At 39.7% G+C, this 232,999-nt stretch overlaps 3 protein-coding genes and 1 long non-coding RNA gene across 14 annotated transcripts in view; 2 read left to right on the plus strand and 2 right to left on the minus strand.

Annotated features, from left to right (window-relative positions):
* Positions 1 to 28,594, plus strand: part of C6 (complement C6) — a 71,211-nt gene extending 42,617 nt beyond the window's left edge. For both annotated transcript variants that reach the window (XM_045439351.1, XM_045439343.1), the window contains exons 9-18: positions 857 to 979; positions 7,313 to 7,479; positions 8,893 to 9,118; positions 10,016 to 10,187; positions 10,384 to 10,495; positions 13,268 to 13,400; positions 14,331 to 14,519; positions 20,194 to 20,284; positions 23,124 to 23,365; positions 28,383 to 28,594. In XM_045439351.1, the coding sequence (XP_045295307.1) occupies positions 857 to 979; positions 7,313 to 7,479; positions 8,893 to 9,118; positions 10,016 to 10,187; positions 10,384 to 10,495; positions 13,268 to 13,400; positions 14,331 to 14,519; positions 20,194 to 20,284; positions 23,124 to 23,365; positions 28,383 to 28,564 (1,637 nt within the window). In that variant the 3' untranslated portion in view covers positions 28,565 to 28,594. The remainder of the gene's footprint in view (positions 1 to 856; positions 980 to 7,312; positions 7,480 to 8,892; positions 9,119 to 10,015; positions 10,188 to 10,383; positions 10,496 to 13,267; positions 13,401 to 14,330; positions 14,520 to 20,193; positions 20,285 to 23,123; positions 23,366 to 28,382) is intronic.
* Positions 28,595 to 72,715: 44,121 nt separating this feature from the next.
* MROH2B (maestro heat like repeat family member 2B) lies at positions 72,716 to 145,760 on the plus strand. Of its 6 annotated transcripts, XM_045439370.1 has the most exons (43): positions 72,717 to 73,108; positions 73,197 to 73,241; positions 74,869 to 74,930; positions 76,357 to 76,467; positions 77,996 to 78,155; positions 78,871 to 78,969; positions 81,656 to 81,810; positions 84,555 to 84,695; positions 85,051 to 85,143; positions 85,235 to 85,304; positions 87,169 to 87,282; positions 88,164 to 88,237; positions 90,914 to 91,036; positions 91,758 to 91,871; positions 93,933 to 94,089; positions 94,236 to 94,276; positions 95,168 to 95,309; positions 95,866 to 95,909; positions 98,398 to 98,505; positions 101,983 to 102,099; positions 113,947 to 114,054; positions 114,585 to 114,737; positions 117,712 to 117,738; positions 118,747 to 118,866; positions 119,083 to 119,162; positions 125,177 to 125,312; positions 125,407 to 125,502; positions 125,764 to 125,853; positions 126,222 to 126,342; positions 128,715 to 128,812; positions 131,409 to 131,561; positions 133,744 to 133,901; positions 134,413 to 134,539; positions 135,126 to 135,313; positions 136,628 to 136,768; positions 137,078 to 137,192; positions 137,822 to 137,968; positions 138,460 to 138,642; positions 142,331 to 142,486; positions 142,831 to 142,965; positions 143,605 to 143,707; positions 144,715 to 144,780; positions 145,234 to 145,760. In XM_045439370.1, exons 2-43 carry the CDS (start codon positions 73,214 to 73,216, stop codon positions 145,338 to 145,340), a joined length of 4,761 nt encoding a protein of 1,586 aa, XP_045295326.1. In that variant the 5' UTR covers positions 72,717 to 73,108; positions 73,197 to 73,213; the 3' UTR covers positions 145,341 to 145,760. The 6 variants fall into 6 exon arrangements, 3 of the variants coding, with proteins under 3 accessions (XP_045295326.1, XP_045295316.1, XP_045295335.1); XM_045439360.1 differs by having other exon boundaries at positions 72,717 to 73,241; XM_045439379.1 differs by lacking the exon at positions 142,831 to 142,965 and having other exon boundaries at positions 72,717 to 73,241.
* On the minus strand, positions 135,320 to 148,462 carry LOC123577297. Of its 2 annotated transcripts, XR_006701802.1 has the most exons (7): positions 148,271 to 148,462; positions 144,157 to 144,220; positions 142,306 to 142,384; positions 140,237 to 140,346; positions 138,630 to 140,130; positions 137,144 to 137,354; positions 135,320 to 135,602 (listed from the first exon to the last, which is right to left on the minus strand). It is a non-coding gene; the product is annotated as an uncharacterized LOC123577297 (long non-coding RNA). The 2 variants fall into 2 exon arrangements; XR_006701801.1 differs by lacking the exon at positions 135,320 to 135,602 and having other exon boundaries at positions 136,065 to 137,354.
* Positions 148,463 to 157,892: 9,430 nt separating this feature from the next.
* On the minus strand, positions 157,893 to 215,205 carry C7 (complement C7). 4 transcript variants are annotated; one of them, XM_045439403.1, is made up of 18 exons: positions 214,979 to 215,205; positions 211,595 to 211,681; positions 211,069 to 211,124; positions 203,633 to 203,774; positions 201,181 to 201,328; positions 199,738 to 199,876; positions 191,299 to 191,469; positions 188,146 to 188,389; positions 185,897 to 186,007; positions 182,141 to 182,307; positions 179,193 to 179,421; positions 176,893 to 177,064; positions 175,089 to 175,176; positions 172,544 to 172,676; positions 169,130 to 169,321; positions 164,639 to 164,729; positions 161,303 to 161,487; positions 157,893 to 159,087 (listed from the first exon to the last, which is right to left on the minus strand). In XM_045439403.1, the coding sequence occupies exons 1-18, from the start codon at positions 215,121 to 215,123 to the stop codon at positions 158,906 to 158,908; spliced, it is 2,682 nt and encodes an 893-aa protein (XP_045295359.1). In that variant the 5' UTR covers positions 215,124 to 215,205; the 3' UTR covers positions 157,893 to 158,905. The 4 variants fall into 4 exon arrangements, with proteins under 4 accessions (XP_045295359.1, XP_045295373.1, XP_045295367.1 ...); XM_045439417.1 differs by lacking the exon at positions 211,595 to 211,681 and adding an exon at positions 209,043 to 209,118 and having other exon boundaries at positions 214,979 to 215,096; XM_045439411.1 differs by lacking the exon at positions 211,595 to 211,681 and having other exon boundaries at positions 214,979 to 215,201.
* Between the last annotated feature and the right edge of the window lie 17,794 nt (positions 215,206 to 232,999).

Genomic DNA, 232,999 nt, shown 5'->3' on the forward strand with positions numbered 1-232,999 from the left:
TCAGATGCCAAAATCTTCAGCAAATGATGCTTGCAAGTTTGGTAAAAGACAAGAACAAAGAGGACTGAAGGTATGAGAACTGAACAGCCTGAGCTTCCAGGCATCAGGGTTTTGACAAGACTTTTAAACCTGGAGACTCATCCTATGGAGGCGCTGGGAAGCTAGGAAGATATCAACCCCCACTTCCCAAGGCTGGGGATGAGGCAGCATTCACCTCCCTTGGAGACATCAGGAGAAACGTTGAGTACAGGCTGGAATGGTGATGAGGAGAGAGAGAGAATAGTCAGTGAGGACACTGAGAAGAATTCATAGGTCAGGAAGTCAGAATTTCTGAATTTTGGAGGTACAGGTGGAGTGAGCAGCTGACCCAGGGAGACAGGCATGAGAACGAGTGTTCAGCGAAGGAGAGATGACAAAAAAGATTTCCATTTTAGGTGACAATGGGGCAAAAAAGTGAGGTGGACTCAGGCCTCACAGAAACAGTTGTGGCCCAGAAAGAAGGCCTGACCGGGGCACCGCACAGAACGTGTATTCATCTCTTGATCTTCAGGACTATACAGTGGCCGTGGCCAGTGGGACAGGTGATCTTTGAGGCTCACTGTGTGTAGGCAACAGGGAGAAGCCAACATGATCCCCATGGGATGGGCCACAGTCACCTTATATGTGCTTCTTAGGGCCAGGGTTGAAGGGAGAGACAGCAGGGACTCATAAACACTTCCTCTGTTCAGGATCATCCCAGGGCCTAAAAAGGACTGAATCTGTAGGTGAAGGTGTGAATTATTCGAGCTTATAGGAACTGGGGAAGGATTCGCAGTGGTGCATCCTCGTGATGTTTTGTTTGCACTCCATTTCCTAGGTTTAACAGAGGAAGAAATCCGAAACTGTGTCCGGATTGAAACAAAGAAACGCAGGTTGGGTTTTAAGAAAAAAAAAGTGGAACATCGGTGCACCACGAACAAGATGTCAGAGAAATATGAAGGTAAGAGCTCTCTCTCTTAGCAGTTTACCCCATGTGTCCTGCAGCTGTCCTGATGGGAGTACCATGCTATACTTTGAGGGTGCTATATTTTTAAGTCTATTTATTGAAAGGGAGAGAGAAAGAGAGAGAGAGAATGAAAAAGGGAGAGGCAGAGAGACAGAGAGAGAGAATCCCAAGTAGGCTCCACACTGTCAGCACAGAGCCCAATGTAGGGCTCGATCCCCAAAACTGTGAGATCATGGCCTGAGCTGAGATCAAGAGTCCCACACTTAACCGACTGAACCACCCAGGTGCCCCTTGCTTGTGCAAATGTTTTTAACTTTCATTTATTTCATATATCTACCTCAAAGCCCTCTGTGTGGTAGGGGGAGGGTGTAAATAAAATATCATTAGCACTACTTAAAAGGGAAATAAAGTTTTCTTGATCTTTTTTAAAAAATTTTTTAATGTTTATTTTTGACAGAGTGAGAGACAGAGCATGAGTGGGGGAGGGGCAGAGATAGAGGGAGACACAGAATCTGAAGCAGGCTCCAGGCTCCGAGCTGTAAGCACAGAGCCTGACGCAGGGCTTGAACTCACGGACCGTGAGATCGTGACCCGAGCCGAAGTCATGACCTGAGCCGAAGTCAACGCTCAACCGACTGAGCCACCCAGGCACCCCAAGTGTTCTTGATCTTATACTTAGGTTGTTTACTTTAACATTTATTGGTTCTTCCCATGGGCTGAACTCAGTATTAGGCATTGTGACGTAGAAATAATTCAGCCATTCCTATAAAGGAGCTTACAAAGTAACTATACATATAAACAACCATTAAAAATACAGAATGATAAGTGTCTAAGAGAGGTATGTAAATAAGGCTCCAGAAACCAAGCCAGAAACCTGAGTGTTGCTTTAATTTCTCCCTCTTTCTGGCCTTCACATCCAATAAGTAATCACTCTACATCCTTAATATTTTTCCCATTCACACCCATCCGTTCATTATTTCCAACCTGGATTTCCACAGAAGCCTCCTGACTGGTCCCCCTGCCTCTACTGTGGCCTTTCGCCAATGTATTCTACACATTTCTTGTGACAAGAAATTCTTCCAAGGCAAATCTTATCATGAAACTCTCATGCCTTAATCATGGTTTCATATAGCCTTAAAGATAAATTCCAGTCTCTCTCTCTCTGCCTAGCTGAACTATATAGTCTCCTAAATAAGTCATACTCTCTCTTGTGCCTTGCCGTTATTTAGAGCTCCTTCCTCTGCGTAAAGTTCTCTTGTTCCCTGACTTGGCCTAACTGATTGCTATTCATTCTGCTAAGAACAAAGGGAAGCAAAATCACAGAAACTCCCAAAATATGAAGCTTATGTTCTCTTGGGGAGACAAAGAACAAATAAAAATAAAATATTTACTGTAATAATAAATAGGCAACTTTGAATATCAGGTTACATAGATGGTCTACATGTACATGCCCATGTTAAGCATAAGCAAAATGAGAAGGATTTGTCTGACAACTAGGCATTCATATTATAGCAAAAAAAAAAAAAAGGGGGGGGGGGAAGAGAGCATACAAAACAGACAAATAACCTAGCAATATAAACCAAAGAATGGATATAGAGTCTATACCAGTTTTTCATGCAATAAAATAATTTAATGAGATTGTGAATTCAGTAAATCAAGTGCTCAGAGACAAAAAGATTATAAGAATTAATTGAAAAGGCAGATCTCAAAGCTAAGGTACAAGGACAAACAAACATTGAGAAACATTACCATGATAGTTATAAATAAATTAGATACTGCAAGGACAAAATATAATTGTCTGAAAATAAAATCAGGAAAGTTAATCACATGTAGGAAAGATTTAAAATAATTCATAATAAATACAGAGGAAAAATAGACATTAATAGTTATTAAGAAAAATCTAATGGAAATGGAAGGACAAATATAATTTAATCAGTGGGAATTCATGTTCCTGAAATAGAGATCCCAAGAAATTAAACAGGAAAGCTGTTAAAAAAAAAAAAAAAAAAAAAAAAAAACAACTATAAACAAACATATCCCTGAAATAAAGGAAGAAATTTGTTTTGATTATATGAATCAGAAATACTGTTTAAATACACAACTTCAAGACAAATTCTAGTTAATTTGCTAATTACCAAGATTTTAAAAATGAATTTTTCAAGTACCTTGGCTGAAAGAGCAAATCTCCCACAGATCAACAAAACAACACAATCTGTCTGGCCTCAGACTTCGCCATAACTAAATTCAATGCTGTAAGACAATAATGTCCACAAATTTCTGAGAGAGGAAAAAATAATAATTTCATATATAAGGGTAACAGGAAGACATCTCAAAACGTGAGAGAATTCTGAGAATATGCATTCTTGAGTACTTGCTAAAACAAACAAACAAAAACATAAACAAAAAGGGAAAAAAAATGCTTAATTTAAAAATCCATCCAACAAAGAGATGAGAAAATGTCAAAGATGGACCCACGGTTTTCAGCTTGTAGGAACAAGGTGAGGACACTGCCAAATCAGAGACTATTCCAATGGGCTCAAACTGGCTTATCAATTATCCATCACTGTCCACATGACACATTGCTAATACTCCTGAATTGTGCCAACTCCCCAACTCAAAATTAAAAGCTTTACATCCAGATCCTCTGTTTTGCTGCTCTTCCCCTACCTGAACCTTCAACTTGAACTCAAGTGGATGTCCATATGAACTGTCTCCAGAACATGGCACATCCACCCCTCATTCCAGGTCTTTGCCCATGCTGGGAGCACATTGCCCCTACTGTGTCTTAGCTTTGCCTCAAAGTCCTTTCACTGTACCCCCCTCCCTAATTGCTTAAGATCACAGAATTCTTTCACTTCCCTGAAAACAGGAATCATTCATTGTTGGGCCACTCAGTGACACTTAGCAAAACTGTTTTATTGGTCTTTTTGTTTACCTTTCTTTCCCTTTCCTCCCCTCCCTTCTTAACTTCTTTCCTTCCTTCTTTCCTTCCTTCCATTTCTCCTTTTCTTCCTTCCTTTTTTAATTTCTCTATAGTTCTGCTAGTATTTTTATGTACCTATTTTGTCTCCTCATAGAGAGTCTAAGTCCTTCAAACACAAAAGGCATACTGTGCATTTCTCTCAGTCTTTAGTGCCTGGCATATATCAGATTCTCCACAAATACGTGTTGATCGTGATGACAATTTGCCAAAAATCAAAGCACATTTGAGAGTTAAGTACACATAGCGCCTGAGTGGCTCAGATGTTAAACATCTGACTTCAGCTCAGGTCATGATCGATCTCATGGTTTGCAACCTCAAGCCCTGCTTCCGGTAGACACAAGCCCTGCTTTGGGTGAGTCCCACTTCTCTCTCTCTCTCTCTCTCTCTCTTTCTTTCTCTTTGACCCTCACTCACTTGTGCTCTCTCTCTCTCAAAAAAAAAAAAAAAGAGTAAAGCACACACAAAAACATAATTTGTCTATTCCAAAACCTGAGCTCATCTGATTAAATCACTGGACTCCAAACTTTTTAAATCTGTAATCATCTCATTAATTTTTTTTACTATATATCCCTAATATACTTACTAAAAGTATACTAACAAATTTTATATATTTATCTAAAAATATATTATGCACACAAAATATATACAAATGTAGAAAAGAGAAAATGTTAAAAGATAGCCTACATGAAATAAACAGAATGTATTTCATTGTCTCGCTCACATTGAGTGATGAATGAATGTAATGATGAATCAATATTTCATTAAAAACTCCTTGAAATTTTTTATATGTTTTGGGCAGCTTTGGTGTCACTCTTATATTGTAGCTTATGAGAAGCTTGTATAAGAAATATCTGTTCTTCCATGGAGTGCCTGGGTGGCTCAGTCTGTTAAGCGTCTGACTTCAGCTCATGTCATGATTTCACAGTTTGTGAGTTTGAGCCCCGCATTGGGCTCTGTGCTGACAGCTCAGAGCCTGGAGCCTTCTTCAGATTCTGTGTCTGCCCCTCTCTCTGCCCCTCCTCCACTCATGCTCTGTCTCCATCTCTCAAAAATGAATAAATGTTAAAAAAAAAAGTTTTTTTAAAGAAATATCTGTTCTTCCTTCTACTAGTTGTTTTGTTTATGTTTGGAAGATTGGTATCTTCAATCTGCATTTTCCTCCTGGAATCTTTTTAAAAATTGTTTAATGTTCATTTATTTTTGGAGAGGAAGACAGAGTGTGAGCAGGGGAGGGACAGGGAGAGGGGGGAGGCACAGAATCCAAAGCAGGCTCCAGGCTCTGAGCTGTCAGCACAGAGCACAACACGGGGCTCAAACTCACAAACCACGAGATCATGACCTGAGCCCAAGTCAGAGACTTAACCGACTGAGTCACCCAGGTGCCCCTCTTCCTGGAATCTGTTTAAATCACTCGTTCGCCTATAAGAGTTAGTTCTATTCAGACTAGTAGTAAACGGACTTAATGCTCACTCCTTCTTCAGGATGCTATGTTTATCATATTTAACACTTAACTAATGTCAATCCATTCATGAAATACATAGTATCAATCCAAATGTGAACTAGCTTGTCAGAGCTACTGTCAATCAGTATATAATATATTGGCAGATGCTAATTTCTCTCTATATTTATATGAAAAATAAATACAAAATCTCTAAAATGTTCTTCTCATGTCCCTGTGTTATCTTATGCAACCTTTGAAAAGGATCATATTATTTTCTTTTTTTTTTTTTTCTTTTTTTTTTTTTTTAATTTTTTTTTTTCAACGTTTATTTATTTTGGGGACAGAGAGAGACAGAGCATGAAGGGGGGAGGGGCAGAGAGAGAGGGAAACACAGAATCGGAAACAGGCTCCAGGCTCTGAGCCATCAGCCCAGAGCCTGACGCGGGGCTCGAACTCACGGACCGCGAGATCGTGACCTGGCTGAAGTCGGACGCTTAACCGACTGCGCCACCCAGGCGCCCCGGATCATATTATTTTCTTCACAGAAAGAGTATTTCACCCATTGTTCTGATCATTCTAGACTCTTTTTTTTTTAAGTTTATTTATTTATTTTGAGAAAGACAGAGACAGTGCAAGTGGGGGAGGGACAGAGAGAGAGGAGAGAGAGAATCCCAAGCAGGCTCCTGACATGGGGCTTGAAACTAAGAAGCCGAAAGATCATGACCTGAGCCGAAACCAAGAGTCAGACGCTTAGCTGACTGCCCCACCCAGGCACCCCTAGAATTTCTCAACAGCGGAAGCATAGCTAATCCTTACTGGTACTTCACAATAAACACCAAATTAATGCCATTAACTGTCACCCATATCACCGGCCTCCTTTTCATTTGCTTTTATTTCTCCCTACACCTTCCTATTCCTCAGATCCTACCCTTATTAGTTAAAGACCCCATTGGTTCACAGGACTTGTTTTTGAAAATTTGTGTAAAAGATCTGTGTTGTGTACATTAAATATCATTGCTTCTAAAGAAACACTGTGCCAGCTCTTAATTTGAGGTTTAACTTTTTCTTTCTCGTTGGTTAGTTGTGCTTTTGCACCTGTCTCTAAGCTTAAAAGCATTCTATCATCTTTTAATGTAATTGGAAGTCTCCTGATTGGATATCAGAAACCATGTGACTTATGTTATTCTGAAGGCCCAAGACATATGCTAATATAAGTCAAACGTGGGAGGTTTGGCATCGAAGGGCAGGGAGCAGAGTAGTCTGCACCTGGGCAGGTTAGTATGTCAGCTTCCCACCCCTACCCCACTCCCAGTAACTCTACGTGTGCTCCAGGCTAAATTACTTCTAGCTTCAATGTCTGTGTTTATAACAATACCTACGTCTCAACATTGTTGTGAGAATTACTTAAGACAATACGTGCACAGTGCCTGCAATATACAAGTTGCTTCATAAATGGTAACGGCTAACATTGTTATCCTTTCTATTATTAAACTCCCTGTAGGGCTGAGGAGTGTTCTCTTGCTTTTCACTAGCTTTTTTTTTTTTCAAGTTTATTTATTTACTTGTGGGGGTGGGGGAACGAGAGAGAGAGAGAGAGAGACAGAGAGACAGAGAGAGAACGAGCAGGGGAGGGGCAGAGTTCAGAAAGGGAGAGAGAGAATCCCAAGCAGACTCTGCCTGGAGCCCAACGCAGGGCTCAAACTCACGAACGTGAGACCATGACCTGAGCCCAAACCAAGAGTCAGATGCTTAACTGGCTGAACCACCCAGGTGCCCCTTCACCAGCTTATTTAGTGGAGCCGCATGACTACCATCTACTTCTGCTCCTGTGCAAATAGACTTTTCTTTAAAGTTTGAATCTGCAGTAAAATTAAATGAGTAATTTTCTCGAAACACCTTGCAGGCTCGGTTTTGCAGGGAGCAGAGAAATGCATCTCCCTGATTCGAGGTGGGAGAAGTGAGTACGCAGCCAAGTTGGTGTGGGAGAGAGGGAACTCCAGTCCTGACGAGAAGGTATTTGCTGAGTGGTTAGAATCTGTGAAGGAAAATCCTGCTGTGATTGACTTTGAGGTAAGAGTGAAAAATATTATGGGTAAGAAAGCTAAAGTAGTCCTCTAGCAAATCGTGCAGCACACAATTCCTTTTGGATTTTCCTCGCAGATGATAAAGGAAATGTCTTTCTTTAGTATACGTGCACAATGTACTTTTTAAAAAAACGTTAGATTACACGTCGATTGCTTTTGCTTTTGAAACGAGCATTCTGCAGTACAGTATTTAGAATTCCTAGCACATATAAAATACCAGGAAGGGGAATTTGGTGAATACAATTGTTCAAACTTGCCTTAAGTAGTGCCTTCAGCTTCCCGAGTATACAATCAATCTGCTTTGTGTGCTTTTCCTGCAGCTTTTTATTCAACGAGCACTCCTAAGTCTTCACTTATAGCTCTGTGGGATAAATGGGATCTTAGATCCACTTGGCTTTCTGTTTCTATCACCATGGATTACAATGACCTGTCCTATATTTGCTGTGATTACATGAAAAGGTGACTTTTATTATGTAGGGAATACTTTGCCCACATATCAGTCATATGCCATTTAGAACCAGTTTTGACTAAAACACAAGCACAGTTTTTAAAGCCCTCAAAGAAGCTGTTCTGCTCATTTCATTTAAATGGGGATAAAGGAGTTCAATCGTTATGAAAGTAAAATAATTAACCCGCAACGTGAAGATACGTTGAGCTCTATAGGCTATGGTGGGAAAGTGAGATCTGGCTGCCAGGCTGGGCTGCTGTGAGTTATCCACTGCACAAGATATTCATTCCTTTGAGGTTTTAAAATGTTAATAAAATGAGCTCTGATTTTGTGTTAGCTCCATTATTTGTTACTGTAATTCTTCCATTCATCCCATGGCCGAGTTCATTTCTCCTGCTCCATATTTTGTCATGGGGTTCTGCCAAGCGCCAATCCTGTCCCTGGCAAACAAGAACACAGAAAGCCTCTCCTCACCCTCTCTGGATTTTTCTGCTTGAATCAAACCTAATGAGGCTTCAACAGAGCATTCATGAGCTGCCCAACTCGCGGTCACCTCTCTCAGAGCCTTGATGCAAGCAATTGGTGCTTCCTAAATAATGTGACGTAATGTGACAACACTGCCTGTGAGGCTTCCTTCATAATAGGATTCCAGGGAAAGTGAGCTCCAGAGACATCACATCAGGGACAAGAGAAGCCAGAGAGCTTCTGGCTTCTAACCCTGCAGAGAGCTGCTCTACCCACTAGAGAAGGGAAAGAAAAGGATCCCCTACCCTCACAGAGAGGGTTTTTCTCCACTGGTTCAACAGGCAGATGTGCTATATTCTACAATAATCCCTTGAAGTGTAGGATTTTCCAGACCTTTCCTCTCAGTCTGTGAGAACTGAGCAGGGATGGCAACATGTGCCACAGGGATGTGATGAACTGGACCTCCTCTCTACCTTCTGCCCTTAGCTTGCTCCCATCACCGACTTGGTGAGAAACATCCCCTGTGCGGTGACGAGACGGAACAACCTCAGGAAAGCTTTTCGAGAATACGCAGCCAAGTTTGACCCTTGCCGGTGTGCTCCATGCCCTAATAATGGCCGCCCCACACTCTCAGGGACCGAATGTCTGTGTGTGTGCCAGAGCGGCACGTACGGAGAGAACTGTGAGAGACGCTCCCCGGATTATAAATCCAGTAAGTATCGCATAACATACTGGGGGGTAGGCCCCTTTTCTCCTTCAAAAGGTATTCTAGGTTGGTCAAATAAAACCAAATGTCTATTAACAGCTTCCACCTTATCCAAACTCGCAAGGAAGGTATGTTTGTAAAAAGTTAGAGTTTGACTTTAGTTAAACAGCCCTGGTATGACCAAGTCTTGGCTGTAACCTACCAGCTGTGTAACTTTGGGAAAGCCCCCTAGCCCTTCAATGCCCTAATCCATTCATCCATAAAATGGGGGCAATGCCAGCATGTACCTGAAGATTTTATACATGTACATATACATATATTGATATTTATATATTTATATTTATATTGCAGCACAATGCCTATAATATAAAATAAAATAATAAACTATACTATAAAATAAGATATGTGATACTGCTGTTATAACAGTAGAATGTTATAACGTAGAGTGACAACGGCTTTGTAACAAGAGGTAAATTAAGCCAACAACCAAAGTTTTCATTCAGGACTAAGTTTGGCTATCTCTAATGCTCCTTAGCAAGGGGATGTGTCATGGGGGTGAGAATATATTCTATGACCTTTAAAAAAGTAATCTGATACATATTCTGTTCAGAAGTTCATATGTATACATATCTGTATGCATATACATATGTGTGTGATATGGTGCTGATAGTTGAAAATGATTCATAATTGTTGCCATTTCATTCAGGCTGTGGGAACAGGAAAGGGAAATCAGGCAAGGTGTCAGGCCCTCTCATAGGTAGTTTCCTTTCATCCTCATGATAACCCTGTGATATTCCTCAAAGAATCACACAGCTAAAAAGTGAGGAGACCGAGTTGGCCTGACCTCACAGCCCCGGTTCTCTCAGCCTCGCCTGGATGGGTGGGTGGGTTCTTGTGTTCCAGATGCGGTGGATGGGAATTGGAGCTGCTGGTCTCCCTGGAGCACGTGCGATGCTACTTATAAGAGATCCAGAACCCGGCAGTGCAACAACCCTGCCCCCCAGCAAGGAGGGAAACCCTGTGAAGGGGAAAGACGGCAAGAGGAACACTGCACATTTTCCATCATGGAGAACACGTAAGGCTGGGTGCCGGGGAAGGTGTATTTTCCCACTGCTACGTAAGGAAATAAGCAGTGTTTTACCTATTCCAACACAGTGTATTAGCAAGGTATTCGTGGATCTGGCGTACCCGTTTCTCTCCAATGCTTTCTTTACAAATATGCGTGCACCTTCACATATACATATGCACACGCATTTATTTTTCCCTTTTAGTGGACAGCCATGTATCAGCGATGACGAAGAAGTGAAAGAAGTCGACCTCCCTGAGACAGAATCAGATTCTGGGTGTCCTCAGCCAGTGCCTCCGGAAAATGGATTTATCCGGGTAAGCATCCTGACCTCCACTTCAAGTTTGGAGTTCAAAAAATAGAACTTATGGGGCTCCTGGGTGGTTCAGTTGGTTAAGCATCCGACCGTTGATTTCATCACGGGTCACGATCTCATGGTTTGTGAGTTTGAGCCTCGCATTGGGCTCTCCACTCTCAGTGCAGAGCCCTTTTTGGATCCTCTGTCTCCCTCTCTCTCTGCCCGCCCCGCCCCCCCAACCCCGGCTTGCACTCTCTCTCACTCTCTCAAAAATGAATCATTTTTTGGCTTCCAATGATCCCCACGTTCTGGTATTTGTGCCCTTGTGTAATCCTCTCCCCTTGAGTGTGAGCTGGACCTAATGATTTATTGCTAATGAAAAGTTTATGGGGAAAGTGATGGAATGTCACTTCTAAGAGTCTGCTACAAAAGCCTGTGACTTCCTTCTTGTTTGTAGCCTTTCTTTGCATTTTTCTTTCATTCTTCCTCTGATGAAGCGGGCTGCTCTGTTGTGAGCTACCCTATTGAGAAGCCCATGTGGCCTGAGGTTGGCCTCTGGCTAATAACCAGCAAGGAAATAAGACTTTCTCAACAACCCTCGAGAAACTGAATCCTGCCAACAACCATATGAGTGAGCTTGAAAGTGAACCCTTACCCAGATGGTCCTTCAGATGAGACCATAGCCACATTGACAGCTTGATTACATACTTATGAGAGACTCTGAAGCAGAAGGCCTAGCTAAATCATGCTCAGATTCCTGACCCACAAAAGTTACAATGTATATTGTTTTAAGTCACTAAGATTGGAGGTAATTTTTACATAACAGTAAATAATTAATACAGTAAAAAAAATGAATCATTTTTAAAAATTGCAAAAAATAGAACTTAAAAAGTATGTGTTTTCTTTTATGTAGGGTTATTGTTCTCAGTTTAATCATCTTCTGTTGACTTAAAAATGAATGCTTAGAAACGCTCTACCACTCCTCTGTCTTGAATTCCCTGGAGAGGTCTTCATACTTGGTTGTTAGACCAAAGGACAGCAGTTTCCCTGGCACCACTAATTCCTAAACTCATGGTCCACTTATGTGAATGGAAAGTGGAACGTGACCACAATATATAGGTTCGGATGACCTGTAAGAAATGTACAAATAAGATCTGACTGTTTATTCCTGAATCTGAGGAGAGTAATTCTCTACCTAACACACGTTTTCAGAGAGACAAACTAGTCACAGGAGATGTGGAGTCTATAATGCCTTAGGTTAGAAACCTGTAGAATTCTTAAGCAGTCAATACAGTTTTAATGCCTTTTAATTTTATCTTTATTACTGAGCTACAATGTTTGTATGATTAAAAATAACTAAATATATTTTTCAGAAAGGTCTGTGGCTTTAGATATAAATTAGAAACATGTAATATTTAAAATTGATCACAGAAGGCATGTTCCCTAATTAATTTTGACTTAAAAAAAATGTTTTAGCTTTCTTCAACTCAGTAAAGCCTTTAAATTAATCTTTTTCCAACTGTATCATATTTATGATCAAAGATCAATAATCCTCAATTCTCTAATGCCAGCAAACAAATATCCATGGAGTATAGTCTGGGCTAATATACCTTCCGCGTTCGTTTGTCTTCTGTTGATTTTAAGTGGAGGAAATATTTGGGAGTGAGGCAATGTCAATTAGTCTTTAGAAAAGAGTGCACGGGAGGGCTTGTTAAAACACAGGTTGCTGGGTGTCGCGCCTAGAGTTTCTGATTCAATAGGTCTGGGGCAGGGCCCAAAACTGCCATATCTAACGAGTTCCCAGGAAATGCTGATGCTGCTAGTTCCAGAACCACACTTTGGGAATGAATCTTTTAAAACAGGAGTCAGAAAACTAAGGCCCACAGACGCATATTTGGCCTGCCATCTGTTTCCTGTTCTGTTTTTTTTTTTTTTCTCTTTTCTTTTTTTTAACAAAGTTTCATTGGAATACAACCACACTTGTTTATTTACATAGGTCTATAGTGGCAACAATGTCAGAGGTGAGTAGTTGCAACAAACAAAATAGGCTGCAATTGACTTTGGAGGCCCTTTATAGACAAAATTTGCTATTCCCTGGCCTAGAACATAATCCTCAAAATTCCATTTTGTCAGATCCAGATACCCACATACTTTTTGACTTATTTTTTCTAGCTGCTTACAAAAACTGTTAAAATGATCAACATTCTAATTTTAAATTTTTTTTTTTTTTTCAACGTTTATTTATTTTTGGGACAGAGAGAGACAGAGCATGAACGGGGGAGGGGCAGAGAGAGAGGGAGACACAGAATCGGAAACAGGCTCCAGGCTCTGAGCCATCAGCCCAGAGCCCCACGCGGGGCTCGAACTCACGGACCGCGAGATCGTGACCTGGCTGAAGTCGGTCGCTTAACCGACTGCGCCACCCAGGCGCCCCTCAACATTCTAATTTTAAAAATCACACAAAGGCTTTAAACAGTGATTCATTGTTCTAATGACTCTTTTCATAAAATTAGATTGTATGTTTCCATTCCCAGGAATAAATTCACCTTTTTTTTCTGTTTTGCTCTTTATTACAGACCTCATCTCCACTGTCAGTAGTTTTTACTCAAAAGTAATACAATGCAAAGGAAAGGAGAAAACTTTGAGGGATGTCTAGAAGCAGAAATTGAGAGGACTCTGTCTCTGAGCAGATACAGGAGTTAAGGAATGGAAAGAATCCAGGATGACCCTGAGGTGTTGAAAGGTATCATCGCTGGCATTGATAATGGGCTGGTTTCTATTTTAATCCTAGAATGAAAGGAAACTGTACGCAGTTGGGGAAGAAGTTGAAATTTCATGCTTTTCTGGATTCATGGCTGTTGGATACCAGTACTTCAGATGCTTACCAGACAGGACCTGGAGGCAGGGAGATGTGGAATGCCACCGTGAGTACTGGCCAAGCTTTTTGTGCGACTGCTCCGAAGAATAAACGTGCCCCATATAGCTAGAGCAAAATCACACACTGAGATCAGTATATCATACTATTTTTTTTAGTAGCTCTGGTGAAAAGGTTTAGTGAGCAGAAAATAGGATTCATCTGCTAACATTCTGTTCCAAAATATCTTCATATTTCACTTCTCATGCCCCTGTGTATTGGCCTCGTAGACCCAGGACGACAAAGCATGCACTTGCAAAGAAATCCAGGAAGTCCTCTAACTACATCTAACCACAGGCATCTGCCTTGCCTGATGTACAAATTAATGCAAATCAATGAGTCCCAGGAAGATGTATGATACTCCTCCTATTCTTTGTGCATCAGAAATGCGATTTTATGTGAAATGCAGTTTTCTCTTTGGAGCCCATCCACATCCTTTACTGAGGAAGAGGGGAGGAGTTTGTAACCTCCACACGTACCCATTTGTAAGCTACAGTAAAGTCAAAACAAAATTCACATAAGGCTCAAAAAGGGACCCCCAAAGGGTTATTAGGGAGAGTTGAAACCAATGTCAATCAGAACGTCTGCCTCTGTGCCATCCACAATGTGGTGACTTCCTCTTGGGAGGACCTGCTAGGGAGAAGAGGGGGGGAAATACTTTTTGAAAGGAAAAAGTCCCAATAATGCAATGAAAGTTGGAAGTTTCTGGAGCCACTTCCTTAGCAAGGGCACCTCAGATAATTGAACGAACGGGAGCATCTCGGTGGAGGACTCTCTCGGGAAGCCTGGATGCTCCACCCACCCCAACCCCCAGTTTTCTGATCAAAACATGGCATTAAAGCAGCACCAATGCAGTAAATCCCACTAAAATCACCTCTTGCTTACAGTTATTGAGGGTTCTGCTCCACTAAGCACATCTGACATGTTTCTCTGCCTGCAGGGACACAGTGCCTCAAGCCAGTTGTGCAGGAAGTTCTGACCATCTCGCCATTTCAGAGATTATATGCAATCGGTGAATCCATTGAGCTAACCTGTCCCAAAGGCTTTGCCGTTGCTGGGCCATCACAGTACACATGCAGTGGGGATTCCTGGACACCACCCATTTCAAACTCGCTCACCTGTGAAAAAGGTGAGTGTCACTCAGGATGCTAGGGTCTGCTGAGATGGTGCCCCCCCAAAACTGGTAGTAGCATAGCACCCCCAAAACTGGTGGTACCACAGCATACTACCACAGGTAGTAGCATAGCATTCTTGAGGATGTTTTGGGAGAAGAAAGCAGAAGTTTCCACTCACAGGTTAGGTTTTCTATTTCAACCTGTGTCGTGAGGAGATCAGGCAGCAGATAACAAGTTATTGGTCAAGCAGATATCTTCAAATTTTAGAAAGCAAGGTCGATTTTCTTTTCCAATACAATGTTTCAATATTTTGAGGGAATGCAAGCGTGGCCATCCAACAAAGTCAGAATTAATGGTAAACTGAAAATCTGGCTAAAGTGGAGGGCCATAAAAAAGTAGTGCACACTACTTTTTAATTACCTAAGCATTTTATTTTAACTTAAAACACAGAAATGCATGATTATCCACCCATTTTCTGACATAGGACCAAGCTCTTATTTTCTTTTTATTTCTTTTTTATTTTTTTAATGTTTATTCTTGAGAGAGCGAGAACAGGGCACAAGCACGGGAGGGGCAGGAGAGAGAGGGAGACACAGAATCTGAAGCAGGCTCCAGGCTCTGAGCTGTCAGCACAGAGCCCGACGCGGGGCTTGAACTCACCAACTGCAAGATCATGACCTAAGCCGAAGATGGACGCTTAACCAACTGAGCCACCCAGGCGCCCCCAAGCTCTTATTTTCTAGTCTTCTGATTTCAGCTCCAAGACTTCTTCCTCAAATAAAGCAAATACATGACTCACCACCTATGTTATCCCCTATCAGTTCCTCTAAAACCATGTTTAATTGCAGGTGGGGTGCTTCTTTAAAAAACACCTCCGGTTAGTTTCCTTCCCCCAATTCTGATGTCACTGAGCTGGGGAGGGCCTAGTATTTGGCGTTTGTTTAAGATTTCTTCTAGCAAACCCAAATGCATGCAGAGTTGAGAACTGTTGTTTTGAAGAGAAGTAAAGTGTTAAAGTCACTTTTGAAACAAATGGACTAGAGAATGATTTTAAATTTCTTTATATACATAAATTTCATATATGAAATATATGTATTTCGTAATCTTTTACAGTAGTCACATCCCCAGTGAACTCAAAGGAAAATTTTTGCAAATCATTTTTAATTGTTCAAAATTCCCAACTTTTTATTTAAAAAAGTTTATCACTTGGTACAGTTCATTAACTTACACAATCACAATAACAACTGGCCTAAGTGGATTTGGAAACAAACAACACTGATAAGCCTGTAGCTGCAGAAGTGTCACGCTATGGAAGACAGTGTTGCCAAAAGAGATTGCAAGAGGCCCTAGGTCTCTTGGTCTCTGGGCCAGAAGGAATCGGAGGACAGAACAGTCACCCAGGATAGGTGGTGCAAGCAGGAAAGTTTATTAACGCAAAAGGATACTCTTAGAGGAAGACCAGGTAGGCTCCAGGGAGCAAATGCCCCAAATTTCTTCGGTTTACAAGCTTTTATTATATTTTGAGTAATTAGGGGAGGAATATTCACTGAGGTAAGCAGCCTGCTTTTTTCAGGAATCCAGGTTCCACCCTTTTCCTTTCCTTTTTTGGATTGATCGCAGCTGTCATGGTGATTTTAGGGGCAGAGACCTTTCAGAACTGCAATGCAAATGATATTATAATGAGGGAAATGTCCGGGTGGCTGGGTGGCTCAGTTCAGTTAAGTGTAGACTTTCGGCTCAGGTCATGATCTCAAGATCAAGATCAGGTCATGATCTTCCAGGAGTTCTGAGCTGTCAGCACTGAGCCTGGAGCCTGCTTTGGATTCTTTGTCCACCCCCCTCCCCCCACCTCTTTGCCCCTCGTGCTCTTTCTTGCTCTGTCTCTCAAAAATAAATAAATGTTAAAAAAAATTATTTTTTATTTTTTTTTCAACGTTTATTTATTTATTTTTTTGGGACAGAGAGAGACAGAGCATGAACGGGGGAGGGGCAGAGAGAGAGGGAGACACAGAATCGGAAACAGGCTCCAGCCTCTGAGCCATCAGCCCAGAGCCCGACGCGGGGCTCGAACTCACGGACCGCGAGATTGTGACCTGGCTGAAGTCGGACGCTTAACCGACTGCGCCACCCAGGCGCCCCCAAAAAAATTTTTTTAATATAATGAGGGAAATGTCTTTTGAGGATATAAAAAGCCTCACCTAGCTGTTGGTGGGGGATTTTCCTACTGCAACGAGTGGCCTCCCACTCCCCCCGCTTTAATGCCTAAGGGGTGCCTTTCTGCTTTGTCCCTCCTCATTACTATCTAACTGCCTCCTCTAACAAGAGGAACCCATAAACTTGGAAGTCAGGCAATTACCATGGAGGGTAACCTAGCCTGGCAAATCAGTTATTTGGAAGACAGTTGAGGGCATCTACTAATTCATATGTTCCAAATTTTTCAATTGTTCAAATAATGTCTCATTTTTATTCAGAGGGTCCTTGAAGACATATGTGAAATCAGCTATGATTAGGCCCATTTTGCTTACATAAAAGCAGAAGGTAGTGAGAGACTAAATTAAACCCGAGTTCAGGCAGTTTGAGTCAACAGGAATTGAGCTACAGTTGAACTCATTCCCCAAGCTCTTTGCCATGTGGCCTTCTTTATCCTCTTCTAGGCTATTATAATGCATGAAGAAAAGGGGGAAAGCTCACTTATTAAATAAACTTAAAATTACTGATAAAGAGGTATCATGGGCGGCACCTAAGTGGCTCAGTCGGTGGAACCTCTGACTCTTGATTTCGGCTCAGGTCATGATCTCACAGTTGTGAGATCAAGCCCCACTTTGGCCTCTGGGCTCACAGCACAGATCCTACTTGGGCTTCTCTCTCTCTCTCTGCTCCTCCCCTGTTTGGTCTCTCTCCCTCTCTCTCAAAATAAATAAACTTAAAAAAAAGAGAGAGATCATGGAAATTTGTGAGAACTTGAGGTTGATATTGTGGCTTGATTTCACTCAACTCCTGATCATACATATCAGAGGGAACTACAGGCTTCAGAAGGTTAAGATCCTCGGGTATCTTCAGTAGCATCTTCTCTATACAGCACTGTCCACACACACACACATACATGCCCATGACTCTGTGTTTGGAAAAGAAATTGAGATTATAATCTAATCTGAGAAAGAATGAAATGTTCTACATCTAGATAAAGTAAATAAATATCCTATCTTGTGTATTTTCTCTCCAACAACATTGGCAAAAAGATCAATGAGGGAAGTCAGAAAGAGAAAATCATCAACAAAACTGGGCACTCTTTCCTCTCAATGTGTGGAGAGCTGTGAGATAAAGAGGCTTTCAGGCCATCCCTGGTTGGGAAAAGGGTTTTAATTCTTTCAGTGTGAAAAAGGATTTTTGCTTCCTGAGGAATTGACATGGTAGGTGCCTCTACAGTTCCTTTTTCCTCCTCTGAGAAATTGACACCTCCACAAGTTCCCCTTGACCCCAGCACTCCAAAGATCACACACAGCGTCTCGTTTCCATGTCATTCACAAACTGTTCCAGGCGGTGTGGGCAGCTGAGAGCCAGTTCTGACTTCAACCTGACACGCTGAGGGAGCAAAGACTCCTTGCCTGAGATCAGTGGCAACTTCAAATCAGTAATGACAAATACTAGGAAGCTGATTCTCTTTGGAAACAATGTATAGCTTGGGGTCCTTCCCTGACCTAAGTGTGGATTTATTTACAAAGGGCAAAGAGGTATAGCTCTACAACAAAGCAAAGAAAAACAATCCCATGTCAATGGAATGCTTACTATCTGAGGCCTTACCAGCCACTATACATCTCCATGTTCATGAAGGTTAAGGGCCAAATTTCATCAGAGGTTCCTGTGAGAGAATGATCATAGGAAACAGAAATAGCAAAAAAGGAAAACCTACCAATGTTTATAATCTTTGTTTTTGCCTCTAACATAAACCTCCTTCCCTTACCAAACCTTCCGCCTTGTAGGCTAAAAGGAGTAACCATGAGGGGACACCTGGGTGGCTTAGTCGGTTAAGCATCCTACTCTTGATACTGGCTCAGGTTGCGATCTCCACAATGGACCTGGACCCTGCTTGGGATTCTCTCTCTCTCTTTCTCTCTCTCTCTGTCTCTCTGCATCTCCCTGCTCACACACACTCTCTCTCTCTCTCTCTCTCTCTCTCTCTCTCTCTCAAAATAAATAAACATTAAAAAAAAGGAAAGCACCCTTGAGCTTGGTCTCCTGTTCTGCCATCTAATGTGGCAGGATATCTAGATATAGCTGCCTACTGCCATCCTTTGACAATTACTTGCTTCCAGAAGCCATTGTGGTTCTGTGGATGCCCGATCAGGTTCAGTCCTGGGAAGTCTGTTTCACACAACAGCTCACCTGTGGCTTCAATGATTCCACGTAGAATAATAACAAATTTAAATCATTAGCACAGACTTCTCCACTGAGTTAAACCCAAATAGTCACATTTGTATGTATCTATTTTGATCTAGTTTGTTTGAGTGACTTAAAGTCAAGTGCATAAATTTAACATATGCAGAGAGAAACTCTTGAGTCATTACCCCCCTCCCTAAAACGAAACGTCTTATAATATTTTCTATTACAGTTAAGGCACCAATGTCTATTATCTAATGCAAACTAAAAACCTAGAAACCATACTTTGCAGCTCTCATAACTTACCCACATTAGGCAATTTTATCCGTCTATCCTGATAAATATGTCACAAGTTTACCTACTCGTCTCCATTTCCAACTCAACATTTTGATCCAAATTACCATCCTCTTTCACCTGCTCTACTATAATAACCTCATAGACTGTCTACCCATAGCCTTCTTGGCCACCATATCTCTTCAAATCCATTCTCTGCATGCAGAGGCCACAATTCATTTATTTTTCAGAATCCAGGCCTGAGTTTGTCATACGACCCCTGACTTATACCACCAAAGACTTTTCATTGTTTATAAAATAAAGGCAAACGTCTTTCAAAAGCTCTATAAGACCCTGCACAGCCTGGTACACACTCACCTCTCTGGCCTCATCTTGTTCCATGCTCTTGTTTTTCTGCATTTCAACCGCATTGGCCTTCTTTCAGTTCCAGGAAAATCACATGCTGTCTCTCTTTGTAGAACTTCCATGCCTGATGTTTCCTTTGCTGTGAACACATTCCCTTTCTTCTTTCCATTTTGCCATTCTGAACCTTCCTCACTACGTCAGTTTTCCTGATTATATGCTTTCTCTTTAATAATGCTAATAATATGAGCAATTCTATTTGTATTGGTGTGTTTGATTAATGTCACTCTGCCCTCACAGAACTATAAGCTCTGTGAGCATAGAATCTGGGTGAAATTTTAGTCAGTCCACTATTTCCAGAACATAACACAGTGCTGAGAATATTGTAGTTGCCCAGTCAATATTTGAAGAACAAATGAACAGAAATTTCACAAATTCCATTCTCTTCAGTTCTCTGTACTTAACAGCGATTTTAGGTTGGAAAATGACAGCTCATGAGAGCTAGAAAAGACCTTTAGATGGAATATTTCATGACAACATATTTGGAAAAGGCAAAATGAATGCTCTAACTACAGATAAATGAGAACTTTTCGCCACTGCCTTTCTACTAAATCCAAATGTATCGCTTGGAAGTCATGCTGTGCACTGTCCTTTACCCCTTTTCTTTTGTTTCAGATGTTTTGACAAAATTAAAGGGTCACTGTCAACCAGGACAAAAACAGTTGGGATCTGAATGCATTTGCATGTCTCCAGAAGAAGACTGTAGGTGAGAGATACTCAATGGACTGTATTTGGAAATTGGGAACCCAGTCTCGTGTAACCAGTTTGATAGAGGAGCTGAGCTTCTTGAAGCACAAACACGAAACATATTAATTTTTCACATAACTGATACCCCCTGTGCTCTGTTGATTTCTTCCCCACTGGGTAGCAAGCTTTCTTAATTATCTCTCAGCCCCGTTCCCTAAGTTTGCATGGAATTTGTTTATCAAGACAGTTTTAGTTTTGTTTATGAAGACTTATTCCTGTCCGTAATTGGTTTCAGACTCAATTATCTCAAAGCCTTCCTCTTCCCCCTAACCACAGGGCAAGGTTGTGACTCCAAAAACTTAGAATAGAGAAAGCGGTATGAACATGGACTTCATGCATATATACTCCCCTTTGTCAGTTTATTTTTCATGCTGGGGTAGAGAGCACGAAGAAAAAAAAATGAAAAATCCTGTGACTGCCATGACTAGATAGCTATCTCCTCTTTGTTGTTATAACTGCCTTTTCTTTTCTTTTCTTTTCTTTTCTTCTTTTTCTTTCTTTTTTTTTTTAAAGTAATCTCTACTTCAATGTGGAGCTCTAACTCACAATCCCAAGATCAAGAGTTGCATTCTCCACTGACTTAGCCAGCCAGGTGCCCCTAACTGCCTTTCCTTTAAATGAATAAACTGAGGAGAGTTGAGGGTGCTTTTTTTTTTTTTTAATGTTTATTTATTCTGAGAGAGTGTCTGTGAAAGGGGGAAGGGCAGAGAGAGAGAGAGAGAGAGAAATTGAGGATCCAAAGCAGGCTCTGTGCTGACAGCAGAGAGCTGGATATGGGGCTTGAACCCACAAATTGTCAGATCATAAACTGAGCCAAAGTCAGATGCTTAGCCGACCGAGCCACACAAGTGCCCCAAGCATCCTTCTTAATTTAAGGGCTTTCAGTCAGATTTAATTCAAAACAGTTGTTTGCTGAAGATAAAATTTTGTTTCTCTATCTCACAAAATAAATGCAGAGGTTGCCAACCTAGGGCTCGTATGGTAACTCTCGCTGCAGATAGGACCGAGGCTCCTTCCTGCTCTTGTCCCACCATCCTTAAATTGTGTCATGGTCCAAGATTGCTGTGCAGGAGTAGGAAGGGAGAAGACCAAAAATGGACATTTTCTCTGTTTTTAAGGAGAATTCTCAGAAGACCCATCACTCACTTTCATCTCATTAACCTTTTCTTATTCGTATGGCCACACACGCCTTTGACCGGATGCATAGACATTTTGAATAAAATTAGAGTTATATTACTGAGGAGAAGAAAGACTGAATGTTGGGAAGGGAAGCCAACAGACTGTGCCCAGTTGTTATCCTTCACCTTTAACACCAATTAGCTCTCATGTTCCTCTGTGCTGCAGGTGAACAAACACTTATAGGGACTGATTGATTGATTGATTAATACTATAGGGTCTTTCCCTGTATAATTCCACAAACATAATTCAACCGAGGGGTGGTCCTATCTACCCCCTCCCCTCCTCAATCCTCACCAGGGTGATCCATCATGTAGCTTCTTGCTGCTGGAGTCCCCTCATCCAACAGACAGCCTTCTGGGGAGTACCTGCAGCATTCATATTGCCCATTTAATGCAGAAGAAACTTCCTTCTTTGTCTTTCCAGTACCAAGTCATGAGAATGCAGACTGTCCTCTGGAACTGTCTGAATTTCAGCTCTCCCCTACCTCTCTAGACTTTTTCTGTAGTCCTCTGTTCTCTTCTATACAACACTGAAGGTGTTTGTGGGACTGGCTAGCCCCACAGTTTAAGTTCTCTGAACACAGGGAGTGGCCTTTTTCTTCTCAGCTCTAGCACCTGGAGATAATTTTGCACACTGATGCCCTAATTGTTAACTCGAAGATTGACATCAGAGAAGAAACTCAAATTTAGAGTAAACCAGCCCTTGTCCTCTCAACAAAAGGACTGTAGCTGCTGATTACCTCCTAGCAGCAAGACCTAGCATCCACTTAGGGAGATTAAGCAAGTTACCCAAGGAATGATATCAAAACTGATGTACTTAATCAAAGTATACAAACACACTTGCAAAGCTATGTAATGATAGAAGACTCTGGTGCTGCAAATTAATGAATGTTAGAGAATTCTGAGGAGGTCCAGACTACATGGGCTAGGTTGATCAGGGCTACCTTCAAAGCGTGGTCAGGAATTAAACTGGACACAGACAGGCATAGAAGAGAGACAATACAATGCTGACTGAGCAGGGCATAGGATGCCAGCAAAGGAAAGGTAATCTTATAATTTTAGAAAATGATCAATATAACTGCCAGGTAATACGGATTAAGAAGGAAAGGAAAATAATTCTAGAAAGGAAAGTTAGTTGGAGTCAAATTATGGAGGACCTTGATTACCAGAATTTAAGAATTCAGACTTTGATTTGAAGACAATTGGGAGTAACACCAAGGTTAAGATGAAATTCTAGTGGCTTAGTTGGCTAAGCATCCGACTTTGGCTCAGGTCATGATCTCATGGTTCGTGAGTTTGAGCTCTGTGTCGGGCTCTGTGCTGACAGCTCAGAGCCTGGAGCCTGCTTCAAATTCTGTGTCTCCCTCACTCTCTGCCCTTCTCTTGTTCATGCTCTGTCTCTCTCAAAAATAAATAAACATTAAAAGAAAAAAAGATGAAATTCTAGAAAGATGAATCCCAGAGCACACAAGATGAAAGAAGAGAAGCTGGGGGCATGGGGCAGATGGGGAGGCGGGTCGTCAGAAAACTGGCTGGAAAGATTACATATTATATCGGCTACATGCCATCTCCTTTTTTCTAGTCTTCATATATAAATGCGCTCTTTCCTCTCTTGGGCAGCCATTATTCTGAAGATCTCTGTGTGTTTGATACAGACACCAACCATTACTTTACTTCACCTGCTTGTACGTTTTTGGCTCAGAAATGTTTAAATAATCAGCAACTCCATTTTCTACATATTGGTTCCTGCCAAGATGGTCCACAGTTAGAATGGGGTCTTGAAAGAGCAAAACTCTCATCCAACAGCACAAAGAAAGAATCCTGTGGCTATGACACCTGCTACGACTGGGAAAAGTGTTCGGGTAAGCCCTGGTGGTGACCACGCACTGGAAATGCTCTCTCTTAGCCTTCATCTCAACTAGTTAATCTTATTTGCATTTATATACTCTCTCTCCCTCTCTCTCTCTCTCTCTCTCACACACACACACACACACAAAACCTTTCCTTAATCAAAAATAATTCCTTTACACTGTTTTATAAAAACATTTTATAAAAATTTTTTTATTTAAATACAAAAATATAACCCACTCACTATTAGAAATAACTACCTTAGTAGTTTTAGTGTGAATCTTCCCAATTATTGTTCTATGCATATACAACCATATATGCATATACTACCCTTTAAAAAAAAGTTTATGTATTTTGAGAGAAATGGAGAGCAAGCAGGGGAAGGACAGAGAGAGAAGGAGACAGAATCCCAAGCAGGCTCCGCACTGTCAGCAGAGTCTGCTTGGGATTCTGTCTCCCTCTCTCTCAAAATTGTCTAAATTTTCCTCTGGCATTTGAGACTGGCTAGGGCAACATAGCTAGAGCCTAGAGCCTAGACTGAGTTCCTCATGGGTACTAATTGCCAGAAACATCTTCTTCAAATTTTTTTAAGCCCTTCTGCAGTGTCAGCCTCCAAGGCTGGCAGTGTTAATCAGGCAGGACTCTCTGAGCCCAGTCAGGGTTTCTCATGGGTTCGGGCACTGTTTCTCCCAGGTGGAACCTTCTCCAACCTTCTACTGCTTCCCTCTCACCATGCATGGGGTCAACCAGATGTTCCAAGGTGCTCTGGGACTCATGCCTGCAGTCATCCATGGCTCCGAGCTACACTCTCATTCCCAGAAAGCAGGGTATTTGCCAGGACTGCTGAGATTGGCCTGCTAAGTATGGTGCTAACACTCTAATTCAGAGTTACTGTAATTGTTTATATAGAGAAACATCCCATAAAAAAAAAAAAAAATTCCCCAGGGCCTTATACACAGGGGTGGTCCTGATTATATTACTTTTTTTTTTAGGTATCATACTTCACATCTTATTTTCTATATTGCTGTTTTTCAATTAATATATCATGAAACTATTTTCATGTCATCATATATTATTTTGCTACATAATTTTCAATCTCTGCAAAAGTCCATGTGGACATTCTATAACTTATTTAATCTTCTGTTAAGCGTTTAGATTTTTCCCAATATTTTGCTATTATAAGCAGTGCTATAATAGACAAATTGATCACAGATAAATCTATAATCTTAGATTCTTCCTCAGGATATACCTTAGAAAATGAAATGTATTGGTAAATATTATTTTCACATATAAAGTCTTTGTTGGCACAGTGTATCAACTTGCTTTCCAGAAATGTTTCTACCATATTATATTCCTGTCTACAATGTATAAGAAAGACTGCCACCCATACCTTCGCCGAAACTTTGAGTTATTACTTCTTTATCTTTCTGCCAACCTGATACTTAAGAAGGGGCATTACATTTCTATTTTCTGTAAGCGAATTGGCTATGGGCATTTTTGTTTGTGAATTGGAAGTGGAAACTTCACAGCAGTGAGTACATTTTCTCTAAGATGAAGTTTGACCCTGAAACAGTTCAGCTAAGCTTTATATAATACATAGACGTGGGCCGAAGATTAGGATTTAGCAGAACTCAAGTATGCAGCTAGATTTCCTTTGTGACACATCCTCAAAGAACTATCTTAGATTGAGACATAAAGTATATCATGGAAACTTGTTGAATTGTTACATTAAATTTTTGCTAAAACCACTTTACCTTTGCAAAAATAAACACAAAAACTTCAATGTTCCCCTTGGCTCTTCAATTCAGTCCTGGAAAAGGAGAGAGGTCTTATTACCCAAATCCACTTCCTTCCTGATCCACTTAACTCTGATTATCAAGATCCAGCTCCCCTGGGAGGTGGCAGTATTGAGTTCATGACAGAGGGTAGACACAAGTGGCATAGTCCATAGGCCACCTGACGGTGGCCACACGGGAGGTCAATGTCTGAGACTTCTGACCTTCGTGCCATATCTGAACGAGGCAAGTCCACATAAGAGACAGCATGCCAGGGTCTGATATGTATATTGCCCAATTCTGATCAGTATTAAATCACCTTGTGGCTAAATGCTACCATTCATTTTTAACTGCCAGACCAACACCATTACCCAGCTGACATCTCAGAAATAATGAGGTATTAGCGGATATGATTAGTGTAAGCTTCCGTCCTTCCATTTTTATCATGGAGAAAAGATCTTCATGGAACTCCATATTGCAATGATTTTTTTTTGCTCTTTTTCCACAAATTATTCTTTTTAAATGTGTCTGAGTAACAAATAATCTCTGGCTTGCAATTTCATCAAAATCTGTCTTTACTATTGGCTCTCTGCTGTACAGATATCTAAATCCACAGCCGCCAGGAGTCTACATTTGTCTAAAACAAGAACACTAAAAAGTTTGAATACTTAACCAATATTGCTCAAGTGACCAGAATGTCTTGGGGCAGTCAGACTAATACATGAACACTTTATAATAAGATATTTCAGTCAATATTCTTTGATCCTACACACAATCAGAATACTGAAAGCATTCCCCACCCCCTAAAGATAAGGTGTGCCTGTGCCAGTCTTCTCTAGTTGGTGAGCAAAAGTCAACGTCATAGAGAATTTTGTTCAGTTGCACTATAGAACAGAATCAATGTACAAACCTCAGCATTTATGAATAAAGAGAAAGCTAAAAATGTATTTTATACCCAACCCACATATGGCAAGTTGGGATATTATTAATTTTGAGTTGCATTGAATGTCACCTCGGTTAAACTGTTACTGACGACATTGTGTGCTTTGCTACTCTTTTCCTTCTCTGTCTAAAATGAGATAGAAAAAGTTTAAAAATGGAACTTCAAAATAACATCAAGTTCCCATTTGAAAAGTTAGAACACAAATGGCTTCATAAGGAGTCTATTTCTATGCACATTGAATGTTTCGCCTAAATTTCAAAAATATCCACCATCAACTAATAGAAGGGGGAAATTTATTCAGCACACATCCATTTAGTATCCAAGATGCACAAGTCACTGTATATAATATGAGGAGGACTCTAAAGACAAACGAGCTTTGTACCTTCCAATTGTTCACAGTACTTGGAGCAGTAAATTTTCATGATAATTTGATGAATAACTTTGATGCGAGCCAGCATGATATAAGAACACATAAGAGAGAGAGAGAAATCTTCTGGCCTGGAAGGGTTTCATAAATATGGTAGCATGAGAATTGAGTGTTGCAGGATGCATTAGTGTAGGTGGTGGGAAGGGCTTTATGGTGCTGGCAGTCTAAAAATGATCTTGCTGAGAGCATTTAAGCCACACCATACTAAAATAATAATGACCATGGCTTTTCCACAAGCCTGGGGAACTGACATCCTCTCCAAAGGTGGAGCAGTCTCCTGTCCTTCACTAAACCCTACTGTTTACAACAATCGGCAAGGCCCTCCGCAATGAGACTCTTTTCTAACTGGTTGACACAGGGCTTACAAGGGAATGCATGCTTTTTCATGAAATGTTTTCTACCAAAGATAGGCTATCTATGTGCCTCTGCGTATCTCCTCACTCCCTTTCCCTATTTTCTCCCATTGGTTGAGACACATGGCAAAGAACTGATACCCACCTAAAAGAAGCTACTTCTGAATGACATCATTGCTGATTCTCAGCCTAACTCAGATATTTTGGCAGCATGAGTTACCCCAGATCTATCAAAATACTTCTTTTTGATTGCTTATACCTACACCCCCAATTCAGAATTGAAATCAATTGATGAAGCAGAATGAATTGAGCACCTCGTTAAGAGCTAAGTGAGACATCTAGATGAACGAGCACTCAAACAAAGCAGTTATAACTGTCTTGGGAGAAAGACATATATGAAAAGCTAACTAATAAGAAAGTGTAAAAATACCAGATATAGTACTAACAAATTTACACTATTGAAGTCTAGTTAAAACTTTAGTTAAAGTTCAGTTGTTGTGGGGGTAAGTGGGTATGAAATACTTCATGGAGGAGGTGAGCCTGTAGAAACTGGGCATGTGGGAGAAAGTAAAAAAGACCACATCACTGTAGCAAAAGAAGGGGATAGCATGGGCAAGAGGGCAAAAACTGGAACACTGTTAAAGTCTCATTTGGGAAGCAGAAAGAGAGTTACTCTAAGTGGAATTGAAAAAGCAGAAGAGACAATGTTGCAAAAGGATTTTGAGGGCAAACTGTAGAGGCTCTTGAACTTTAATTAAAACATGCATGTATAGAAATGAGCCTATATCCCCCTCTCTACTCAAAATTTATTTAATATTCTTGACTTTGGTAAGTTTATCCCAAGTGATCATTTTAAAACAATTTCATGAATGAAAGATCTACATGAATTATGAAGTGACTGGGTGGTTTTGAAACCAGGCCTCCTAAAAGAATCACCAACCTGGAAATATTCTAGAAAGAAGTCAGTGGCTGTGGTATAGAGTTATGTTAAAGAATTAAGGCCTATTCGTGATTGAAAACCTGCCTCTACCACTTACTAATTGTGGAACCATGGCTGATCAGTTAAGCTCTCTGGGATTACTAACAAGCTCATTTGTAGAATTAGTTTGATAACATATAGTTCGTATGTTTGAGAATTAAATGAAATAAAGCATGCAAAGCACTTGGCTTCTTATGTGGTTTCGTGTACATTCTCAATAGAAGGTGGTACCAATGAGAAAATAACAGAGAGGACAGGCCGTAGATGTTGTAGAAATAGATTGACAGGATATAGTGACTGATTAGATGTGGTCAGTGAGTGAGAGCAAGGTGTCAGAGGTAGCCCAGCTCCTGAATCTTACTGGCTGACTCGTGGATTCTGTTCTCTCACATCCAGATCACTCCATTTGACCACAGTTGGGTCTTTTGGGCCATTGCCTTTGTTCTAGCTTTCCGATACATTGCCACCAAAGTGCCTGCTCCTCTGGGGACAAATTAGGTAAAATCAAACCCTGAAGTCCTGTGGTGAGTCACACTGTCTCTCTCTCATTTCAGCCGCCACTTCCGAATGTGTCTGCCTGTTGCCTCCCCAGTGCTTCAAGGGTGGAAACCAACTCTACTGCATCAAAATGGGATCATCGATGAGTGAGAAAACAGTGAACATCTGTGACATAGGAGCTATAAGATGTGCTAACAGGAAAGTGGAAATACTGTATCCTGGGAGGTGTTCAGCCTAAAACAATCACTGAATAACAGATTTACTGTCCCAAAATAATCCCTACAAGAGGGCATTCTCCTACAGATAGCAGACTGGTGTGCCCAGAAGTTACTGACATAAATTCTTTTGTGTTACTTTCATATAATTCTTCTCCATGACTCTCCTGCCTTAGTCTTTCCTATCCAATCCCAGCCTATGATGTTTTCTGTAGCATACACCTCAGTAGTAACTTTCACATCGATCCAGTGAATTCTGTTCTCACTGCACTAAAACGATGGGACTTCTGAGGACCTTATGAAGCCTGTAGTATTAAGCATCCTCACAAGTACAATTAAGAACAAAAACCATAATTGTCTTCAATTATTCAATAAACGTAAACCTACAACAACTTGGAAAACACATTCTTAAAACCCAACTTTCCTTCATGCATTCATTCCACAAATAATTCTGAATGTCTACAATGTGCCACAGACTGTTTAGGATGCTGGGGAATCGGCAGTGAATAAAAGAGACAAAACCCCTTGCCTTCATGAAGCTTACATTCATGTGGAGACAGGCAAACAAAAAACAAAATAAACATATAAAATATATAGTATGTTTGATGGTGATGGTGGTAATTGCTATGGAAAAAATAATGTAAGGAAAGGTGAGTCCCATCATCTCATGCAAGGAGACCCTCCATAGTAATAAGCATCACAGTAGGGATGAGTGGGAACAAGTGGAAATTGCCTTGTTTGAAGTAGTTGAAAAACTCCTGGAGTTCCATACTCTTAGGAAAAAAGATTCTTCTTGCCTCAGCTAAAGTGCATTCCAAAGCTTTTAAATTGAAGTATGTGATGGATGGAAAATCATCAGAGAATTTTGAAGGAATAATTTTTAAGTTAAATTATATCCAAGTAGACATCCATTTCTCAGAGAAGTTAGGGTGTCATTTTATTGGGGAAGAGGAGTGTCTTTGGAACAGCAATTCTCAAATATTGGTCTCAGAATCACCTGGAGTACTTGCTAATACACACGCTTGCAACCCACCCCCAGTTTCTGGTTCAGTAGGTCTGGGGTGGGGCCAGAGAATTTCTAACAACTTTCCAGGTAGTGCCACTAATGATCATTGGGAAGGTCACGTTTTGAAAACACTTAGTTTAGAAATGGAGTCATCCAACAGTTCATTCTGTTTGAGTTACTAACTGATCTCCAAACCTTAGCCAGCCAATCTCCAAGCCCCTGAGTGGAAGGATATTTCCTTCCTCTAAAACTCAATGGGATTCCCACCTAGTGGAAGGGGGCCGTGAGCCACAGCCACCTGCAGCACCCTCATTATACCTTATACATTAAATGTCACTCCTCTTCCATCTCATTCATCATAAGATGTTGGCAACATCTAAAACATCTTGCAATATCAAACAGAAGTATGAGGAAGGAACGACCCAGCAATTGCACTACTAGGTATTTATCCAAGGGATACAGGTATGCTGTTTCAAAGGGGCACCCAGATGTTTATAGCAGCACTATCGACAATAGCCAAAGCATGGAAAGAGCCTGAACGTCCATCGATGGATGAATGGATAAAGAAGATGTGGTATATATACACAATGGAGTATTACTCGGCAATCAAAAAGAATGAAATCTTGCCATTTGCAACTACGAGGATGGAACCAGAGGGTATTGCTAAGTGAAATTAGTCAGAGAATGACAAATATCATACGACTTCACTCATATGAGTACTTTAAGACACAGAACAGATGAATATAAGGGAAGGGAAGCAAAAATAATATAAAAACAGGGAGGGGGCAAAAAAGAGACTCTTAAATATGGAGAACAAACAGAGGGTTGCTGGAGGGGTTGTGGGAGGGGGGATGGGCTAAATGGGTAAGGGGCATTAAGGAATCTACTCCTGAAATCATTGTTGCACTATATGCTAACTAGCTTAGATGTAAATTTAAAAAGTTAACTTAAATTTAATTTAATTAAAAAAAAAGAAGTATGAGGAAGGGAAAAAAAAAAAAAAAACTAGGACAGAAAAAATTTTCCTAGTGTAACAGCAATTGAGTGGGAATTTTTCTCTTCCCACGAATCAGTAACCTATCTTCCCCAGTCACTCCACCCCCTCCCATCTCACAAAATTGGTGCAGGCCATCTCATCAGCATCATGCCTTCAGAGCTCCCAAGAGTCCAAACTGAGGGCAAAGAGGTATTAAATACTCCCATGTTCCACGGAGAGCCACTACTGAATCAAGAGCATTTCCTCAGGACTGAGTTGGAGCTGCTCTCCCCAGCTCTCACACCTGTCCCACACCGTTCTGAGGGGAGAGGAGGACCTGGGACCAGGGGACCAGGGGAGGAGGGAGGGAGGCCATGGGAATCGGCAGCCTAGTGAATACAGTTTTCATAGAGAGAGTCCTACTCCTCCCCTGAGACCTTTTAGAACTTTTCCCCTCCTGAATGAGGAGGTGGAGGATGCATAAAGTATCCACTGAAGCCAGGCATCCGAAGCCCTGCGAGAATCATTTGTAGGGTGTGGGGCACCAGCAGCAAGGACAGAGAGCTGCCCCGCTGGTGGGATACTGTGAGTCTTAGAGCTGAAGCCTGTGAGCATGTTGCAGGAGGACTCCCTGGGAGGTGTGGATCCTGATGAGGGCAGGTGTGGAGGGGATTCTCCCTTCCTGTGCATGAAACCACCTCCTGCCTAGAGAGTGCTGAAGGCAGGATGCTGATGAGAGTGGCCCTCACCATTTTGGGTGAGGGGGTGTTCTTTAGTGTTGTTTAGTGTTCCTTGGCTTGTGCGTTTCCACCTCTATCAGGACATGGCTGTCTTCATTGTCTTTCTTCCTTCAGTGCATGTCTGTCTGCCCAAATGTGTATTGTCTTATGAGCACAGCAGTCATGTTAGTTTAGGCCCACTCTAATGATCTCATCTTCATTGGATTACAGCCGCAAAGACCTCATTTCTAAATATGGTCATATTTGCAGGGACCAGAGGTTCGGATTTCAACGTATCTTTTTTTGCGGATACAATTCAACCCATAGCACTGTGACTGGGGAAAACAAAGTTTCCTGTTTACACCCTATGATATAATCAAGTGTTTATACCAGATATTATATTCATATTGCTTGATTAAAATCAGTCATGTTTGCTTTGAAGTATGTTACTCTTTTACTTGTAACAATCTTCCCTTTTAATGGTGATTAGTTGTTCTTTTTACCACTTTAGTTACCTTTGTTTCAAAGGATTTTTTGAGTGCAATAAATTTTGCATTAGGCTAATTTGCATACCATTTACCAGTAGAATTTTTCACACACATATTAATATTAATATAGCAATTTAGTAGAAAAAGTGTTAAGAGCTAGAGATTAAATTGTCATCATGAAGCAGAGAACAAAACTGAAACATATTAAATACCTGGAATTTGGATCTAGAATGTTCAACACTGTCCTAGAAGATTAAATAAATTCATGATCAAAGGTAAAGGCTTATCCTCTTAGGCTATTAGAGATGAATACTAAGCATTCATGCTTGTAGTTTCAGTAACTGGAAACAGTTCAGGTCCTTTTCTATATATATGGATTTTAATTTTTGTTGATTCTGCAAGAAATTGACAAAATAAATTGGACCCCAGTTTAATGAACTTTGTAAATTAACATGCTATCTCTCTCAGATGTCCTGAAAGCAAAATTCTAAGACTGTTATTTTTAAAACTCCATTCCTCTGGTGAGGTGACATTCAAGCTTAACTAAAGATTTCCTCTTTTTGACAGTCCTCAGTAAAGTTCACTAAATTTAAGAATATGTTACTGTTTTTTTTCTCTTTCTTTAAAAGCCTCCCACAATGAAAATTCCTTAGTTTTAAAGATTGAGCTCTTCTGTTCTTTCCAGAAGAACGCACCCACCAGCTAGACCTCATCCACATACCCTTGCTAAATTCTAATTCGGGATAAGAAGAATTTGACAGATAATGAAGCCTCTGGTTGATGTTGGGCACCAAATATCCTGAAGTTTGGTTTAACTGGATTCTAAATGGCTAGCTGTCTCTAAGGTCACCTTCATTCTTTTGGAATATGTTGTGTGCGGAATCAATGAGACGTCGAGCTTCTAACCCCACAAATGGCCTGCAAAATTATAGTTGTATCCATGTCATTTTATGAAAGTGAGACGGGCCACTGCTACCCTATTAGTCTTCCTGACAACTTGTGGCCATACAGCTTCAGTGGCACTTGTCAAATGTCAGTTGGTACAGGTATGTGTCACTGATCAAAGGACTCCCATGGACAGATGCACTGAAAGTCATGCTTACAAAGCTTTATAGAGAAAGATCTTCATAACAACATTACTGGTAATAGCAAAAAATGACAGAGCCTAAATGTCAAATCATAAATTATGCCTTCCCCCCATATGATGGAACAGTAAGAGACCACAGACAAGTATGTTTTCTAAAAGACTTTAAAGGACATAATAAAAAGTGAGAAACCAGGCTACAGTGCTACACATGATTCCAGCTATGTAAATTGTGTATGTATAAATGTCTTTAAAAACAATCATTAGGAGAACAAACCTCTGGAATTTGCAGTTATTTTTATTGTCTTGTTTATATTTTTCTGAATTTTCTAGATTTTTTTATAATCAGCATCCATTTCTCTTATAATTGGGCATGAACGTCATTCTAAAAATTTTCTCTTCTACTTAGGTGAAAAGATAGTTAATTCCATTTGGATGGACATATTGGTGGCAAATCGGCTTTGTAGTTTAAGCCGGTCCCACTGGTCTGGACTTGCCCACGTGAGACGGGTGAGTTTCAGCCAGACGTGTGAGCCTCATGTGCATGCATTCATTCATTCACAAGCATTTTCTCAGTACCTGCTAAGTCACAGGAGTTAGGTCTATAATCATGAAGAGATTTTGGAGGTACTCACAGTAGACTGGGAAAATTTTAAAGGTATATTTAAACCAGTATTATACAAAAGAGAAAGCAATGAGTTAGTTCTAAAAAACTACAGGTGTAGAAAACATCTTTAGGGAATAAAAAAAAACTGGACAGTTAATAAAATGAAGTCAAGCTTCACTTCTCACAGTTGGAGTCACTGAGTACCTACTTGAACTTGGGCAAACCTCTGAGACTTGGTTTCCATGGGAAAATGGGGACAATACCAGTCAACTCACTCTAGTTTATACACATATATACACGCACACACACACGTAAAGCAACTACCAAAGAGCCTAGAATGAAATGTGTATTCAACTACTTGGGTGATATAATAGTTATTATTATTAGTTAAAAATTATTATTATTAATAAAAAAATATTATTATTAAACACCAATGGAAAAGAGTGGCTGGACTTCACCTTTTATTTCCTTTCACATGAGGCATTTCTTCTATTGCCAGTCTCGCCATGAAGCCTGATTTATTAAAGAGCCATGGACTTACTTAGAGCGCTCAGAAAGGAGAAACAGCTGTCTGACTAGGCTGATGACAAGTGCATGTTCACAGTGCTCATGAGGGCATGACTCCCATAATCAGCACCAGAAATAAAGGTTTTAAGCTCTCTTCAGAATGAATCATGCTTCATGCCAAATCAATGGAGATGGCCTGCTGTTTGCAGCTGAAAACCTAATAATCCATGATATCAAAGCAATGTGAACAGAAGACCCAGGAATAGAAAGTGAAGAGGAAATTAGACTAGGTAGCTGGAAGTACACTCCAAGGATTACTTAGCTTGATCCAGCCCCCTAGTATGCAGTGACATGGTAGATTTGGAAAAAGGTGATATTTTACCTAAAATGTGACCCTTACCATGATGGTAAAGCCACATCACAGTTCAAGGCCCTAAGACCAGAATTTGTTGTCTTTCATGAAGCTGTATTTGTAATACCACCAGAATATAGAGTACCACCCTAACTGAAGCATTTCCGTTTTGTTTATAACAACTGAAAACTGTTGCTTTGGTGCATGTCTCCCCTTCTATTGAAAGGAGCTCTACACACTGGTACATCTCTGCAGTTGTCAAAATTACCGCTCACCAGTGTTGCTGGCTCTCCATTTCTCGAGGACCTGGTAGGATCGTGGCATTGGGGTACCATGTAATTGATTCTGACCAGTGAAATGTGACCAGAAGTACTTGTATAGCTTTTGGACAAAACATGTAATTGCTGGCATCCCCCCCAGAACTCCCCTTTCCCTGTGACACATTTGAAATGGTGGCTGCTCCATCAGCCTGAGTCCCTGAGTCATTAACATGAGCAAAGTCTTCTATACTTCATCAAACTTCTATGGGTATGTAGCATGAGCAAAATATAAACCTATGTGAGGTTGAGGGAGGGGGGTATTTGTTACATCATTACCTAACCTACGTGTCTGACATTAACTGTAACAAACGACATGATGACATTAGAAGCTGATCTCTTTTTGTTTTCACTCCTATGTGGATCCTGAGAAACTTAACAGAAGACCGTGGGGGAGGGGAAGGAAAGAAAAAAATGGTTAGAGAGGGAGGGAGCCAAAACATAAGAGACTCCTAAAAACTGAAAACAAACTGAGGATTTATGGGGGGTGGGAGGGAGGGGAGGGTGGGTGATGGGTACCGAGGAGGGCACCTGTTGGGATGAGCACTGGGTGTTGTATGGAAACCAATTTGACAATAAATTTCATAATAAAAAAAAAAGAAGCTGATCTCTTTCACTGCCCCCCTGCCCCCAAACTGCATTCCAGAACACTCAGTTTTCTCTGGGGCCATAGATGGTAAATAGGAATTGCTATGGTTTCGACATGGCCTATGATTACTATTGTGCTTGGGGAAAAATACAGAAACAAACTAAAATTTGGAAAGGGGAGTGACTATATTTAGTTCTTAAATACATTCTTCATTGCATCCATCATTTTATAGAGAAATGTGTTAGTAGAAAAAGTTGCAAAGAAAATCTATTCTTACGTAGAGAGTTTACCTGCTAGGACTAAGAAGAAATGTAAGGAAATATAAAAATGGTGAACACTCTTATAGAAAATTTCTTAATATATTTGGGAAAATTTTTAGAATCTTAAAAATGTTAATTAGTTTTTTGAAACATTTACTATTTTAAAGTGCTTTTCAAAGTTAATTAAATCCACTTTATATTTCTTGATTACCAAATCATTCCTATTTTATTTCACATCAATTGCTTATCAAAACTGCATTCTAAATAATTTCAAGCATTTACTAAAGATGCAGATAAACAAAAAAAGGATCCTTCATTCCAATTTCCAAAGCTTGGATGTAACTTAAAATCTAACTAGTAGAGTGTAGCAGGTATTTATTGTCCCTCCCCTCCCCCCCCCCCAAAAAATCTATTCAGTCCCCTGCCAATGGCCAGTATTTCAGAAAAAGCTGGTTTCAGTCTCAACACCAGAACAAAAAGTATACAACAATTTGTTTAAGTCAGTCAATGGGGTTCCATTTCCCAACCTGTGTGGGTTAGACATATGCAGGTATTGCAAGGCTGTTGAATGAGAGGTGAGGAGCATCTTATGCAGGGTTTCGCAGAAGGAATTTCTCATCTTCAGGAGTTCACAGGAAGAGATGGTCTCTTCTGAATGTTGCCAGGTCTGAACATGATGTCCGGAACTACTGTAGCCATCTTGCCACCATGAGTGGATTTCCATTTGTGGTCTAGGCCAACATGTGGAAAAGTTTCTAGTAGAGACCTAGAAAGAACCATTTGTGGACCCTTTGCGACATCACTGAGCCACTGAATTACCTAACTCAGGAGTGTCCATGCTTTTGGTCTTCTTGTTATAAAATAATAAATTTTCTTTACTGTTTAAGCTATTTTGTGATTTGGGTTCTCTGCTCCTTATAGCCAAACGTATCCTGATCCAGAAATTAATCATGTTCTTGAGGTTTGTACTTTTGTGATATCAATAGATTGGTAGCATAGGTTTTTATTTCAAAATGATTAATACCTGTTTGTTTGTTTGTTTGTTTGTTTGTTTGTTTGTTTTTAAACGGAGAGTTTCCTCTCTTGGTTGAATATACTTATTGTGCATCTAACAAAGGAAAGATGAACCTTCAGAAATGGAACCTAGTAAGGCAACAATTTAAGTTCATAATGAATCTATTCATTATTTCTTGGAAAGCCAAAGTCATCTCTGAAGTTTCCCAAGTAACCAACAATTAATTGTAGACTCAGTGTCATGTTTAATTGTCTGAAGGGAAAGGGAGACCTAAAGCTTTCTAAGCCACTAGTAGGTGCCAGACTCATCACATAACTATTTTTACTTAGTCCTCACAGAAACTCTTAAGAGACATAGGTGTTGTTGGCCTCATTTAGAGATGAAGAAATTAAGGGGCGTCTGGGTGGCTCAGTCGGTTGAATGTCCGACATCGGCTCAGGTCATGGTCTCACGGTTTGTGAGTTCGAGCCCCGTGTCGGGCTCTGTGCTGACAGCTCAGTGCCTGGAGCCTGCTTCAGATTCTGTGTCTCCTTCTCTTTCTGCTCCTCCCTTGCTCACACTCTGTCGCTCTCTCAAAAATAAATAAAGATTAAAAAAAATTAGAGATGAAGAAATTAAGGATCAGAAACCAGAGTTACTTGCCAAATTTCATAAAAGGCAGGTAGAAGTCAAACCTGGCCAGACTAACTTAAGAACTCAGGAGCAGACTGAACTATATCAAGGCCAGATTTATTGATTTTTTAATTATACAGTGGTTACTGTTGTGATTATAAAGAAGGCTGCCCGGGTGCCTGGGTGGTTCAGTCGGTTAAACAGCCCACTTTGGCTCAGGCCGTGATCTCACCGTTCATGAGTTCGAGCCCCACGTAGGGCTCTGTGCTGACAGCTCAGAGCCTGGAGCCAGCTTTGGATTCTGTGTCTCTTGCTCTCTCTGCCGCTCCCCCACTCATGTTCTACCTCTCAATACTGAATAAAAGTTTAAAAATTTAAAAATAAATAAATAAATAAATAAATAAAGATGGCTGCAAATCATCTGACATTCTTCCATTGAGATGTCAGTTCTAATTTCATACCCTTGAATTCTGGCAGGCTTCCGACCGCTGCAACTAACGAAGTAGAGCAAAAGCATGATGTGACTTCTGAGACTGTCCAAAAACAGGTCTTTATTCACAGAAACACTTGCTCTTAGTGCCCTGACCTGCTATGGTAGAAGTCAATAATGCTGAGGCCACTCCACTGTGAGGAAACCCAAGACACATGAAGAGTCCATGTGTAGGGACCCTGGGCAACAGAACAACTTAGCCCAGATGTTGAGACATCCCAGTCCAGACACCAGACATGTGAATGACAAATGTTGAACCTTCCCACTTGAGGCTTCAGACAGCATGAAACAGACGGAAACCATCTCCCACTACAAATTCCTGATCCACAGAAGCCATAAGTAATACACCATGTTACACTATGAAGTTGAGACTAGTTTGTTATACAGCAATAGACAACTGAAATAGTTTTGCAAGAGAATGTCTTTATTCTCAGGAAATATACACTGAAGCATGTAGGAATAAAGTAACGACACTTCCTTCAGATAGTGGAGATGTCGTTGAAATAATAAAGGATCCCCTGGTAGTGATTCCCAAATCTGGGAGTCATCAAAATCATTTGGAAAGATTTTTTAAAATATTGACTCTCAGATATTGTAGTAACATTGTATGGTGATGTAGGTATACTTGTGGTGAGCACGACATAATGTATCAGGTGTTAAATTACTACATTGTGAACCTAAAACTAATATAACATTGCATGTCAACCGTTCTCAAATGTTTAAAAATTTTAATAAAATAAAATATTGATTCCCAAGTCCCACCCAGACCTACTAAACTAGAATCTTCAGAACTTAGATAATAGCACACACTCAATAAAAACCCAATCAGGAAAATTGTTTCAGACCTGAGCTGAGGCAAGCAATTGAAATCAGGAATCATATACTGCCCACTCTGAGTCCTTGAACACAGGCCCTAGTCCTGACCCCATCCCTCACCCCTTTCCTTCTACCCACTTGAAGACCTCTGTTCCCAGGCTTGTGCCCGTATGATCAAACCACATGGCTACCCATACCTTTTTTGAAAGGTTTGCTCCTTGAGACACCATGCCCAAGTCCTCCAGCTTGGTTGACTGTGCTTTAGCCATAAACTCAGGAATTGCAGAAATCCACACCCACTCGTTCAGTGAAGTGTTTCATTCCTACCCATTATCTCTAGACTGTTCCCTGTCTAAAATAGTGAGAAATGGAGGATAAACAAGGACAGAAAATGGCAGAAAGAAAAACGAGGGTACTGTGACAGACTGGGGTGAAAGAGCAAAGAATATGCCATGTTAAAGGGTAGGCGATTGATCCTACAATCCCAGAGATGGTGCCACGGTCACCTGTCACCAAAGTCACCTCAGGTAGTATCACTCAGAGTGTCTGTGAATTATTCACTGTGGTTTCCAAGGAGATAAGGAACTCGCACCAGAGTGTAAATCAACAAATTGCCTCCTTCATCCATAAAGTCTCGCCACAACAACAAAAAAAGTAGGCTGAACTAAGCAGGGTAATTAGCGATAAAGTTCATACACATTCTGTCATAGGCTCCTTGTCCATCCGGAAATCAGTTCCCAGAAGGCATTTTAAGTATTCCTGACGTAGGGTGCTTGTCTAAATAACAACCACAGAAGCAGCAGTAATAATATACTTAACATTCACTAAGCATTTACTGTATGCTTAAGCATTGTGTCTAAAGGCTATGATAAGCTTTACTAATTATATCTACTAAAATTGATCACAATATACATGAAGAAAGGAGCTATGTTCAAAATTTTCTTGGTATACCTCAAAGTAACTGGCACAGAGCTATTTACACAAGTGATCAAAATATATTTAATTGTTTAAAGTAAAAGCATTAGAGAAATAAAGAAAATACTGGATTAGAAACATAAATATGGGAGTCATCTACCAAGGACACAAAATCTATGTAAGTAAATAATTTCCCTAAGAGAATAAAGCCGATTTTCTTTTTTGAATTATTCATTCACTAATTCATTTCAGTATTTATTTATTCATCCAATTGAGAGCTTACTAAAAGCACTATTAGGGACAAACATGATTCTGATTCTCATGGAGCATAAATTATTATGGAAGAGACAAAAAATAAATTATTAATTACTAATAAATAAGTTATTACAGACTGCAATGAGAACTAACTAAAGAGCTGGAAGAAGCTGGAGGACATGTGAAGTCTTAGGGAGAAAGTAGCAGGGGAGGCGCCTGGGTGGCTCAGTCGGTTGAATATTCGACTCTTGATTTTGGCCCAGGTCATGATCCCAGGGTTGTGGGGTCAAGCCCCGTGTCAGGCTCTACACTGAGCTTGGAGCCTAGTTGGGATTCTCACTCTCTCTGCCCCTCCCCCACTCGTGCGTGTGCGCACGTGTGTGTGTGTTCTCTCGAAAGAAAGAAAGAAAGAAAGAGAGAGAGAGAGAGAAAGAAAGAAAGAAAGAAAGAAAGAAAGAAAGAAAAAGAAAGAAAAGCATTTAAAAAAGAAAGTAGCAGACAGTGCGAATAGGCCATGTAAAGACCCTGAGGTGAGAAAGAGTCTGGAGCTTCTCTGAAAAATAAAGCTAGTTTGCCTTTAGGCAGGTGGGAGGCCAATGTGCTGCTGAAAACAAAAGGAAAACCAAACAGGTTTAAAAAATCATATATTGAGGCATAATAGGGCTGTAGCAGCAACAAGGACTAAGGGGGATAACATTTCAAAGAAGGAAACTTACAGAGGTGAGCTGAGGTTCTGCCTCTGCCCCTGATGGCACCTGATCCTGCCCATCAGCTGGATAGAAGCCAAGAATCAGGGCTAGGCCCAGGCAGGGGCCACTGCTGGCGGAAGGAGAAACCAGTGGGCTCTTTAGGTTGTGCAGGACGCTGCTGATAAAACTAGAGAAGTGATTGGACTCAAGCACATAGCCACTTCCTCTCTCAAAGCATTGACTGGGCTGGTTGTAGAAAACAGAGACAGAAGTAGCGAGATTCAAGATATATTTTGGAGGTAGAATCATCAGGACTTGCTGATATTTTGAATGGAATTGAGCAGAGAAAGATACAAAAGATGACCCTCAGGTTCTGATGAGCAAAACTGGGTAGAATGATCGGAGAATAGGTTAGGGAGTCAGGGGAAGTGTCACTCAAGTTAGGTTTTCCTGAGATTACCAACTCATTAGGAGCAAAATGAGGACTAGAATGCAAGTCTCCTGATTCTTATCCCACTATTCTCTACCACACCAAGTTAACTTTTCCTTTAGGAATTTTTGTCAATAGTATTACTTCTGTCTGTATTACACACACTTTGCACAGACATATTTTGTGTTTAGAAGCTCAGTTTTCAGGAGTAGTCAAGTATTAATTTTGAGGCTTTAAACACGGGTGACAAAATGCAGATGCCTTCAAAGCCAGCAAACAAAAGAGGGGTGAAGAGCAAGTTTTATGATCATACAGAATGGGAGGGAAGGCTCTTTTGATGTACCCACAGGGCTCATAACCCCTAAAGGAATTCAAATTTGTTTTTAAAAATATTTTAATCACCTGCCAATTAGAACACATTTATATGCAGTGTTCCAACTCCTGCTAATTAGATGCAAATATGTTTGCTAATACCCATTAAAAAGAAACACCCCACCCAAAATGGAGTCACTTCTCTTATGCTAATAACTTCCTTGTCCTCTACAAAGCCTCCCATTTTGTACAACGCTTTTATCTGTTAGATGGGATGCTGCCTGATTCATGAATCTTTGAACAAAGCCAATTAGATCTTTAAATTTACTTGTTGAATTTTTGTTTTTTAACACACCTTATTTTGCCTTTGAGTATAATCAAAAGATAAATAAATCCTGTTCAAGGACTCTACTCTTGTTCAGCCACTTAGTGGAAATGGCAACATGTTTCTCATGGTACAAATATTTGTATGTAAAATAGAAGTCAAAATTTTATTCCATAAACAAGGAAAAAAAAGGCTAACAGAAGGCTATTCCTAAACCAATGGTGACAATATATTGTGATCCAGCGATTATGGTTAATCTAACATTTTACAACTAAAATCCAAATAAATTAATTGGATTATCTTGGCTGATACGTTTATTGTTCCCTTGAGATAGGTGCCTCAACCTCATCACCTAAGGAACAGATAACAGAAAGAGGAAGAAAAGGATGATCACAAAATAGAAGCTGCCAGTGATGTACAAACATATGGGTATTCAACAAAAAACCAATGGGAAAAAAATGTGACATAAAAAGAACTATTCTGTACCTGTTTCCTAAAATTGCTTAATGCTTAAAGAAAATATTTATTTTGCTTATGTTTCAGTTGGGAAGCCATTCAACTTAAATGTTTCTTGCCAGTTTTGAAATTTATAAATGCATTAATATAGAAGCAAATTTGGCAGGATATCAGTATAGTGTGCTTTTGATAAAATGCCTGAATGTGTTTTATATGCTTAATTTTTGAAAATGTACTTAATGAAAGGTTAAAAACCCAATCCATTATGTAACCCACAAAACAAAAAATTAAGTAACAATGAAATCTCTTGAAAGCATATGACCCACAAGACAATCAAGGTTAACATCTCAGAATTTTTACTATCATTTTTGCATTTGTGGTTTTCATAATATTTTATTTGTTTGTTTGTTTATTTACGGCTCTCAAGATATCTGTTGTGACTTAGTTAATTTATTTACTTTCCTACTTCCTAATAAAAGTGGACACTTTGGGTGATCTATTTTTTCTCCCATTTTGTTATAAACAATAGCTTTAATGAGACTGTGAATATGGCTGTTTCCTTCCATCCACTTACAAAAATATATGAATGAAAATCAAAAATATTCTTGTGCATGTAGAAAATCAATTACTGACTTTGCAACAGTTCATATGAAAATATCTGAGGGTTTTAGATGATGACAAGCTTAATGTGAGCAGACACTGTAATAATTACTCCATTTCTACTGTTACTATTGCTACCCTTGATAATAATAGTTCATTGTAATCAAGGTAGTATTATAAGATTACCCATTAAATTAAAAACTTGTTATAGTTCATAGTAATGATAAATTATTTGTATATATTTTTAAAGTTATGTTTGTGCTTAAAATGATCTTATCTGGCTATTCATGAACCAGAAAGAGAACCAAGTCTGGGTTAGGACCACAGACCTATATCGAGCTTCAGGATGGAACCAGAACAAACATCTAGATCAATTTTTAGGTGGCTGATTAGAAACATCTGCCACATGCATTTTAGAAAAATAGGGTCTAAATGAATTCAGAGATGAGCAGGGATTTCTTGCCATGAACAAAATCTTTCTTTAAAAAGCTCATCCCATGTAGAGAGACCAGCTGCATTTGAGATCCCAAACTTAGGTTGAGCTAACCTGGTTTAGGAAGTAAACCTTTGATATTCTCCCAGCATAATAGGCCCATGTTACCAAAATAATGTCTCATTCCACAGTGAGGATTCCAATATACTGGGTAAAGCCAACTGTTAAATACTAACACAGAGATATGTACACGGCAAAAGAGAAAGAGAAAACACATACAAATGCAAGCACCCATACACATAAAACCTACACAAGAGAAATTTTCAAATAAAAATTTCAAAGCACATGAGAAAAATAAATATCATAAAGTCAAGAAATAGGAGGCATTACTCTAAAATAATGCCAAATATGAAAACATTCTTCTAAAGACTTTAAAATATCCATAAAGATGAGGAGGAAGAGGAAGCAGAGAAGGAGGAAAAGGAGGTGGAAGAGGAAGAGGAGGGTAGTAATATTAGTAACAACGTCAACAACAAAATAATAGCTGCTAAGATTGAGTACTTCTGTCACTATTTTAAAGTGGACAGATTCATTTACAACATATCAATGAGGAAAATAAAGGGGAAAATTCCTATTTTTACCTGGACCCCATTAATCCACTAAAAGTTCTGCTCAACTTCTCAAACTCTTGATTTTAGAATCATCAAATATCTCAGGAGGAAAAAAACAAAAACAAAAACAAAAACAAAAACCAATGGTGCCAAATGCTGAACATTCTTCTGTGAACTTCCACTCTCTTCCCTGAGGCTTGCTTTCATGTCTATAAGGCAAAATCAATAAATAATTAGGTAGCAAAGACAGGAAGATGTGAATCAAGAGTAAATAGGGCCACAGGAAAACTTATAAAATGAAAAATACAACACTGAAACAAAAAAAGATAGAATGAGCATCTAACTGAGGACAGAATCGGCAAATTGGAGGACAGTAGTTAAGAATTTACCTAGAACAACATGTAGAACATAACAAAAGATAAGAACTTAGAAAATATTATGTAAGGAGAACAGATGAGAAGCTCCAACATATACCTAATAATTGTTCCAAAATTAAAGAATAGGGAACACGGCTAATAATTTTCCTGAAATAAAGGAAGACAGGAATTATCAGAAAGGAAACTCATGGTACACAGCAGAACAAATCAAGAAAATAAGCCCACACCTATGAGTTTTACTGTGATAAGAGTGGTATTTCCAGAGCGGCACACTGCTCTGAATGTCTCATGTGGGAACTCTGCTCTTGGCAATGACAATGGGGTTTTATCAGACTAAACCTCCAACTGAGAACAGCTAGTACATCTGGATAATTTGTTAAGAAAATGTGCATAAAAGCATCAGAGAACTACCAAATGGAATGAGGATCTATGGTGCCCAGATCCAGGCAGAGGAGACAGGCACCGAGAAGTGAGCTCCTCCTTTTGAGGTAATGGCCAACTCTGAAAATGGCACCTGAAAGGTTGAGAAACTGTGCAAAACTTTACACCAATTAGTGAAGTTACCACAAGTTGAGTTTCAGGACCACACAAAAAGAGAAGCCCTGAAAAGTACCCCAGGCTTGTGATTGAGCCTTTAAAGAGCTACACCCTAAGAATAATGCTGAATTAGACTGCATTATTTAGTCACTGCATGGTCAACTGACTAAAGAGCAAAGGCAGAAAAAAATCTTGAATGTTGTTAAGAAAAAAAAAAAAAGCCTTCAAAGGAGCAACAAGTAATCTTAGAGTTGACTCCTAAACAGAAATAATGGGAGCCAGTGATCTGACAATCATATTTTGAAAGGACAGAAAGAAAACATCTGCTTATATAGATTTCTACAGCAAAAATACCTTTTGAAAATGAAGGTGATATAAAAATATTTTCCAAGAAACACAAACTGAGAGGATTCAGCATTAGCAGACCTGAATTAAAAGAAAAAACAAAAGTTGTTCTTTAGCTACAAAGAACATGATTGAGGTGGGAAGGCTAATGTGTGGGCAAATGAATATGGACTCCGTAATCATTTGTGTGAGGATTTAAATAAAATATGAAGAAAACTTGGAAGAAAAAGACATGAAAACACCATTACATAATTTGAGAGGAGGATAAATGAAGTTAAAATGTTCTAAAGCCCTTGCATGGTCTAAAGAGAGGTAAAAGCATTAATATATATTATACTATAATAACTTAAGGATACAGATTGTAATCTCTAAATCGATACTGACTAAATAATAGTAAAAAAATATATATAACTAACAAAGTAATGGGGGTGCAATGATTAAAATGATAATGTGAGAAGTTAAAAGGAACAAAAAATCAAGTTGTCTTTATTGACAACTAAACTAAAGACAACAACAAGATCAATTTTAAAGCCTATCATTAATTACATTAGATAAAAAATAACTATGTTGTGTCAGTTTGGGTCCTCCAGGAAGCAGGCACCAAGAAGAAATGAGAGGTACTGAAGATTTAGTGGCAAAAATAAAAGGGGAGAGGAAATTAGAGGATGCAGAGAGAATCTGCTCACAGTACTGATCTGACACCTGTGAAAAAATAAGAGGAAGGAAGGAGAATGCAGAGGAAGATCCACTGAGGAAGTCTCAGCCAAGCTGATAGGGGCCCAGAGCAGACTGCCCATTCCATGAGTCACATATCGGACAGAACAGGCATGGCTCTTGTACCCCTGTCACACTTACCCGTGGCTGGGAGCAGCCCAGGTAAAGGATGATCTTAGGCTAAATGCTGTGACCGAACCCAAAGTAGTTGGGGGCTATCTGCTAACTACATTCCTTCCAGCAGTTTCTAAAGACAGATTTGAGCAACGTACCCCTGAGATGCCACAGTCCACCTTTCGTGGACTATATAGATCCACATTTCCATACATGGTCAAAGAGCAGCTTCTATGGGCCTCTTTTCCTGAGGTAAACATGGAAGGGGGACCAAGTGCAGCCTCTGTCATTACTGTGAATCTGGGACCACACCCGGTGCTAACTGCCTCCCTCCTTCACCATCCATTTCAATTCCCCTCCCCCTCAGCCATCATCTGAAGGCTTTAGTGCTTACCTCCTAATATCACCCATTCCTGAGAGGCCTGAGGCCCTGGCGATCAGACACTCCTCAACAGGTAAATGTATTAATGTATATTGTACTTCAATGACTTACAGATGGAGTTACTGTGTTTGTCCACTCACAAATATAATGGGGTAAGGGAGTAAAAAATGGACCCACTTGGATCACTTGCATCCTACACATATTTCTCCTGCCCCCATCATATGAGACCAGTCCCACCTAATCTATCTTGGATGCATCATTTTGAGATCTACAGTCTCAGTTCCGGATGTGCCATTTCCATCTTATGACTGACTTCCACTGGGCCCTCTGGCTTTAGACACTGCAGATCTAACAGAACCCAGACCATAGTAGGAAATGAGGGATGTTCAGTCCTTTGGTACCCATGGTCAAGTCTTCTATCAGGACTCAGTAACTCTACAGGAGCTGTTTCTCAAAAAGTGTATAATTCTCACCAAAGGCCTGAATTATAATTCTTCCACTGGGGCTTGCAAATTCCATAATGAACACTTTTTTCACCCCAGACATTTCAAGGACATAGTGTTGGCTGGATCATATGGCCTGAGGGGCAAGAATGTCCGTGTCAAAATTGGTAGGTTTCCATGTTACTGTATATGGGCTGAAGCACAATTCCTAGGTATCGAATACGCTGCCTCCAGGAGGCAGGAAGACCGTCAGGCATTGCACAGCAATTTGTCTTTTACGTTGGATACTCTAACATATCCCTGACTACATCATCTACAAATCTTACTGAGGTGTCAGAACCCTGAATCCATATATTTCTCTCTCACCCTCTGGAGTACCAAGGTCTCTCGCATGCCAGGTACCTCTCGCTAATCTTGGCCAAACGGCATTGCATCATCAGTGTAATGGATTAGTGTGGTGTTCTACCAAAATCCAGATGGTCCAGGTGGTCAAGATCTCTGAAGTCTGTTATGGCCGAAGATGGGAGAGTCAACATAGCTCTGAGGAAAACTTGGAATGAATTGTTGTCTACATGGATGCAAATTTTTTTATTTTATTGAGAATGGAAGAGAACACATACCAAATGAAGGGCCACACAGTATATACCAGAAACATTATTACTCTTCTCTCCCAGGGATACCATGTCTGGTTGGCAGCTGCCATTAGGACAGCTACTTGAATGAGAGTGAAGAAGTCTACATTCACAAGCATCCATCAGGTTTCTACAAGGGCCAGGCTGGCTAATTAGAGGGATATAATAGGAACCACTACCCATGGATTTTTTTAGATCTTTAAGTTTGACACTAATATCCACACCCCATTCCCCAGGATTGTTTTATATTTAATATCTTATGTGGGATTTAACATAGTTTCAGAGTCTCACATTTGTCCTTCCCCACCATTGTAGCTCTTAACCCACAGGCCAAAATCTCAATGTGAAGATTACTCCAGCTGCCAAGTGAGTCAACTCCAATTATACACTCAGTGACAAGGAAAAGACCTATTGTAGGGAGGGCTTTGGCTAGGACTCCAGTTATTACCCAGCACTTGTGTGTCTCCACTGTAACAGAGGATTCCAGTGAGGCTCCATGTTAACTCAGACCCTGTGTCCTATAATACTCAAAATATTTTGATATTCTTATTTCCCCAGAATACAGTAATTCAAGTAAATTGCTGTCAGTACCATTGGGGAAGGACTAGAGGTTTTTTTTTTTTTTTTTTTTTTTTAAAGTTTATTTATTTTTGAGAGAGAGAAAGAGCACACAAGCAGGGACGGGGCAGAGAGAGAGGAAAACAGAGAATCCAGAGCAAGCTCCAGGCTCTGAGCTCTCAGCACAGAGTCCAACACGGGGCTCAAACCCACGAACCATGAACTGCAAGATCGTGACCTGAGCCAAAGTCAGACGTTTAACCAACTGAGCCACCCAAGTGCCCCTAGAGGTATTTTTACAGTATATATTTGCTTTGACATTATAAGGTCCTTCCGTTCACCACCATCCTGTGAATTTGGATCTGAAAATTGGCACAGCAATGAAAAATCGGCTGAGCAAGGGATAATGATGACATTTTATTGGCCAACTATCCCCAACCTCTTGTTCCTATATTCTTGTCCTCCTCTGAAGTTGGATGTAAAAAGCACTCTCATTGGCTGCCCTTCTCTGCCATAATTGGTGGTGTTAATGAATGGAGTGTCCCAGGTAATACAGTGGGTCTGCTGACCTCATATAATATATCCACTCCGAGACACTCACGTCCCTCAGCCTTTTTGTTTTCTTTACAAACCGCCTCAGCAACTCAAGCATCTCCATTTCATTCAGCGTGGGCTACTACTTTCTCCAGGCTTCTAACGACCACCCCAGCAGTTAAATTGCCCCATTCCCTGGGATCCTTGCCAGGGTGTTAAATTCTACGTTTGAGAAAGTGCCCCTAAATCACTCAGTTCTTACTTCTGCCATCTTAACATTCCAACCACTAGATCAAATACCCTAAGGAATAACCCTTTAAAACTAAAAAAAAAAAAAAAAAAAACAAAAACAAAAAAAAACAGATACAAACTAAAATATTTACAACTAAAATGGTAAGCTGTGATTTTCCTTAAATACTCAAACAAAAAAATGAGATAAAATGTGTGTGTGGAGAGTGCTAGATACAATTAGAATGCCAGAATGTTGATAAGAACTGAAGCTGGGGTTGCCTGGCTGGCTCAGTCAGTGGAATATGTGACTCTCGATCTCAGGGTTGCAAGTTCGAGCCCCACACTGAGTGTAGAGACTACTTAAAAATAAAATCTTTAAAAAAATAAATAAAAGGAAGAACTGAAGCTGGTTGATAGACTCACAAGGGTATGTGTGTGGTCCCTATTAAATTTCTCTTCTTTGTGTGTACATTTGAAAATTTCAATTAAAAGGTAAACAACAAAAAGAAATCAGGGAGCTTCAGATCTTTTATTTTCTTCTGGACTTTCAAGGTGACAATGGTTTTGGATTTTTTATGGAAGGTAGAGAGGAATGTTTAAATGTAATGGGGTTGGACAATGTGAGAGAAAGAGAAAGCAAAAGAAGAGAAGAGGAGGAGGCAGAGAAAGAGGGGGCAAGAAGGAAAGAGGAAGTCTTACGTCTGATACGGCTGGTGGAGATCCAGACCTTAACTGTCACCGAAACACCATCCATCCAACATTTCCTTTTGGACAGAGCTGCAGTGTCTGGAAATCATGGGGCTTGGCCAGGCGCTGTGTGAGAGATCTCTTCTAAATCCCTTCGGTGGCTACATGGCCTTCGATAGATGAGAGACTGGTGTTCTGAAATGCCCAACAGCCTCAAGCCTATTGCCTTCGAGGTACTGTGCCCCTGTTGAAGGTGTGGAATAACTCCCTCGCATAAGGGATTCCAGTACATAGTCAGGGGTGAGAACCACTGATAAAGGTATATGTAGGCCCTGCCCTTCACAGGGAGGCTACATTGAATCATGATTAGGAGCAGGTTTCTTTCTCTCTTTTTTTTTTTTTTAAGTCAGACAGGCTTGTGTTTGGATGTAGTCCTGCTGTTCTGGTCATGTAACTGCTCTGGGTCTCACTCTTCTTAGTTGTGAAATGGAAACAGCTATACCTACCTCATAAAGGTGTGAGGAGTGAATATAATACAATTCACTATTGTTTGGGAAGCATCTAGTGTGCTGCTTCCCAGACAAGTGTCCTTGGAGGTAGATACTACTTTATAAAAGGTTTTTGAAGCCAAGAAAGCCTTCACATCCCAGAGAAATAAATCTCTAATTGTGAAACAGCATCACAGATGAGTAGGGGAGATCTTTTGGGATTTTCCTAGGAAGTCTCAGCTCATACAGGAGGAGACTCTCATTCACATGGTTGTGAGTCTGACATCCCCCTCTTACCACATCTGCCTGTATAAGATTACAGAAAGGGGCATTCATATATGTATGAGAAAATGCAAATCAAGATCACAATGAAAAACAAACAGACATCTGGGGCGCCTGGGTGGCGCAGTCGGTTAAGCGTCCGACTTCAGCCAGGTCACGATCTCGCGGTCCGTGAGTTCGAGCCCCGCGTCAGGCTCTGGGCTGATGGCTCAGAGCCTGGAGCCTGTTTCCGATTCTGTGTCTCCCTCTCTCTCTGCCCCTCCCCCGTTCATGCTTTGTCTCTCTCTGTCCCAAAAATAAATAAACGTTGAAAAAAAAAAATTAAAAAAAAAAAAAAAAAAGAAAAACAAACAGACCTCATATTGTTAGGAAAAATTAAATCTGGCAATACCGATTATAAGGGAATAGCTGTCATTGGATCATCTATATGTTGCTGATGGGGTATAATTATGACACCAAGGGAAACACTGTGGAATCATATTGTATAGTTGGGCAGCCAGATACCCTTCTGTCTAACAATCCCACTTCTAAGTGTGTAACCAGGAGAAACTCTTGCACATTTTACCTGAGGACACGGGAAAGCTCATGTCATCTCTAGATTGCAATAGCAAAAAAAATTAGAAACATCCAGAATGCCAAAAAAAAAAAAAAAAACCCATCTTATTGCATTGTAGAAAATTTGGATAATATGAGCAAAACTAAAGAAGAAAATATAATTACATCATCTACAGTATTTTTCATATATATATATATATATAAATACAACTTAATAGAATAATACTATACATATACTTTTATATTCTATCCATTTGAGTTCACATATGGGCTGATACTAAGCTGGGATGTTTACTCTAATGATTTCAGTTACTAAATTATGGAAAGATTTCCATAGTAGTTAGAAATGGTTGCTGCCCCAAGCCTTCTATATACGCCTCCTGAATTTGCCTTGGCTTCCACATCTGGGGCCATTAGACTCCCTCACATTTCAGAAACTGGAGGAATATGTCTGACACTGCCAGAGGCTTCCAGAACTCCATACCAGCTTAGTGGTCTGCATCCAATTGTACATATTAGCACCTGTGTCATACCAGTTAAATTATTCTATTGTGCCACGACATTCATTTTTAAAATTATTATAATGTCTATGTTGTAAATATGCCATAATTTATTCAAATATCTCCTTCTTATTGAAAAATTGTGGTTTTAATTTTTTTTTTATTTTGTAAGTACCACTGTGATGAGAACTTTGTTTTATTGCTTATTTATGAAATTATAACTAGGTCACACAAGGATGAATACCACTAAAGCCCTTGGTATATGCTGCCTAATCTTGGTAACTTTTTAAATATGGCATTGGGTTGACTTGAAATAAATACACAAGAACCTCAAAGACCAAAAGGTCCTGTAGATGCAAAAGCACTCTAGAATAAGGGTTTTCATGACAGCTTAAAGACAGAGGTACGGCGCTGAAATTAAAAGAAATTTCTCATGTATTGTTTCATTTGATACTCAAAACAACTCTGCAGAAGAGGTAGGACAGATTAGTAACTTGTCCAAAACCAGTCATTAATTTATATACATATCTATATGCCTGTGAACCCACATGCACTCCCCTTATACATAGCTTTAAATTTTATATAATATTGTATATGCACATTAATTAATAAAAATCCTTTTTAAGTGGATGTTGCTGAAATTTTACTCTCATCTTTGTGCTTAACTTTGATATTACAAAAAAAGCCGCTAAGAGCTCATTCTGACTTTCACCAGATAATGGCTATATACTCCTTAAAATCTATTCCATATTCATAAACATACTCTAATGGCTGGTGAGTTTAAACAAAATGTCATGGATAATTTTCATCTCTAATATAATAATAAAAGTGATTGTATCTCTCCTACTCAGCTTATAGGAATTAAAAATTTCAGTGCCTTAAGAAAGGAAAATATGATAAATACACTTAATGATCTTAGTAGAGTGGATATACATCCTCAGTTATTTTTTTTCACTTTGAGTAGAACTTTCATTTGAGATCATCCTTCCATTCTGCCTCAAAAACACAAACTGGCATCCTTTCCTAGACAAAGCCTATATTAACACTAAAAGTATTCCTTCTAGAAAATGGTATTTATTTGTTGTTTGAGGGGAATTTGATGCAGCCCTTGACAATTCTGCCATAACAACAAATTTGTTTCCATCCAGTTCTGTAGTGTCAATTTGCTTTCAAACATATCACCTCATGCACTCTCAGCATGTAGCGTCTCTCTGTTATTTTAGACTTCAATCTGCTTCAGGCACAGAGAACACCGTGGTGTGTCTGTAATTCATGTTTATTTTTAGAGTTATGCGACTTTCATTAGAAATCACAAATCTATCTTAACCCAGTTTGTCTTGTTCTGACAAAAAAAAAAAAAAATGATCATGCCAGGACAGTTTCAATGAGCAGACTTTGAAAAATAATTGAAGGAACTTTCCTGGGGAGGTATGATGATGGTGGGCTATATCTCTCTCTGTATCTCTGTATCTGTATCTGTATCTCTCATGCAAGATTAAAAGAACCCTTCAAGGTATTTGATTTATGCCACCAAACAATATCAAGTAAGCGTTTCTTTAAAGATAGAGATTATAAAATGCTTCTGATAAATAAACCACAGCTCCATAAAGCAAAATGAAAAGATATTTGAAAGAAAGCCTGTTTGAAAAGAAAGGGATTAACATTCATTAAGTGCCCACCAGACTCCAAGTACTTTCTGCAACATTAAGTAGGTATTGTTACTATCCCTCATTTTAGAGTTGACAAAATTGACCAAATAAAGAGCAGAGCCAAGATGTGAATCCAAGTCTGTTTAAATTTCAAAACCATTGATTTTTGTAGTGCATGTTTTGAATGAGCATATGATCAAGCTTTTAGTGGTAGGTTGCATTAGTGTTCCCAGTTCTTCACTACTTCCTGCATATCCTTTGCCATGTAACTTTCTAAGGCCCTCTCACTGAAGGCAGAGTATCCCCCACATCCCAAGTCTGGTCTCAACCATGTGACTGGCTTTAGCCAATGGGATATTAATAGACATAATACAAGCAGGGGGTTGAAAGCATTTGCTTGATTGGGCTTGGCCTCTTTCACTCCACCAGCACCATGAGAAGGACTCACTGACCCAGGTAGGGGATGAGAAACCCCCAAAACAAATCTACCCAGCCTGGATCAGCTGAACCCAGCAAGCTGCAGGCACATGAGGAGTATAGCGAAAAATAGCAGAACTGCCCATTCACGCCCTGCCTAATTCAGCTACCCTTAGCCAATCCACAGATCTGTGCAAGTAAGTCCTGTTGCTTTAAACCACTGAGCTGTGGGATGATTTGTTACACAACAGTTTTGTGGCAATAGCTGACCAATCTACCCCCCATAACCTGCCCCAGAATGGAGCAGAGACGGTTGTGTTTTTCTTTTTAATCCTGCAGGTTGCAAAATGTACAAAGGATTGAATATTGCTTCCATACACAATGAAGGAAAAGCTTTTGGTCAATTAATCCTAGAAATATTCTGTAAGAGCTCTTGAAATATTAAAACGTCAGCCACAGTACACATTTAAGCAACATTTAAGTCCCAAGATCACCAGCTGGTTGACTTCACAGAATGTAATCACATTCCAGGAACAAAGGGGACATGCTTTTAAGAGACACGGGCAAGCCATCATTCTGCAAGAAGAGGACATATAAAAATTTCAATCTATAAAAATAACACTTTAAAATAACTGATAGAGGGGCACCTGAGTGGCTCAGTCGGTTGGCTGAGCTTCTGACTTTGGCTCAGATCGTGATCTCACAGTTCATGGGTTCAAGCCCCACAGCAGGCTCTGTCCTGACAGCTCAGAGCCTGGAGCCTGCTTCGGATTCTGTCTCCCTCTCCTCTGCCCATCCCCCACTCATTCTCTGTCCCTCTCTCTCTCAAAAATAAATAAACATTAAAAAATTTTTTTAAATAAAATAACTGATAGATGTGAAAAAAACTGATAAAGTTTGATTAGTTTTTATCTTTTATTCCTACAATTTCATAGTCTCTCTCTTCCCCCAAAGCACTTACTTAATTGTCATTTACAGAAGAGAAAAAAAATGACAACATGAAAATAAACAGATCAGTTATAAGTGCATCTTCCCATTTTGCTTGTTATTGACCTTGTTCTAACACTCAGGACATGATTCTCTTTCACATATTCTTTACTATCTGCAGTCCACTCATTAGAATAAGACTTTTTTTTACTATATAACAAACTTATACCCTTGCTTTGAGACTCAGCTCCAATTCTGGTTCTTCAAAAAAAGTTCCATAAACTATTCTCTCTTTCTATCCTAATGACTTGCCACTAGACAAATTATCTCTGTCCCACGGTTCTCTCCTGGCAATTTACTTGCACTTTAAAAAAATAGCCCCTTGGGGTGCCTGGGTGGCTCAGTCAGTTGAACATCCGATTCTTGGTTTCAGTTCAGGTCATGGGCTCAGGTCATAATCTCATGGCTTCCTGGGTTCAAGCCCCACATCAAGCTCTGCATTGGTGGCACAGAGCCTGCTTGGGATTCTCTCTCTCTCCTCTCTCTCTGCCCCTCCCACTCACGCTGTCTCTGTCTCTCTCAAAATAGATAAATAAACTTATTTATAAGTTAAATAAATAAGTAATAAGTAACCCCTTAACACCTTCCAGTTGAATTTTGAGGTATTTTTGTGCATCTTGATCCATCTGCTAAGCAACAGGTCATCAACTGAACTGTATCCTAAGGTCAGAGGGGTAAGGATCAGTAAAGAGGTTGACAAATGGCAACTCTGGGGAGTGGAGATTCTAGCCAGCTGAAGAGCATCTGAAGAAAGAAAGCTGTACTCGGGTCCACCGACATTTTTCCAATAGGGGAACATACGCTCAGAGGTGATAGATACTCCAGTTTTTAAGATTCTTATATAAAATTTCCCAACCTTGTATGAAATCCTCCTTTTTAAATCCTGCTATGACAGAGATTTCATTATTGTTCGCAATTACATATCTGCTGCACAGAAGCAGAATATAATCCCCCGCCCCACTGAGGAAGGGCTTGGCTACGTGACTTGCGTCAATCAGCCACGGTTGCGCTCCGTGTCTGACCAGAGCTTTCAATGCGTCACCGTAGCCTCTGACCCCAAAATGACAGATACATGGAGCAGACCCCAACCCTGACCTGCATCCTGAGGCGGAGCCACCCCAGCCGACCTGCAGATCCATAAGCAGGAAACATAGATGTTTGTTGTTGCATGCCCCTGAGATTTCTGGGCTTGAATTTCATACAGCATTATTGTATCTGAAATTTGGATACAGCATTTGCCCACACATCTAAGGAAAAAATTAAAGCACAAAGCACTCTGATAACTAAGTTGGGCTCAGAGGCCTGTAGGTTTCAACCTTCATTACTGGGCGTTTTTTGAGGAGCATTTGCAGGGAGTGTATTTCCATTTAAATTTCCTGTCCCCTATCAGGACAACATCTAGTATTGTCCATCATAGAATAAAAACAAACAAACAAACAAAAAACTAATTTCTTACTTGATAATAATCTCTTTTACATCAAAGCTCTTCTTTTTATTTATTTTTTAATGTTTATTTTTGAGAGACAAAGACAGAGCACAAGCAGGGGAGGGGCAGACACAGAATCCAAAGTAGGCTCCAGGCTCTGAGCTGTCAGCACAGAGCCCAACGCAGGGCTGGAGCTCATGAACCGTGAGAACATGACCTGAGCCCAAGTCGGGTGCATAACCAACTGAGTCACCCAGGTGCCCCAAATCTCTTCTTTTTAAAAATAGAAACCTCTTGTCCAGATTATGGGGAGGTCAAGCTATAAAGCATGCTGAGTCATCACTAAAATACACTAACTCACATTTCCACATCCTGTTCCATATATAAACCTTACAAAAGTAGACAGGACCCCTAAGAGGAAATTTGAAAACACTACTCCCGGCACTGACAACTCTTGAGTATTCTGCAACAGATGAGAGCAGTCTCACATAGCAACAAGTGGATAGTTCAAAATTAGGTGCATCCTTAAATATGGATAATTAAAGATGTTATGCACAGAGTTTATTTCTCTCAATGTAGGTTTTGTTTGGCCGTCCTGGTTGGTGCAACGGTTCACTGATATCTGTGACAAGCTCTTCTTACAATGCTCTTTTGTCATCCCTAGGTGATACCGTTGGCCTCAAGACAAACATAAGTCACCACCATACCCACGTTCCAGCTCCCTGGGAGGAGAAAGAAAACAAAAGTCAGCCTCCTTTCCTTCTAAGGCATGACCAAGAAATGGTACGTAGCACTGCTGATGCAAAATGAAAACCTTTCAGAATTTCCAAAAAAAAGAAAAAAAAAAGGAAGAGTTTTATTCAAGCCCATGTGAGAGCAGCTGTCCAGGATATACAATCTGGAGGAAGGAAAGAATACTACAGGGGCACCTTGGTGGCTCAGCTGGTTAAGCATCCAACTTCAGCTCAGGTCATTATCTTACAGTTCATGAGTTCAAGCCCTGCATCGGGCTCCGGCTCTGTGCTGACAGCTCAGAGTCTGGAGCCTGCTTCGTATTCTGTGCGTGTGTGTGTGTGTGTGTGTGTGTGTGTGTGTGTGTCTGCTCCTCCCCCACTCATGCTCTGTCTCTGTCTCTCAAAAATAAATAAATGTTAAAAAAAAAAATACTTCAGAGAAGTAAAGTTTAATACATGGTTGTGTATGTTTTTTTGTTACATCAAGAGTTACAGGAGTTAAAGGACATTTCATAAAATTACAAACTTTATCTTATGCTTTTAGTGTGGTCAAGGTTGTAGGCTTCAGAGTTGTGAGAACAGAATTTAGGGAGACTTTTACTCTTATCTTTAGTTTGAAATGTTCCTTTTAGGTTATTTGCTAATGAAGCAGAAAGTTTCGAATACTATAGAAGAGAATAGGTACTTAAGAGACAACTAAGAATGTCTGTAACAGGAAGATAAAGAGGAAACATTTTGACAAGTTTGTAAACCCTGATCCACTTTGGTCATTGCATGTGAGTTTACAAGTAAATCAGTGTCTATGCACTCTTCTTTAATAAAAACTACTTTGGGGTCACCTGGGTGGCTCAGCTGGTTGAGCGTCTGATTCTTGACGTGGGCTCAGGTTATGATCTCATGGTTCATGGGTTTGAGCCCTGCGTCGGGCTCTGCACTGATAGTGGGCAAGCTACTTGGGATTCTCTGTCTCTCCCTCTCTCTCTTTCTGTCTCTCTCTCTCTCAAATAAATAAATACACATCTCAGAAAAATACCACTTTGCCCCCTTAATTCCATCAAGTAAATATTGAAGAAAGATATTTAAAGAAATAAATGTAAAACAAGACCATAATTTTAGACTGCCTGAAATGACCAAAGGATTTGATCTAGCCTTTTCCTTGCTTAGCACATGATTAATATTGGGTTAACTTCATTTTGAAATGAAAGGGTGTGAACTTCACAAATGATACTCAAGCAGATGATCTGTGTTTATTCACTAAGTGGCTAGTGGTTACCTATTTATTGAGGTGCCATGGCGAGGCACTTCGCTAAGCAAGGAAGACACGCGTGGATAGCAAAGCACACACGCTCCTCGTATTCATGGAGAGAAGACGGACATCAATCACACCATCACACAAATAGAAGCATGGTTACAAATGGATGAGAGTGCGATTAAAATTGATACAGAGTACCGGGCAGTACATTGGCCATGGGATATGGAAATAAACAAGTCCTTGGAGAACACAAAAAGCTTCTCCTTTCACACTCAAGCAACAGTTCTATTTCTCTTTGTGTATCTTTTGCTTTGAGGAGAGACCAAAGGGATTCCCCAAGAATATGCTACCCAGAAAGGTAGCGTATTAGCTTCCGGGCACCACAGTTACACCTCTTAGGAGTACTGTGTTGATACAGCAATTGATTTTTACTGTAGTCTAGTTTTCTACCAAAAAATCTGTGTAGCCTGTGTGAATAATAGAAAACAGCTCAGGGATGTGTTTGTCTCAAACCATACTCTCTACTTCTCCCACAGAAGTCTTATTGAGTTGCCAACATGATAATTGATCTCATTAGAAGCATCCCAACAGTCAGTGCTCAGCAGAAATTGAGGAGGATGCTGGGAAATTGCCATTGCTGCACCAAAGCTGGGTCTAAATTAAAAGGAGCAGGTTTTCCCCGACAGGAGACTAAGGTACAAGATAAAATTAACACCTCTGGATTATCTATTATTCAGGAGTTTTTAGAGAACTGTGGTCTCTATTTTCATTATACACACAATTTCTTAAATTTTTGTTATTAATATGTTATGACTATGGCTTTTCCAAAGCCCCTGCCTCCCGGGCTAATTGCCCCCTTTGTGCACTGCTGCGTCCTCCACGACATCCAGATGCTCCAGAAAAGCATTCGCTCAACTCTCATCTCTGCCTTTAAGCCCCCAGAAGCACCCTGAGCCTGTTCTACTCCTCAGTGTTCAGCAAAATAACACAATTTTTGAACACCCAATAAGTCCACTCTCTAATACACAAGCATCTGCTAGTTTTAATAAGGGAAATAGCAAAGGGGATTATTCCTGAAGTCAGGCGATGTAAGTTGCTAAGTCTGTGGGAGACAAGGTCTCTTCAACAGTAAAGTGTAGTTAAGAATAGCTGGCCTCCTTTACCTTGCGGAGCTTTGATGAGATGAAGGATATGAAAACATTCTGAAGATGACAACAAACATGCTGTAAGCCAAAGGCGACAGAATCGGAATGTCCCCTGAACACACGGGATGTAGGATGTTTTGAAGACCCTGAAAATCTTGCTGTCTTCCTAACTTTACTCCTCCTTCACATCTCAATATAACTGTGTTTATCATGATACTAGAAATTTGCACTTCCACTGTTGTCCTTTTACATTGAGTCTTGGGTCTCCGGAAGTCCCTCTGACAATGCATAGATCTACCTGGTGTTGGTAACAAATGAACCTCAAGGGCAAAGAGAGAAGGGTATCAGATTATTCCATTTTGGTCTTGCCAAATGGATGGGATATCCTAGAGGATGAAATGCAACATGAGTACATTTGGACTGACTAGAGAAAATTCAAGTTTGAACTGAAACAGAACTATTTATGGACTTGGGTAGAACACAGGAGGATAGAAATTAAAACTAGTTCCAAAAAAGAAATGTGAAGACAAGTACTATAGATGAATTTCATCTGCTGAACTGCATGACTTAAATCTAGACAATAAAAACCAAGTGTAGCTCTAAAAACTAATTATCTTTCTTTCTGCATCCCTTTCATCGCATCTTCTATGAGCCTCAGTTTCCTTATTTGTGAAATGAGAGTAGTAATGCTCACCTTACAGCTTTGTTGAAGGATTGGATACTAAAATAATGAAAAGCAATATGATGCAGTGTCTGGAATATAATAGGTGCTCAGTAAATATTTTCCTCCCCTGTACTACCTGTGAAAATTTACGATATAACATTTTTATTAGGGGTGCAGAAGGACTAATTAGCATAAAGGAGAGAAAACATCATTTAAATTCTCCTTTTGGTGGGATTTTTCCTCCCTTCTTTGGGAATGAAAGGGCCTAGAAACTAGTTCATGTACATAGTTCATGTAACAAAGGAAAAAAAAAAGAAAGAAGAGAAGACACAAGAGACACTAAAAGCTGCATAGAAATATTCAAAGTTAGAAGGTGATGAGGCATGCATCCATGAAAGAACACAGAACTTTCAGGGCTATGCTGGAAGGAAGGAAGTGGATACAGGAAATCCATCCAACTGCCAGTGGAAGATTCCAGGTTATCAGACAAAAGGGATAAAGTGGTGTGTCCCATTTCAGTGTACTAGGAGAAACTGCAGCTCTTGTCCTGAACCCACCCTCAATATTTAGGAATTTTGAAAGGGCGAGAGAAATGCAAAACAAAACAAATACTGCAGAGAGAAAAAGTCCTAATTTTTCAAATAGGGGAGGAAAGTGGAACCTGAGAACTATAATTTAATACCCCCCAAAAATGTTTCAGACAGATTAGTAAATATATACTTAATAAGCTGTTGGAAAAGAAAGATATTGCCAGGAATCTGAACACCCTTCTGAAGCTCTCTGAGTAGCCTTGATTGATATGATTCTCAGACTCATTAAGAGTACCATAAAGGGTATGTTTTCATTTTAACTGAGGACTTAGCAAAAACCTTCTCAATAGTGTAGTCAAAAGAGAGCAATGTGTGATAGATACACATGGAAAAATCTCTAGAATTAAAAAAGAAAAAGAAAAAAAGAAAAATCTCTAGACTTACAGAGGATCAGTGTTCAAATAGCTGGTTTCTCAGTGTCAATAAGGACAGGATAATCTAGGGTCAGCTACAGATTTCAATCCCTGCTTGATCTTTCCTGCCCTGATATTTACCATCTCTAGAAACTGAGTCCCCAAATTCTCTCAATATTTAGGCTTGAACCAATTCCCTTTCCCAGGCCAATCTTGACAAAGCAAAATATACATCAAAAACCTCCCTAATCCAGAATAGGAGAGCTTGGAATTAAGTAAGAATTCTAGTGCTACTCCCCAGAGCTCAGTTCCTTGGTCACAATCTCTGGGGGAAAAAAATTATTTTACTCATTGTCTTAGTTCACACTGTTATAAAAAAGTACAAAAGACTGGGTGGCTTATAGACAGAAGAAATTTATTTCTCACAATTCTGGAAGCTGAGAAGTCCAACATCAAGGTGCCAGCATAGTCAGTTTCTGGTAAGGACCTTCCTCCAGGTTGCAGACTGCCAACTTCTTGTTGTGTCCTCCTGCGACAGAAATAGGGAGATAGAGCTCTCTCGGAGTCTCTTTGATAAGGGCACTAATCCCACCCATAAGGGCTCCACCCTTGTGACCTAATTATCTTCCAAAGACAACACTTCCTAATACCATCACATTGGGGATTAGGATTTCAACAAATATATTTCGGGAAGACACAAATATTCAGTTCATAACACTGGCATTCCCATCCCTCAAGGTCTTCTTCAAAGCCATTTAGACCCAGATCTGATGAACCAGGAGCAAATCTTGGGCGCCTGGGAAGTAATTCTCAAATTTTAGTTCTAGGCCCATCCCCTCCATACAGATTACACTACAGATTTGTTTGATCCTAAGTGTGCATTAACTGTTATTTGACTTCGTTCCTTCTAGTAGCTGGGTTTTGCACATTTAATTGAAGTTGTAAAGTTCCTGAGTTCCTGATGTGCTCCTTTTGGGGAAGGACACACTCATTTGTCCTACCTAATGACAAGGATCTCTCTCCCCATATTATCATAGTGATGACTTGATCTATAATTGTCTACCATGTGAAATCCCTAGATCTAGAACCCTGCTCACCTTCCTGAGCAAGTGAAGCTTATTTTATTCGTTTCTTTAAAAAGATTTATCCTTCATCTCAGTAAATATGCCAATAAACATGCCTCTGGTCCTCTGATATTCTCTCTCTATTGGCTGGCCCTGTGTTACCAATTCTAAATATTTCTATGGCTGAGACCATCTAATTTACAGCCTCTGAACTAGTCAAAAACATATATCTTTAAAATTTATTTATTTAACAAATATTTATTGGGCACCTAGTATATTCCTAGCACTATTCTAGAAACTAGAAGCAGAGAAATACAAACAAGTAAAAATCCCCTGCCCTCACTGAAAATAAGTATGTTTTATTTGAACTTTTTCTAAAATCTAGGAGGTAAAATCAATAAGTTAGAATACAAAGCAACCCAAATAAACTAGAATGATAAGCCAAAGCAAGTAAGACTAACTTTAGCAGAGTGATACAATTTTCAATTGGCTTTAAAGACTCCTTTGCTCAAATATAAGTTGGGGAAGATCTGGTGTGCCGGCAATTCAAGTGAAAAGATATGTGCATTAATCTGTGAGTTAATTAGAGCATAGAAACCCAATATGGTAGAGCTATCTTTAAAAAAATCTGAATCTTAGGCTGAAGTAAGCACAGTGCAATGCACGCATTAGTATGGAATACTGTGATCAGTTATTGACAATATAGATGGCTTTTATTTTATTTTTTAATGTTTATTTCTTTGTTTTGAGAGAGAGAAAGAGAGAGAGAGAATCCCAACAGGCTCTCCACTGTCTTCACAGAGCCCGATACAGGGCTTGATCCCACGAACCGTGAGATCATGATCTGAGCCGAAATCAAGAGTCAGATGCTCAACTGACTGAGCCACCCAGGCGCCCCAATATAGAGGGCTTTTAAACACTAGAAAGTATTCATAAGAATGTGAGAAAGATGGCAAGAGACCTGGAAGTCGAATTATTGGAAGAACTATTAAGAGATCATTTAAAGACTTTTTTCTAGAAAAGAGAAAAGCTGTGAGGTATAGAATGGGTCTGGAAATCTTTCCAAAGATTTGAAGTACTATCATATGGATGTGAGAATAGAATTTTCCTACTACAAAAGACAGAACTGCACTCAAACATAGACTTTCCAAAACCAAAGAAATTGGCACATAAGGCTGGCCTTTTTAACAATTTGAGCTGTGTCGAAATAGAACAGTCTGTGTAAAAGTGGTAGAGTCCCTGTCACTGAAAGTTTTCCAGCAAAGGCCAAGTCAGCACCTGCTAAGAACTGGAAGTGGGGTGACGAGGAGGGCAGGGGCGTCTATAGTAGAGAACATATTACCCTGTAGCACTATCTAACATCTCCTCCAATTCTAAGGTTCTGTCCTCCATCCATTTTACTCCCCCATGTACCAAAGGAAAGAGAGATATTCTAAGGCATTAAAAAATAGACAAGCCTGATACCCCTCCTGCAGTGGAGAAAGCTGTACCTAAAACAGTGCAGTCAGTACAAATTGAGACAAAATGGTCCTTGTGAAAATTGTTAATTCAATCGCTAAAATAAAACTGTCTAAGTGTGCATATGGTACTCATTTAATAAATCTTAAAAGTGACACTTCCTGACAGGCAAGGGAAATATTTAAATGCCAACTTCAGAACCACAAATCTGTCTAAGTACTATAACTTGTAAATGAGATATTTTGCCAATATATAATGTAAATTAGACATACACACATGCACTTTTTAAAATATTCTTTCATGGGGCGCCTGGGTGGCTCAGTCAGTTAAGTGTCTGACTCTTGATCTTGGCTCAAGTCGTGATCTCCTGGCTTGTGAGATCAACCCCACACAGTAGGCTCTGCACTGGCGGTACGGACCCTGCACGGGATTCTCTCTCCCTCTCTCTCTGCCCCTCCCCAACTTGCACTCTCTCCCCCTCTCTCATAAATATATAAATAAATAAATAAATAAATAAATAAATAAATAAATAAATAATATTTTTTCTTACGGTGTGTAAATTTGCCTTTATAAGGCAACTGCTCATAGCTGATATTGTACGGTATTGTTGTTTTTAAGCTTATTTCCTTTTCCTTAATACCATTGTTTTCCCCCACATCCATATTTTGTAAATAGGGGTAAATTTAATTAGTCTAATACAGCCCACATGTTGTTAAGTTATGGTAGGTAATAGCAGCTTTTGCTTCATGCTAACCTTAAAACCATATGCAATATAGTGATTGCTCGACCATTCAGATGACCAAAATATATTTGTCCTATACATCTGGTCTTCATCCAGGGTTCTTGGTTCATAGTTCCCAAAGTTCTCGGAATTTCCTAGGTGTTAAGAGTCATAAAGGTGACTTTTGCTATGTTAATGAGGTGACTTTTGAGAAGGCAGTTTGCCTGTAGAGCCAACCATGTGATTAGAGGGTTGGAACTCTCAGTTCCACCTCCAAAACCTCCAGGGAGGGAAGAGGGGCTAGAGATTGAGTTCAATCACCAGTGAGCAACCATGACTGTGTAATGAAACATTTGCAGGGTTTGGAGAGCTTCTGGGTTGATGAACATATGGAGAGGCTGGGAGGATGGTGCGCCTGAAGAAGGCAAGGAAGCTCTATGCTATTTTCCCATGCCTTGCCCTATGCATCTCTTCATCTGGCTGCCCCCCAAGCCAAGTCCTTTTATAGAAACCAGTGATCTAGTAAGTAAATTGCTTCTCTGACTTCTGTGAGCCACTCTAGGAAACTGATGAAACCTGAGGAGTTTGTGGAAACTTCTGGTCTATAGCCGATCTGTAGCCAATTGGTTGGAAGCACAGGTGATAACCTGGGCTTGCCACTGACATCTGAAGTTGGGGGTTGGGGGGAAGGTAGTGAGGTTTTGTGGGACTGAGCTCCTTACTTGTGAAATCTGATGCTATGTTTGGGTAGACAGTGTTAGAACTGAGTTGAATTCTTTGACTCTGCTAGTGTCTGAGAACTGCCTACTGGTGTGGGGAAGCTCCCCACCCTCCCACACAAACCCCCACATCAGAACAAGAGACCATATTTAGTATTTATTTCATTCCACCAAAAGCAAATATCTTCTAAATAGTACAAGTAAACTATGCAGATTTTATTGACTCTTCAGTTAGGATATGGAAAAGATTTACATCATTCTTCATACAGATCAAATTTTTGAAATCCCAATTAAAATGTAGAGATTAAAAGAAACTTAAGAAGCATATCAACTAATTGCAATGGATATATCATAATTGGTTCATACTAAAACAGATGAATTCAAAAAAACTCAAAACTCCTCAAAAAAAAGAGGAAATTGAACTCTGAATATTTGACAATATCAGGAAATTATTGTTAATTTTTAATAGTGGTATTGTGCTAACTTTTTCTTCAAAGACTCTTGAACCCTTAGTTTTCAGAAAAATATTCTAAAATATTTGTGAATGAAATCATACACTGGGATTTGCTTCTAAACAATCTACAAATGGGGAAACAGAAGAGGATATAGAAGAAAGAGGTAATTCTGACTTGATAATTATTTAATCAGGTGACGAAAACACATATGAGTATTAATTATACAATCATCTCTATTTTTACAAATATCTGATATTTTCCATATTTTTTAAATAAAAACAAATCTTATTTAGACTTTTATTTTCTCTCTGCAAAGTCCTTCTTCAACCACCACCAGCCAATTTTTCCTGTTTTCCTACATTTTCTAACTCCTGTATTTTCTCAAGCAATTCAACTCTCAAACAGAAAAACAAAAGCCTTGAAACTAACCACGCCCAGCCCTTTAAAGAACACATTAAAGATTGTTAATTATGCTCAGAGTCTATCCCTTGAGATCTTGGGTTCATGCCAAAACATCTGTTTGATTATCTAGTCTAATTGCAGTTCTTCTTGTATATCATTACACTGGAATTTTTTAAAGAAAGAAAATGTATTACCATAAGTTTCATCATCTTAACAGCATTAAAATTCATGAGTGTGTGCGTGCACATGTGCACGCATGTACGCACAGGTTTATCTCTGCCTTTGTGTGTGCTCAAGAGGCACAAAAGCATAAATAACTGAAGGTTGAAATTAATGATTTTGAGAACTTCTAAAATAAATTAAATAATGAACAAATAATAATGGAGTAAACCTAACAGATTAGGACAATGATATGAGGTATCATCTCCATTTTAACTTATCTTTTATACCCTAATTTTACATTTTGACTCTATTTTTATACGCTATTCATGATTTACATAAAACCAACCGACAAACACAGATGGAAAATGTTATCTAACGAAGGAAATAAATGGCTATATCTGGCTCCCTCACAGACCTCTAGTCATATTTAGGTTTACCATGTACCCTTAAATGTTTGGAACATAATAGGATTTTTGTTCTGGCAGACACTCTGGACTGTCTATCTAAAAGATCCTCATAACTCCTTTCTTCCCTGTGTTCCTCTATTGAGAGGCATAGAAGCTAAAATACATGATTTCCCAGGCTCTGTTGCAGTGAAAAATGGCCATGTGACCAAACTGTTACCAAGAAAATGTGAATGGAATTCACTGTGAATGTCTTCTCTTCCCAAATTTAAAATATAAAGTCTTAAATGGAGAAAGGTTTGTACTTTTCTACCTTCTTCATTTCTGGAATGCCAACATGAGGTGCAGAAGTATAGCAAGGCCATCTTGCAACTAAGAGGTCAAAAACACATGCTAAAGATAGTAAAGCAGTAAAAGAAAGAGTCTTGATCCAGAACAACACTGCTAAACCGCTGTTTTATCTCTGGCTTCCTTTCTTCAGATGGATTTTTATATAAGAACAACAAAACATTGTATATTTAAGCCACTGTCAAGAGTGTTTTCCAGGTTTCTGTTTTGTTTGTTTGTTGGTTGGTTGGTTGGTTGGTTGGTTGGTTGGTTTTGCAAGGAAACATATTCCTAATTTACACACTAGTGTTCCTAGGAGCAAAACAGGTGGCAGCTGTTCACAATACAGAAACGACACAAATATATGTAAGAATGTGGGTAGACTTCTGCTTCTGGCAAAGATGATGAAGTGACAGGGACTGGATTTACCTTTCCACCTAAAACAAGTAAAAGAACAGACATAAGAAACAGTTTTCAGACCTGAGCACCTGTTAGTGCAGGACATTGATCTCTGAGAGAGGAGGAAAATCTGGGGTTAGTCCCAGGCATTGTCCAACGTTACTTCTGGAAAAAGTTTCTAAGTTCCAAAACAAGGTAGAGGAAACCAGGGAGAGCCTGGAGGTCTGTCTGATGGAAGATATGGAGCTAAGAGTCCAGGCAGGGCAAAGTGGATAGAGTGAGTATGGCACTGGGAAGGAAGGAGCTGCAATGGAGAAAGCCCCGGAGAGCTGCAGAGCATTCACCTCTGGTCTGTAGCCGAGTAGTGAATAAGGGTTACACATGGGGAGAACTAAGACTGGGGAACAAACCATGCCAAAAGAACGGAAGTAATGACCCCAAAGCTCACACAGGCCCAGGAATAGCTTATATTTTCAGCCAGCCAGAGTGCAAAGCTTCATAACTCACAAGACAACAGAAGAATATCACCTGAGTGGTAGGGCCAAATTTGCCCTTCATTAAGATTGTCTGGTCCTTATACCTTACAAGACATAAAAGAAACCGTGGAAAGGGTCAAACTGTTCCCCTGTAACTTAGCTGTGTCACAGAACAAAGCTTAAAAATATTCAACACCCGGGGGCGCCTGGGTGGCGCAGTTGGTTAAGCGTCCGACTTCAGCCAGGTCACGATCTCGCGGTCGGTGAGTTTGAGCCCCGCGTCAGGCTCTGGGCTGATGGCTCAGAGCCTGGAGCCTGTTTCCGGTTCTGTGTCTCCCTCTCTCTCTGCCCCTCCCCCGTTCGTGCTCTGTCTCTCTCTGTCCCAAAAATAAATAAACGTTGAAAAAAAAATTAAAAAAAAAAAAAAAAAAAGATAAAAACATAGAGGGAGGCAAACCAAAAGAGACAAATACAGAGAACAAACTTAGGGCTGCTGGAGGGGAGGTTGGTGAGGGGATCGGCTAAATGGGTGCTGGGCATTAAGGAGAGCACTTGTTGGGATGAGCACTGGGTATTATATGTAATTGATGAATCGCTAAATTCTACTCCTGAAACCAATACTATATTATATGTTAACTAACTTGAATTTAAATAAAATCTTGGAGGAGAAAAAAAGAAAAGAAAAGAAACCCAATTCCAATGCAGCTGTGAGGGTCAGGGTCAGGAGGAACAGTTTTGATAGCACTACTTTATTTTTTTTAATTTTGAATATTAATTTTTAATAATGTATGATAGTTAACCAGTTTATAAAAGTTGATTTGTGATGATTCATTGATTTTCAATATGAAAATAGGTTGGATAAAAATTGCATATAGAAAAGGCTAGGACCACTGGCCTATGTACTTTTTTTTTAATATGAAGTTTATTGTCAAATTTGTTTCCATACAACACCCAGTGCTCATCCCAACAGGTGCCCTCCTAAACGCCCATCACCCACTTTCCCCTCTCCTCCACCCCCCATCAACCCTCAGTTTGTTCTCAGTATTTAAGAGTCTCTTATGGTTTGCCTCCCTCCCTCTCTATAACTTCCCCCCCCCCATTCCTTCCCCCATGGTCTTCTGTTAAGTTTCTCAGGATCCACATATGAGTAAAAACATATGGTATCTGTCCTTCTCTGACTGACTTATTTCACTTAACATAATACCTTCCAGTTCCATCCATGTTGCTACAAATGGCCAGATTTCATTCTTTCTCATTGCCAATTAGTATTCCATTGTATATATAAACCACATCTTCTCTATCCATTCATCAGTTGATGGATATTTAGGCTCTTTCCATAACTTGGCTGTTGTTGAAAGTGCTGCTATAAACATTGGGGTACAAGTGCCCCTATGCATCAGTACTCCTGTATCCCTTCTGTAAATTCCTAGCAGTGCTATTGCTGGGTCATAGGGTAGATCTATTTTTAATTTTCTGAGGAACCTCCACACTGTTTTCCAGAGTGGCTGCACCAGTTTGCATTCCCACCAACAGTGCAAGAGGGTTACCATTTCTCCACATCCTCGCCAGCATCTATAGTCTCTTGATTTGTTCATTTTAGCCACTCTGACTGGTGTGAGGTGGTATCTGAGTGTGGTTGTGATTTGTATTTCTCTGATGAGGAGTGATGTTGAGCATCTTTTCATGTTGATAGCACTACTTTAAAGAAAAAACAAAACTTTTATTGTTAAATAAAAGAATTAGTAAACAAACAAAAAACCTCATTGAACATGGGGGATTCTGAAAATCTCTAAGTGTAACACGAAAATATTCACATTTTTAAGGCACATCTAGAATCTGTTGAAATCACCGAAATCATGAGTTAGAAATACATTGTTAATCTTATAAAAGTAATCAAAACAGAGATGTGTTTCTTTCTTTAAAAAAAAAAAGTAAAAGATTTTTCTTTCTAAATGTGAGACATTCAGCTGGAGGTAATAAAATTGTCTTTTAATCCTTAAAAATATAATACCAATGGCTGTTTCTTCTAAAAGTTGTTACTTAGGCAGTTATGTGGCCCAAGTAACTTATTATGAAAAGCTGAGAGAATGAAAGTATCCTACTTTCAATTATCTAGCAGCCATTAAAACTGAATTCTTCATTCAAAAAGATGTTCTCATAACATGACCTGAGCATACAAGAGGTAACTGACCGTTACAACCTAGACCTTCTAAAAGCTCTGGGAAAGGCTGAATGAACTCTAGGTCACAGAAAGCAAATTCCCTCAGATGCCAGGCTGCTAAGCAAGGTCTTCCAGAGGTAAAGGGCCCCCATTGATTCTCTCACTACTCAATTTATGAAGTCAGTCTATGTTCCTCTCCTGGCACCTGTTGGTAACAAAGCTAGAAATGCCTAATATGAGAGGTATTTGGGAAACAATTTGCTAGAAAATTACTCGCCTTCAAGACCTTCAGTTATGTATCACTTGAGAATGAAACCATTTTATAAATCCATTTGACAGTTTCCTTCCCTATCTTCAATTCTTAACTCCTTCTGAAGTCCTGAAAGGATGACTATAAAACCATATTTTCAGTTTAAAAATGCATCATGCTTAGTAAAACGCAGAAAAGCAGCTGCTGTTTAAACATGCTTCAGATTAGCAATTCATGGCTAATATCTCTTAAGGATTATTAATCAAGAAGCATTAAATTAAGCTCAGTCATTATATTAGGCTGTGAGGTATAGTCACATGTCTTACCATGCTGTCCCCAGTGATGGCTGGCTTGCATTCAGTCCCTGGAAACTTCTCTGACCTCCTCCCTACATCACTAGCTGCTGCTATAAATTCAAGGTAGAAAGAAGTCTCCATGCTGGGTTTATGTGGTGCAGAATGTAAGAAATTCCCAATCCACAGAAGGCCCCAATTAAAAAAAAAAGTCACTTGTAAATTTGTTTAGTAATTAAAACATTGTACATTGTTTTGGTATTACCAAGAAAGTGAAAACAAAGTTGCTTCATGCACAAAATGATCCTTAGGTCAACTAATCTGATCCTTTCATTTTTTTGCAGTTGGGAACTCAAACTCAGTCTAGAGAGGCTGATTTTTTTCATAGTAATACAACCATAGTAATACAAACCAATACATAGTAATTTGATTCATAGTAGTTTGAATCAAAACTTAGACACACATGAAGTTTGTGAACTCCAAGTCTAGTCCAAGTCTAATGCTGTTTCTTCTTTTCCCTTTTATTTCATACATGAACCCTTCTCTGGAAAAAAAAAAGGGAGAAGGAAGGAAGGAAGGAAGGAAGGAAGGAAGGAAGGAAGGAAGGAAAGAAAGAAAGAAAGAAAGAAAGAAAGAAAGAAAGAAAGAAAGAAAGAAAGAAAGAAAGAAAGAAAGAAAGAAAGAAAGAAAGAAAGAAAGAAAGAAAAAGGGAAGAAAGAAAGAATGAACTTTGAATATATATTTTGTCATAAAGACATATGCAAACATTGTATATTTGCTCTGAAAACAATAACAGCCTAAATCTCGGTTTAAAAAAATAGAAAAAGCAAGAAAATGCTATTATGTTCACTATTCATGCTGAAGAAGTTACAGGATCTGCTGTCTTCTACTTAGAGAAGGATAAAGAGAAAAAGATTTCTCTGCATTTATTTAGAGGACTCATCTCTACTTTCAAAGACCACCTCAAATGTTACCCCTGTCCTCTGTGCAAAGAATTCACAACTCATTCTTGTTTTTTGTTTACTCCTCAGTCATAACAATCGCTACTCTGCCTCATTGTTTCAGTTAGTTGTATCAGCAGACTGGCTTCTCCCCATGGACCATGAATTCCTTGAGGTTAACATGGCCTCTTTCATCATGGTCTGTCCGAGCAGCTCTATCATAGGGTTTCTTGCCTAAGAAGTAGTCAGTAAATGTGTTTCAAATGGAACTCAAATGAATTATGCTGAAAATTATCCTTTTATTATTACTGTTTACAACAAGTAGAAAAAGCAGAGTAAGAGAGACCAGAAAAGGGGGGTGGAGAGAAAATGACATGAAAGAATGGAAAGGAAGGAGGAAGAAGAGGAAGGAAAAGAAAGAAGCAAATGAGAGACTGCTAAAAAAGTAGGGCAACATTTAGCCCTGTATAAAATTACCATCTAATATTTCTTACCTTTCTATACACCAGAGTGTAAGCAATTAGGCTTATGTTTTAAAACTGACTGAAAAAAAAAAAAAAAAAAAAAAGCAGAGCCTAATTCCATTTTAAATATATTTTATAAAATCTAATTCTTCATTTAAAGAATAAAAGGATTCATGTCAACATTCAAATGAATTGTATTCCAAAATAAAACCATTAAAACCACAAAAATGTAAATTTCTATAAATTTTGATATTGGATAGATTGATTGATAGATATCCTCCCATAGTTTTATATTTCACCTTTACTGCCTTATTAATATTCCTGCTGATAATACCTCATTTGGGCATAGTAGTTCTGGGATTGGGTAGTCTCACTTGTCAAGTTAAACTGAAAGGGAATGGTTATCATATACCCAGGGAGACTCCTCAGTTCTTTCTTCTTAAACTTCTTCTTAAATTCAGTTCTTTAGCAAGCTGAATTTAAACTTCCTTGCAAACATATATTCAGAAACAATACTTCATTTGTTAGCACATGCCATCCTATTAGCTTTGAGAGTTAGTGTTTAGCATGCTTCCAGGGCTTCAGAGAAATCAAACACATACTGTGTTAACCTGGTGTAAAAAGAAAAACAGGAAATAATGGGGAAATGAAACAAGATGGCCCAGAAAAATGGAACAAAAATGACAATAAATTTGTTGTTTTGAAGTTTGACTTTTTAAAAATCTATCTGCAATGTTACTATATGAAAAGAGAGATCAATGGGTAAATTTGCTATATCTGAAAGAATAGTTAGCAAAAAGATGTGTTTTGATTGCCCTGATGAATAAATTACAAAGTCAATATAAATCAATCATCTCCTAACCTCCCTAATCTCTATGAAATCAAGGAAATCTTGATATACAGACATTCAGAAAAATTATTTGCCACCATTCACAAAATGAGTAAGAAATTGATTATAACAATTACCTAAATAGCTCACTTTCTTATTATTGATTCTATTGTACGTTGTTCTTTAAGATTCTAAGAGCACATAATTTGCAACGTCTTTATTTCCCTACAAGATGTTAAGAGTTTCAGGCTACTTCAGTACCTCTCTGACCTACCAATTCTCAGCCTATTCTTCAAGGTTGAGCAAATCACGGCACTGGGGATGAGCAGTAGTCTTCTCGCCCATTCACAACAAACACCCTTCAAATAACTGCTAAATTTTCAATTATCCCCTAGTGGGTGATTGGGCAATGATCTTAGGCAGTGCTTCTCAGACTATAGTGAGCTCAAGAATCACTAGGGGTGTTCATTAAAAATACAGATTTCTGCCCCTCATTATAATTGTCCTGGGAATGGACATTTTAAGTAAGGACACCAGAGGATTCCTGTTACTAGGCACTTATGGACACAATCTGGGAAATAGTGATGCTGACTTGGGAAGCTCTAGATGTTCTTAACTAGCAGCTTGCTGAGGCTCTTTATAATAAATACAATGCAAAATAATCTGTCTGTAAAAAGAATAATGCATTCAAAGATTTAGTTGGAAGCATTTGACTTAGGAGTCTGAAATAAACTTCACCAATAAAGGAAAAATAACTGAAAAGTAGCAGCAGATGAGAATGGTCATGTGCTCCTTTCCAAGGCTTCTTTCACATCCAGACCTATAGACAGCTAGTACCCCCTTACCTAACACTGGCCACATTAACATACAGTAGCCTGGACATACACTGAAAATCGTGGTCATATAGATTCAGGGTCAGGGGCATTGGGACCAGATTTAGGTCCATACTGGTAAAGCTGAAAGCATTATAGTCAAGGGATGTGGATAAAAAATGATTTGAAAACAAGAAGAGAAAATGGAATCAAAGAAAAAAAGCCTGAGTCTGGAGTGAGGCCAAGACCTAGACCATGTGAATGGTGGAGGGAGAAATGGGGAACAGGAAGGGAGGCAAAGAAGGCTTTGCTTTGCTGCTGTCAGTTGGACATTCCATTCAACTGCCCCTGGTGGGCATTCCGGCCCACTGAGCATGCCCAGTTTGTGTGACTGACTTTCACCAAGTAGAACAATCAACAAGATCACCATAAAGGCTTTACCAACACCAGGCCAGTAAAGTGACCACTGAAAACCATTCCCAAATTTGTGATCAATGGACCCAAGTTTAGGGAGAGGAACTCCTTTGGTCTACAAAAATGGTTTGAGTCCCAGTCTCTAATTTCTTCCTTCTCAGATACTCTGGTCTCCACCCAAGGGACAGTATTCGGTGAGATGCAGTCATTTTGTTGGTCAGCAGGAGCTCAGAAGCAAGAAAATGTCATAGTGGTAGAATACAGCATCATCCTCCTCAATAGCAGCCCATCGCTGGAAGCTTCCAGATCACTGTGCCAATCAAGTAGAGGAGGGAATGTCCTTTAGAGAACCTTATGTGAGCCTTATGTGAGAAACTTGCCAACTTTCTTGTTCAATTTTTTAGCCATACTATTTCTGATACTTAGGTGCTGTCTCTTAGAGAGCCTAAAACAGCCAAGACATGACTCAGGACATGGAAGAATCTGCAGGTGAGCATCACGGGATCCTGAGGAGCTAAGTGTTTTGTGTCTGTACAATCATATCTATATGTGGGGAGGGGGATAGTGTGGGTCATTAAGGAAGATCTGTACACCTTAAAGATGTTATGAAAGGGTACACCAAAGTAAGGTTATTTCTCTTTTACTCTCCTTTTATTCAAAAATAATAAAGCCACATTGATTGTAAAGGGCCATTGATAGACTAGGAGCCTGAGAGATAATCGTGCCCTACCTTTAAAAATATGTAGTCCACCTGAGAAGAAAGTGGCTACAGCACAAAGAAAGTCTTTTGTTTAACCTTAAATACTGGAAGAGTCCTTTGAAATATTTTCCCCTAATTTTCAAGGATGGTTGCCTATCTGCTTTGCCAAAACAGACTGTGCTAAAGGGCTCTGTGGCTTGATTTGGAGGCTCACCTCTAAGAGTTTCTGTCTTGCCAACTTACCATGTGGCCTGAAATTGCTTAATTCCTTGGACTCAATTTTTTTTCACTTTTCCAATGAGATTTATTCAAATATAAATATGCCTTGAAAGTGCAAGTCAAAATAATTTAGGTCATTATCAGAAAAGAGAAGTTTCAGGCACCTGAGTGGCTCAGGTGGTTAAGCGTCCAACTTCAGCACAGATCATGACCTCATGGTTCGTGAATTCGAGCGCCATGTTGGGCTTTGTGCTGACAGCTCAGAGCCTGGAGCCTGCTTTGGATTCTGTGTCTCCCAGTCTCTCTCTCTGCCCCCCCCCCCCACTCACACACTTGGCCTCTCTCTCTCTCTCTCTCTCTCAAAAATAAATAAACATTAAAAATCTTTTAAAAATAAAAATAAATAAATAAAAGTGAAGTTTCCATGAGCTTGGGACCAGAAAAGGAACCTAGCAGATTAGACAAAGGGAAAGAGAGGTAGGCGAGAGGTGGCCAAAGTATGGAAAACAACATGGGGGAGGTGCTGAGGGGGAAGTGAAAGTAAACCGTTATACCACACAATTGCCCTCTCACATTCAAGGGTGTAAGGGTTTAATCTCATGGCATCTGAGAGCTGAGCCTTAATAGAGAGAATGTATAGGGTGATACCTACATGACAGGTGAGATAATTAGCAATATAGCATCTTTTATCTTCCCCTTCCCCTTTAATTTAGATTTTGAAAAAAATACTAAGTATCCGCTATTAGCAAGAATGTCAAGTATATGAAATATGAATAAGACACAGCTCCTGCCATCAGAGTTGGCAGAGTTGGCAGTCAAGAAGAAGCACCCAGGGGCACCTGGGTGGCTCAGCTGGTTAAGTGGCAACTTCGGCTCAGGTCATGATTTTGTGGTTTGTGAGTTCCAGCCCCACTTTGGGCTCTGTGTGGATAACTCAGAGACTGAAGCCTGCTTCAGATTCTGTGTCTCCCTCTCTCTCTACCCTTCCCCCGCTCTCTCTCTCTCTCTCTCTCTCTCTTTCTCTCCCTGAAAAATGAATAAACATTAAAAAAAGAAGGGTGATAGGGGGCAAAGGAGAGAGAGAGGGAATGAGAGAGAAAAAGAAGGCAACAGAAAAAAATATTTCTATAACTATTGCATTGGAATTAATAGGAGAGCATTTCAGCAGAGACTTAATTCTTTTTCTGTTCATTTTAGATACTTTTGGAGATATTAACCTCACTCTAGGCATGCTGAACATGGAAGATAATATGAGTAAGGTAAGGAAAATAGAGAAAAGTCTCTTTTGCATTTATTTTCTCTAATCTAATTGCAACATTTCATATACCTCTTTCTTTCCCTTGACTTCCTCTTTTCTCTCTGGCTTCTTATGTGGCATTCAATCATTCAGAAAATACAGTTATAATGGAAATCATTATAATGTTTAAACAATGACATTAGTATTTGAGAAATCAGAGTATTCAATTATAGAAGCTAGCAAAAGAATGCCCCTTTCTATAACTTTATACAGGAAGATGTGGTAAGAGGGGGATGTCAGACTCACAATCATGTGCATGAGTCTCCTCCTGTATAAGCTGAAACTTCCTAGGAAAATCCCAAAAGATCTTCCCTACTCATCTGTGATGCTGTTTCACAATTAGAGATTTATTTCTCTGGGATGTGAAGGCTTTCTTGGCTTCAAAAACCTTTTATAAAGTAGTATCTACCTCCAAGGACACTTGTCTGGGAAGCAGCACACTAGATGCTTCCCAAACAATAGTGAATTGTATTATATTCACTCCTCACACCTTTATGAGGTAGGTATAGCTGTTTCCATTTCACAACTAAGAAGAGTGAGACCCAGAGCAGTTACATGACCAGAACAGCAGGACTACATCCAAACACAAGCCTGTCTGACTTAAAAAAAAAAAAAAAAAAAAAAAAAAAAAAAATTGCTCCTAATCATGATTCAATGTAGCCTTCCTGTGAAGGGCAGGGCCTACATATACCTTTATCCGTGGTTCTCAACCCTGAAGTGTATTGGAATCCCTTATTCGAGGGAGTTATTCCACACCTTCAACAGGGGCACAGTACCTCGAAGGCAATAGGCTTGAGGCTGTTGGGCATTTCAGAACACCAGTCTCATCTATCAAAGGCCGTGTAGCCACCTAAGGGACCTTTCACATAGTGCCTGGCCAAGCCCCATGATTTCCAAAGGTTAAGATCTGTCCAAAAGAATTCACGACTTTCTCTCTACAAGGCAGAACTAAAGCTAAGGGCATAGAAATCTCTCGTAGGATCTAGCTTCATAGCTTATCAGCCTCCTTGGGAATCACAGTGTGCTCCTTATTACCATAGTCACTCCCTAGTGGTAAGAGCAGTAGTTAGGGTAATGGGCATTTCCAGTCCCCTGAGGGCCCTACAACAGTGGTTTTCAAGACTTTGATATATTAGCTAGGGTGCCTCCACCTTCAGTTAGATGTCCTTGAAGTAATGTTGTCAGGTTAAGATAGTTTTCAGAAAGAACTTTGCTTTACATATAAGCCTTCACTCCTAAAGTTGCATATTATGTTCAGGAAGCCCCAATTAAGATATGTAAAATCCATTGTAAAGTAGGAATACATTGCTCAGTTTGATGGTGTTATTCACTTGGACTTAATCTGATTCCTTTAGTTTTGTAACTCAAATTTCTGTGTATGTCCACAGGAAGACATTTACAGTCATCTCACTGCCGTCATTCAGAATACCGACATCTTGGATGATGCAATTGTCCAACGGTTGATTTATTATGCTTCTAAGGACATGAGAGACACCAATGTAAGTTTTATTCTTGATGATGAATCAATGTCAGGGCCAGCAACAGGTCTTTAACTGACCCAGCTGCATCCACGTGGACATTTATAAGCTTCTTGTACGTTGCTGTCTGGACCTCAAATCACTTTCATTTGTTCATATATTATTACAATACCTATTATTTATCCCTTCACCGATAAGAAAACTGAGGCAAAGCTAAAAAAGACTTCAGAGATCATATTTACATGGTGATGTCCATGTTGATGCTTAGAGACATTTTTTTTTTCAAAGTAACACAGCTATTGACAGAACAAGTAACTAGAACTCAGTTTCCTTTTTCTTCCCATATGAATTATGATTTCTTCATGTGTCTACTTATCTACATACGCTAGGCATTATATCTGAAAAATTACTTCTAGAAATAATTTGAGTCTTAAGATGTTATTTTCTTCCAGAAAGGATTTTTACTTGTTATCTGTGAAGGGTACTAACAATCCATGATTAATTTCAGGACGTGAGATTTTGGAGCTGGGGGTTGGGGAGGCAGGGCACATCTGTGACTCCAAATTGGGCTACAGCTCATGGAGGGCCAATTGAACCTTTCATTTAAATGCAGGCTTTTGGGGTCTTAGACCAAAAGATGAGAAGTGGGATGACCAAGGTCTTCCCGTTTGTTAGTACTAAATTCTGCTTATTCTTCCCAAAATACTGCAAAGCAATCCCAACTATAGAATTTATCTCTCCGGATTGCCAATCTTTTCCAGATCTTAATTTAGTAATTCATTCTACCCTTTGTTGTGATGTTTTTATGAGTATATTTTTTAATATCTTGTCCGGCTCTTTTTATTTTCCTCAGCAGGAGTGTTCATCAAATTTACCTAGTTGAGCATTACCAAAAGCAGAAGTCCCTCCAAATATCTCCAGTATCAATGATAACTGGATCAGGACAATACTAAAACCTCAAACTCTAGACTCCTGGCCCCATTTCCCTTCCACCATTCCCTTCAGTCTTTCAACCGTAGTGATTCATCACTTAAACACAAAACATAAATCCTAGGTTCATAGTGCCTGGCTAATTAGCAAGAAAACATATATTGACCTCATATTTACAAGAACCTTATTAAAACATGGTTTTAAACATTCATTAAAATTACATCTGGAGGTGCCTGGGTGGCTCAGTTGGTTGAGCTTCTGACTCTTGACTTGGGCTCAGGTCATGATCCCAGGGACATATGGGATCAAGCCCTTCACTGGTCTCCACGCTGAGCATGGAGCCTGCTTAAGATACTCTCTCTCTTTCCTTCTGCCCCTTTTCCGTGCTCGTGCTCCTCTCTTAAAAAAAAAAAAATAAATAACCTCCATTTTGGCAGCTACTGACCCTTACTCTAGGGGCTTCCCCCCCCCCCCCCACTGCCCCCGCTGGGAGAGTAACAGCCTGTTCTCTCTATCCCAAAGCCAGGGGAACTCATAATATTAGCTAGAGTGTTACCTCTCTGCAAACTCACTCTGCTCTTTCTCTAGTTGTTATCGTTATTTTCCTTTTCTTGCTCAGATCCTCAGAGAAACCAGAATGCTGGCAGGTGAGGTTTTGGTGTCTCTTGCTGCACATGATTTCAACTCTGTGATGTATGAAGTCCAAAGTAACTTCAGGATACTGGAGCTACCAAATGAATTCATTGTGCTTGCTTTGGCTGAACTGGCAACAAGCTACGGTATGGAGGGAATAACCACCACATTTTCCTGGGAAACAACTACCCTGACTAATTGTCTAAAACCAAATGGGTGCAAACAACAGAAAGGAGAACATACCTCCCTTCTGCTGTGCTAAAGAATATCAATAGCAGGATTTAGGCAGCTGTTTCTGAGCGTAGATGAGTCTGCTGACTCACCATGAGTCCATGCTGCCCTGGATTTGGCTGGACTCCCTCCCACCCTCACCATCCCTTTCATCTGGCTTTGTTTTTGCAAAAGCCCTTTTTCTGCGAGGCGCGTTCCACAAGCCACCGGACATTTACATGAACTAAGGGTTTGTTATGATTTTTTTTCTACACCATTTTACTTGACAGATATTTATTTGTTTGCTTGTTTACTTATTTATTGAGAGCCTATTACCTGTGCTAGGCCCTGGGGATGCAGGAAATTTCTGGTGGGAGAGATGGACATTAATAAAATAATTATCCACATAAGCAACTGCTACCAAAAAACAGGTACAGGTGACTTTATAGCTAGCACCTTATTTTAAACCGACCACTCCTTGATCCTCTAACTACAGACAGGCATTATGGCAAGAGAGGGATAGAGGCAGATATCTTCCCGCTGCACCTCGTCTGTGCCCCCCATGCAGCCTTGAAATGCTGGCATGAAGAGTCACAGAACATCCCAGTGTGAGGAGTTAATGCTTTTCTCCTCTTGTGCCCCTCTTGGCAGTGTCCCAGAGTATTCCCTTCATGATGATGACCCTGCTCACCATGCAAACCATGCTCAGGCTGGCCGAAGAGGAAAGGATGAAGGGAGTTTTCTGTATTGGTGGGTATCCCTATGGTTCCCTCTTTGTGAAGACCACACTATAAATCGAGCACATGCTTTATTTTTCCTTTCACTCTTGTTCTGTTCTTTCTAACAATAATAGCTACCATTTATTGAGTGCCTACCCCATGGAGATTTCTCTCTCAATCCTCACTGCAATTATAATTCTATCTCTCTCCATCCTCAAAGCAAGGTAAGTACTATTACCCCATTTTACAGATGAGGAACTGAGGGTCATAGAAATTAAGGAATCTCCTTAAAGTGGTGACCATCAATGAGATGGAGAGGTAGCATTCATGTCTATGTGACCGCCCAGTCTATACTCTTTCCACTGCCCTAAAAGGCCTCCATTTCTAGCCTCCTTCTTTAGTTCCATCACTTTCCCCACAATGGTTCTAGGAGCTCACCAGCTCTTAGCAGCAGGCTAAATTTTGGCCTTTCCTTATAACACAATATTGTAGTAATGATAAGTAAGCAAACTAATCAAAAATACAAACAACCATAAAATTAAGGAAAATAGGTAAACAAACTGTGGGTCATAAGCTCCCGCTCCCCCCAAAACTAAAATACATCTACAGTAATCAAGAGTCTACAAAGAAGAACATGCCCTGGAATTCCTAGGAAAAACATTTCCAGCACAGTGAGGGGCTTCTTGGAGGAGTCTGGAGACCTGGACTCTTCTCTCTGATCATCCACTGAACCATCAGGTGACTCTGCCCTCTTTCAATCTCATTTTCACCCAAAACATGTCAAGTAAAGTGATTACTAAGATTCCTCTCACCTCTGACACCCCCAACACTACTATTTTGTAATATTTAAAAGCCCATGCTGTCAGGAATGTCATCTTTACCTATCAACCAAGTCTTTTCAGTTGTTTTGTCAATTTCTTCTTGTTTTGTCCTCAATGAAGGCAACATTTGTATCTGATACATACTGAGAATTTATTATGTGCCTGAGTACTGCCTTGGGTATTTTAAGATTATTGTTTCCTTTAACCTTACAACAACCTATTAGGTAAGTAACATTTTTCCTCCATTTCACAGATGAGAAAATTGAAACGTAGAAAGGTTAACTGTTTGCCTGCGGTCACAGCTAGTATGCGGCAGAGCCAGGATTTGAATTGTGACAGTCTGGCTCAATGACTTGAGCAATTACACTAGATTAGCCCACTTTTCAATTCCTTTAATTTCCTTACTTACTATCACAGCTAACATTGTGTTCTTGCAAATAAACTTTGGTGTCTGTAATAGCATTTCTACCTACAACATCAACAACCAACAGGGAAAAGGAAATAAAATTAGAAATCATCATGGCATTGAATAAGGGATTCTCTGTCTTTGTGTTATAAAGTTATCTAGAACCCTTTGGTCCTAAAGCAAATTTTACCTGACTGCCACTACAGAACAGGTATAAAGTTTTGTAGTAATCCATCCACTCATCTAGCTCTTCATTCAACCAATCAGCCAGTAAGCAGACATCGTGCTTGTTGTTTCAGATACCATCAATAGATAAGACATCCTTTCTCTCATGTTGTTTATAGGCCAGTGAAACACAAACATACATACACACACATACACACACACACACAAGATTATGACAAAGCATAGCAGGAGATTATCAGTTTGAAGAGAAAGTGAATTAGCCAGTTAATGGCCAGCTCTTAAGATACTCAGGATGTTTCCAGAGTATTCTTTGCATGTGAGGTATCGTTAAGGAGTAAACTATGAATTTTCTTTTTCATCTAATGAAACATGAGGGCTGAAGGAACAAAAACTATTATTTAATGCAGTTGATGTAAGTATGTATAGGTTGGTGGTGCAAATATTTTTGCAGGCCCGACATTTTTTTAATTTTATTGAAGGGAAACAGACACATGGAAAAATACAGAAATCAGAAGTGTACAGGTTGATGAGTTGTCACAAAATGAACTTACTCATTTGACCACCACTCAGGTTAAGAAGCAGGACATTACTAGTACCCCAGAAACTGCCTCATCTTTTCTCCCAATCATCACCATCTTCATTCTCTCCAAGGGTAACCACAACCCTGACAACCATAGATTAGTTTTGTCTATTTTTGAGATCCTACACGTTGTTGTGTGAAACTATAGTCCGTGTTCATTTCTCTATACTATTACGTGTCTGTACTACAATTTTTCCATCCTACCTGTTGGCAGATATTTAAACTGTTTCCTGTTTGAGGCTATTACTAAAAAAAAAAAAAAAAGTGAATATGAACATTCTTGTAGAAGTTTTTTAGTTCCTATATACTTGTGTAGCTAATGACTATATAATTAGGAGTGGAATTTCTGGGTCATGAAGAACACATATTCAACTTTGGTAGATCACGTAAAACAGCTTTCTAAAATGTTTGTATCAATTCATGCTCCCCACCCCCCCACCCCAGGCAGTATGTGAAAATACCAACTGCACCTTAGTCTTACCAACATTTGAAATTGTCTGAAATTTTAGCAATTCTGGATGGTCTGTTGCAATATCTCATTATGGTTTTAATTTGCATTTCACTAATGTGGCTGAACACTTTTTGTATGTTTATTTGGTACAGTCATAACATTTTACAGAAATTATTACACATTTGCTAATCATCAGTGCACTATTCTCAAATTATTTTATGGTCCCTCCCATCTTTAAATTTTTCTCAGTCTGTGGTTATTTTTAAAATGCAGCCCTTGAGAAGTTCAGCAAGGCCATTTACAAGTATGTCAACCACTGGAGAGACTTCCCCTATCCCAGATTGGACGCCAACCGACTATCTGACAAGATCTTCATGCTGTTCCGGTATATAATGGAGAAGTGGGCCCCCGTTACCTCACCCGTGCAAGTGAGTGGTGGCCTCAACGTGTCTCAGGCTAGCTCTCCGTCCATGCTGGTTGAGCTTGCTCCATTCTTTCTGACGTGATAATGAGTCTCAGTTATTTTGGAATGCTATGAGTTGTGATTTACCAGGTTTATCAAATATTTTGTTTTTCCTGTTTCAAATCACTGTTTATTCATTCCTGAACTAATATTTATTGAGTCCCCATGATATGCCAGACACTGTTCCAAATTCTGGGGATACAGCAGGGATTAAACAGACCAAAATCACCACTCTCATGGAACCGACATTCCAATGTATGGAAAGAACAATAAATAACTGAAAATGAGTAAAATATACAGAAAGTTAGTTATTTCATGCCTTATATAACCCATAACCCATATTTGGGATGAGCCATTGACTGAGAAAAACAACAGGCCACGGAAATTTCCTATGTCTATGAAGATGACCATGAAATAAAATAACATCTAAAGAATGTTCATGACTGCTTCAAAATATTGTAATGTCTTGCACAGAATAAGTAACAAAGTGCATTCACATATAATCACTTGCTTATCTTGCTTAATTGGTATAATTTTTAAATGTAGTATAAATTAAATCCTTTTTAGGTCCTTTATTGCTATATTATAAAAGATGCAACACATAGCCTTCTCCAGTTCAGTTTCTTTTCTACACTTTAAGCTACCAAAGCATTTATTTTTTTAACATGCTGGGGTAGTTAAATCATTAGCAAACATGGAACTTTTAAAATATCCTGTAGAAGTCTTCTCTTTAGGGCACCTGAAAATCAAAATTCAATACAAATTTGCCAAGCACTTTCCTAGCTTCCCACAGAAAGAGTTAGACAAGTGACTAGAAGGTACACAAAAATAATAAGGGAACACAGAGAGAGAAGCACTTAACTCCTGTGGTGAGTACTGGAAAGGCCATGACATTGAAACTGAGCTTGCAGCCTATAAAGACATTCACTGCAGGCAAGATGCATTCCCTAAAGAGGCAATAAAACCCACTGAAGCATAGGCTGAGATGAGATAACATGCACACTTGAGTGAGCCCAGTGGGAGAAAGAGAAGGGGAGAAGAGAAAGGGGAATATAAAGGGGCAGAAATAAATGAAACCAGATAGGTGGTCTTGGCCATACAATGAAGGGCCTTGAATGCTACACAGGAGCTTGGACTTTTTTTTAATAGGAAATGAGAGACCTTTGAAAGGGTTCTAAGCAAGGAATAATTTTCAAGAAGCAAAGGGAGATCTATGGAGTATTGTTCTAGTGCTCAAGCAAGAATAATCTTGAAAAGTGTCCATTGCTTGGAAATGTCCAATTCCTTAAAAGAATCGTCCAGCTGACACACAGTTGGGTGAAATAAATGGTTGTTATTATGAGCCACTAAGTTTTGAGATGCTTTGCTGTATGACAAAACTTAGCAGGCAGAAAAAAATTCATCATATAATATTAGGTAGAAAAAGCAGAATGTAGAACTATAAAGAATAACACTAATTTTTAAAAAAATTAAAATGTATGGAGAAAGTATAGAAAAGAAAATTTCAAATAAATAAAAATCATATTAAAATACACCAAACAGTGTATGGTCATGGGTACTATAGATACTATTAGCAATGTGAATACTGTGTTTTCTTCTTCATCAGAACTTTTGTGATTTCTAAACTTTTATAATCAACCTATTTACACTTATATTTTATACATGTTCATTTTTTGTGTCAATAGAAGCCAGATTATAATGGATTGAGGAATAAATGAGAAGTGAGAAGTGGAGATAGCAAATGTAGACCTCTCTTTCAGAGAGCTTTGCTTTTTTTGCTTGTTTGTTTCAAGTTTTTATTTAAATTCTAGTTAATTAACATATAGTGTAATATTGGTTTCAGGAGTAGAATTTACTGATTCAGCATTTCCACTTTTTTAAGGAAAGAAACAGAATCGGGGTCTAAGTAATACGGAGTCAAAGAATTTTTTTTAAACATGAGGGAAATTCGGGGCTCCTGGGTGGCTCAGTCGGTTGGGCGCCCGACTTCAGCTCAGGTCATGATCTCACAGTTCATGAGTTCAAGCCTCGTGTAGGGCTCTGTGCTGACAGCTCGGAGCCTGGAGCCTACTTCAGATTCTGTGTCTCCTTCTCTCTCTGCCCCTCCCCTGTTCATGCTCTGTCTCTGTCTGTCTCAAAAATAAATAAAAACATTTAAAAATTTTGAAAAAAATAAATGAGGGAAATTTTAAATCTGTTAGCATATTGAAAGAAAGTGACCATTTGAGAAAGGTTTAAGAAATCTTTTCTTTTTTTTTAATGGTTATATTTATTTTTGAGACAGAGAGAGACAGAGCATGAACAGGGGAGGGGCAGAGAGAAAGGGAGACATAGAATCCAAAGCAGGCTCCAGGCTCTGAGCTATCAGCACAGAGCCCCACGCGGGGCTCGAACTCGTCAACCGGGAGATCATGACCTGAGCCACCCAGGCACCCCAAGAACTCTTTTCTTAAGAAAGAAATAGGGAGACAGGGAAAATACTAAAATGAGTAATAGTATAGATATAGGTGTAGATATAGCTATAAATACAAATATAAATATAATTGCCTCGTGCAATGATCTTAACCTAACCATTTTTTGAAGGAATCTTTCTTGGTTGAAAACAGTGAGGAAAGTTTTTGGGGGTTGTCTAAAGCCCCTGATATTCTGAGAAATGTACAAAAAATATAGTGAAATATTAGAAATGGTATTTGTTTGCTGCCTCTGCAGACTTTGGCCATTGTTAAGGCACATGGCCCCACGGTGAGCCTGCTGCTTCATCGGGAAGACCTCTGTGAATATGCCCTGGACCAGGTACCCTGGCTCCTGAACCAGTATAAAGACAAAGAGATTGATTTCCACGTCACTCAGGTAAGAGCCACGCCCTAAAGGAACCGATTCAGAGTCTACTGGCAACCATCCTGAAAGACAGTAAATCTCAAGAGGTCCAAGGGAATTGAAATACTGGTTTGGGCAGCTGAACTTAACTATTTTTTGAGGAATAGGAGGTAGAGAAGAGGTTGGCATAGCTGGATGATGGAATCTCCAAAAAGAGATTAAGAATTTTCTTTTCAAGCTGCTGAGGCACGAATCACTAAAGAACACTGGTAACTGCAGGAAGGTGATGGATTTGTTTGCCTCACAAAACATAATTATTTGTCTTCCACATCCTGTGCTGCTGCTTCACAGGCAGCCTCCAACTAACGTTTGAGAGCTTTCATTCTAGAGTCTAAAACAAATATTGACTGCGGTGGTCCTTTATGATGCTGCCCTTCCAAAGGGCTTGAGAAAAACCATCTTTATCAATTTACTCCACCAGGTAAGAAAACCCTGCCGTCAGATCTGATTGTTTCACTTTCACTGGTTTTCTGTTGTTAACATCTCCCTCCTGGTTCTTCTTTCTCATTCAGGTGTGCAGAGTTTCAGAGCCTCCAGTAAAGGAAAATGAAATTGAAGCTTCAAGCTGTTTCCTCATTCTAGGTAGGACCCAGCATCCAGAGGGTTTTCAATAAAAATGTTTCCCAGTGATGATGACAACGATGATGAAGGGTGTGCAAACTATCACATTAGTTATTTCACACACACACACACACACACACACACAAAACATTCCTTCAAACTCACAGTATTCTGTGCCTCTCTCTATCCTACCCATTCCCAAGAGAAGTGCAACAGGTAGGGGAATCAATTACTCTGGTTTCTCCGGAAGTCCTTTACTTCTAGTTCTAAAACCAGAAAATTTCCAGACATACTTTGGGGATTAACCCCTTTCCAGATATATGGTTGGCAAATACTTTTCCCATCCCATATATTGCTTTTTCATTTTGTTAATTTATTTTTTTCTGCTGAGCAGAAGATTTTTGGCTTGGTATAGTTCTGCTTATTTATTTTTGCCTTTGTTGCTTTTGGTGTCAAATCCAAAAAGATCATTCTAAGATCATTGTCAAGGAGCTTACCACCTATGTTTTCTTCCAGGAGCTTTATGGTTTCAGGTCTTACATTCATGTCACTTTTTTTTTTTAATTTTTTTTGACATTTATTTATTTTTGAGACAGAGAGAGAGAGAGCATGAACAGGGGAGGGTCAGAGACAGAGGGAGACACAGAATCTGAAACAGGCTCCAGGCTCTGAGCTGTCAGCACAGAGCCCAACGCGGGGCTCGAACTCACGGACCGCGAGATCATGACCTGAGCCGAAGTCGGACGCTTAACCGACTGAGCCACCCAGGCGCCCCTCATGTCACTTTTTTTAATTTGATCTTTGTATATGGTATAAGGTAAGGATCCAGTTTCATTCTTTGACATGTGGCTGTCCAGTCTTTCCAACACAATTTATTGAAGAGTCTATCCTTTCCCTGATATACTTTTTGGCTCCTTTGTCAAAAATTAATTGACCACATATGCATGAATTTATTTCCAGGCAAACAAGGGTGAATTGGTAATCCTAGGGATACAAAATGCTTTTTTTTTTTTCTTGGTATTTGAGTTTATTTGAAACTGCATCAAACCCAAAGTCATGCTTTTTTCTCCCTGGTTATCTCTTAGTACCTATTCCTTCTCTCTCTCTCTCTCTCTCCCTTTCCTTCTTGCTTTCACATCACAATACTACTCGTTGCCTGGTTAGAATAACAGGAACGAGTGGTAGAGGGAGCACAAAGCTCTCAGAGTCAGTATACAAACTCTGTTCTAACATAGACCCTAAGAAGTAAGGACAAGAGCGATCCCATACCTCCCAGACATCCTCCCTCCCCCAAAAATGTCATTTCTATTACTTCACTACATACCTTTCTATTATATCCTAGGTCTTTCCTAATTGATCCCTCTGCTTTTATTCTTTCCTCTGTTCTATGCTCGATGTAATTAACTGTTTCACCTTATCTCTGATAATTGTGAACCTAAACTGCTCTACTCACATCAGGCCTTCTCTCTCTTCCCTGCTTCCTGCCTTACTCATGTAGCTCTCTAGTTCCACAACCGGTGAAGCATCACTCCAACCTTTGCCTCCATGTTCATAAGGCATTCTCCCCCTGTCTCCTCTCCTTTCCTCCTCTCATATTGAATTAGAGCCAACCCTAGTAACCTTATCTTAATTTGATTCCATTGTAAAAAACCTCATTTCCAAATAAAGTCATATTCACAGGCATGAACCGATGTGCACCTAAGTATATAAATCTCTCTTAGTGACCAAACTGCCTAATTCTGTGTTGCTAAAGATGCACCAATATCATAAAATCTAATTACCAACCAAAGAGTGACAATCTTCATGGAATCCCCCTTTTCCCATTTACAAGTATTTTACCTAAGGTGAAAATGAGTTCTGTGACCAGCATTTCTTCAACCTTCAGCCCATTCCAACCCTGCAGACCTGATGGAATTTTTTGATGAACAATTGAGAAATAATAATGAAACCTTTCGAACAGGAATCTTGACTTTGTTAAGATCGGCTATCAATGCTGAGGGTAAGCAAAGGGATGAAGTCACAGTGGTTTATTTTGTGCCAAGAAGAAAACTGAAGCCTATGCATTCTCTAACTCTATTCTATGTCTTTGGGGTGTTTATAGAGGATCACATTCAAGTGAAACTCTGTCTTCTCTGTCATCTACAATCTACTAATTTTAAACAGGCATTTTCAATCACCTCTCTTCTTTCATGATATTTAGAGATATACCTAGGGGAGAAGGACAAGTAGAATTAGAATTTAAAAGATCTAGTAAGCTGGTTAAGTGGCCCAATAAATAGAGAGTAGGTGGGAGGAATGCACAATATTCTAGAGATTAGTACATTTAGAAAAGAGCAGAATTAAATGAAATATCATATTTCATTAATGCCAAGAAGCACATACTTTCATGATATTGGAGTGCATCTCATAATTGATACCATCTTTAATTATAATCGGCCACTATAGGGGTTTTTTGGTACAATATAAAATAATGATGTCTCATAAAGTTGATGATATCTTGGATTCAATACAATATGAATTATATTACATTATAATATTTTTAAAAATTAAGTTAACCCTGGGATTTACTGAAGAATCAGCAGACAAGAAACATAGTCTCACAAAATTTAAAGCTAATCCATTGGGCATGATATATTGAGTCCACTTTGGAACCTAACATTTTAAACAAGATGAAACCAAATACAATAGGGAGCAAAGAGAGCAATTAACATCTTTTAAAAATTGGAAAAGAAGAGAGTAAGAGAAAACTGAATAACATGAAATGTTATGGACAAAAGACTTTGCAGTTATGTGCCATAAGTCTAATAGGTTTTCATCAGTCCTAGAACATACTGTACTCCTACTGAACCCAGTCTCTTAATTTCTCTCCCTGTCTTTCAGAGCCCAAATTGAGGGATTATATCACTTCAATTGAAAGAACAGTCAAAGTTGTCATGGGCGACCTCAGTATAAAAGTAAGAGAATTAATGGGGACTTTGATTTTTGATGATGTTTTAATGAATTAATGAAATGGTTTTGATTCTTTAAAAATCTACTTATGAGATTGCTTTATAAAGAGCTCAGTGATGAATTCTATTTTTAGTAGAATTCCATCTTTCCCTGAAAGATAAACTATACCAAGGTAAATTCCAAAGTACACTCAGTTCAAGGGCTTATTAGTATAAAAAAAGATTTTTGCCTAGAGCATCACAGAGCTATGCTCTTCAAATAGTTTTAAAATTGGTAATTATAAAAATAACATATCTTCCTCCAAAAAAATAATAACCCCTAAACCTGTTTTGTTTTTTTTTTTTATTTTAGCTTAGATACCCTATTTTCCAACTAGGAAGCACCTACACCAAGTCTTGAACATAGTAGATTGTGCAATATTTCCTGATTATTTGATTAAAGCATTCCATATCAGAAAAGATATATAACTTGTACTGAAACAAATATAAGAACTAGAAATTATTGTATTTTTTAAATTAAAACCATATTTTGTTTGGATCAAAGTCCTATACAGAAACCAATGAAAATAAGAAAATTCCCCTAAGAGGCTTTGGTCTACAATGATTATAACAAAAGCTATGCAGTAAATAACAAAAATTATGTTAAGCGAAATAAGTCAGTCAGAGAAAGACAAATGCCATATTATTTCACTCATATATAGAATTTTAGAAACAAAACAGATGAACATAAGGGAAAGAAGGAAACAGGCTGTTAACTATAGAGAACAAATTGAGGGCTGAAGTGGGGGTGGGTGGGGAAATGGGCTAAATGTGTGATGGGGATTAAGGAGGTCACTTGTTGAGATGAGCACTGGGTGTTACATGTAAGTGATGAATCACTAAATTTTATTCCTGAAACCAATATTACACTACATGTTAACTAACTAGAATTTAAATTAAAAATTGAGGAGCACCTGGGTGGCTCAGTCAATTAAGCATCTGACTTCCGCTCAGGTCATGATCTTGCAGTTCATGGGCTCAAGCCTTGTGCTGGGCTCTCTGCTGACAGCTCAGAGCCTGAAGCCTGCTTCATATTATGTGTCTCCCTCTCTCTCTGCCCCTCCCCTGCTTGCACTCTGTCTCTCTCTCTCAAAAATGAATAAACACTAAAAATAATTTTTAATTGAAACAACAAAAAAATAAATAATAAAAGATAGTTAATAAACAGTGGAGTGATTACATATAAAAAACCTTGTCCAGTAAGTGGCCAAGCCAATTGAAAAAGTACTAAAAGAGTTTAGGGTAGAATAAAAGAGGACAGAAACTTTAAGGAAGTCCAGCTCCAGGCAAAAATAGAAAATTTGTAACTTTTTTTTCTCACTTAGGTAGACTACTAGTACCTTTATGTTAATTGCTAATTGCTACCATGTGGCCTAACTCCTTATTCAAAATTATTCTTTTTTTCCAACTCTCCATTAAAACACCCATTCAGTAAAGAATTAGATCTGAGCTTTCATTCCTCAGGGCAGCAATCCAATAAGCAAAACTAATTATTTAAACATTGTAATACAGGTTCATAATCCCTTGTTCTAATCCCTGAGGCCAGATATATTTCAGAATTCACAACCTTCCTGATTTCAGAAAAACATTTCTGTGACAGGAGTCACAAACTCATTAATATCTCTGCAAGAAAACATATGCATATTCACACTACATTGAATAAGTAAAGACTATAGTTTTAAAACAGTTCAGTTGGGTTTTGCCACCAAATGAGTTAGTGCCAAACTCAAGAGACAGAATTCCAGTTTCCAGCGTTATTTGGGTTTTGAAATTGTAGGTAGAAGATTGTAGATCTGTAGTTCAACTTGCTATCTTTCATTGAGGATTTAAAAAAATTTTTTTTTCAATGTTTATTTATTTTTGGGACAGAGAGAGACAGAGCATGAACGGGGGAGGGGCAGAGAGAGAGGGAGACACAGAATCGGAAACATGCTCCAGGCTCTGAGCCATCAGCCCAGAGCCCGACGTGGGGCTCGAACTCACGGACCGCGAGATCGTGACCTGGCTGAAGTCGGACGCTTAACCGACTGTGCCACCCAGGCGCCCCTCATTGAGGATTTTAAAAGCAAGGCAGTGCTTTTTTAGCCCACAGTACCAAAATTTCATCATCTATAGTAATAGAGGATATGTTTTGGGAACTAGGGAGAAAGATTTTGGCTGTAGACAGCTTTCCCCAAATACTAAAAAAAAAGCAGAAAACAAAAAAGGGGTGCCTGGGTGGCTCAGCCAGCTAAGCATCCATCCCACTCTTGATCTCAGCTCAGGTCATGATCTCATGTTTCATGACATCAAGCCCCAAGTCAGGCTATGTGCTGACAGCACAGAGCCTGCTTGGGATTCTCTCTCTCCCTCTCTCTTTGCCTCTCCCCCACTCACACACTCATGCTCTCTTTCTTTCTCCCTGTCTCTCAAAATAAATAAATAAACACTTAAAAAAAGAAAGAGATGCTTTCCTGTAACCCCTTAAATCATAAACTATAGCTTACTTCCTCCTCCATCTATTTATAGTACCATCATTCAATTTATACTCCTTTTTGGAAAGGTTCCCACTAAATAATCCATGAAAGTTAAAGGACAGGAGAAACTAAATTTATATTCTGCCCAATGTAGAAGAATGCTGCAAATACATTTTTCTGATTCTAGGTAAGGAATTCCACTCTCCTCCTTATCCAAACCATGTGTGAAAAATGCTACATCGAAGCCAGGGAAGGATGGCCACTGATTGATTACATCTTCTCCCAGTTTGCCATGTCCAACAAGAATCTGGTATGATGAAGAGGGTGCGGCTTTGAAACCAGGACAGTTGACTCAACTGGTTTGTTTTTTTTTTAATGGCTGAGTTCAATTCAATGACTGATTTAGAAGTTATATTTCAATCATCACTTTCATTGAAAGATTTTTCAGCCTTTAGTGTTCTCCTCAGTTTTCTTTCACTGATACCACTTTCAACTTATGATAAACCCCAGGTAGGTGAAACTATGGTTTTCCCCAAGGAGGAGACAACCTTTCCTCAAAGGCTTGGGACAGGGGTAGAGAAAATGAATTACTTCCGAGAAAACAAGACACATCCACTCTTGCTGCACTGGGGTTGACTTCCTGAAGACCACGTGGGTAAGAGCTCTGTGATCTTAGTAGGACCACGACAGCTGAAATTACAGTCCACTCCACTAGGAAGAAGTGTCTTTGAAAATTTTGCCCCAGAGAAAATGGCAAAGGCCTGAGGGAGAGAGAGAACATCTGCAGTTCAAGGATGCTCACAATTTTTGCTTTTCTGCTTTATCCAGCAGTGTGTGTTCTAACCCATTCCTCCAAGGAACACTTTAAAACAGAAATTAGACACTGAAGACCAAGCTTGCTGGGTTCCTTGAGCCCCTTAATTTGAGTGACTACATCCTCCACCCCAGAGTCTGAGAACCCATCCAAGTAAGGTCAGAGGGGATCAGCAGGAGGGACTATTAACAAGTCACCTGTTTCATCTTTCTTGAAGGAAAAACCAATGAAACCTAATTCCCATGAGGATGAAAAGGGAGAGAAATCTGTTCGGGAACTAAGCCTTGAGGTCTTAAAAACCCTAGACCCACTGGTCATTGGCATGCCCCAGGTAAGGGGTCTTTTGTCACCACTGACAGTTACTTTGATCATCTTTCTGAAGCTCTGCCCATTTAGGAGTAAAAACAAGAATTTGTCCTTCATGTGTCATCAGCTTTTTGATGCTCTCATTAGAGGAAGTGCATTACCATGCTCAGTGCCCAAAACATGGTAGTTTCTCAAAAACAGGTGTTGAATTAATTCGTGATCTCTTATATCTGGATAGCCAATGAGAGTTTACAAGCACCTTAATATATTGTTTCTCTTCTTCCCCTAACATGTCTAGACATAACAGTAAGTGATGTGTGGAGATACTGATTCAGTGAATACTAACCTTTTCCCATTCATCTGAGAAGGTGTTGAAAGGACATATTCTCAGACTTCACCTGAGGGTTAAAAATAATCTGCACCTTAAGGGGAATAAGCCTCAGAAGCTGTATTTTCCCTAAGCAAAAATAACCTGAGAAAAGATTAACTGACTAGAAATGCATAGCACAGACAGGAGAAAATCAACAGACCAATTTAAATGGATCAGAGTTTCATCTAGGATGGCATTTTAAGATGAGGTTCTTGGATTATCTAAAATATTTCTTTAAAATGCAGATCTCCATACCCCAGACCTACTGAATCAACGTTCTGAGCAAGGGGCCCATGAATCTGCATGCAAATAAGTACCAATATTTCTGATGCATACTAAAGTTTGAAACATTTCAATCTAAAGATAAATGATGAAAAGAAGTCTCGGACCATACTCTTGTGGGCCTGAAATGCCAAATCCCTACCTTGTGTTGGATAGCCATTCAAAATTTGAAACAAAAGCTAAACATTTAAAATGATAACTTTAGGGGCACCTGGGTGGCTCAGTTGTTTGAGCATCTGACTTCAGCTCAGGTCATAATCTTGTAGTTCACACTGGGCTCTGTGCTGACAGCTCAGAGCCTGGAGCCTTTTTCAGATTCTGTGTCTTCCTGTCCCTCCACTACTCATGCTCTGTCTCCCTGTCTCTCTCTCTCAAAAGTAAATAAGCATTAACAATTTAAAAAAAATTGTTAAAAAAATTTTTTTTTTCTTAATGTATATTTATTTATTTTTGAGACAGAGACAGAGCATGAGTAGGGGAGGGTCAGAGAGAGAGGGAGACACAGAATCTGAAACAGGTTCCAGGCTCTGAGCTGTCCGCACAGAGCCCAATGCGGGGCTCGAACTCACAGACCACGAGATCATGACCTGAGCCGAAGTCAGACGCTTAACCGACTGAGCCACCCAGGCACCCCTACATTAAAAATTTTTTAAATGATAACTTTAAGAGATTAGTGTATTTACATAAGAATAGGTTAAGAGCAAAAAGAGGGAGCTTGAGATCAGCTCCAACTTAACAGGAATAGGAGCAGGGTCATGAGAGAAGGAAAGAGATATGGAGGGGCATGGAAGATCTTATAATGATAAAAGGACAGGGCTTGGTGATTAAGTCTGGGTGTCAAGACAAAAGGAAGAGTCCATGTTGACACCTAGGTTTCCATCAGGGCAAGGGAGTTTTCCAGAGAACATGAAACAGACTGACTATAGAAACAGGTGTTCCAGAATTTCAGAGCAAGAAGGTCAACACCTGGAGCACAAACAGTAGCAGCAGCCCATTCACTGTCTGTGCCCAATTATCCTCTCTCAGAGCAGTCCATTCCAGTCTTTGAGTTTGGGGACGTATACAACTTTTTTTGGGTTGTCACATTGATAAGAGGCTTTGTGGCACTTGGTGAGTGGAGCCCAGGGATGCTAGACTTCCTGCATTTTGTAGAACTCATCTTCACGATGAAGGATTGTCCTGCCCCAAATTCCAGCAGCAAACCCATGCAGAAATGCTGAGTAACACTCACTACAACTAGCACCTGAAAATGAATGTGCTGTGCAGAGATTTTATATAATGACTTCATTTTGATTTGGCCTGAAGAGCAAAAAAAAAAAAAAAAAAAAGCAAGTGAGAGAACCTACTCTAAATCAGAGGGCAACACAGAGTGAGGACCAAGGAGAAATCATGGAAAAGAACAAGCAATCCTTGTCTTGTGCCTTGTTTCCACAGGTGCTATGGCCAAGAATCCTGACTTTTGTAGTACCTGCAGAATACACAGGAACTTTGGACTACCTGTTTAATATCATCAGAAGCTTGATTATGGCAGAGGAAAGGAAGAAGAATAATGCCCAGGAGTCAACAGCACTTGTCATCTCTACAGGAGCTGGTGCGTACATTCAAAAACAAAGCAAAACACTTCTCTTATGAGATGTTCATTTCCAGAAAGGCTGCAGTACCTTGACCATACACCCAACTCCAATCTGAATTTTTCTAGCTGCCACAGCAATAATGAAAATCGCTTTCTCTTTCTAGTGAAACTTCCTTCACCACAACAGCTACTGGCCAGGCTTCTGGTGAGTGAGTTACAAATAACTAATGCTGGTTAAATTCAAGCCAATATACATCACTGAGTTCTTTTTATTTTAACATTTATTTATTTTTAAGAGACAGAGAGAGACAGAGTGTGGGGGTGGGGAGGGCAGAGAGAGAGGGAGACACAGAATCCAAAGCAGGCTCCAGGCTCTGAGCTGTCAGCACAGAGCCCGATGTGGGGCTTGAACCCACAAACCGTGAGATCATGACCTGAGCTGAAGTCAGACGCTTAATGGACTGAGTCACCCAGACACCGCATAGATCATTCAGTTCTAAATAAATGTTAATAAAAATTACGCAGCAACTCCAAACCAAAAGAAACACTAGAAAGGCATAATAAATGTTCTGCTAATGACACTCATTAAGATTGCTGGCAAGGTTATCTTCTCACTCTGAAATGCTTGTTAAACTTAATTTATTATTTTAAAATAAGCATAGACTGAATTTGATCCCTAAGTACCATTCAAACAAATTTCACATCTATTATTTAGATTTCCTTCTTTCCCCCATAGATTGGGGAACTTAAATCTAAATCTATTATTTAGATTTCCTTTTTTCCCCCATATGTATCATTTGCTCAAATACCATTTCTACAGGCCCTTAATTAATAAATATATCTAAGTGTTGGTACCCTCCATTTATTTTTGGTTGATGGTTTCTATATATTTTTTCACCTTTATCCTCAGATAAAAATTGGAGAGTATTGTCTAAGTATTAGCTTTGCTCTAAAATAAGTAAGAACAGACTGATGATTTGTTAAGATTGTCTACCATAGGAATCAAGGGAATCCATGATAGTGATAAATAGAAAAGGCAAGTAGGACTTTTAAATATACCTCAATTTGATTTGCCTTTTATCTTCCATTTTTTCAGGTAATATCTATGCTTGCCAGTTTAGGGAAATTATGTGGCGCTGGTGCAATAGGACTTCTGAAGATATTGCCTGAGATAATTCACCCAAAATTGGTAGACCTATGGAAAACACGCTTACCTGAGCTCCTGCAGCCTCTGGAAGGTACAAGCATTGGGATCAGGTCTTTATCCAAGAGGCAAGAACGCAAAGAAAAAGTCACCACTTCTCTGTCTAAAACCATTAGTGCTCATTCTAGGCAGTTAAAACAATGAACTTGATATGAAAGGTAGACAGCTACATTTTTTCCTTGACTCCTTATGTTCTATTTCTGTACCAAATACTTGTACTACAGGAGGATCTGGGGGTAACATTCTTAACAGGAACTCTTACTTTCGCTCTGGTCTTTTCCTTATATTTAGAGAAACTCCTTTTTGGTATTGTTCTAAAAAGTTATTACTATTTATGTTAGAATATTAAAATATGGTCACTTCAGTAGTGACTGTTGAAAGTAGCAAAAAGCCTAAATTCTTATCATGGATTGAAGACTTTCTGCCCACCTGACTAGCACTTAAAGTTGGCAACATAGTAAATTACATCTGAAATAACCATCCTGTGTAAAGCTTGAAATGGGGCTCCAGCATCCACTGGGGACCTGGCAAGGGAGAAACAGAGTCCTGACCTTTGTTTTGCAGTTTATTGCATCAATTTCTATTTCTAGGAATGAACACTAGCATCGTGCTATGGGAAACCATGCTGCTTCAGGTAAGGGTAGCTTCTAGACTAATAGTTCATGATGGGGTGATGAAATCCTCTAGAGTTACCCATCTTCACTACAAAGATCTGGATACCAAAGGACAGCAAACAGCATTTCCTTTCCTTAACAAGAGGACTAGAATGTTAGAAGTGATCACTTCAGAAGTACAGTCTTTGTATCACCATAATATGAACAATAATCTTAAATCTTTAAGAGTTTCAGATAGTTTTTGAAGATGTCACTTACAAATATTTGTGTCTTTCTTAAATCTACTCTAATTTTCAGTTTTTCCTCTCCTTATAATTGCATTCTTTTACTGTTTATATAAAGAAACACAAATCGACATAATTTCCACTTCTATGCTTCTAAATGTAACTGTTTCTTCCTCTTTCTGTTTCTCACCATATTTTTCCTGATTTCTAAAAATCAGAGGGCCACATTACACCATTTTTCCAGAAAAAATCTCTTAGCTATAAATTTGTTGGACCTTTGGAACTGAACAGTGCCACAGACAGTGCCAAATCCCCCAAATGGTAAATTGCAGGCAGAAGTTGGATATTGGCTCTACAGAGAGGATTCTGATTTCAAGAGCCTACAGGAGGTCAAGGGGTTTGTGGGTAGGAAGCTTTTAATCAAGCAGGGTCTCCGTTCATAACCCACCTACATAGAAATTAACTATGGCTTCTTAAAAATGTCAAGTTTTAGTGACCTTTCCACGTCACCTCCATGTGCCATCACTGCCCCTTCCAGAATCAGAATCTCTAAGACTGGTTCTTGAGAACTCCATGTTTTAAAGACTCCCACAAGGGATTCATATCCAGTATGAGATTTGAAAGCAACTACTCTATTCTCCTGGTCCTTAATGCTAGGATCTACCTCTCCTAAATTCATGCTTCTTTTATCTTCCCCCTTCTCTCTCTCAAAATTCCTGCCTTATTTCCCCCCCACTGGACCATTTTAAAGTAACTTTTCTTACTAGGAAAGAAGGTTCTTTTTCCAGAGGGAAGCCTCGAGAACATTCTTTTCCCTCTTCCAATCTTGGGTGTGCTTCCATTTAGTCTTCTTCTTCCCAAACTGCTTGCATGTGCCTTCTTCTCTTAGACTTCCAAGGCTGTTTAATTTCTTCTCATCAAAGGACCCACTCACTGAATGAGTTCCTATTAAGAAAATACATAGAAATCTTCATTGGTTTTGAAATTAAATGTTCTTTTCTAAGCTTAAAGTAGGGAAAACACAGGAGAAATAATTGACTTTAGAAATTTCAATGGACTTTGTTCTCCAAAAAGACAAAAACACAATTTTATGTATTATTCAATGAAGAAGGGCATGGGTTCAGATGACTGATTGAGGCCCTGGCTCAGAACAATTGGTGAAACCAGGAATATTTAGTTATTAGAGTTGAAGTTAGCAAAATGTACTTGTACGTTTAATTGGTCCTTCAAGACATTTTAATTCTTTATTCAAAAAATGTCCCTTTCTCTTAGTATGTAATAAAACAAACTAACATTGACAAATGGAGTTTTCCAAATCTGATTAAAACTTTAAAATGTTAACTTTAAGTTTCAGAATGGATTAGTTTCTATTTTAATCCTTTCAGCAATTTTTTTTTTAATTTTTTTTTTCAACGTTTATTTATTTTTGGGACAGAGAGAGACAGAGCATGAACGGGGGAGGGGCAGAGAGAGAGGGAGACACAGAATCGGAAACAGGCTCCAGGCTCTGAGCCATCAGCCCAGAGCCCGACGCGGGGCTCGAACTCACGGACCGCGAGATCGTGACCTGGCTGAAGTCGGACGCTTAACCGACTGCGCCACCCAGGCGCCCCTCAGCAATTTTTATTAAGAGGAAAAAGGAAGGCATTTACATGGAGTTGCTTCCACATTCTGTGTAACTTGTTCTTAAAGGGAATTCAGAACATAACAGAATATGGCTATTAAAATAAACTAAGAGGGGTGCCTGGGTGGCGCAGTCAGTTAAGCGTCTGACTTCAGCTCAGGTCATGATCTCCCAATCTGTGAGTTAGAGCCCAGCGTCAGGCTCTGTGCTGACAACTCAAAGCCTGGAGCCTGCTTCAGATTCTGTGTCTCCCTCTCTCTCTGCCCCTCCCCCACTTGTGCTCTGTCTCGCTCTGTCTCTCTCTGTCTCTCAGAATTGAATAAATGTGAAAAAAAAAATTTTAATAAATAAATAAATAAGATAAAATAAGAGGGGGGACCTTGCTGGCTCAGTCTGAGGAATGTGCAACTCTTGATCGCGGGGTTCTGAGTTTGAGCCCCACATTGGGTGCAGACATTCCAAAAAAATAATAATAATAAATAAATAAATAATCTTTAATAAAATAAGAGGAAAACTTCCAAAATGACCAACTTTTTGAATGGGAAAATGAATAATCTCATTCAATATGTATCTATTCTTTGAAAAACTAAGGTAACAAGAAGTACCAAGAAAGTACGTTAACCAGTTGTGTTCATATCTAACTTCCACTTCCTGCAACAGTTGCTCAAAGAATCTTTATGGAAGATCAGTGACATAGCCTGGACCATTCAACTGAGTCGAGATTTCAACCAGCAAATGAACAGTTACAGCAACACCTCCCTTGAGAAGGTTGGTTTTTCAACTAAGGGACTTTACTTCCTACTTTATAACGTAAAATGGCTGTTTAACTTCCAATTTGTCTGTACTACCACCAAAAAGAGGGATAAATTACTGGAAAAATGTTATCTTCTCTTCACCACGAATTGGACCAAAAATTATTCATAGGACTGCACCTACTGCAAGGAAAACTGAGTAGTACAATGCCTTTGAGATAAATATGTACCTAGCTGAAATTCAGGTGTTCTGTTTTAAAGAAGGAAGAAAAATAGGTAATGAAGGAAAATAGTAGTCCCTGTCCCAGTACTGATTTAATGTCAGCTAATGTATTGGTGTCCTTTGGGCCAGTTTTGTGAGGCAGGCCACAAGAAACCATCTACTACAATTTAACAAAAACTTAGAACTAAAAGAATGCTCAAAGACTAGATCTTTCCTTCCTCTATTCCCAGATGGCTTCTACCTAACCCTTTGAGTTGTAGTCATCCATTTCAAAAGGGATTCATTCCAGCATCTGCTACTTACTACGGTGTAACTTTAGGTAAATTACTTAACCTCTCTGGAGCCTCAGGATATTCATCTAAAATGAAAGTTATACCCTGTTCTGAGGGTTGTAGTGTTATAAGGGTTCAGTGAGATAAAGTATATAAAGTCCCTAGTGAAGTGCCAGGCCCAAGACTTGTGCTCCATAAAAAAGTAGATCAAGGTTATCATTATGGTTATATCATTTCTAATGATATTCCTAAGTCATCAGTTCTAGTATTAAGTATCTATTCCAACAAATTGTTTATTATCAACTTCCAACTCTCCTATGCAATATTCAAAGTCCCTCTGATTGATTCTCTAGTTTGGGAGAGTACTGATTCTCCAAATTGGTCTATCAAGCCTGCAGACAAACTCATCAGGAATATTTGGTGAGCAATGCCTCATCTTCTCATATACGAACTACACTTGTGCATCTCATGTAATACCATTCGTCCGATAGCTTCCAGACTTACAAGATGAGTCCAAGGTAGTGGTGGTATGGGTAGACAGAGCAATTCAAGCAATGCACTGCTTAAATGGCTCTCAGCCATTATACTTAACAACAAGAAAGTAAGAGTATACCAATTAGCTTTAGCTGCATAGCAAACTACCCCTAGTGGCTTAAAATAACAGGTTCCTACTTAGCTTACAATTTTGCATATTGACAGCCTGGGCTGAGCTCACGGGAGGGGGCAGGGGGCAATCATCTGATATCAACTAGTCTCACTGGCATATACTGGGCATTGGCTGGTCTGTCATGATCTCAACTAGGACAAGTTTCTGATCCTTGTGGTTTCCCATCCTCCAGCAGGCCAGCCCAGGCTTGCTCTCATCATTGTGGTAATGAAGTATACAAAGTCTCTTGGACAGGCACATTATTACTTCTGCCACATTCTATTGGTCAAAGCAAGTCACAAGATAGAGGTGGGATGGAAAGGTTCTGGCTGTTTTTGCAATTGAACACATTTTTCCCCAGTTCTGAGATCCTGATTTCTGGGGTTCTTTGCCAAGTCTCAAAGGAAGAATGCACAATACACTGAATCTGACCAACATCAGCAGAGAAGCAATAAGTCAATATTATTGGGAGGCATCAAGGCCAACCCTTTACACATAAGTCCCCTTCATAATATCATTTTTTTTTCTGCAGCATAGGACTTTTGCAGACTCCTTCCTGTCCTTCCTCCAAGATAGAGTTAAATGCACTCTAGCAGCTTTGGCTCTAATTAATATTTGTTCCCCTGTGTATACAGTTTTTCTCATTATAGTTCTATTATCATGGGGGACTTTTGCCTGGAAATCCAAGAGTGCAAGGGGTGCTGCATCATTGGATTCTTACTCAGGCAGTTGTTCCACCAGTTCTATCACCTCATGTAGCCCTCTCATCCCTAGTTGGGCTGATCTGTACAATTTCTCTTGAATGTCCTAATTTAACTCTATTGGTTACTATCAGTTTTTCCTTCCCTCTAGTGCCATAAGTTCCTTTTGATCCATAATGATGCCTCAATCACTACAATCCTTCAAACCCTACGGAGTCCTTAGAATGAACCTGCAACTCGCCAGTCTTCTCTACTGTATGTGACAAGATGGAAATTTTAAATAAGGAGATGGCAATCTGATATTATTGTTTATTTTTTTGAAAGAGAGAGACAGAGAAAGAGAGAGAGAGAGCGTTAGCGGGGGAGGGGCAGAGAGAGAGGGAGACACAGAATCCGAAGCAGGCTCCAGGCTGTCAGCACAGAGCCCGACGCGAGGCTCCAACTCACGGACCATGAGATCATGACCTGAGTCAATGTTGGAACCTTAACCAACTGAGCCACCCAGGCAATCCTATGATATTATATAGCTGTAGATAATTTTAGTCTTAGAAAACAAATTAAGACTTCATGACTTCATTTTTCTAGCCATATGGCAAGTATCTCCTCTTGTGAATTTTTCCTTGTATCTTACCTCCACAATAATATAGATCTATCAATATGTGTACACACACACACACACACACACACACACGTATACATACATACACATACACATATTTACATTCAGGCATGTGTTGTGGTGTTCAAACAGAAGGCACTCTTGGGCTACCGTCTTCCCTCTGCCATAGTTCTAAATCTTATATGGCTAAATGAACGAGAACAGAAAGTCATGTCTGTCTTGCTTGTCTTTTCTACATCTAGACATTACAGAAGTATCCATGTTAGGGCTAGCATAATGAATCCAACATTCTCATCAACTCAAGGGACGTGGAAGCCACAGAATTATGTCCCACATGCTCTCTTGCTCTCCCAAACTTGCACTGGGAGTTTTCCCTCTCTAATTCACTCAGAATCCCTTACTAAAAGATATACCATGTACGTAAAAGTTCTGTATGTATTTTCTCCTTCACCCTGGACACGTTCTACGGCACCTCTAGACAACTCACCCTACTCCTGAGAGAGAGATAATAGTAGAGCTTACAAAGTATTATTTTCAAAACTATATAGATTAAATCTCCTAAACTATAAAGTAAGTTAATATACTTTGAAAGTTGAGAATATCTGATGACATCATCTTTAAATAACTCAGTTTTCACTGAACATGTGCATTTTAAAAGCATTTATTGAGCATTTATTAGCTACCAGGGACTGCACTGAAAGCAATCAATAAGGCCCTCTGTTACCAAGAACTGAAATTCTGAGCACAAAGAGAATCAAGAAAATTGAACATTACAGTAGGGAGTAAAAAGGTATTATAATGGCACATCACAAGGCATAGAGGAGTACAGAAGAGCACAGGTAAGGACAGAGCCTGGTGGGGAAGAAAACACTTTCAGGAAGAAATAATACTTAAAGTGCATGTTTAGTAAGTAGTCATTAAGTAACCCAAATTTCTGTCCTTTGGATAACTGTGTAAACTCTTTCCACTTTTCACTGGAGTTTTGCTTTCCAACCGTTAACATTCTGTTCCTTGTTGTCTTTTGTTTTCCAGAAATTTCTTTGGAAAGCTTTGGGAACCACCTTAGCATCCTGCCAAGATACAGATTTTGTAAGCTCACAGATTAAGGAATTTCTCATTGCTCCCAGCCAACTAGGAGATCAGCGGCAGGTAGGACTCCTCTCTCTCAATTTGCTCGTATAATGACGATAACTAATTCCATTCAGACAACCACTGACAGGTCTTATGACAATGTCTTACTTGCCCAGAATCCATGGACACATTCAAAATAATCCAACAGAATTTTTTCAGAAAATTTTTTCAGAAAATTCTGCTTTTCTGTTTAAATATCAATGTGCCATTATTTTTTAAATTTTAATTCCAGTATACTTAATATACAATGTTATATTAATTTCAAGTGTACAATGTAGTGCTTATCATGATAAGTGTATTCCTAAACCCCTTCGCTTATGGAACTAAAAAGACCCCAAATAGCCAAAGCAATCTTGAAAAAGGAAAACAAAATTGGAAGCATCAAAATTCTAGACTTCAAGTTATATACAAATCTGTAGTGATCAAGACAGTATGGTAACCGGCACAAAAAAGACACCTAGAGCAACAGAACAGACTGGAAAACCCAGAAATGAACCAATAATTATATGATCAATTAATCTTCCACAGAGCAGGAAATAATATCCAATAGGAAAAAAAAAGATACTTTTTCAACAAATGGTTTTGGGAAAACTGGACAGCAACATGCAAAAGAATGAAACTGGACCACTTTCTTATACCATACACAAAAATAAATTCAAAATGGATTAAAGGGGGAGGAGCCATGATGGCGGAACAGCATGGAAGTTTTTTGTGGGTCTTGTGTCCATGAAATATAGCCAGACCAACACTAAACCATCCTGCACAACTGGAAAACTGATCTGAGCATTGACACAACAATCGGCACAACCTGAACCACAGAATTCAGTAGGTACATTGTGTGGAGAGGTGAACTTGGGGATAGAGAAGCCGCAGAGGGCAGGAAGCTGCTTTTATGTGTGGAGGGAGGACAGAGACGGGAGGGGGGGGGGGGGGGTTGCGGTGCAGAATACTGGAAAAGCATCCCTCCCCAAAAGCAGCTGGAGAGAAAGTGGAAAATTCGAAACAGCGCAGGGACTCAACTAAAAAGGGAGAAAGGAGAAAGGAGAGGGTTTAAATTCCATTAAGACTGTAAACAGGGAAAGCGCAGAGTCTGAAACTCCGCAGCTCCATACCTGGTGGTGCTCTGGTGGGAAAGGTGAATCCCCAGGAGCAGAGTGGGGTCCAGGAGGTTCTCAGGCCACACAGGGAGAAGAGGTTACACTGCTGGAAAGGCATTTGGTAGAGGCTGAGAGGCCACCTGGTCCCAGCAGACCCTGGAAGGCAGCCACATTCGCTGGTGCTGAGGCAAGGTTGTTGAGGGTGAAGTCTGGTACCAGATGTGTGTTGCGATTTTCCATGATCCCTGAAATGCTGAGGCTACACTGTCTCGCGATTTTTTGGGGGAGCAGGCTGGCACCTGGCCGCAGTCTTGGGGCACCAGCAACAGCAGCATCCAGCAGGCATTCCTGGGTGCAGCCGACATTCGGCCACTGCTCATTCGGCCATTGCTCAGTGAGACCCTCCCACAGAGGGGCAGAGCGGGTCAAAGCCACAGTCCTTCGGAAGTAAGGGGCTGGGGAAAACAGCTGCATCTGAGACAAAGCTTGGGAAAGAGTTACTACCTGGGGCCTGGTCACAGAGAGTAGAAAAGCGGAGAGTGGAAGAGAGCTGAAGACGGAGGACCAGTGCGCGATTACTGATCCGGGAAAACAGACTGGGTGGCGGGATGGCGCCATTTTTCACCGCTCCCGCGCTTGCGCATGCACACTGACGAGCACCGCAACAATCCACCCCAGTAGGCTAGCAGCGCCATCTAGAGGAGAGCAAAGCTGTTACACCGAGCCCCGCCCAACTGGGTCAACTTCGCTCTTCAAGAACACAAACCTCACCGCCGGCTTAATCTATGGACTATAAACAGCTACATGGACTGACCTCTAGGGGAAAACGAAGCAATTTCAGTCCGACTTCAATCTGTTAGCAGGTTCATCTATTCCATTTTTTTCTCTCTCTCTTTTTCCTTTTTCTCTTTTACAATTCTTTTTTTTTTCTTGAATACAGAAAGAGAAAAAACTCATTTTTATTTTCAGTTTTTATTAAAAATATCTGTCTTTAATTTTTATTACCATATTTTTTACTTCTGTGTAAATTTTTTCAAATTCTACTTTACTTCCATCATTTTATTCTAGTCTACTTCAGTGTACTCACCTTTTCAAATTTTCAAACAATTTCCTTTTTTCTTTCTTGTTCTTTTTTTCTCTTTTTCATTTCTTTTCTTTTTCTTGAATGCAGAAAGAGAAAAACTTCATTTTTACTTTCAATTTCTTTTAAAAATATTTTTATTTAATTTTTATTACTATATTTTTTGCTTTTATGTAAATTTTTTCAAATTCTATCTTACTCCCATCATTTTATTTCAGTCTACTACACTGTATTCACTTTTTCAAATTTTCAAATGATTTCTTTGTCTTTTCTTTTTTCTTTTTTTATCTTTTTTCTCTTTTTTATTTCTTTTCTTTTTTCTTAGATACAGAAAATGAAAAAATTCATATTTCTTTATAATTTTTATTAAAAATATTTTTCTATAATTTTTTTCTACCATATTCTCTACTTTTGTGTATTTTAGTCTACTTTAGTGTATTCATTTTTTCAAATTCTCAAACGATTTCCTTATTTTTTTCTCTCCTCCCCTTTTTTTTTTGTTTGTTTCTCTAGTCTGTCAAACCACTTTCTACACCCAGACCAAAACACACCTAGGATCTAGCATCATCTATTCGATTTTTGTGTGGGTGTGTTTTTAAATTTAATTTTAACTTTAATATTTTTTTAATTTTAATTTTTAATTTCAATTTTCTACTTCATTAATTCATTTTCTCCCTTCAAAATGACAAAATGAAAGAATTCACCCCAAAAGACAGAGCAGGAAGTAACGACAGCCAGGGATTTAACCAACACACAGACACAAGCAAGATGTTTGAACCAGAATTTAGAATCACGATAATAAGAATACTAGCTGGAGTCAAAAAAAGATTAGAATCTCTTTCTGCAGAGATAAAAGAAGTAAAAAATAGCGAGAATGAAATTAAAAATGCCACAACTGAGCTGCAATCACAGATGGATGCAGTGGTGGCAAGGACGGAAGAGGTGGAACAGAGAATCAGTGATATAGAGGACAAACTTATAGAGAATAATAAAGCAGAAAAAAAGAGGGAGATTAAGGCAAAAGAGCACGATTTAAGAATTAGAGAAATCAGTGACTCATTAAAAAGGAACAACATCAGAATCATAGGGGTCCCAGAGGAGGAAGAGAGAGAAATAGGGCTAGAAGGGTTATGTGAGCAAATCACAGGGGAAATCTTTCCTAACCTGGGTAAAGAGACAGACATCAAAATCCAGGAAGCACAGAGGACTCCCATTAGATTCAACAAAAACCGACCATCAACAAGGCATATCATAGTCAAATTCACAAAATACTCAGGCAAGGAGAGAATCATGAAAGCAGCAAGGGAAAAAAAGTCCCTAACCTACAAGGGAAGACAGATCAGGTTTGCAGCAGACCTATCCACAGAAACTTGGCAGGCCAGAAAGGAGTGGCAGGATGTATTCAGTGTGCTGAATCAGAAAAATATTCAGCCAAGAATTCTTTATCCAGCAAGGCTGCCATTCAAAATAGAAGGAGAGATAAAAAGTTTCCCAGACAAACAAAAATTAAAGGAGTTTGTGACCACTAAACTAGCCCTGCAAGAAATTTTAAGGGGGACTCTCTGAGGGGAGAAAAGAGGAAAAAACAAAATATTAGAAAGGACCAGAGAACACCAACAGAAACTCCACCTCTACAAGCATCATAATGGTAATAAATTCATATCTTTCAGTACTCACTCTAAACGTCAATGGACTCAATGCTCCAATCAAAAGACATAGGGTAACAGAATGGATAAGAAAACAAGACCCATCTATATGCTGTTTACAAGAGACCCACTTTAGACCTAAAGACACCTACAGATTGAAAATAAGGGCATGAAGAACCATTTATCATGCAAATGGTCAACAAAAGAAAGCCAGAGTAGCCATACTTATATCAGACAATCTAGACTTTAAAATGAAGAATATATCAAGAGATGCAGAAGGGTATTATATCACAATCAAGGGGTCTATAGACCTAACAATTGTAAACATTTATGCACCAAATGTGGGAAAACCCAAATATAAAAATCAATTAATCACAAACATACAGAAACTCATCGATAGTAATATGATAATAGTAGGAGACCTCAACACCCTACTCACAACAATGGACAGACCATTTAATCAAAAAATCAACAAGGAAACAATGGCTTTGAATGACACATTGGACCAGATGGCCTTAACAGATATATTCAGAAGATTTCATCCTAAGCAATGGAATATGTATTCTTCTCCAGTGCACATGGAATGTTCTCCAGAATCGATCACATACTGGGACACAAATCAGCCCTCAACAAGTACAAAAAGATAGAGATCATACCGTACATATTTTCAGACCACAGCACTATGAAACTCGAAATCAACCACAAGAAAAAATTTGGAAAGATAACAAATACTTGGAGGCTAAAGAACATCCTACTAAAGAAAGAATGGGCTAACCAAGCAGTTAAAGAAGAAATTAAAAGTATATGGAAGTCAAAGAAAATGATAGCACCACAACCCAAAACCTCTGAGATGCAGCAAAGGCAGTCATAAGAGGAAAGTATATAGCAATCCAGGCCTTCCTGAAGAAGGAAGAAAGATCTCAGATACACAACCTAACCTTACGCCTTAAGGAGCTGGAAAAAGAATAGCAAATACAACCCCAAACCAGCAGAAGATAGGAAATAATAAAGATTAGAGCAGAAATTAATGCTATTGAAACCAAAAAAAAAAAAAAAACAGTAGAACTGATCAATGAAACCAGAAGCTGGTTCTTTGAAAGAATTAACAAAATTGATAAACCTCTAGCCAGTTTGATCAAAAAGAAAGAGGAAAGGACCCAAAGTAAAATCAAGAATGAAAGAGGAGAAATCACAACCAACAAAACAGAAATAAGAACAATAACAAGAGAATATTATGAGCAATTATATGCCAATAAAATGGGCAATCTGGAAGAAATGGACAAATTCCTAGATACGTATACACTACCAAAACTGAAACAGGAAGAAAGAGAAAATTTGAACAGACCCATAACCAGTAAGGAAATCAAATTAGTAATCAAAAATCTGCCAAAAAATTAGAGTCCAGGGCTAGATGGCTTACCAGGGAAATTCTACCAAACATTTAAAGAAGAATTAACATCTATTCTCTTGAACCTGGCCCAAAAAATAGAAATGGAAGGAAAACTTCCAAACTCTTTCCATGAGGCCAGCATTACCTTGATTCCAAAACCAGACAGAGACTCCACTAAAAAGGAGAACTATAAACCAATTTCCCTGATGAATATGGATGCAAAAATCCTCAACAAGATATTAGCCAAATGGATCCATCCATACATTAAAAAAATTATTCACCACGACCAAGTGGGATTTATACCTGGGATGCAGGGCTGGTTCAATATCTACAAAACAATTAACGTGATTCATCACATCAATAAAAGAAAGGACAAGAACCATATGATCCTCTCAATAGATGCAGAGAAAGCATTTGACAAAATACAGCATCCTTTCTTGATAAAACCCTCAAGAAAGTAGGGATAGAAGTATCATACCTCAAGATCATAAAATCCATATATGAACGACCCAACACTAATATCATCCACAATGGGGAAAAACTGAGAGCTTTCCCCCTAAGGTCAGGAAAAAGATAGGGATGTCCACTCTCACCACTGTTATTCAACTTAGTATTGGAAGTCTTAGCCTCTGCAATCAGACAACACAAAGAAATAAAAGGCAACCGAATCGGCCAGGAGGAGGTCAAACTTTCACTCTTTGCAGGTGACATGATACACTGTATGGAAAACCCAAAAGATTCCACCGAAAAACTGCTAGAATTGATTCATGAATTCAGCAAAGTTGCAGGATATAAAATCAATGCACAGAAATCGGCTGTTTTCCTATTCACCAACAATGAAGCAACAGAAAGAGAAATCAAGGAATCGATCCCATTTACAATTGCACTAAAAACCATAAAATACCTAGGAATAAATCTAACCAAAGAGGTGAAAAATTTATACACTGAAAACTATAGAAAGCTTATGAAAGAAATGGAAGAAGACACAAAAAAATTGAAAAACATTCCATGCTCCTGGATAGGAAGAACAAATATTGTTAAAATGTCAGTACTACCCAAAGCAATCTACATATTCAATGCAATCCCTATCAAAATAACACCAGCATTCTTCACAGAGCTAGAACAAATAACCCTAAAATTTGTATGGAAGCAGAAAAGACCCTGAATAGTCAAAGCAATCTTGAAAAAGAAAACCAAAGCAGGAGGCATCACAATCCCAGACTTCAAGCTATACTACAAAGCTGTAATCATCAAGACAGTATGATACTGACACAAGAACAGACACTCAGATCAGTGGAACAGAATAGAGAACCCAGAAATGGACCCACAAACATATGGCCAACTCATCTTTGACAAAGCAGGAATGAGTATCCAGTGGAATAAAGATAGTCTCTTCAACAAGTGGTGCTGGAAAAGCTGGACAGCGACATGCAGAAGAATGAACCTGGACCACTTTCTTACACCATACACAAAAATAAACTCAAAATGGATGAAAGACCTCAATGTAAGACAGGAAGCCATCAAAATCCTCAAGGAGAATGAAGGCAAAAGCCTCTTTGATCTTGGCTGCAGCAACTTCTCACTCAACATGTCTCCAGAGGCAAGGGAAACAAAAGCAAAAATGAACTACTGGGACCTCATCAAAATAAAAAGCTTCTGCACAACAAAGGAAACCATCAGCAAAACTAAAAGGCAACTGACAGAATGGGAGAAGATATTTGCAAATGACGTATCAGATAAAGGGTTAGTATCCAAAATCTATAAAGAACTTATCAAACTCAACACCAAAAAACAAATAATCCAGTGAAAAAATGGGCAAAAGACATGAATAGACACTTCTCCAAGGAAGATATCCAGATGGCCAACAGACACATGCAAAGATGCTCAACATCATTCATCATCAGGGAAATACAAATCAAAACCACAATGACATACCACCTTATACCAGTCAGAATGGCTAACATTAACAACTCAGGCAACAACAGATGTTGGTGAGGATGCGGAGAAAGAAGATCTTTTGCTTTATTGGTGGGAAGGCAAGCTGGTACAGCCACTCTGGAAAACAGTCTGAAGGTTCCTCAAAAAATTAAAAATAGAACTACCCTACAACCCAGCAATTGCACTACTAGGTATTTATCCAAGAGATACAGGTGTACTGTTTAGAAGGGACATATGCACCCCTATGTTTATAGCAGCACTGTCAACAATAGCCAAAGTATGGAAAGAGCCCAAATGTCCATTGATGGATGAATGGATAAAGAAGATGTGGTATATATCTACAATGGAGTATTACTCAGCAATCAAAAAGAATGAAATCTTGACATTTGCAAGGAAAATGGAAATGGAAATGGAGGATGGAAATGGAGGGTATTATGCTAAGTGAAATTAGTCAATCAGAGAAAGACAAAAATCATATGACTTCACTCATCTGAGGACTTTAAGAGACAAAACAGATGAACATAAGGGAAAGGAAACAAAAATAATATAAAAACAGGACAAAACATAAGAGACTCTTAAATATGGAGAACAAACTGAGGGTTACTGGAGGGGTTGTGGGAGGGGGGATGGGCTAAATGGGTAAGGGGCATTAAGGAATCTACTACTGAAGTCATTGTTGTACTATATGCTAATCTGGATATAAATTTAAAAAAATAAAATTAAAAAAATGGATTAAAGACCTAAATATGAGACAGGAAACCATTAAAATCCTAGAAGAGAACACAGGCAGTAACCTCTTTGACATCAGCTGTAACAACTTCTTACTACACAGGTCTCCTGAGGCAAGGGAAATAAAAGCAAAATGAAACTATTGGGACTACATCAAAATAAAAAGCTTCTGCTTAGCAGAGGAAACAATCAACAAAAGTAAAATACAACCTACAGAATGGGAGAAGATATTCACTAATGACATATCTGATAAAGGGTTCGTATCCAAAATATATAAAGAACTTATAAACTTATAAAACTCAATACCCCCAAAAAACAAATAATTCAGTTCAAAAATGGGCAGAAGACATGAAGAGACATTTCTCCAAAGGAGACATCCAGATGGCCAACAAATACATGAAAAGATGCTCAACATCACTCACCAATCATCAAGGAAATGCAAATCAAAACTACAATGAGATATCACCTCATGCCTGTAATAAAGTCTAAAATTAACAACACAGGAAACCACAGGTGTTGGCGAGGATGTGGAGAAAGGGGAACCCTTCTGCACTATTGGTGGGAATGCAAACTGGTGCAGCCACTGTGGAAAACAGTGTGGAGCTTCCTCAAAACATTAAAAACAGAACTACTCTATGATCCAGTAATTGCATTGGGTGTTTACCCAAAAAATACAAAAATAATAATTAGAAGTGATCCATGCACCCTGATGCTTATAGCAGCATTATTAACAATAAGCCAAATTATGGAAATAACCCAAATGTCTATCTGATGAATGGATAAAGAAGATTTGGTATATATACATAATGGAACACTACTCAGTCTTAAAAAAAAAAGTGAAATCTTGCCATTTGCAGGAAAGTGGATGGAGCTAGAGAGTATAATCTTAAGCAAAATAAGTCAGAGAAGACAAATACTATTGGGTTTCACTCATATGTGGAATTTAAGAAACAACAACAACAACAAAAAACATGGGGGGTGGGGGGAAGAGAAGCAAACCAAGAAATAGACTTAACTATAAAGAACAAACTGATGGTTACCAGAGAGGAGGTGGGGGGTGGGGATGGGTTAAATAGGTGATGGGGATTAAGAGGGCACTTATAGTAATGAGCACCAGGTGTTGTATGTAAGTGTTGTAGCACCAAATTATACACCTGAAACTAATATTACACTGTACGTTAACCAACTGGAATTTAAATAAAAATTTGGGGGGAAAAGCCATATATATATATAAAAGCCCAATATATATATATATATATATATATATATATATATATATATATATAATTATTTCAATGTAGTCCTAATAGCTTATTTGTGCTTTTGTTTCCCTTGCCTCAGGAAATAAACCAAGAAAAATATTGCTATGACCAAAATCAGAGAAGTTACTGTCTATGCTCTACTCTGAGGTTTTTATGGTTCCAGGTCTCACATTTAAGTGCTTAATCCATTTTGACTTATTTTTGTATATGGTGTAAGAAGGTGGTCCAGTTTCATTCTTTTGTAGGTAGCTGTCCAGTTTTCACAGCATCATTCTTGCCTCCTTTATCAAAGATTAATTGACCATATAATCATGGGTTCATTTCTGGGCTCTCCGTTCTGTTGATCTATGTGTCTATATTTTGATACTACAGCTTTGTAGTATATCTTGAAATTGTGATACCTCCAGTATTATAACTTCTTTTTATTTTGTTTTAATGTTGTGTATTCATTTGACAGAGAGCATGAGCAAGTGAGGGGAGGGGCAGAGAGAGAAGAGAGAGAATCCCAAGCAGTCCCAACGTGGGGCTCAATCCCACAAACCATGAGATCATGACCTAAACTGAAACCAAGAGTCAGATGCTCAACTGACTGAGCCACCCAAGGGCCCCAGTTTTATACTTCTTTTTCAGGATTGTTTTCGCTATTCAGGGTCTTTTGTAGCTCCATACAATTTTTTTTTGAAGTTTAGTATCTTTTATAGACACGGGACAACTGTGAATTAAGCATAGGTTCTTTTAATTTGTTAATGTTTATTTATTTATTTTGACAGAGAGGCAGAGAACATGATGAGGGGGGGAGGGTCAGAGAGAAAGAATCCCAAACAGGCTCCGTGCTGTCAGCACAGAGCCTGATGTGGGGCTCGATCTCACAAACCATGAGATCAAGACAAGAGTTGAAATCAAGAGTTGGAGGCTTAACCGACTGAGCCACCCAGGCACTCCTGTAGTTCCAATAAAAATGTTAAGGTTATTTGTTCTAGTTCTGTGAAACATGCTGTTGGTATTTTGATAAGGATTTCATTAAGTCTGTAGATTACTTTGGGTAATGTGGACATTTTAACAATATTTGTTCTTCCAATCTATGAGGATGGAATAGCTTCCCATTTGTGCTGTCTTCAATTTCTTTCATCAGTGTTATAGTTTTCGGAGTGCATGTCTTACATGTCCTTAGTTAAGTTTATTCCTAGGTGTTTTATTATTTTTGGTGCAATTGTAAATGAAATTATTTTCTTAATTTCTCTTTCTGCTACTTCATTATTAGTGTGTAGAAATACAACAGATTTCTCTATACTGTTTTTGTGTCCTGTGACCTTACTGAATGCATTTACCATTTCTAGTAGTTTTTTGGTAGTCTTTAGGATTTTCTATGCATACCATCATGTCATCTGCAAATAGTGAAAATTTTATTTCTTCCTTATCAATTCGGATGCCTTTTATTTCTTTCACTTGCCTGATTGCTGTGGCTAGGACTCTCAGTACTATGTTGAATAAAAGTGGTGAGGGTAGACATCCTTGTCTTGTTTCTGGTCTTAAGGGAAAAGCTCTTAAGTTTTTTACCATTGAGTATGATGTTAGCTCTGGGTTTTTCATGTTTAGGTATGTTTAGGTATGTTCCCTCTAAACCTACTTTATTGAGGTTTTTTATCATGAATGGATGTACTTTGTCAAATGCTTTTTCTGCATCTATTGAAAAGGTTTCACCCTTTCATTGATGTGGTATATCACATTCATTGATTTGTGAATATTGAGCCACACTTGCATCCCAGGATCAATGCTTCATTATTTAACCAGGTTTGTGAAAGTATTGAAAAATGAATTTCAATTATTCTTACTTAATAAAAAGTATTTTTAGTATATTTTGGCCTTGATTTTTTTACTTAAATCATAAATATCAAAATCATTGAATTTACAAGCTGAAAATAACCTTAGATGCTATTGATTTTCAACCTAGAGAAAACATAAGCATAACCTAGAGAGCTTTTCCAAAGCACTTTTACCTATTCCTTACCCTGGCCTAAGCTGCAGAGTATATGTGAATGTGGAGGAAGGAGAGTGTGTTAAAAAAAATTAAAAATAAATTTTAAAAATTCCCAGGCTAATAAAGACCACCTAGTATAAAAAAAATTTTGTAGTGTATTTTGTTATACATTGTCCTCAGAAATTTTAAGATGTTTAGGATTCTCTCTTCCATATTAAATGGTCAGAAACCACTAGACTTACTGAACTTTTGAGGCTGCTTTTTTATTATTTATCTTCTCCTTGTCAGATGTGATCATTTATTGCTCTTGGAATTATTTCTAACACCATTTCCCCCATCCTGTTTGGAACTCTCCTTCCCACCCAGTCCAATGGCTTGCTCCCTCATTCATTTCAGAACACTACTCAATGTTACCCTGTTAACGAAGACTTCCACCTATTTAAATTGAAAATGCCCCAACCTACAGTGCTATTCTCTTTTCTTGTTTTCCTTCTGTCCATAGCACTTCTCACCATTGAAATACTATATATTTACATATTTAGCAAATTTATGTGCTTATTTAATGTTATTCCCCTGTCATCTCCCCTGGTTTTGTGCACTACAAGGAAAGGGAGTTCAGTGTGTTTTGTTCACTGTTGTCTCCCCAGCACCTAGAAGAGTGCCTGACACATAATAGGCGTTCCATAAATATTTGTTGAATAAGTGAATGGTTAAACTCAAAACTCCTATCTTTTCTGACTTTAGGGAATAACATCTATTTTAGGATACTGTGCTGAGAATCACTTGGATACTGTTTTAAAAGTTCTTAAGACATTCCAAGATCGGGAAAAGTTTTTCATGAATCGATGTAAGGTAAAAAGAACAACTTTCTGTCCCAAAGCTTTTGGTCACTGCAAGGGCAAACGACACTGATCCCATCAGTGAACAGCCTCTTCCTGTCCCCAGGTCTGTAGTCCAGGTGAGAATTGCCTGAGCCCAGGCCCTGTAGCACGACCAGCTATCTAACAGAACTACTCCATTTTCTATCACTATTGCTGACTCGAAAGGTCCTAAGGAATTCTGTGTGTGCCTAGGTTTGTCCCTCTACCAACTGTTCAGGCCTCCTGGTCAGTTTCCATTGTGTACACTATGCTTCCCCTGAAGGAAAGAGATGTAATAAGTAAAAATTAACACACGCTTTCCCACAGGGACCTCTTTTAAAGCCTGATAGATCCACAACACAGTTTTGGGTGTTTAAATTTGACCAAGCAAGCGTATCAGTTTTAGACTAATTTTCATCATCGCAGTCTCATTTCTTAATCCCTGTAGTGGTCCATAGAATTAGGAAACAACATGGAAGGAAGGCGACACCTTCAATCATAGTTTTTATGTCTCTCTTTCAGGGTATTTTTTCTGGGAAAAAGAGCCTCACCAAGACTGATGTCATGGTAATCTACGGAGCTGTGGCCCTCCATGCTCCTAAGGGTCAACTCCTCACCAGGCTTGATCAAGACATCGTATCCCAAGTCCTATTTCTTTACAGCCAGTGCTCTCAGGTAATGGCTAGCACAGGGCTGCCTGGATTTCTAGGCTGGGGTTCCCAAACCTTGGAGGGGCTCACCTCTTGGGAATATTCATGCTCAAAAGATACAGGCCAAAAGGCAAGACAGGACCTGGTATATTTGGAAGATGAGAACGTAAGACAAAAAAAATTTTTTTTCATAACAAAACAGGGTCAGGTAATTTGTTTCTTTCCAAAACCTTGGGCAGTTCATGTCCCATGATACCTTCCTAGATAAGTACCCATAGCAGTCTCCCTCGAATCAAACTTAAAATAATTACTCCAGTACCTCATTAGGGCATTACAGATTCATTACTCCCCTGCAATAGTCTCTGAAGTGTTACTAATGGTAGTTGTTCAACCTTTTACGTGGTATAGATAAACCACCTAAAACAGTGCCTCACAAATAGTAAGCGAAATACATGTATTTTTTTAAATTTTTTTTAATGTTTATTTATTCTTGAGAGAGGGGGACAGAACATGAGCAGGGAAGAGGCAGAGAGAGAGGGAGACAGAGGACCTGAGGCAGGCTCTGTGCTGTCAGCGCACAGCCCGATGTGGGGCTCAAACTCATAGAACTGAACCGTGAGATCATGACCTGAGCCAAAGTCAGACACTCAACCGACTCAGCCACCCAGGCGCCCCACAATACATGTATCTTTAAGCGAATAAAAATATATCATTAACCAATCTACGCAGTCTGCATCATTAGGTACTATTTCACACGCACCCCAACACACACATTCATACCAATCCCCCCGGCTGTCGCTGATGCTCTTCAAACATGCCAGGAATATTCCTGCCTCAGAGCCACACATCTGAGTTGGAATTCATCTGATCACTTCTGTCCCCCATAGTACTTTTTATATCTTTAATAAAGTACTTTATATATATTGTCAATTTAGCCATTTTGCTAACTAGTACCAGGTCAGCCACCTAAAAATCACCTTGGGATCAAGTTTGAAATACGGCTTCCCAGAACCATTTTTCAGGGAGATGGATTCTGTAGATCTGGGGTGGAGTCTGACAGCTGTAATTTTAAAAGGTTTATAAATGATTCTTATCCATAGCCAAGTTTCAGAAGCTTCTGCCGATTACGTGCACATCTGCTCCCACATCAGACTGTCAGCACCTTGATGTTAGGGATGGTACCTTATGCTGTCTTACCTCCTCTTCTGTGCCCTCCACACACCACCTGCTTGATAAATCTGTACTCTTGATATTTATTCATGTGTGTATGTGATAAAAATGGAATCACAGGGAACTCATGATATCACAGATATAAGTATACGCCAGTGAAAGGGATTAGGGCAGTGATCCTCACCCTTCAGTTGCATGACAATTACCTGGAGAGCTTGTTAAAAAGAGAGATCTCTAATGAATCACAGCCTTTAGGGATGGATCTATGAATCTGTATTTTTGCCGTGCTCCTGAAAAGGTGATTCTGATGCACTCAAAATTTGAAAAGCAATGATGAAAACCAAAAATATGATTTAAAAAAAGATGTTTTCTGGGGCACCTGGGTGGCTCAGTTGGTTGGGCATCCGACTTCGGCTCAGGTCATGATCTCACGGTTCATGAGTTCAAGCCCCGCATAGGCTTCTGTGCTGACAGCTCAGAGCCTGAAGCCTGCTTCAGGTTCTGTGTCTCTCTCTCTTCTCTCTCCCCACTCATACTCTGTCTCTCTCTCAAAAATAAATAAACATTAAACATTAAGATGTTTTCTGTTACATTAATTTTTAGTCGGTCATTGAGGAAAATTAGGATAAAAATAAAAGAGGAAAAGAGATAAAGATGTTTTAGATAATGATGACTGTACATTTTCAAGGTACAGTCAGTTCTGCTGTAACACAGCATATGCACAACACAGTACAAAAAAACCACAGGATTGTGGGGGAAATGGGGTAAGGGGCACAACATTCAAAAACCCCATCAATGACACAGAAAAAAATAGGAACCTAATTTTTAAAACCATTTAAGAAAAAAACCATTTAAGAAATATCTAAGTACTATAAAAAATTATGTCACTTTTCCTTGAAAAACACATGAATTGTGAAAGTTGTGAGTTATTATGAAATGGTGGTATAAAGAAGGGTCGTTTGAAATCAGACAGACAGCTAGAATGCCAGATTTGTATGGGAAACAGCTCTTACCATGGTAAACTGAGGCAGCTGGCGTGTTTGAGGTGTTGTGTGAGTATTCCTATGCAGTTCAATTCAGCTAGTTCACCTTTTGCTGTCATGGACCAAACTGTGTATAAGCAAACACAAAATTCAGAATATACCAGAAGTATTTACTCACATATCAATTTCACTGGAACAAAATTGCATTTTCAATGCAAGCATCATAGCAGAACTGACTATATCTCCTTCCAAAGTCAGCTCCCCTATTACTTTCATTCTATAGCTTTTCGCTGATCTTTCTGCCAACAGCCTCTATCCTTTTTCTTACCAAAATCTGGTAGAGTCTCTTTAAATTGTGAGGCTTGAAACCCAAACGCCTGATATCTTTATGCTGCGTTCTGTAGATTAGACTCACCTGGGGAAAATGTCTACCAATGTACAGGACCTCACTTTGGAAATAGGGAAGGGAGGGGCGCCTGGGAGGCGCAGTCGGTTAAGCATCCGACTTCAGCCAGGTCACGATCTCGCGGTCCGGGAGTTCGAGCCCCGCGTCAGGCTCTGGGCTGATGGCTCAGAGCCTGGAGCCTGTTTCCGATTCCGTGTCTCCCTCTCTCTCTGCCCCTCCCCCGTTCATGCTCTGTCTCTCTCTGTCCCAAAAATAAAATAAAACGTTGAAAAAAAAGAAAAAAAAAAGGAAATAGGGGAGGGAGTGAACAGCACCCACTCCTTGGCAAGACTCCGTGTCCTGCTTCACTCTTGTTTTCAGGTTGGTGGGTGGGTCTTTTTGCTGGTGTAAGGGAACTCTCTAACTGCGGCTCTGTATCTGCTTTTGCCTTTGGTTTTCAGGTTCTGGGCATGTCTGTGATGAATAAGGTATGCAATATATTTGATATATATATTTGATATATGTATATGATGTATTTGATACAAATACATTTGAATACCAAGTATGTTCCCTGGAAATGCAGGAAGCATATATGTCCTCTTGGTTTGATTCCAGAGGAAAGGATCCCAATATATAACTAATTAATCCAATTCTGAAGCCAGGATCCCTGAGCTTAATCTAGGACAGAACATAGAGCTATATTTGGTTACAGGTGGTTTGAAAGTTAGACTGCAAACTAGAACAGTATTTTTAGAACTATGGGCTGTGACCCACCAGTAGACTATGATTTCAATGTAATAGATTTAATGGACCGCACCAGCAAATTTTTTTTTTTAATTTTTTTTTCAACGTTTATTTATTTTTGGGACAGAGAGAGACAGAGCATGAACGGGGGAGGGGCAGAGAGAGAGGGAGACACAGAATCGGAAACAGGCTCCAGGCTCTGAGCCATCAGCCCAGAGCCCGATGCGGGGCTCGAACTCACGGACCGCGAGATAGTGACCTGGCTGAAGTCGGACGCTTAACCGACTGCGCCACCCAGGCGCCCCACCAGCAAATTTTTTAATGAAATAAAAGAAATAGAAGAGAACATTGTACATAGCAATAATAAGTATCATAAAACTTTTATTTCAGTTATTATATATATTATATTTAGATAGATAGATAGATAGATAGATAGATAGAATGTAAGTACAGAATGGAATTGTAAACTGTTTCCTACTGTGTGGTTTATGGTCCAAAAAGTTTAAAAGCCACTGCCTTATAGAACCTCAATCTATGGGGGGTGGGGGGTAGGGTATGGAAGGAGTAGAAATTGACCTTTGTTTTTTTAATTTCCCTGCAACTTTGATCCTAAACTGAGGTAGAGAAGGAAAAAGAAACAGATTCGCACTTCTGTCTGGGCACATAGTTCAACCCTAGGTCAAGAACTGGGTTTATAGAACCAGGTGTGGTACCCAAGACTTTGGCTTGCACTGTGAATCTTTTCGCTTTAGGACATGGATCTGCAAATGAGTTTCACAAGAAGCATCACTGAGATTGGCATTGCTGTCCAAGATGCTGAGGATCAGGGGTTCAAGTTCTCCTACAAGGAGGTGCTACTGGGTTACATGCTGGTGAGTGGGCAGAGAGGACATGGGCAAGGCCATGAAAAGTCTGTTACCAAGAGCACAGAGCTGTCTTTTTTTAAGTGGGTAAAACTTGCCAGTCCCAGGGAACAAACAGATCTCTGCCATATTTTGGACCAAGGGCACCCAGTGGTCCAATGGGATTGCAGCTGCATGTGGAAACTCCCCTTTCTAAAATATTTCACCTCCTTGTTTGTGTTACAGGACTTCATCAGGAATGAGCCCCTGGATTCCTTAGCTAGCCCTGTTCGGTGGAAAGCTTTAATCGCCATTAGATACCTCAGGTAGAGAATTTTAGAGAATTTTTCTTGCTCTCATTGAGAAAAATATTTCCTTCCCAATATCCTCCTTCAGATCAACTGACTTCTCAGTCAGTGGATACACCAGTGCACCCTTCCCAAAGTGAACACAGCTCATCGATGGGCTATTTCAAATTGGGGCTTCTCCCTCTTTTCAGACTTACAGAACTAAGAGCCCGATCATTTGATAACCAAGAGGGAGAAAGAGCCACTTAGAGGAGTGAGACTTATTGATACATAAGGATTGAAGTTTTGGTGCAAAAGGAAATTTCTTTTCCTAGACTTTGGTCTGTAGGCAAATTTTAATATTCCAATTAAAAACTTATGAAGCCCTGGGGCACCTGGGTGTCTCAGCCGGTTAAGTGTCTGACTTCAGCTCAGGTCACGATCTCAAGGTTCATGAGTTTGAGTCCCACGTGGGGCTCAGTGCTGACAGCTCAGAGCCTGGAGCCTGCTATGGATTCTGTGTCTCCCTCTCTCTCTGCCCCTCCCCTACTCATGCTCTGTCTCTCTCTCTCACACAAAAGTAAACATTAAAAAAAAACTTATGAAAGCCCTAATCATATTTTAGTTGGTTAGTAGAAATAAACCTAAAGAAGAAAATAATTTTAATCAAAATTTTGTTTTATTTTATTTTTAAATTCTTTTTTTAACATTTATTTATTTTTGAGACAGGGAGAGACAGAGCATGAACAGGGAGGGTCAGAGAGAGGGAGACACAGAATCTGAAACAGGCTCCAGGCTCTGAGCTGTCAGCACAGAGTCCAACGCGGGGCTCAAACTCACGGACCGTGAGATCATGACCTGAGGGGAAGTCGGCCGCTTAACCGACTGAGCCACCCAGGCGCCCCTTAATCAAAATTTTAAAATAATATTTCCCCCCTGCAGTAAAGAAATATAAATTCATTGTTAAAACTTAGAAACTATAGAAAGTTTTTAAAAATAATAAAAACTTTGGGCTCCCAGGTGGCTCAGTCAGTTGAACAGCTGACTTTGGCTCAGGTCATGATCTCACAAGTTTGTGAGTTTGAGCCCCGCATCAAGCTCTCTGCTGTCAGCACAGGGCCCACTTCAGATCCTGGATCCTCTGTCCCCCTCTCTCTCTGCCCCTCCTCAGCTTGTGCTCTCTCTCTCTAAAATAAATAAACCTTTAAAAATAATAATAATAATAATTGCCCCCTATTTTCAACATTTTGGTATGTGTCCTTCAATTCATACCCTATTCTTCATTTCAAGTAGAGTTGAGATCGTGCTCTACATACGATCGTGCATCCTGTCTTTCCTTATTTCACCTTACATATTCCCATGTTATTACCATTCTTTACAAACATTGTTCTTTTTTCATTGTTTTTAAAAAATATTTTAATTGTGAGGGGTGCCTGGGTGGCTCAGTCGGTTGAGCAACCGATTTCGGCTCGGGTCATGATCTCACAGTTTGTGAGTTCGAGCCCTGCATTGGACTCTGGGCTGTCAGTACAGAGACCGCTTCAGATCTTCTGTCTCCCTCTCTCTCTGCTCCTCACCACATTGTGTGTGTGTGTGTGTCTCTCTCTCAAAAATAAATAAGCATAAAAAATTTGTTTAAAAAATATTTTAATTGTTGTAAAATACCCAAAAAATGTATCATCTTAACTATTTTTTAAGTGCATAGTGCAGCAGTGTTAAGTATAATCATATTGTTGTGCGATCAACCTCAAGAATTCTTTTCATCTTGCAAAACTGAAGCTCTATACACACTAAACAACTCCCTGTTCCCTCCTCCCACCAGAGCTGGCAAACACCATTCTACCTTCTGTCTCTATGAATATGTATTTTAGGTACCTCATATAATGGGATCATGCAGTATTTGTCTTTTTGTGCCTTTCTTATTTCACTAGAATAATGTCCATCCATATGATAACCTGTGTCAAAATTTCATTCCTTTTTAAGGCTGAATAATATTCCATTTAATATATACACCATATTTTGTTAATCCATTCACCCAATGGATGCTTGGGTTGTGTTCATGGTTTGATTCTTGTGAATAATTCCACTAACAAACATGGGTGCCTAAATATCTCTTCCAGTCCTTGCTTTTAATTCTTTTGCGTATACACATAAAAGTAGGATTGCTGGATCATACGAGAATTCTATTTTTAATTGTTTAAGGAAGCACCATACTGTTTTCTGTAGCAATGGCACCATTTCACGCTCCCATCAACAGTGCATAAGGGTTCTAATTTTTCCATATTTTTGCCAATACTTGTCATTTTCTGGTTTATTTTTAATAGCAGCCATCCTTAGAATCTCATTGTGGTTTTGAGTTGCATTTCTCTAATGATTTAGCAACTTTCAGCATCTTTTCATATGCTCATTACCTATCTTTACATCTTCTTTGGAAAAATGTCTACTTCTTTTGTCCATTTTTGTAATTGAGTCTTTGTTTTTTGTTGTTGAGTTGTCAGAGTTCTTTGTATATTGTGGCTATAAGCTCCTTACCAGATATGTGATTTGTAAATATTTTCTCCCATTCCATAGATTGTCTTTTTACTGTATTAATTGTGTCCTTTGATGCACAGAAGCTTTAATTTTTATTTGTCTACTGTCTATTTTCCATTTGTCTATTTTCCCTTTTGTTATCTGTGCTTTTAGTGTCATATCCAAGAAATCATTGCCAAATCCAATATCATTAAGCTTTCTCTCAAAGTTTTCTTCCAGAAGTTGAAGAGTTTTAGCTCATACATTTAGGTGTTTGGTCCATTTTGCCTTGATTTTTGTATATGGAATAAGGTAAGGGTCCCAACTTCATTTGTTGTATGTGGATATCCAGTTTTCCCAACACTATTGAAAAGACTTTCCTTTCCCTCACTGAATGGTCTTGGACCCTTGTGACCATGTATCCCAGAGTTTATTCCAGGGCTCTCTATTCCATTAGTCTATTATGTCTGTCTCTTTATGCCAGAACCACACTGTTTTGATTACTGTGGTTTTTGTAATAATCTTTGAAACCAGGAAGTGTGAGAACTCCAACTTTGTCCTTTTTCAAGATTATTTTGGCTATTTGGGGTCCCTTGAGATTTCATATGAATTTTAGGATGGATTTTCCATTTCTACAAAAAGTGGGATTTTGATGGAGATTACATTAAATCTATAATCTGCTTTGGGTAGTATGGATATCTTAACAAAAGTAAGCGCCCAAATCAATGAACATGGGATGTTTTTCCATTTATTTGTGTCTTTTTAAATTTCCTTTAGCAACCTTTTGTGGTTTTCAGTGTACAAGTCTTTTGCTCCCTTGGTTAAATAAAGTATTTTATTCTTTTTGATGCTATTGTAAATGGAATTGTTAATTTCCTTTTTGATTATTCATTGTTAATATAGTAAAACAACTGATTGGTATGTATTGATTTTGTATTCTACACCATTGTTGAATTTGTTTTATTCTAATAATTTTTTTGTGAATGTTGGGGTTTTCTAATTTCTTTTTACTGTTTATTTATTTTTGAGAGACAGAGAGAGATAGAGCACAAGCAGGAGAAGGTCAGAGAGAGAGAGGGAGACAGAGAAGCCAAAGCAGGCTCCAGGCTCTGAGCTGTCAGCACAGAGCCTAATGCAGGACTCGAACTCACAAACTGCGAGATCATGACCTGAGCCGAAGTTGGACGCTTAACCAACTAGGGTGCCACCCCGGCACCCTAGGGTTTTCTATATATAAGATCATATCTTCTGCAAACAGAGATAATTTTGCTTCTTCTTTCCAATCTACATGGCTTTTATTTCTTTTTATTGCCTAATAGCTCTGGCTGGCACTTTCAGTATTATGTTAAATAAAAGTGGCAAAAGCAAGCATCCTTATCTTGTCCCTGATCTTAGATTTTCCTCTAAATATCAGAGGAAAAGTTTACAGTCTTTCACCATTAACATGATATTAGCTGTAGCCTTTTCATATATAGCCTTTATTATGTTGAGGTAACAAACAGCATTTTTAATGGCTGTTTAATGACTTACTGTATAGATATATCTCATATTATTTAATCAACCTCCTCTTGCTATAGTTAATTGTCAGTTTTTAAAACTATAAATAGGGGTGCCTGGGTGGCTCAGCTGGTTGAGCATCAGACTTCAGGTCATGATCTCACGGATTGTGAGTTCGACCCCCACGTTGGGCTCTGTGCTGACAGCTCAGAGCCTGGAGCCTGCTTTGGATTCTATGTCCCTCTCTCGCTCTGCCCCTCCTCTGCTCATGCTCTGTCTCTCTGTCTCTCTGTCTCTCTCTCTCAAGAATAAATAAAACATTAAAAAATAAAAACTATAAATAATATTTTGGTGAACACTTTATGCTAAAAGTGCTCTCTGAACTTTTAATTATAAAAGTTGACAATTTAGTTCAATAAATAGTATTCAATGTCATCCATGTACCAGGCGTTGAGCTAGATTCCAAAAAGATAACCATTAACAAAATATGGCCTTGTATACTGGGGAAAATAGATGCAAAAACATACCCACATAATCTCCTAAACTGTAGCAAGAAGCAACTAAGAGAAGGCACAGGTTGCCATGTTTACAGAGATACGTGAAGTTTGAAGAAAGCTCAGATAAATAAATGTGGAAGATAAACTAAAAGTTAGCTAGGCACTAAAATAATGTTGTCAAGTAGAAATATAATGCAAGTCACATATGTCACTTAAAATTTTCTGGTAGCCACTTTTAAAAGAGTGAAAAGAAACATTAATTTTAATAATAATTTTACTTAATCCGATATATTCAGTATGTTATCACTTCAACGTGTATTTGATATTTAACAATGTAATGAGATAATTTACATGATTTTTCATACAAAATCTTCAAAATCCAGTGCGTTTTAGAATTACAGCATGTCTTGATTCAGTCTAGCCACAACTCAGGTATTGGATAGCTGCCTGTCGCTAGAGACTACCCTCATTTCGACAGCACACTTATAGAACTGGCAAACCAATCTCTAATGACTGAAAACCAATCGGTTTTCAGTGGCTAGAGTGAAGGAAGAGATGAACTGTAAAGGGGCATAAGGAAAAATGTGGGTGTTCTATATTGATTATAGTGGTGGTTTCATGGGCGCAAAACCCATTTGATTGCACACTTTTAACTGGATGCAGCTTGTTGTGCATAAATTTTGCCTCAATAAGTTGATTTTTTTTTTAAGTCAGCCAGACAATAAAGATGAAAAGACTGTTTAACATATTTAACACTTTCAATTGACCTGCCCCAGCTGGTACTGACTTTTATTCCCCTGTGAGAGAACCAATTTCACCCTGCCCCAACCATGTCATCATTTTCAATTTCTTTGCTAATTTGGTAGCTGACAAGTGGCATTTTATTGTCTTGATTTACATTTATTAAATAATAAATGGGGATTTTCATGTTTATCGAACATTTACATTTTTCCACGTTATGTCTAGGCTCATACCTTCGTGATGTTTATAGTAAATACCTGAAAGAAAGAAAGAAGGGAATGAAGGAAGGAAAGGAAGGAGAATAGAAAGGAGGGAGGAAGGGAGGGGGAAGGAAGGATGATTACAATGTCATTACTATAGGCACATTCGTGAGTACCTATAGTATGTGTGACACCAGTTATAACCTGAGAAAACATATGAAATGGATAAAAATCACTGCTCCAAATTTAGAATTCCCCCCACCCAACACACACACACACACACACACACACACACACACACACAACCCATGAGCACTAGAAAAAACAAGTGGGTTAATGTTACCACAGATCATATAATAAAGGATTAAATACCACAAAGCTAGGGATGATTTGTTCATCACTCTAATAAATTAGAAATGACGCTAGTACAGTCTGATTCCATGTGCCCAACCTCTCCCTGCTTCTGTCACCACCTCCCTCAACATTCCAACACGTCGGCAAACATATCTGACCCCTTCAGGTATGGTTGGCAGTTCTTGGGTACTCTTCCGGGCTATGTTTTGTTTGTCATCCTAACGTCCATCCCTCTACATGGTTCTCGTTTCAGCAAACTGAAGCCTCAGCTCTCACTAAATGACCATCTCAATATTCTTGAAGAGACTATTCGGAGGCTGCTTCCCCTTCCGCCTCTGGAAAAACTCAAAGATGAAGGCGAAACAGATAAGGACAAGGAGCACATCAATGTACGTGGGGGTGAGGCCTGAGTAAAATCAAGAACTACAGTGGGACTCTACTCTCCCGCCGGAGCCTGACACTCATGCTCACTTTGGATTTCAGTTTCTCTACGAACGATCCATGGATGCTCTGGGAAGGCTGCTGAGGACCATGATGTGGGATAATGTGAAAGCGGAGGACTGTCAAGAAATGTTCAATGTGAGTAGGGCCACTGCTCAAACTGATTCCCACATCCCCTCATCTGTGCTGCAAGGTGACACTCCAGACTGTACCTCATCCTCTTCCCAGGGAGATGTCCAGCCTGACCCATTTAACCCACCACATAGGGCCAGTCCTCTTAAAATTGTTTGTGGGAGGTGAACACCATTGCAGAAGAGGCAGAGACAGCAGGAGCCAGAGAATGAGAATGAGTGAATATGAGGAGTGCTAAGGAAAGGACATTTATTCTTTGACCAACAGCTTCTCCGAATGTGGCTTGTTTCACAAAAAGACTGGGAAAGAGAAAGAGCCTTCCAGATCACCGCACAAGTGCTGACAAATGATGTGGAGGTAAGTAATCCCCGGCAGTGAATAGATTTCATCCTTTGCCGACAGTAGGGATCAGCTGAGGCCTCTGGAATCCCAAACTTGTGCATGATGGATCTCCAGTCCCAGAATGGAGTGCTTTCCAGAGAAGCACCTGAGAGGTGTTGCCTGACCCCAGAGTGAGGCAAGGACACTAGGATTAAACTATCTGGCTGCCTTTACATGCTTGCCGGCTCACTTTTCCACTGCCCTTAAAGGGAAAGTCCAAGATTCAATTTCATTCTAAGGACCTTTAGGGGGAAAATAAGGGACTTCATCTCCAGTGTTGTTGGGAATATCCTGGGATGTCAAGCCTCCCCATCACCTTGCGCCCCATCTCCTTTATCCTCCAGGCTCCAGAACACTTTAAGATCGGCTCACTCCTCGGCCTCCTGGCTCCTCACTCCTGTGACACCCTGCCCACCATCCGTCAAGCAGCTGCCAGCTCCACGATTGGTCTGTTCCGTATAAAAGGTGAGGGAAAGATGAGAAACCCACAAATGAAGAGCAGATACCTGTTTTCTTTTGTTCTCAGTTTTCCTCTTTGTTCATCGATGTCTCTCTGTCCCTCTCTTTCCGCTGTTCGGTCGTTTCTGCATTCTAATGCATTAATTATGTATAGGATTTGTCTCTCTTTTGGATCTTTTTTCCCCAATGGCTCTGTTTTTTGCTATTTTTAGAAATAAAGATAATGACACAGATGCATTATAAAGGTCCATTGGGGTAGGTGAAAATGTTTTGAGAGTGTCCAGTTTAAATCACTGAGCACTTAGGCGTATTAGCAATGCTTCTTCTATCACAAGGTTTTCTTCAGGAAGAAATAGCACTATTACTAAAGTTCTCTAAGAGAGACAACTTTGTGGAGGTTTTTCCAGCTTCCAGAACAGAAACTCTGCTCTCCAAGTACATGTGGAGCGTCAATATCAGGAAACGTAAGGAATTTTAAAACCTCAATCTCGGGCTGAAACCAACAAGCAGGGCCTCAGGTCCAGGTTCAACCAGCAGTGGCTTCACAGAGGATGGCCTTGCACTGCACATGCGCAGTTCTGTACAGCCCAGGCGCGGCCAGGACCATGGGTCTAAGTTTTAATTATTTTTTTAAATTTGCATCCAAATTAGCATATAATGCAACAATGATTTCAGGAGTATATTCCTTAGTGCACCTTACCCATTTAGCCCATCCCCCCTCCCACAAAAAATCATATGACAAAAAGATGAACATAAGGGAAGGGAAACAAAAGTAATATAAAAACCGGGAGGGGGACAAAATAGAAGAGATTCATAAATGTGGAGAACAAACTGAGGGTTACTTGCGGGGTTGTGGGTCTAAGTTTTAATGCCATCTCACACCTGTGTTCCACTCCTCTTTCTTTCAAGTACTCAGAAAATGTTTATTAAGCACTTTCCATGTTTCAAGCATTTCTCTGATGCTGGAGACACAGAGATACTACAACTGTAAAATTCACATAAAAAATGTGTTAAAACTAAAAGGTGGGATTTGGCTTGGGGGAGGAGGGGTGGTTAGTCAGTGGAGAAGAAAAAATAATGTTCAACAGAGTCAAACTAGGTATGAAAGTCCCTTGGGGTATGGGAAGATAATTCACTAAGGATATATGCTTGTACCAAGCCACAAAATAAAAAATGAGTTAAGGAGGTAAGAACTAAGAGGCCATCCCAGGAAGAGAAGAAACGTACCAGAGAGGAACCTCGTAGGAAGATAGGAATTTCAACTCTATTATTGTTCTACCTATTCTTCCTTTAGTGTACTTTATTTTCCTGAAACATGCAAAATTCAGGTTCTCAAGTACTCTTTGTTAATAAAAAAAAAATCCCATACTTCATTATTTACTTTAACTCTTTTCCTCAATGGATCGAATAAGCATGGCAGAGAGAAGGAATATGATTATGAAACACCCGTTGAATACAAGTAACAAGTGTGATGCTAAATTAAATACCCATTTAATAATCAGTTTTGAGATGAAGAGACCTGAAGTTAAGAAACATAGCCATCTGCTGTGCGCCTGGATGGCTCAGTTGGCTAAGTGTATGACTCTTGATTTCGGCTCAGGTTATGATCTCATGGTTCATGGGATCAAGCCCCACATTGGGCTCTGCACTGACAGTGGGGAGCCTGCTTGGGATTCTCTCTCCCTCGCTTTCTGCCCCTCTCATTCTCTCTCTCTCTCAAAATAAATAAACTTCAAAAAACTTTTCAAAAAAAGAAAGAAATGTACCCATTCCAGCAAGTAGTGGAGCTGGGCTGTGAGCTCAGGTCTGTCTGACTCCAAAGTCCATGTGTGTTCTGTTGTGCTGGGATGCCCACCACAAAATGGTTTAGGTGGTAGTTTCCACAATTACTATACATTCAAACAACAAGCAGAAAATCGTTTCTGCTTAGGTCTGGGTTTATAAATTGATTCCAACAATCATTTGCAGAGTTGCTGATGTTTTTATTGCAATAGTTACCTTTCCATTTTCCCCAAAGTGGCTCACTGCAAAATGGAACTCCAACAGAGAGAGCAGCATAGCAGAGTAGTCAGAGTCTAGGCACCGATGTCAGACAGACCAGGGTTCAAATTCTGACTCTGCTATTTTTAGTCACTAGATAACCTTGGCCAAATGACTTTATATCTTTCTGTCTCATCTTTCTCATCTGCAAAAACAGGAGTGTCTGCCTCAGATGATGTTTATGAGTAATAGATGAGATCATTGTATGCAGAGTATTTAGCATGGTACTAAACCACCTGTACGTGTTTGCTTTTATGCCTGCCCTTTCAATATGGCCAACCTCTTCAACCCCATCAGGTCTTTAAACTCTTGCATATGTCCCCCCTTGTGGATTTTAGGCATTCACCCAGAGGTGGAAAGACTGCAGGATTTGCAGGAAGGGCTGCAGTGTGATGATGTGCAGGTCCAGATCAAGATTTCTTCCAAAATAGCAAAGGTAATAGATATGGAGAACTGGCCAAGGGATGTAAAGATAGTTCTGGGTTGATTTCCAAATAAGTAAGCTGTGTATGCCCCACCACCAAGGAGAGCAGTGGTCTAGCCATTCTTTTAGGCCATCATGCATTAACCCTGGGTGCATGTGCCCAGTCAACACCTGCTGCTTATATTTCATTCTCTGAGAAATATTGTGAACCAAGATTCTTCAGGGTAAGGGAGGCAGTGGAGTAGAGTAGAAGAAACAAGAGCTTTGGAGTCTATTGAACGCATTCTGTGTGCACTGCTTGAAACCCATTCTCCTCATCTTAAAAAGAAATGCATAACCTACCTCTCAGAGTTGTTCTGAGAATTGGTCAATGAATTCATTCATTTATTTAATCATTTATGCATTCACCTACTATGTTCTGTGCACCTATCATATGCCAGACTTTGTTCTAGGCTCTAAGAATAGAAAAAGACAAAATGCCTGCCCTGGATGACCTTGTATCCTGGTGGATGGAGTCAGCCAAATAAATATGTCAGGTAGTGATAATTGAGAAAAATATAGTCAAGTAAGGGAATAGAGAGTAAGGGAGGGGCGATTTCCTAAAAAAGGCCACTGTGAAGGGGAGACCATGAAGACTGAGGGAAAAGAACATTCCAGGCAGAGGAGAAACCAAGTACAGAGGCCCTGAGGTAGAGAAAGAAGGAGGTAGTGAGATCCAAGAGATAGCTCAGGAATGATTCAGTTGCCTTCCAGGTCTTGTTAAAGACTTTGACTTTTTTTTTTTTAGTTTATTTACTTATTTTAAGAGAGATAGAGACAGCGCGAGTTGGGGAGGGGCAGAGAAAGAGAGAGGGAGACAGAGAAACTCAAGCAGACTCTGCACTGACAATGCAGACGTGGGGCTCAAACTCATGAACCATGAGATCATGACCTGAGCCAAAACCAAGAGTCAGATGCTTAACCGACTGAGCCACCCAGATGCTCCAAAGACTTTGACTTTTACTCCAGTTGGAAATAAAAGCCAGCACAGGGTTTTGAGCATAAGTCGGGGCACTATGTCCAATTGTGCCAGAAATGAAATGCACAAGGGCCTCTTCATGTGAGGCAGCATCATTCCTAATGTAAACATTGTAGATATTTATGTATTTTAAGGTAGTTATCCACAGATGGCAGTAAAAGGTCCAACAAAATCAGTCATTATGACCATATACTTACAGAGAGAAGTGAACTGTCTTGAGGACAGGTGTCTTTTCCTAATTTGCACAAGCCCTGTATGGGCTAGGTGTGTTCCTGCAAGAAGGAACATGATCAGACTTCTATTTCAAAGGGTCATCTGGCTGCTGTGTTCATACTACAATACAGGCCAGCAGGAGTGAAATTAATGAGGTCAGTTTGGAGGAAACTACAAGGAGGTGGCTTGGACTAAAGTGACAGCAGCAGAAACAACAAGAAAGTGTCCAGAATAAGGGAGAGAGGCCAGTTGAGGGGCACGGAGGAAACATAGGCCAAATGCCTAAGAAAGTGTCTGATGCATGATAAGTACCCAAAAACATGAGTTCCCCTCCTTCCTTTCTTGCTAAACTATCATCCATACCAATATGAGGAAAAAAACAGATAACCATTGAGTTTGGAGCCCAAGCAGGTATTTGGTGTTACATAGAACAGAAGCGGCAGTCTGGTCCCTTGATCTTGGAACAAAAATGACTCAGAAACTGGTTGAGACATGCAACTATTCATGAAAAGGGACTCATTTCCTTTCAAGAACATTACTATTAAATATCAATCATCAGGTCACTTAATGCAGAGGGAAGTCAGTTGTAAAGAGTAATGTTTTCATACCTACAAACTCATAATCACAACCATCTTGCTTGGTTAAAGCCCCAGACAATGTTCCTGGAATTCACTCAAACTGCTAACTTTTCACCTGCCTGCCTGCCTTTTCATTAGGACTCATGCACGCATGCATATGTGTTCACACACACACACACACACACACACGCACGCACACTCATACTCACACACTACTATCACCCATTCTGTATAGTTCTTGTACTTAGAGACCAAATTGCAAAGTTTTTATTTTCTAGAACTTTTGGCTACTCTTAATTTTGAAACATGAAAGAGTAAAAGACAGGGGTCATAACAATTCATACTTTTATGGAAACTGTGAGGCACCTGTTATTCAGCATGGCACTTAGTACCTGGTGATAGACTTTCCTAAATTCCCAAGACTTAGCTATTCTTTGGCATACCCAAGACATATTTCTGTGATATATGAAATGTATGCTGAAGTAATTTATATCATATAAATTGTTATACACAATTTATACATTATTTTTCCCTTGTGGAGTACACTATAAGTTTGGAGAAGAAATCGCCTCAGGAGGCTTGGGATTCAATAAATATAAAATGATAAAAGGGCAACTGTAGGAAAAGTTTACCTAGAGGTTGTAGGGTATTGTCTCTATCTGTTTTAGTAGTTTCTATAGTTCCAATCATGTGCTGTTTGGAAATTCCAGTGGTTTCCAATATCTTAAAACAAACAGTAGCAGCATGTTGTATGAAGTGAGGTGATTGATAACATGAATCTTTCTGGGTACATTCTCAGATTGTCAGTAAACTCATCCCAAATGAAGAAATTCTAATGTTCCTGGAGGAAACCCTGGATGGTCTGGAGACCCTTAACCCCACCTGTACAAAGGCCTGTGGCATATGGATGGTTGCTGCCCTGAAGGAGCAGGGAGCTGCTTTGGAAGAACAGGTGAACTGACAGCCAGTTTGACCATCGAGCAGAATTCTAACACTTCTGAAATGCCAAGTTGATTGCTACTTCCCAGTTTGTCCTCTGTTGGGAAATAAGCAAGAGCATGCATAGCCTTGGGAGGCCTCAGCAGAGACCCAACTTGTGTATTAACAACCAGGCTTATGTTGTCTCAGCCTTCTCAATTGCCTTTCTAGTCTGTGATCAAAAAATCTTTCCCAACTGTCACTCTTTGGCCAGAGACAGCAGCTCTGAACCAAGGGCATTTGGATTCTGGAAAATTGGACTGTTAGATCTATAAGGATGAGGGTGACTGTGTGGATCACCTTTGGGATGACCACTGAGGATCAGTAGAGTTTCTAATTCCACTGCCTCTCTTCAGGCTTCTCTTCCACACACCTTGGGGTTTGTTTTCTGGTAAGGAAGGTGTCATTGAAGAACTGATTGAGGGAAAGTCCTTAGTCCTACTCCCAGCTGGAGAGTTAGGCAGAGTGAAAAGGATTTGAGCTCAGGAATCTTGGTTAAGAGCTCCAAATGGGGATGCTCTAGCCTTTCTCTTGAGGTTGGACACAAAATTCAGGCAATTCAAAGATTAATAAGGAGGAAGAGAATCTTTAACTCAATGAAGGCACCTCCTATAGGTGAAAGAAGTTATGGTCCCCATGTCCCGGAGTCAACCACCCTAAATTAAAGAATTCTCCAAAGTATGACCTTTAGAAATTATTTCTGTGCTAATTACTCTCCAATCAGTTTTTTAAAAAATTTACTGAGTGTGTACTATGTGGCAGGCATTATACTGGACTTGGGAAGATCAAAGGTTCATAAATTTGGAATGTTGTTGTATTTGTGTGTTTGGCATTAAAAGGGAGCAATAGGGACCTAAATCCTCCCCTAATGGGACTCTGTGGTAATCATATTTGCCAGATATTTATGTTTAAAGAATTTTAATTCAGAGTAAATGTCATGTTTAACCTAAAAATATCTATCCAAAATAAACAAGAGAAATATCTACTAGAAGCAAAGCTACTAGCAGATAGATATGCCCTTCTCCACGTCAAAAATCCAAATGTATAATATCATTTCCTGCTGCCCACAGATTCACATCCAAATTTGGAAGGTGACCTTCAGTGTTCTCTAGGATCTGGCTTCATCTTTTCTGTCAAGTTATCTTCTCTTACCCTCATTTTCTCTGTGTTCCAAACTGGACCGTTCTCTTGTTCCAGAAATGTTTGCCATATTTGCTTGGGCCCATGTTCTCATGCTAGTTTATATATATATATATATATATATATATATATATATATATATATATACATATATATATATATATATTTTTTTTTTTTTTAGAGCAGTTTTAGGCTCACAGCAAAATTGGGCATAGAGCCCTGTACCTCCTCTCCCCACACACATGTATCCTCCCTTACCATCAACATCCTACAACATGGTGGTACATTTGTTACAATCGATGAATCTACATCAACACATTATTATCACTCAAAGTCCACAGTTTCCCTTAAAGTTAACTGTTAGTATTGACAAACGTATAATTGCACATATCCACCATTGCAGTAACATACAGAATACTTCCACTGCTCTAAAAATCTTTTGTGCTTCATCCATTATCATGCTTTTTTATTTTACATCTTTATCTATATTCTTCTTTGGGATGAGGATGACTTTCCCCACCATCCCCACCTTGCCTTTTGAAATTTCTATATATCCTTCAAGATCCACATCAGGTGTCCCTCCAAAGTGATCTCAGTTACTTCTGGGTTCCCTCACAATCTTGTGAACCTCTTGTGTACCATTTGCCATATACTGCCTGGTGCACAGGCCTTTGGATATATGGCTGGTATTCTTTCTTAGAACATTCTTTCCTTTTGAGAAAGGGCTACATTGTATTCCTCTTTGGTAAATCCCCCACAATGCCTAGCACAACACTTGGCATAATGCAGTCTTTCACTAAATATTTTTTACATTGACTTAGGAATAAATACCCAATATACCCACAACCCTCGTGAGTAAGAGATAGGCCATGCATAGAATTAACTAGTGTTTCTAACATTATTATAGAACTCATCAACTACCCATGATTAATATGCTGACTATATGTGTCCTAAGCCATATAGTAGAGGGAAAATGGCAATTTAATGTTTGATTTGGACTTTTTTTTTTTTTTTAGCTGTTGGAGATCTTGAGCATGATTTACTATCACATGCCAGTCCTCAGACAAAAGGAGGAAAGTTTTCAGTTTATGCTGGAAGCCATCTCTCAGATAGCCAGCTTTCACATGGATGCAGTTGTTGCTAACCTTTTACAGAAGCCTCTGCCCTTTGACAGGTAGATTCTAACTGAGCTCATTCCTTCTCCCAGGAAATGCTAATCCGCACTGAGGAAGAATTTGTGGTTTGAGAGAAAGAGAGTAAAAAGAAAGGTTGAGAACATCTCACCTAAATAATAAGTTCAAAAATGGTGTTTGAATCATAAATAATGTTTTTCCAAGTGTTTTTCATATACATATCCTCCTAATATGATAAGATTTCTTTTAAAAAAAAAATACATCATAGGAATAAGTGAATATTAGAAAATGAGTATTTCTCTTCTTTCTGGTTGCCTTGAATTTCACCTATGTGAGAGGTTTGTGCCTTAAAGGACATTAACAAACCTCAGTAACCCAAGTCCAGAATGCTGGACTGTTAAATAACACATCCTTATCATCTCCGGGCATGTAAGCATCGCCATCTGTCCTTGAAATTTTGATTAGTCATAATGTGGTTTTAGAGGGAAACAGATGAAAAAGCTCATATTCCAAAGAGTTGTTTCTTATCAGCTTCCTGGCTTACCACCCTAGGGACACAAAGACATTGTGGAAGGCTCTGGCTGAGAACACAGCCTCCAGTGGTAAGCTCTTGAGAGCCTTAACAGACAAACTTGAGAATGAATTAGAAGATGACGTAGCTGGGCTGGAGGCGATTTCAGTGAGTTGGACAACCCATCGCATACCTGGAATTGTGTCCCACTCCATGGTCTGTCCCCACCTGGAACTTGGTGATGTAGCATTAATCATACTTCTTCCCCTCTTATACCCTGATTTTAAATCGGCTCCAGTTAATTGGAGTTAGTTCGACAAATATGGCAGCAATTTTGTCTGTGGCTGATCACTTTTAGAAGCAAATTTTTCATCATCCCAAAGAAAATCTGTGGGTCTGTATTTACAAATTAGTCTTAAGCTATCCAAAGCACCCGCTTGAAAGAACTCAATGCTGGAAAAGATTTCATTTCACCTGACTGGTGCCCCCTGGAGTTTGGAGTTGCCGAACATAACAGTCCTGAGAGAGAAACACAGTATGGGCTGAGAAGTTTCCAAACAAATACACCCTCTTTTCTGGCATTTTTTGTGTTTTTTGTTTTGTTTTGTTTCGTTTCGTTTCGTTTCGTTTTGAGTATGAGTGCGGTCAACTTGGAAAGCAATCCTTTGGGGAGAAAACAACTTGAAGGTCAGACCAGGGAGATGTCCTTGGAGGAAAGGAGCCTTTTTGACCACGAAGTCCTTTCTCCCCTCAGGTGGCCTGTGCAATGTATGAAGTGGTATCGGCAGGCACCCCTGTCACAAGCTTGTACCCGGAGGTGTTCACTCTTCTCCTGAAGTTGGTCAGCTGCACGCTGGGCCAGAAAATGCCCACTTCCACCTTCAGCCGCAGGCGGCGGGTGATGCCACAGGGAGAACGGCAGCAGACCGCAGACCCCTGCAGGTAAATGGCCAGGCCAGAGGGTCTGCCAGAGCTGTCTGGACCCCAGACTCTAGAGGAGGGGCTCTGTTAGTCAACGCCTATGCCTCCTGGCGTGGCCTCAACTACCCATGAGGCAACGAGTCTCCACACTGCCCTTGAGCCCTGTTGCTCTTCCTCCCTGCGCAGTACCCAGTACAGTTGCCCAGAATGGCCACATAACAACGAATAGCAGCTCTATCTGCTTCCATAGAGAGCCTGTTCTGCTCCATTTGTTTTCTGTCAGTGAGACCCTTCAAAGAAAGCTGGAATTCTGGGATAGTCAACGCCACCAAGGAAAGAAGAAAAATAGAAATAAATACCATATTTTATTAAATTTAAGATATTACCAATTGAAGGAAGCAAAATTATTTTGTGCACTGTTGAAAAAGAAAGAAAGAATCCTGATCAAGCCATGAATCAATGCTTTGTTATACTTTAAATTTTTTACTATGTATTTATTCAAAGAGCTCTTTGAGAATTATTAGGTGCACATTTTGATCCTACATCACAACGCTCTGTTTCTGTGCCCTTTTGCATAACTTTTCATTCCAATGTCAAATCCACCTTAGTTTTTTTTTAATCTTTTTTTTTTCACGTTTATTCATTCTGAGGGACAGAGTGTGAGTGGGGAGGGGGAGAGAGAGAGGGAGACACAGAATCCAAAGCAGGCTCCAGGCTTTGAGCTGTCAGCACAGAGCCCGACGCGGGGCTCTAACTCACAGACTGTGAGATCATGACCTGAGCTGAAGTCAGACGCTTAACAGACTGAGCTACCCAGGCACCCCTCAAATCCACTTTGTAAAGACATTTTAAACAACGGTTAGACCCAACACATGTAGTTCCAATAACACAATGTTACCAAAATGACAACAGTATAAACAACCGTGCCTAAATCCATACATGTTCGTGTGCACGCACTGGTAATAACAACTACACCACAACCAGTGTCTGGCCAACTGTCATAACACGCTATCCATTGCAAGCCGCATCCTGCTTCTGAAGGGCTGTTTCAGAATCAGTGAAATATAGTATTTGGCACTTTCCATCTTTAGGGCTTTATTTTCTCATGAGAGGTTAACAAAATTTTGTGGCATTATTTACTGGTCCAAATCACCTCAGTGTCCCCTTTGGCCCCAAAACTGAAGTGTGAGATCAGGCTGTCTGGTTTTTTCCCTCACACAACATCCATTAATCCAGGGTGAAGCAGCCTCGTGGGGAACAGAAAGAGTGAACTTGGGATTCACAACTCCCTGTATGGGGTTGACTTACTTTTGTGGTGCCCACTGTCTCCTTCAGGCTCTCAATCACAACTCTGAAGTGTGTGCAAGCCCAAGCCATGAAAGAGGGCCTTGCCAAGGAATCTGATGAGGGGGACAACTTATGGACCCTTCTCAGCAGCCCCAGTACCCACCATGTAGGAGTATGTGCACTGGCCAGGTAATGTGTGGACATTCGAGAAGTGGATACAAAGGAGAAAAATTAAAAACAGAGTAAAAACTGCCATGTAGGCAACTTTACTGGAACCAACGGACTCACCAAGGATCTGTAGTCCAGGAGAAAAAAGAGGGAAGAAAGAGCAAAGGCAGATGGGAAGGGATGGTGGGAAGAGCCCAAATCCTTAGTGCTCTTTCATGGAACATTTCTTTTGAGATCATTTATTTCCTTGAGAGAGAAATAGACTAAAATCTCCTCCATTGTTTAGAAAGAAAAAAGTCTCTGCTACAATTGGAGCCTTGCATTTTCTAGGAGCATGGTGCTGTGGCAACATGGAGTCATACTAGACATCATGGAGCAACTGTTTGCATCTCTCACCTCCTCCTCGGAGAACTACCGGATAACCGGCACAGCTTTCTTCTCTGAGGCAAGAGAGAACAGTCATGTCACTGCCCAGCAGGCTCTCTGGGTCCCCTTGGGGGCATTTCTCTTAGGGTCAGCAGTTCAGTGGGAGCTGGAACCACAGAAGAGGGCCCTTCAGGAGAGCTTTGGTAGTACAGAGATTCAGCCGCCGCCAGAAATACAGTACCTGAGAAGGGAACGAGAGAGGAAAAGAACTCACCCAAACCTCTTCCTTTGCTCCAGTCTGCCGGAACCAACCTCCCAGGACAGAGAAGGGTGGACGATAGATATGACAGGGACAAAACAAAAAGTAACCAAGAACTATATTATTGTCCCCTCACACCCTGCCATAAAGGTTGTCCCAGACAACCCGGAGAAGGAACATTGCCAGTAACTCCCGTTTTCCTGTTTTTCCATTTAGATTAGAGACATCCTACTTAACTGGGTAGTGTGGTTCTCATCACCATGTAACCTTGGCCTGTGGGCTGCTCAAATAGAGAGATTCGTTTCTGCCAGGCTTGCTGATTCACCTGAGGGCTTTCTCCCCTGCTCCAAGAGCAGCCGGGTGCTAGTCTTTAACTGTAGTTATGATGCACTTATTCTCCTGAAGAGAGGCCACTCCTTTAACTAAAGGGGTGAAGTGGTTGTTTTCAGCTCATGAAGGAGCCGACCCTTTGGAAGCATGGGAATCTACGGGAAGTGCTGATCCTGATGGATCAGAGCGCCTGGGACTCCAACGCCATTTTGAGGCAAATGGCCATCCGAGGGCTTGGTAATACAACTTCTGGAGCCCCTCACAAGGTAAAGGGAGTTGGGGTAGGTGCGGGGGACACTTAATCAGAGTTTAAAATAATTATTTACTAGGGGCGCCTGGGTGGCATAGTCGGTTAAGCGTCCGACTTCAGCCAGGTCACGATCTCGCTGTCCGTGAGTTCGAGCCCCGCGTCAGGCTCTGGGCTGATGGCTCAGAGCCTGGAACCTGTTTCCGATTCTGTGTCTCCCTCTCTCTCTGCCCCTCCCCCGTTCATGCTCTGTCTCTCTCTGTCCCCCCCAAAAAATAAATAAACGTTGAAAAAAAATAAAAAAAAATAAATAAAATAATTATTTACTAACCCACACCTCGTGCTTGTATAGCAATTAAGTAAAAATCCAAAAGAAATTGCTACAGTGGTATCTCTCGAGTTGAAGTGTATGCGACCCTAACAGAATTCCAGTTTCCTTGGGAGTCTCCTACCCTATTCTAGATGCACAGAGAGCAGTTTTCAAGATTACGAGACCTTATTTCCAAATAGGTGAAGAAGCATAAGCAGATAATACTGGAATCTATCATCAGAGGCCTATATCACCTGGCCCGCACCGAGGTTGTCTGTGAAAGCTTGAAGGCTCTAAAAAAGATCCTGGAGCTGCTCACAGACCGGGATGTGAGCTTCTACTTCAAAGAAATAGTGCTGCAAACTAGAACCTTCTTTGAAGACGTAAGTGAGTCTGTTCAGAATTCTGCCCTCCCAGGAGTGAGTGAACAGAAAGAGATTCAGGTGGTGCCGGTAGCAGGAAATGCTGGTGTCCCATCCATATTCCTTGGCCCTCCCCTGTGGTCACCCGCACACAGGTCACCTGCGCAGAGGTCACTTGTACAGTTCTTATGCAGGCTGCTGGCTTCTTGCCTCTCTCTCAGCCTGAGGGTACTCTCTGGCCTGGGAATCAGGCTTGCTCTGAGCAGGGTGGGCCAGACAAATGAGAACAAACAGGAAATAAACAATAAGAAACAAAAGTTTGCAAATAAACTTCCCGGCTTCCTCACCCATCACAAGGATTGAGCTCCACTTGCCCATAAGGGCAATACCCTCACGTATATTCCCTTTCACAGCTTTCCTCTCTGTCCTGGGTCATTCCCAAAAATTACCGCAGAACTCAACACAGAACAAAGGCCCCAGTAAAGACCTTGTCATCTCCAACACTCTTTTCCACATCAAGATTCAAAGGTTCAAAATGCTTGTGTGGTTCACTTCATCGAGGAGTCAGTATAAACTATAGCCGGTGGGCCAAATCCCGCCCCGAGCATCTTTTCATAAATTAGGTTTTATTCGGAGCACAGCCACGCTCACCGGTTACATATTGTCTACGGTTGCTTTCACACTTCATCTGCAGAGTTGATTAGCTGTTACAGAAACCATATGGCCCCCAAAGTCTAAATTAGTTACTGTCTGGCCCTTTACAGAAAGAACTTGCCAACCCCCAATCTAGTCAATAGCCTAGAAATAAATTTCAAAAAAGATCAGTTGGTGACCCTAGAACAGAGGAAAGTCATTTTCCTTTATACCTTCCAGAAAACTAGATTTTATTATTATTTTTGGCTTATTCACCGTCATCAGTGTAAAATCTCTTTCACCTCCAACTTATATCTGTTTTTTATAATCGAAAACTGTTTCCTCATGTTTGTTGTCAGAGGAGATGGAAAACTGCTGGTTTCCTCCTCTTAAACATTAAGGCTTGATTAAATTACCTTTCTACCTTCTAGTCTCCAGACTGAAAAGTCTTCATTTCCTTCATTATTCATAATAAACCTAATTTTTCAGCTCCTTAAATATTTTACAAGCCAGTGACTATGTTGTATCTCTAGATGTGGCCTGCAGAGTATTGAATACAACCTGAAGAAAAATTACCTCTCAGGTCTGATTTTTTTATTTATCCACTCCAATTTTTTTTTTTTTAACTCTTGCCCTTTCCTCCTGACTCTTTGACAATCCGTTAACTGTATAGACCTCTGGATTTTAGTCTGTAATATATACCCACAGTCAATAATTCTCCAGTTTTGTATTTTTTAGTTTCCTTTGACAGCAGCTTTCTGCTTGTTTCCAGCTACCTTCTCCAATGTTATCAACATTACTTTTTAATTCTCATCTTGTCCTCAAAACTGCTTTCTTGGCTCTCACTCAATGCTGTATCTTCCAATGATGTATCTTCTGTAAAATAACAAAGATGTTCTTTTCTCTTTTTTTTCCATTACACAGATCATTGATGACAATCTTCGACAACAAAGAGCTGAAGCAACCCCTTCAGGGCCCCCACCTGTTTGTTAGGTTCCCCAGGCTGTTGTTGGTCCAGTGATGATAATTCTCTTGGATCTGAGCCTCCAATAATCACCTATGAGTTTTGTGGTCAACATAATGTTTCTCAGTCTTATGCAAAAGAAAAAAAAAAAACAACTAAAGTCTTGCTGGTTGTTAGGTTAGCACTTTCTCATCCTTAATAGGTATTAATTCCATCATATTTGTATAAAAGTGAAGTTTGATAAAACTTAAGTCTTAGTAATGCCATGCTATTTTTTTCTCTGGCAATGCTCTCTTCTCACAAATAAACTTAACTATACTTTATGAAACCTTGCCCATGCAGTTTTAATCTATATATTAAGCATACAATTCTATAATCTCCAAACTTCTTCCCCCCTCCATTTCTTTCAATATTTAAGCACTTTCTTGGAATTCTTAAAACATGGTGACACTTCAGCAAAGGGGCAGAACGGAAAATATGGCTGCCATGCCATGCTCCAGTCCCTGCTTGCTCCCATCCCCGTCCCTGAGCAGCCACCTTACTCTCTATGACTCCACTCTCTCAACTCGAAACAAGGACACTAAACTCTAGGATCTTTCCCAGCACCTACAACAGGTTCATTGCTTCTTTTCCGCTTTTTCATCATCCAACTGGTTGATCATTCCTTAACCTATCATTAGGTCCTATTATTTGATTTGGGAAAATTTTAAAGATTTTGAAAAAAGTAAATACCTTTCTAGGTATTTTGTTATTGGTTTGCTTTCTTTTTTCTAAAAAGAGACCTTTTAGGGAGCATAGCTGGTTCAGTCAGGAGAGCATGCAACTCTTGATCTCAGGGATATAAGTTCAAGCCCGTGTTAAGTGTGGAGATTACTTGAAAATAAAACCTTTAGGGGCACCTGGGTGGCTCAGTCAGTAAAGCGTCCAACTCTTGATTAGGTCATGATCTCACAGTTTGTGAGTTTGAGCCCCGCATCGAGCTGTCATTGCAGAGCCTGCTTGGGATTCTCTGTCTCCCTCTCTCTCTGCCCCTCCCCAACCCTCTCTCTCCCTCTCTCTCTCAGAATAAATAAACTTAAAAAAAATTTGTTTTTCTAGTACATCTAAATTTCTACTTCTTTTTCCATTATACAAGGTCACGTCTCATGTATTCATTTAACTTTTCTGGCCTTGTCCCAACCAGCCATCTTTCTTTTTTCTGGAAGATCTTTATTAACTTCCTTTTTTCTGTCATTTTTGCTTCTGTGCCCACTTCTGATACATTCCATCTTGCCACCAAAATTAATACTTCTCTATCTTCTCCCCCTCATATTCGTGGGGATGCTTTTCAAAAGTTGGCCCTTGTTTATCGCTAATCCAAAATATAATATTCTGCTACTCAGAACGGCTTTTCCCTTCATCACTCTGCCTTTATATGGGTATCTTAAACTACTTTTCTGGACCTGGGAGGAAAAAAAGAAGAACCTTCAGAAAATCCATCAGTGTTTGTTAGAGCTGTGAACAATATCAGCAAGGTTTGGGGGATGATAGAAGAACATCTTTCTCCACCACCTCACCCTTTGGTTCTTAAAATCATTGTCTAACCGTCCTGGACAACAAGCAAGGAAGTTCCAGAACTTCTTATATGCAAGGGTAGGGCTAAGCACTATTTGTTTATTCTCTGTCTCTGAGACCAAGGGTCTTCCGAGTTGCCTTTCATCATATTGGAAAGTATTTGGGACCTTGTAGAAGAGACTTAGGCCTTGGGCAATTTAGATTTGAAGCCCCATAAGTCTAGGCTAGTGGTGCAGTCGGGCTAATTTGTATAAAATACATAAGCAGGAACCCTCCCTGGCCTGTTTACTGTCCCTGTGGTCATGTTTCCCCAGTAGCTACTCAACTGACAGAAACCAAGTCCCAGACCCATGGTCATTTAAACTCGTGGAGTGTGAGTGCAGAGCTTCTGGAAAAGAAAGAGTGTTCTTGGCACACATGAGGGCAGTGACTGGAGCGCACCGGTGCCCAGGGCACAGCCTCCCTCTGCTGAAGTGGGACAGGGCAGGGTGGGGGATGGACACAGGCGGGAATAGCTTGTGATGGGGACTCACCCATGACATGCATCTGTCGTCACAGGAGCAGGATGATGTGAGACTGACTGCCATCTTCTTATTTGAGAATCTGGCATCCCTAACAGGAAGAAGGTGGAAGATTTTTTTTGCGGAAGAAATAAAAAAGAGCATGATTTCATTCCTTCTCCACCTCTGGGATCCCAACCCCAAGATTGGAACTGTAAGTGGTGCTTGCACAGACACCTGCGCCTCCACCCCACCCCTTTGACCCCCCCACCCCTTGGCCAGAAGTGCCAGGAGAGCTGGTCTAGCTGGACCAGAAGACAGATCTGAGGCCACCACTCCCAACTAGACCTGAAAACTGCTTCTCCAGCCCTAGGTTCTTTCTTGCCCTCTCTCTCATATTGTTCTTGCATCCTTGAATCTGGGAAGGTGCCAACATAGATCGTAAGCCCCTCACATTACAGGCATCCACTGCCACTCTCCCAGCCCTAGGCAGCACCCCACTCTTCCAGAAGACAATCCAGTATTCTGGACTGTGACTCAAAGAACTCTGTTTCTTAGGCTTGCCGTGATGTCCTGATCATCTGCATCCCTTTTCTGGGCCTTCAGGAACTCTATGGGGTGTTAGATCATCTCCTCGATGGTCAGGATCTACCAAGGGCCAGAGATTTCTACCGGCAACTCTGTGTGAAACTGGTGAGCATGCAGTAAATGCTGCCTGCAAAGTCATAGCCAAGAGTCCAGGCAAATCCCAGACAAGCAAACAACACAGCAAGGATCTCTGGCCAGAGTCAGAATTGTCTTGGAGGGACAGCAATGATTCTTGGTGTCCTGCCACATCACTCTCTGCTCTTTTCCAAGTCCTGACTGGGATCTGTTCTTCAAGATTCCTGAAACCCATCTGTTGATTAGTCCCAAAAGCCCCAGGACTTTTCTTTTTTATAAGTTTATTTATTTATTTTGAGAGAGAGAGAGCATGCCTGTGGGAGGAGCAGAGAGAGAAGGAGAGAGAGAATCCCAAGTAGACTCTGTATGGGCAGCATGGAGCCTGATGCAGGGCTCGAACTTATGAACCATGAGATCACGACCTGAGCAGAAATCAAGAGTTGGATGCTTAACTGACTGAGCCACCCAGGTGCTCCTACCCGCCCCCCCCCCCGTACTTTTCTGACTAAATTCAGGTTTGAAATGGCCAGAAGACATCTTCCAGTAAAATAATGGCTCTGTGAGTGTTCACTGGTCTTTAGATTTCCTTTTGCAGGACCTAGAGGGTGCCAAATTTCACACAGAGTCACTTTCCCTCTTTGTCCTCTTTGTAAAATACATCTCTTTTAGGCAAAGAGAAACCAGGAAATCCTGTGGATCCTCCACACACACTCTTTCACCTTCTTCAGCAGCAACTGGGAGATGATCCGGAGTGCTGCTGTCAAACTCACAGGTGAGGGCACATCTGCACTCCCTACTCGGTTATGTTGCTCCTTCCCATCCACTTTTGCTTTGACTGGAAGCTACTCTAGCATGAACACAAGTATGACTGGTGTGACCAAAAAAGAAATGCCAGAAAGGAATTCATTTTACCTCTTGGAACATCTTCCCTCAAAGGAACCAACTTGTTCTCTTTTGCAAACATCTTCTGACTTCCCAACACCTCTTCTCCTCCAACTAGACCCTCCTCCCTGCTGGGCCCTCATGCTTCTCTGGTTCCAAGTCATCACTCTTTCTTTTGCCTGATTCTTTGCTCCCAGCCGGCTGCCACTGCCTAAATGGTTTCTTTTGCATTGTCCCTTAACATAAGCCATGGTAAACCTTTTAAGCTCAGTTGAAGCTGAGAGTTTTAGCAGCAACATGATACAAGTGGAAAGTGTGTGGGTCAAGAGGCCAGCAGACCTTGGCTCTGCTCTGTGATGCTGGACAATTCACTTAAATTCTCTGTGTTGCCTCTTTGTCTGATCTATAAAATAAAAGAGGAAAGTAAGTGAATCCCTCAGGATCCTTCTATCATGAAATTCTAAAATTTATCATGAAGCCAGTTCCAACTAATCCAGCCCACTGTGAATGGGCCACGTGAAAGACTGAGTTAAAACATAAGGATTCCTTATTGGATCATGTATATGATCCCTCCAGCTACACTGTAAACTTTTTGAAGACAGGGATCATATCTTACACACGTTAGAAACCCTGACAACAACCGGCATGCCCTGCGAGGACACCGGGTGAACTTTCCCAAATGCACATTGGCCGAGGGACCACTTCCACACATGACACTTAACACCCAATAGACATTAGCCCAGCATCATTCTGGGGGCACAAAGGGAGTCATAGAGTTTGCTCATTCACTAGCCAGACCATTTAACTTCTGACCAGGAGCAGAGCCTAACCTGACCAGTTTTTCATGGCCTCTTCCTCTATAACGAAATTAGCACCTGTTTCTCCTGTTGATTTTAGATGCCATTGTTCTCAATCTGACCAACCAATATGTGCAGTTATTAGACAAAGAGCAACTGACCACACGTGAGTACCAACCCTAGTTTCTGCGCAGCCTGTTGTCAGAGAAATATCTGTGAGGAGGAGAAGTTAATTATGCACCAAGTTCCATGTGAGCCCAGAAACTGAAAATCATAGTACCTCATTATTGTCTCTAATGCTCCCTAGATCCTGGGATTTCTCCAGAGTATAAAGCAACCCCCAGCTCCAGCTCTTTGCAGGCATCATTCCCAACAGACCATTATTTTCTGATTGTCTATAAACCTACTGATCACAAGGTCAAGATCTCCTCTTCCCCTATGTCAGTGTTAAAATAGATCCTCAGCTTGCAGATCCAAATCCTACCTGTTGGCATGGAATGTAAGCATGGACCCAGGGCTCTGCATAGAGCTGACCCTGAACAATGGAGCCTCACAGGGAGGCAGAGTTTGAGCCTTGGCTTTCCTCGTTCACTGAACTTTGCTATTCTTTCTGTTTCAGGGCTCCAAGCACTTCGGCAAGACCCCTGTATCAGTGTCCAGAGAGCAGCCGAAGCTGCCTTGCAGACGCTCCTGAGGAGGTGTAGAGAGATAAGCATCCTTCTGTAAACCACCAGGAAATAAACTGCTAGGCTTTTTCTACAACTGACTCCTGTCTTCATCCTCACAACCTACAGACTTGCAGCATTTTGAGGATAGAGATGGCACCTAGCATAGGGATCTTGGAGTAGTGATATATTCCTTACCCTCCATGGTCTCCCTGCCACCTTCCATTAGTAAAAAGTAAACCCCACAAATTCACTTGAGGGATAACCTGTGATTTCAGTAGTGACAGCCACATAGCTGGAATATTATGTCCCAGCAGATATCAAAAAATGACAGAACTGGAAACAATTCTGCTGCCATTAAGAAAAGGACTACTGTTATTGCCACATATAGCCCTGTTCTGTATTATCTCTGCCAGCCTTGAATTACTACCCACACGTTTTACTTTCTAAAAAGCAGTCTTACACTAAACTTGAACCTCTGCGTTCTTTCTCAGGTTGTAATTTTTGTGTCGAGGCTATGCCCGGTACTTTTCTACAAAAGACCCATTCTGGCATTGTATTAAATCTCATGGTTTTCTTTCTGTAGTTATCCCAGAGCATTCCTTCCTTTGAATGGCATGTGTGTGTGTATGTGTGTGCATGTACGTGTGTGTGTGTGCATGCATGTGTTAATCTTCACAGCATCTGAGTCATAATTCCTTACCTTTTTCCACAATGCCTACATGAAAGGTTACATACATGAAATCAAGTACATAACAAGAAGTTTCTAACACAGAGGCTGGTACTCATTGGACACGACCAAACCATCACGATCATTCATTAGCAACATTATTAAATTGATGCATCCCTTTCCAAATTCCTGTTACCTATATTCTAATCTCTTCCTCCTCAACCTCTTTGGGGAAGCATCTTTTGTTCCTACCGATCTTCTAGGGACCCTAGGAATTTTTTAGGTCAGATATTTTAGGCCAGAGTCCACTTATTCATTCATTTAACAAATATTTATTGAGTGCCTAAAATTTACAAGGCATTGTTATAGCTACTAGGGCTACGACTATGAACCAAAAAAATAGAAAAATTCTACCCTCTTGGAACTTATATGCTATGAACTCTGTGTCTAAATTCTAGAAGATGGAGCCAGCCTCCAAGATGGCCCCCAGCGATTCTTGTCTCTGATATTCATCTTGTCCCCTCTCACAATGAATAGAGATGGCCTGTGCAATCAATACAATATTTCAGAAATTACAAAGTGTGACTTCCCAGGTGAGATCACACATGGTATTGAACTCTCTTGAATCACTTACTCTGGGGGAATCCAGCTGCCAAGTGAGGGGGATACTCAAACAGCCCCAAAAGAGTTCCATGTGGCAAAGAACTGATACCTGCTGCAAACAACCAGAGCTAACTTGCTAGCTATGTTAATGTGCAATCTTGGAAATAGATCCATGAGCCCTCCCCAGGTCTGAAGGTCTTCAGACGATTAAAACCTCAGCTGACACATTGACTGGATTATGAGATAAGATATAAAATGCCCAATTAAATTTGAATTTCAGGTGAACTATGAATATTTTTTAGTAAAGTATGCCCTGATTATTACATGAGACATACTGAAAAAAATACTTATTGTTTATTTAAAATTAAAATTTAACTGAGCATCTTGTATTTCTATTTACTAAATCTGGCAACCCTACTACAATCTAATAAGAGTCCTGAGCCAGAATCACTAAGCTGAACTCCTCCTGAATTCCTGAACCACAAAACCATATAGTATATCTTTGTTGTTTTAAGCCACTAAGTTTTGGGGTCATTGACTAAGCTCCAGGGGGTAAACATTACACAAAGAGTCCATGATACCACCAATGTTGTATGCAAATTTCTGTGTATAATTGTGTAGGTGCATTTTCAGGGTAATGGCTTTCATTAAATTCTTAACGAAGTCAGAAGCTGTTCCCAAGCATAACATATATGAAACAGAGCAAGAAAAAGAAAATAAGAGGTATGGGTTTAGTCGACATCTTTTGGCAGGTTATTTCAAGTCAAAAGACTTTTCAAAAGAGCACCGTCCACTAGAACTTTCTGCAGCGATGGAAACGTTCTATATCCGCACTAATATGGTAGCCACTAGCCACATGTGTCAACTGAGCTCTTGAAATGCAGCTAGTCTGAGGAATTAAATTTTTAATGTTAAGCTTAAGTAGCCATGTGTAGCTAGTAGCCACAGTATTGTACAAGACAGTTTTGAAACGTGGGGCAAAGAGTCAATTTGAGCTGGGCCACCTTGGAATTGTAGGATATTCTCAACATGAGTATAAACTCACTGACACAGGACTTTGATACTAATTTATATATCTCCACCACTATTCTCCATCCCACCTAGCATCCAACAAAGAGCTTTCCTCATCACTGATCGATAGAAATTAGGTAGAACATGGTACTGTAATAGTGTTGCATGATGACAAATGGTAGCTATGCTTACGGTGAGCAAAGCATAACATACAGACCGATTGAATCACTATGCTGTACACCTGAAACTAATAGAACATTGTGTGTCAACTGTACTTCAATCTAAAAAGAAAAGAAACTAGGTAGAACGGGCACATGAAACACACATTGCCACTGAAACTTTATCTCTCTAAACCCTAATCTTAGGATTCTCTCTTGACAAGAATTCCCAACACATTTTTTTCTCACATCCCAGCAACTCTCCTTACAAGTTGTGTAACTTGGGGGAAAACATCTAACCTCTCTGTACTTCAATTTCCACATCTGTAAAATCAGGGTAATGATATCTACTTCAAGGTGCTATTGTGCGGATGAAGTGTATTAATGTATATGTAAAGAACTTAGAAACCTAGAATAGAATCATTGTTAAGTAAATGTTACCTATACAAAATAAATGTTTTTTATTTTTATTTTTATTTTTTGGAGAGAGAAAGAGAGGGCACAAGTGAGTGAGGGGTGGAGAGAGAGAGAGAGAGAAGCAGGGCTTACCGGAAGTGGGGCTCGAGCTCACCCGAAGTGGGACTCAAACCCAGCATGAGGTCATGACTTGAACTGAAGTCAGATACTTAACGACTGAGCCACCCAGGTGCCCTATACAGTATAAGTATTAACAATATGAATAAATTTATCATTAGAATCACAAATGTTAATGTAAACTCAGCAACTGTCATATACAACTAACTGATTATACCACCTCCGTGGGGCTGTGTTCCTGATCCTGTGAATGCTGCTGCCCTCCTTGGGGGGCTGAAAAAGAGGCGACCTCTCCATTCAGAAGATCCCAGCTCAGCAGCTGGCGCTTCTGCTGTGCCTGCCTCACAGTCCCTGCAGTTGAGCCACAGTCGGGTTGTGTGGCAGGAAAAACGTAGATCTCTTTGTTCTCCCCAACAATTATTTCTATTAAGCCCTCCCAACTACTACTATTCCCTCTCAGAATTGCCACCAGCCCCCCCTCCCCCCCCCCGCGCCGGAGGCCTCTCTTGACAGTCAGTCCTCCAATGGCCCTCTGTGGTTCATCTTTATGGTTCAAACGCAGGCATATCACCCAAGGGAGAAATACTTGTGGAGCGGTCTCAGGGAAATAGAGTTACAGAGGAAAAGCATGTTCAAGTACTATTGAAGAAATCAACAGATTCCTCACTCCTGTTGCTTGCCTTACTATTATTTGTACATTTAATCATTTCTCAATTCATGTTTACTTCAGGATAGAGTGCTTCAGGGACTAGAACTGCTTTAAAGGGCTCAGGATCACTGTTTTGCAATTCTGTACCCACCCTTTGACCCCATAGTGAGAGCCAGGGCTCTGCTGGTAAATCAGGGACTTTTAGCTTGGCTGACCCGGCTAAAACAGTTTTACCAGAAAAGAGGAGAACAAAGATCACAGATGGGAAGAAAGAAATAGGCTTCCAGGGAAAGAAGCCAAGAGGATTGCTTAATTGGAATTGTCCCTGCACAGCCCTAGTTTTAAAGCATAAAATACAAGACCAGGCACTTTTTCTGGAACCCTCAAGACACTCTGAGATTGTAACAAAGATTTTCTAATAGTGTTTTATTATTACTAGATTTAGTCCCCAATCCCACCATTATCCTTCAGATTACCTAAGTGTGTGACTAGAGAACGCACAGTCAGCTGGATATAGTGGTAACCTGTGAGCTAATCGCGAGCTTTCTTCCAGGCCCCTAACAGAGAACAACTTTCTGATAAGCAATTTTGTATGGCTGCACTCTGGGAATGATCACTTGTTGAATTTCTCTTTCTCACTCATTTTTTATAGGTATCCCTAAAACTGGGACAATAGAAAACATGGATAGAGTCAAGAACAATATGAGAGAAAGACAATGGGATTCATTGTGTGTGTGTGTGTGTGTGTGTGTGTGTGTGTGTGTAAACTTGCCAAGTCATGACATGAGAAATGGCATTTGCTTCTTCCTTTTACTTTAAGTAAAAGTCAAACTTTATTTTCTCAACAAAACGTCCTTACTTATTTGTATTTCTTCTGGACAAACTGTCCTGGATTTTATTTATTGAATTATGTGGTTATCCTGAAAGCAAGATAAATTTGGAGAACACAATTTTATAAATATATGTGACTCATAGCTTCTTTTTCAATTTGGGAGCCACCAAAAAACATAAGATAAGGAATCCTTCTACATTACCTATCACTTCCTCCAAATAGTCTCAGAGGTAAATCCAGAGGATTAAATTGACCAATGCCCTAACACCTTCCTAAATGCACAGTGGTCAAAAAGAAGCTCTACCTTGGAGCTGGAGAGCCTGGAAAATTGCTTATTATTAGCCTGAAGGATAGGTTAATGAGGACTTGTTTTTCAGAGAGTAGAGGGGCAGTAGGAATTTATCTTTATCCTGATCCCAGTGGAATCATAAGAAAATCATTAATTACCTCACATCCAACGCTCAGAGGTTCTGCACAGGCCTGTGGATGAGGGTAGACAGGCCTATGGCAGGACTTGTGGCCTAGCCAGTTTCCAGTCTATAACATTCTGTAATGTTTTATTCTGTAAAAGAATAAAACCCTATAGGACTATAACAGAAATGTTTTATTAAGAAATAAAGATGGCTAAATAGCAGAGGGCCAAATGTTGAATGACAAATCAAGTTATACTGTATCTGGAAGATAGTGGGTAGCCAAAAGAAGTTCTTGATCAAGGTAGTAAAATGATAAAAGCTGTACTTTGGCATGTGATTAACAGAGTAGATAAACTGGTACATCAGATAGTAGTGATAGGCTTTTGGACAAGGAAATATTATGAGAATAAATGACAAGACCAATTACTAGTAAGAAGATTGAATTAGTCATCAAAAACCTGCCAACAAACAAAAGTCCAGGACAAGACAGCTTCACTGGTGAATTATACACAACATTTAAAGAAGAATTAATACCAATCCTGTCAAACTCTTCCAAAAAATAGAGAAAAGAAGGGAACACTTCCAAAATCATTTTATGAAGGCAGAATTACCCTGATACCAAATCCAAAAAGGAAGCCCCAAGAAAAGAAAATTACAGACCAATTTTCCTGATAAACATAGATGTGAAAATCTTCAACAAAATATTACCAAACCAAATTCAACAGCACATTTAAAGGACCATATACCATGATCAAGTGGAATTTAAGTTGTAATTTAGTTCACCGAGATCTCAATCACCTTTCTCTTCTATATCACACCAACTCATTGCGTTGATGACATTACACTGATTAGACCAAATAAGAAAGAAATAGCAGCTAGTCCAAACCTATTGGCAAGACATTTGCATATCAGAAGGTGGGAAAGAAATCCGAATAAATTCAAGGACCTCAGTGAAATTTTTAGGAGGCCAGTGCTAGAGCATGTCGACATGTCCCATCTAAGGTGAAGGATAAGTTGTTGCATCTGGCCCCTCCTACAACCATGAAAGGCACAATGCCTACTGAACCTCTTTAGATTTTGGAGGCAACATGTTCCTCAATTGGGGATGTTACTCTAGTACATTTACTGACTTACCCAAAAGCTTCCAGGGCTGAGTGGATCCTAGAACAAGAAAAGATTCTGCAACAGGCCTGGACTGCTGTGCTACTTGAGCCATATGATCCAGCACATCCAGTGGTGCTTGAAGACTAGCTGCTCTTTCTTTCTTATTTGGTCCAATCAGTATAATGTCATCAATGCCTCTCTGGGATAGCCCTGAAGGACAGTGGTGAAGGGAAATCCTCCCAGAGGGCAGAACTTTGAGCATGCGCTCAGCTGTTCACTTTGCCTAGAAGCAGAAATGGCCAGATGTGTGATTATATACTGATTCATGGGCTATGTCCAATTATTTGGCTAGAGTCAACTGCCATCTGGCCACTTTGGGCTCCTTATGCCTCTGAGTCTACAGGAAGAGAAGAAATAACTGTGCTGGATGGGGTGATTGATCCTGATTGCCAAAGGAAAATTGGACTACTACTCCACAATGAAGGTAAAGAAGAATATGTCTGGAATACAGGAGCTCCTTTAGTGCATCTCATAGTATTACTATGCCCTGTGACTAAGGTCAATGAAAAACTACAACAACCCAATCCAGGAAGGACTATTAATGGTCCCATTCAGCAATAAAGATATGGGTCACTCCATCAGGTAAGAAAACCACAATTAACTGAGGTGCTTGCTGAAGGTGAAGGGAGTACAGATTGGGTAGCAGAAGAAAGAAGTTATAAATGCCAGGTAGAACCACATGACCAGTTACAGAAATGAGGACTGTGACTGCCATGAGTATTTCCTCCTTATTCTGTTACAAGTGTGTGTTGTGTATTTGCAAATATCATTATTTTCTTTGCTATCTCTATATCATGCAACATAAAATTATTTACTTTATATCATAGTATTTAAGTATTATTAATTTTACATCACAGTACTTAAGTTATAGAATATCAGGAAGGAGAGTCAACATCACTCAATTTCTTTGCCTCCTCTCTGAGGAAGGAGTTACTATGTTTTCAGTTATATTACGTTAGGTAGAATTATGACCTTGTTATTATCCTTCTTTGGAGACTAAGTACATTTTGGAGATGTGTATAGGTGGCACGTTTACCAGGAGTGGACCTGTGAGTTAATTTTATGTGTCAACTTGACTGGGCCACAGGATGCCCAGGTATCTAGTTAAACATTTGTTCTGGATGTGTCTGTGAGGGTGATTCAAGAAGACACTGGCATTTGAATCAGTGAGTTGAGTAAAGCAGATGGCCCTCCCCAGTGTGGGTGGGCACTGTCTGACTGCTTGAGCTGAGACATTGGTCTTCTCTTACCCTTGAATGGGACTTACATCATTGGTGATCCTGGCTCTCAGGGCTTCAGACTCAGACTGGAATTTATACCAGGGTTTTCTGGATCTACAGCTTGTAGATGGTAGATTGCAGAACTACTTGAGCTCCACAATCACATAAGACAACTCCTCATAATAGATATATAATAAACATATTTGATAGATAGATGATAGATAGATAGATAGATAGATAGTTACATAGATAGAGTCTGTTTCTCTGGAGAGCCCTGGTATACTCTACTTATATATATATCACTTCTATATGTTACTTCTATACTAGTCAAAGGAAAACTGGTATAGCTATATTAATCCAAAGTAGACTTCAAAACAAAGGATACATCAGAGATAAAGAGACACTTCATGGCAATAAATGGCTCAATTCATCAAGAGGACATAATGATTCTAAAAGTTTATGTGCCTAATAACAGAGCTTCAAAATACATAAAGCAAATGAATAAATCCACACTTACAGTTGGAGATGTCAACACTCTCAATAACTGATAGAACAAGCATAAAATCACACTTAATGAATTCTGTGCACCATATCCGTAGTACTTCAGAGGGCTCCTTATTATCATACCAAACTATTTAATCCAGTAGGGCTGTAATCATCCACTTAGTTGGCTTGTCCAGTTTTACATTATGCCTGACCTCAGGAGTTTCTCTTAATACTTAGCATCTGTACAGAGAAGAGTTTCCAGACTTAGAGTTCTATTGGAGCCATTTATTAAATACTGTCATAATACACTCGTGGATTGTATAATAGTCTAATAACACATCAATGCTGAGCCTTTTGTGTTAATCACTTTGTCTTGAGGATGCCTGGGAAACTTACCTTTGATGAGAAAAATTCCATTTCACAATTATAGAAAATTCCTTGACCCCTCTGTGTTCCCAGCCGACTTGATCAGCTGATTATTACATAATGGACACTCATTCTGCAGCACATACACTTTATGCCTCAAGTCAATGCATCTCTGTCTTAAACATCACTGATGTGTTGTGTACCTAAAACCCCACCCCTGGAATTCAGTGCCAGTCTCCTCTCCTAAGGACGCGCGCAAATGGCAGCAATAACAGGACAGTTCTTTATGTTTGTCCTTTCACAGGAAATTGTCCTCAGCCTGTAAATCAAAAATAACATTTTATTGTCTTTCTTCTCCTACGCCTCTAGTCACCATCAGCCCATTTCTTCTCAAACAACGACAGCCTTTCTACACAGTCTTGTTAACCCTTGGCTTGGAAAAGCAAATTTCCTTACATGATTGATGTTTTGAGTGTAAATCTGGAGCTTTGCCTGACAGGAATAAATAAAAAGACAAATTGTAAGTGCTTTGGTTGTCACAGCAGGGATTCCTATCATGCCATCAGCTTTCCTGTCCCCGAGTGTGTGAGCTGCCTGAAAGACCAAGGTAATTGAAAGGCATGCATATACCTCTGGTTTCTCAGATATTAACGGAAATTGCCTCCTACTGTGGTTGCTTTCTGGCTCGGTGTTCTGAAAAAGAAACAGGTCATTCCATTTCTAGCACAAGTGTTGAATACACTTTAGTCCAACCAGAAGGAAAAATCTCAGTGGACTGGTAGGTAGCAAGGCAAATGTGGCTGCTCATTTCTGCTAATCCTGTACTAAAAATGATTCTCTCTCTCTCTCTTTCATTTCTTTTCTCTTGTCCATTCCCACCCCTCTCCTACCTCAGAAAAAGAACAGGTACACTTGAACACCTACTTCATTTTGTACCCAAAGTACATAGCATTTTAGTTTATCTTCAAGTTTATGATGACCACTTCCACTAGCTATTAGAAATAATCTAAATGCCAGGGCACCTGGGTGGCTCAGTTAACTAAGCATCTGATTTTGGCTCAGGTCATGATCTTGTGGTTCATGATTTCCGGCCCTGTGTCGGACTCTCTCCTGTCATCACCTAGCCAGCTTCGGATCCACTGCCCCCCCCTCTCTCTCTGCCCCTCTCCCCTCATATTCTCTCTCTCTCTCTCTCTCTCTCTCTCCCTGCCTCCCTCTCTCTCTCTCTCCCTCAAAAATGAACATTTTATTTATTTATTTAAAAAAAAATTTTTTAACGTTTATTTATTTTTGAGACAGAGAGAGACAGAGCATGAATGGTGGAGGGTCAGAGAGAGGGAGACACAGAATCTGAAACAGGCTCCAGGCTCTGAGCTGTCAGCACAGAGCCTGATGCGGGACTTGAACTCACGGACCGCGAGATCATGACCTGAGCTGAAGTCGGCCGCTTAACCGACTGAGCCACCCAGGCGCCCCAAAAATGAACATTTTTTTACAAAATGAAATAACCCAAATGCTTATGGTGGGTTAGTGAGTGTGTGGGAATAAGAAATTTTGGTATCCACAGAGAGAAAATATAGAACAGATGATAAGCTATGGGGTTCAAAAGTATTCCTTAATACACATATTTATCTTAACCCAAAGGTAAAGGCACATAACAACCTGTTTTAGGGAATGCTGGGTACACCATCTGCCCAGCACCTGCAGCTCAAAGTGACTACTTCACAACAGAATGGGATCACAATTCTCACATGAAGCTGAGATTAGTCATGACCTTCCCAGCTGAAGGGGAGCCCTCGACCCAATTAACCAGTTAGCTGGCCAGTTGCCAGGTAACTCAGAGGTCCGGGGTGCATTTGTCAGATACTTCTGCTTGCCACCCCACACTCCCAGTACCCCGCACCTGAGTATAAGAACCTTCCTCTGTTTCAGGAGATTACAAGTGTCCCAGATTGTTGGTGGAAGGGAGGGAGGTTATATGCAGAGCAGTCTGGACGAGGTTCACTAAATCTCAGGGCATTGACAAGCAGCACTTCCATTTGGTCAGTTATTAGGAAATGTCACAAGAAGACACTCTCCAATGTGATCAGATCTTCCAAAGCAGCTTCTCTGCCTGGGTGACTTGCTGTGTCCACTTAAATTGTGAGTGATGACGTGGAGGATGAGGCTTGGCTCCCATGTACCTCGCTGAGGCTAGGGATGGTTAATGCACCTGCCAATTCCCTCCTCTTCTTCTGTCCCCCACTAGGTCCAGAGGCTTTAATGCCAGCACTTTCTGCCTTCTCCTCCAAGGCTATAGCCCTCTCTAACCCACATGACCCTCACCTGGTCCGAGGCAGCGGGAAGGGCAAACGGGAGGAATTCTCACACTCCCTCTCTTCTCTTTGCAGTCAATTTTCATGGCATAAACAGTCCTCCTAGCTTTCCCCCGAGCCTTCTATTTAGATGTTCAAGAGCTTATTTTCAAGTTTCAAAACGCTTTAAAAGACTTCTTGTTGAAAGTTACTTTCTCCTTGCAGATTCACTGCAATGATCCTAATTCTCTTATAAGCAATCATGAACATCTCTAACTAGAAGAAAGGTTGAGTGTAAGAATGTTCAGAAAAGAAAGAAAGTACAAAATTTAATACTTCAAGATGGCATCTGTCTACCTCATTTCTGCTCCCCCCTTCTCCACCAGCTATTCACTAACCCCTTACTTCTCCTTCACTAAGTCTGTGAAACTTCTTTCTCAAACCTTAGTTGTCAAATCTGCTAATTTCTTTGCTTCAGACCTCATTTGACCTCTCCTATAGCATTTGATAATGTTTACCATATCCTCTGTATCAATTAGGAAGGGAGGGTGGTAGAGTACAAGTAGTAGAAATTTAACCCTATACTAGCTTAAGACAAAGGGAGAAGTTATTGAAAGGATACTGATCTCTTCCTCCCAAATAAATTACTTGTTCAACTTGGTTTTTGGATCTGCATCTGGGCCTGCAATTTCAAATCTGTTCCCCTACCCAGGGTAGAAATTAACTCAATTAAGCATTTCTGAACATTATTGTTTTCAATCTATTTAAACCTGCCTCCTTATAACTTCCATATATTCTATCTGACTCTTCACTCAAGGGACAATGTGGTATATAAAGCTAGACCTGGATCTTACGTGGATTTCAAGTAGGAACACATTGAGACAGCCATTGTGGAAAACAGTATGGAGGTTCCTCAAAAAGTTATAAATAAAACTACCATGGGATCTAGTAATTCCACTTCCGAGCAAATATCCAGAGGAATTGAAATCAGGATCCCAAAGAGGTAGCTGCACTCCCATGTTCATTGCAGCATTATTCCCAACAGCCAAGATACAGAAACAACCTAAGTGATCATCCAGGGATGAATGAATAACAAAAATGTGGTACATTTTCCATACACACAATGGAATATTATTCAGCCTTTCAAAAGGAAGGAAATCCTGCCATTTACAACAATGTGGACACTACCCTAAATGAAACAAACCAAACAAAGAAAGAAATAGTAGATGATCTCATGTATAGGTATGATCTAAAATATTCAAGGGACGCCTGGGTAGCTCAGTTGGTTGAGTGTCTGACTCTCGATTTTGGCTCAGACCATGATCCCAAGGTCATGGGATTGAGCCCCACGTAGGGCTCTGGACTGAGTGTGGAGACTGTTTAGGATTCTCTCTCTCCCTCTCTCTCTCTCTCTCTCTCTCGCCTCTCCCCCCTCGTCTCTGTCAAATAAATAAGTAATAAAATAAAAGTCAAATTCATAAAGCAGAGTGTAGAATGGTGGCTGCCAGGGGCTGAGGAGAAGGGCATTCGGGGATGTGATGCTTAAAGAGTGCCAAGGTTGGGGCACCTGGGTGGCGCAGTCGGTTAAGCGTCCGACTTCAGCCAGGTCACGATCTCGCGGTCCGTGAGTTCGAGCCCCGCGTCAGGCTCTGGGCTGATGGCTCAGAGCCTGGAGCCTGCTTCTGATTCTGTGTCTCCCTCTCTCTCTGACCCTCCCCCGGTCATGCTCTGTCTCTCTCTGTCTCAAAAATAAATTTAAAAAAGTTAAAAAAATTTAAAAAAAAAAAAAAAAAAAAGAGTGCCAAGGTTTAGTTATGCAAGATGAATAAGTTCTGGAGATCCACTACATAGCATTGCTATAGTGCCTATAGCTAACAATCCTTTCACATATACTTAAGATTTTCTAAGAAGAAAGATCTTAGGTGACATTTTTAATAAAAATAAGTGAGAAATAAGAATAAATAAGAAATAAGAAAGATAATAAGAGAGGTGGGAGAAAACTTTGGGAGATGATGAATAGGTTTAATGGTCTTGATTGGTATATACTTATCCCCAGACTCATCCAGTTGTACACATTAAATCAGTACAGCTTTTTACATGTCAATCATACCTCAATAAAGTAGTTTAAAGAATAAAAATATATTTAAAAAGAACACATTAGCCATTCTTCATGGGAAGATTCTTTAAAATTAAGCATGATACAGATCAAAAAATTCCAAAGGATAGTATCTTTAATGAGATTTTAATCACTGTCATTTTAACTAAGGTTTTGCTGAAATGTCTTTATCAGTATCAGAAAAGTACACAGATATTATTTGTATATAAAAGCATATTTTAAATTCCATTTAAGCCCACTCATGTCATCTCCCACAGCTACTTTTTTGTTTTGATGAAAGATGAATAAGGAATAAATAGAAGGCCAATGTCTCACACTGATGTACCTGTATGGCCCTCTGAAAAATCCAAGCATGTATTCACATTAGAGAAAACTATTCTGTCAAATATATGATCACTCAACAGCCCAGGCATGAACCGATGTTTCCTACAGAAGAAAAGAGAGAAAGTGGGCAAATTACAGTCGTCGTGTTTGACACACACTAAAGAAAAGCCCCAAAGAGAAGACGGGATTGTGTTTGTTGTTCGACAAGAAGGCAGAAGGTACCACAATAACTCGGTTCTGAAATTTCAGCGGTTCCATTTGCCAGTAAGATTTAAGGATCCTTACATGTGGTACTGGAGTCCACAGGGCCAGGCGAGAGATTACTCCTTGGGATGGATATTTGTATCTGTCTTTTTCCATTTAAGGTCCCGTTTGCATTCAGTTTCACAGAGAGAAGCCAACCTCTCTAATCTCACCGTTTTCCTAATCCTTTTGTACAGTATTTCCGGCCCATGGGTGGAGTCCATCATACTTAAAAGAATCATAGGGCTGAAGGGAGTATTCCAGGTTCTCCGGTCTAATCCTCTCATTTTCAGATCAAAAAGTCAAGGTCCAGGCGTGTCAGCAATTTGTCCAGGAACACACAGCTCATGCAAAGGTTCGTGCGTGCTGTTCATCCTGACTGGCATTTTAAATAGGAAGAACAGGAGCATCTCGGTTCGGGTTTGGCAGAACGCAGGTTGGTGCTTCTACTGGGGGCTGGCAGTTGGGAGAAGTGACCGTATGCACGTTTTACCTCAGCCACGGCAGCTGCGGGATTCGGAACCAGCCAAGGGCCACGGGAGCCTACGGGGTCCCCGCTCCACAGGGCCGCGTGCTGGTGACCGTGACGCCCTGCCCTCGGCACCTGAGCGCGCCGGCCGCACACTCGGTCATTGTCTGCTCCACACCGTTCACTTCCACGCAGACGCTAAGGCCGCCTTCCTCGCACTCCGATGCTTGTCTGCAGACACATTTGCTGCTCTGGGCTGGAAAAAAGAGCAGCAGAGCCTTAATGGCACATGGAGGAGGTGGGAGAGTGAAGTCACATTACCTCCAAAGTCCCGATGCCCTGCGGAGATCTCTCCAAGCTCCTGCCTGGAGGCATCAACTGACGGCCCTGGGAGAGGGGGAGGGCCAGGGAAGTCCAGCATTGGGCTCCACTCAGCATGAGGAGGGTTCTAGGCTGGCGCCAGGCCGCCGGGGGAGGGGGGGAGGGGTGCATGGGCCAGCCCTCTCCAAACCAGGGGCACTCCTTCTCTCTCTTCCTCCTCTGGGCTGCTGGCTAGGGGAGCCAGAAGCTGAGTAAGCCCTCAACCCCTGACCAGATAAGGAGACCTCAACAAAGACCAAGTTGACTCAAGGCTCAAACAGAGACAAAGAAAAGAATTCAACTTACTTTAAGAGAGAGGGCATAAAACACAGAAGACCACATATAGGGTGCGGGGACAGTGTGGGGGGGGGGAGCGGAGAACAAGTCTGGGGCGCCTGGGTGGGCTTAAGTGCCAACTTCGGCTCAGGTCATGATTTCACAGTTCCTGAGTACAAGCCCTGCATTGGCTCTGTGCTGACAGCTCAGAGCCTGGAACCTGCTTCAGATTCTGTGTCTCCCTCTCTCTCTGCCCCTCCCCTGCTCACAGTCTGTCTGTCTCTCTCTCAAAAATAAACATTAAAGAAAATTAAAAAAAAAAAAAAAAAAGCCAGAAATGAGTTGGGGGAGAATTCACAGTGTGCGCTTAGGTGTCAGGCTGGAATGCACCAGCCAGGTGTCTCCAAAAGGAGTGACAAGCTCACTGGTGACCGGCGATCCTAACCCAACCCAATGGTTTAGAGTTCAGTATGTCATCGCCTGGGTGGCCAACAGTCCAGGAGCGAGAGAGCAGGGGCCCGGCTGGCACAGGCCATGGGGAGGACCTGAGTTGCTGGCAGAGATCTCACAGATCACATAGTCCGGCTCCCAAATTTACAGATGGGGAAACTGAGGCAGTGACTTGGCTGCAGCCAGCCAGGCTTTCCCCCTTGATAATATACCTGAAACTGTGGGAGGTAGGCCATGCCAGGGGTGCTGTTCAAGATCACTGTAAGTGCTATATGGACACAGTTGACCAGCCAATCTTGAACCACAACTTGAAAGAGTAACTCCTTTTTTTATTCTCTTCAAATTCTTTTTATTACTTCTAGGAGAAAGTGTCACCTTGGCACTGATATGCTTTTAACACTCCCTAACACTTGCTGAACTCCCTTTATCCCAAAGAAGCAGCATCCCTCAAGCTGCCAGCAGCATCTGGCTAGAATCTACAACCTTATTCTGTTTCATATGTATTTTTGTGGTCATCTAATATTTATGGCAAGTGATGCTTCTTTTTAAGAAATTATAAAATTTCCTTTTTTAAAAAAGTTATTTTTATGTGAGTCCATTTTTTAAAATGTTTTTAATGTTTACTTATTTTTGAGAGGGGTGGGGAGGGGCAGAGAGAGAGGGAGACACAGAATCTGAAGCAGGATCCAGGTTCTGAGCTGTCTGCAGAGAGCCCAATGTGGGGCTCGAACTCACAAACTGTGAGATCATGACCTGAGCTGAAGTCAGACTCTTAACTGACTGAGCCACCCAGGCACCCCTGTGAGTCTATTTTTTTTTAATGAGTTCATTATATGGATAATAGGAGGACAGAGCAAAAATCATGTAGGTGGAATGAGAATCACCAGTGTTTGGGAGGACATTCAAACCATCAAGAATGTCTCCTTGTCTTCTTAGATACTTGACCTACCCCATTCCCCAAGGAGGACTGTGGATAAGGACAGTTCACTCTCAAACCAGCCTGAGACTTTCATGTCCTCAGGGATCTGCTTGGATCTGCTGCTAAACTAGAAACTACCATTTAAAAGGCCTCAGTACTGGGGCGCCTGGGTGGCTCAGTCGATTGAGCCTCCGACTTCAGCTCAGGTCATGATCTCACAGCTCGTTGAGTTCGAGCCCTGCATTGGGCTCTGTGCTGACAGCTCGGAGCCTGGAGCCTGCTTTGGATTCTTTGTCTCCCTCTCTCTCTGCCCCTAACCCACTCACAGTCTGTCTCTGTCTCTCTCAAAAATAAATAAACATTTAAAAATAAAATAAAATAAAATAAAATAAAATAAAATAAAATAAAAGACCTCAGTACTACTACCTTAGCACTGTTATAGTTACAAATACACAATGCCCCTTACCATCGCATTTTCCCCAGAGCGGACAGGCACCACAGGCTTTCTGGGCTGGGACAGGCAGAGTGCAGCTCTCCCTATCAGCAAGAGTGTAATTTCTACCTTGACAGTGGAGAACGTGCAGCTTGCAAACTGTCAGAGGCAGTATCCTTTTGCTTTTCTCATCTCGCGCACATACATCTAAGGAGGATCTGAAACAAATTTTTTAAATTACATTATTTAGAAGACTTTCCTTCGTACAAGTGGAGGATGTGAAGTGAAAGGCGAGGCTGGGAGCTCAGTGCCTCAGATGTCACCACCCACAGGAAAAAGATGGAGCAAACACTCAAATCTCCTTCATCGCTGGGGCTCACCCTCCTCAGATCTTCGAGATGAACAAATTTTGCTCTGTATTTGCTCCCAATTTTTACAAGCTGAGATATCTAGTGTTGATCTTGTTTCATCTAGAGCAGATCAGATACAGCAACTTAGAAGAGAAGGCAAGGTCTGCTGGGGACACGGGTGGGTTGACAAGCAGGAAGGAGACAGAAAATCAGCAAAGATCACACATTCAGAGATGGCAGTCCTGTGGGACCATTGAAGGCAGGAGAAGTTAGCTCCTCCCAGTCCGGTAGCCTGGAGAGTTCCTGTCCATAACACGGCATCGTGCAACACTTCATGACCGATGCCTCAAGGGAAGATGAAACTGTATTTTTCAATAGGATTTTTTAAAGTATCTATGTTTACAAAATAGTTTAGAAATAGTTCTAGAAAAATTATTACTTTTTTTCCTTAAGCATTGGTACTCAAATGGTGAGATTCAGCTTTGTAGAAATGTCACTAATAAAAACAAGGACATTTCTGAATGTTGATGGATAAGGAAAGCGTTACTGTAGTGAAACCTTAGACGACAAAGTATTTTTGTATAGTAGACAGAGTCTATATTTATTTTTATATATGTTTAGCTCTCATACTTTCTTCAATGGCCAAGAGCTAAATTTACTTGGAGTTGTTTACATCACAAAAACAAATCCTTATATCTTTCTTTTATCTGTTTATTTAAAGCTTAAATCGAACTACTCAGAACAGCTTGAAGGGCAGAGACCTTGTAAAGCCACCTGGTTATCAGTATCTGATAGAAAGCTCACACCAAGTCTCTAAACAGCAGGCTGCAGATAAACTAAATGAATCAGAGAAGTTGGAAAGAGGATGAAAGTGAATCAAAGTCAACAATGATTAATAAAAAATAACACCACAGTCAGAATATTCTGGGCTGACCACCACTGCCATTTACACTATTTAGCTATATTTTTTTCTCACAAGAAGTTACATCTTATAAGATGCCACCAGAATCACCATTACTCCCTGTGAGTGTTCAAGGAGTTGGATATGTGTTTTGACGACAATAATAATTAAAAGCCAAGTATAGTTGATCCGTGAGCAACATTGGTTTTAACTGCATGCGTGGGTCCACTTATACATGGATTTTTTTTTAATGTTTATTTATTTATGTAGAAAGTGCGCACGCACTCAAGCAAGGGAGGAGCAGGGAGAGAGGGAGAGAGAGAATCCCCAGCAGGCTCTCGAAGTAGAACTCAGTCCCATGAACTGCAAGATCATGACCTGAACTGAAACCAAGAATTGAACGCTCAACCTACTGAGCCGCCCAGGTGCCCCTGGGTTTTTTGGATATAGTATAGTACTATAAATGTATTTTCTCTTCCTTATGATTTTCTTAATAGCATTTTCTTCTCTCTAGTTACTTTATTATAATAATACAATAAATAATACATATAACATACAAAATATTTATGTTATTGGTAACATAACATATTGGTAACAGTCAACAGTAGGCTCTCAGTAGTTAAGTTTTGGAGAAATCAAAAGTTATATATGGATTTTTGGCTATGCGAGGGGATTAGCACCCCTGACCCCCCATGTTGTTCAAGGGCCAACTGTAACTGGTCAGTAAATTTATGTTTTGATTCTTAGCCTTAAAGATGACCAATAAACGTCTTAGCCTAGATATCTCCCATTTGTGTCTCCAGATTGGTTCTGCACTCTTCCCCCCTGCTGCCAGGAAGGCTGAAACTATGAGCTATATCCATAGACTTCCTTGTCCTCTAGCTTCAGGTGAATTTGAGGAATGGCAGGAGATTTAAGGGATGTTTACTGCCCTGGCTCACTCCAGGGCAGTCTCTGAGGTCCCTAAAATGAGGGACTCCACTCTTCCTTGGCTGCCATCTGTACAGAATCTTCCTCTGTCTCCAGCTTTGCATAAAAGCTCTTCCTGTGGAGCACCTCTTCCTGTGAGCCCCTGACTCTTGATCTCAGCTCGGGTCATGGTCTTGCTGTTCCTTGGGTTTGAGCCCCACAATGGGCTCTGCAGTATCAGTGCTTGGGATTCTCTCTCTCTCTCTCTCTTAAAATAAATAAATAAATAAATAAATAAATAAATAAATAAATAAAACAATAAAACTTAAAAAAAAAAAGCTCCTCTTGTCACTCTGCAGGCCTGGGGGCATGGATTTGTACCCTGGTTGTTTGCAGTCTGGGAGTACTGCCTTGTGGGAGTACTGCCAGTTTCTTTCTCTGCCCACACTTCTGTAAACAGTCCCCCTAGGAAACCTCCTCTTGTCTTAATGCAATCATACAATCTGTCCAACTAGGACCATAACATAGACATCTAGTACCTACTTCAGATATCCACCCATGGTGGAGTGATTTCAAGTTGGGTGGAATTCTCGTAATGCACATCTAGAGACACGGATATTTCAGAAACCAGTATCTCTATTGGTACTGCATTAAGAGTGTATCTTTGGACAGCTGGGAGGCTCAGTTGGTTAAGCATGGACTCTTGGTTTCAGCTCAGGTCATGATCTCACGGTTTCATGAGTTCCAGCCCTGCATTGGGCTCTGTGCTGACAGCACAGAGCCTGCTTGGGATTCTCTCTCTGCCTCTCTCTCTGCCCCTCCCCTTTTCGTGCTGTCTCTGTCTCTCTCAAAATAAAGAAATAAACTTTTTTTTAAAAAGTGTATCTTTCAAGGGAATTTCAATCCTAATCTTTGTAAGCTCTAAATCCTCAAGTTTTCATGTTGCCCCATTTTATGTAGAAAACTAGCAGTGCCCAAGTCCTTCAGCCTTTCTCTAGACACAGTAGAACACTGCTTAACACCACTGGTGTCAGCCCCAGAGACCCAGGCAAATAACAGACAGCAGATGGGCCAGATTAAAATGCAAGCAAAAATCTTTAACCCTTGGTAAGCAACACCCTAGATCAAACAGAGACACTAGCATCTACCAAAACATTTTTTATCTTGAATAAAACAAACCAGAGAGAGGTGAGCAAAGACAGAGCTTACCCACATTCATAAGGCATTTTACAAACACATCTTGAATTCTTCAGTTTCTCCCAGGGCTGACATTCAGGCACTGCCAGGGTTAAAGTGGTTTCTAAAAAAAAAAAAAAAAAGGATAAGGGAGATGCAATCATTAGAAGAGCTTCTTTGTGGTAAACAAACTATTATTTTAATTGTTGAACCAGGTTCTGTAATATTCTCAACTGCTACAAATTTGTACAGTTAAAAAAAAAAGCTGTAAAGCATTTTACAAACAACAGTGTTCCTAGGAGAAGCCTACAAATAATTTCAATGCTACCATATCTTGAGCATTTACTACCGTGGGAACAGTGGCTGTTGTGATATTTAATCCCCCTTAACAAATGCCCACTTCAGAGTTAAAGAAATTAAGGGTCAGAAAAGTTAAGAAACTAGTGCTAGTTCACACATTTAACAAATTGGTCAAGCCAGGATTTAAGTCCATGTTTGTCTGAATTCAAGGCCAGTGGAGCAGGCTCCCTTTCATCAGGCAGTCGGTGCTTATAAACTGTTTGTTGTTTGGACTGCATGTTGCCCCCTCTGTCTATAGTGGGGCAGAAAGCACCGTAATGTGATCTCCACATGGAGAACTCCCTGGTACCCCAAGATCTGTTAACAACCTCTCACATGTAAGTGTCTAATTGGTCTCCTTTCAACGGTGAGTAAATATCTAGAGGTACTTACATTAATTATACCTTTTCCATTGCTTTGTGTTTTCTACAAATGGATCAAAAGTCAACCATCATTCCAACTTTGACAGGAAAACACCTTAGGCCAGCTTACAAGAGCTTAATTTAACTGTCGTCTCCTCAGCTATACCTGATTACAAGGTGACTAACCTAAAACATCCTGTTATTCCCACCGCCTTCCTGCTTCATGACAATGGAATTCAATGGTATATATACTTTCCCATCATAAAACTAGTTCTCTGTTGGATATATTTATAAAGGTAGTTTATCTGAAAAGCATATTTTTATGGATGCACAAACTATGCAATACTTCCTCACTTTGGAAAACCTAAGAGCTTTAGATAAGACAGTAAAATCTCGGGGACAATTCGTAACTTGTAAAAATGGTAATAATATGAACTGTAGCCTGCCAGGTTCAGCAATGTGTATAATAAGTACTCATTCTTTAAATACTCCCCTTTATAATAGTAGTATTCTAAATGCAATGTAGTATCCTGAATTGGATCCTAGACCATTAAAACAACATCAGTGAAGGGGTGCCTCAGTGGCTCAGCTGGTTAAGCATCCGACTCTTGGTTTTATCTCAGGTCATGATCTCACAGTTTGTGGGTTCAAGTCCCACAGTGGGCTGTGTGCAGACAGCACTGAGTCTGCTTGGGATTCTCTGTCTCTCCCTCTTTCTCTCTCTGCCCCTCCCTCACTTGTGCTTTCTCTCTCTCTCAAAATAAATAAACATTAAAAAAAAAAGACATTCGTGGAAAAACTGGTGATATATAAATAAAGTCTGTAGTTTAGTCAATAGTATTGCACTAATATTAATGTCTTAGTCAACTCACTAAATTATGTCAAGTTATATAAGATGTTAATATTATGAGAACATGGTAAAGGGCATATAGAAACTCTATTTGCAACTTTTCCGAAATCTAAAATTATTCCAAAATAAAATGTTTTTTAAGGTGGTGTTATCTAGATCAGTGCTTCTCAAGCAGGGGCAATTTGGCAATGTCTAAATATCTTACAATGCACAAGACAGACTCCCACAACAAAGAGCTCCCGGGCCCAAACTTCCAATAGTGTTGGGGTTAAGAAAAGTCTAATCTAAATGTACCAAAACTAAAGTTCTATGATAAAGCCATGCAAATGAGCTCTTCAGTGTGCCTAGACGTTTATTTGCTAGAGATGAGGGGAGGGGGGGTGGGGAATGGAAGAAGGTGGCCAAAGAGTACAAAATTCCAGTTATAAGAGAGATGAGTATTGGGGATGTAATGTGGTTGATGCTGCTCGATGATATACAGGTAGAGTGTTGGAAGAGTGGATCATAAGAGTTCTCATCACAAGGAGAAATTTGCTTTTTTTCTTTTTTTTTTTTTAACGTTTATTTATTTTTGAGAGACAGAGAGAGACAGAGCATGAGCAGGGGAGGGGCAAAGAGAGAGAGGGAGACACAGACTCTGAAGCAGGCTCCAGGCTCTGAGCTGTCAGCACAAAGCCTAACATGGGGCTCGAACTCATGAACCATGAGATCATGACTTAAGCAAAGTCGGACGCTTAACCGACTGAGCCATTCCAGCACCCCTCTTTTTTTTTTTAATTGTGCTTTTGTGAGACGATGGATGTTAAGCAGACCTACCGTGGTCATCATTTCACAGTAGATGGAAATCAAACCATCATGCTGTATACCTTGAACTTCTACAGTGATGTATGTCAATTATTTCTCAATAAAACTGGAAATGATATTTTTTAAAAGTTTATTTGTTAATCATTCATAAGAATGACAGTTTAGATTTTAAATATTTTCCAGAAGTTATTACAATTTCTTTATGAAAAATCACGGGTAGAATCAGCTAGACTGAAGACCTTTGCGTTTAAGAACACAGCTTTCTTAACTTCCTATATCTTTATGTCAAAACTACATACTGATGGAGGGAGGGACAAATCAGTGGTTAGTGTTTAATGAGCACAGGGTTTCAGTTGGGAAGATGAGAAAGTGCTGGAGATGGATGGTGATGTTGGTTGCACAATAATGGGAATGCACTTAATGCATTGAACTGTACATTTAAAAATAGCTAAAATGGTAAATTTTATGTTATGTTTATTTTACCACCACAATAAAAAAAAAGACTAAATACCGATACATCAGGTATTGAAAAAGCTCAACCTCAGAGGCTGACAAACCTGGAGTTTGTTATTTGTGATAGACATATTTTAAGGGTAGTTACTATTAATATTCATCATGACTTCTGAAAAACACACAGGCCTGAAAAATACCCTTAATTAAAACTTTAATAGAATTTGCTACTGCGTAGGAGAAAATACATACTGAATTGTGCTACAAAACGAATGAAGGAGACATTTTAGAAAGATAAGTATATAATATCTCATTCGGAATAAAAGAGCAACCTCATCAAGTGTACATTGTTCTCTTTAATTTTAGAATTCCTGGTACAGGTCCATAACTTCAAACATGCCTGATAAATTCCTATTTATGCTTCAGCACAGTAAAAAACAAAGCACTTGTCCCTGCTCTGGACCTCTGACTGCTAACGAGCACGTGGGAACCAGCACAGCAGGCACACCATTGGCCATGCTGCCCTCCTGTTTTCTGTCATCAGCATCTATGTTTCATACCACAGCCCATGCCCACCATCAGCCACAGACGGCTCTGTGCAGCCTGCCCTCTCTTAAGTTGTGACCATCTGATCCATCTGATGGTATCACTCATGAAATCTAGTACTTCATACTCACTGTAAAAGGCAAACTTCAGCATTGAATTAAATAAAAGTCATACACTGGAGGGGCGCCTGGGTGGCTCAATCGGTTAAGCGTGCAACTTCGGCTTTGGTCATGATCTCACGGTTTGTGAGTTCAAGCCCCACGTCGGGCTCTGTGCTGACAGCTCAGAACCTGGAGCCTGCTTCAGATTCTGTGTCTTCCCCTCTCTGCCCCTCCCAAGCTCATGCTCTCTCTCTCAATAATAAATAAACGTTAAAAAAACTAATAAAAAATAAAGTCATACACTAAAAAAATAAGAATACCATACAAAATTGAATGCAAGTGAGTTTTCCTTCTTTCCTGTTTTTTAATTGTCACAAACATATTTTCTATTTATTTAAAAAAATTAAGTAAAGAAGAAATAGGAGGTTATTTAAAAAATAAATCCATCCCACCTTAAATATCTCTAAAAAGAAATAGTTTGGCTTTTTAAATCTCTTCTTACCATAGCTTCTTTAAAGACCATTTTAATTTGCCTGATGTTCAAAATACTGGATTTTTGGATTTCCACTCTTAAAAACGGCTTCACAAGCCACAACACTTTGCTTTAAATAACTTCTGCTCTGCAGTGTTAAATGTAAATGCTTTTAAGTTTTCTATTTCAATAATGCCAATAAACCCTCTGAAAACCCAGAAAGAAAACATACAGAAGGTTTTTAAACTCGGTACTTAATAAAAGTACATTTAAAAAATCAGGAAAAAAGCCAGAAATCATCCTTTGAAAATCCTTTATTTTCTTGGCACCAAAACAGATACCCAAAGCTAATCTTTGATAAGGATTTAAGTTAGTTTCAGAACCACAGGGCTCTTCTTGCTTTTCCTTGCTTTCCATGAATCTATCTATGCCACATGAAACAAAGTCTGTTACCCCATCTATGAGCCGACCTTCTTGTAGGGGGACAAGGACAGAGGGAATAACTCACAGTTATGGCCATCCAGTGCCATAAAGGACCGCCACAAGGACCCTCACTCACCTGAGTGCAGGTGTCCTTGGACAGACCTACAAGCTACTCACCTTTCTGCACACACTGAACATTCTTCATATCAGGACTCCACTTAAGGCTGGATCCACAGAGAAATGTTGAAGGACCTTTTAAGGACATATCACCCGAACAGGAAATGGTCACTTTCTCACCAATTGCATAGAAAGGTTTGTGGGGATGACTCTGTATGCCATCCATCAAGGCAGGTAGAACACAGGCAATTTCTAAAGATAGAAGAAAACAGAATACAAAGGTCATTGCTTTCCTAAGCCATCTTTTTTTTTAAAAAGACAACTTCGAATAGTGTTAATACACATGCTCTTCTTTTTCACATTAGAGGACAAAGAGGAAGAGGTAAGTTCACTCCTAGGATGCCCTGAAAGACATGTCCCACAGTGCCCGGCATGTAATTGACCAATAAAAGGCTGAAGACCAAAACAGTTCCCATCCTCCACTCCTGCCCTCAAAACAATGTGACAACACAAAATGAATCAGCCTTACAAACAGAGACCTAAAAAGCCCAGGCTGCTGTCAAAACTAAACTTTTCATAGCTGCCACTTATCTCTCTGGTCTGATGAAGTCCCACCAGAATTTTCCCAAGGAAATTTGCATATTGTTTGCATACCATTAGCATATACCCAATTAGATATTTTTATTATTTGAAAGTTTTAAAGAACCACCTTTAACCTTGAAACCATACAAGTATTAAATGTTCTTTGGTTTTCCATCTCTAGTCTTTCTCAGTTACACTCATTACCTCAAATCTTCTGCTTGAGAAAACAGCAAAGAGAAAAAAGAGAAACATGTATACTTATGGGAAGCAAATCAGAATTCATGATTTGAAAAAAAAAAAATTGGCAATCTCTCTAATGGACTTCGGACAACATTCTGCAAAATACTGCTCTGTTTCTGTACCATTTCCATCAGAAATTCCATTCACTCATTAATTCAAAAACAGCATCTATGGAGTGCCTATATTTAACGAAGTATGTTGTATGCTGCTAGGGATTTAACAAGATACAAGTTACATATCCTGCCTTCATAAAGCTAATAATCTAGCATCAGATTTGTTTGTTTCTGGCCATGATGCAATCACTGGCTTCACAATCATGCTCCCACAAAGACAAATAGAAAAGATATACAAAAGTAAAGGAAAAAGTACTTCCAAAAGCATCAGAGAGATACCAAGGTCATGAAAATTTGAAGGTACAAGATTCTAGGGAGAAGTCTAAAGGGGTGATTACAACATTTGGTAATGCCTTTCTCCTTGAGGTATTTGTTAAGTTTGAAAAAAAATGCTTAAAGGCTGCTAAACTAAGGAGGAACTACAGCTCGTGGCTGAAAAGCTGAGTAGAGTTTTTAGCAGTCTAATAGGGCTAGGGGACAAAGAGGTAGAGTCCAGTCCTGTCACAAAGGAGGGACCTAGGAAGATATCTCAGACCTTCCACTGGGATCCCTTAATGGTTATACCCTAGGAATAAAGGTAAACCGGACATAAAACAGCCTTACTGTTTGCAGGAAACAAAATCAAGTATTTTCTAGAGGAAGAGAACGTCATCCAAAACCTCAGACTATTCCATTATTTTTTCACACATAAAGTCTGGCATTTAATCAAAACAGGAATGACATTTAAAAGGAAAAGAATTCACCAAAACCCCAAAAAAGACAATAGAAACAGACCCCCAGTAGGTCCAGAGAATGGGATTAACAGCCATAGACCCTGAAATAACTGTGATTTACATGTTGGGAAAAAATTAAATGACAAGGCACAGAATTTCAATGGAGAAAAGGAAAGTATAGAAAAGTGGACAAATGAAATATCTAGAATTGGAAAATGAAATTAAGAACTCAACAGAGTTCTTAAAAGCAAATTATATACAAGTGTACAGAGAATTAATAAACTGGAAGTTAGATCAATTAAAAAATATTTAGGATGAAACAGAGAGAAGAAAAAAATTATGTAAAACAAAATAATGTAGTAATACATACAATCTAAAAAAATATATCATTTGTGTCTTGTGAGGAAAAATGGGCAAGAATTGGACAGAGGCAATAATTGAGGACACAATGGCGAAGAAGCTCCTGAAATTGACAAAAGACATAAAAGCACAGATTCAAGAAGTGCTTCAAATATTAACCAGGATAGAGACAAAGAAAATCACACCTCGGCACATCACTGTGGAGGTGCTTCTGAAACCCAAAGACCAGAAAAAAAGAGAAATTCTCAAAAGTGTCCAGACATAAGATTTCCAAACCAGAAGTGGTATGACTAAGAGTGAATGTCTCACTAGAATAAAATCTTTAAAGAGCTTAAATAAAATAACTGCTAACCTAGAATTCCTTACCCATAAAAACATCCTTCAAAAATGAAGATAAAACAAAGACATTTTAAGATGAACAAAGACTGGGTCAACTTCTTATCAGCAGATTCACAATAAAGGGAAAAAAAAATCTCTTCAAGCAAAAGCATCTTAATAAACGTTTCAAAGAACCAACTTTTGGCTTTGTTACTGTAAGCTAGAAAATGTTTATATTCTATTTCAGTAATTTCTGCTCAAGGACTCCAGGCGAGAGAGACAGAGAGACAGATAGAGACAGAAACAAAGAGGAAGAGAGGAGGTCCTACAAATAAGAAAAAGACAAACCAACAGAAAAGGGGAGCTAAAGATTGGACAGTCACTTCACCAAAGAGGATATGCAAATGGCAAATAAACATGAAAACAGGCATCATAACATAGTCACCAGGAAAAATATAAATTGAAAAGTCAAAATTAAAAAATAAGATATTGCTACACACTCATCAGTATAGCTAAAATTTTTTAAAGATTGTTGATATCAAGTGTTGATAAGGATACAGAGCAATCTTGGCTTCTCAGATCCTGGTAGGGATGTAAATTAGTACAACCATTTGGGAGTCTGGTAGCATCTAAGTCTAAATGTATGTACATCGTATGACTCAGAGACTTTATTCAAAGGTATATACCCAAGAGGAAAAAGATGTTCACGTGTACATTAGGCTTTTCTCCATGGCCTAGACCAACTGATATAGCAAAAAATGTATCTCTACAGCTCTATCCATCTGCTGAACCAACTAATACTGCAGGACAATCAAGGAAGTACACTGATTTGGTCACATCCCTAGAAATTGAACTATATGGGATGTTCTGAAGGTCTTAACCAGAATGGAGCTCCCTGGCCTATTCGAATTTGCACCAGAAACGTTAAAATTGCAGTGAAATGTGCCTCGCCTAACAGAAGCACTATCAACTAGAGACTGCTGAGGGCTTTTTCAAGACACAGCTGAAACTTGAACAGGAGCATATGAGCTTCTCAGGAAAGGAGTGTCAAGACACAGGCCACACAGTGAGCGGTTATTCATCTTGATTCATTCCCTTCCACATTATTCTCTCATCTTAAGTTATATGCTACAACCAAGTCCACTCACTCTGACAATGCATTTCCCCAACAAGCCACTGTAAATCTTCTCCACATCTGGCTACAGGGTCTCCAATAAGAGAGTAACCTTCATTGCAAGTATAAACTATGTTTTTCCCAACAGGAAACATGGCACCTTCATCCTAAAGAGAAATAAAAGAGAGAGAGAGAGAGTATGTCTATTTTGCATTAAAAAAAGTTTCTTTAGATATATTTGGGCTATAAATGATGCCTTCTTTTAGTCATCAGGCAAACTAAGTTCAAATAACTAATTTAAAAAATTATCTGTAAAAACAATTTTCCCTGTATGGTCCTAGCCAACAACACTGGTACTACCATTAACTAAAATAAAGCCATTAATGCCACATATAATTTATTAATTGTCCCCAAATACCAAGCACTGTACTAAGCATTTTACCAAAATTACTTTTGTGGACACTGCCCAAGTCCCTTCCCCCCCGGCCCCTGCATGTTCCAGGAAAAGACAGTTGTTATCAGATCTCGGAAATGTACTTGTTGGTCAGTTCTTCATAGTAAGACGTCATGGGCTGCTCATTGGCCATACCGCCTAATAAAAGCTGGTAGGAACAGACAGAAATGTGCAAATCCTATCAGCATGTTTATGAAAGTTTAAGTTTCTCACTGATGACTTTTAGAGAGAGTGTAATGCTGATCTTCTCCCATCCTAAGCTCCAGCCCCTACCCTGTAAGGGAAGGGCCACTGTGGCTGGGCCAGATTCAAGGACATGCCAGGAGGTGAGCTTTCATGGTGAAGCAAGGAAGAATTTGAAGCTGAAACTTAAAGGGGTAATCATGCTCTTTTGGGATCTCTATTAGTTCCTTTCCTCATTCTTGGGGCTCTCTGCCACCCCAGGGGTGGTAAAGAAAATCGGCCTGGGGAAGGGCTGAGAGCTAGGCATTAGCACCTGGCTACTCCAGGCATTAGAACCAAATCCCAAGGTGCCTTCTACTATTCACTGTCAGTCCTGGTCCAGTCTGGCTCCAGTTGGTAGGAAACAAAGGGCCCAGGTTAATACTTGAGTTTGAATAAATTGGGAAAGGACAGTTGATTTGCTTTGGTTCTAGCCAATAGGCGGTCTGCCTGACAGACGGGACTGTTATAACAGTGTCCAAACTTGGTTCTGTATCAGAACCACTAGTAGCAATTTAAAAAAAAAAAAAAAAAGCACAACTCTCAGGCTCTATCCTAAACCTACAGAATGAGGGGAAAAAAAAAAAGAAAGGTAAGGGGCAAGCAGCAACCTCTATTCTTAAGTTCTCTGGGTGACTGTGATGTAGCCCGTCCATGGGGCAGTGTTCAGAACCTCTGCCCCTTACAGGACACCACGTGCACTGGAGTTTGGGACAACAGTTCATGGTTTGCTGAAGTATATGAGTTTGTTTGGCCTTGTTCGCCAAGCCTGTGTTTCCTTCAGGAACTTAGTAGATTGTGGTGACTGTATTGGGACAGAATGAGTGTTAGAGATGTTGGGCTCATTCCCCTCTCTCCACACACACACACACACACACACACACACACACACACACACACAGAAGCCCTCTTCCATTTCCCAACAGTATCTACATTTGGGGAAACTTCAGCAAAATGTCAGTGTGTGTGTTTAAAGGCCTAGAATTTCAAAGGCAAACCCTTTGAGAAAGCAAGGCTGGCAGCACTGAGAGGGTCCTGACAAAAGCCTCCTACGTGAGCCAGTAGGAGACTTCATTGGAGCTTGAGGCCAAAGCCTCATCATAACAAGCAGTGAGAAGAGCAGAAATTAATATGGCCGCAAGGCCAAGAAAATTCCCTAGAATGGCAAGTGGCAGGTGATTTGTGTTCCTTCCTAAACAAGAAAATCGCTCCAAGTATAATGACCCATATCTCACCAATGCTGGCAAAATGTCTTATTGGCTTCTGGAATAAACCCAATATTTCTTCCCAAACCCAACATTTCTGAAAAAAAATTTTAAAGACATTTCTCAGGATGCCTGGGTGGCTCAGTCAGTTAAGTGTCTGACTCTTGATTTCAGCTCAGGTCATGATCTCACAGTTCATGGGTTCAAGCCCTGCGTCTGACAGCACAGAGCCTGCTTGGGATTCAATCTCTCCTTCTCTCTCTGCCCCTCCCCTGTTCTCTCTCTCAAAAATAAATAAATAAACATTTTAAAAAAATCTTTAGAAAGACATTTCTCAGTGGCAAGAATAGAGAAAGTCCTCTTTGCTGCAGAACTGGCTTATGAATTCTTATTTTAGTGTTAAGAATGGAAATGTTTAACAGCCTTCTGGCATGATTACATTTCTAATTTCATTGGGCAGCAGTATTGATTTACCTTACTGCAGAAGATATACTGCCTTCTGCAGAATTCTAATCACCTTGGCCAAAGAAGTAAAGTCACAAACTAAAACCCTTACCACTAAAACTAAAATGCACATATAAACTATTTGTAGCACTATTTCATCATGGAAGAAGGAAACCGATTATGACATTAGGGAGAGAGAGAACTTGGAGCAAAGAGCATATGCAGAGGAAAACAATATATCTTTCATAACCAACTTGAACAAATCCATCTTTCAAGGCAGGAGGTGATGGACAGAATTCTTTTGGAACCAAAGATAAAGGAAAACAATGTGGTTCAAGCAATCTGAAAGGAAAAGGAAACAAAACATAATTAATGTGATGGATTTCCACAGCATAATAAATATTTTGCACCACAGCGAATTTTTCATTAACATCTGAAAGAACTCCATTCCTGTAAACATGCTGATGTGCTATTTTTGTCATTCTCGGGATCAATATCTGATCATATCCTGTGATAGAAAACTCAAACATAAACTACCAAAAAATAGCTACTAAGTCAGTAGTAAGAAAAACAAAGAGAAAGAAAAGGAAATAAAAGTCTCTGGACAAAACACCTACTTCATGGGATTTCTAGAGGTCACCTGCCTCAGACCTACTTTTTCTTTGGCTGTCTGGTTCTGAAGTGCCTTTAACATGGAATTGATTCTGGATTAAAAATAAAGGAATTCCTGTTAGTGACCCTGCGAGAAAGGGAACATCTACTCTGTGTAGGCACCTTGGCCGTTGCTCTATAAATACGCAACATCTCAATGCACCTTCACAGTAACCCTATGAGGTATGCAACGAAAAGAAAGTTTGAATGACTTGTCCAAGGTTATAAGGTAATAAATACCAAGGCAACATTCATGTTGTAGTCGGTTTGGCTCCTAATGTCACGCTCTTTCTACCTCCCGCAAGGCAATCTCTAGAGGAAGCTCATAATAATGGAAATCCCAGTGACATCCATCATTAAACAATAGTTTTATGGCCTCTGAAGCCAACGTGCCACGAGTATTATTACCTCCACTCCAGAGATCTGAAATCTGAGGGAAAGCATTACAGAATAGCCCGTGAATGTCGCCTCCTTCTCAGCTGAGTTCCTTATACGCTTTCCACACTTGGAGGAAACTCAGAAATGTGAAGTATTGATCATGATTTTCCTCTTTGTACTGGGCAGGAGGAGGAGAACATTCTCTCCCTCCAAGCACCAAGAAGAGTGAGAATTCCTTCAGTGCCTCCGTAGGATGCTCCTTTCCTTCCAGCTTCATGTCTAGTGGCTGGGAAAAGAAGCCCAGTCCATAGAGGCCTCCTCTGCTGGAGACCCTCATCCTCCCAGAGATATGTGCCTCGAAGGTAGCTTCTCCTCCTACAGTAATTCCATATGCTCACCAGCTTCCTAGTCAGGAGACTTGATGAATTTGCAAGGTCCCGGCAAATGGGAAGTTGGTGGGCTAATCAGTCAAGATATTAGCCATCTAGAGCATCTGGCTTTATGCTTAATCCTGAATGAATGAATGAATGAATGAATGCATGAATGAATACATGAATAAATGAATGAATAGGATTGGTATATCTGAAGAGTAATACAACTATTAATCAATGCTTACTATGTGCTGGGCACTGTGCTAATCACTTTCTATGCTGAATCTCATTTAATTCTGACATTTTACTATTGTTTTACCTTCTATGATTATACTAATTTTAGAGGTGTTACCAAGGTCACACAGCAAAGTGGCAGATCTGCTTGATGCCAAAGCTGCTGCTCAGATCCCCTTGGCCAGATGACCTTCTAGTTACCCAGCCTTTTGTAACATCTGTATCAGAAAAACTTGAAACACACAAGTGCAAGCTGTCCACACATGCCTTCTTCCTTCAACTGACCCCACTGCTAAAGGCAAAGTCACTGATAAAAATCGCCATTTAATTTTTAAATCTTTTAATAGCAGCAATCACATATTCCACGCTTCCTGCAGAGGGCACTCTATTCTATGCAATTGCCAGGAGATCTGGTCACCATTACCGCAAATGCTGGAGTTCCTCCTCCTCGCATTGCCTGCTTTCTGTTGGCTCTCCAATACAGGACTGCCCGCCTCCACTGGGAGGTGGGTTATTGCATTCTCGGCTCCTTGATTTCTTCCCTTGAACGCAGGGGCCCCAAGAGGACCAGCAACTCCAACCTCCATCAACCCCTCCTGTAAGATAAGAGAAAGACTGTTCAGAAAGTACTTGGAGAGAAAGATTTCAGAGTCTAGTATTAAGCTTCATGCTCAGGCAGTTATTGAGGGAGGGGACAGTCTGGGCACATACTACCTTCACTCTGTTCAGGAGGTCTTCTTCAATGACCATCATGTCTCTGCACATTGACTGGGTTTGTTGATATTAAGGCTGCATCAACGAACTTCTTGCTATTATATCTTAAATTTGTTTATTATTTTAGAACTGTTTCAGAGCATTTTGTCATACCTCATGCCATTCATTTACTTCTCACAAGAATGAATCCGGGTGGGCAGGAAGTCTGTTACCATTCTCATTTGATAGGTATGGGATCTAAGGCAAGGGGGTTAAATGTCATGTCCGGTGCTGCAATGGCTGCCAAGAGTCCTGTACAGACAGCAACATGGTCTTATGGCCGAGTCCAGGCTCCTGTCATTACAGCAGTTCCTACTGTTAACATTTTTCTTTTTAATTTTTTTTTTCTTCAACGTTTATTTATTTTTGGGACACAGAGACACAGCATGAACGGGGGAGGGGCAGAGAGAGAGGGAGACACAGAATCGGAAACAGGCTCCAGGCTCCGAGCCATCAGCCCAGAGCCCGACGCGGGGCTCGAACTCACGGACCGCGAGATCGTGACCTGGCTGAAGTCGGACGCTTAACCGACTGCGCCACCCAGGCGCCCCTACTGTTAACATTTTTATTGGAAAAGCCATGGTTGGGCATAAGAAGAACATAATCTACTGGGTTCCAGACTGCCAACCTCAGAGCTGGCACTGTACAAAATGAGGAAATGCATAAGAAGGAGAAATGCTTTTACCTCCTGTCAACATCCTTCAGTCTGCAGGCACTTCCTCAACCCAGCCTGGCCACCTTCCAACTCAGGGCCGATTCATGACCAGCAGTGCTTTTAGAATTTTCCCCCATCATATACCTTGGGGTAGGCAAGAGAGAACTTGCACTATATTCTAAGAACCTGGCTTTCCTGGTTACAAACAGATCTCAGAGACCATGCTCCTGAAACATTACTTCCAATTGATAGATGGTTTTGTTTACTGCTCCTTACCTATTTCTACCGTGTAGCCTACATCCGTCTCTCCTCCACTCGGCACCCACCCCTCAGTATCATACACACCAAAACTAAACTAATGTGATTATATCTTCCAATGAGTTTCCTTATACTTTCTTCCATAATTAGAAATTGAGTTAATAAAGTAGTCCTCTGAGTATATTAACAGGGGTAACAATAGCTTGATATATTATGATCGTTACCCCAATCCTTACCAGTAGGGGGAGCTTCCATTTTATCAAATAATAGGAAATCCAAGCCACAAAGGAATGAAATCAAAGTGGTAGAATTTCAATTTACCAGACAGGCTACTTGGGAAGACATTTGGAGGCAAGGAGGCTTTCCTGACGCTTGTCTACAAGCAATCATAGTTCAGTCATGTATTCATTCATTCATCAAACATTTGTTAAGTGACTTCTACGAATCAAGCCTTGTTGGGCTCTGGGAATAAAAAAAAGGAATCACAGCCCTGACCTTAAGAAATGAGTTTTCTAGAGGAGAGAGGCATATAAATAAATACAAAACTGTCCCACACTTTGTCTACTCATAATGTCAAACTTCACATAGTTCTGTGTGAACTGACGTGCCTCTAAAGCACCAAGCCTTCAGTTGAGCACATTCAGCAGATGTTCAGAAAGTATTTGTGAGTAATTGATTGATAAAACATAATACAAAATAGAAATAGAGATATTTCAAAGAGCTTGAGATTGGAAAGGTTAAGCCATGTGCACACTAGCTGCACAGACCTGTTCCGACAAAACCTCAATGAGCTGACTATGGCATAAAAGAGAGACATGTTTTAGGCATTAATCTATTCTAATGGAGAACAGGGAATGGAGGGCATGGTGGGTCTATTCATTAAGACAGGAAAACAGAGACGGCAGAGGGCCTTAACCCCTTTGCTAGAACCCAGAAGTGCAATAGGAAGGGAGACACTAAATTAATACACAAAGAAGCATGATCTCAGGGATCAGCAGAAAAGAGTGATTCCTTTTTCATAGTGTCCAGCATAACTAGCAAAAACTCAGCACACTGACCTGCTTCATTTCCCACGAGGACTCCTTGCTCACAAGCCACACCAAATGTGTATGGTTTGCAATGGCACTGACACTGGGTCCCCTCGACGGTGGCAATGCCGCCATTTTGACAAGGTTGGCAATGGCAGGGGTCAAATTCATCCAGATATTCCTCAAGAGCCCGCTTCAGGTATAGTCTTTTCACAGAGGCACAGGGTACTTCCTTTACCAGCTCATACAGAGGGGTCAGCTATACAGATAAAGACATCATGGTCAGTAAATTGGGGTTTTAGGCAAGAATATTTTTCTCCTGGCATTTAGGCTGAATCTCCATTAAAATAAAAATCAAAAGCCACTCTCATCTTAATTCCAATTATTTCTTGTTCAAATAAAAAGAAAGCAATTCATTTTCTTTGCAAGACAAAGGGAAAAATAGGAGTGAACAGGGAAGGAATATTTTTTGTATCTTGCATAAAATTTTTCAAAACCAACAGGACATTCATTTTCTAGTTATTGAAAGATTATTTTGAAGGAAGTACATTTCTACCCTTGCAGAGGGCAAAAGAAAAGGAAATGCACTTAAATTACAGTGAAGAAGCAAGTGCAATTAAACTCAAGATTAAATACCCAGCTCTAAGAGACTTAGCATGTCTCTTAGCAGAGACCATGACTCTTTCTTCCTGAAAAAATTTAAAACAGACAGACATTACTTCTCTGTGTTGAATATGTCTGATGAAAAGTAGCTTAGAGCCCCTAGATGTGCTGGCTAAGCTTTAACAATCTGCTCTCCTAAGAACAAAAATGCTTTGATTTGTAGCATTTGCCAATTTCTGCAGTATAACTACTCTTCCCATGGCCGATTTCAGGTTGCCACTGGGATGCCAGTGACCATGGAGTCGGGAAGAGATAGGCACCTTTGGCTGTTATGAGGGCCCATCTTGAGCTGGCTACAGCATATCACTGGAGTAGGAGGATAACTTACAGACCCAGCCACATCTCCCTCAGTCTCTGCCCAAACTCTCTCACACTGCATTATAAAAGAACTGACTGGATGGCATTGCGTGGACGTATACCTATAATAAGTTAGCACAGCTATGATAGTGACAGTCCTATGTGGACAAATACAGAGTTGAGAATGAGAAGGAATGTCTGATCCTCCCTAATCAACAACTTAGAATTTTTTAAGATTTGTAACGGGGCACTGGCATTGAAAATAGGTCATTGTGAATATCGATGGTGGCATGTTATGATAAGACCTCCAGGAAAACTGGCCTCTTCCTTTTACCCTTACTTAGAGGCAAATGGTTGGATATGGTGTTGGGAGGGTGCTTAAGAAGCTTTTGTAATTTGGGGGAGGGGGGCGGATTATAAAATGTGTCCAAGTCAAGTTTCACCTGAGACATTTCTTGACTCCCATGACAAAGAATAGATCATAGAATCAGTTCTGCCATAGCACTTGTTTTGAAAGGGTAAATTTGTTCCATTGGGATGGATGTGTTAGGGAACACCATGAACATATTACAAATTTCATACAATTTCATCCGTAAGAAAAACCAGGTGAACCCAGAAAAGTGGACACAACTGAACCAACATAGGAATACACAAAACACACACACACACAAACACACACTTCAAGCATCCATGCAGTTCACCACCTGTGTAATATATTACACCCATCCACATCTGATGCAGGAACCGCCTGTCCTTTGGCTCTGGTCATGATCTCGCAGTTTGTGATTTCAAGCCCCACATAGGGCTCTGTGCTGACAGCTCAGAGCCTGGAGACTGCTTTGGATTCTGTGTCTCCCTCTCTGACCCTACCCTGCTCACACTCTCTGTCTGTCTGTCTGTCTGTCTGTCTCTCTCAAAAATAAAATAAACATTTAAAAAAAATTTTTTTAATAAAAATAAAAATAAATGGGGGAGTTCATTGCATCTGGAATATTAACTAAGCAAAAAAAGCTATTAATTAACAGGCATACTATTAACACACTTCCCAATAATTCAAAGGCTCTAACCCACCCAGCACCCAGCAAGCTTCAAGTCTTTTTCTAAGAATTGTGCTACATTAATATATATGCGTTTCTTAACAATTTAACATATACAAAGCTATACTATTGTTTTTACTGATGCCTATTTTTTTTTTTTTCAACGTTTATTTATTTTTGGGACAGAGAGAGACAGAGCATGAACGGGGGAGGGGCAGAGATAGAGGGAGACACAGAATCGGAAGCAGGCTCCAGGCTCCGAGCCATCAGCCCAGAGCCTGATGCGGGGCTCGAACTCATGGACCGCGAGATCGTGACCTGGCCGAAGTCGGACGCTTAACCGACTGCGCCACCCAGGCGCCCCATGCCTATTTTTTTTTAATGAGTGTCATAGATCAAGTTTTTGAGTATTGTGTCCTTAATCCATTTTCCCCATAAGCCAGGGGGTCTTCATTGTGCAATTCTGTCTAGCTGTCTGATTTTAGGAACACATACGTAGCATTATGACAGAAGTGACTGTATCAATAAAACATCCTAAAATTCTGCCAGTCAGATTTGTTCTATTTTAATTTACATGTCTCCAAGAGTCTACATGCCATGGCCAGAGGAACAAAGGTGATCTGACGAGACAGTAGACAAACCTAAATGCCTTCCTCTTGCAAGAATCTATAATTCCTCTGAATTAGAGACCAAGGAAAACATAATCAAATTTAGGTCAAAAGCTTAAAATGCAAATTTTGTTACTAATTTCTCTTGGGATTTACAAGACATTTAACCTTTACAATTGAAATATGGACATGCAAGATAATGAATCTTCTGTTTCTTATTATCATGTATGCACTCATTTTGCTATACAAAACATAATTGGGATACAAAAATGCTAATTACAGCTGTCTCTGTTTAACCACCTTGATTTAATCTCATTTTCCCAATGCGAATAAACATGTCTGCTTTGTGTGCTTTCAACAGAGCAGGACGTACCTTTTGTTTTATGACTTGGGGAAGACCAGTCACAGATTCCGCCCACGAAGCATATCGCTCTTTGTTTCCAGCAGGATTGTCCAGCTCCAGGAAACTGAGGCCAGACACGAAGCCTGAACTGCCCCCCCTGACAAATGGGTTCCCTCGCAGAACATTGCTTTGAGTTCCTATACGAGGAGAAATCAAATGAAATAGGTCAGGATGCACAAAGGAAACAAAGAGAAGAATAAAAAAGTGAAACGTCTCTCAAGTACTAAAACACAACCCATCCCATTCTGGTAAAGGACAAACTATGGACACAATGAAAACATCAGTGATTGCCAGCAGTGGTGGGTGGGAGGAGTAAATAGTTGGAGCACGGAGGATTGTTAGAACAGTGAAATTGCTCTACATCACACTATCATGGTAGATACATGGCATTATACATTTGTCCAAGCCCATAGAATGTACAACACCAAGAAGGAACCCTAACATAAACTATGCACTTTGGGCAATGATGATATGTCAACGTAGATTCATCACTTAGAACAAATGCACCCCCGTGGTGGAGGATGCTGAGAGTGGGGAGGCCTTAGTTTCTGACAGGGGTATATGGAAACTCTCCGTACTTTTTGCTCGATTGTGCTGTAAATCTGAAACGACTCTAAAAAATATCTATTAAAAGGAAAAAGAAAAGAAAAACACAATCATTACCTGACAGTAGATGATATTAGGGAATTATTGTTCATATTCTTAATGTTCTTAGTATAATAAGAACATTATGTTATACAGGAGACTATCTTATTTCTTAGGAAATAAATATATATTTTGGGATGAAGCATCATGGAATGTGTTTCTAAATGGTTCAGCTAGGGGCGCCTGGGTGGCTCAGTTGGTTAAGCGTCCAACTTTGGCTCTGGTCATGATCTCGCAGTTTGTGATTTCAAGCCCCACATAGGGCTCTGTGCTGACAGCTCAGAGCCTGGAGATTGCTTTGGATTCTGTGTCTCCCTCTCTGACCCTACCCCGCTCACACTCTCTGTCTGTCTGTCTGTCTCTCTCAAAAATAAAATAAACATTTAAAAAAATTTTTTTAATAAAAATAAAAATAAATGGGGGAGTTCATTGCATCTGGAATATTAACTAAGCAAAAAAAGCTATTAATTAACAGGCATACATTAACACATGAAAAGTGTTCTAAACAGTAAATACCAATTAAATTCTTTTCTGCATTTAAGTGCCTTATAATTTCAGAAATATTTTTGTCTCCATTTGTAATTGATTTTTAGGCTGGTCATGACTGGAAATTCCTAACTTGCAAACCAGATTTGGGGTGATCTTTAGTTCATTTCTTTTAATGAAATTTTGCAATTTTGTAAAATTTTGCAAATTCAAAAACTGTACATTTATTAGAAATTATTAAAGCCTATGGTGCCTGGGTGCCTCAGTCTGTTAAGCATCTGACTGGCTCAGGTCATGATCTCAGTTTGTGAGTTGGAGCCCCAAGACGGGCTCTGTGCTGACAGTGCAGAGCCTGCTTGGGATTCTCTCTCTTTCCCTCTTTCTCTGCCCCTCCCCTGCTCTCTCTGTTTCTCTCTCAAAATAAATAAATGAACTTTAAAAAAAAGAAACTTTAAAAAAAAGAAATTATTAAAGCCCGGTGTTTTTGGCAAATTGCTGGAGTGCGTCCTCATTGTCATTGTTAGCTCCGGTTTTGATATGCACACAGTCACCCTTTTAAGGCAGCTTATCACAACTAAGTTCAGTCCCTCCACTACCCGGAGCCGAATCATCTGGAGTGACTACACATTTCTGAGCTTCAACACCCGCTAAGAGAACAGCTGCGAGGAGAGCCTTGGAACCAGCATCTTAACAACTTCCCAGGTAATCCCCGCGCATAGTAAACTTGGAGAAATCACCGCCCGCCCTGGCACACCTGTTTATGAATTACAGATTCTGAGAAATCCGTTTTAATTTTATTTTTAAGCCTGTAGCCTCTCTCTCCATACCTCAGGGAGCTCTCTGCTCCCTCTGGCCCTCTTCCCCTAGACAAGCAGCATGGTGCGACAATCAGGAGCCCAGACTGTGAAGCCACACATCATGCCTTTGAATCTCATGTCTGACGCTTACCAAACGTGATCGTGGGCAATCTGTCACTTGGAGTCCCTGTCTGTATAATGAGAATATGAATAATACCTAGCTATGTGTGCTATGTGTGCGTTAAACACAACATCAAATAAAATCAGTGAGCAGCTTCCAGTAGCCAGCCCAGCTGATAACTGATGTCTCTATCTTCCCAAAGCTCCCACTCATCTCTATTTCCAGATCACCATATTTCCATCTCTCTCAAAAGCATGTCCTCCTGGGGCACATGGGTGGCTCAGTCGGTTGGGTGTCCGACTCTTGATTTCGGCTCAGGCCATGACCTAACAGTTTGTGATTTCGAGCCCAACATCAGCGTTGGATTGGGATTCTTTCTCTCTCCCTCTCTCTCTGCCCTTCCTCTGCTCATGAATATTCTCTCTCTCTATCCCTCTCTCTCTCTCTCTCAAATAAACTTAAAAAAAATTAAAAAAACAAAAAAAACACATGTCCTCCTCCTCTGTCATGCCAACTCCACGAAGACAGGCATTTTCTCCGGCATGTCACTGCTTGTACCCCAGTGCCTAGAACAAATCCTTGCATGTACCACAGGCTCCATAAACAGCTGATGAATGAAGGAAGTGAATGAGTAAATACACCTGGTTTCATTCTTCTGTCTTCCTCCTTCCTACAGTCATCTGCCAATATCCCAAGAATCCCCACTTCCTCAGTAAGAACTCTGGCATCTGGTCAGTCTTCACCTTTGCCCCAATTTATGCTGTCACCGAGAATTTAAGCTCTAGTACCTGTTCAGTCCATTGCTACCACACTAAGAAGTTCACTGTAAGGCAAGTTAAGTTGTAATCACCAAATTCAATGAACAGTCTCCAGCCCTTCTCTTACTTAACTTCTGTCTAGAATTTCTCTTTATTGACTTCTCTTTCTCCTTTATTTTTAATGTTACTGATCTTTTCTGGTTCTTTTTTTTTTTTTTTTTTAAAGTAGGCTTTTTGCCCAAACTCACGACCCTGAGATCAAGAGTTGCATGCTCTACCAAACTGAGGCAGCCAGGCACCTCTTCACTGATTCTTATCCTGTCAGATTATCCCTTCTCAGTCCCTCTTCTTTCTCTACAACTTTATCTTTGTAACCTTTCATTTAATCACTTCCTGTACTAAATCCTTTAATGGTACCCCCTTGTTACCAGAATGAAATCCAAATTCCTTAACAGGGCATCTAGACACAATCTAAATCAGTTTTTTTTTTTTTTTTCCAGTTCCTTTCTAATCACTCAAAGAATAGCACACCACCTTCCCCACTCCCTCTGCCATCACCACGACCACCACCACCACCAGCAGCAGCATCTGAGCATCCATGTCAGAGTGGAACTAAATCTCTCCTGTTGGTGTCCTTTTTCTAGGCTGGATTGCCAACTGTCACTGCAGGTGGAAAAGGTAGTATACGCTGAGGACACATCTACAGTGCACAGGAGATACCCAGTGAACTTTCCATGGCAGTGTCTCACTGTCATGACATATGAAAGAGAGAGCAGAGGCAAAAACAACCAAATACATTTTTAAAAACACAAGATAGAACACCTGCTAAAATTTCAAAGGACCTTGAGGCCAGGAATTAACCACAAGAGAGAGGGATGGAGATTAAGCTTGTAACGCAAACTGCCCCCTTCTTATTTACCTGAATCTGATTTTAAGGCATCTTCCAGCTCCTTGCATTTGCCCTTTGATGACGAATACAAAAATTTGAAACTTGATGAAGTACATGTCTTTATATCTGTTGAACTAAGACCTGAGGGAAAAGTTTTAAAGGTTTTATTTCTGCATTTGTTAAACACATCTTTTGAGATGCAGCCAGGTGGGAGGATAGGGATACTCTACTATTGTGGCCATCTAATCAACAGTGATATGATAGGGACATTTTCAAGTGCTATAGGAGGATCAAGGGTCAGAAAAAGGAATATTTGTTTTTTGTTATTAAACAAAATAACACATACATGCATACACTTAGGAATGAAGCATCGTGTGTCTGAAACTTACTTTCAAATGATTCAGCAATTTTGGCTTCTATTATCTTGGATCAGAGAGAGGAGACTGGGGTGATTTCTACATGAAACGGTGGAAGGAACACCCGGAACAGTGATATCTTTGACCCACATACAGTCAGCTTCTCAAGTATGAAGAAAACAGATAAAAGTAGGCATGTAATGGTCCCAGTCCACCTACTGGAAACCCCAAAAGCTGGGTTCTGATTCTATAGTAATTAATTCCTAAAACCCCAGGTCTACTGCCTCAATCTCTTGATTTTAATATGTTTACTATCTCTAGTTTCTAACAATTCCTTCCCATAACTCATAACCTCAGAATGTAACAATTTCTACTCATTATCAAATGGAGTTTTGCCAATGCATTTTTTAAAGAAGGATAGAAAATAATAAGTGTGGAAATATATTTTTTTATATAATTTTGCTAACTGTGTTGTAATAATCTCAATATTTCTTAAGGAATAATTGGGGGGATCTATTACACCTCAGGAGTTTTGATTATATTTCAGTTAGAACTTTTAGGAAGGACAGAAACTTCTCAAGAGTAAAATTTTTACTTAAAAAATATGCTTTGACCAAATTGGAAAGCTTTAATAAAATTCTCCCCCATTTCTTTAAGTGCTAAGGAATAAATGGTTGGGAGGCAGTGAAACTAAGTTTAGATCAAGCCACTTGCTGGATTAATTTTCCAAAGAAATATTGTCCCTGTCATTGCTACAAAAAAACTTGTGCTTATACATCATTTCCAACCAGGGAAGTTAGAAAAGTTCAAATTCTAGTTAAATCTTAACTGGTAACAAAAAAACTAAGCCCATTGGGGGGAAAAAAAAGCCAATGGAAACATAGAAAAATATTGTAATTCACCCACAAGGGAAGGTTACAAGATTTCCTCTGAATCTCATGTAGTAAGTGTTATTCTCCTCCAAGGTTGTAAGGGAGCCTTGATTGAAGAGAAAGACCCCAAAGAGGTGATTTGGAATGGAGAAGGAAGTGTGGACATCAGCTGAAGGACAAAGTTGGGAAGAAGTAGGTTTGACTTGGAATATTAGTAAACCAGCCAAAAGGTCTTTGGAGAGAAGGAATGGACACTAAGACACCACCCTCTACCCTCCCACATCAGGACACATGGTGAGGACTGTCCTCTTACTATGGGGTCCAAAAAATCATGAACTCCGTGGTGTGCACTGATTCTAACAAAAATCAGGCCATTCTAGCAACAACATAGCATAAGGAAAAAGTTCAGCTGACTTGGGAGCAAGTTAGACCTCCTTACAACCCATATACCCTTGGGTGAGTCTTATCTAACACTGACTCTCCATGTCTCAGTCTGTGGGACAGGAATTATAGTGGCCATCTCTCTGGGTTGCAGTGAGGATCATTGCTAACATGTAACTTGCCTCTTGTAAGAAAGGCATCCAATAAACTTAAGCCATTATTATAAGAATTAGGTAGTAAGCAAACTTATGATATCCAGAGCAGGTTTTTTTTAAAGGAATGCGAGTGCCAACGAACAGAGGTAAATAAAATACTTCTTTAAAACATTTGATTTCTGAAATATAATACCTTATTAGCTTTTCCTCAAAGAATATTACTTAAGCTGAGAAATGGAAAACATTAAAAAGTATTCTAAAAATCCAATCAATACCTCCTGGAGACAGCCAGTAATGATGATGGTTATCTCACATTTCAGGGTACTAGCCAAAAGAGTAGGCAGTTTGAAGAGTTTGAGTAGATTATAATGGATTCACACCACTTTGGATTCCTTTGCAATTTAATCTCTATTTGTCATACTTTAAATCTCTAAAAGTTTAAGCTAACTACATGTTATTTCCCCCATTAAAATTCCTGCAATGCTTGTAGTTAATAAATTTTTTTAATACTCTACCACTTTCTTTGATTTTTTCTGGGTCCACATAAAATAGAATTTTGTACTCTCCTCCTAAGGACCCAGACTGCAGATAATGTGTCCCATACTGGTCGATTAATCTTCGGTAGGCACCGTAGTCATACAGAGAGGGAAGGTAGGAGAGTTCCTTCCAGAAGGGCTCAGCAAGTTGTAAAAATTCTGGATTGTTATTGATAAACTGAGCCACTTCCACAGTGTTCTGGACAACCAACAATTGATGACTCTATGGGAAGAAGGAAGAATAAAAGGAGTTTTAGTTTGAAGATAAAAAGTCAGTGAAATCACTTTCCTGCTCAATGTCTCCATCAACTGCCACCTCCAACCCAAACTATATGAATTTTTATTTTTGATGCATGATGAGGTCTTTTCTGGGCTCACTCAACCTGAAGCAATCTAAAGAGTTTTTGGAATGCCAAATAGGAATATCTGAGTGATACGTAATTTCTTACATATATGGCCTTTAAAATCTCAACTAGAAAAAAAGCATCATCTTCATTCCCTACTAAACAAGCTCACAAATAGGTATATAAAATAATGTGTCCCTAAGGAGTATACATTGACAATGACTTATAGGTAAGGTGAACATATAATTTATATCTCATACTATGGTTCCTCACTTTATAATGAGGCTGTTTTTTTTAATTTTAGTGTAATTTACATACTCTGTTATATTAGTTGCAGGTGTACAATATAGTGATTCAACAATTCCATATGCCACCTGGTGCTCATCACAAGTGCACTCCTTAATCCCCATCACCTGTTTTACCCATCCCCCCCCCCACCTGCCTCCCTTCTGATAACCATTAGTTTGTTCTCTATAGTTAAGAGTCTGGTTTTTTGGTTTGTCTCTTTTCGTTGTTGTTTGTTTTCTTCTTTTTTTTTAATTTTTTTTAAACATTTATTTATTTTTGAGACAGAGAGAGACAGAGCATGAACAGGGGACAGGCAGAGAGAGAGGGATACACAGAATCTGAAACAGGCTCCAGGCTCTGAGCGGTCAGCTCAGAGCCTGATGCAGGGCTCGAACTCACGGACCGCGAGATCATGACCTGAACCAAAGTCGGACGCTTAACCGACCGAGCCACCCAGGCACCCCTGTTGTTTGTTTTCTTAAATTCCACATGTAAGTAAAATAATATGGTATTTGTCTTTCTCTGAATGACTTATTTCACTAAACATTTACTCTCTTGATCCATCCATGTTGTTGCAAATGGCAAGATTTCATTCTTCCTTATGCCTGAGTAATATTCCATTGTATATATATAATATACCTTCTTTACCCATTCATCTACCAGTGGACACTTGGGTTGCTTCCATAATTTGGCTATTGTAAATAATGTTGCAATAAACATAGGTGTGCATCTATCTTTTCGAATTAGTGTTTGTATTCTTTGGGTAAATACCCAGTAGTGGATATGAGGTCTTTGAAACACTTCCTAAGCATCTTTTTTTTTTTTTTTTAATTTTTTTTTTCCAACTTTTATTTATTTTTGGGACAGAGAGAGACAGAGCATGAACGGGGGAGGGGCAGAGAGAGAGGGAGACACAGAATCGGAAACAGGCTCCAGGCTCCGAGCCATCAGCCCAGAGCCCGACGCGGGGCTCGAACTCACGGACCGCGAGATCGTGACCTGGCTGAAGTCGGACGCTTAACCGACTGCGCCACCCAGGCGCCCCCCTAAGCATCTTTTAATGATGTCGAAGACAGATCTACCTTATATCAAATCCTAATTTCTGTGAACAATAATATACATACAATAAATGTTTATACAATTCTTATTCCCATAGTCAGCTTCTTAGTCATAAAACAAACAAAATCAATATTCCTTTATACCTCCCTGTGATTTATTAATCAAGTTACTGACTTCAAGAATGAGATGAAGTATGCAGATTTTGAATGATGGTCAACCTGAAAATTCATCAGCAGTAGGTATACATCAATTAGTACAAGTCATCTCAACTGTTCAGATTGCCCAAGATAAAAATTTTAGTATCTCAAAACAACAAACTATCTAAAAATAAGTTTTTTAATGTCCTCAGATAAAAATTTTGGTATCTCGGGGCGCCTGGGTGGCGCAGTCGGTTGAGCGTCCGACTTCAGCCAGGTCACGATCTCGCGGTCCGTGAGTTCGAGCCCCGCGTCAGGCTCTGGGCTGATGGCTCAGAGCCTGGAGCCTGTTTCCGATTCTGTGTCTCCCTCTCTGTCTGCCCCTCCCCCATTCATGCTCTGTCTCTCTCTGTCCCAAAAATAAATAAACATTGAAAAAAAAATTAAAAAAAAAAAATTTTGGTATCTCAAGGCACCTAGGTGGCCCAGTCACTTAAGCGTCCAACTCATGATTTCAGCTCAGGTCATGATCTCACAGTTTGAGACATCAAGCCCCACATCCAGTTTTGTGCTGACAGCACTTAGCCTGCTTGGGATCCTCTCTCTCTGCCCCTCCTCTTACCCCCGTGCCCTCACACGCATTCTCTCTCTCTCTCTCTCTCTCTCTCTCTCTCTCTCAAAATAAATAAATAAGTAACATTTTTTTAATGTGGTACTCAAAAGTAACAAAGTGTTTTAAAATCTTTTAGTTTTATGCACCTTCTAAGAAAGATTCTAGCATTACTGTTTAGAAAGCATATATTAACAGGATTTTTTCAATTCTATAACACATATAATCATGTATAGTAATCATAAATTAGAAATTTAAGAAAATTTTAACTAGTAGATTTGAAAGTAATGCTTTTTTTAAGATTTTCAAATAAGAACAAATACTTTAATAAGAAAAACAAAGTATAGGGGCGCCTGGCTGGCTCAGTCAGTGGAGCATGAAACTCTTAACCTTGAGGTCGTGAGTTTCAGCCCCAGGTTAGTCATAGAGGAAAGAAAGAAAGAAAGAAAGAAAGAAAGAAAGAAAGAAAGAAAGAAAAGAAAGAAGACAAAGTATTAATAGATATATTATCCAAGAGAATTGACAAGATACAATGTTACCTCTTAAGGAAATATATTACATTGTCTCTTTGAAGAAGATACTACTACCCTAATTTAAAAATGAAAGCTGATCCTTTTGGTAAATACACTTTTGTTAATGTTAGAAATACTTAAGCAGTAAAATATGGAAAAGTTAACTCATGTTTCATACTAACCTTTTGCTTTTGGATTTCATTGCTATGTGAAATATGACTATACGAAGAAGATGCTGAAGATCTAAAAAAGGAGCGTTTCCTACTAGATGATGTATATTCTGCTGAAGTATGTTTTACATAAGACCAGCTACTGTTGTAAAATTCATAATTAAAATCATTATTTATCTTCACCTATAAAGAAAATGAAAAGTTTTGTTGTGACTAAATCAAGGCCTTGGGTATAACCCAAAATCTTTTGCCATGGATCCTTTAACGTGAATACTTTCTTTACATAATCCTCTCCAAAAAAAGAAAGCTCTTTATTGACACAAAACAACTGTGGCTCTCATTGTGACCAGGCCCATATAAATAAAAGGAATAGAGTCCATTCTATAATTATTCTTTGTTAAGCAGGAGACATGGTCTCAGTAATGGTAATCCCAAGTGATTCACAGAATACATTTGTGTACAAACATCTCCCATTTTGTTTAATGTCAACATCTAGGCCAGAAGTCAGAAAATTAACAAAACCATACTAACAGAGAACTGAAAAGCACTTGGCTCTTGATTTTTCATCTAATAAAAGGGAACAGAAATGCAAATCGGTGATCTGAAGCATGTAGATCTTTTGGACTTTGGGAATGTTCTATGTGATCCAGTAGTAGCTATAACTTTCTAATTAATGCTGAAACTGGATTTTTTTTCTGTGATAGATAGTAGAAGAAAAGGCCATCCCACAGGAATTTTGAAGCAGGCAACAGGATAGTCACATGTGGCTAACAGAGTCATGAGGGCTCCAGCACTGATGAAGAAGATAATCATTTATTTATCCCTTACTTTATCCTAGATCAAGTGTCAAAATAAAATGCCTACAGGGGGCTGGCAAGTAATATAAATGTTGGAGGCATCCAGGGGAAGGCAGGGTGATGAAGTGAACACACGCACTGTAGAAAAGGGGTACCAACGCAGGAATCCATCATACAGTTACCATGTGTAACTACAGGTTCTAGCACTGACAGGTGATCTGTTTTCAAGAAAGGAGATAAATCTGAATCTTGACACAAAAATCTCGAAATTTTTAAAAGTCATAGGCAACTAATTTGCTAACAAATGCCAATCACCGCGAGAATAAAACAAGGCACGCACAAGGACTCCCTCTCACAGTGTCTGCTCCATATAAAATAGTCAAATCAGTAACTGTGTTTCCACTAGCATTTGTGTTGTTAGCATATATCCATACACATCTATGTTTGAGATCAAAGTATAAAAAACACAGGGAAAATTAAAATGATGGGTATGATATACTTTAAACACAAACCTAAAAGGAAAGAAAATGACAGACTATTATGCAGTCATTTTAAATGATGCCTATGAAGAGAAATACTCATGTTAAATGAGAAACTGTTATAAATGTGATAATCCTGTTAATTACATCAATGCAAGTATATTCCCCAGTCAAAAAAAAAAAAAAAAAAAAAAAAGACTGGAAAGAAATTCATCAGGAAAATGCCAGAAAATATTATATTACTTTTATCATTGCCCATGTTCAAAATTATGCATGAATGTTAAGAACACACCACAAGATACGAAAAGATAGATTTATTCATATCTTTTGTTAGGGCATTATTTTCATTAAATTATGAAATGGATCTATTTCAAAGTCAACTGCATAAGTTTAGCTCAAAGCTGAGATGGAGAATATATGTATTATTATTGACTACAAAGAAGACGTTAATAAGAATGCTATTAGAGATTTCTGCAGCCACTAGATACTGTTTTGGTCCTATTAGGTTTTAGATAGGCACACAATTTAATTTTTTTCTCTCTCTCTCTTAAGAAAGAGAAGTTATCTATCTTCCTTTTGATGTAAAAAAAAAAAAGAAAGAAAGAAAGAAAACCTATTTTCCCTCTTCAGATCTACATTTCAAATACTCAATTCATGCAAATAAGCCTCTTAGATGATTTAGTTCGGCACCTCCTCACTCTCGTCTGCTCTACATATGGCTGCCAAGTCATCTTTTTCAAGCTGATGTGATTTTCTTAAATGACCCTGAATTGATACTCTCTTTCCCATCTAACTTTGAATCCTGAATTCTCTCAGACTGATCCTTCCTCTAAAATCACAAACTCAAACATCCTACAGTCTGCCACCTATACTCTTTTGACTCTCATACTATCATCACCAGAGCAATTATTCAACTTCGTAGAAACAAGTTCTTCAACTTAGTTTCCTTTCTCTCTCCCTATCAGCATCTTCATTTTTTTCACTTCTTTCTTTTTCGGATTGCCTTCATGGTTCATGACTTCAACAGTTTCTCATCAATGAACTTAACATCCTCGCCTAGATAGACCCTGCCATCATGCTTGCCAGGCAGAATTCCAACCTGGTTCAATGCTCACAGCCAAGCTACTTAGCACTACAATAGAAAAATCACACAGCTACAGATGGGTACCACTGTAAGTCCATTCATGATTTCTGATCTCAGGGGAACCCTCAATGCAGTCCAGCAGCCCTATATTTCTTTAGTCCGTTCTCTTTCTTTCCCATTTTCTACAGTACCTATTTCAAAAGTTCAACCCCTACCTCAATCCCCCAATCTTAGAACCACTTTCCTCACTTTCAGAAAATAACCTTAACCTCTTTCTTTACAAACATTCCCATTACCAGACAGAGGATTCCTAAATTTCTGGCTAACAAATTGACAAACATATTTACATTTCTCCTCTTCCTTTCTTCCACAGGTGTCCCTCCTCCATCTACAGCTAACTTCTCTGATTGATCCCATTTACAATTGCACAAGAACCATAAAATAGGAATAAACTTCGCCAAAGTTGTTTAAATATCTGTATGCTGAAAGCTATAGAAAACTTATGAAGGAAATTGAAGAAGATATAAAGAAATGGAAAAACATTCCATGCTCTTGGATTGGAAGAACAAATATTGCTAAAATGTCACTACTATCCAAAGAAATCTACACATTTCATGCAATCCCAATCGAAATTGCACCAGCATTCTTCTCAAAGCTAGAACAAACAGTCCTAAAATTTGTATGGAACCACAAAAGACCCCAAATAGCCAAAGTAATGTTGAAAAAGGAAACCAAAGCAGGAGGCATCACAATTCCAGACTTTAGCCTCTACTACAAAGCTGTAATCATCAAGACAGTAAGGTATTGGCACAAAAACAGACACGTAAACCAATGGAATAGAACAGAGAATCCAGAATTGGACCCACAAATGTATGGCTAACTAATCTTTGACAAAGCAGGAAAGAGTATCCGATAGGAAAAAAAAAACAGTCTCTTTAGTAAATGGTGCTGGGAGAACGGGACAGCAACATGCAGAAGAATGAAACTGGACCACTTTCTTACACCATACACAAAAATAAACTCAAAATGGATGAAAGACCTCAATGTGAGACAGGAAACCATCAAAACCCTAGAAAAGAAACCAGGCAACAACCTCTTTGACCTCAGCTGCAGCAATTTGTTGCTCAACACATCTTCTAAGGCAAGGGAAATAAAAGCAAAAATGAACTATTTGACCTCATCAAGCTAAAAAGCTTCTATACTGTAAAGGAAACAATCAACAAAACTAAAAGGCAACCGACAGAATGGGAGAAGATATTTGCAAATAACATATCAGATAAAGAATTAGTATCCAAAGTCTATAAAGAACTTATCAAACTCAACACTCAGAAAATGAATAACCCAGTGAAGAAATGGGCAGAAGACACAAATAGACACTTTGCCAAAGAAGACATCCAGATGGCAATAGACACATGAAAAAATGCTCAACATCACTCATCATCAGGGAAATACAAATCAAAACCACACTGAGATACCACCTCACACTGGTCAGAACAGCTAAAATTAACAATTCAGGAAACAACAGATGTTGGCAAGGATGTGGAGAAACAGGAACCATCTTGCACTGTTAGTGGGAATGCAAACTGGTGCAGTCACTCTGGAAAACAGTCTGGAGGTTCTTCAAAAAATTAAAAATAGAACTTCCCTATGACCCAACAATAGCATACTAGGAATTTATCCAAAGGATACAGGAGTGCTGATTCATAGGGCACACTTACCCCAATGTTTATAGCAGCACTTTCAACATTAGCCAAATTATGGAAAGAGTCCAAATGTTCATCAACTGATGAATGGATAAAGAAGATGTGGTTTATATATACAATGGAATACTACTTGCCAATGAGAAAGAATGAAATCCTGCCATTTGCAACAACATGGATGGAACTGGAGGATATTATGCTAAGTGAAATAAGTCAGTCAGAGAAAGACAGATATCATATGTTTTCACTCACATGTGGAACTTGGGAAACTTAACAGAAGACCATGGGAGAAGGGAAGGGGAAAAAATAGTTTCAAACAGAGAGGGAAGCAAACCATAAGAGACTCTTAAATACAGAGAACAAACTGAGGGTTGATGGCAGAGGGGCAAAGGAGAGGGGAAAATGGGTGATGGGCATTGAGGAGGGCACTTGTTGGGATGAGCACTGGGTGTTGTATATAAGTGATAAATCACAGAAATCTACCCCCAAAACCAAGAGCACACTGTATACACTGTATGTTAGCCAACTTGACAATAAATTATATTTTTTTAAAAAAACTGAGTTATCCTCCAAAAACAAACAAACAAACAAACAAAAATAATAAAGCTAACTTCTCTGTCTCTTCTCTGTATTGCATTCCTTCCCACCTCTTCTAAGGACTTATTAAATTCATTATTCATTCCCTCTCCCACAGCTTCCATTTTTCTCTCTCTACGGTTTCATTCCGTATATATCAAACTCATATATATTCCAACCCCACTTAAGTATAGTGTGTTACAAGGGTTCTGGAGACACTCTTGGGTTCAGAATCCATGTTTGTTATCTATTACCTCTATGATTGTGGGTAAATCATTCAGCATTGTTTCTTTCAGTTTCCTCAACTGTAAAATAGAGATGACAGTGCCTACATTTTTTAGGTTATTATAAAGAAAAGAAGATCCATTAAGCACTTGAAACAGTGAACAGTATATAATGTATGTGAGCTATTTTTTGATCATCATTTAAATTATTCCTGGTTTAAAAGGTAGATTTAGGAATCTCAGATATCCAGGGATGCCTCAGTGACTCAGTCGGCTGAGCATCCAACTCTTGGTTTCAGCTCAAGTCGTGGTCTCGCAGTTTGTGGGATGGAGCCCCACATCGGACTCTGTGCTGACAGCAGGGAACCTGCCTGGGATTCTCTCTCTCCCTTTCTCTGTCCCCTCCCCCATCTGTATCTCTCTATCTCTCTCAAAATAAATAAATAAAATTAAAAACTAAAAAAAAAGAAATCTCAGATATCTAGATTCAGACCAACAGAGGAAGCAGAGGATCAGATCATTAATCATTAGTTAAAATAACGTTAGAATATAATTTTGTGATTCTTATTTGATATACACTAGTATCTCTTTTCCCAAAATATAATGAAGTGCATTCAAAACTAAATACAGGAGGATCCAAGAAGTAATTCATTTTCTCCACCCTAATTTTTACTCCCATCTGTGACTCATTCCAAGTTGACAATGAACAAAAAGTCTTTCGGCAGCCTCCCAGACAACTACAGGAGGGGCACCTTCCAAAGCGACCATGGAGCAGGAATGTGCTTGTGTGTCAAAGGCTTCCTCGTGGGATGAAAAATATGAGGAGATAGAGAAAGTGCATGGCATCAAAGAAAGTGGCTTAGTCAACAAGAGACCAGGTTTGCCCTGGATAAACTACAATGCTCAAAACTGAAACAGAGATCACAAGAGAAATTAACTGATTCTGTTCTGTGTTTACTTACTAACGTTTATGTTCCGACAAGTCAGAAGTCGTCTTCCACTCAGAGGTAGCTGAACACCCAGTGGCCTCAGGTCTATCTGCCTGTGGAAGACACTTACAACCTGCATATCCACATGGGGTTAGCACTTCAGGGACTGACTCATTGCTTCCGTCTCACTTCCCTCAGGCTGGATCCTCAAAACATCTCTATAATTTCCATCTAACTCTGACAAACTCCTTCAAATTCAGTGACTGGAAAGGCATTTCAGATGTCAATCCAAAAACCAAGCCATGCTGAGGGAAATGAATGTCAGGATTATGCTGTTATTAAATTATTTCTCTTCTTCAGAAACTGCAGACTTCCAGCATGTCTATCCTCCAACTATGTCAGAAATTCTCTCATTATTTTCTCTGCTCTGTAACATTCTAAATTTGATCCAAAAATATATATGCAATTATCCCTCTTATAATTATGAAGAATTATCAACCCATCCTCCTAGGAATAGGAGAAAAAAATTTTCTACATATGCCTATGTCACATTCTCCCTTCTGGCCAATGGTTAAATTACAATACATATTATACACCGTACAGAATTTAGAGTTGAAAAAGCAGTTAAATATAAGATACTGGGAGAGTAAAACATACTAGAAAAACAAAGGGCTGTGAGGTCTGACAGGCTGGATCCAAGCTGTACTACTTACTAATTTGGTGATTTAGAGCAAGTCAGCTGGAGTCCTCTGAGCCTCAATTTCTACATATATACAATAGTAAAATATTACTTACCTTCCAAAGATGTCATGAGGATTAAACCCATACAAATTGCCTAAAACAGTACAGATGCCAGAGTAGGTAATCAAAAATTGGTACCTATCATTATTTTTCAGATCAGTTTCACTTTCCATTTTCATGATACAATAACTCTTAAATATAACTTATTCTGTTGTAAGTCAGAGGATGATGCTGTTTGCTATTTATAATCAAAATTGCATTCTGAAGGGGGTTTATTTTGGTAAATGAAAAGCCCTTCTATCTGAACATCCCAATAGTTTTAGTTTACAAATTTGGGACTAAGAGATAAGAAGCACTGAACTGGAAATTCTTAGAATTCTGGGAAGAAGGGAGGAAAGAAATGAGAGAGGAGATCCTGGAAGAAGAGAACAAGATGCCAAAATGAGATGAGACCAGAAATCTTGATCTGTTGAGGTTCTAGAAAGACAGATGTTTTGGATGCCTGAGCAGCTCAGTTAACTGAGCATCCAACTCTTGATTTCGGCTCAGATCATGATCCCAGGGTCATGGGATGGAGCACTGCATTGGGCTCCATGCTGAGCATGGAGCCTGCTTAAAATTCTTTCTCCCTCTGCCCCTCTCCCCTACTGGCTCTCTAAGGACAGATGTTTTAAGACAGAGGATGTCCACCATTTTTGTGGAATGTGTTGGCACTACTCCAACAGAATATCCCCTTCCAATGTTCAGGATTCTCCCCCTAAAGCCATAACTGTTTTTTGTGTGAGTGGATTTTGTGTTGAAATCATGGAATAGAATGAGGTTAGGCATGTGTGACAGAAACAGCTTGCAAGAAGCAGAAGCCTGGAAAGAAGACCCTGAGACCTTAAGGAAAATTTAAAAGTCTAGCAATACAGACGTTCACAAGGAAATGGAGCACAGGCCACCCTTCCACATTGCAGATCGGGTATTAATTGATGATACATCCATTTTGGAAACTTTACTGAGTAAAGTGTAACCTATGATAACCTGCAAGGCAGCAATCCAAGTACCAGGTGTATGCCCTAGAGAAAATCTAGTTCATTTGCATGGAAATCATGCACAAGAATGTGCAAGGCAATTTCATAAGAAAAAACTAGAACCAGCAATAAAAACGTCATCTAGATTAACATGAATAAATTTCAAAACTGTGATTTTTGAGGGGGAAAAAGTCATAGAAGAACATATACTATAAGATTTACTTACATAAATGGCAAAAAATAGATAAAACTAATCACAAATTTTTATGTAGGGACAAATACATATGAGATAAACATATACAGAAAAACAAAGAAGTGGTTAATACAAAACAGAAGATGGTTGTTTGTCAGAGTGGGGAGGATGTGACCAGAGAGGGGTAAATGGGAGCCTTAAGTCATTGGCAATATTCTATTTCTTAAGGTACGTGGTTGGCATATATGAGTATTCATCTAATTAGCTTTCTTCAAACTGTATGTTTATGTTACTTACACTGTTTTGCATATATGAAATAGTTTACAATTTAACAGTAAAAGCATTTTTAAGTGAGCTGACACTGTGGCAGTGGCAAAGAGATTATCATGACCAGTCATGGCCAGGGCCTTGAGTTTTGACACTGTACAGGGACAGACCATCCTATTTGGGGCCCATGTGGTCCATGGACTTGAAAATGAGGCAAAATAATATTTCAGCTTAAATGAGACAAATTAAAGTATCATTTCCCCGTACCCCAGAGTTAAAGAATATGTGTTCTTTCTAAGCCCATATAAATCATTTATAAGAATTGATCAAATATTAGGCCACAAATAAATTCTCAACAAATACCAAAAAATCAATATCACATAAATAATGACCTTTGGCAATAATTCACAGATTAAAAATAAATTAAATCAATGAAATTAAGTACCTGGAATGTATAGGAGAGGATATTTCCACTCAGTCTATAAAAATCTCTTCCATCCCCACTAAACACCTTTCTGCATTGACCACCAAAACTTTTAGTATTAATGACTTTGTTCCTAAACTGGCCAGTGAGTTCGTTGTAACTGTTTAAAAAAAAAAAAAAAAAAAAGGAGGAAGGAAGGAAGAAAAGATGGTTAGAAATCAGAAATAGCAGTTTCTGAAAAAGAACTTCCAGAAATTTTTGAAATATAGTGAAGTATCTCTTTGAGAGAGCTCAAATAAAAAGAACAATGTCCTAATGCATACCATATATTATCCAACCTCCCCTGGGTGGTATGATAGCTAAAACTAATAACTGGAGAAATCCAACATCCTTCAGCCTAAGAACATGTTTGGAAAACATAGCCCTTTTGTATTTATGGCAACAGCTGGTTTTGAGTTGAATCTATAAATAAAACCAATACAATCAAGATGACTGTTGAGAAAGAACCTTCTACAACAAATTTCAACTAATTTGCCTCTTAGTATACTGAATGGTATACTCTTTAGAGTAATTTTTACCATTTTTCTGTTAATGAATTTTAAACTATGATAGAGGGGCGCCTGGGTGGCTCAGTCGGTTGAGCGTCCGACTTCGGCTCAGGTCACGATCTCACGGTCCGTGAGTTCGAGCCCCGCGTCAGGCTCTGGGCTGATGGCTTGGAGCCTGGAGCCTGCTTCCGATTCTGTGTCTCCCTCTCTCTCTGCCCCTCCCCCATTCATGCTCTGTCTCTCTCTGTCCCCAAAATAAATAAACGTTAAAAAAAAAAAATTAAAAATAAATAAATAAATAAATAAACTATGATAGAAAAGCCACTTCTATCACTCTAAAATAGGCAGTTTTAAAGTCTTGAAATCTTCAACTTGGATCTGACCCTCAAAATTCCTCAGAATTCTTTTTGGAAAGACAAACATGGGATTGTCCCAACTTCACTTGAAAATGAAAGTTCCCAGCCAGTTCAGACAATTACTTTTCAAGCCTCAATATTCCAATACGTTACTTTCTCTCTTCTTTCTCTGTTCTTACTCTATTGTCTCTTCATTCTCATAAGGAGCCTCACATCACTGTCATTGAATCAATTCTCTCCCTCTGTCTCTATTTCTACCTCTCTCCCATAGGGTGACCAACTATCCAGGTTTCCCCAGGTCTGAGGGGTGTCCCTGGACATAGGACCTCCAGCGCTAAAAGCAGGACAGTCTAGGGACAATTGGACACTCTGCATTTACAACATACATTTTCAAGTATACAGGTATGAATGAAAAGTTTCAGGATGTGGCAAAGAGCTCTGAGCCAAAGGCTGAGCTATTAGGTGATTTGTTATCAGACTTACCAAACCATAAAATAAAACAAAACAAAATGAAAAGCTACTATCCATCAATGTGCACAGAAAACTGGCCAGCACCTTACCCATTTCCAGTAAGTTCTATGTTGGGAGGAGGTTTATCAAGGTCACACGAAGGTCTGCTTTCTAAGTCCTCACATCTGTCTTCATCAGCGCTATCTTCTTCACAGTCAGAATCCCCATTGCAAACCAAAGATTTGCTGATGCACTGGCCTGTACACAAGATAAGCCCCATAAATGAATGAATGAATGAATGAATGAATGAATGAATGAATGAATAAATAAATAAATAAATAAATAAATAAATAAATAAATAAATAAATAAAAGAGGGAAGAAGGGAAAAACTACCTGGGATCAAAAGAGTTTTGCCTTTGATTCCCAAAATTGTACTAATATTCTAATGTGAATTTGAGATCAGTCCTCAAGATGTCCAGGAAAAGACTGGTGATTATTTGGGTCCTCATATTACAACACACAAAACTGATTCTGACCTCAGCTGGACACAAAATTGAAAATAGAAGCTGAATTCAAATTCCAGGCTCTCACCCATAACCAAGCAGTTTGTCTGAATCTTCCAGAATCAAACAGTGCCGACCACTGGGAAGATAGATTGACATCCTGCCCTTCAACTTTCAGTTTATTTTTTGCCATCACTGACCAAGATGTCAAAGCTCTGCCTCTCTTGGTGATTTGATGTGTAAGCTTTTGAGAGCATAGAAACTGGATCAAAAGGTTAACACTCATCACGTCTTTAGCATATACTCTGTGCAAGACACTCTTCCAGGTGTTAGGTACAAATATAAATAAAAATGGTATGCTGGGCTTTTCATATACTTTACAAGCTAACAGAAAGGGCTATGAAGACATAGATCATTATAATTCAGCAACGTAATTGCTATGATAGACATACATCCCAGGAATCAAGGAAGCACTGGAGGGTATCAGATGATCTAACCCTTGCCTACCTCCCCAGCATCATCTCCAGCCATTCTCCTACCAGCTTCTGATGCGACAGTCACACCTGCATGAATAAAAGGCCAGGCTTCTGTCATCTCCACTGACCTTGCACTTACGGTTCCCTCAGACTAGAAGGGTTTCTCTACCTGTCACCAACCTGTCCTTCAAGAATCAAATTAAACATCATCTCCTCTTAGAGACCATCCCTCCTCCACAGGCTATAGTGCATGTCCTTCCTCTGTGTCCTCATAGTGTGCATTGCATGCAACTGTCCTGACGGTATAGCATGCATCCCACTATGCTCTCACTCAATCCGATCCAGTGTTGTGGACAGTCTACTGTGTACCAAGTATTCCAGATGCAAAAATTAAAGCAACAGGGGCACCTGGGTGGCTCAGTCAGTTACACATCTGACTTCGGCTCAGGTCATATCTGGTGGTTTGTGAGTTTGAGCCCCGCGTCAGGCTCTGTGCTGACAGCTCAGAGCCTGGAGCCTGCTTCGGATTCCGTGTTTCCCCCTCTCTCAGCCCCTCCCTGCTCACACTCTGTCTGTCTCTCTCTTTCTCAAAAATAAATAAACATTAAAAAATTAAAGCAATATAATCCATATCCTCAAGGAGTTCACTGTCTCCAAGAGAGATAACCAGGCCAGTAAATTCTCCAGATTACAGATAGTACAATGTATGTAAGGAACACAGAGAAGTGATTTGTTAATTATCTCTATCAGTTGAGAAGTTAAGGAATGCTTCTGAAAAGAGGAGTCACCTGATCTGGGTTTTGAAAGTAAAATAGGAGTTTGACAGGTCTTGTTGAGGAGCACTTCTAACACAGAGATTAATTATGAACTATTCTGTGCATAAACTTTAATATTTTTCAGGGAAGAGACTAAGCATTTCAGTTGTATATCCACAATCCTTACCACTGTATCTGGAACATAGTAACAATAATGAATATTTGGTAAACGTTGTTGAATTAACTTCACTGCACAAATGATACATAAACACTAGGTCAAATAATACTCAATGCCAAAACTTGAAATTGTGTTTCAATCACCCAGTGTATAGGAGTGACCTGTATTACTCCTTGATTAGCTAATTAGAGTTGCTTCTCTTGTAAACATAATGATAATTTGGGCAGTAACATTGTTTTTGCCTAGTCTCGGTGTACCGAACTCACTCTACATCTCCACCAACAATGCAATGTCAAGAACTGTTTGGGTCTGGCAACAGCCATATTTCTTTTCAAAGAAGTGAGCAGTATCCTTACCTTTCTTACCGGATGCCTCCTCTTGCATTCTAAATAATGATAGCTGAGTATGTAATTAATATGCCAATAAAAATCCTACTGATATTGGCCTGAAATCGGATGCCTCCTCTTGCATTCTAAATAATGATAGCTGAGTATGTAATTAATATGCCAATAAAAATCCTACTGATATTGGCCTGAAATTAATTTTAAGGCCGATACACATTCAGTAAAAGTCAACAAACACATACTGAGCAAGTTAACCAAATAGCATTTGAAATTACACCCTGCCTGCCAAGCCTATGAAAACATACCTGAAAAACACCTGAAACGCTCTCCACATCCCTCTTCTGTTGGACATCCTCGGGTAGGTTCACATGATTGTGTTTCAAATGCATTTCCGACACAGGGATGGCCACCATACTGCCCGTAAACAGCTATTGACCGCCTGCGAGTCTAAACACAGAACAGGTAGTACTTTCTGATATCTCCTTTCCTTTATCGGAGAAACAAATCTGAGAGAAATTAATGCAATTGAAGAAACAGGGTTCAGGAAATTGTTCTGGTGTTCCACAGATGTAAAACCTCCCAAATCAATGAACCCACAGACCTACTTGTCCTGGAGTGGGTGACAAGTGACACTTGGATTATTATTTGTGACGTTCTCCCAGCTATGTATTTATTCTCAGGGTTGAGTATTAAAAAAATAATAGTAATAAAAACAGTGGCTCTTAAAAAAAGCAACCTGAAAGAGTTAGCTGGGTAGACATATAAGCAAATAGGTTACGATATAGAACGTTTAATGTTTCTGCTCAAGCTGTGTGCCAACTAGAAAAGAGAAATGGATTTTGTCAGAGGGCGGGAAGGATACTGGGAACAATGGTTAAGAAGTAAAGTTAGAAAAACCTTTAGAGGGGTACCTGGGTGGATCAGTGGGCTCAGTGGCCGACTCTTGATTTGGGCTCAGGTCATGATCTCAGAGTCGTGAGACTGAGCCCCATGTGGTGCTCTGCACTGGGCAAGGAGTCTACTTGAGATTCTCTTTGTCTCTCCCTCTGCCCCTCCCTGGCTCGTGTGTACCCAGGTGAACTCTCATTCTCTCTCAAAAAAAAAAAATAAATAAATAAAAAATAACTCTTAAGAAAAAAGGGAAAAAAAACTTTAGAAAAATGGTGGCAATTGATTTGAGCTGAATGTTAAGCCTTCTTCAGGAAGGCAATGCAAAATAAATCTGGAGAGAAAGATGCTAATATGGAAGTCAAGTTTACAGCACAGAAACCTCGGTCATCCAAAGGTGAAGCTACCTCTGCAACGGAATTTTACTAGATAATAAAAATCACTGGCCTCTGAAGTGGGAAATATGTCAAAGGCAAATCTCTGGGAGAGAAAGTATGGGAAAATTGAGGAAATCATCAAGCCAACTGAGAAACACCTAGGTCATCCTAAAGTTCATTTTATCAATGTGAACACATATATCTAATACTTAAACAAAAAGAAAGGTCCACAAAATCCTTTTCCTGCCCAATAGCAATCAAAGATGCATCACTTAAGCCTCTTCCTGTACTCATCTTTTCCCCATTTAAAAAAAAAAAAAGAATCTGACATTCCAGAGAATTTAAACCTTGAGCAAAGATCAACAGGGAAGACTGGATCTACAAACTGATGTGGGGTCAGAATCGAATGGTCAAGAAAGAATTCTTGAGCAACTACATGGATGGAACTAGAGGGTATTATGCTAAGTGAAATTAGTCACTCGGAGAAAGACAAAAATCATATGACTTCACTCATATGAGGACTTTAAGAGACAAAACAGATGAGCATAAGGGAAGGGAAACAAAAATAATATAAAAACAGGGAGGGGGAAAAAACAGAAGAGACTCATAAATATGGAGAACAGACTGAGGGCTACGGGAGGGCTTGTGGGAGGGGGGATGGGCTAAATGGGTAAGGGGCACTAAGGAATCTACTTCTGAAATCATTGTTGCACTATATGCTAACTAATTTGGATGTAAATTTAAAAAAATAAAAAATAAAACAAAATAAAAAAGAAATTAAAAATTAAAAAAATTAAAAAAGAAAAAGAAAAAAGTAAAAAGTAAAAAAAAGAAAGAGAGAAAGAAAGAATTCTTGAGACATTTTTGGTGCAAAAAGGTGCTTTTATTATAGCACGGGGACAGGGCCCGTGGGGAGAAAGAGCTGCGCTTTTACTGTGTGAAGATGGTGGTTATTATATTAAGTGCTCAAAGGGGAGGGGACGTGCAGGGAATATTAGATCATAAATGTCTTTTTCAAATTTCTACTCTTAAAAGTAGTTTCACAGGATTTCTCCGCTGCTTATCATTCAACTTGATATTAACAAGTGAGATGAACAGGCATGAGACTCTAAGAATGCAGCAACCAGTACATATTTGATACTTATCGGAACTACGCAGCTATAGGTCAGCCTTCTGGGCTAAATGCGAACACGTTTTTGCTTCTATCCCTCATCACAAACCAACGTTGAATCTCCTCATCCATCCTAAACTGGGTTAGAAGTGGGGACTCATTGGGACAAAGGGTCACGGTAATGCAGTTTGATCTCTGAGCAGCTGTGTGTCAACCTGGGCCTGGTGCTGGCACCTTCCATTGTATCTGAGCAGAGGAGCCATGGAGGAATATGAGAGGGGAATAGAACTCAGTGCAGTTCCTTCATAAGTTTCTAGTTTCTGTATTTGATTGATGAAGACGCCTCTCATAATGTGTTTTATTAAATTGTCCTTTTCTGAAGTTCCAAAGCACAGATTGTGTTGTTCATCTAAGTAATGCTTCCCTCTCTCCACATACCAGTATGACCTCGACAGCTGCCCACTGTGAGCAGCCATATTCTCACCTGACAACTTCTGATCTTATGACCCCGTTTCCATTTTCACTTGTCTCTCTGTGGATGAAAATGTTGTCGTTACCATCTAGGGATGTAATCATTGCATGATGACCTTCATGCAAAGAAAAATATTACTAATATGAAAAATACCTCTCATCCCTTTCTATTTAGTGTTCTTTCTTAGCTTGTTTTTAAATTATAAAAATGTTTTCTGTGGTCGGTATTTGATTTTTTGCCTTGTTATTCATGGACCCATTTGCCTGTCTGTATTCAGAGTACTCATCTATTTGCCCAAAGCCAAATTCTACATTCGAGTAACTGGTTTTGTAAATACCACTCATGTAGGTACTAAATGTTTGATGAAAATGATGATTATGATGATGCTTCAAAACAGAAATTATCAGGGTGCCTGGGTGGCTCAGTCGGTTAAGCATCCAACTTCAGCTCAGGTCATGATCTCACAATTTGTGGGTTCGACCCCCTCCTCAGGCTCTGTGCTGACAGCTCGGAGCCTGGAGCCTGCTTCCGATTCTGTGTCTCCCTCTCTCTGCCCCTCCCCTGCTTGCGCCCTGTCTCTCTCTCTCTCAAAAATAAACATCTAAAAAAATTGTTTTGATAAAATAAAAAAAATAAAACAGAAATTATCTCCTGTAATACAGTTCTGTTATTTTAAGAATTAAAAAGTGATTTTTAAATACACATTTTTATTCAAGCTGAACCACCTTGAAAATATTTTGCAACTATAGAATCATGCTATAGACCTGAAACTAATATAAATGTTATGTGTTAAGTATATCTCAATAAAAACACTTATTCATTCAAATATTTAGAATCTTTAACATGAACATTATATTTGTGGAAGTTGTCCTAAGAAAATTATCAGAAAAGAGGACAGATTTCTATGTACAAAAACATTCACTCAAGTTTCACTCAAACAAAAATGTAGATAATCTAAATCTCAAACAATATGAAAGTGGATATATAAGATGGGTATATTCATATAACGGCAAATAATACAGCTGTTAAAATTCACGCTGAGAGTATCATGGTAATATAGTAGAATATAGGGGTACCTGGCTGGCTTAGTCCGTGGAGCATATGACTCTTAATCTCGGGGTCATGAGTTTGAGCCCCACGTGTGGCATGGAGTTTAACTTAAAAGCAATTTTTTTAATAAACAAATAAAGGGGTGTCTACATGTTCAGTCGGTTGAGCATCCTACTCCTGATTTCGGCTCAGGTCATGATCCCAGGCTCGTAGGATTGAGCCCCACATTGGGCTCGGTACTGAGCATGGAACCTGCATAAGATTCTCTCTCTCCCTCTGTCTCTACCCAGCTTGTGCTCTCTCTCTCTAAAAGTTTTAATAAACAAACAAAAATTTTTAAATAGTAGAATATAAAACTTTAATCAAACAATTGTATTTTTAAAAATTATAAACATAGAGAAAGAAGATAAATTGAAAGAATAAATACCAAAATGATGGTATATTGGTTTCTTTTAAAAAAAAATTTCTTGGGGCGCCTGGGTGGCGCAGTCGGTTAAGCGTCCGACTTCAGCTCAGGTCACAATCTCGCGGTCCGTGAGTTCGAGCCCCGCGTCGGGCTCTGGGCTGATGGCTCAGAGCCTGGAGCCTGTTTCCGATTCTGTGGCTCCCTCTCTCTCTGCCCCTCCCCCGTTCATGCTCTGTCTCTCTCTGTCCCAAAAATAAATAAACGTTGAAAAAAAAAAAATTAAAAAAATTTTCTTAATGTCTATTCATTTTTGAGAGAGAGAGAGAGAGAAAAAAGAGAGAGAGAGAGAGAGAGAGAGAGAGTATAAGTGGGGGAGGAACAGAGAGAGAGACACACACAGAATGTGAAGCAAGCTGCAGGTTCCGAGCTGTCAGCACAGACATGTGCCCATTGCGGGGTTAAAACTCACGAACTGTGAGATCATGACCTGAGCTGAAGTCGGACACTTAACCAACTGAGCAACCCAGGCACCTCTAAAATCTCATGCTTTTTTTTTTTTTCAAGTGGGCTTCATACCCAGTGTGGAGCCCAATGCAGGACTTGAACTCAGGACCCTGAGATCATAACCTGAGCTGAGATTAGGAGTCAGACGCTTAACCAACTGAGCCATCCAGACACCCCAGTTTCTTTTAAATGGTAAAATTGTAAATAGTGTTTTCTTTATTTAGACCTTCCTGTTTCCTCCAATGAATAACTTATAAGGAAAAAAAAAAAAACACTTTTAGAAGTACTTTATAATCTCCAGATCAAGTCCAGTATTTTATTTGTATTACTCAGAAATTAAAGTTTAAAAAGTAAAAATACAGGGACACCTGCCTGGCTCAGTCAGTAGAACAGGTGATTCTTAATCTTGGGGTTGTGGGTTCGAGCTCCACCTTGGGTGTAGAGATTACTTAAATATAAAATCTTTTTTAAAAAGGTGCAAATGTTTCATTTTTCATGATCAGTCAGCTCATTAGGTAAAACAAAGTTTTGCTACTCGTTAGCGTTCCTTTCAAATAAGAAGAAAAGTTGAACCCAGTAAATATGAAACAGATTTTGAATTACCTACTATCTTCATTTCATGCTACTCTATTCCTCTAATTAAAGAGTTCTCTAGTTAAAGAGTTAGTGAATTGCTATATCCTGTATTTCTAGGCTCAAATGTAAGATTTAGAAAAGTCCCGCAAGAAAAATAGGAAACGCAGAAATTATTACATTATTAATCATTAGAGTCATACTTTTCTCCCTTTAAAACTACCAATTATATTTTCAACATAAAAAATAACATTCAAAAGCTAATGTCATTCTGTCCATATGTAAGCTATTTCTGCATAGGAAACAATAAATACAAAGTTTTGTATGGTCCTACCTGAGTCTTGGTACAACCACTGCATTCTGACCACAGGGCATAGGAATCCCACTGGCAATTGACTGGAGAGGAAGCACTGCCAAATTATGATAAATCAGGTAGAAAGATAATGGGGGGGGAGGGGGCACAAAGAATAGTCAAAAATATTTCAAAAAAAATAATTGCTTTACAATTTTTTAAGAGACATCAAAAGTATCCCAAGATCTATAAAAATACATGTGGAAGGAACCAACTTTTCTCAAGATTAACGCTTATCAAGCATCTATAATGTACCAGGCACTATTTAGATACTAAAGTTGTAGACACAATAACAGAGAGATCACTGACCATTGATAGAGGAGAGGACAAAGACACATATGTAAACAAATAATTATAATATAATAATACAAACATGATCCATAATGCAATGTACCTACTTTGACCAATTTCATAACACAAATGTATACAGTATAATGTGTTATGGAAATATAGATAAAGGAGTGTTCACAGTTGGAAGGGTAAGTGAGAACTTGGGGGAGGAAGATATACGGTCTTTGAAAGGATTCTGAATAATGAACTGAAGAGTTATAACAGAAACTCTTAAGTGGAAGACAAAAGGCTCTAAAAAGACCCTATCAGAAGAGAAAAACTAAGAACTGGCAAAGATGAAATGGACAGAAATTGATTTTTAAATATTCCCCCTGTGCATTTAGGCTACTCCTCAAGAACACATCCAAGTAGCATCCATTTGAGCTTAAACAATTCCACTCCACTAAAATACATGAAGAAGGGAGAATCTGTTGTGTGATGCTTAACTCCAGCTTTGTAGAGAGTATATCATGACTTCATCCTCAGCGATTAAGGAAGTCTAACTTAAAGCATATTTTACAAGGGGTAAAGGAAATCAGAATCCTGATTTCTGGATTTTGAGCAGATTCCTAGCCTTGGGACACCTTCAGTCAAGGTGATTTGTGCTTATCTTAAGCCTGTGAGGTGATCCTGAAAGTAAGAAGTTTGATCTGAAGTGCATGTGCCTCTCATGCTTTTTTTCAAGCCAAACTTGCTAACTTGTAGTCTTGACATGGCGCCAATGATCCAAATGCCTCACTGTTTTTGACCCTTTAACAATCGGAACTTGCTATTGTTCTATGTTGTGCCCCAGGGACAGGCAGAGACCTTCCCCAAACACTGAGGTTTAGGAAGGGAAGCCAGCTTGGTCTCATCTCTCTGTGCTCCCACAGTATCCCATGCAGCCCTCTCCCAGAGGCCTAGCACATTTATATTGACATCAACTGTTTCAAGATCTGTATCACCCAGTGGACTCTCAGACACTTGGCCCCCTTTGTGTCCCCAGTCACTAGCACAGCCCCTGACACATATTCTGATAGTTTGAAAACGTGAACTGACCTGGTCCTATCCCATCAAACTGACAGTGAAAGCAAGAGAAAGCCATGAGTAAATGATGGTGGCTTTTTTCCAGGTCTCAAGAGTCAGCACACCTATTTTCTTAAAAAAAAAAACTCTCAACCAGACGGAAGTTACCCTTGTGGGGAACATAGCATAATGTATAATGTATAGACTTGTCAAATTACTATGTTGTACACCTGAAGTTAACATAACATTGTGTATCAACTGTATTTCAATTAAGAAAAAAAAAAAAACCCTCAACCTTTAAAATCCAAAGAATGTTTTGCAATGACTACATTTAAAGATCACATTCTACTCCAAGATGTGTTAATTCTAAGGTCGGTGCAATTCTCTGAATTGCAGGTACAATCATGGTACTGGGACAAGAAGAAAACTTTGAGGTAGTTTTAGTCTTCAAGTTTCTTCCTTATGGGAAATAAAATAAAGTAAAATAAGAATGAGAATAAAACAAGCTTTTGCTATCATTGCCTTTTCTCAAAACGCAGAAAGGTAAGCGTTGAAGGGAAAAAGATGTTCTGGCTGCAATGTTAAAATCAGGCCATATGATAAAGAACTTCCTAAAAATAAAAAAAAAATAATAATTTTTAATGATCTCCAATACAATCCAAAACATTCTCACCTTGAAAAAATTTGGAACTCTCCTGCAAATCCCACCAAGATGAAAAAACTTATTGCCTGGGGGGAGAATAAAGCATTGCTTTAGTTTATATTTCTTTAATGAGTTGAAAGTGAATACATTTGTGCAAGTCAAGATTTGTGAGTTGTGAATATAAAGAAGGAAAGAAGCATGGAGAAGGCTCCCTGACTCTGTTTGTCCTTTAAGTTTCCATTTTAAATAAAAGTTTAATACAATTCTGTTGAGCTCACCTCTTACTATTCATTTCTGTAAAGAAGGCTAGGGACTGGGGAACGTCATAGCCAAGCAAATAGAAAATGTAGCTCATTAGAGCATTTCTTTAAGGACCCATCATCTTTTCATTCCTTTCTCTACCCTCCTTCACTCTAACTTCAACCCACCCAAAGAGGATGAAGCCTGGAAGAAAGACCAGCCAAGAGTGAGAAGTTAGAAGGGAAGTAAGTTTCATAAATGAAGAGTCAACCAAAAGTTGAGGCACATCCCCAGCCAGAGGGCCCGTGATCCTCACCCTGCCCCTTAGTTCTATGGGCAGCTCCTCTGGTTTTTAAAACACCTGTGAGGCCTGTTGCAATCATCTGTCCATGACAGCACCAGCCTAAATATTGAAGGTCACAAAATTGTATATAAAATGGCATTACATTTTGTTTGAAAAGTCAAACATGTATTAAAAACAAATCTAGAAAGAAATATAATAAAGGATAATAGTTCATTTCTGGCAATGAAATTATAGGTAATTTCTATTAACTTTTTTTTACTTTTATGTATTTCCCTACTTTGACAACTGAGGGTGTCCGGGAATATCATTCAAATCTTTCCTGGAGATTCTCCAAGGATACCAATTGTATTCAATATATAACCCAGTGTAAAAGTCCTTAAAACCATCTTACTCCATATTTTAACAGGCCAATATTCTTTCTCTTCTCCCTGACCTCCTCAAACCTTTTCTTTCAATGTATTTGTGGAGTGGCCTCCCAACATTTTTTCCAGATCCTTCTCCCTGCCTTCCTAGATCACCTGCCATCTTATTAGGTATCTTCCTTTCAGTTGTAAAGTTCTAGTTGCTCACTTCTGTCTTTTATTGTTCTCAGAAGCTTTTAGCCTATTATTCTGATTAGCATAACCAAACAGCTGTGGGCATCCTGGAAATGAGTGGGGGGAGGTATGAATACTTATGTGATTTTTTTTTAATTTTTTTTTTTTTAACGTTTATTTATTTTTGAGACAGAGAGAGAGACAGAGCATGAACAGGGGAGGAGCAGAGAGAGAGAGGGAGACACAGAATGGGAAGCAGGCTCCAGGCTCTGAGCCATCAGCCCAGAGCCCGACGCGGGGCTCGAACTCACAGACCGTGAGATCGTGACCTGGCTTAAGTCAGACGCTTAACCGACTGCGCCACCCAGGCGCCCCTATGTGATTTTTTTAATGAGCAGGTAAAGCACATAGCATAAAGCAACACCTTCTACAGGTTTTGTTATTAATCAAAAATTACAAGGATTAAAAACAATTAAAAAAAAAAACCTACAAAGGTTTGGGTCAATTTTTCTGTTTTTCAACAATATATCTTTACTCCATGCTGTCAACTTCTTTTTCCGTCCCTGGGAAAGCCTATCTCCATAGCTTTATTGGTCACTCATAGGCACTAACAGATAGTCACATTTTTGGAAAACAAAGATTCTGAAACACTCTAACAGTCAAATTTCAATTCAATATCCAATTTTAAGTGTCTCTCCTACTCCTGGGTTCTGGATGCTCATAATGGGAGTGGGGTGGAGTCTGATTCCAAATTCCTCCTCCTTGTTCTGCTTTTCTTCCCCACATCCCCAGACTGCCTCTGTCTTCTTCAAAGTCACAGCAGCAGGAGAGGGACAAGAGCCAAAAAGGGTCTTGTGTGACTAATCCAGCTGGAGTCCATAATGGTGACCCAGGATGTGGTGGATATTTGAATGCCAAGTCTTTATCTCCCACTGTGTTTTTGTGGTTCTTTGGATGGCCCCCATTGGTGATCTACAACCACTATGCTCTTGGCAAAAATGATTCATCTCTTTGTTTATCACACTTGACTCTCCCCAGTGCTTGCCTCCTGGGACTCCTTTTCCATATGGATGCTGCCTGTTGGAGTTGCTTCATCCTGCAGGCAGTTTCTCAGGCAGAAGCCCTGACAACCCAAGTCTGGCTCCTTTCTAAAGGTCCACATTGTGTCCATGCGATACCTGCACACATCCTTATCCTGTCAGACTCTGGATGTCCAGAAAAAACCAATAATGCTGTGTTGATTAACTCTGTTAAAGGCAGGCTAGGGAACCAGCCTGTGCCTTTAGATTTTCCCAGACATGACTAGAGTATGATTCCCTACATCCCCTATACTCTAAGGGGCACGATCCTGTATATTCTGGAGGATGGGGATAGCCAAAGGTCACTAGACACTATCCTTTTGTAAAACTGCTTTGAATGTCCAGTATCTCACTTTAAAATGTGGGGATGCTGAGCACTTATTCTTCTCGGCCTTTGACTCTCAGCCGAAGCAGGCATCATGAAAAAATTCATTCTTAACACTCTATTATTACACGTGTTTTAAAAGAATTTCAATCAAGCTTTAGGGAATATACATTTTTTTCAGCAGTGCCTTTGCCAGCACTTTCCCCATATACATACTCCTTATTGTAACTTCTGAAGATCTGCCTAATTACAAGGCAGTTCTGTTCATGAGTTACACAAGCTGAATCTATTAACCAAAAGAATTTCTTGAATTTGCTAGCTAAGTCCCTGAAAACAAGTCATCAAGTTATCATTTCCCACCTTCAGAAAGAGTATCTTAACAAATGGACAAGATAGAACAATCATAAATTAATAATAAATGATACTTGGGGCACCTGGGTGACTCAGTTGGTTAAGCACCTGACTTCGGCTCAAGTCACGACCTCACAGTTCATGGGTTTCAGCCCCGTGTTGGGCTCTGTGCTGACAGCTCAGAGCCTGGAGCTGCTTCAAATTCTGTCTCCCTCTCTCCCTGCCCGTCCACTGTTTGTGCTCTTTCTCAAAAATAAATAAACATTTTAAAAACTTTTTTAAAATGATACAAAAATTGGGGCCCCTGCGTGACTCAGTGGGTTGAGTGGCCAACTTCGGCTCGGGTCATGGTCTCATGGTTCACGAGTTCAAGCCCCACATGGGCTCACTGCTGTCAGGGCAGTGCCTGTTTAGGTCCTCTGTCCCCGTCTCTCTCTGCCCCTCCCCTGCTTGTGTGCTCTCTCTCTCTGTCTCTGTCTCTCAAAAATAAATAAAACATTTAAAAAATAAATAAGTTGGAGTTGAAGTTGCTGTCTTTGGTCCTGTATTTAGTTGAATAGTAATTTTTCTAACATTTGGCTACATTGCACTGGGCCAACATGTACATTTGGTAAGCCTTTCATTGCATTCCTCTCTCTGTGTCTTCCACTCTCACATTCCTGACCCTTTGGTCCAGGATTCCAAATTCTAAAGTTCCAAGTTTCCAAACTCACTTTTCTATAAAGCTCTTAGATAAGTCAGATCATGGGGACTCATTGCATAGCTGCAAATCAAACAAACAAACAAAATACACGACAGGGTATTTTTCCCTGAAAATAACAATGGCACTATTGTATTCCTTGATGGCTTTCTCAGGACTTTCATAAACATAGTCTCCACTCTCACTTCCATACCTTCGAACCACTAATTTTACTGCAAAACAAGAAAAAGGAATTCACTTTGTCTGAATTGTTAAATATATTTAAATAAGGATTTTTTTAAGTTATCCCCATATCTTTCTCTTTCCTATTTCCCCATGTCTTCTCCTTATTTGAGCCATTTCAGTTAAGCCTCACTCCCTTTTGAGATTGCTTCACTTACAAAAGTAATGAAATTATTATCTTACCTTCATGTTTGGGAAAACACTCAGGGCAGAAGAAAGGAAGAAAATTTCTGCTGAGCGCCTGGTGAATTTTCAACAGTGGGAAGAGCCCAGCAGTGGGCTCTGTCCCTGTCTCTTCCTGCTGGGGATTAACTTGGCACTCACTCATAAACACAGCAAGTGGTTCTGAGACTTAGTTCCTACCCCAACCAGATTCTCTGGGGACACAAAGAGCCTGCCCCTGTACTTAGTTGGTGTCTTGAAGCCAGATGCTTCTTATCAATTTACACAGGACTTAGCTACAGCCAGCTGGGACTGTTTAGCAATGTAGTTCTAAGAAAACATCTGTAAATCAAGAAAGGCAACAAATGTTCTCAGTTCAATGTTTAAGTGATTTTCAACCAAAGGAGACCCTGTACAAGGCAAAGGATAAGCCTCCTTCCTGTTTCAATCTTCTAAATGAAATAGATGTTTTCATGATTCTCTTAAAGTGTGTTGTACACCAAACTTTGAGATGAAAGGATTTAAATGCAGTTCTGTCACTCAGGAGGTAAATGGAACATTCTGGAGTAGAATTTCCACACCTCCCCCCCCCCAAAAAAAAAGGAAAACAAAACAAACAACAACAACAACAACAACAACAACACACACACACACACACACACACACATATATACATATCCTAACACAATATTACATCCATGACTCACACTTGACTTTCACAGATAGATTAAAAAAAGCATATTTTGCAAACATATTTAAAAGCCTCACTAATTTTTCCCAAGTGCTTTCCCTATTCCATTGACTTGCAGATCATCGTTGGAAAGTTCCTATCATGGTCATTAACTGTCCATTTTCCCTTCTTCAGTTATTGTCTTGTCTAACTCTGCTAGATCCTTGTTCCCCACAGCTTTGCATTTATTCTAGCAGTTCCCAACATCACTTCCAGAGGTTTCATGAATGCTGTATTTTATTTTTTTGCAAGATTTCAGATTTTCTATTTGTGAGAAGGCAGGGAGATGATTCATTTTCAGAAGTACCAAATAAAAGCTGTGCTGTGTAGGGCCAGCTGGGTGGCTCAGTTGGTTAAGCATCTGACTTGAGCTCAGGTCATGATCTCATGGCCCCTCGTCAGGCTCTGTGCTGACAGCTGGGAGCTATTAACCTATTAACCTATTAACAATAGGTTAATTTCCAACCTATTGGAAAATGTACAACACCCCCCCACACACACACACCATGGAGTCCCAAATCCTTAGACATTTCACTTCCTGGTTCTTTCCCTCTTGGTTTGGCAAGGTTACTTTCGCAGTCTTTGCAATGAGCATGTGCCAAAGAACTGAAGTCTCTGCATCACCTCAAGGAGTGTATATCAGACTACTTTTTGCCTTACATGGGCATAGGCATTGTCTGGGTAAGGCTGCAACCTCTGTAGTACTCAGCCAATGAGGAATCAGGGGAGGGACCTGCATAGTAGGAGATAAATTGTCTGCTGTAACCGCCCCGAGTGTGTCTGTCCATCAGACACCCGCTCTTGTAAGAACATTGATTAAAGCTTTGCTTTACTGTGCCCTGAGTCCCCACATCCCCCCTTCGATTGGAGCAGTGGGCTTATTTCTCACACTATTAAAGCTGAGTTAGGTTTTATTCACACAGTTTGGCCAAATATTCTGACACTTGCTACTAGGGTATTATGAGTGGGAAAGACATAAGTGTTAAGTGGGAAAGGATTTTCTGAGTTGAGTGATTTTATAACTAAACATTTCATTAGTGAATATTTCCCAGTTTTAATGATTTATTTCTTTCTTTATCCAAAGAGCTTGAAAATAGAGAACAACCCTCACCTTTCCCTCATAAATTGACAGTGGGTTTCCAAAGATAGTTTACACATCTTTTGTTAAAACCATTAGTAATTTGTGTGGAAGAAATTTTGCCACAGAGAAGATGACCTCTAATTCCTGAAAGTTTGTTTGTTTGTTTGTTTTATTCAACTCCAATTGTATGACTTCCAGATGTTATGGACTCTTCTTACGTACTCAGTGTGCAATTCCACATTTGGGGGCTTAGTTTGTGTTTGTGTTCCTCCTGAAAGCAGATTCTGAGAGAGGAAATCAACTGAAAATAGGGTTTTGGTTTTGTGTGTGTCTGAGTGTGTGTGTGTGTGTGTGTGTGTGCTTTGGTTTGGTCTTTTGGCTTGGGTTTTGGTTGGGTTTTTTGTGAGGTTTTGTTTGTTTTTGTTTTGTTTTCCGTTTTGAGAAGTGATCCTACAAAGCATTGCTGGGAGATGGGAAAGTGAGACAAGGAAGGAGAGGTGGTCAGTAAATGGTACTTTATCATGCAAGATACCACTGTGGGAATTGGAACTCAGTCTCAATGTGGAAATATGAGAGATGTTGCAGAATGCTTCTCAGAATTATTCTGGCTAAAGGAATGTATCTACCAACATCCTATCATTGATTGAGGGTAGTTCCTAGACTCATCAACTCTCTGACACTTCAGTTTGCTCTGGGGGGTAGCTGAGCACACACCTGTAGCTAGGAGGGAAAAAAGCCTTCAAGTAGATGGTTGCTGGTATTAACAGTATTTGCAGACATTTGCCTTTGTCTTGTAGCAATGAGCGCTAAGGGAATATAAGCAGCACCTGCCACAGTAGCTTGTCATTCATGCATGAATGCATTCATTAATTTTTTATTCTAAATTCAACAAATATTTACTGAGGATGCATAATATAACAGGCTATAGATTTTGACAGAAGCTTTGAGCAATATCCTTTATTATTTTCATTCCTTACATGCCATAAAGATCATATGAGCCCATTTATAAAGTATCCTTAGTCTAGAGGATGAGTCACACGCATACAGTGTGTCTACAATAACGTAGAAATTGAATTGTCTAGCTCCCAGAGACTGTATGCCAGAGATCATTTAAAAAGTTAACAAAAACTTCCTTTCCCCAAGTGCTTTTCACTCTCCCATCTCCACCACATCTTTACTCTCACATAAACAATGTTTCTTCAACAGGAGGAATGTCAATGGAGAAGTCATTGGAACAAAGGCTTTAACTGTAGGTAGGAGCCGTACTGTGGCAAATTTGACTGCTGGCATGCGTTGTGTGTAATTTATTCAAAGGACAATGGAAACTCACTCAATGGAAGTTTTAAAGAAAGAATCAAAGTGATGTTTTCAGATGATCAAAACAGTGGTAATATGCAGACCACATAGGTAAGGAGGGGAAGAAGGACATGTAACTTGGAATTCATTTCAGTAGTCAGACAAGAGTGAATCAAAGCCTCCTCTAAGAAGGGATAGATAAAGAACCACAAGGCTGTGATTAAACGTGATTTCATGTCTGATTGAGAAAATTAGAAGAATGTAAACAAATTAATAAAGGACAGAAATAGGAAGTTGAAGAGGAAGAGTAGATTTTGGAGAGGGGACATTTTAGTTTGGAGAAAATAACCAACACATAACCAGAAATGTAGATCTTTTTGGAAAGAAATATAGGAAATACCTGGGACAAGGATACAGGTAGAGCTACTGGCATGAGGACACATAAGTGAAATCATGGGAGACTGATCACAATGAAATATAAAACAATATGATATGCCACTACTCAGGGAGCAGAAGGAAGGGAAAGAGCCAGAAAGAAGAGAGAGAGGTTACAGAAGGGGGAGGAAAACCAAAACAATGCAGTGTCCAGCCAATTCAGGAGAAACATACAGAGAGGTCAGTCAACAGTGACAAGTGCCATACAGAATTCAAAGAGAAATAGTATTGAGGGAAAACCTCACCACTTGGCAATTGAAACATAATTAAAACATTGTGGATAAACTGAGGGCAGAGTTTCCCCACATATTTTCCACTCTGGTGCTACAAGATATCTCAAGAAAAAATAATTAATTTTATGTTTAATTAATTGTAAGAAGCTGTATGTATTATAGAGAAGAGTTTCTTAACCTTTGAATTACTGACCTTTGGAGCATGATCATTCTTTGTTGGTAGAGGGTGTAGGCGAAGTTTGTCCTGTGCACTGGAGGATATTCAGCAGCGTCTTTGGTATCTACCCACTTGATGCCAGTAACACTCTTCCCTAGACAGTCAAAAATGTCTCCAGATATTGTCAAATGCCCCCTGGAAGCAGAATCATCCCTCCTCCATTGAGAACCACTATTATGGTGTCTACTCCTAGCCAGTACTCAGCCTTAGATTCACAAAACACATGCCACAATGCATTATAATGCATTAAATGTTCTAAAAATTGTACACGAAGTAAAATTTCTTAAACGTTTTTTCAAACCAGAATTTTCCAAATGCATGTGACCCCAGAGCTTGTATTTCTGACAACCTCAAAAACTGGTATAGCAGATGCACTTCAGCAAACGTCTAAGCCAATACTGAATCAGTGGAAGAGAAAGCAGATTTCTGCTGACTAGGGAAGGGTCCACAGGGGTTCAGCCCTCTCCCTATCTCCTGCTATGACACACTCCCTATTCCCCATTAGTCTTCACTTCTCTTGGTAACACCTCAAAAACCTTAACATCCCCAGACTCTAATGAAACAGATCACTGATGATACCAAGAAGCTGTTATGGTCCACCTTGGGGAGATATCTGAAAACATTTTAACAAGCCAATTTCATTCTGAATTGTTCCACTGACTCTAGCAGCATAAGAGGAATAAACTTGCTGAGGAAGGATGAAGCCTCCTTTTCTCTCTTCTGTTGAGTCTGAGAAGGTCAGAATTGAAACTGCCAGAAGTTAGAGCAAAAAGCAACAGCATCCCCTAGTGGCAGGCATGCTCCAGTCCCTTGAGTAAGAGAAGAACATTAGGCCCTGGAGTTAAACCACTCAGGAGTAAAAAACATTGAATCTTAGTCTCCAAGTCAAGTGCTTGTTAAGCTAATAAGTACTCCAGGTAGTATCTCTTTTTCCATTAAAGTGTCACTGTGTGAATAGTTTGAGAATGAAAAATGGCTGCTAGGCAATACCTTATCTAAAGGAATTTTTCAGCAAAACAATGATTGTTAAATGCTTTATCATTATACCTAATAGGATGCTGCCCATCAATACTGATAGCACTGCATTAAATACTGTGATTTGTGCATTAATTTATTTATTTTCTTATTTTTTAAAAGAGATAGAAGTTTATTGAATACACTGCAAGGAAGCAGTGGGCAAGAGAGCAAAGGAGAGACTGTCTGCCTGCATTAATTTAAAGCGAGATCACTAGACTGGCATCCAATCCCTCATAAGAATGATGTTTAAGGTTTAAATAGATTAAGAAGTATTTCCAGGTCATCATACTTTCTTTTAGACCATTGTCCTTGCCCTTTACAACACTGGACAAGCCTTTGCCCTGGTGGCCGCAGATGGCAAGAATAGCAAGGATCAAAGTACAATCAGGAAGCAATAAGACACTTTGTCGTTATGGTTTTCAATAGTGGCAGCCACTTGCTAAATTTAGGAGAAGGCCTGGATTTGTTCGGGTTTCTAGCTGTCAGCTGGGTTTTTCAGTTATCTGCAATGCACATTGTGGCAGTAGCCTGCAATTCGAAGATACATTTCATTTGGTTTAAATTTGAATTAAGTCAAGCAGCTCTGAGAAGGAAGACACAAAATGCAAAGATTCTCATGGTTCCATAACTGAATTAAGACCCACAGGGGAAGGGTGACTAGCAAAGGACAAGGTCATTTATCTGATCTGCACAGTAAACTCAGAGTGTCTACACAGAGAGTTGTTTGTTGTTGTGTTGTTGTTTTTCCAGATCAAGAATCCAGCATATTATAACCATAAAATAAAAAGTAATTGCTTTCCCAAAATGTCAGTCTGTGCTATAATTTTAAGCTTTACCTCCTTAAGCTGCCTTTACACAGATATATTTTGATGTCAGATTTATCATTGCATGTTCCAAAGGCCAAGGAAAAATAAAGAATGAGTGTGTGGAAATAAAATCCTGGGGCGCCTGGGTGGCTCAGTCAGTTAAGCATCCCACTCTTGGTTTCGGTTCAGGTCGTGATCTCACGGTTTGTGAGATAGAGCCTCAAGTTGGGATCCATGCTGACAGTGAGCAGTCTGCTTGTGATTCTCTCTCCCTCTCTCTCTCTGCCCCTCCCCCACTCATGCACGTGTGAGTGCACACTCTCTCTCAAAATAAATAAAAATTTTTTTTCAAAATACAATTTTTTAAAAAAGAAATAAAATTCTGAATTATACAACTCTTCAAATGTTTGTGATAAAGTTTTAGAAAACAGTAAAGCACAGTCACAAACACATAACTAGAAACTTCTTAAAAGTAGGAATTCCCCTGAAAGCGAAAAGGCACTAATTTGTGTACAAATATCTGCCCTAAAGGCAGAGAGTCTGGGTTCAAATCTTGGGCAAGTTACTCAGCCTCTTTGTCCCTCTTGTTTCCTCACCTAAAAAGTGGAAATAATATTATCTAACTGATAGGATTGTTATACGAAATAAATCTAAGTAAAGCAATTAGCACTTGCTTGGAATATACTAAGTTTAGTCCAATAAATGTGAGCTAGTATGCAAAAGATTAGAAACAACCCAGGGGTGCCTGGCTGGCTCAGTCAGCAGAACATGTGACTCTTAATCTCGGGGGTGTGAGTTCAAGCCCCATGTTGGGCATAGAGTGCACTTTAAAAAAGAAAAGAAAAAAACCCAAAAAACAAGTAATCCAGTGAAGAAATGGGCAAAGACATGAATAGACAGTTTTCCAAAGAAGGCATCCAGATGGCTAACAAACACATGAAAAAATGTTCAACATCACTCATCATCAGGGAAATACAAATCAAAACCACAATGAGATACTACCTCACACCAGTCAGAATGGCAAAAATTAACAGCTCAGTCAACAACAGATGTTGGCAAGGATGTGGAGAAAGGGGAACTCTTTTCCACTGCTGGTGGAATGCAAACTGGTGCAGTCACTCTGGAAAACAGTATGGAGGTTCCTCAAAAGATTAAAAATAGAGCTACCCTATGACCCAACAATTGCCCTACTAGGTATTTATCCAAAGGATACAGGTGTGCTGTTTCAAAGGGACACATGCACCCCAATGTTTATAGCAGCACTATCGACAATAGCCAAAGTATGGAAAGAGCCCAAATGTCCATCAACAGATTAATGGATAAAAAAGATGTGGTATATAACACAACGAAATATTACTCGGCAATCAAAAAGAGTGAAATCTTGCCGTTTACAACAACGTGGATGGAACTAGAAGATATTATGCTAAGCGAAATTAGAGGAAGACAAATGTCACATGACTTCACCCATATGTGAAATTTAAGATACAAAACAGTTGAACATAGGGAAAGGGAAGCAAAAATAATATAAAACCAGGGAGGGGGACAAAACATAAGAGACTCTTAAAAACAGAGAACAAACTGAGGGTTGCTGGAGGGGTTGTGGGGGGGGGGGATGGGCTAAATAGGTAAAGAGCATTAAGGAAGACACTTGTTGGGATGAGCACTGGATGTTATACATAGGGGATGAATCACTAGATTCTACTCCTGAAATCATTATTGCACTATATGCTAACTAACTTGGATGTAAATTAAAAAATAAAAAATAAAAAGAAATAAATAAAAAGAAAAGAAAAGAAACAACCCAAACACTCATCCATAGTGGATTGGTCAACCAAATTACAGTGTACACATTACATTGAACATTATGCAGCTATAAAAAACTGAAGTGGTTCTCTACACACTGACATGCAAATATAAAATACACTGTTAGGCAGAAAAAAGAAAAGTACAGAGCAGTAGTTACTTTGGGGTTGAAAGGAATATATATTTACATTGGTTTATACTTGCATGAAGAAACTCTGGAAGAACAAGAAAGAAACTAATAAAATTATCTCACGGGGCAAATGTATGAAAAGGGAACTAGGTGGAAAGATGGAAATAAGATAGAAAAAGAGATGAGACTAAGGCCTTTTACCTTACACTAGTTTATATTTTTAATACATTAATTAATGCATTACCTATTCAAAAAAGAAATTGTAGATTACTTAATTGTATTTCATTAGCTTCCATTATTTTATTATTCTAACTATAGAATAGCATCCTAAAGATTCTCTGCCCTTCGCTGGCTTGTTTGTTTATTCATTTGTCTGAAAGAGCTGGGGTATATAGTAAGGATGTACATTGCAATAACAGAAACAAGAATTTTAATGAAATGCTTCATGAATACCAGGGCCGAAGGAATGGTCTGGATGCCAGGTAGATCTGGTGATTGGTAGATCTTCACTTCAGTGCACTGTTGATATATTTCCACAGTTTCTATGTGATCATGTTTAAAAATGTATCCTATTTCATTTCATAGTGAGCAGATAAATAAAGTACACTGACCATGTATACTTAAATACGCATGAAGATGTAATAAGGTACCCATACTCATAAAGAAGGTAGTTTCGCTCTCTCTTTGCTCCTTCTTCAGCTTCTGCTAGTGTGGGCCTGCTTCTTGGGAGAACATGGCTTGTCAGAAAGGACATCAGACAAGTCTGTGTCAAATTTAGGCTTTTACCACTCACTGTAAGTGATATCCTCTTAACCCTCAATTTTCTTTTTTTTTTTTTAAGATTTTATTTTTAAGCAATCTCTACACCCATTATGGGGCTCAAACTCACAACCCCTAGATCAAGAGTCAAATGCTCTACCAATTGAGCCAGTCAGACATCCCTTAACCCTCAATTTTCTTGAAAAAAAAAGAAGAGAAAAGAAAAGAAAAGGATAAATGAGACCTTCTTTGTGGGGCTGATGAAATTCAAAATACATAAAATGCACACGAAATCATCTTGAATACATATAGATCTCCACACCCTCCTCACCCATGAACAATAAATAAGTTTTAAAATATATGCATTGGGCGCCTGGGTGGCTCAGTTGGTTAAGCATCCAACTTCGGCTCAGGTCATGATCTCGCAGTTCGTGGGTTCAAGCCCCGTGTACTGACAGCTCAGAGCCTGGAGCCTGCTTCAGATTCTGTGTCTCCTTCTCTCTCTGTTCCTCCCCTGCTCACACTCTGTCTCTCTCTCTCTCAAAAATAAATAAAGATTTAAAAAAAAAATTTTTTTAATAAATAAAATATATGCATAAACAGGGACACCTGGGTGGCTCAGTCGGTTGACTATCCAACTTCAGCTCAGGTCAAGACCTCGTGGTGTGTGAGTCTGAGCCCCACATCAGGCTTGCTGCTGTCAGCACAGAGCCGGAGTTGGATCCTCTGTCCCCTCTCTCTCTGCCCCTCCCCCCTCATGCTCTCTCTCTGTCTCAAAAATAAACATTAAAAAATAAATAAAATAAAATAAAATAAAGTAAAATAAATACACAAATATGAGCCAAAGAAAAATTTTAGCAAAACAGTTTATCTGAAGATATTCCTCCAATGATACACAATTTGACTGACTTCCTGAGAACAATCAATCAACTTGCAATTAATCAGAAGGTACCTGATTAATAATTAATTACCAGGGAAATCACCAACTATGTGACATTAGATTCTTAGGGGTCTGTGAAGATAGTCACCAGGAGACCAAGGGCTATTTTACTGACCAAAATTTACATGAACTAAAATGAGAATGTACAGACTTATCAAACTATCAAGATCCTTTTCTCTAGATTGAAATGATATCAACTAGCATTGTGAGTGACAGTGCAGTTCATACCAGTGAGAAGGTCCAGTTGACAGTTGTATTATTACAACTTTGGTTGAGCAAAAAGTGAAATCAGTTATGTTAACAAATGCTTTTATTGTTAAAAAAAAAAAAAGTCTTGGGGCGCCTGGGTGGCGCAGTCGGTTAAGCGTCCGACTTCAGCCAGGTCACGATCTCGCGGTCTGTGAGTTCGAGCCCCGCGTCGGGCTCTGGGCTGATGGCTCAGAGCCTGGAGCCTGTTTCCGATTCTGTGTCTCCCTCTCTCTCTGCCCCTCCCCCGTTCATGCTCTGTCTCTCTCTGTCCCAAAAAAAAAATTAAAAAAAAAAAAAAAAGTCTTCCAAAACATGGGGCCCAAAGCAAGGTGAAGACAGCAGACAGCACCTCTTTGGGGAAAAGTTGGGAAGAACTTGACAGAACATCCAACACTTAATTAGTGCTTCTCTCATCAAGACTAAAATGGGGAAACCTCAAAATTGTCCAAACACAGGACAAACTTCTCTCTTCACAGGGGAAAATGAGCAACACTCTTGAATTGCATAAATCAGACCCATGAAAATGGAAACCTTTGTTGATGTTTTATCTGAAGTGTGTCTGAAACTGCCACTTACTTCCCCTTCCCCATAGAATGGACCCAATGTATTTAGCCAAGGTAGGTTGAAGAACATGTATTCTAATGGGATGGGCAAATACATAAATAAATCAATGAAACACAAGGTGATAAGGCACCTCTGAATCGCTCGATTTTTCCTCCTTCTCACTGCCTCCCACACCCAATCATTCAACAAGTTCTGTAGAATATTCTTCTGATTTATACCCTCTGCATTCATTCATACTGTCAGTGTATAGTCATGCCCTCCATATCGTTTGCTCCCTTATTGCTTGTCTGGTGTATTTGTTTATTGGGATATAATTCACACACCATAAAACTCACCCATTTAAAGCACATAACTTAGTGGTTTAAAATATATGTGTGTGTGAAGCCATCGCCACTATCTAATTCCAGAATATTTTTATCATTCCCGAAAGAAATCCTGTATCCATTAGCTGCCACTCCCCATTGCCCACAACCACAAGCTCCCAGCAACCGCTAATCTACTCTCTGGCTCTATAAATTTGCCTCTTCTGGATATTTCATACTAATGGAATTACACAATATGTGCCCTTTTTTGTCTGACTTCTTCACTTAGCATAATGTTTTCAAGGTTCATCCATGTTGTAGCATATATCAGTATTTCATTGCTTTGTATGGCTGAATAGCATTCTATGGATATACCGAATATAACAATATTCTGTGGGTATATATCAACAGTATTCTGTGCATATACCATTTCAATTGTTTTGAAAATATACAGGCATAGTTCAGAAATATTGTGGGTTCAGTTCCAGGCCATGGCAATAAAGTGAATGTCACAATAAAGTGAATCAAAGTTTTTGGTTTCCCAGTGCATATAAAAGTTATATTTATACTATACTATAGTCTTTTAAGTGTGCAACAGCATTAAGTCTAAAAACACAATATGCATACCTTAATTTTAAAATACTTTTATTGCTGGGGCGCCTGGGTGGCTCAGTTGGTTGAGCATCTGACTTCCAGCTCGTGTCATGATCTCACAGTTTGTGGGTTTGAGCCCTGCATTAGGCTTCAGGTTCTGTGTTTCCCTCTCTCTCTGCCCCTCCCCTGCTGCAGTCTCTAAAAATAAATAAACAAACTTAAAAAAAAAACCAGAAACACAATATCTGTGAAGCACAATAATGTGATATGCAATAAAACAAGGTATGCCTATACCTAAGACTAGAATTATTGGGTCATATGGTAACTCTTTGCTTAACATTTTGATGAACTACCAAACTGTTTTCAAAATCAGTTACACCATTTATATTCCAATCAACCATGTATGAGAGTTCTAATTTCTCTATATCCTCATCAGCACTTCTATCTTTTAATTATAGCTGAGAGGGCTCAAAGTGGCTTCTCATTGTGGCTTTCATTTTCATTTATCTAACAAATAATAATGTTGATCATCGTTTCATGTGCCTTTGGTTATTTGTATTTCTTCTTTGGAGAAATGTCTTTTACCTATTTTCTTAATTGAATTTCTTGTCTTTTTGTTATTAGGTATAAGAGTTCTTCATATATCTTAGATACTAAAGTCTTATTAGTCATATAATTCACATTTATTTTCTCCCATTCTGTAGGTTGTCTTTTCACTTTCTCAATAGTGTCCTTTCATGGACAAAAGTTTTTAATTTTGATAAAATCCAATTTACCTAACTTTTTCTTTGTCTCCCTTGCTTTGGTGTCATTCCTAAGAATCCCTTGCCAAAATCAAGGTCATGAAGATTTAGCCCTATACATTTTTCAAAGAATTTCAAAGCTCTTTTTAAGACTTCGTTCATTTTGAGTTAACCTTGAATACGGTGAGGGGTCCAACTTCATTCTTTTGCACATGGATATCCAGTTGTCCCAGTACCATTTGTGAAAGAGAAAGTTTTATTTACCCATTGAATGGTCTATCTTTGTTTAAAATCAATTGACTATACGGGGCACCTGGGTGGTTCAGTTGGTTAAGCGGCCGACTTCGGCTCAGGTCATGATCTCGCAGTCTGTGAGTTTGAGCCCCGCGTGAGGCTCTGTGCTGACAGCTCAGAGCCTGGAGCCTGTTTCAGATTCTGTGTCTCCCTCTCTCTGATCCTCCCCCGTTCATGCTCTCTCTCTGTCTCAAAAACAAACATTAAAAAAATTAAAAAAAAAAAATAAAATCAATTGACTAGAGATGTATGACTTTATTTCTGGACTCTCAGTTCTATTTCATTGTTCTATGTTTCTATCTTTATGCCAGTACCATACTGTTTTGAGTACTGTAGCTTTGTAGTAAGTTGTTTGGTTTGGTTCTGTTCTGTTCTGTTAGTTCTGTTCTGTTAAGGATGGAAGAAGAAGCTGTAGTAAGTGTCAAAATCAGGAATTACAATCTTCAGTCAGGCAGTCTAGCCAGGAAAGGAGCCTCTGCCCCAATTCTCACCCCTGGAACTAAACTAGTGTCTTCTGAGACACTGGAGTAAACATGAAAATGGGTGATATTTTGTGGCAGGATCAAAGGTCCTTCTCGGCCCCATAAGGGCTTGGAAGAATCGATCCCAGGCTTAACCATTCTTTGACTTGCATGTCAGTCCCCTATGACATTCCTCTCTCATTCATCTTGTTAAGTTTGTCATTCAATCTTTCTTCACTGGCTTCAATTGATAACTGGGATAGTAGGGATAGGTAGCGGGTACAAAGGGGAATGTTGGTGAGTGTAACTTAGACTGAAAAGAATCCAAGACTTCTTATATGGAAAAACTTGTGGATAGCTAGTTCATACCTTTGCCCTCATAGCGTACCTCCAATATCTATTGTCTCACACTCATTCTTAACCAATGGCTTCCTTCTAAAAAATTTTTTTAATGTTTATTTATTTTTGAGAGAGAGCGCAAGTAGGGGAGGGGCAGAGAGAGAGGGAGACAGAGAATCCAAAGCAGGCTCCCACGTCACAAAGCCTGACGTGGGGCTCAAACCCACGAACCATGAGTTCATGCCCCGACCTAAAGTCGGACACCCAACCAACTAAGCCACACAGGGGCCTCTCAACCAACAACTTTCTTATTTCATTAATTTCATCAATATTTCACTTTCTTATTTCAATAATGCCATTTATTTCAATAATAAAATGGAATGCATTATAACAGGACTTCCATATGCTCCCATTGTGCATCTGCCCACCAGCATCTGTGCCCCAATACTCTGCCTGACCCTTTGTTACCACAGGTGAACTCTGTGTGCTCCTAACTAAGCCCAATTCTTCCACTTATTGACCAGATCCCATCCTGTCCACTTGCAGTAAGAACCTAAGGATCCAGCCTTCATTATTCTTAAAACTCTGCTTGGAAATAACCCTGCACTCAGTGAGACTGTATCCCCATTCCCTTTACAATTAAGTATTGCATGGTGGAGTGATTGCATGACCCTTGTTCCAGGCAAGATATGTAATGTTTCCCCCAAACAAGTGCATTTCCAAGACCCAGTGACGCTCTTCATTTGGGTTCATAGTAGGTGCTCAGAGTATTTTGCAGAGTGACGGTCATACATACAACCCCAGATCCCAGGTCTGCAACTCCAGCCAGAGTTTCTAACCCTCTCAGGAAAAGTTTTGCCTAGTTAGTGTTTGATCAATTATTGATGAATGCTTCTGATAAAGTACAAAAAGTATATTGATTAGGCCTATTTCAAGAAACAAAACTTATTATACTTTCTAATCCAATATGTTCCCCACACCTTATGCTGGGGGAGATATTTTTCATTCTCATAACCACTGAGTGCTCTGCTGAGTGATGTGCCCTTTTGGTTTAAAAAGAGAGAGAGGGCGAGAGATAAAACTGACCTACTGTTCACCCCAAGTCCCTTCAGCAAGAATATAAAAAATATGATGCTTCCCATAACTAAAATTGGTTTCTAAAGTATTTTATATTCCATCTGAGAGCAGCCTTCAAAAATATCTGGAAAGAATGCCACTGATGAATTATGCTCCGAGGTAATGAAAGGAGCTATTGAGCCTGACTCTTTAGATAGATCAAGTGCAGTAAAGCAGTGTTTCTCCTGAGTTAGCAGCAACACTAGTGCAAAGACTTTTCCTATGCCCCAACCTTTGTCTTCTGCCCTCGCTTTTTTTCACTTCTCTTTCAACAACAACAAAAAAATCCCCTGTGCCAATTTTCACGCACTTATTCAGGACACATTTTCCAGATACCTTTTACCCAAATATTTATCTGTCATGAGACCTGAAATTATAGGTTTACCAATTTATTCTTTGCTTAATATAATCCTTCTCCAGGGTGGACCACTTGAAAGTCCTACTTGAAAGGGAAAAGAAAAAAGAAAGACAAGGAAAAGACAGAAGAAAGAAATTAAGCAACATACTAGCCTTTCAGTCCCAGTGGTAGCAGGGCCGAGCCAGCAAAGCCCACACTCTTGGCTCTCAAAGCACCCACTCTGGCCTCACCTCCTCCTCCAGCCCATTCTGCTGCCATGGCTACTCACAGCATCTACTTCACCAAGGACTTCTTGACGACACCATCACCAGTGTCATCTCCACAACTGCAGGGTCCAATCAAGCAGGAGAAGTTGCTATGGCGGATGCAACGTGTGAGCCACCAAGTGGCTGCTGACTCCTTGTACAAAGACAGAGTGGATTGTATATTCCACCTTCCCAAAGAGCAAGAGGTGTTCTCCTTCTGGAAGGGCACGATGATAAATGTCAACAGATCTTTCCTTGCTCAAGCCCTTCTCTTGGCCTTCTAGGGTAACTATGAGCAGGTGTTCTTAGGAAGAATAGGCAAGCACACACAACACCAGAAGTGTTTTCCTGGCAAGGTGATCTCTGGTAGAACAGCTACAGTTACTTCAATCTTTTTCACCTACCCGGCAGATTTTCCCAGAACCCATGTGGCAGCTGATGTTGGAGAATCTGCCAAGTAAGCACAATTGAAAAGACAAGGCAGTTTCCTACTCCTGCAATACTGCAAGCCAATGGTTGATGTTGCAATGTGGGCACAAAGGAGCTGACATCATGTATACTGGGCCCCTCAAATGCTAGAGGAAGATTTCCAAACATGCAGTGGAAAAGCCTTTTTCCAGGTACATGATCCAAAATTCTCAAAGGCTAGATGGAGCCCCTGTTAGTGTTCTGAGACTCAATTTGAAAATGGGGCTGGGAAAACTAGCCTCTACTACAAAGCTGAAATCATCAAGACAGCATGGTATTGGCACAAAAACAGACACATAGACCAATGGAATAGAATAGAGAACCCAGAATTGGGCCCACAAAAGTATGGCCAACTAATCTTTGACAAAGCAGAAAAGAATATCCAAAGAAAAAAAGACAGTCTCTTTAACAAATGGTGCTGGGAGAACTGGACAGTAACATGCAGAAGAATGAAACTAGACCACTTTCTTACACCATACACAAAAATAAAATCAAAATAGATGAAGGACCTGAATATGAGACAGGAAACCATCAAAATCCTAGAGGAGAAAGCAGGAAAAAAACCCCTCTGACCTCCGCTGCAGCAATTTCTCACTTGACACATCTCCAAAGGCAAGGGAATTAAAAGCAAAAATGAACTATTGGGATCTCATGAAGATAAAAACCTTCTGCACTACAAAGGAAACAATCAACAAAACTAAAAGGCAACTGACAGAATGGGAAAAGATATTTGCAAACGACATATCAGACAAAGGGCTAGTATCCAAAATCTATAAAGAACTCACCAAACTCCACACCCGAAAAACAAAGAATCCAGTGAAGAAATGGGCAGAAGACATGAATAGACACTTTTCCAAAGAAGACATCCAGATGGCCAACAGGCACATGAAAAGATGCTCAACATGAAAAGATACTCAACGTCACTCCTCATCAGGGAAATACAAATCAAAACCACACTGAGATATCACCTCACGCCAGTCAGAGTGGCTAAAACGAACAAATCAGGAGACTATATGCTGGAAAGGATGAAGAGAAATGGATGTGGAGAAACCCTCTTGCACTGTTGGAGGGAATGCAAACTGATGCAGCCACTCTGGAAACCAGTGTGGAGGTTCCTCAAAAAATTAAAAATAGATCTACCCTATGACCCAGCAATAGCACTGCTAGGAATTTACCCAAGGGATACAGGAGTGCTGATGCACAGGGCACTTGTACCCCAATGCTTATAGCAGCACTTTCAACAATAGCCAAAATATGGAAAGAGCCTAAATGTCCATCAACTGATGAATGGATAAAGAAGTTGTGGTTTATATATACAATGGAATACTACTTGGCAATGAGAAAGAATGAAATATGGCCTTTTGTAGCTACGTGGATGGAACTGGAAAGTGTTAGGTTAAGTGAAATAAGTCATACAGAGAAATATAGATACCATATATTTTCATTCTTAGGTGGGTCCTGAGAAACTTAACAGAAGACCATGGGGGAGGGGAAGGGGGAAAAAAAAGTTACAGAGAGGGAAGGAGCCAAATCATAAGAGACTCTTAAAAACTGAGAATAAACTGAGGGTTGATGGGAGGGTGGAAGGGAGGGGAAAGTAGGTGATGGGCATTGAGGAAGGCACCCGTTGGGATGAGCACTGGGTGTTGTATGGAAACCAATTTGACGATGAATTTCATATGAAAAATTTTCATGTTAAAGAAAGAAAGAAAGAAAGAAAGAAAGAAAGAAAGAAAGAAAGAAAGAAAGAAAGAAAGATGGGTCTGGGAAAATCTTCCCATACAACACCAAGCAATTCTAGGACACAAGTAGGGTGTCTGAGAATTCAACTCAATTCTGACATTATCCACTAGGAGATAGCACCAGATTCCACAAGTTGAGGGCTTGGTCCCATAAGACTGCCCCCACACCCACCCCACTTCAGCCTCCAGTTGTAAGTCCCGGCTGTTACTTATGTTCCAACAAACTCACTATAAAATGGAGGTTCCAATGACCCCTCTGACTTGGGATACCAACCTCAAGCCCAGGTTGTTTCCTATACTTATGACTGACTGGTTATAAATTAAAGGTTCCTATCACCCCTTACTCAGGTTCAGTTAATTTGCGAGAGAGGCTCACAGAACTCAGAGAAACATCTTACCAGATCACCAATTCATCATAAAAGCATATATGACTCAGGAATATCCAGATGGAAGAGATACATAGGACAGGGCATGAGGAAAAGACGTCTCCAGATGCACCACTCCCCCAGCACCTGCACCAGTTCACCAACCCGGGAAGTCTCCAAACTCAGTCCTTCCGGGGTTTTTATGAAGGCTTCATTACATAATCATGATTGATTAAATTATTGGCCATTGATTCAACCCCCAGTCCCTCTCTCCTCCCTAGAGGTCAAAGGGTGGGACTGAAAGTTCCAAATCACAGGGTTGGTTCCCCTAGCAACCAGCCCCCACCCTTAGGTGGGGTCGGAAAATCACCGCATTAACATAACAAGACATACCTATAAGGCTTTCATTGCAGGAAATTCCAAAAGTGTAAGGACCTCTGTGCCAGAAAAGGGAAGAAGACTAAATACATATTTCGTATTATAAATCACAATATCACCGAGCCCTTGTGCTTGTCCTGTATAATAAACTGAAGAAAGTCATCTAGCTGCAGTCTAACTAGAAATAGCAAACAAGGGATTCGTGTAGAATACTCACCACACTTACCACATGAACCACTCTCCTTTGAGAAAATTCTGGTGTCTTTTACCCAAGGCAGCTCATATTTGTATGATGATGGTATGGAAAGCTTTAGGAAAAGGAGCCAAATGTGATCACACCCAACCATTGGCCCTGATGCTCCCACATATTGGTTATT

The sequence above is a fragment of the Leopardus geoffroyi genome, chromosome A1, assembly GCF_018350155.1.
Source record: "Leopardus geoffroyi isolate Oge1 chromosome A1, O.geoffroyi_Oge1_pat1.0, whole genome shotgun sequence".
Lineage (NCBI taxonomy): Eukaryota > Metazoa > Chordata > Mammalia > Carnivora > Felidae > Leopardus > Leopardus geoffroyi.

Bases quoted from the DNA above. Each gene is read 5' to 3' on its own strand.
- MROH2B (XM_045439360.1), top strand. From the start codon at position 73,214: ATGACTCAGGACATGGAAGAATCTGCAG. The intron at 94,277-95,167 runs GTGAGTGAGTTA...CCATTTTTTCAG, and splicing joins AGCTACTGGCCAGGCTTCTG to GTAATATCTATGCTTGCCAG. The intron at 126,343-128,714 runs GTGAGGGAAAGA...TGTGGATTTTAG, and splicing joins TGGTCTGTTCCGTATAAAAG to GCATTCACCCAGAGGTGGAA.
- C7 (XM_045439403.1), bottom strand. From the start codon at position 215,123: ATGAGTGAGTGCCAAGTTAATCCCCAGCAGGAAGAGACAGGGACAGAG. The intron at 211,125-211,594 runs GTGAGGATCACG...TTCTCCCCCCAG, and splicing joins CCATAGAACTAAGGGGCAGG to GCAATAAGTTTTTTCATCTT. The intron at 191,470-199,737 runs GTACTTAATTTC...TTTTCTTTATAG, and splicing joins TCCTCTCCTATACATTCCAG to GTGAAGATAAATAATGATTT.